Source organism: Panulirus ornatus, chromosome 38 (assembly GCF_036320965.1).
Source record: "Panulirus ornatus isolate Po-2019 chromosome 38, ASM3632096v1, whole genome shotgun sequence".
Classification (NCBI taxonomy): domain Eukaryota; kingdom Metazoa; phylum Arthropoda; class Malacostraca; order Decapoda; family Palinuridae; genus Panulirus; species Panulirus ornatus.
This window is the reverse complement of record NC_092261.1, coordinates 2,552,210-2,795,480: the sequence shown is the minus strand read 5'-3', so window position 1 is coordinate 2,795,480 and position 243,271 is coordinate 2,552,210. Positions and strand designations below refer to the sequence as shown.

Genomic DNA, 243,271 nt, shown 5'->3' with positions numbered 1-243,271 from the left:
TGCTAATAGCGGGCATGAGTCTAATATGAGCGATGAGAGTGAAAGGCAAGAGTATGGAGAAAAAGAGAGGTGTGAATGGGTGATTAAATATGAGTAAAGGATGAAAGATGTGAGTATGTACGAACGATAGATATACGAGATGAGTAATATGAACGAGGCAGGAATATCAATGAATGAGGGCCTTGCTGATTAGCCCAGTAAGAGCAAAAAGTGAGGAAGAGGTATGAGAGATGAGCAATGAATGAAGAAAGTTCATGAATGAGGGATATGATTTATCAAAGGATAAGAGTGAATGAGGGTGCTCAGCCAGTGAAGAGATTAGAATCAAGGATATAAAGTAATGAGGAGTATGAGTGAGTTGGGGGATGATGAGGGGAAACGTACCCAAACCGAGGATGACCTTGGTTAAGCAGACCTCAGAGTAAGCCAAAAGACCCACCTCAGACCAACCTGAAACAAGAATATCTACTCCACAATCGTTCTCCACTATATCTAAACTCGAGCCATATTCTCGCCAACTCACATATCTGGGATAATTCCACACCCTCAACATGCGGGCCTATAAGTGGTTATGCTTGAGCAACATAAAGGCGAGATGACAGTATCGATCATGGGGAAAACCATCCGAACGTGGCGCCCAGGAACCGCGCTTGCGCAGAGGGGATCCCGGGGGCCGCCGGGTTCTTTGTAAGTTTCCCCTGGAAGAGCTCTCAGTCGCGCTGGGTCGGTGAGAGGGGATGTATGAGCGCGCGCTCCTGGACGCATAGAGCTGCGGTGCCTTCTCGCTCTGTCGGCTCGCGACATGTACCCGATTTATTGATTTTATTTTTTGCAACTGGGGGGGACAGGAAAGTGATAAGCCCTGAGAAAGGTAGAGTGCAGGTTGCGAGGGGAGGCTGGGCAGCCAGGTGGTGGTGAGTTGCTCTTGTGTCAGTACTGGGGATAAAGTTGACCTACCCGAAGGCTAGGCTGCCTGCAAGGTTGCACGTGGAGCCGATACCACGTCACACCCTCCACTGCTCACCTGTGGTGGCTAACACCAGTGTAATGTGTGACGAGAGAGAAGGAAAAGCAACAAGATTAACGTGTGGTTAGTGTGAAAGCCAAAACTAGAGAGGAAACAATTCAGTGAGAAGTCCTTATAATAGAGTGCATAGGAATTGTACGAGAATTCTGTGTGAAACTTATATTTTCCTCCGATCTGTGGCATGTACAGGAAACGTGTAATATTACCCAGTGTGTCATAATTATGGACGTGAGAATGTATGACAAAGATCTGTCGCTTATTTCATGGACAATAATGGAGACACCGTGTCAAGATGATAAGGTAAGTTCACTTTATGATAGAACAGGGACACAAAAGAGAAACACACATTGTGTATATTATATATATATATATATATATATATATATATATATATATATATATATATATATATATATATATATATATATATATATATATATATGAGAAAGAAGAGGGAGAGAGGAAGAGAGAAAGAGAGTGAGTGAGTGAGAGAGAGAGAGAGAGAGAGAGAGAGAGAGAGAGAGAGAGAGAGAGAGAGAGAGAGAGCGGGCTAGAGTGAGTCAGAAGGCAGCATCATCTGCACCATCATCACCAGACCAGCGCCAGACTTCTCATGCACCCGGCCGTCCCCATGTACACACGCACGCACACACTAGTTACATACACAGACATACGCACACACACACTCACACTGTATATATGCAGGCACTCAGGCGCTAACACATTACGTACACACGAACCACGCACATAGCGTGCACACCGGCCCGCGCACAAATGCACACACCAGCCCACGCACACAGATGTATACATCGGCCCACGCACACACACATTATGTACACACTGGCCCACTTAAACACACATTACGTACACATCAGCCAATACATATACATGTACACATTGGCCCATGCACAGACATGACATACACACAGTACGTACACACCATCAGTATATACACACTACGTACATATGACCCACGCACACATATCGTGGACACCGGCCCACGCACTCACAACGCGTACACAAGTCAATACATACACATAATACGTACACACTGGCTCACACACCCACATTACGTACACACCAGTCAGCACATACGCCCACATTCGTACACACCAGCCCACAGGCACACACACACTATTACACGTAAGGCCACGCACGCGCACACGTAATACGTATACATGAACCTATGCCCACACAATACGTACACAGGCCCACGCACATATACACGTACACACGGGAAAACACGCACACACGGGAAAACGCACACGCATTATGTACACACCAGCCCGCGTACACACACACACACACACACACACACACACACACACACACACACACACACAGTGAAATAAGGCCGCAATACGAATATTATGCCGCAAGAAATAAGGTGCAGGAATCTATGAGTGAGAGGGACTTGGGAGCGGACATCGTCCCTAACCTGTCGCCATAGTCCCACATTAGCAGAAGAGTTAGGGAGGCCAACTGTCTGGGCTGGGAAATGTTAAAACTGCGTTCAAGTATAAGTTAATATTCAGCACATTGTTCACATCCTACGTTAAGCCAAGTCTGAATTATGCTCCTCACATCTGGGCACCGCACTTAAAACCACATAGAAATGATGGAGAAGGTGCAAAGGAAGGGGAACAAAGATGGTGCCACACGTAAGAGAAGTTGAGTTCCATAGCGAGAGGTTTAACGGTCCAAACTTACTTATCCTTGAAGAAAGAAGAGTATCAGAGTATGAAAGATGCCTGGATACAGCAGCCAGATGCCTGATACAGCAGCCAGATGTCTGATACAGCAGCCAGATGTCTGATACAGCAGCCAGATGCCGGATACAGCAACCAGATGTCTGATACAGTAGCCAGATGTCTGATACACCAGCCAGATGCCTGATACAGCAACCAGATGCCTGATACAGCAACCTGATGCCTGATACACCAGCCAGATGCCTGATACAGCAACCAGATGTCTGATACAGCAACCAGATGCCTGATACAGCAACCAGATGCCTCACAAACTAAGTAAAGAAAATGTTTGAAAAGACGTAATGAAATCCTTTAATCGCATGACAGTACTGGCTGGATGGGAGAAGCGAGGAGATGAAAGTATTACTGAAAATAGCACACAAAAGTTGATGAAGGTTGTAGCGCCCCTACAGTTCAGAACTCCCTTCCCATACAGTACAAATAGGTAACTACAAACACATAGTTATTACATACACACCAGCCCTCGCGCACATACAAGACACATGGGCACACACACACACACACACACACACACACACACACACACACACACACACATACACACACACACATATACACACACACAGGCCTCTATTCTCAAACATACATCAAGGACACATTGGTCCATGTACACTCACATTACACACACATCGGCACACATCACACACACACGGGCCCAACACGCATTACTTAATACACTGGTCTCCCTCCCCTCCAAACACATTATGTAGCCAAGAAAAAACACACTAAACCGTCATTCAGTCATTCATAACACACAGCATCCCCAACCCGTCGCCAGAGTCGCACGTCAAGAGAACAATTTGGGGCACGAACCGTCTGCTGGCAAATATCACAATCACAATACAATGACAGTAAAGTTTCACATCGCATATTCGGCCAAGACTAGAATATCCCTCTCAAGTTGGGTCACCCCAACACAGAACTAACAGAGACGGTTCAGAAGAGTTCAACAACCATGACATCAGAATTAAGACGACAGCTGAGTTACCATGGCAGGTTATTCATGGACGACGGGCGAGTAAAAGATGACGATGGTAAACCATCTACTGTACAAATAGACAATAACAAACAGGGGTGATGACACGCAACGTACCTGAGACAGACGAAGAACAGGTGATGAAGACAACACAGGATTAAGGCTGTCGAGAAGCGCAGGAAGGCAACAGGAACAAAATCTGGGGCTGATGATCAGAAATAGGACAACGACTGAACACAGATCTGAGGACAATGAAGCAGAGGGAGTCGTTCAGTACGTGGTGGTACGTGGAAAAGCGCCGGAGCTCCAGAATCAAGTTAGGGGGAAATAAACCTGATATTGGTGGAGACAAACCTGATAAGAGATAAGACCTGACTTGATCTGCCCGGAGGCGTACACGATCGTGGGAAAGGGAGGAAAGAAAAGGGGGGAAAGGGAATGACCCTGTTAATAATACCGGGCCATGGTCGAAACAGTAGGTGATGGGAGGAACAGCTGGAGGAAAGCACTGCATATCAGTGTTGATCGTTTACGTCCCGGCCAAGAACTGCAATGAAGCAGGACAACTCTGCACCGAGGTGAGGGAGGGGAACCGTCCGCGGTGGGAGGCAGCGAGACGCCCGACGCTGCTCACCTGCGATAACATCCACTAACTCAGGATTCCAACTGCGATAAACAAGGAGACTGCGAGACTTCAAGTCCTCGTGGGGAGAGAGAGAGAGAGAGAGAGAGAGAGAGAGAGAGAGAGAGAGAGAGAGAGAGAGAGAGAGAGAGAGAGAGAGAGAGAGAGAGAGACAAAAGTTCTTACCAGTGTTTACATGGAAGGTTCCTGTTACGGCATGTCACAGCAGGATCACAGACCGGGCTGGTGTACGTATACCTCCATTACTGGATACTATTATCTTTACACACACTAACGTACATACTCAAAGTATCAGACGATGCACCGCGAGGCGTATGTTATCATGAAATGCATGCGTTTGATCGTGTCTTAACGAGGCTACATACAGAGCTGAGATAAAGCCAGACTCGGGAGTAGAGATAAATTCGTGGAGGCAACACAGAGCCAAACAATAAATCAGTTTGAAAAAGGAGATTCAGAGGCACAACAGTTATGGTTGGCTGTGTTAAGTCTGAAGGTAAAAAGTTGGAACACAGACACTTTCAGCTGCGTACAGAGAGGAAAGGTTGGAGGAGGATGACGAATGGCTCAATAAAAGCTGTAAAGAAATAATTTTTACAGCAACAGAACAGTGAAGGAAGAGCCTGAGGTAAGCGATGATGCGGGTGACTGTTGTCGAGTGTTCAGAAAGATTAAAAGCTGTGTGACGCTAGAGAAGATGACCAGATGGCTCCCCAGGGCTACACAACTCCCCGCCAGTTCTGTACTATGTACTCACACACGCTGGCCTTGAAGGCAGTCCTGTGGTTATCAAAAGCCTTACAGATTTCGTCTCGTTAACTACAGCTTATAAAATGATAATAAATGTATCATTAGTGATATGAAGCATTTTTCATGAAAGCCATAATTTCCTTTCCTTCATCAGGTACCCCAGTAAATGTATAAAATGATAGTCATACACATACTTCAGTGAAGGGAGCGGAGACAGAAACACAGAACATGCGACGTACATACATGTTTACGACATGCACATTCATACATGTAGACACATGCATATACGAATGTAAACACGGAAAATACCTCCCTCCCCTCCCCTCTATGTATGCTCCTGCCAGTGAGCCCCCCCCCCCCCTCTCTCTCTCTCTCTCTCTCTCTCTCTCTCTCTCTCTCTCTCTCTCTCTCTCTCTCTCTCTCTCTCTCTCTCTCTCCCTTCCCTTAATTCTCCCTTAATGTCTCACTTCTGCCAACCCTTAGCTTCCTCTTCACCGGCTCCTTAGCGTCTCGCTTCCTAAATTCCTTTGTCACACTAACTTGCCGTACATTCCTCCGGCCCTCTGATGGCTCGCTACTGAACTACATCTCTCTCCTCCTTTCCCCTCAGTCTCTCACTCCCTCCTCCACTGTGACTCACTCCTCTGCCTTAGTCTCTAACCCTTCCTTCCTCACTCTTTCACTCTCTTTTCTCTCACTATTCCTTCTTTTGTCTTTCATTATCCTCTCTTTTCCTGTGTCTCACTATCTCCTCCTTTGTCTCTTATCTCCAACTTTCCCTTCCATTATCACTGTCTCCTTCATTTTGTCTCTCACTGCCTCTGCCCTTAGTCTCTCTCCCAATCCTACTCTTTGTCTCTCCAAACCCCTCCCCTTCCTCCCTCTCCCGTCCTCATCAGACATTATATCTGCCCCCCCCCTCTCTCTCCCTCCCTCCCCACCCCTACCGCAGCCCCCTACTCCTCCCCATCGCTCCCCCTACCCACATGGGGAGGCCCTCCCCCCACTCACCCCCTACCCTCCGGCTTCCAGTATGTCAGTTTTGCAAGATGGTTCTCCCAGACATCTGAGGCTGGCGTGGCAATACAGGAGGGGGGGGGGGGGGCACGAGAGAGAGAGAGAGAGAGAGAGAGAGAGAGAGAGAGAGAGAGAGAGAGAGAGAGAGAGAGAGAGAGAGAGAGAGAGAGATTAACAGTTCTTGTTTAAGAAATATTTTCAAGCCAGTATACTGCATCACATGTCAGTCATCATACAACCCCAAGAGCTCTATCATGGGGATTCTGCATTCTAGTTTGCGCTACAGTCAGTAGCAGGGGGATGATGGCTCCTTTGGAGTGAGAATTGTTTTAACGTAACAGTGCTAATTTTTGACCACGGGCCATAATACCACCTTGCCAGAGGTGGATTCTTCCCCGCCAATCGGCAACAACGGATCCTCAATCTCCACGTCTACTTCAGCTCTCCCTTCAAGGATGACCTCATGAGAGGGAGTCGCCGCTGACCCTGGTCACAGCTTATGAGCATCCTGCGTCAAGGATGACCACACGAGAGGAGGTCGCCCTTGACCAGGGCCTCGACGAGGTACCTTGGGTCCTTCGTCAAGGATGACCTCACCACAGGTGCTGGCCCCTCGCAGCTGTATGTCGACATACCCACCACACAAGTGGTGAATGCAAGACCATCACACACGCCGGGCTGGGGAGAGTGTGGGATGCGGGTGGTTGCTTGATACTGCCAGACACCAGCAGAAAGATGACTTCCTCCGACACGTCTGATCATACAAACTTACGTGACTTTACCACCAAATATTTCGTCAAGATTAATTCCTGTAGAGCATGAATGCCTAACAGGAGTCGCCCCACAGCCTGCATCGTCACGTCAGTACCTGGTTAGGATCTACATCGTCAAGTTATTATTTCGTAGACGCGGAATACGCAGCCACCATGGCAAGTGGTCCCACCGACCACCTCATCATGCACTTCCTGTCCGGTGTCCATTACGGTACACTTCGGGTGATCTGGGTGGCTCGGGCCTCGTGAAGGAAGTGATCTGAGTGGCTGTGGCTTCTAGGAAAGTGATCTGAGCGGCTGGGGCTTCTAGGGAAGTGCTCTGAGTGGCTGGTAGCTTACAGTATATGAAGAAAAGTCGAAGATCAGGCCACACTGACCTGCTGGGAGTCAGAACACTCACCTAATGGTGCTATCACTATGTTATCACCCACTGAGTGTGTGGATCAGGTGCTTGCTTTGTGGACTGTGAGAAACACTTCGAGAAAGTGATTTAAATGTTAAATTGATGGATCTGGAGAGAAAGAAGCTACGGATATATGAAGCCGATAGGAAATTGTTATAAGAGTTAATGCTGGAAGTGTAAGGCAGGTGTGCGAGTAGGAAGGGAGGAGGATGAGTGGCATAATTTAGGTGCCTGGGAGTGAACGAGGTTGGAGAGGGACCCATGAATGGTGAAGTAAATAAGGTACAGGTTGGACGAGGGGGCTGAGGTTCTGGGTGCGTCGACATGCGTGTGGAAAAGGAGGTCAGAGTCTATTAGGGCAAATATGGGTATGTCTGAGAGCTCAGAAGTTCCGACAGTCGTAAAGATGGAAGTCTTGGGTTCTGGATGTGAATGAAGAGTTTGGATGTACTGAAAATGAAACGCTTGGGCAGTCTGTGGCACGAGGCGGAATGATCATGTGTGAAATGGCTTTTGGTAGTGTGTTTGTGTGATCTGAATGAAGGTTGACCAAGGTGTGCTGCAGTGGTTCAGACGTGTTTTGACGTATGTGTCTCCACGTAAGCAAGAGCTGGTTGAAACCCACTTGTATGATGCTGTGTGTCAGCGGTCAAAACTTCACAACCGAAGGAAGTTAAGGAACAAACGTTCTTTTCCCAAAGATAACGAACCACTTTCAAAAACATGACTCCATCTTACATCTGGTAACATTCTTCGACGTAACCCTCTGTATTATCTTCCCAACTCTCTCCATTACACTGCTCACTACTGCAAGATTTCCATCATCGAACTGAGATGATCAAGTATTATACCAACCACATTATGTAATTACAGTTGAGAGTAACGTATGCTAAGAGAAACTATCAAGAAGTAGATGATGTAAAATGGAACACAAATATGCACCTTCAAGTACCTCAACTGTCGTGTTATCGAACTAAAAATCCTTTTCATTTTGACCTCACTGTATTTCGTGACACCATCCTTCCCTCATCACTAGTCTCGACCGAGGCTGTGGTCACTCCTCTCAGCCGCCGTCCCGACCATCACCACAAGCAATCCCGTCTCCCACAAGAGTTGGTCTAACTCATCACAGAAATAACTTATCTGTAGTGGATCATCTTCCCGAAGCCGAGGGCCATTTTCCAGACGCCATCCTTCCCCAGCCACCCTTCAGGCTGGAGTTCAAAGAATCTGTCATCTTTCATACTGAAGCCTGAAAGGCAAGAGCAACAATTTCATCATTTTTCACCCTGCCTTCCACATCTCCTGATGCACTTACACTAACCCTTCTAAATTTAACGATATAAGCTAACATTGCTAACCTTATGATGTGTTCCCGCTGCACTATATGTGGATACAGGACTTGCGCACATTTCTCAGCAACATGCGCAGCCAATGTACGAAGCTCAACATTCACAACATTCTCTTACGATACGAAACTATACATCCTACATACTGTACAGAGTAAACAGGAGTGACGATGTCTATCTGCAAGTAAAACCGATGTATGTAAGTATTTAAAGTATTGTCTGACAGATGAAGTTCTTCCCATCTCCTTAGCAACACCGGCGTCCCTCAGGGCTCTGAGTTATCTCCTACATTCATTTTCCGCCTTTACATCAACGATCACCATTCTTCAACACATGACCAGATGTTTTCATTTCAATGATGACTCAACACGTCATTCCTCCACTTCCTTCAAATCCGCTTCCTCATCCCCCCCCCCCCACTCTCTCTCTCTCTCTCTCTCTCTCTCTCTCTCTCTCTCTCTCTCTCTCTCTCTCTCTCTCTCTCTCTCTCTCATCGACTCAATTCCAGGTTATGAAGATAAGTAATACTCCGGTTAAGGTGAGGCGCCACTGCTGCTGTCAGGTGCCCCAGAAGCAACATAGCCACACACCCGACGGCCCACATGTGTCACGCCCGCTGGCCATACATCTCTCGCCCGAGGTCCAATTTCAATATCTTGTCGTGATGGGTTGAAATATCCTCTACATCTATCTTTCCACGGATTTAAAGTGAAGTATATATATATATATATATATATATATATATATATATATATATATATATATATATATATATATATATATATATATATATATATATATATATATATATATGATGAGGACATTGAAGGGAAAAACGAGTAAAATAAGAGGAAAAAAAAGAGGGTGTTGGAGGCGCCATGAGATGTGGGAGGGCAGCCAGTTTATCATACTGCAGTAAGGGGTGCGTCTTGGCATCCCAGCCCCAGGGTTCGATCCCCGCGTCTGATGCAACTGAGTCACTCTTGTGCCGTATGGTGCTCTAACAGCTGGTCGTCACTGTCTATATACCAGGATCACAGCTGGTCAGTGTCACGTCTGTCTACCAAATAACAGCTGGTCACTCTCGTACTTTTCTACCACACTCTTAGCTGGTCACTATCATGTCTGTTTACCAGGATCATAGTTGGTCACTCATATCTGTCTATCAGGGTAATAGTTGGCCACTCATATCTATCAACTTGGGCCACAGTCGTTCACTCTCGTATCTACATACCAAGGTCACAGCAGGTGAACATATATATATATATATATATATATATATATATATATATATATATATATATATATATATATATATATATATATATATGCTCACTGTCATGTCATGTAACCACAGGCAATTCTCCCTTCCTTAAGTGATATTTTGGAAGTGAAGGTTAATTCAACCTTAACACTGACAGTAATCTATACCAGTAAATACTTACACAAAGGAAAGTCTAATTAGTACCAAACTCGACAAACCTTCGTTAATTAAACAGAAGAAATCCTTTCATCATCACTCATGAGGAAAAGGTAATTCCACAGTTTTAGGAAAGACCTCACTGTATCTTCCCCAGCCCGCCATGGATTACATTAAAGTGACGCAGTAACTACCTCCTATACCAATTACTTTTCTTCAATATAGTTTGGGGGAAATGAGACATTCGTGTGTGTGTGGAGGCAAGCCTCACCTGTCCCGACCACTGATTAATTCAGGATAAGCCTTGCGGATCAATACTGGTATACATAAGCTTTTCTAGTCTCGCAGTTAATCAAATAATTCATTGACGTGTACCTACGGCTGTGTGATCAAGGGAAGATCAAGTGTATTAGGTCCAAGATCATCCCGTGGGACAACCCCCCCCCCCCCACTCCATCCCCCACAGCCCTGGCGGCCTTCTTCCCACACTTGGATTACCAAGAACGGCAGGAGCCGGAGGGCGTTTGATGAATTTGTTTGTTGTCTGCTCCAGTGATCGGCTCTCTAATGCCCTCATTGTGTGTGTGTGTGTGTGTGTGTGTGTGTGTGTGTGTGTGTGTGTGTGTGTGTGTGTACTCCTACCGTCGGTGTACACTCTACCGTGAGACCAACACATCACAGAAAAAAAAATGATCTTAAACTCTTCCTTTCCGTTAGTACCAAAAGGCAATTTAGAGACAAGTTCATCACAAAGTTCGGGTTCTTGAGACTTCTGAAACATCCAGTCTCTCTCTCTCTCTCTCTCTCTCTCTCTCTCTCTCTCTCTCTCTCTCTCTCTCTCTCTCTCTCTCTCTCTCTCCCTGGCAAGCACTAGGTGGAAGGGAGCCACCGACCAGGGAGGTTCGACCGGTACTACCCGCCTGGGTATCGGGAGGAGGACTGAAGGCTAAGCAGTGAGCCACCACTCACACTGCTTTCACGTTTCACTCCTTTGGCCCAGGTATCAGTCTACTCTTTGTGGCTCACCCACCCGCTGGGCCGCTGGCATTCACTCCACACACACATACCTTCCCTCCAGCTCACGCATAACACTCGACAACACGTAACTCACACGAATCGTCGTTCTTCGTAACCCTCGACCTGCGGTGAACGCTACGTGCTACCCGTGTCTTGCCACAATCTCTTCATCAGTAATCTTAAACAAGTTAGTGACTCTCTCTCTCTCTCTCTCTCTCTCTCTCTCTCTCTCTCTCTCTCTCTCTCTCTCTCTCTCTCTCTCTCTCTCAGTATAATTAGTTATCCATAATTCTTATGCACGGTCATTCCTTATGTAATTAGATGGTTCCTTCACATGACAGGATGACCCAGTGCGACGTGTCTGGTTGCTGGGGCAAGTTTCTCGACCGGAGCACCAACCACACACACACACACACACACACACCTTAACCTGACCCAAGACCTTCCACACACACACACACACACAACACACACACACACACACACACACACACACACACACCTTAACCTGACCCAAGACCTTCCGATGATGTCTGATCGTCTGTTCATACCCAGAATCTTTTCCTCTCCCGACGCAGACTAACACGACACATGAATGATTCATGATGAATGAAGGCCACTCACCCACGGAATAACTTGCCATTTTCTATGACCCTGTGCATAATACAGAGAGGAATTTCATACATAGTTTGCACGTAGCCCTACATACGGAGGCAGTGCACACCAGTCTCCCTGACGTGAGGTTCACCTGCTGGATCTGTTTGATCTCTTAGAGTCACCTCCCTCACCCACCCCACGTTGGTCAACACTCTCCCAAGAACCCCCCCCCCCAAACACCAACACCCCCTCCACAAATCCTTCGTCCCCCCCCCCCCCCTTCACCTCACCTCGCCCCATCCCACGTTGGTCAACAGTCGTGTACTACATCCATACCCGTCCAGAACCTGAACCCTTCACTCGCCCTCCATCACTAGCTCTCCACCGCCTCATCTCCATCACTGGAGCTCCAACATCTGAGGTCTGGGGGGGGGGGGCCAAGCCGTCACACTTCAGGACTTGTCTGTGTTATTGACGGCGGGATCCCGGCGGCCTCCACCAGCGTGGGGGAGGCGGGCCTCACACACCAGACCCGGGTCATGTGGCGTAATGGTCAGGTTAGAGGCAGGCGGGAAGGGCTGAGGGTCTTGAGTTAACATGGCGGGTATCTTCCCTCCATCCCACTGGTCGGGGCACTTCCTTCCCTCCCTCCCACTGGTCAGGGGCACTCCACTCACTCCCTCTCTCCCACTGGCCATACCCACCGTCATCAACACCTTCAAAACACATCGAGACAATCACTCAGTGAGGCCAGTCCACGCGGGGTCACAACGCCTCCTCACAGAGCGAGGTCATCACTCTCGTCTTCGTTCCTGCCGTTAACGCGGGCTACCTCCTCTTGTAGTCGTCCCTGTCTGTCACGTGCACGTGTCAGCACACCGTCTGTGCCACGTGGTGTCCCGTCTGGGGGGATCTTCCCGCTACGCGTGTGCCGGGAGGAGAGGTAGGTGGGGGAGGAGCCCTCTGCTCGACGCTCACGTCTCCAGCCATACAATTATGATCCAAGATGCCAGTGCAGTCCTGTCCTCCAGCAGGTAACCTCTCGTCAGACACCATCACGTCCTACGTTAACTGGCTCCCCAACGCGCCGCATACCCCCCCGGCCCGCACGTCTCCACACGCTACAAAAGTAAGGCAGTTAACGTCTGTAAAGGGAGGGGGAAATTGGGTAGTTATATAATTAGTGTGGGAATGTGGGGAGAAATGTGGGCGAGCGAATCAAAAGATCCTGTTACCCTCTCCCTCTCTCTCCCTCCCTCTCCCTCCCACCCCACACTCCCCAGTCGTGTTCGTCCCTCCTCCTACAACCTCTGCCGCTCTTGTGTTTTTCATGACGAGGTCGGAAGAAAACAACACCAGAGAGAGAGAGAGAGAGAGAGAGAGAGAGAGAGAGAGAGAGAGAGAGAGAGAGAGAGAGAGAGAGAGAGAGAGAGAGAGAGTGAAATGAGTTGGAAGAGCCACTTTGGGGAGAAATTACCATCTTCGTATGCGTCTCCCCGACCGAGAGACCCCCCCCCCTCCTCCTCCTCCCCGGGAAGGAGGGGTGTTGGGGAGAGGGGAGGGTAAGACGGATCTGGATCTACCCATTCACCGCCTGAAGGAGTTTTGGTCGAGGTGGAATTACTTATGTAGATGACGTGGTGCCGGGGGAGGGGAGGCCTACCGGGCTATTCACTCATAATTACCAACGTGAACACCGGGAGAGGAAGCCTCAGGCACACACACTCCCCTCCGTCCACGCTCAAGGGGAAAAAAATCTACTAATATATACGAATCTGGGGCTGCGACCTCCTGTACGACGGGCTCCATGTTGCTGATGAGGCCGGCTATGTACTGCTGGAGGTGTGTGTGTGTGTGTGTGAGAGAGAGAGAGAGAGAGAGAGAGAGAGAGAGAGAGAGAGAGAGAGACCCACAAAACACCATCAGCAGGTTGACAAAGCCTCACATCGAACACCACAATTGTGTCATATATTTTACCGCAGGTGTTTTCCACAGGACGGCACAAATCACACTATTCTCGTGGTATCATAAAAAGACTACGTTAAATGAGAATTTTTTTTTCTTTTCCCCGCCTCCGTAGCAAACAATGACCCAACTACCACACAACTTGAAAAGGAACTCAATGAATTCGTATACGAGACAAACCCGGGCTATCTCGAACCCCCTGCCGAATCACACGCAACATTACCGTATTTTCCACGTTCGGTGGAAACTTAAGGGCAATTGTTTATAAGGGGAGGACGAAGAGGCTACAACAGGGCTCAAAACCCACCAGCCTTATGTAAGGATTATCGACTGGACGGTCCGGACACGTAAGGCATCTCCTGTAGAACGATGAGGGGTGAGGTTTCGAAGCCTCGTTTAGGTACGTGGTTTGAGTGGCTAGTCAGGCGACCAGTGGTGATGGTAGAGGAAAGCTGAGAGCTAACCAGGCTTGTTTACCTCATCCCACTGGCACTGAGGAGGTGCTGCCACGGTGGCACTGAGGAGATGCTGCCACGGTGGCACTGAGGAGATGCTGCCACGGTGGCACTGAGGAGGTGCAGCCACGGTGGCACTGAGGAGATGCTGCCACGGTGGCACTGAGGAGGTGCTGCCACGGTGGCACTGAGGAGGTGCTGCCACGGTGGCACTGAGGAGGTGCTGCCACGGTGGCACTGAGGAGGTGCTGCCACGGTGGCACTGAGGAGGTGCTGCCACGGTGGAAAAATGTTACGAATGATAACATATATAACAAGGAAGGAGTTTGGACGGGCGGAACGCAAGCTTAACAACAGCGAAAGTTGAAGCGCTCCTCAAGCCAGCCGTGCACCACACAAGAACGAACAATTGGCACTGATTTTCCGGTTCAGTGATAAAGAGAAATGAAATACAGGAAAGCAACGACAACGAATAAGCCATCACGAAGAGCGGGGGAGGAAAATGCTGAAGATAAAGTCCGAAGCAACTGTGAGATACAGTGGAACATGGGAGCAGTTTACACCACAAAGCTTTTGAACTTTAACCTTTAAATCCGAAACACCTGCAGTTCAGACATTTACATCTGTATCTTTCCAATTTACAACATTTACATGTGCGACCTTCAGCATTCCTAACTCTCACGTTGGCAAAGTTCACATCGCGTTACTGTGTATTCCAACAACCTTACATGACAACCTTCTACATCAGAACTACATTGCTGAACACCTGAAGCGTTACAACACTACAACCTATCTTATTTATTCTACATCTTTCATTCTAAGTCATTCATTATCCTACATTACAACCAACTTACTCTGAATCTTTCATCTACAGATTTTCATAATTCATTCTTTACGTTACGTACATCAAATCTATACTGAACTACAACGTCAGTAGATGGCTGATGCACAGTCGTCATGTAAACCTCGACAGCGTTACACAGTCCCTTGTTGGGCCTCAGGAGGGAGGTGCCAGTGTGGCACAGTAGAGAAGGGGGAGAAAGCGTGGAGACAAGTGTCTGATGATGTGGCGAAGTTCCGGAGATGTTGGCCACGTTCACTGATGCCGGACAGGTTGGCTACAGATGTGGAGGACATTTTACTTTCCTTTTTACCACCACTGTCCTACGTCAGCCTCCGGTTTACGAATTGTCAAGGGTCGATCGTCGGAGGCTTAATCATGCTCAAGCGTCGTACCGTCGTGCTCAAGGGTCGTACCGTCGTGCTCAAGGGTCGTACTCGTCGTGCTCAATAGATTTAAGTACGTGGGTGAAGTTAATGTAGCGGCAAATATGAGGAAATGTGTGGAGATGGAAGAGATCCGGCAGCCTACCAGCGAGGACTGTGGTGGACCGTCCTCGCACACAGCTGTGGCCAACCACAGGAAGAAGGAATGGGTAGTGGGCGACACTGAAAACTGGAGCATACGAAACGAACTGGAAATCCGGGTCACTGGAAACGCAGAGACAGATAGATAGATAGATAAGAGAGAGAGAGAGAGAGAGAGAGAGAGAGAGAGAGAGAGAGAGAGAGAGAGAGAGAGAGAGAGAGAGAGAGAGAGAGAATAACTATGTACCAACATATGAGTAAATAAGACACTTAAGTTTTAATCTTGCAGTCAGTCTGTGAATTTTTTTGGTTTGTTTTGTACTTTTTGATTAGAATTTTCGCTGTTTGTTTAATGAGATATAAGCAGCTGTTGGTGACGCTGCTCCTGTGTGAGTCGGTGTGGCTCACAATATTCTCAACCATGACCATACATGACTGCACAACACATGTAAACACCATGCGATCTTACATATGATTTAACGAGCATCACCATCGTCCTCCAACACCACCACTACCACCACCATCGTCCTCCAACACCACCACCACCACTACCATCGTCCTCCAACACCACCACTACCACCACCATCGTCCTCCAACACCACCACCACCACTACCATCGTCCTCCAACACCACCACCACCACCATCGTTCCAACACCACCACCACCCTCCTCCTAATGCCTCCAACGCCAGTCACTGATGGTCTCCACCTCTTCATGTCAAACTAACCCGTAAAATCCGCTTCACCAAATCCTGATTCATGACTTACATGACGCTCAGCACGGCGGTGCGACCCTTTACACGACGGTACGACCGATGAGCACAACGGTACGACCCTTTATACAACGGTATGACCCTTTACACGACGGTACGACCGATGAGCACAACGATACGACCCTTTACACGACGGTACGACCGATGAGCACAACGGTACGACCCTTTATACAACGGTATGACCCTTTACACGACGGTACGACCCCTAAGCACAACAGGTATGACGGCCCTGTCCTCCTTTGGAGTCAAGGGCGGGTCGTGAGGGGCGGCGGGGTCATGCTCAAGGGTCGTGGTTAAGGTTTACGACACAAAGGTATAAATTGTTGTGTGTCATCGTCACCTGACCTGCCTCACTGCACACGTCATGATCCCTCGCGTGCACGTGATACCTGTGGTTTCCACGGCTACCATCAGGGGGGCACACAGACAAGACGAAGATCTATACCTCAAAATCCTCCCCTCATCAAGCCTGTATAAGATCATGGCTTTCGCAACCATTTATCTTTTTTTTTTCATTCCTTCACGTCTTTAATCCTTAATGCGGTGGAAGGCGCCCGTAATCTACTTATAATTTACCTAACACCGCAACTCCGCATTGCGCACTACACTCACAATTCACCTTCAGAAAATGGGCTGTATATTCACATCGATTTTCCGCTCAAGCGAGCATCTGTGTCTGGCCTCCTCCCCGCGACACACTGTGTTCTACAACAACAAACCCAACTACAATACCTCATTCATAACTCTGTGGTCATCTTTGTTTCTGGCAGCTTGCGGTATACGGCAACCCTGCCCCACACAGATGCACGCTCACGGGAGAGAAAATATTATTATCTGTTGTTCTAACCAACATCAGTGTCCCACTGAAGGTGTTCTCCTCCCGTGTCCTCAGGTGCCTGTGTTCCACCTGCACCGCTGCACCTCAAGCTCTGAGTTAAGACAGTGAAGCAAGAGAACACGGTGGTGGTGGCGGGGCGTGGAAACCCGAGTCAAGAATTTCTAATGGCTCAGTGAACTAGAACTAGCCATGTGTGCAGTAATAATGTCGATGATTCAACCAAACCACGCCTCGTAGTACCACTAGATATATGCAAAATTCTAGTCTAATACACCAATTAAAGTCGAAAAGCTAGACTGTCTGTCAGTAACTCCCTAATTTCGTTAGTAATACGGCCTCAGCCACGGCAGCGGGGAAGTTAGCAACAGGAAAAATAAACAGTAGTGATGTAGAACGGTGAGGGGGAGTGAACGTCACGCCCTTCACCAGCGCCTGGCAGTCCTCTAGAACGTGACGAGTCGCTCTTGTGATGTGAGCTGCACCATTATCTGGGGAGCCGGCCGACCCTAACACCACCCTTGTCTAAGTCCAAGTTCATTGGCAGTTCAGCTTTACGTCGATTTAATCCGTCCATTACACGTGCCCTCACGGCCGGGCGGGTGCGTGTGTGTGTGTTACTGTACACTTCCTAGGTATTCGCGCGTCTTACACATATAATCATAAAATGTAAGTATTGATACATATATACATGAGCGAAGATCCTACACGTGTATATATACAGAAAAACTGTTCACATATACAGAAACTATACTGACAAAACGTGGCTTCCACACACACGCCCTGGATGAAAGCAAGAGCGTGTAGGTGGGCAATGTGATTATAAGTAAAAAGATGAGATGAGTCTCGACTGCCAGACCCATCTGGTGACATCAGGTATGGCACTGCCTTCCCTCTCTCCAGCGCTTTACTATCCACTTCCCTACCTATCTCTACGTAAGATACTGTTCTTATCGCTGTTGTTATTCTCTCGAGGATAACCTCTGTTATCAGTTCTGGCCGTGGACGCAACACAGGTCTGCCTTCAAGAGACCCACCTTCAGAAATCTCGCGTGTAACTGACTCCCACGAACCTCACACGCGGATGCACCACCTACCTATTCATCTCTCACAGTATTCCCCCGACTGTGCTTTCTTTATAACCCTAACTAAAACAGAGGGAGGGATAACTCAACACACCCTTCCTTGTCCATGGCCCCGACAAGTGGCGGAACCCCAGAGCACAAACAGTGGAGGACCCTGCACCAAACCCAAGGAAGAGCGTGACGTCACAAGACCCCTTCCCCACCATACCCCTATATACTACCATACATGAAGAAAAGACTCAAGCGTTCTGTTATCACAGGACTCATGAATCTAAACTCATGGAAACACTCTGTGCTCGTCCCCCTCCTGGTGAGGGGTGACTCAGGGAATGTCTGCTTCTAGAAGAGAGAAGGACTGAATAGATAACAGACGACCTGTTGGTGTATGACACAGTTAGTAATGGTATACAGAAAGGACTAAAGCAAAAGAGAAAAAAAGAAAAAAAAGACACCCATAACCCCCCCCCCTCTCTCTCTCTCTCTCTCTCTCTCTCTCTCTCTCTCTCTCTCTCTCTCTCTCTCTCTCTCTCTCTCTAACACACACACTCACACACACACACACACACACACACACACACACACACACACACATCCTATCATGGGACAGACACTAAAGCTATTCACCAGGCTTCAATAGACGTTGGAGAACCAATACAGAATTCCCACCTAATACCAGGAGAGGGCCGCCCATCTATAGGCTAGGCATATCTGATCCCATCGTGAGAGGTATCCAATTACATATTAAGAGGTCGTATGTATACTTAAAGGTGAACAGTTTCCCGTAGAAGGAATTGAATATCAATAGTGTCCCGTCCCTTATTGAGTACAAGGCTTAGGTTTAATTTCCACTCGGTTTCGTTCGAACGTGTAAAAGAAATTTATAAACTTGTAAAATGAGTCTTTTACTCTTAATTCAGCCGGTACTTCACTGGCTATCAAGTGTCACTCCTTTGGCCCAGGCTGCTGTCTCTTCTTTCTGCCTCACCCACGCGTGGGCTGATGGCTCTCAGTGCACGGTTATACAATCTCTGGCCCTCCTCACCTGCCTGACAGTGTTGTCTCTGAGGAATGTTTACCATCGGATGGGTATATAAAACAATGATTTAACAGATGACACTCCTATCACCTCCCCAGTCTCCCAGTTCACTACCATCACCTTTCTAGTCCCCCTGTTGGACTACCACCACCCCTACAGATCCCCAGTACACTTCCATTACAACACTGACCCCACCAGTAAACTCCACCACCTCCCAAGTTCACTCCCATCACCTCCCGTATTCATTCCTGCCACGTTCCCAGTTCTACCAGTACACTCACACCATTACTCCGCTCCCTCAATACACTTCCAACTACTCCCCATTCCTCCAGCACGTTCCCGCCACCCCTACCAGTCCTCCCAGTCTACTCCCATCTCCTCCCGTCCCCCCCCTCCCAGTACACATCCACGGCCCCTTACGTAAACAGCTCGAGGCTCAGCCATTCTGTGGGGACCGCTGGAGGCTTCTTGATTGAGATTGGAGAGATGCGTGAATACCACCTGCCTGAGAGAGAGAGAGAGAGAGAGAGAGAGAGAGAGAGAGAGAGAGAGAGAGAGAGAGAGAGAGAGAGAGAGGCTAGGAACTGGCACCTAAATTTCCCATCCACTATCAGCTGTGGTAGTCGCCCAGAGGAGGGGATCATAAGCGCTCTTGAAGACCCGTTGGACCAAACCATCCACGACGAAGAGTTCAAAATCCAGATAAACACATCCATAACATGTCTACAAATGTAACAAAATGTGACAAGTAAAAGGAACGACTGATCAACAATACCTCACCACTGATGATTCCCTTGATCTGTAGCACCTCGAAATATCTTGAGCAAAACGGTACGACTCTTGAGGGTCAGGTCTCAAGGTCATGCCCCTATACCCCAAGGGTCGTAGTGTCGTAGGGTCGTGCGTACAGGTCGTAGCGTTGTCCTTAAAAGAGACAGAAAAAAAGGTTATATAACCCTGACATAACGACTAATGCTTCCAATGTTGACGCTGACGCCATCCTGAACATATCTGTAGATGATTCCCAGCTCACTGGACGTACAGAATTATCATACATGATTCCCAGCTCACTGGACGTACAGAATCATCATACATGATTCCCAGCTCACTGGACGTACAGAATCCATCACCTGACAATCTCTGACACACTGATTGGAGGAAAAAACACCTGAAGTAATTCAGACAAAGAAGAGCCACTTCCCAAACATCTGCGTCACTCAGCCAGGGTCCATAAAATTAATAACACAATGAGAAAGACGAATCTGAACAGTAATTAAGATACAAATGACAATTAACAATCAAACAAAATCCTAAAATTCTTTATAGATGATGACCCTAGTATCACATAAGGTAACCTACGCCCGTGGAATGGTTACCAGCTCCGCGTTCCGCTAGCTTCGTTTCGCCAGCATTTGAGCTAGATATAGCGATTGCTACTGCTATGCAGCGTTCTCAATAATCACACTTAAACTGCTAACTTCGTCCACTGAAGCGATGATGTTACATATCTGTATGTGTGAACTTATATATATATATATATATATATATATATATATATATATATATATATATATATATATATATATATATATCTTTGGGAAGATCGTGCAGTGACTCGTGCCTCTCTAACAAGGTTGTGTGGTTTATGATCCCAGCCCAACGTTAACCACGTCAATATAACTCTCACCCACACACTCCCTCACCTCCTCTTCCATAATTCATACTCTCTCTCTCTCTCTCCCTCGCGGTCCTTCATTCGCTCGTCTCTCACACAGACACTCACCAACCCAGCCACTCCCAACAGACACATACTCTCATTCGCTCACCTTCCCCTACCACTCTCAACTCTCACTTGACACTCTCCCTTCACACTCTCGCCTGACCTTTCAGGTATCCCGACACCCTTCTTCAGCTCTCTCTCTCTCTCTCTCTCTCTCTCTCTCTCTCTCTCTCTCTCTCTCTCTCTCTCTCTCTCTAATGCTGGCGACATACCAACACCTGGCAACCCGTAGGATTACGAGAGGTCTTTGCGCTTACTTGATATACATACATAGAGAGAGAGAGAGAGAGAGAGAGAGAGAGAGAGAGAGAGAGAGAGAGAGAGAGAGAGAGAGAGAGAGAGAGAGAGAGAGAGAGAGAGAGAGAGAGAGAGAGAGAGAGAGAGAGAGAGAGAGAGAGTCCTTCCCTACCTAGACCCATATCCTTGCACCTTCCTGCTCGGTCCTTCTTTATTACTCGCGTGTCCTCCTCCTCCTCCTTCCTCACTTGGGGCCACAAGAGTGCCTCATTAGTACACGGCCGGCACTGAGGAGGAGGGCCGCCTCCTCCTCCCACAGATGAGAGACAACCACAGAGCTTTACGTCAGTCATCCTGGGGCGGGTGTGGTGACAGCCAGGGGCAGGAGGGTTGGTCTTCCTTCCTCCTGCCTGCCTCCCCCGCCAGCAGCAGCAGGAGGCAGGGCAGTGTGGCTCGCCAGGCTGGAGCATCAGTCTCTCGCCACTCGCATTCTTCGTCCGGACTGACTGGACGGACCAATGTATTCTATCAGTGCTGCCTGGTCACACGCCTTACCATCAAGATTGACTCTCTCTTTACCCCTGAATATTACAGAGGAATCTTGATGAGAAGCAGAGATAGCAGGAGGGGGTTCGTACGTGTCGTAATAGCAACATGGAAGGGTCAGAACCAGCGGGCAAGTGGAGTAACCCCGGCTATGACAGGTCCATACAGGCGGGCGAGGCACCACAGCGCTTCAGCTCCCGTGACTTCGAGTGTAGTACCTCAAGACGCGGGGTCATCTTCCCCTCCACGGGAAGAGAGATCTTCCCGGCTACATCTACCATCTACCTATCTATCACATATTCTTTGGTTTCCATTCCCATGTTGGATCGGATGTGTTGTGCCTCTCATCCGTTGCTCTCAGTTAATTCAGTCAGTATCATCAGTCAGCTACACACGTCCAGCGTCCAGTCTTCACACTGAACTTCAACAGGTGTGTCGGCCCGTCCTCCCCGCCTGCGGCCCTCACGCGGGGCCATCATCTCTTCCCCCGCCACCAATTCTAAACATCTCAACTCATTATATTACTTCTTACCTCGCAAACCACACCTCTCCTCCACATGAATCATCTGGGCTTCTGTTACAGTATTTTTCTCTACTTTTTCAACACCAGTCATTACCGTCAAGAGGGAAACACGTAGCGTACCAAGTCAGTAGGTTGTGGCTGTGGTTACGTACAAGTGTGGCGCGGACGGGAGGGAGGAAGGGGAGAGTTCTACACTCGCCCGAGACATGTTTTCCTACAGTTCCTCTACATATGACCTGACCTAACATCTCAGTAACGATGGCTTCCATGACCAGTCTTGGAGAAGAACAGTTCCTGGCTCGTCCCAAGTGCGTCTTAATCAGTCAGGCCAGCTTCACTATGGCTGGCAGGTCTAGCTGGGCTGAGCAGGCAGGTTTCCAACCCCCGTGACGACCAGCAGGAGGATTTTTCCTCTGATGCACACCTGGGTCTTGGGTACGATATTCGTAGGGTGGCCACAGGCTAGCGAGAGGAAAATGACATGTTCCAATTTATTTAAGTCATCCCTGACTGACCTTTAACAAGACTGTTACCCCTAAAATTCAGCCCGTTTTCTACGAGTCTTCTAACCTAACCTCACAGTAACGTCACGAGAATCCATGATCCACAGTCAGTGCTTCTCGTCACGTGACGATTCATTGCGAATTTGGAGCATCAGTCAACACGGCTTACGTCATCCACCTGGTACTGACCACCTGGGGTCACTGAGAGGCAGGGGCAGCCGGTAGGGTCACCTCCACTCTCTAGTGTACGGCTGGCACACCACAGCAAAACTGACGGTAAATCCTTGTGCACCGTACAGCACGTGGATATATATATATATATATATATATATATATATATATATATATATATATATATATATATATATATATATATATATATATATATATATATATATATATATATTAAGATTCATAGCAGCTTGACTGACTTCTTTGATGTTCAACATGACATCATTGTGAATACATTTTCTCTCGTGGCTCAGGACTACAACAGCTGGCAGGGAGGAGGAGGAGGAGAGGTGTTCCGTCTGTGGGTCTGTGATGACCAGCTCCTCGTGTGCTGCTGCTGCTGCTCATCAAAGGGTTGGTTCAGTGGAAAGCTCCTCCCCTCACACTCATCCCCAGGCCCCTCCCTCAGCAACCAGCGGAGACTTCCGTCCACACGAGACGCGTCTTGTGATAGGCCAGCCAGCCAACACCCGCCCCTCCACCACCTCATTCCTTTAGCCCTGATATTCACCTCCCCCCCCCCGTCCACTTAACGCAACGGTATTTGTACGATACCAGCAGCTGGGTTGGATGAGTGCTCGTGCCTCAAAGATTCAACGCTAAAGAAGCGACGACTCGTCCGTAGTACCATTATTCCTGTGAGCTGATTGGATGAGAGGGGAAGGACCTGTCATAGGTTGCTTTGTTATCATGAACCTCTAGAGCCGGTACGGCCAGGTTGTACCACGACGGTACGGCCAGGGCGGACCACGACGGTACCTACAAGCCAGCGTACCCCCGGACGACAGAGGACAAAAAGGCATATGCAACCAACTCTATAACAATTCCATTTACTCTCGCTCCCGTAACTGCCAATTGGCCTTTCACTTACAGACTAGTTCATCATGCAATAACTGACCTAACTAACCTGACGATCAAATAAGAGACACATAATAACATTCCTTCACATGTTTTAGTTTGTGGAAGGGTAGGGTACGTGGGGGGGGTGCGCTCCCCTCCCAGTGTTGCACAATATCAACAGCGAAAAGTAATTAAAAAAAATCATTATTGTGAGCAAACAGAAGCGCTAATGACCCGTGTCTGTGTTGCCGGATTTAATATCCATCAGAAGCTTAAAGAACCATTGGACAGTGTCCCTCCCATACACCAGTCTCATAATTACATTCCCACAATAATAATATTAATCGTCGTAATCAAATGCGATGTATGTATGTATGTTGTTGGATTTATCGGCTATTAACAGCCAAATGATCACTAATACCAAAACGACCCATAAATGTCAAACATGTACATGAAACGGACCAGAAAAAAAAAGTGCCACAGGGTCGTTATTCTTCATAAACACAGTGGGAAGGCCGGCCGTCGAGGAGAACTCTCAGGCACTCTCTGTCACCCCCAAGGGAGGAGAGGTAAAAGTTCTCTCAAGGTTATAGCTCAACGAGCTAAGGTGTGGTACCCGAGGGCATGAAGTATCGTACGCAAGAAGTTTGGTTACCGTACGTAAGGGGATGACATCTTACTCTAAAGCTACTTACTCAAGTCAGAGAGATAAATCATTGCTTTAGAGTATCTTATAACGTGAACAACTTCCGCTGGTCAGCCTTAAGTAATCGTTATACCTGAGGCATTCAAGTATCGTGATCAGAAATGTGAATTATTGTAGGCAGGCAGCTGAGACATCTTACTGAGGTACGACATCAACGGACCTAGATATTCTCGCCAAGTGGTCGACTTACACAAGCTGTCGTACTCAAGGAGCCAATTATTGTACTTAGCTCAAGGACTCCAGCTATTGTACCCAGTCACCTGCGCCATCGTGCTTGGTTACACAAGTTGTCGTGCTCGAAGAACTCGGTTTTCACCTTAATGGATTACATTATTGTACGTATGGAGCCAAGTTATCGTGCAATGAAATATAACAGCGTATTAAAGTGGTGCAGATCTCAACACGTGTGTTCTCACCTTGTAAAGGCTTTATTCATCATGGGAAAATTGCATTAAATCTAATTTCCTGTGCCTCAGAGTGAGGACGTCACAGGAGGAATCTATGGAATATGTTCGTTGATACATGAAGATAATTTACACCAATGCTTGTAGTGACACACACACACACACACACACACACACACACAAGGGCCGGCTCCACGTCACGGGGGAACTGATAAACTAAAGAATGGCCTTGTGTCTAGAAGACCCCCTTCTTTCCTGACTCACTCCCTCCTGCAGCGGTGGTGTGGGGAGGGGGGGGGAGGCAACAGAGCTGCAGGACGCCCCCTGAGAACTGTCACCTGCAGCGACCAACCACGTCCTGACGGCAGGGGCGGTCCCTTCAGGGAGGCGAGGACGCGCCCTGTTGCAGGTGAAGGTGGAGAGGAGGGAGAGAACTCTGTGGTCTCCCCCACCACCACAGACGACACCAACACTGCCTTACCTTCCCATCACCACAGCCAACACCAAGTGCCTTCCCTTCCCATCACCACAGACGACACCAGTAGTACCTTCCCTTCCCATCACCACAGACAACACCAATAGTGTCTTCCCTTCCCATCACCACAGACGACACCAGTAGTACCTTCCCTTCCCATCACCACAGACAACACCAATAGTGTCTTCCCTTCCCATCACCACAGACGACACCAACAGTGCCAACCCTTCCCATCACCGCATTCTCCTCCCCCATAAGGAAGAAGCGAGAGGTTGGCACTCGTGTCTACACACACTGGCCAGTGGCACCCCATCTTGGCACGGTGCCTGTATATGCCCATATATTACATGACCCAACATCTCAAAGGTCTAGCGGGGGGAGGAAGGGCAGCTCCCTGCAGTAGTAGGAGCTGACGTAGCCACTGTCAACAAAGGACCTCTCACCCCACTGAACTCGAAAGGAAAAGAAAAATTGGGAAATAAATTAGCGTTATGAACTTTTGTGTCATAACAAAAGCTCTGAGGATATTCTATCTTCCTTTTATTCATCAGTTTGTGTACTGACCTACGGTGGATCGCCTGGCTGAGCTTCAACCGAGTTATAATGAATTGTGTTCCACTCTCCCACCCTGGCTGATACCCTCACACACCCTCCTCGTTATTACTCTCACACACTCTACACTCTCTGTCGTTAATAATCTCACACTGTTCACACTCTCCCCTTGCTATTACTCTCACGTTAACCCTTCGTTAATACTCTCACATCACACACTCCCGTCGTTAATACTCTCACACTGTCTACACTCCCCCAGTTTGTAATCTCATACTATCTACACTACCCCCTCAATACTCTCACACTAGCCACACTTTCCTCTCATCATAAACCTTCACACTTGTCAACGCTCTGCCCTTCTTAACACTCTCACACTCCTCTGGTTTACACTCTCACACTAACATTCTCCCCTTGTTAATACTCTCACAATACCCATACCCTCCCCCTCCACACACTCTCACTGTCTCTACTCTCACATCTTTACACTCGCCAATGTCCCACACATACACACACACACACACACACACACACACACACACACACACACGTTGTTCATATTCTATCCCGATATCAACACACTCACCCGCTGTCCAAACTCTCCCCTAAGCACTCACTCGGTTACACTTCTCCCAAACCCTCACTTCTTCCCTCGCCTTTCCTTGTGTACTTCCCTGTATTATTGATTACATTAATTGTATGTTTGATGTGTAAGTGTGTGTGTGTATGTGTGTGTGTGTGTGTGTGTGTGTGTGTGTGTGTGTGTGTGTGTGTGTGTGTGTGTGTGTGTGTGTGAGACTAGTTCTTTACATTCATAGGCAACCATCTATCAGAATCACACGCCTAATTACATGCAATTTATACGCCGTATCTCTGGTGATGATGAGGCTCGAGTGTCATTAAATTTTCTGACGTGTCATCATCACCTGCTGAAGTAACGAGTGTGACAGTATTCAGAAGGATTATAATGCTATTCTAATAATCCCCCGTAATTCCTACACACACACACATGCACGCATGTGTGTGAATAATCACATATCGTCTCCATAAATCAGTGATAATCTCCCAAAAATCTGTACTAATACTAGTGGTAAAAATGATATTACAAGCCTCATTTAAGTCCCACTGTCCCACAATCCTAGAATGTTAAAAACGACCTAATGCTCATGACCCACCAACTCAAAATCATGTCAAATTATCAACAATTTTACAATGAAATTGATCATGCAATCTTCAGCCTTATCGGAGGCAAGCCAACAATGCTATATTCGTGTCTCAACCTGCTACCATATGTTTCCTAACCAACCCTTCAGCATAATGTCTCATAATTCTCCATCAGCCACACCTATGCTCCTGTAACGCCTCCATAAACCTTCAGCACAACAAATTTACACATATTAAAGTTAATGCCTCCGAAACATCACGACCAGGTCTCTCCTACGTTGTGCATTCACATGCTTCATAATTCCCCCATCCCATTCTGCAATACTGGCATAACTCCGGCCCTCCAGACCTTCGTGTGTTCCTTCCTGCAGAAGGCGGAGAACAGCGAACTGGCCTTGTTCAGTGGTATAACCACTAACCCCCAGCTATTTCCCTTCTTCATACCTCACATATTGCCGTCACAACCTTTCCGCTCCACACTAAACATACTTCCAGGAAAATATAATCACCCCAGCGGCCGGTAGTTCCTACACTGCCAAAAAAAAAAAAAAAAGAGAAAAAGGCTGAATTACTGGCAACTGTGTAGGGGGGGAGGGGGGAGTAATAATCATCGTGCGCCTGGCAGCTTCCTGGTCGTCTATACAGACAGAAGACGACAGGATCGCCTGTCACTATCAATAATACGAGGACCGTCAAGCCTTAACTGCCCCTCACATTAAGTGCCACAACCTCAGGTGAGTGGCCACCTCATCAGGGGCACCTCATCGCAAGCCGCCCACTGAACCTGACGAAGTATAATCGCGATCCGGGTTATAAAACAGCCTCGTCCAGTAATCTCTCTCCCCCTCAGCAATTTTCCGGTGTGGCCTTCGTCAGGGAGCAGGGAAGGGTTATGGGGGAGAGGGAGGGAGATCCTTTCTCTCCCTCGGCCCAACTGAGGTCTATGAGCCGGAGTCAACTGGGTAAGAGAGAGAGAGAGAGAGAGAGAGAGAGAGAGAGAGAGAGAGAGAGAGAGAGAGAGAGAGAGAGAGAGAGAGGGAGAGAGAGAGAGAGAGAGAGAGAGTCGGTCACTGTATGGGACCAATGAGTCAAGTACCCTCTCATCTCTGAACCCAGATAGGCTGAGGAGAACCCATGAAATCATCGTCTATTCCTCATCTTCTGCATTCATCACATGTGAACCTATGTGCCTCTATTGCTCACAACCCTTCCATGTTGTGGACGTGTACTTTGTTATGTACGGCCTAAAACCTAACCCTTTGAATCTTGTGAGGTTTACTAGAACGAAAGATCGTATTCTTGATTTTGTCTTTCAATACCGAACTAGAAAATATGGGGGGACAAGGCATGATCATATGGTAGTGAGAAACTCAACAGCCGAGGAATTACCATCAGATGATCCAGTCGCAGACTGACTCTGGAAAAACATACGAACACATATGTGAAGGAAATTACATGTGGGAGAAGTGTGATTACTGGCTAAGCCAGACACAAGGAACACGCACGTCATTGTGCTACACTGGCAAGTCTGAAATGGTTACGACAGAGGGCGAAGAAAAGCTGCGGGAATCAGCGACTAAAGTTAGAATTGGTTTAAGGCAATTTGGTCATTAGGGTTCACTCCTGGCCAACAAACAAGAAAACAAAGAAACATGCAGGGAAGGGGGGTTCGTTGCCCTGGGAACCGAACCACCAGATCCAACTTTGATCCAGAAGTTTGTTACCAGACGACAATGCTATGTCGTCAACTGACGTCATGGAAAACGAATGTACGACCCTCGAGGCTGGAGTACGACTAAACAAACCTTGAAATGGACGACTCGACCACAAGCCTTCAGCACGACCATGAGGCATGATGGCCTGGCCTTTGACCTGAACCTCAAGAGACGCATCAAAGATCAGACCATCACAGCCTGGCAAGGGTCGTGCTCACAGGCTGCACGGGCGCCACGTAAGTTTCAGTAATTAATGAGAAGGTGATGAGGCAAGGCGTCTTGGGTATGGGTGCATGTTGTGCCACACCCCCGTCTGCCTCATCACGGTTAGGTGAGGCAAGGACGGTTACTCAGGAACGCTCTTGCATCGTACGTTAGAACGACGTTAATTTTACACTGACTCAGTGTACGGCTCGCCCATAGCCTAACAGAGACCCCGAGGGCAACACTGGTTCCCTGAGGAGCCACCATCTTAGACAGACAGAAGACTTTACTTGGAGAGAACGTTTGTCTTCATCTTACACCGTAATGTGAATGAAAGCACGACGAAGCCTGAGCAACTGTGAGCTGAAGTAAAAGACCAAACTGTATCAAGTCCACTCAGGATAAGTAAGGTCCAACTAGGAAGTAAACAATTCCAATCCTCTCTGCTTGAGAGATCCTTCACCAGAGAGATTAGTGGGTAACTCGACCCCACTGCTTGCACCATCAACTGTTATTTCGCAAACATTTCAAATCACGGTCAATTACTTTTCTCATTCTTAGTACAAGTACATATGACACAGTAACACTGTACCAACCACAAAACTGAGACATTAGCTTCACCGAGGAGTATATATAACGGTGAAAGTCAAACGATTTCCAACTTATGGAAATACATGGAAACCAGGTGACTGCATCGGCCCAGCCAGACCACGGTCCACCAGGGGGCTTCGAGATCTGCTTTGTTTACGTTCCGATACAGGCTTCGCCGGAGTCGAGACGGCTCAAAGAGTCAACGCCATTCCTCGCTACTGGAACTAAATATAGGAATTCTATATTGATTACTCTGGCATTATGACAAGACTCTACATTCCACAGTAATATATATATATATATATATATATATATATATATATATATATATATATACCAAATGGTGTCCAAATAATAACCAACTATAAACACCGTCAGAAACAAACATATGGGGTCTACCCCGGTCATCTGTACAAAGGGTAATTAACGTACACGGATCCCAGGACACAGGGGCGCGTGCCGTACTCAGGTGGCTAAGTCGTTCGATGGTATGCCATTGCCTGAATCCGGGTTCGACCCTCACCGACGCGCCAGCACGAGACAATGGCGAACTCATCCTCAGCTCAGGGTAGCCCAACTGACGTCATGCCGTCTCAGGCACTGAGAGGCCACAAGTTCCTTACCTGGGCTCACCTGTAGCCTTCTCCTGGATGACCCTCACCATCTATACAGCTCAGCACACAGTCTCCATCTGTCCAGATTAGGAGGGTAGTATATCTGGAGGTTATCAGTTTCCCCGGGAAGGTAACCTCACCCCTGGCCATCACATCTGTTGTCTTGCCCTCCCCTGAATCTTGTGCGTCGGAGCCCTCGCGTAAGAGACCTGCTCCTGCAGAGGCTGAGCCAGTAATGGTCGTGGTCGCCCAGGGTGGCGAGACACCCAGCCAGCCACCAGTCCGGGGCCATCCCTCGCATCTCCTCCCATGCGTTTGGTGTTTGGGATTACTTCTCTGGGAGGTGGGCAGTGCGTGCGTGCGTCGACCAGTTTGATGGTGTGACCAACAACACCTAGGGTCAGTATAAGGCGTCTGATCTCTCTCGGTAACACCAAGATTAATCAAGAGAAAATGATGAAGTTCGTTAATCCTACACATCTACTCCTGGACCTCCTCCACCCTGCTGGTAATCTCCCCCCTCAACCCTCTCCCCACCGCCCACCACCACACTCACTCTACTCCCCACAACCCGAGGAACTCTCCGCCCCACCTGACTCACGTGGCACTTGACCCCTGACCTTCCTGCACTGTACATCCGTCTCTTATCTCAACTCTCCCTCCATTTCTTCCTCTCTCTACACTTCATTCATCTTCTCTCTCGCTGCTCTCTTCATTCCTTTTCTCTCTCACATCTTTGTCTTCCATCCTTACCTACTTACTGTCCTTTCTTTTTTTTTCTATCTTGTTTTTCTTCCTATCTTCTTCCTATTTCTGTCTCCCATTTCGTCTCATTTTTTTTTTGATCAGTTATCACCTATTCATCTTTACTCCCCTCTCCCCGCACTTCCTCCTCCCCCCATCTTTACTCCCCTCTCCCCGGACCTCCGCTTCTTCCTCCTCCCCCCCTATCTTTACTCCCCTCTCCCCGCACTTCCTCCTCCCCCACCATCTTTACTCCCCTCTCCCCGGACCTCCGCTTCTCCGTAAATCTTTAAATTTCATTTCCGTTCTGGAGGTCAATGTCCAGCATATTCTGGCTACAATACCCTCCCCAGCCAACCACTTCGCTGTATTCTCCAACACCAGGGAACGTATTCCACAACACCAGGGTAATGTATTCTCCAACACCAGGGAACGTATTCCACAACACCAGGGTAATGTATTCTCCAACACCAGGGAACGTATTCCACAACACCAGGGTAATGTATTCTGCTACACCAGGGAACGTATTCCACAACACCAGGGTAATGTATTCTGCTACACCAGGGAACGTATTCCACAACACCAGGGTAATGTATTCTGCTACACCAGGGTAATCCACAACACGTGCTCAAGCACAACTGAAGCACATCATCCCATCCACAACACGTGCTCAAGCACCACTGAAGCACATCATCCCATCCACAACTAACACGTGCTCAAGCACCACTGAAGCACATCATCCCATCCACAACACGTGCTCAAGCACCACTGAAGCACATCATCCCATCCACAACACGTGCTCAAGCACAACTGAAGCACATCATCCCATCCACAACACGTGCTCAAGCACAACTGAAGCACATCATCCCATCCACAACTAACACGTGCTCAAGCACAACTCAAGCGGTCTCACCAGACTGGACCTCACTATCTCACTTAACTCCAGGATGACACTCAAGCGCCGGCCCTCCCCTACACCAGACCGAAAGCACAGTCGGGTCTTCCAGCTACGCCAGCCATCGCTATCCACCAGCATTCCCAGATTTCTTCACTCAAGAACACCACACACTCGTGTTCCCAGATATCTTCACTCAAGAACACCACACACTCGTGTTCCCAGATATCTTCACTCAAGGGGACACCACACACTCGTGTTCCCAAATATCTTCACTCAAGGGGACACCACATACTCGTATTCCCAGATATCTTCACTCAAGGGGACACCACACACTCGTGTTCCCAGATATCTTCACTCAAGGGGACACCACACACTCGTGTTCCCAGATATCTTCACTCAAGGGGACACCACACACTCGTGTTCCCAGATATCTTCACTCAAGGGGACACCACACACTCGTATTCCCAGATCTATTCACTCAGAGGGACACCACACACTCGTGTTCCCAGATATCTTCACTCAAGGGGACACCACATACACGTATTCTCAGCTCCTGCTCAAGCTAGACCTCAAGACTTCACTCAGGCGGATTCTCAAATCTCACTCAGAGACTGGCCCTCACATCCGAGCCCAATTCTCGCACTTAATTGGTCGTTGGAACTTGAGGGCCGCCTCTGATTGGCTGCTTACTGATCTTTACGTTCAAAGGGAAGACGATAATAGAGGCACTAGCCACCACACATTCCCATTCCCGTTGCAGCTGCACAATATTCCTGCTTCCTATTTCTACTGCAGCTGCTCAATATTTCTGGTTTCCATTCCATTTAATCAATATTCCCGATTCCCATTCCTTCTGGACAGCTGCACAGTATCCTGAATCAATGTGCAGCTGCACAGTGCGCCTAACTCGACAGCAGCTGTACGGTACATCTGATCTGCATTCCAGTGGCAGAATGTTCCAGATTCACAATCCAGTGGCACAATAGTCCTGATTCCCATTCCTACTGGTTGTACTGAATTCGTGATTCATCATATTGTTCTGGTCGCACATGATGATGTTATCCGTTGTTACACTTCCTGTTCTTGTTCATCAATCGCTTCCTCAAAACACTCCCGCCACTGGTCTTCCGTTTTCTTTCTAATTCCTCTTCTCGTTTTCCATTTCCAATATATGACATCCTTTAATACGTGTGTTGTTCCCCTAATCTTACGACTCGTTATCCATGTTGCTCTTATCCTTTATTCCTTTCTTATGCTTTCGAGGTCCCCTCCTCTTCTCATTTTTCCTTTCTGTAATTTTCCACTTCTTCAATTGTGGGTCTTTCTTGACGTATCAGTTCTCCCAAATTCAATCCATCTCTCTCTCTCTCTCTCTCCCCCTCCTCCCTTACCCTCTTTCACACTCCCTCCTGCATTACCCTCTTTCACACTCCATCTCTCTCTCTCTCTCTCTCTCTCTCTCTCTCTCTCCTCCCTTATCACGAGTTTCCCTCTCACACAGCTCAATCTTTTTAGTTGTCATATCTTTCACTACTTCTCACCAGCCATCAATTACCCTCCTCCCATCCACTCCTCTCTGTCTTATTCTTTCATCTTATCTCGCTCCTTCTTAATCCCTCCCCTCCCCCATTCCCTTCTTCTCTTTAAATGACCTTTTTTCCCTACCCCCACTGTCGTCTTCTACCACCCCCTAACCCCCCAATGTAACCCTCCATCATTTGACGTCAGCCAAGCGTCAGCTGGTGTCAGCAGGGGAGGCGGAGGTGGGGATTTCTCCCTACGTCAAGCGTCCTAGCCCGTTCAAACGCCCCTCCCCTCCTCCAGGTGGGATTTATCAGGGATTTATTTCTCTTGCATTTGCGGGATTAAACTGAATTACGGAAATTTCACTGAACAGCTGGGGGATTCAAGCTGACTTTTAGAGGGATTAAGCTGGATCCATTCCCATTAAGCTGACAACTCCGAGGGATTCATCTGACTGTATGAAAGTTTAATTGATTTCAGTGGGGGAATTTTATGGGTTATGGAGAGTCAGACTGTAACTGTGTGGTCCCCATCCAGCCATGGCAGATTCAGTTGACTGTATCGCGATGGAAAATCGTCGTCTCGGGGATTAAACTGTGTGACTGAAGGCACTCAAGGCGACCTGACACCCAAGGGTCGTTCAGTCTTGCTAAAGGGTCGTACCGTCGTGGCCAAGGGTCGTACCGCCTTGCTAAAGGGTTGTACCGTCGTGGCCAAGGGTCGTACCGTCGTGCCCAAAGGAGAGGCCTCTAGCAAGCCACACTATCCACCATCATTAGTTGGTATCACCCACGAATCCCAGCCATACATCATGACCCCAACACCGCCCCAGCCCTCCTGCCCAACCTTGTCGAGGTACTTCGACGGTCGTGGGGGAGGAGGAGGAGGTGCTGGAGCGTCCTCCAGTCACCAGGTGTTGAGTGGGACGGTGTCGTCTTAGTTGTGGAGGTCCAGCTCAGCTTGCCACTTGAGGAACACTTGGGTCGCCCATAAAGCACCTCCTTGAAGACCTCTCTCTCTCTCTCTCTCTCTCTCTCTCTCTCTCTCTCTCTCTCTCTCTCTCTCTCTCTCTCTCTTCCTCCCGATGCTGTCCCAGTCCCACTCTCTCCAGCCCAACCCTCAACAGTTCCCAGGCTGTGAGACGATACGAGAGAGAGAGAGAGAGAGAGAGAGAGAGAGAGAGAGAGAGAGAGAGAGAGAGAGAGAGAGAGTTTCCTCCTCAGTACTCGTGTCTTGCATAGACCCTCCTGTAATATCGACGGCGAAATTTATAAAAGAAAACGATATGGGGCACTGAAGACTTGTTAGATTTCGTCTTAAAAAAGATGGGATTGCGTTTGCAGTGGTGTTCTATATACATATAGTGGACTCTTGGCAAACAAGGTTGTTTACGCTGTATAATCAATCATGTATCTCTCAATCCCTCAAACTCCCAATACAAATAAAGAGAGAAACCTCAGCATAAATCTCTTTTTCTGATATGCCACAACCAATGGCACAACGAGAGATGAAGAATCTATCCTATACATCCACACACGTTCCATCTTGTGTAACCACGACAGTTAGTTTTATATACAGTCGATATATATATATATATATATATATATATATATATATATATATATATATATATATATATATATATATATATATATATGTGTGTGTGTGTGTGTGTGTGTGTGTGTGTGTGTGTGTGTGTGTGTGTGTGTGTGTATGTGTGTGTGTGTGTGTGTATGTGTTACAATACTTCCAATAGCAAACTTCAACAGACACACACACACGTAAATTTCGCCAGACTCGGGTTAATCAGAGGTCAGGACCAGTCCACTGTGGTGAAGAAGAAAGACATGCCTAAATTATACGAGTCTCCCGTGAGATCACGCCCACGACCGCTACCAGTAGATGAGGGGAGACCCGTGAAAACTAACAATGTGACGACACCCCCCCCCCCCTTAACCAGGCAAACAATGAAAGCCCCACGAAGCATTATGGGGTATTTTGAGTCTTCTACGGATGAAAAAAATCAGTTTTAATCCCGTTTGGAAACACCATTGTTTTGATTTTCCCTAAGACATCGTTTTTCTTCACACCCTATTTCTGCGTTTTTCATGCCTGGCCGAAGTCTCTTCCTCTGGTTCACCATTTTCCTATTACTTTTCAAGTACATACAGCGTTCTAAACTTCACATACTCAATTAGCAACTTTTCTTTTTTCTCGCCAAGTCCGGCAAAGCTTCCAATTATTTTCCATTTGACATTCTCTTGTTTCCACTGGCGGAGTCTGGCCAGGGGTCTAAATTACCACCATTTTATTGCCCTCCAGTGCCATGGGCTTGTGGTAACTCAGACCCAGCTAGAGCCAAGAGTGCGCTAAGCCACAGGCCATCTTTGGGACGCATTTCATCTCATAATTCACGGACAAGTAGCTCTCTACAGCAGGAAAGGGAATATTCCCGTGTTTCCTTGTGTCGTAATTCGTTGCTTAACGGTGGGTTCAACATTTACTTTTTTATTTCGTTTTTCTCTAAAGAAGATGAATTTACCCATAAACTGTGCGAGGGTTTTCATGATAAGGACAGTAAGTGCGGCTTCACGTATTCATATATGTATCTAAGAAAGGGGGTGGTTATGGAATAATTACCAGCATTCAAGTGGCGAGAGTGAATCTAAATATTTTCCGTTCATATGTACGGCGGGTTGTGACGCATGTGTGAGGTCTGGCGGGTTGTGATGCATGTGTGAGGTCTGGCGGGTTGTGACGCATGTGTGAGGTCTGGCGGGTTGTGATGCATGTGTGAGGTCTGGCGGGTTGTGACGCATGTGTGAGGTCTGGCGGGTTGTGACGCATGTGTGAGGTCTGGCGGGTTGTGACGCATGTGTGAGGTCTGGCGGGTTGTGACGCATGTGTGAGGTCTGGCGGGTTGTGACGCATGTGTGAGGTCTGGTGGGTTGTGATGCATGTGTGAGGTCTGGCGGGTTGTGACGCATGTGTGAGGTCTGGCGGGTTGTGACGCATGTGTGAGGTTGGCAAAGTTTACAAAGGACACGTCCATTTCCCACATAACGCCTGATTTATACACGAACACTTTTTACAACTTGTCACATTGTAAATTATGGATACCAACTTTTCCTAATGTAAAATGTAATAACAATCTTTTTTACCTACAAAAGACTAATGAAATAACACTGGATATTCATAATGTGTTGTAGAGATACTGTATAAATGAATACATATAATTCTTAAGTATTATTCACAAACGAGAAAACCTTCCTTTACTGGCAATTGAAAACCTATAATTTACAGCAGAATGGTTACCAAACTTCTCCAAGTAACGGTAACCATGAAGTGAGCCTTTGAAAACCAGGTACCTTGAAGAACACACACTAGTTATAAGATAATGAATATATATATATAACCCAGTTCACGTCAGCTTATTCTCCAAAGGGATGATGAACATCTAGGTCGGCAGTGAACCGGGTGGATCGTCTGTCCGGGACTCGAACTCGGGTTCATGAAATAGGCGGTTGTGTGTGTGTGTGTGTGTGTGTGTGTGTGTGTGTGTGTGTGTGTAGAGTTTTAGAGTAATGCTATGGAGAAAAATAAACTGTGATGACGTCCATAGGCATTTTGCCTACCACAACCCAGTGTCTCCTTTGTGACTGGGGCCAGAGCGAGAGGACAAGGGCGAGTGTGGGGTTGCTAGGACTGGCCCTGAAGGACTGTGTGGTGGGGCCAGCAGAGACCCGACCCTCTCTCTTTAACGGCCGAGGGGGGCCTTAAGAATGTCCTGTAGCGCCCTCCAGCCTGGCAGCACGAGTAAGTTAGTGGCAACAGTTTCTCTACCTGAGACAGAGCCCACGGTGGCTACCTCCAGTCTGACCCGCACGAGAGACCAATCTCTCTCTCTCTCTCTCTCTCTCTCTCTCTCTCTCTCTCTCTCTCTCTCTCTCTCTCTCTCTCTCTCTCAATCTGATTGGTGGGAGATCTTGCTTTCATCTCTGCACCTGCTCACTTTCTTACTCAAACAGGCTAACACATTCCTCGTCTGTCTCACTGTAGTGCTAAGAAATCGTTCTAACGTCTTCTGTTCTGGTCAGGGAGGATCTCGCCCTCTTTCGTCTCTCACTCAGAAAAGATGAGACCTCACTCTTCTGCCTCTCATTAACGGATGGAGAGGCGGCGTCTCCCATCATTCTCAGAATTTCCTCTTTTCTTTCCCCCGTCTTATGGCAGGGGAGAAACTTGACTTTTATTGTGGCATTGGGAATGACACGACATACGGCGCATCACTTTCCTCCACAACAACTCATCAGTTTGTGGACAGTCGGGTTGCACAGTGTGTGTACGTGTGTACATAGGGTATTTTAATTATATAACCCCAGAGTCCCTCATGCAGCTGTAAGGCTGCGGTCCGATCAGCAGCAGGGAACTGGTGGACTCCTTTGAAGTGAGATCTTCTTCAACGGGATTGTTCTCCTTTGAGTCACTGACGGTGAAGAACCCCGCCAAACATGAGTTGTCGTTGTCGCTGTAACCTCACACATACAGAGTCCTGTACCGCCTATGACTGTATCATCATGACTGACCTCCTGTACTGTCTCTCATCGCTTGTGATTGGTACAGACCAGAAGCTCACGTGACCCTGTACCACTCAGATACTTCTATTTTGAATTCTTTTTTTTTGGACAAATCAGGCGCAATTTGCTGACAGATAAAGTCAAAGTTATAAATCTCACAGGAAGATCCGCTGAATGTATCAAACAATTTTCAGCAAACACTGAAATGTGATGGACGTCTTGTCTTCATGCTGAGCGTCTCTGGTCATTCAAAGAAATTTCGACTTTTTGGAACGGCGGCCATCTTGGATGGCGGTGGCAGGGTCACTAGACGTAAACCTGGACAAGAACCAGACAAGAACTGGTGCTCAAACTGTCCCCAGTGGTGTCAGTGGAGACTTTACTAAGAACTGTTGACATAAAGCTTTACCTGGAATATTCAGGAAATGAATTTTCAAATGGGGACTTCACAGAAAAACTCGCACCTTATGTTGAAAAATTCCTTGATCACGCAGGCAGTGTGTGTACACTGGGGTCAGCTCTGCCGTAAACACGGAGACGTGTCACCACCACGAGCAACTTCCATTATCCGTGAGAGCGGCCATCTTGGATGGCGGCTTGGATCGCTGGACACAAAGGTTGACATAAGGAAGCTCACAGACCATCTGCGGCAAGTATGGTTCAGGGTGGTCCGGCAGTTTAGTTCAGGGGGTCCGGTAGTTTGGTTTAGGGGTCCGGTAATATGGTTCAGGGGGTCCGGCAGTTTGGTTCAGGGGGTCCGGTAGTTTGGTGAAGGGTGGTCCAGTAGTTTGGTTCTGGGGTGGTCCGGCAGTTTGGTTCAGGGGGTCCGGTAGTTTGGTTCAGGCGGTCCGGTAGTTTGGTTAAGGGGGGTCCGGTAGTTTGGTTAAGGGTGGTCCAGTAGTTTGGTTCTGGGGTGGTCCGGCAGTTTGGTTCAGGGGTCCGGCAGTTTAGTTCAGGGGGTCCCGTAGTTTGGTTCAGGGGGTCCGGCAGTTTGGTTCAGGGGGTCCGGCAGTTTGGTTTTGGGGGTCCGGCAGTTTGGTTCAGGGGGTCCGGCAGTTTGGTTCAGGGGGTCCGGCAGTTTGGTTCAGGGGGTCCGGTAGTTTGGTTCAGGGGGTCCGGTAGTTTGGTTCAGGGGGTCCGGCAGTTTGGTTCAGGGGGTCCGGCAGTTTGGTTCAGGGGGTCCGGCAGTTTGGTTTTGGGGGTCCGGCAGTTTGGTTCAGGGGGTCCGGTAGTTTGGTTCAGGGGGTCCGGTAGTTTGGTTCAGGGGGTCCGGCAGTTTGGTTCAGGGGGTCCGGCAGTTTGGTTCAGGGGGTCCGGCAGTTTGGTTCAGGGGGTCCGGTAGTTTGGTTCAGGGGGTCCGGCAGTTTGGTTCAGGGGGTCCGGTAGTTTCAGATTTATATGTGAAAAGTTACCGGACGTCGACAACGGACGCTGGACGACGCAGGAGAAGCGACAACAAAAGTTCACATGACCTTTGGCGAGTGAGCTAAAAATAAGAGAAAAAAAAATCAACGTAAAATTTCCCTTTTGTTAGAAAACGTACGCCAGATTTCGCCTTTTCAAAAACGGTAGAAAAAAAAAGAGAATTTCTTTCTGAAAAAAAGAAAAAATAATGATTAAGACTCTTGACGTCGTCTGAAAAGTTGTAGATGAAAGAAAAAACTTGGGAGGGCGGAGGTGTTGGTGTGTGAGGGTGGGTGTAAATGAGGGCGTGTCAGGAGGGTGTAAAATATGAAACCGTGGCTCAGGAGGCGGTATAAAAAAAACCCACGGTGGTGCCCGGGTCAGAGGGGAGTGTGGGATGGGTGGGGGGGATTTAAAAAAGTGTTACACGTGTCTCTATAGAGGAACCGTGACACGAATCATGGATATATATATATATATATATATATATATATATATATATATATATATATATATATATATATATATATATATATATATATATATATGCGGGGTAACACTAGGCGTAAACGTACCGTTCTTCAGCAGTGAGCAACACAGAGCCGCATCACATCCTCAACACAGAGGAGGTAAGCCGTGCGGAGGCCACACACTGCCCCTCCCGGCCTCAAATTGTTTCGAGAGCTCCGTGTGTGATCCCGGGGTCAGAGTGTCTGGCCAAGAGCCGGGGTGGGATTTCCAGCCTCTCTCTCCTTGGCCGGGGGCGGCCTCCAGACGCTGGCCCTGTACACGCTCCAGGTTATTCCAGGAGGCCCCTGCTTGCTCCGTCCAGCTCCCACGCTGGGTGGTGCTCACGCTAGTCTCACGCCACGACCACGGTGCTTTCCAGACCTCATGCTTGTTGGTTGCCCGGGTTACTACTACGGAATCAGCAAAGCATTTCCAGTAGGTGAACCTCATCCAGGATCAGTAAAGCATTTCCAGTAGCTGAACCTCAAAACAGTTTGTTCCAGGCTAATGGCAGACTGGTACACTGGTACAAATTTCGTGGACTGAAGGTGTTTGATGGAGTTTTGTTTACCGTTACAGCAAAATGAATTGTTTTCAGTGAGTTTTACCACCACTCTGTTGTTTAGTGTACACTGTGATCATTACCTTGTACTAATTACTGAATTATGGTCAGATTCATCTCAGGTCACAGAATAGGAATATACTCGAACCATCAAATCCATTGTTCTAAAGTAACAATACATATGTCTACCTCCTTCTCCTTGTAGATTTAAAACTGCCTTTATTTCACGAGCTTAATCACAATTCTTAAGTCCTATGTATCTCTGGAATGCATAAACTATCCAGTGAGGCAAGACATTTTCTTTAAAAATCTATCCCCGACGTATATTGTATTTTCTTTTAATTCCCTGAGAAAAGACGGTAATCCTTTAATTGATATCTTAAAATCCCCGAGGAAAGTTGAGGTGCTTTCAGAGCACACAGCAGACACCGGGGCAGCTCACACTAACTCGTAACCTCCGTCCCCCCTGCTCAAGTCTCCTCATGTATTCTCCATCGCAAACCAGAGAGCTACCCTTGCATCGCTCCAGTCCACTCTCTCTCGTGCACACCTTATCGTTATCACGGTTATCATTTAACCGTGGGGCCCACTTTCATGGGGCTCGTGCAGTGAGGTTTAAGGCTGCGCTCCAAGCGGGAACATGATAAGGTAGTATCCTTGGGGAGCAAGAAGGTTCTCGACGATGCTATACTCTTTTCTATCCACTGACAACGATACAGCCTGGCTCCAGGCGACTCTTCACTTGCACTGGAAGCATAAGCAAGTGGGATCCGGTTCCACCATTTTCATTAGAAATGGCCTTCACTGGTCACTTATTCTGAAGAAAGAAAAAAAGAAAAAAAAAACACAGTGCATCTCAGTGCATCTTTTCTTCAAATCATAAAACATTCTTAAGATGGAACTTCCGCTCAAGAACCCCAGGGAAAACGGACAATGGTTTGCGGAAGCAGTTACAAAAGTATTCCTGGGCGTGAGCAGATAGTGGTAAACCTCATCTCCTTTTCTTGATTCAGACATTTTCCTGTTGCTTTACTTTCTCGCTGTTCGTCGTTGCTTCTCTCTTACTTCATTACTTTCTATTTTTCTAGCAGCCACAGTCGTATGTAGCTCCATATAACTTTATATCTTCTTTATCCTTCATTTTGTTTACCTAGCCTCTCTCTCTCTCTCTCTCTCTCTCTCTCTCTCTCTCTCTCTCTCTCTCTCTCTCTCTCTCTCTCTCTCTCTCTCTCTCTCTTCCTCTCCAAGTTGTTGGGTCTAATGGCTATCACCAGGCTACTGGTCATCAGTTTAAAATCATCAAACATTTTCAGATGTAACCATTTTCAGGTATCATTAAAGATTACCAAAACCGCCCCCCCCCCTCCACCATGACTCAACCATTGTTGACAACGCTAAACAGATGCACACTTTCACAGCGAGTTCCAGTACGACACATGAAATGTAATCGGAAATTTCCAGCGTTGGCTGAGGACCATCGGCCGAGCTACACATACGTTCCTCTGTTAGCTGTGTGTCTGCTTCTTGCCCCATACTTTCCTGACCTCCCGTGTTTCTGTATACTAGACTTCGTTTCCCTCTTTTGGATCGAGGGTCACAGTTCCGGCCGTCCTGTGCTGGGAATACTAGTGGCCTCTGCGCGCCGCTTGGAATGGGAACCAGGAACTTTGTAAAGTTGGAACGGGAATAGAAATATGGCTGAGAATTGCCAAAAAAGTACCAGTAATGCAAGCACTAAATTCCCCCAGGCACACCAACACAGGCCAAGCACGCCTCAAGCGCTTCTGTTGATACGCTGAGTGTGAACGTTTCAGCTTCGTAGAAAACGGGGAGAGAAAAGTTAAACTGGCTGCCAGAGCTTTTATTCTTTTTTTTTTTCCTTGTTCTTACCTGAGATCGCGCTTTTGTTGGGTGTCTTATATCTTGGGGTTATCAAACGCAGCCGTGCAGGCATGTGCCTTGAGATGATTATAAACATATCTGTTATATATCATGCATGTTTCTCTACAGGGATTGTGTGTATACATATACACACAATCTACACCAATGCTCTCTCTTCCCATGTTCTTCGATATGTGCACCGTGTTTATAAACGTCTCCATATATAGTGTATATAGTATGTATGAGGGGACTCTGGTATATGTACCTGCCAATAAGTGTCTATGAATCTTTGGCTGCAAGTGTTCGTTGTGTGTGTGTGTGTGTGTGTGTGTGTGTGTGTGTGTGTAATTATCAAGTTCTCCTGTACATTTGGAAACGGAGATCTATCGTGGGGGCCACATGTACGTTGAAACAATCGTAAAAAAAAATTTATTTACAAAAACTTTGAACCATTTTTCTGAACAATTGTTATCAAATTGTTGACACTATATCATTGTGGGAACCAGATAATGAAGAGAGTGATGGTTTCCGCCTCTATAACAAGGCAATTACCCTCAGGGGTCAATCAAACTATCAACTCAACCGTAATGTGTAATTGGTAGTTTGAACTTAACATATGTCTCATTTACAGTTACTACTGGTGATTCATGTCCTCACACGCTAGTTAGAAAATTGAAAAGCGTAATGGCAAATGAGCCATCAGAAAAACATCTAATTACCATACACAGTCGGGGTATGATTCCGGCGTAAACATATATACTGGCCCGTGTGTGCTTCAACCGTAACACACCAAGATTTATCTACATACAGAAGCTAACGTGAGGTTGTAAATGCCTGGTCACACACACACACACACAGAAGCCTAAAACATCTACACAACCCAAGGCGTCAAGGGAAGGTCAAGGGAGGAAAAGAAATGTGTGTATGTGTGTGTGGTTAATGACGATGGTCGGGACATCCTGGTGTCGGACAGGACCAGGGACACGTCCAGATACCAGCATGGGCGGCGGTACAGGTCTCACCGGGCGGGCGGGGGCGGTGGGTCGTCGCATCATTTACAAGAGGAAGGCCATGACGGCTGGACCCTCCCGTCCAACACTGTGGTGACACGTAGCTTGTATATGACCATCTGCTCCTCACCTCAGGGTCACGATTTCTGCCGCTACTGTTCTTATTATTTCCGTAGGGTTTCTTTGGTCCACTTTATCTATATTAATTTATTATATTTATATCAACTTTTTTCATATGTACACTTATTTTCTTTTCATTGAAGTACTTTTTCTTTCTGGAACAACTTTTCTAGTTTTATCCGCAACTCTTGATCCTCAAACTTTCCTACTGTTCGTAAGTTCACCGACATTTGTATTATATTCTAACATTCTTATGCTCTTTGATGTCTTACACGAGTCTAGTATCATGAAGTCCAGTTTCTTATCTGTATAAAATGTAATTTCTATTATATTCCTGTTATCTTTGTAATTAGATCTCATTTTCCTTCTCGTGTTTTCTGAACTGGCCGAAAATACCATAATTACACTTTGTCCCTTTTTCTGAGGCTGGAAGAATTCCGCAAGTTGAATACTGCTCATGAAGAAGAAAAAAAAATCGTTAAACAATTATTTCAATAGTTCCCCATCTACAGTTCGTTTTCTTTGGTTTGGATTATACAGTCATTTCACGGTAGATTTCTACAATTTCTGCAAAGTTAATCTCTTAATACTTCATTATGATCATCTGACGAATCCCGTAGTATATTTTCTTTTTCACTTCCAACCAGCTGAACCATTATAATTCTCTAACTAATTATTCTACTCTGTTCTTTTTCATTTATTCTTAGTTTTTTACATAAATTCCATCGGAAAATCCATATTACTTTACCATAGAAAATAATAAAACTAAATACGTAGCTCGAATGCCTTAATGTGTTTCCTGTGTGTGTGTTGTGAGCTTTCTACGAACTAAGTCACTGTCTCAATCTCACATACTGAACTTCACCATTCTTGTCTGTCATCTTCCCCTGTCTATTTTCATGTCTCCTTCATCTAGTCTCAATGGCAAACCTTTTTATCTTTTCCTCAGCTCTTTACCTTGCTTTAATTCTAACTTTACCTTCATTAAGGTCTCTCTCTCTCTCTCCTATAATAACCATCCCTCTGCTCCTGCCCACCACAATCATCTATACCATCGTCTTCTGTTCCCATTTCATTTCACCTTAAGCCACCTCCCCTACCAAGCACCTTAAACTGGTCTCCCCTGATAGTCTTTACCCCTTAGTTATCACTCACGTTCTCTACACTTCTTCAGTTTTCTCTCGCCTTCTTCCAAACCTTCTGTCTTATCCTAACTTGTGTCTGCTTCCCGTGCTCTCCACGTTTGCTCAGTTACCCCTCGCTATCTCCCGTGAAGAAAACGGCCACATTAAGGTAAGATTTCTCTCCCAATTCTCCGATGAGATTTCCTCTTTTTTATCCAATTTCAGCCTTTTTTCCTTAGCCTCCCATCCCCTCCTCCTCTAACTATAGACTTTCCCAGAGAAAAAAAATCTTTAATGACTTATCATTAACTTTACTTTTTTATTTGTCTACGGAGGGAAAAATTTTCCCTCTCGATTTTTGTTTTTTTCATAATCCTTTTTAGTCAAATATGATTATTTACTTGCCACGTACATTTTTGTCAAAGTTGTATGTTTTCATATAAGTTTCTTGACAGTGTCAGCATATTCAATCATACCGTTACAGTACTACATTCATAATGTATTTGTGTTTAATCCCCCACACATACTGTACAGGCAGGGAATTCTACACTGGTAGGGGTCCCGTCTTCTTGAACTCTTCCTACCGTCATACAAGTCTTTAAACTTCTGTATATTCACAATAACATTATCCCGTTCATTCCATTCATCTACTACTCAATCATAAAAGTATTTCGTTACATATTTTCATAGAACTGTTGCATGATTTCATGTTATGGCCTCTCGCTCTTCTAGTCAATCATCTTTCGTTGAACATGTTACAGTAGAACTCACGCTCATTTGAACATTCAGAGGTTGTGAACACCTCACCCCTTACTCTTCTCTCTTATACATACACACACGACACGTGAACTATAAACACACAGTACAAGTGAATGAACTCGGAATAAAGTATATAAAACATCCAAATGTCTAAACAAACACAGAAAATCACACGCATAAACACAGATAAGGAGGGAGACAGTCTACTGGCTAATACCACAATCCCAGTCAACTTCTGAATAAGGAAGTGTTCGGCAGCTGTACACTCAACGGATCAAAACTGGAACATGGATCTTATGCCAGGTCTCCATTCTTAGAGAAACACAAAGAACTCATTAAGAAGGTTCCAGAAGGGTCCAACTAAGATGGCACCAGAATTAAGAAAACTGAGTTACGGTTGGAAGACAAGGTCCATAAACTGTCCACCATGGAAGGCAGAAGAGTAGGGGAGGTGGGGGGGGGGGGGGGGGGGAGAAGGGGGGTTTGACTTGACCATAAACTTTAAGTTTTTTCAAACAGCTTGACTAGTCTATTGGTAGCAGTTTATAATGAGTTGTAAAACCAGAGTCACCAGAGGCCTCATGTTAGGAGAAGTTAAGAAAGACTCTTGTGAAGATATATACGAAGTTCTCATCGTGGATGCTGGCGTGATACAACAAGAGAAACAGTATAGAAAGTTTAAGAGATGGGACCTCGCGAGTGCAGACCTCCCTGCCAGTACAGTACAAATAGGTCATTACACACACACAAACACACACTATAACACCAAACAAAACAACACAAAAACATCCACGGAACGGTAGAGACACCAAAGAAAAAGTCATTATTTTTTTTTCTCTTCAGTTCCTGGTGAAATATTGGCAGTAGGGAAGTTAATGTTTTGTGTGGCGCGGGGGAAGGGAAGGGTGGGGGAACGGAGGGGTGAGGGAATGAGTGGGGGATCTTCCCCTCATTATATTCCCCAACATCATCCTTTTAAACGTGAGTGAACAACATATCCGACGGTGTACAAGGTCACACGAGCCATTGGTCATACTTGCCTCCCTCCTGACCTGGACACCACACTGGTTGACCCCCACCTCCACCTCCGCCCTCACACCAACCCACCCTGGCTCCTGGTAACCCCTGACGCCAAACTCTTGTGAAGCGTTCCAACAATATGGCGAGCATCACCATCCTCGTTGGCATGATATATTTGGTCCATCGCTCTCTCTCTCTCTCTCTCTCTCTCTCTCTCTCTCTCTCTCTCTCTCTCTCTCTCTCTCTCTCTCTCTCTCTCTCTCTCGGTTTCCCCCTGCCGTTGGCACTAGTCTGGATATTCCACTGCCTATAGATCTACCTTCTTACCCTCCCTAGCATTACCTTCACCAATTGTTCCTTTTCATACATACATACATAATTTTCGAGATGTGGTTTGTTTAGTAAGTCTGCTGCCACTTGAAGATTTCCTCAGGTTATTTTTACGGCGCGAGCAGTGCATTCTTTCCTGGCCAGCCAACCTTCACCTGTTTTGCATAAGTTTACTTCTCTTGTATTTATAATTCCTGCAAGACTCTGTTCTTTTACGCTGAGGACCTTCTGAGTTCATGCATCCATTTGTTGATGTATGATATACATCAGGGTATGAATTAAATCATCAGACTGGTGGCGTAATACATATTACGTCATCCTTTCATTACGTAACCACACAGATGAATCAATTCTTCCTCTCTAAACTTTCTCCTGAGTTGGCAACTCAGCGACAATCCTTTTCCTGGCTCCCTCTTTACTATCCAGTCTCCATCTATGATGGTGGCTGGCGAGGAACCTTCTACTTTACTATCCAGTCTCCATCTATGATGGTGGCTGGCGAGGAACCTTCTACTTTACTATCCAACACTACTCAATGTTTTCTCTCTCCCAACCCACCTCTCTTACCCAGACCTAGATATCCTACCTATACAATCTTTACATCTATTTCCTCCCAACCTTAACTGCCATATTTTTCATCCACTTTCACACACCAGTCATGCCAATTAATCTCATTCTTCTCCACTTTCTATCCTACTTCCTCTCATTTTCAAACCAATTCATATCGTTCATTTTCCCAATTAACATCTGATTTCTTCCCAATTCAATACCCCATTTCTTCCACAGTCTGTTCCTTAATTCATATTTCATTTCTTTCTTATTCAATAACCCACTTCTATCCTATCTTACAAACCATTTGTACCCTATCCTCTATCCCATTTTTCCCCCAACCGGACCAATCTTTCCCCCAGCCTCAGCCCACACCCTCCCCAGCAGCTCAGCTGACGGGTGACTGCATCCACAGCAGAATAATGCCTGATCCACTGGGGGACTGACTCGATCAACCCAACTCGGTGCCCCATTTCTTTCATTCCTTCCCCAAATTTTTCCTAGTTTCCCCCAACGCCCCTGATATTGTTTTCTGTTGGATCTATTTTCTTTCCATACTTTGTGGTTTTCCACTTCATGTGCTGCCTTGTTTTCTTTCATCTCTCTTTCTACACTTTTTCCCAATTTTCCAAAGAAGTTTTCTCTCCCCATTAGTTTATCTCTTTCCCTATTTCCCCAATTACTTCTCCAATTATAGCCACATTTCTTTCTTCTCATTTTCTTTATCTGTTTCTCACACCTTCCATTTTCTTCACCTGCTCCAATTTCTCGTAGGTTGTCCTTCCTTCTCTCATCTATGTCATTATATTATCTTTCTTTTTTATATGTTTGTTCTCCATTTCCACACTTCTACACGCTTCTTTTCCAGCACACAAAACATATTCACTCATTCTAATATTATCTTTTTGTTCGGTGAATTGTCAAGTAATGCTGAAAGATAAACATTTGTCATTATGTATTCAATGAGGAACCAGAAAAACCTTTTAACACTGTAAAATCATTTCTGTAATACAATCAGAATACGTAATACTGTAACATCATTTCTGTAATATAATCAGACTAAGTAAGACCGACGAATTTGCATTTCCGACGAATTCACAATTCTATGCATTCTTATGTTTGCTTTATATGGATAAACTTCTTAATTGTAATGACATGTATTACGACATATGGACACTAGGCTATCGGGTCCAGGTGTAACGACCTCCCGTACGTTAATGACCATTAAGTCTAACAGCATATGGAACGTTATGACGCTGTAGACGTTAATCACTGAACAACCTGGAGGCAGGAGCTGTACGTACGGAAACTGGCGCAACTTTGAGGGGACACCTGGACGAACCATTCATCAAGGTTTTATACAATATTGTAGCGAGAAATCTCCACACCATTATGATACCTTTAGTCCCACTCTCACTCACCCCTGGTCTTGCCTATCGCTCTCCTTCTCTCTCACTCACTCTCACTCTCTCTCTCCCTTCACGTCATCTCGCTCGCTCTCTTCTTCATTTTCCTTCCTTTCTCTTTACATACGACTCTCCCATCCATTCATGTTTCATGCCAGCTGTTGCTGCCAGAGGGGGGCGAGAAGGGCGGGCGGAGAGAGAGAGAGAGAGAGAGAGAGAGAGAGAGAGAGAGAGAGAGAGAGAGAGAGAGAGAGAGAGAGAGAGAGAATCTTCAAACTATTCTATATCAACCTTATCTATCTTAATACAGAAGGTGGCAGATAACTTGGTCACAGGTCAACAGACCTTCTGTGTTTCCTATGTATTCCATCACCAACTCCATCAACCCCTCCACAATCACCGTTCCGACCATCGCCACCTCTCTCTCTCTCTCTCTCTCTCTCTCTCTCTCTCTCTCTCTCTCTCTCTCTCTCTCTCTCTCTCTCTCTCTCCCACCATGGCAACGGCAGCCGGTCGCCCTCATTGTGAAACCACCTGATCTGGGTACGGCCTCTCACACTCTGCTCTCTTCCTCTCACTAACTCTCTCTCTCTCTCTCTCTCTCTCTCTCTCTCTCTCTCTCTCTCTCTCTCTCTCTCTACTTCCCACTCTCATGACCTCTTCCTTCCACCACATCTCACTTCCTTCCTCCGTAAACAACCTTATCTCCCACCAACAACCCCCATTCCACCCTCCACCCTCCCATAAATTAACCACTCCGTCAGCCCGCTCAGTAACTATCAAAACATAACCATCGCTAAATCACCCCATTCCACCGGCTGCTCCCTCCCTTACCCCCTCCACCACCACCAACTCATCAGCCCCCCCTCCCCCCCAGACCCACCCACAAATCACCCCCTCACCTCACGACAAGTGTGTTCATCCCTCCTCTCCCACTATCATTATCCCATCCCTCACACACGACCTTAACCAATCTATATTTCAAAAATCTCATTTCCTCTCCCTTGTTACAATATGGCTCTCGCCCCATCACAATATGGCAGCACCTTTTGTCACCTCTTCCCCCCCCCCAAGCCCCCCTGCCCCCTAACCCTTAATCACTTTTTTATACAGTTTTCATTTTTATCTCCCCTTTCCATCTCTCCCTCTCTCGACACCGTTTTCTTTTCTCTCTCCCAGCAGGCTCCCCTTCCCACCAGCAACCACATGAAGATATTCACGACCCCCCCCCCCCCTTCCTCCTCCCCGTGCACGACCCGCCCTCAAGCATGATCTCCCCAATCATGTAACTATACGACCCACTCCCCACCACCCGGTACGACTCATCCCGCTCACGAGCCCTTAAACCTTCTCCCCTGACCACTTAAACCGTCCCACACAAACCCTTAAAATCGTCCCAAACGATCCCTTAACACCGTACTGTCACGACCCCTAAACTCATCCCATCATGACCCCTAAGAACCATCCTATCATGACCTTCAGTTTGAGGTCAATTTTATGTTCAATGTTGATATCAACGTTTTCTTCTTCCTCAGATTAACTCCTCTTGTGCCACCGACAAGCGTCATGTTTAATATTCACAAACTATTATATTCAATAACCTATTGTAAAATAAACTCTTTTTTTTCCCCGCTCACATTCACAAAGTTTTCTCCATCAAACTGAAAATATTTTTTTCCCTACACGTTTTCTACGCCATGGGAAAATTTTTTTGGTTCATATACACCAACGTTTCTTTTGCATATGTTTTCTAGTCCATGCTGAAGTTCTTTTTTTTTTTTCTTTGAAATACTTAAATTCCATGCTCAAAAATCTCTCGCCAAAGGTTTATAAACTAAATTGTTTTGTTCGACAGTACCAAAAATTTTCGTTCCGTTCCTCTAACTCTTCTGATCTCTGTTTGGTCAAGTTATCCGCACATTCTCGACTATAATAAAACCATTTGTTCCACGTGTGACTCCATGTTTTTGGACTTCCCGCTCCGGAGCTAAAAATTTCCCTGATCAATATCTTCATACGTTCATACCACCCAGGCTAACTCTACATTTTTTCATTTTCTTTCAGATATCCAGTTAATGTCGCTTTATATCCCTTTATATCCCAACTGTTTCTCTGTATATCGTCATTTACTGTATCATTAAACGGCTAGGGGCAAGTCCCTCAGCTGGGAGGGAGTCCATGAGTTCAGCCGACTTTTCTCCCCAGCCAGCAGGTTATCTCGGACCAAAACACGTCCGTCTCTACTGACTCCTTCCCTGCTCTCTCGCGCCACCCGCTGGGTGTGTGTTTACTTCCTAAACATGATCAGTGACATCTTCCTCTGCCACAGCTCTGTATAGATGCATAAGACCTGCCAGTACACCTTCATGACCCATGGTGTAGGATCTCTCACGAAGAGGAACGCAATGTTCCTTTCCATTACTTCATAGGAGGCTAGACCTGTATAACACAGTCCTATACTTGAGATGATGAATGACTGAAGTACAGAGATAGAAAGACAGATAGACAGATAAGCAAGAAGGTACACATAGTTAGACAGACAGATAGGTATATAAACAGATGACAGATAGATAAAGTGATAGACAGTAGGGTGAATATTCAAACAATCCCAGAGTGGGTACAATATAAGGCCCATGTGTGAGTACATACGGCCACACACTGGAAGGTTATTAAGTCCAAAGTGGTCAAGCAGACAGAGAGTGACAGAAATTAGCCAAAAGCCGTCCATTTTCTATGTAAATGAGCCCCTTTAAGCCTACCAATATCCTGAGGTTAGTGTGATACCATGTTAACACCTGACCTGACCTGACCTCTTCCTTTCCTGCTCTAGTTTCTTTTGCTGTCAACCTTCCCCTTGCGTCCCTTAACTCATGTTTCATTGCACCAAGTTCCCCTCTCACTCCTTCATTACATTCTCTTTAAAATCAATTCCTTGCCAGTTGATTTCTCTTCACACTCATACTCCTCCCACCTACCTTCAACCTTCCCATGTACAGTCTCTCCCCTCCTATGTACATACCACCCAGACACGGCCTCACCCCTCCCATGTACACTCTTATCCCACCCCATGTACACTCTCACCCCTCCCATGTACACGTCCTCTGGTCAACTCTCACCATCTTCCACTTCCATCAATCTCCAGTGTTTTCCTTCCATTATTTTCTCCTTCATCTTACTTTCCCTCTGGCTCCTTCATATTAGGTCAGCCTTACCCTCTACCTTCCTGCACCGTCCACATCACCTGTGCTGACCTCACTCTTGCCTTCTCTCCTTCCGTCCGACCCACAGGTCATACACAGCATCGCGTGTGACCAACATTTCCCCTTACCCTGTGACCATATGTAATGGGGGATCTATCCTCTTTTCATCCAGTTTCACTCTATCTATCTATCATCTTAATAAACTTACCCTTCTCCAATGACCCTTCCCTGCACATCTATCTATGCCCTCTCCACATCCATGTCCCTACCATGCTGACCACAATTATCATTCTCCTAAATTACTAACTGCATGTTGTCTCATTTAACCTCATAAACTGCTGCCTTCAGTACACTTGTAAAAAATCAATCCCACCTCCATTAACCATCCAGGATGAATCCCACCTCCATTAACCATCCCATATAAACTATTGCACTTCTAACTACATCTACATATCTGCTGGTCCTCTAAATTATTCCCGGGCCACTATAATTATTTCTCCTGCTCCCACCACAGACCTCATTAGGAATCCCCCATTTTTTATCCTCCTCCCCTAAATATCTCATTAAAATCCCGCCTCGTTTTCTTTTTTCTTCTCAAAGTATCTGGGGTAAAAATTCCCACTGATCCTCGACCCTGGCAAAGTTTTCCCCCGCCACCAGAAACACGTGAAAATTTCCCTAGATTTACTTAACTTTTCCCCCCACTCTACTTCTCTCGCTCAGCACTCAATCATCGCATTTCTAAATTTTTCTATCTCTTCACTGACAAAAATGTATTTCTATATACTTTCTATAATTTTCTATACTTTTTCCATCCTTACAATAAGGAAAATGTACTCAATAATTCCTCTTGTGACAATTAAAATGTATATAATTTCTATGATTGCATTTAAGAAAAGGCTTCTATATTTTCTACCCATAAAATGAAGAGAATACAACGGCATATCTTATGTGTAATTACATATTTTTTCAGCCTTTAGACTTAGGAAAATATATGGAGTAATATAACACTACTAATACAACACTTGGTCACATAATCATATTACAAGTGACAGACTAAACTTATACTTGTATACCACTATAAGTGTCTTGTTATCGGACGAGGCAATTGGTTACATCTTACACACACACACACACACACACACACACACACACACACACACACAGGAAAGCATCACTTGTCTTTACCATGTAGGTTCCAGTCGTGCTGGTCATGAACACATTAATCTTGCGCTCCACACGTGATCAAAGTGTTCCCCGCTGATCTAATCTCATTCCTCTTATTACCACATGGCCTCCATAAAATTCCCTAACACTTGTCTTTTTTTCCCCTCCCAATACGTCACTCTCCGTTTTCTCTCAATATGTCACGTTGCGTTTTCTATAGTATGTTCTTCCACGTCAGGGCATTTTAAACCCAACTTCAGTATGACCATTAACAAACAGATCCATATGTTATAATATGTTCACACTAAGCATTCATAATCATTCCCTAATTATATGTCTCAATAAAAATCTCTCCTCACGATATCGTTTCTTCTTTCAAACAACTTTAAATCAATACGGATACCCGTGAAATAATTCTTTTCCATTAAAAGATTCAAAAGAATGTAAAAAAAATAGAATACTAAAAAAGATATCCAAACAAAGATATAATCAGTATATGAATAATGAATCAGAATAAAAACCAAAATGATCATTAGAACACAGCAATAAATGTCACATCAAAATAAATAAAACTTTATCATAAAGATAAGGAGATGTGAATGTATTTACTACACCCATGGTTGACACAGTAAATACATTTCCACAAAATACTTTATAAAATCAGATGGTTCTCATATGGTCATTCTATATATATATATATATATATATATATATATATATATATATATATATATATATATATATATATATATATATATATATATATATATATATATTCAGCTCCACTTGACTCGGAATTCTATATCAATCCATCCATTTTTTGATCATAAACAACCAAAATTTTTCTTCAACTATATTTTCTTCGCCTGTGTCTCCTTCGTAAGGACCCGGACATTCCTAGTCAACCAATCAGCAGGAAGGCAACCTCGACCACATTCCATTTTCTCAATCCACTCAACCTTCAACCCAGGATCCCACACTGTGGGATGTCTCGCTCCCATACCATCCCACCCTCTACCTGAACCCCACCATCCCAACCTTCCATCTATCTACCTTCCCTCCTGCACAAACACTTAATCTAACTTATTTTTTTAAATAAATCTTTTTTCTTCCCAGTCTTCTCATTCACCCCCCCTCCCTCCCTCCCTCCCTCCTCCACCAACTTTTCATTCAAAACATCTACTCCAGCCATGCACCCCCCTCCCTCCCTCCCCCCTCCATCTCATTCACTCCATCTACTTTCTCTCTCTCTCTCTCTCTCTCTCTCTCTCTCTCTCTCTCTCTCTCTCTCTCTCTCTCTCTCTCTCTCCCCACACACACACACTGTCTCTCCTTTTCTCACCCCCCACCACCCCCTACTATTCGCCCCCCCCCCACTCCACCCCCAACCTCCGCACCACGTACGAAAATTCCCCCACCCGTGGCTTCCCCGTCAAGGTAATTTCCCCTGTCGGTTCCCTTGGCTGGGTAGCTTTGTTCCCTCCGTCACCCCCCCCTCCTTCCCCCCCCCTCCATCACTCCTTCCCCACCCAAACACCCCCTCCTCCTCCTCCCCTCCTCCTCCCCCTTCCCCCCCCCCTACCCCAAAGTCTAGCTCGCGCAAGCTGAATATTGACCGGCCGCGCGCGCACACCGGGTCCCCCCCCCCCCTCCGTCCGTTCCCCCACCCCATCAACTACAACAACCCCCCGCCCCCCGCCCTCAATCCCCGGCCCACCCCACCAGCCATGCAACCCAGCCACCTACCCACCCCCCCACCTCCTCACATCACCCCCCCCCCCCCCATCTTCATCTTGGCAGGGGTATCACACGATTTTAATCCTCATTACCGATAGACGTCCAGTTGATTACGTCAGCAGCGGGCGATTACAACGTCCAGCACCGGCCGCTCCCGCGTCCTCCCTCACATGTTGACTATATTGTGCTTCTTACAACATGATGTTTTCCTCGTGACAATTACAAGACGATTATGTACACATCGCCCGACCTGTTCAACACAGCTCTCAGACCGGTGTGTGTGTGTGTGTGTGTGTGTGTGTGTGTGTGTGTGTGTGTGTGTGTGTGTGTGTGTCTGTGGTTCACACCCAATTACCTGTCGATTCCGATATTTCCCATTTCGCCTCCCTGTACACAGCGTGGACGGTTATTCTAATACCGATCGCTAACCGATTTCAAAAAGGCCGACAATTTTTTTTTCCCTTTTCCTTCTAAAACGTCCGAACTTGTATTACCGATTTCTTCCCGATCACAAGACGTGATCCTCCAAGAACACTTTCCTGGCCTCACATCCCATGGTGACTCACGCACTCATCACACATCGTACGTTTTCTTTAACACTTCATCATATTACAGTCCTACATATGAATTACATGCGAATATCGGCAACCGATTTAATCCCAACAGATCACCCGATTTCGCTTAACGACCGATATCACTACGTGAGCCGATTAACCAGATGTTGGCTCCCCACATCTGGGGAGGGAGGGGGGAGGGGGGTCAACCCTCATGGTCGAGCATATCTCTCTGGGTCGAACCCCCCAACCCCCCCCCCCTCCCTCAGGTCGAGCGCATCTCCCTATCTCAGTAGGTCGACCAGTCGACCAGAACTCCACAAGCAGGTCGACACATAATCGACCATATGGCTGGCCCCGCTGGTGGACGGGGGAGGAGAGCGCCTGCCAGCACCCAGGCTGCCCACCTATGATACTTGAGAACACCGGTTCGAACCCTCATCCCGGGCCTCGGGACGGCACGGCACCGCAAACTTTACTAGCGCAAATTAGAGAGAAAAAAAAAAAAAACTTTTGCTTTTCATCAAAATTTATTTAAGTTTTCTTCTCTTGATCATTGTTACTATATTGTCATGGCTTCAGCCATTGTATTCAGCTATCATTTTTTTTTTCTTCATATTTCATTTTTTCATATAAATTTCCGATAATATTTTTGTATCTAATCTTTAATTTCTATATCTGTTTAAAGTTATTTCATCAGTCTTCTGTTTCTCTTTTATCAGTTTGAATGATTTCTTTCGGGGTTTCTGTGGTATTTTCTTCACGCCTACCTGCTTTCTAAGTTACCCCTTCCATCATGCGCCATGGTTTCTAAGTTACCCCTTCCATCGTGCGTCATGGTTTCTTTTACCCATTCCACCAAGAGCCATGGTTTTAAGTGACCCCTTCCATCGTGCGCCATGGTTTCTAACGTATACCTTACATCGGACGACATGGTTTCTAAGGTAACCCATCCATCACGAGCTGTGGTTTCTAAAGATGACCCCACACGTACGTGAGGAGGTTCGCAAGACGTGCTGATCCTTTTAAGCAGCTAATGGTAATGTGTCCAGCGTGTACACGTGCTACTGTACGTACCCTCATCCCTCCCCATCACCCGCTCAACCAACGCCTCGCGATGTTGTTCATCATGGAACCCCTCACTGCTCATCACAATAATTCATCTCTCTCTCTCTCTCTCTCTCTCTCTCTCTCTCTCTCTCTCTCTCTCTCTCTCACTTGCCTACCCGCCCCCCCCCCTCTCTGCCTCCCTCCCTCCCTCCTATCTACATTCCTGTGTCCCCTATTTGCATAGTTAATAACCAATCAGGGGGGGGATGTGGGGGTTGGTGGAAGTGGGATCTGGAGAGGGTTGGGGAGGGGGAGGTGTGTGGGGGGGGGGGTTAGTGGCGGTTTGGCCAGGTCTAAGTTAGGGAGGGAGTGAGGGGGAGGCCCGTGTCCTGTGATCACCCAGCCTGTTGTTGACGGTTAATGCATGAATACATTGAGGCTCATTTGCATGAGGGATAATACACGAAAAATATCACCGTGTTCTGCATCACGCTGATCCAGCGGGGGAGCCACTCAGGTCAGGTCAGGTCAGGTCAGGTCAGGTCAGGCGATATTGCTTTTCGTGTTCACACGTTTTCCTTTTCCGTGACTGTGCCAGGTGAGGGCGTGCCTGACCGTGACGTGTGCGTTACGCGCGAACCTTGGTCACCTATAACACACGTGACGCGTTACAAACGTCACAGCAACACTAGTGATACGGACGGTTCCCTAATGAGAACACAGGTGTGAGGGAAGACGGTCATTTCAATGCATAACAGAGCCAGAAAGCAGTAACAGACGACCTGCACCTCCGGATATCACTTTACGTCCCTCACACACACTACGTCCCAGTCATCATGGTAAGGTACAGGACTTTAAGTACCTCACTCGTACCAACCAAATTCTACTTTCATGAAAAAACAAAAATAATATAATTTTACAAATTTTGGAAACGGAGTCTAGATGTGTTTAAACTACAGACAGAATTCTCAACATTCTATCATTATCACTATGTACAATAACTATCTTCATTTAATAAAGAAAGAAAAAAATGCATTAAAAAGAAAGAAAGGAGAAAATAACAGCATTATCAGCGTTGGGAGGCCGACAACAGGAGAGGTTGATGTGAATGCACAATAAAATACACCTACGTGGCTGGCTGGCAACACTGGGTGCCTGGGTGAATGCACACATCACATGACAGAAGACCCACCACCGACGCTGCCAACCATCACTTTTGCCACAGCCATCACTATCAAGATACGAGACGAGACATTACAGATAATGGTAATGGGGAAAATAGAGTGTGAGACATTTGGCTCTCTCACATGATGCTTTCTATGAGCAAATATAGAGCAGTATCATTAGTAGTGATTTTATTGTTAGTCACAGTGTGTTATCAACACTAACACTTGTCCTAACTACCCACCTCAGTAACTATCCGCATCCCACTCTGGCTCACCTCCTTCACTCCAGTGTCCACTGTGTTTACACCCACTGTATGCTCTATCCTTGCCTCCACCTACCCCGTACCCCGAGCCCTCCACCCACGCAACCAATGAATAGCTTCGTCTACGAATGTTTGAGACAAATAATTTTAAAGTCAGAACTTCTCTCCAGCCTCCAATACAGCATGTGCTGAGGGCTGGGAACGTTGTGACCCTTGTATCCGTGCAAGGGAACGGTGTCCGGGAGGCTATTGTGCCGGGGACGGAGTGGCTCTACTCACGGCTCCGGTAAAGTACATAATTTCGGTAAGAGAGGCTGGCTCACTCCTCAGCGGAAATCGAGGAGAGAATTTAAGTGGGTGAGTTGAGCAAGAAGTGAAGCATGTGGTGCGTGAGGAAAGTGTTTCCCGTGAGTGAACCAGTTGACAATGTTGAACGCTAACCTGTTTACCCCCACAACAACAACTCTGCCTTCAGTGCTACAGGAGAGCTCGAACAAGTGATAAATAAATAAAAACTGAGATCGAATGATGATGATGATACAACAATAATATTACTACTACTACTACTACTACTACTACTACTACCACCACTACTACTACTACCACTACTACTACTACTACTACTACTAATAATAATAATAATAATAATGATAATAATAATAATAATAATAATAATAATAATAATAATAAATGATAATAATAATAACGAGTGAGCAACATCGATGTTGTGTGTGAGGACCAACCGGTCACAGTGAGCGACACGAAGTCATTAAGAACGACCTCATAAGGGCCAGTGGCACTCCTGGAGGTGTGGCAGAGCTGGATTAAAGTGGAGAGAGAGAGAGAGAGAGAGAGAGAGAGAGAGAGAGAGAGAGAGAGAGAGAGAGAGAGAGAGAGAGAGAGAGAGAGAGAGAGAGAGAGAGAGAGAATCAGGTGTAGAAGCCACAGGGTAGCCTCTTTAAGTTGGACGAAGGTGAAGATGGGGTTCCCTCAGGGTAGTTGCTGGGGCTATGACTGATCTATGTTGCGACAATCTGGTCTTTCCTCGCGTGACAGCCACAATAAAACTCTGGAGAGAATGTAAAAGAATGCTACACGTACGTTGCCAGACCTGTGTGGAAGGGAGGGTGGAAGCCTTCAATGTGCCGCCTACTTTACACCAGACTGGTATGGGAAGATACAAATTTTTGAGTTTCATAACGACGTTAACACAAAACATTTCCCTGGTCAAAACTGAAGCCAGCCAGGCCAAGACGGTTCAACTGGTTGTTAGGCAAGAGAAGTGTCCGCAGGGACGTGAGGAATCGTTTCTTCAGGAACGGACCCATGGAACAAGCTAAGCCTGGAGGAAGTCAATACTCCTGCCACGGGAGAATTCAAAAACCTGTACAATAAATATACAAGAGTAAAGGGGATGGCCCCAGTGAGTGTAAAACTCCTTCCCCAGTATGTACTCGTACATATGTATAATGAATAGGTAAACACACACACACACACACACACACAGATCAAACAGACTGGGTGACCTGTGAACCAATACGTCTGCTGACGACCAATGCATCAGCTATGAGTTAAGTTCACTGGATTTAACGGCAATCAGGAGCGAATGGTAATTCGAGCGGGAGACCCCCACCATATGTCCAACATACACAGCAGGTTTTAAAACTGCGGTTATTAATGAACCAACTTTAGCTGTGGCCACCAATTAAAGTGCCAACCTATAATTAACTGTTAACGATCTGTAAACATCGTGTAAATTATTCATCTACGTAAGCATAAGATGTAAATTATATCTACGTCGCCACTCCTCACTACAACTACTACTGCTGCTTTACAAGCGTGGCTACTGGGGCTGCTACATCACAGCTCCTACAACAATACAACATATTTCCAAAGAGGGAGGCACGGGTGCGCCTCGTTCCTGTACCATTATACAAGACCAACACAAACGAAACTGATATATGCATCTGCTCCACTCCGCAGGCTGCAGCCAAGCCAGTGTTGACTCCCAACACACGGGGCCCAAACCCCTTCAGTACGAGGGACGACCCTTCAGTACCAGGGTACGACCCTTCAGTAACAGGGTACGACCCTTCAGGAACGAGGGACGACCCTTCAGGAACGAGGGACGACCCTTCAGTACCAAGGTACAACCCTTCAGTACGAGGTACGACCCTCTACGGTATGACGGCATGACGTGGTCATTGTAAACTCGTGCCCAAGGGTCGTTAGGTCGTACTCAAGAGGTTAAATGACGACCTTCAACACTGCTATCAGTACAGTTCTTTGTCACAGATGAAGTCCTTCTGATACAATGTCATCTTTTAAATCAGACACACCTGAATCTTGTGATCCTCGTGTTGTGGATGAGCCATCTGTAACTACACCTCTCAACCACAGTGCCTTGCTCTCTCTCTCTCTCTCTCTCTCTCTCTCTCTCTCTCTCTCTCTCTCTCGGTAAGTCATTACCCACAGGTTATCTGCTTGCTGATTAATAAATGATGATCAATGAACGTTCTCTTCAGTTTCTTTTGTGATATTCCTTTTGAGGTTTGTGTGAGTACCGAGTCAATACTTCAGAAAGGTTGTGAAGCCAAACAACCAATTCTGTTGATAAAATAAATGTCTTTTCTTCACTAAGACTCGCACTAAACTGGGATAGAAAAATTGGTTTAAAGAATTTACTTAATTATTAATTATGCAATTAACGTTAACTGCTATACTCTCTCTCACATGATGATGTGTACCATTAATTACCTAATTAAGTTTACCAACTGGTACAGGGAATAGTTCCTATGTAGGAGATACAATATTGAATCATTTTCTACCTGCATTAATATATATATATATATATATATATATATATATATATATATATATATATATATATATATATATATAATCATTTCACAAACTTCTCCTTGTGTACAACTTTCCTCACACATTAATTATGTCGTCAATATAGTCATGTATTTTCTCTTTCTGTTTCCAGGATGGCGTAGGTGTGGCCACCTCGCCGCCGGGGCCATACTGGTTGAAGCTGCTTCACTGCGGGTTACTTGTCTACAACGACCAGGTCCGGGACGACCCCACAGCCAGGGTCCACGACCTGGTGCGGGACGACCCACAGGCAGGGTGGTCACACGCCTCGGTCCTTGCTAATGGTCGTGTGGAATCTTTAACTTAAACATTTCCCAGCACACACTGGCACAGAGGCCGTGTGATACGCTTATAAATAACCTGCTTGTGGTGTACGATATATATATATATATATATATATATATATATATATATATATATATATATATATATATATATATATACATAACTTTCCAATTTCCCCACCAACGTTTGTGTGAGGTTTGGATACGTTGGGGTCAGACGATGAAGGCAGGGCGAGGATAATATTGCAAGGCCACACCTCCATCCTGGACGCTAATGATATAATTATAAGGCAGGGGTTCCCGCTGCTCACACGCTTATTCTATGTCTCGCTTAACGCTGAGAGAGAGAGAGAGAGAGAGAGAGAGAGAGAGAGAGAGAGAGAGAGAGAGAGAGAGAGAGAGAGAGAGAGAGAGAGAATGTGTTCTGGGTTACGGGGGACGGAAGCCATGCATGTCACACATATAAACGTTCGCTTTCAATGTTCAAAGTGTGAACATTACCGCAGTACTGACAGTTTATTACTTAGTGTAACAGGAAAATTACGGGCTGTCGGAGAATACAGACAAAGACTAAAAATTATGAAAAAAAAAAAAAATGGCGTTAACGTAAACATTTTCCCAGTATCCACCTGTGTTATCTATACAGGAGGACGGCCTCAGTGAAGATCAGGGAAGGAAAAAAATATATACAAGAGATATAATACGACAACATAAAGACAATAATGATAATATATCAACAAACCATTACTCTGGGGAAATGAGAAGAGAAAACGACAATTTTTTCAGGTACAAAAACAGAGGCTAACATGGCACAATAGTCGACCAAATAAAAAAAAGCAATGCAAAAATGCATTCAGGAACAGTATCAAAAATCCGGAATGTTTGGGACCTGGAAACTGCCGGATTTTTAATTCTTTGCCGGATTTCTGGAAGCGAGTTGCCAAACCACACTGAACCAGTCCCACTTGCTGTGTTTAGCTCGGGTTGTTTACCCCTATAGAAGGCCTGAAGTAAACACGGTATTACACGAAATTCCACGGATTTGTAACACGTCCGGAATTCTGATGTCTTGATTCATTTTTCTCTCATGTTGGTCGCCAGAGGTTATCGAAAAAAATCATGAACATTCAACTTCTTTCTAAGTTATTAAAAAGAGACATCGACTACTGAAAGAATATGAAGCACAATCAACAAAAATAAATGAATATTAAAGAAAAAAAATCTGATTTGGTCTAGAAGATATTCTGCACAATAGATGAACATGGCCGAATGAAATGGAACAAAAGAAAATATAATTTAGAGAAGAGAAAGCGGACACTGCACAGTCAAAGGTGTGCGCCAGAAAATGTTTTAAAGAATTCGTACCGGAAGAGAAAGCCCCAAACGCTTTGATTTATCGAAGGTTCCCCTAATGCATAAAGAAAACGGGAGTTGCCACTTTGTGAGACAAGGAAGGCGGAAAATCTGGAGAACGCAGGAGGAGAGAATAGGTAAACAACTGGAAGAAAAGTGCAACACAGAAATGAAAGAGGAACTGAGGTATCATCTGAGAGAGAGAGAGAGAGAGAGAGAGAGAGAGAGAGAGAGAGAGAGAGAGAGAGAGAGAGAGAGAGAGAGACTGAACTATCAACGCTCTTCCTCACTGCCTGACACACACACACACACACACACACACGCTGCACCAGCTTGAAATCCTGAAGCAGCGACAGATGACCTCTCGGCCCAGCCTGGCTCTGCTGTGTGAACGACGGGTATGAATGATACTTTGTGCCGCTGGCGGCGACTCCATTACCCCCCCCCCCCCCCCCCGAGCATCGAGACTGATGCGTGGGATTAAAGAGCATGACGTCGGCGGGCGAGAAAACCAAACACAACGACGACGCCATGTGGCTCAACACCGAGGCGGAACTGACGGTCATCACCGAAGCTGGTCCTAACTACAGCGTAGACCAACGTGAAATGCACGAACAAACAAACAAAAACAACGACATTCACATCCTGACGCACCAGAGACACGACAAATAATAATCAAACAACGACAGATACTCCCCGGTTCTGAACGTGGCAAGTTAGGCCGAGTTAACTGGGGACGTAAATGAAGGGGAACCGTGGGACGAGGCATCAAATAACAGTGGGTAATGAGACACCGGCACCCGCCCGGCCACAGGTAATGACCCAGCACACCAATAGATGGCGCTAGCGACAGGAAGTGTGGCGTCCGGATATCTCGCCCGTCCCATATTGTTGCCCTGACATCCTCTGTCTTTAATTAATTTCTTTCCGAAGGGAACCTTATCACAGGGAGGTAAGGAAAAATCTAAGGTAAGAAGACACTGGAAGGACAGGAAAGAACGGAAGACAAGGTGAGGGAAAGACAAAGGGGAGCTGGAGGCAACGGAGGAAAGCCGAGGCAAGATAAGGGAAGGTGGGGTATGACAGGGAGGGGAGGTGCACGGGTTATTTACAGCAGCGGCGGACATGTTGCCTTCCCCTACCCCCTGCATACTGAGGGTGGGGAGGGAAGGGTGGAGGGAAGAAGATGGACAGGGGAAAGGGAGGGAGGAGGGAGGGGAGCTCGAGATACACAGGGAAGGGAGGGGAGGATGGCAGTGCCACGTAAACAAAGAGGATGTGGACTTGGGGAGGGGGAAGTGCGAGGTAAACAGGGGAGGGGGAGGACTTGGGTAGGGAAGTGGACGGTACAGAGGAAGGGGAATAGGCTAAGGGGAGGATAGCGGTACGTAGGGAGGGAGGGGTGGACGGGGGAGGGATGAAAGAGAAAGACCCGGTGAGAGAGAGAGAGAGAGAGAGAGAGAGAGAGAGAGAGAGAGAGAGAGAGAGAGAGAGAGAGAGAGAGAGAGAGAGAGAGAGAGAGAGAGTTGTAGAAACATTAGTGTGAAGTGGGTAATGCTTTCCCTCCATGACCGGCGTGTGTCTACCAACCATCCTGGGTTACTCTCCATCACCCAAGCCACCTCCCTCCACCCTAGTGGTGAGGATCACTGCGGCAGAGAGGGAGGGAGGGAGGGAGGGAAGGAGGGAGGGAGGGAAGGAGGGTTCCAGCCAAGTTTCTGCTGCAGAGGTCCAGTTTAATCTCTCACGAGAGCAGAACCACTTGTAATACTTTCTGAGCTTTGACGAAAAATTTCCTTTTTTTTCCCTTCCGTTTCGTTGGTTCTCCCTGTGTTTGATGGCTCGCCCTAGATCTGCCAGCGTCTCCCTGAAGTCTGCGGTACGTTCGGGATCTCCCTAAGTTCTGCTCTAACTCTCACTTTGTCCTGAAGGACCTCCTGACCTCTCTCTCTCTCTCTCTCTCTCTCTCTCTCTCTCTCTCTCTCTCTCTCTCTCTCTCTCTCTCTCTTCCTGATTGACCTGTATTTTTCCGAATCTTTTTTTTTTTTTGAGTCTTCCTTTATTCGTCGCATGTCTGCCTCCCTCGTGTGAGTCCTCAATACCTCCCCGTGTACCAGCCAGCGGACACTGGCAAGTCCTCCCCTCTGTTCCTACGACGACCCTCCTGGTCGTGGCTGCCTCCTCCCCCTCCCTCCCTCCTTTCCTGAACTATGACAACCCCTGAGCCCTGACCTGACCTGACCTGACCTGAGACTATCATGGGCCAGGAGATTTCGACCATTCCTCCCTGATTTTTGGAGACAACTGCGTCATGGGAATTTGCTAGGAGATCAGATTGGAAATTTGCTCGACGATGCTTCGGCTCGTTCCCCTGAGACGGAGAAGATGTCTTCTCTCCCAGTTCGTTATGTTTTGAATGATGGCATTCATCATCATTGTTATTACATTGGTAATGTTCCCGTTGTATACAGACGCCATCTTAAAGCTTCCTGATGGTTCGTCCTGGAGATGTGACTCCTCAGGTCAGGGAGGAGGACCCTGTGCTCATGTTCCAGTTCGTTTCTGAACACGTTTTCTGTTTACATGGTTCTCTCTCCCGTCCTGCAAGTCAACGTACATACGCACGTACGTACGTTGACTTGCTATCAACATTACCAGAGATAGTGAAATATTACGCAAACGTTCCCCTACAGGATCAAAAACATTAAAAAGAAATATATATCATACACACGATTGATTTTACTTTCCGGGAAAAAGAAGAACTTTAGGTAAACCCGTCCACTTCCGGAGTAAATATCAAGTTATCAACAATGATAGACTGAACACCTTCCTCATGTGTGCAATACCATTATAAGACTATGCACTGTGTCGCAATACCATTATAAGACTATGCACTGTGTCGCAATACCATTATAAGACTATGCACTGTGTCGCAATACCATTATAAGACTATGCACTGTGTCGCAATACCATTATAAGACCATACAATGTGTCGCAATACCATCATAAGACCATACAATGTGTCGCAATACCATCATAAGACCATACAATGTGTCGCAATACCATCATAAGACCATACAATGTGTCGCAATACCATCATAAGACCATACAATGTGTCGTAATACCATTATAAGACCATACAATGTGTCGCAATACCATCATAAGACCATACAATGTGTCGTTAACATACATGGTGTTTGCTGACAAACATTGTAATGGTATAAAATAACTCACTGTTATTCGGTTTTTGACTTTGTTAAGATATACATTTTTTGTCGTTCAACAAGAAAATATACAAACGATGTTTTCCCTAATATAAAAGTACATCAAAGTTGATATAAAATTTCAAGTATAAAATACAAGGAAAAAATTTTGTGTGCCTCAGATCACTTCATGCACAAAACCCAAAACTGTCGTTCATGAAAAACGTTTATTGAGGAAAAAAATAAAACGCTCACAAAATGCGTTCCCTTCCCTGTGTGAGCTTCTCTGCGTCGCCCAAACGTTGATAAATAATTCCAGGTTTTTGTGTCTCCAGCATCATTTGTTTCCATTTTTTCCGCGAGTTGTAGGAGGAAAAATAATGGTGATGGATGAGAAAATGGAATGTATCATATCAATCTTATCTTTGTGATTTTACGTTTGATATCATACGCATACTCGAGCCATCGGATCGTCATACGCCTTCTCATACCATAGGCTACCATACGCCGACTCAAAGTCTCGTTATTCACAAGGGAACAATCTGAAAAGGGCAAGTTTCTCTCATACAGAAGCAAAAGCGACGGAGGAAAAGACAGAAGATTACCAGAGCGTCCTCACAAATAAGACAGCAGAGGACGAGGATGCAAGATGCCATCAAAACATCTGCGCTCTGGGGGAGGGTAACTGACCAACTGGGTATGTTTTCAGAGTGAGATTTTCCCGCTTAATCAGAGTACTAACATATGGGAGGACAGCTGCCAGATAGCTAAAGCCTCTCTGGCGGCCATGAAACGCGCTCAGAATACAGCTGGCGAGCAAGCCCGTGTTGACACATGCATATTAATTTGCGTTTCTTGGCCACGGAATTTTTCCCGCAGACCATCAGCGGCCGCAAGTCTGTACACATATTACGTGTCCTTTATAATATGTTGTAAATTTTCTTAAATACGTGCAATATCTTGGATCAGACACAGACTGAGTTTTTTGCGGTATATATATAGACATGGTTGCGACATTCATGAAGAGGGAGGAACGGAGAGGTGGAACCTGAAGATGGTGACCCAGTGAAATTTTAAAGGGAAAACGACCATGTGTACCGCATATGTTCAGAAAACGACCATGTGTACCGCATATGTTCAGAAAACGACCATGTGTACCGCATATGTTCAGAAAACGACCATGTGTACCGCATATGTTCAGAAAACGACCATGTGTACCGCATATGTTCAGAAAACGACCATGTGTACCGCATATGTTCAGAAAACGACCATGTGTACCGCATATGTTCAGAAAACGACCATGTGTACCGCATATGTTCAGAAAACGACCATGTGTACCGCATATGTTCAGAAAACGACCATGTGTACCGCATATGTTCAGAAAACGGTGGTGACACAAGAGAAAGGCTGGGTGAGGACATCATGGCGTGCGATAAGCTGGTAACTGAATCGAATGTGTCATACTTACTGTGTCACTGAGAGAGGTGTGCTGTAGGCAAGCAAACTGCTCTTGTTGCAAAGTTCTGCCCCGCCACAGAACACCAGGTTTATCATCTGTGAACACCGTCACCCACGTTGCTACTCCATGGTGTGGTGTACATGGCAAGATGTACACAGTGTGGTGTACAGTAGGGGTTGTACAATGAACAAGGTGAACAATACAGCGGAGCGGAGGATGATCTGCTACCCGGTGAGGCTCATCATACCTTCCCCCATCCCACACACCTTCCCCTCGTGACTGATGAAGGCGGTGGGTGAGGGGAGGAGGTGTATGAGGGGAAGGGTGAGGGGGAAGAAGAGGAAGAACGTGGGGTGTCATGGTGGGGTAGGAGTGAGTGGGCGGGGGGAGGTTGATATGGGGGGGTGGGGGTCCCCAGTATGGCTCAGGATGGATTAAAGTTTACCCCATTTTTCAAGCGGCGAGTCATCAGAGAGAAAGCCAGGAATTCCTCACACAAGAGGGTTGACTCTCTCTCTCTCTCTCTCTCTCTCTCTCTCTCTCTCTCTCTCTCTCTCTCTCTCTCTCTCTCTCTCTCTCCCACAGCGTCGAGGAGAAGTCAGAGGAATTCCCGACCAGGTGGCTCTCTGAACACCAGGAGAGAGCGCCATCTTTTACCTGCCTCATCAGAACAAGGTGTTAGGTGCGAGCTGGCCCGCCCACCTGGTCATTTACATGGACGGGTTACAGGTCACTTGCAGAGGCCTGCTCATCATGTACAAGGGCGCGTGTGTTAGGTGATCACCAGAGGCTGGATACAAGGCTGTTTACAAGGGTGGGTCTGAAGTGGTTGACGAGGGTTGGGTAGTTTGGTTGTCACAGCTACGAACTACATGGTTGATACAGGCAGCACCCACAGCACCTGTGTGGCAATGTGTCAGCCACATGAAACCTTTTCTATCTTCCTGCTTTGTGTGGATCATGTATCAACCTTTAGTGTTGAGGGAGGCGATGTTCAGAGGTCAGACCCTCAGTACTGACGTCAGGCTGGCGATATACAATACTTTAATAATAATGATAATAATAATAATAATAATAATAATAATAATAATAATAATAATAATAATAATAATACAGAATATTCCATGGCTACATCACCATATTAACCCCCTACAATTATCAACACAATATTAGATATTTCCATAAAAAAAAAAGTCACCGAAAAAATTAAAAAATTATCTTCACATTTAATTTTCCAATAAATGACCGAAACGATAAGGCTTTACAAATTGCCATGAAATCAATTATGAAAATAATAAAAAGGAACAGAACAAAAGGTTTGAAACTAATAATGACACGGAAACAACACTACAAAGAGACTGGACAATATGGGTCCACAGTTATCAACACAATACACAAAGAAACTTGCGTGGCAAAATAATCCCCCATTGTAAACAATGAATTCCTTTTTAATTAGCAAGAGTGAAATTTTACCCTGTTAGTATGTGTGTGTGTGTGTGTGTGTGTGTGTGTGTGTGTGTGTGTGTGTGATGGGGAATGGTGTGGGCCTGTGTTTCAGAGAGGGTGATGGACCTGTGTGAGGGAGTGAAGGGGAGGTGTAGTGGTGGTGTGGTATGCCTCAGAGTGAGGCAAGGTTATCGTAGTTACGTGTACAGGGTGGGGGAAGCGGGGTGGGGGGAGAGAGAGAGAGAGAGAGAGAGAGAGAGAGAGAGAGAGAGAGAGAGAGAGAGAGAGAGAGAGAGAGAGAGAGAGAGAGAGAGAGAGAGTAATGGTATCATATGAAAAAAAAATGTGAGGAAGAATGTAAAAAGTGTAAGACTAATGAGTACAGCAGCTTAATGAATATAATGAGGCCCATGAGGTACATAATGAGGACATTATGGAATATTCTGAAGTTAATGAGAAACATGATGAGATGCATGAGGTACATAATGAGGGCATTATGGAATATTCTGAAGTTAATGAGAAACATGATGAGATGCATGAGGTACATAATGAGGACGGCCTCCAGTGTACTGAGGTCCATGAGGAACAAAATGAGAACCGTGAGGAATATTATGAGGTCCATGAGGATCATACACGATCATAAGGACGAAAAAAATAAGTTCTATGAGGAATACAATGAGGCTCATGAGGAAGACAGTGAGGACTGCGAGGCACATAATGAGAGCCATGAGGATTATGCGATGGGACCCAAGTACAGCCATAAGGAAGGGCCATGATGGGACGGAGGGAGGGAGGGAGGGAAGGGGGATTACTGGCACAGGGCCACGATGGGACGGGGAGGATGGGAGGGGGAAGGGGGAGGTGAGGGGGTTGTTACATGTTACATAAAGGGAGGGAGGGAGGGAGGGAGGGAGGGAGGGAGAGGTAGATAAAGTTACGAAACGACGGAGGGGGTGAGGTGGGGGGGGGGATGGTAGACAGGGGGAGATGAGACAGGACTTGATAAACGTTCAAAATGTGATGGTACACGATGGAAGGGAGGAGATGGAAGGGAGGAGATGGAACAGCTGCAGAGGTTAGCTGACGGCGAGGCGTTCATGGAGCTCCACGAGGACGCGCTCCTCCTGCAGGTGGAAACCAGAGAGAGAGAGAGAGAGAGAGAGAGAGAGAGAGAGAGAGAGAGAGAGAGAGAGAGAGAGAGAGAGAGAGAGAGAGAGAGAGATCGCAGATCGCCAGCATTCAGCGCGGTTGGAAGATATGGCCCCGGCTCGCGCCAGATGAGGGGCAGATAGCGCACAGAGTCCGTTAGGGCCAGTCTTCCATCACGTCAGTATAGGAATGTTGACCTACCGGAGGCCCGGGAGGAGGCTAGCCCCAGGTAAGGGGTTTCTATGTCCCCTTAGGCTGAGACTGGCCAGGGGTCACATACAGTGCTATACCCAACACAGTGAAAACTGAGAGAAATTGTTCCTTTGAATATATTCAAATATGAGTGATGATCTATCTATCTATCTATCTATCTATCTATATGTATATGTATATGTATCTATATGTATATGTATATGTATATGTATATGTATATGTATATGTATATGAGTTTGAATGGAGAAAAACTGGAGGAAGTGAAGTGTTTTAGATATCTGGGAGTGGATCTGTCAGCGGATGGAACCATGGAAGCGGAAGTGGATCATAGGGTGGGGGAGGGGGCGAAAATTTTGGGAGCCTTGAAAAATGTGTGGAAGTCGAGAACATTATCCCGGAAAGCAAAAATGGGTATGTTTGAAGGAATAGTAGTTCCAACAATGTTGTATGGTTGCGAGGCGTGGGCTATGGATAGAGTTGTGCGCAGGAGGATGGATGTGCTGGAAATGAGATGTTTGAGGACAATGTGTGGTGTGAGGTGGTTTGATCGAGTAAGTAACGTAAGGGTAAGAGAGATGTGTGGAAATAAAAAGAGCGTGGTTGAGAGAGCAGAAGAGGGTGTTTTGAAATGGTTTGGGCACATGGAGAGAATGAGTGAGGAAAGATTGACCAAGAGGATATATGTGTCGGAGGTGAAGGGAACGAGGAGAAGAGGGAGACCAAATTGGAGGTGGAAAGATGGAGTGAAAAGGATTTTGTGTGATCGGGGCCTGAACATGCAGGAGGGTGAAAGGAGGGCAAGGAATAGAGTGAATTGGAGCGATGTGGTATACAGGGGTTGACGTGCTGTCAGTGGATTGAATCAGGGCATGTGGAGCGTCCGGGGTGGGCCGTGGAGGGCTGTGTGGGTATGTATATTTGCGTGTGTGGACGTGTGTATGTACATGTGTATGGGGGGGGTTGGGCCATTTCTTTCGTCTGTTTCCTTGCGCTACCTCGCAAACGCGGGAGACAGCGACAAAGTATAAAAAAAAAAAAAAAAAAAAAAAAATATATATATATATATATATATATATATATATATATATATATATATATATATATATATATAGAGAGAGAGAGAGAGAGAGAGAGAGAGAGAGAGAGAGAGAGAGAGAGAGAGAGAGAGAGAGAGAGAGAGAGAGAGAGAACATGGGGAAAGTACCTACATTCTGCCAACTGACCAGTTTACTGCACAGAGCCTAAGCTACGTCAGGCAGGAGAGTTCGTCTCACACATTATATTCTGATGATTTCCGCCTCTGTGGAGTTAATAATCTGCTGGTAGCGGCAGCAAGAGAACGCCATGATGGCTCGTCATGAAAGTCCAGGGATGTTAGGCGTACATAACATGTTATGATCACACACACACTTCACTAACCACACACACACACATACACACACACACACACACACACACACACACACACACACACATACACATACACACACACACACACGTCGGTAACCTCTCTCTGTAGATAACATGACATGACACAGGTGTAGGCAATAACCTATGACCCCGAGATGATAACAGATGATTATCACTGTCATATGAGAGTTAAATTCTGGATGAAATATAAGAATTGAGGACGTTTCTTTGCGAGGAAATCGTAATATTCGTGTACCCACATGACTTACCTTACGATTCACTGACGATACTTGCGAACGCTAACTGACCACGAGAGTTTGCCCGGGGGTGAGGCTAGCTAGCGTGTAGCGCTTACCTCAGTAAAATCTAGAGACACTAGGAACGAGTTACATACCTGCCTTGTTCACGCCCACCTAGCCAGGTATATGGAGGCAGATGTAGGCCAGGACCAACCCTCAAAAAAACATTACGAAAACCCGTCAAAAAATTATTATAAAAGAACCCCTTCATAAAACCATTAAATTATTCCCCCAAATAATTATCAAAGGACCCTCTCAAAAATGAGTAAGGACCCCCTTCAAAAAATGATAAAAGGACACCCTCACAAAGAATTATAACTAAAAAGAGACGCAAATGTAAACTGAAGAACAAAGAATCTATACCATTATTTTTCTTGTGTGGTGAGGCTGGCGGTCAAGCCACGTCTGCACAAACCCGACCCTCACACCAGCCCGCTCTGAGGGTAGGCCACAACCCCCCCTGGTCTCTGGGCCTCTCGCAGCCTCTTCTCTATGGCCATCTACGGGTAAGCTGGGGGGGGTTAATGCCTGGGGAATGGGAGAGGGGGGGGGTTATAGCCGGGTGAAGGAGGAGGAGGAGGAGGAGGAGGAGGCGCAGGAGGAGGACGGTGGGAGGGAATCAACCCAAAGAGATGAAGGAATTCTGCATCAAACAACTGGGTCTACAGCACAGGATGCCTTTTACAACGGTCGATGAGGGTGTAAGGCTGGCTCTCTCTCTCTCTCTCTCTCTCTCTCTCTCTCTCTCTCTCTCTCTCTCTCTCTCTCACTCTCTCTCTCTCTCTCTCTCTCTCTCTCTCTCTCTCTCTCTCTCTCTCAGGAGCCGCAGCTGTACCCCCTCCTCCCTCCCGCCCTACGCAAGAGAGCAGGTCAGGAGGCAGTGTTAACCACGCCGGCCGCCGAGGCCAGAGGGCCGGACACGGCGGCCGGCTGGGCCGGGGAGATGGAACGCCAGAGGCCAGAACCCGCCGCGGGATCACCTCCCTCAGGACGCACGTGCCAGGGCCACGAGAGAGAGAGAGAGAGAGAGAGAGAGAGAGAGAGAGAGAGAGAGAGAGAGAGAGAGAGAGAGAGAGAGAGAGAGAGAGGTCAGTATCGACGGGCAGGAACGCAATCTAGCGCCCCAAACTCCAGAAAAATCAACTTTCGTCTGATCAAGATGTACGAATTTCCTTAGTCAGTCTGGCCAGCAGCAGCCACACCACAGGGGCCAGACCTGCTGATGTCGCCACCCATCAACTGGCCACGTGCACAGTGTAGTCGCTGCGTGTGTGTGTGTGTGTGTGTGTGTGTGTGTGTGTGTGTGTGTTACGTAGTATATATGTACCATATGTTAACTCTTAAGTGTGTATACACACACACACATCTGTATGTCTGTCTGTTATAGGAGGTGGGGGTTGGAGATAACAGACCCCCACCCTCGTGTCATGGCGCCGGTCATGTGATAAAGGATAACAAGAAACAAAAGCGAAGTCACTCGTTCTCCTGCCGGCGTGTAAATACCCAATTAGTCTAATCATCCAATGTAGTTACTGAAGCTAATTAGGAGGAGTATTATCAATACGAATATTCTGCAAAAGCTCCCAGAAAAGTCTACTCTTTCAATACCATTAATTTCTTCTTTTTGATTATTCCTCACGTAGCACATTCACACCGCACGAACCTGCATGATCAAATAGTTATTTACCTACGTACATATGTATGTATATAATCATTACATATCGTCTATTCATATTTCTACTTATCTACCTACATCTGTCTGGCTTGTGCCACCTACAGGAAGGCCATACATACTCTACCAACTCTGTCCTAAACACGTTTTACCAGGCTGATCTTACGGCAGTTCTGAACCAGGGAAAGGGAACGCACGACACAGTAAAACCTGACGATGGGAAGAAAAGATAACATGTGTAGAAGAGAGGAGGAGGAGGAGGAGGAGGAGGAGGACAAGAAATCGACGCATGAATTTGTTGGGGTCGTGAGTGGGTGGGAGTGGATGGTGTGGATAACATGTGGAGGCAGCCGCCGAGTGTAGACCAAGCACAAGGAAAATACGATGACATTTAACAATGTTAAAGAATCACATATCAACCACTTGAGCACGACGGTACCCAAAGCTCGTACCATCGCCCTCAAGGGTCGTTCCGCCGTGCTTCAGGGTCGTACTGTTGTGTACAAGGGTCGTATTGTCGTGTCAAAGGGTCATATTGTCGTGCTCAAGGGTCGTAACGCCGTGGTCAAGAGGCTAATTCAATTAGAGTAGAAGACCGGGAAATAACGGTTGTGCTATTACCACTCATGAGCCTACGACACGTGCTTCGGAACCAGCTTCGAGCCGGACCTCACCATGATCGATGAACTGACGACTTAACCTCTGCACATTAAAGTTCAACCGAAGCCTTCCTGGCTCGACTGAACCCGTCCATGTTCAAACACACCGTGTGTCACCCAGAGCTTCTCACAGACACACTCGAGCAGAGAGCCACCCATCTGGGAACACGAGTCGGGGGGCTTCATTATCAACCTTAAGTGATCCATTTGAGCTACGAGTCAGAAACCAGACTTGGAAGTGTTAAAGTTGGGAGTTAAATAGAACGGCGCAGGACCGATGGATATCAACACTGAACCCAGATGGGACAACCCGGAGGAACAGAAGATAAGCCAATATATATATATATATATATATATATATATATATATATATATATATATATATATATATATATATATACGGATATTTGACGTAAGGGGGGGAAGGGGAGAATGGATGTCGTACGTTTCTCATATATACTGTTCCTCTCAAGTCAAGATCATTTCACACACTAAAAACTAAACAACAAAATTCTGAAAAATGTTTGCTAAATATTTGTTTTCTTTTTACTTTCCAGAAGTTCGCTAAACATATTTGCTTGACCAGCAAAAATCTCTCTAATGTGTTTGCTTAACATGCACAAGTTCGTTAAACATGATTGCTTAACGTGCACATATTCGTTAAACATGTCTGTTCAACGTGCTGAAGTTCGTTAAAGAATTTTGCTGAACGTTCCTATAAATTTCATCTCAGGTTTATTGAGGCCTTTACTGTGAAAAACTAAGGTCACTGAGGGGAGGGGGGGGGAACCTCCACAGAGAGAGAGAGAGAGAGAGAGAGAGAGAGAGAGAGAGAGAGAGAGAGAGAGAGAGAGAGAGAGAGAGAGAGAGAGATCCTTGGGTGTAAAAAGTGTACAATATGGGGTGTGTCGGGGTGGCCAGTCTGCTCAATAATGCAGAGTAAGGCTGTCTGGCCGCTGGCGTGTGGGAGGGGGAGTGAGAGAGGGGCGCTGGGGTAGGGAAAAGGAGAAGTGAGAGCTGAGAGAGAGAAGGGGGGGTGGGGGGGGTAAGGTTACAGCTGAAGGAGAGGAGAAGGGGTAAGTATGTCTAGGCAGGGGAGTGTAATGTGTGGGGAGGCGGAGGCAGAGGTTGGAAGTGTTGCGGGAGGAGGCGAGGGGAGGCAGGTGGAGGCGTACCAGCCCGGGGTAGGCCAGGGATGGGGGGGGTAACAGAGCAGGTAAAACAGATGCAATTTTCTACTTGCACGTTCCTGAAGAGGGCCTGTTACTGGACGACCTGAGGGGCCCTGGGTGATGCTGGAGTGTTATAGGTGGTGCTAGGGTGTTGTAAGTGGTGCTGGAGTGTTGCAGGTGGTGCTGGAGTGTTGTAGGTGGTACTGGGGATGTAGTAGGTGGTGCTGGGGGTGTTGTAGGTGGTGCTGGGGGTGTTGTAGGTGGTGCTGTAGTGTTGTAGGTGGTGTAGTCGATGGCGCGAGAGTACCGCGTCCGTGAACAGTACCATGATGATGCCCGGAGAGAGAAACACATCCTCTCACAACCCGACAGATGACTGAAATTATTTGGTTTAGAAAAGAGAAGGTTAAGGGGTGAGCTGATACATGTACTCACAATCATTACAGACTCTGACAACCATAATCGAAGTTGATACAGACAATTATTTTTCCGAGAGGATTGTTAACGCAGGAGACAATACACCAGAGACACTAGTTGTAAGCTGCAACGAAGGTATGTCTAAGAATGATCAAAACCACTCACGATCCACAAACCTGGCGTCTAAGCCAAGTCCCCAGGTCTTATACCTGGCGTCTCAGCCAAGTCCCCAGGTCTTATACCTGGCGTCTCAGCCAAGTCCCCAGGTCTTATACCTGGCGTCTTCTCAATAGAGTCACGAGCCTTACAGCTGGCGTCTCGCTGCTAATAGCATCCTCATTAATCTCGTTTAGCGGCGAGGCGCTACTGATGGAGACTAATGGGACGACACGGTGGTCGTGCTGGGTGTTCCTGGTGGTGCGGGAGCGGCATCACGACCACCTCACACTCGCCCGCAGACCACATCACACTCCTCCTCTAAGGGTCAGGCCAGAGGCCGAGGATCGTAGGGTAGTACTCAAGGGTCGTAGCGTCGTGCTCAAGGAGTTAGCCAGTTTACTACCCGCTCTCTGTTCTCGAGAGCTGATATATGGCCACTCACCGCGCCTATACCCGGTAACCCAATTTGCCCGGCTACTTCCCCACTTTACCAAAGCATCCCCCATGGGCGGCTGAGCACCGTATAACACGCGACGCATTACCTTAAGAACGCATCATCTCAGCTCTGTCGCTGCGGCGGGTCCTCTGAGCAAGAGGAGATCACAGTGCCCCCTGGTGAAGGCTGAGCACCAGCATGGCTGACAATTTACTTACGCCGACAACCGCTGCGTGTTGACGAGCGCTGTGATCGCTTTCACGCGCCTGTTTATGGCGTGTCGCGTCTCCTCGTTTTATCCCGTTTATTGCCTTCAGTAGTGGGCGAGACCGGAGGGAACGCTGCCGAATGTGAAGTGCTCTGAATATCAAGTGAACGCCCGGTGAATGTGTCGCGCTTCCGCAGTGAAGGGGTTCGTCTATACGTTGTCAATATATATGCACATCTTGGCATAAACAGCTTAGCTGTATTTATACATCTGCGAGTGTGTACATATATCTCCCAGTCGGTTTAACGTTTATTTACTTTGATACGTCGGTGTAAATATCTGCTCAGAGACGCTACATCAGTGTGGTGTGGCTGGCAGCGTGTATGACGGCCCGGCCCTGCGTGCAAGCAAGCATTTGTGTTGTTGCGTTTGCGAGTTGCTTGTGTCGGTCAGCAGGCAGGCCTGACGTGCAGGGCAAACAACAGTGGCTCCGGGCACACACACGCAAGGGCCACGCCCTTGGTACAGCCAGCTTGGCCAGGGAGGAGAGCACGGAGGCACAGAGTGGGAAGCCAAATGAGGAAGGACAGCATTCGGTGCGGGGGAGGGGAGGGGGAGAATAGTTAGAGAAGGATGGAGAAAACAGAGGAAGGATGGAGGACACACAGGAAGGAGCACCGAGAAGGATGGAAATGGAAGTTATGGAAGATGTGCGTGTGTGTGAAATTATGATACATATATATACAAGGTTAAGACATGGCAAAACGAGTGGCAAACTCTCTCACCGTAACACAAACAGAAACAGCCAGATCAAACAGCCTGGATGTGGAAAGGGAGCTGTGGTTTCGGTGCATTATTACATGACAGCTAGAGACTGAGTGTGAACGAATGGGGCCTTTGTTGTCTTTTCCTAGCGCTACCTCGCACACATGAGGTGGGAGGGGGTTGTTATTTCATGTGTGGCGGGGTGGCGATGGGAATGAACAAAGGCAGACAGTATGAATTATGTACATGTGTATATATGTATATGTCTGTGTGTGTATACATATGTATACATTGAGATGTATAGGTATGTATATTTGCGTGTGTGGACGTGTATGTATATACGTGTGTATGTGGGTGGGTTGGGCCATCTCTTTCGTCTGTTTCCTTGCGCTACCTCGCTAACGCGGGAGACAGCGACAAAGCAAAATAAATAAATAAATATATATATATATATATATATATATATATATATATATATATATATATATATATATATATATATATATATATATATATATATATTCACAAGGTAATGAAGGCCTGGGAACCATCCAAGTCAATCTGATGAAACAGGTAAATTAAAATCGGCCATGAGGGTCCTGGAAGACTGGAAACATTTGGTGTTTATCTAAGGAAGCAATATCCAGGTCGGTGGCCGCCTTGTTTAGAGAGACAGAGTAAAACTCGGGATCCCTCCTTCGATGGTTGAGGATGGAGACTGAAGGATGGTCAGTCATCCTTCCTACAGTGCTACAGGATGTAGAGATACATTACAGTGGCTGTAACCCGGTGAGGTAGGCAGGATGTACGCATAATACAACACAGTACAATACAATACAATGCGTAGAGCACGTGCGTCTACAACACATTGCTTCCCCCGTGTGCAACCCATCTACACACGCACCCACTAACCAGTGACGGACGAGCGTGTAGCTACGTGATCCGTGGCCTGGTTCCCGTATACAGACGCTGCCTCTCTCCTCGTGACTGCTATGACCATAGACAGAAGAAACCACCTAACTATAACTAAACCAGGGTGCAACACACACACACACACACACACACACACACACACACACACACATATACGCTTTTTAAGGACTACATTCCCTCTGGCAAACTGGCAGGAGGCGTTAAAGGTCAAACCCCTATTATCACCGATGGTACTTTCGACTTTCTAGGCCTGGACTCGACCGATCGAGACCTTAGGCAAATATTCTCTGTTAATCGGATACGAATCTTTGGATATTTGGCCGCACTGCTCGACCGAATATCACTGAGGGTGAGGATCAGACGTGGAATCTAACTGCCCGGCAGTTAGGGGTCAATTATCGTTGGCTGAACGAAAAAACTCGACCACTATTGCCTCCATCTGCTGATGGTGGCGTGCCTGCGCGCGGGCCCTCGTACTTAACCCCTTCCGCCTCAAACTTGTGTTCGCTAATATTTTTTTCCGCGAACTTATTCTTTTGGGGGAAAATGTTTCTTTGTTTGTTTTGTTTATCTTTTCCTTCAGAAACTCATCAAGAAATCCAATATTTACCTTGTAAACTGATACAGACTTGGCGTTTCAATAACATAAATGGCGTACGCCTCTCCACATACCGTTGTATCAACAGAGGTTTTTCAACAGCAGAGAGAACAGAGTACGATGAACAACAGTAAATACAGCCATACTGGACACGTACTTCAGGAACAACACAGCATACAGCAGGACCCGGCCATACAGCCCGAGGGTCGTGATTAACTGTCGTACGGTCGTGCTCAGAGGTCGTACGATCGTGCTCAGAGGTCGTACAATCGTGCTCAGAGGTCGTACGGTCGTGCTCAGAGGTCGCACGGTCGTGCTCAGAGGTCGTACGATCGTGCTCAGAGGTCGTACGATCGTGCTCAGAGGTCGCACGGTCGTGCTCAGAGGTCGTACGATCGTGCTCAGAGGTCGCACGGTCGTGATCAGAGGTCGTACCGCAGACGCTACCTTCCATACATAACCCTCTACACACGACCTCAGGTCGTCATTCATTGAGGGATAACTAACTAATTAGTTCCATAAAACACACAACCAATGATCTAACAATGAAACGAGGAGGAGAATAGCCATTCTAACTGTCGGACACCACAACGATGAAGACCTGGACGTGTTCACGACGGATGGAACACCAGTGTGAGACCCTGGCGTTCAGCAGCGAACACCATATAGTCCAGCTCTGCCTCACTGTAGTGCTCAGGTCATACCACCTCCACACCGGCCTCCTCCTCCTCCTGGCTGGACATTGGGAGAGAGAGAGAGAGAGAGAGAGAGAGAGAGAGAGAGAGAGAGAGAGAGAGAGAGAGAGAGAGAGAGAGAGAGAGAGAGAGAGAGAGAGAGAGAGAGAGAGAGAAGACCCGTGGCTGGCCACTCACCCTCACAACGGAGGGGCAACATAAAAACTAATGTACCAACAGACGATTACTTTGCCAGCGCCTGGCTGACAGCGAGCGGGTCACGCCTCCCGCCACACTCACCCTCAACCATCTCTATAAAAATTGGCAACAAATTGAAAGCATATGGCAGGCGGCACAACTCCCCCGTGCTGGTGTGTCTGCCCACCTGACACATAGACTCTGGTACCAGGCATGCTGACGGCTCCCACACCTGGGATGGTGACAGTGACGCAGGGTTCCCACACCTGGGATGGTGACAGTGCAGGGTTCCCACACCTGGGATGGTGATAGTGAAGCAGGGCTCCCACACCTGGGATGGTGAGAGTGCAGGGCTCCCACACCTGGGATGGTGACAGGGCAGGGTTCCCACACCTGGGATGGTGAGAGTGCAGGGTTCCCACACCTGGGATGGTGAGAGTGCAGGGTTCCCACACCTGGGGTAGTGCCAATATCGTGATCTACCCCACTCCCTGTGCTGGTGAGATGTCCAACACTCCCTGTGCACTGATGACACACTGGTGCCAGACGCCCAGCCGGCCTGAGCCTGGTGAGGAGGACCCCCAGCATCTTCACATCAGTATGTCATGACGTCATGTTAAGTCGTCGTCTAACACCTTTCTAACTGTCGTCTCACAGTAACCTGGACGCTCGTCCTGCATCTAAGTTCCCAGCTGCTGCTGTGTCACGCTCGCTAGACGGTGGGTGGGTGTTTCATGTGGGGAATCAATACCCACACAGACTGTGGACCGGAACCATACAACTGTGTGCACTGTGTAACTTGGCAGTTTGTTAAATGCGATCATCTGGTAATGATCCACGTATGGACATTAATGTATGGTAATGACGGTAATGTATTACTCTATGATGGCTATCAACCACAGTACCCAGGCATGTCAATGACACTTTAGTTCACGTCCGCAACATTATGATATTGTCTCTATCTATCGTTCAATACTGGAAACAGACAAATAAGGATCAGATAAAGATATAGGGAGGTTCAGATAGTGCTAAAGCTTAGACAGAGACACCGATTGCTTCAGACTGTGGGGAATATGATAAGGTCGGATATTCTCAGTAAGATGTTAGGTTTTCGCCCCTGAGAGATGAAATTAGAGGCAGGGGATAAAGGGCCATTGTTTTCTAAATAAGAGGCATTATCCCAGGGATAATTTCTTCCCCGGATAATTCCTTTCTTCTCTACCCAGATTATTGGCTTGGATTATATTACGAGGAAGATCCACACATCAACTCTCATGATTTCGCAATACTCGACTCTTGCTCATACATTTATAATGGACATTAGAGAGAGAGAGAGAGAGAGAGAGAAAGAGAGAGAGAGAGAGAGAGAGAGAGAGAGAGAGAGAGAGAGAGAGAGAGCGGTGGCACTCTGAGGGACACCGCCCCCCCCCCCCCGCATCAAATTACTGTCTCACACACTACCATTAATCCCCCCCCCCCTCCACCCCCCGCCCTCCTCCTCACCTTCCTCCCTCCTGCCACCACACGTACGAGGGTATCTCCCCTCCACCCCTGCAGGTGTGGAGGGTGCCCTCCACCCACACATCCCATCACCCACCCACTCTTCTTTCCCAGGTTCCTTTCCCTTCATCCCTATTCCATTTTCGGTGCGTAATTTTCTCTGAGCACGTTCTGGGCCCTAACGGAGCCTCCGTCGTCCTGGTTGTTTCTCCTAATGTCTTGCCTTACGTCCCTCACCCTAATGGATGCTCGTCCTCTCTCCTCACTCGCTCAGCACCTCAACCCACCTCCCTTGCAAGCAGACACCAAACACTCACTGCTTCTATTTCTCCTCTAGTCTCTCTTACACACACACACACACACACACACACACACACACACACACACACACACACACACACACACATATATATATATATATATATATATATATATATATATATATATATATATATATATATATATATATGCAATGTATCGGATTCGAACCCAGGTAGGGCGCTGTGTGTGTGTGTGTGTGTGTGTGTGTGTGTGTGTGTGTGTGTGTGTGTGTGTGTGTGTGTGTGTGTGTAAACTCCCAGGTTCACTGCAACAGGCCATCAATATAATCATCAACTTTGCACCACATTGCTGCCGTCCAGTCCCAGACACCCACAGTGAGTTAGTCTCCCCTCACAACCCCTACCTCTGCCCCCTTCCCACCCTCCATCTCCCTCCCCACATCTCCCCATCCACATTCCCCAGACCCAACCAGACCTTTACCTACACTCACTGGGGACTGGACCGCCAACAACTGCCAACGACATACAACATAACTGTACCGCTACTCGAACGGATGACACACACACACACACACACACACACATTATAATCACCTGATCATTTAATCTTCTTCTTATCTACTTAATCTAGTAATTCAATAATCCAGTTACTCCATCTGGCGTCATCAAACTGCCAGGTCATCTGATAAATGTGTTGTTCATCACACACGTGACTTAATTTCCTGGCCAGCTGATTTCTCAGTCACTTTGCCATGCGACCTCGGCCATTTAACCCCCAGAACATTTACTCTGTGGCTATTTAATCAGACAAATGTAATGACGAGGCAGTGTATTCACTGGCTATTTAATCCTCAGGTCATTAGGTCAGTGGCTATGTGATCTCCAGACCATTCAGTCGGTAGCCATTTAACCCTACGAGAATCATCTGACAACCAAACAATGCAGAAGGTGGCCATTTAATCACCAGACCATTTAATCCTCAAGCTACCTCGTCGGCGGCCATTTATTCCTGGAATCTCTAGGGGACCTGGGCTACGCCAAGGGCCAGTCATCAGACTAAAAGGTCTCGTTTGTCGCCCACATGTGAGAGTGCGTCTGCTCTCCCCCTCCCCCGCTCTCACTACCTCGCTCTCCCACCACCTCTCTGTCTCTCTAGCACTCTCTCTCACTAAAGCTCCCACCCCGCTCTCCCTCCCTCTCTCACCCACAATCATCCCCACCACTCACTACCTCTCCCCCACCACATCCCACACTCTCACTACCTCTCTCCCATCACCCACCAATCACACTGATGGCAATGACTTCCTTTTTGGACAGATATGGAACGACAGCCCCACCGTTACTACGGCCGCCCGGGGTGGGCAGGGTGGTATGGGTCCCTCTCTCTAGACAGGGGACCGTCTGACGAAAAAGTTCAGCTGGGATACGTGTGTGTGTGTGTGTGTGGCGGTACGACTAGCGCGGCTGCAGACACGCCACTAACACATCCGTGTGACTCAACACTTCGGGACAGGATCTGTGTCGGGCCTCTTATCTTCCCTCTGTACCTGAAGCAAACTTAAAGATTGAATCACATCAACCCGCGCGAGGGGAAGATTTGGACGATAAACGTCAAACCATTATCTAACATTAACATTCACATCATTAACACTATCTAACATTAACATTCACATCATTAACACTATCTAACATTAACATTCACATTATTAACACTATCTAACATTAACATTCACATCATTAACACTATCTAACATTAACATTCACATCATTAACACTGTCTAACATTAACATTCACATCATTAACACTATCTAACATTAACATTCACATCATTAACACTATCTAACATTAATATTCACATCATTAACACTATCTAACATTAACATTCACATCATTAACACTATCTAACATTAACATTCACATCATTAACAACATTATCATTACAGTTATCTTTTCCATGTTAATGTGAGCTTTGTAAGGTCAATACCCAGACAGGTTATCGTTTTGATAATCACTGAAAAAACTGCGATAAAATACAAGAGTCTACAGTGAGGGAGTACATGACCCGATGAACGGAAGATTACGTACGTATAGATGGACACACATGACTATGGTTGTTATAGTAAACAGTCTGGCTGATCAGCGGAGGAGTAGTCGTGAGTTGCCTGCTCTCACAAAGAGCCCTGTGGGCGAGGTTAGAGACGCCAGGCAAGGCAGAGTATAATAATACGTGCGTACGTAGGCCTACGGACGGGAGGAACGGATGGGTACAGTAGGCCTACAGAGGAGGGAATGTGGGGCAGGCAACACAGTCACGTGCGAATCATCCCTCCCGTTCCATCCAGTCCCAGCGTGTGGACACAAAGATAAGACCACGTCAGGTAAAACTTGTGGCCAAGTGTAATCATCTTCATGCAATTACCTCACCATCAGCCTCCCTGACCAGCGGACTCAGCAATCATCTGTTGTACGTAGTAACGAAATCTTTATCCAAGGGAGGAGTACATCAATGGCTGTCCCTAACCCGTGAGGAATATCGACACGGGTTCGAAACCAGAGGAGAAAATCTTTGGTAAACTTTATAACTTGTGTAAGTGGTCAGTCTTAACCACATCCAGAACCTTAAAGTAAATGTGATTCAACGTCTCAGCGAAGTCGTTACTACATAATAATAACCATAATTCTGGGCAATTATAACCATAATACTGGACAATTATCAACCATAATACTGGACAATTATCAACCATAATACTGGACAATTATAACCATAATACTGGACATAAAACTCACACTTGACCACACCCTGATTTTGATCGAAATCATAAAAAATGAATCTTTCCTATTACATGAATAAAATCTTCGTATCATTTAATTACGCTGGTGTAATTAAGGAACGTTAATTAACATCATCTCCCTTCAGGAACTCCGTGTAAGGCTCTTGCTCTACACACGACCATAACGTGTCAAAGCAAACTGTCTCTACCAGCGACGCTGCCTACCATCTAGTACTAGTTAACAGACCATCAACTGTGAACACTTCACACACTTGCCTAACATGTCGCCTGCACACGGGAGGTAACATGACTGACATGTTGTCTCCCAACTTGATATGTCATTTGTTGAATACAATAACAACTACACACGTATGCTTTACTTCACTTACAAATGTATTTACAAGTGTATGATTCTTATCGTGAGTCCCTCATATTGACGTATATATGAACACTTGCTATAATTTATGAAAGATTGCAATGATATATATATATATACATATATATATATATATATATATATATATATATATATATATATATATATATATATATATATATATATATATATATATAACTGATTACAATCATCGTATCATAAAAGTCATTCCACAGTCATCCTACAATTTCTCTTCAGTCAGATTAGATCTGGACACAATGACCTATGTAGGGAGTACAGCCACTTCACTAACGAAGAGGTTAGTTGGTTGTTTGGGCTTCAGGCTCGTGAACTGCCAGGGTCATTACGAGTGTCTACTACGTCAAGTTATAATCACCAGTCGAGAAAACCTGAACACTTACTTCATGTCTTCAACATCATTCCATGAACATAAACTCTCTCACTGCATATGTGATGCTTGTCACGTGTGTGTGTGTGTGTGTGTGTGTGTGTGTGTGTGTGTGTGTGAGTAAAGTCTAGCCAGGCCTAGGCCTAGCTTGGCCCCTCCTCGGGAGTGCCCTCCCTGGCACAGGTCAGCGCGTGTTCTCGGGTACGGATCGTCCCGCGTGTGGGGACGTGGTGCAGTGTAAGCCCGGAACAACCAAACAGCCAGTTCGGCAAGAGAACTCGAGATGATTTATTCACACCGCTCTTTCCGAGGCTCCCTGCAATTAACGCACTCCTCCCACAGCTCCCCTAGAGAAAACGCACTCTAGGTCCTCCACACGTGAGAGACAAAAGCAGAGAGGCTGAAGACCCTCAGGCGAAGTGTCAACAGTGGTCGAGTGCAGCCACCCACACCCTCTTGGTGGCTAGTGTGTTCCCGTCCTCCCGCTGACTTACGATAAGGCAAACGTAAACGATGTAATTAGTTCCTAACCAATCCGGGTTCAGCTGTGAGCAGGAGCGGCCCCGCAATTAGCGATGGCCGTAATTACCTGTGTCTGTGTCTGTAAGCGGACTGCGCTCCTTTATTTGCTAATTAGTTTGAGGGTTGGCTATTGATCGATCTGGGAGAGTGGAGAGAGAGAGAGAGAGAGAGAGAGAGAGAGAGAGAGAGAGAGAGAGAGAGAGAGAGAGAGAGAGAGAGAGGTTATTATACCCGTACCCCGCCTCATTAACATCAATGTCTTGGAAACTTTTAAGGATCTTCTTACCAATGTTATACAGTACGTATGACGCAACGGATTCTCCCACACTGGCCTCCAGCCACAGACCACATCAACTACATCTAGTATCGTATTCTCTCTGTCTCCCCCCCTGCAACTCCCCCCCTCCCCCCAGCCGCGTCTCAGACCTGCTGACGAAACCTCTTCAGTAAATCCCTCTTAAAATTCTCTCTGCAGTGGGATCTTGATTAATCCCTGATTAAATTACTCAGTAATCCAGACCGGTTTAATCCCGTCATTGATGCTTTATGAAGCGCTGGTTAATCTCCTGTACAATCCGTTCTTGAATATGATTAATCTGTCTCATAAGCCTATTGTTTTAAAGTCAATTTCTTTGATATCATTTCAGTGTCTTGATTAATCTTCGGACCTTTTAATTAATCTCCAGTTTGATTATTAACCACATCTAATACCTTCATAAACCGTTGGAGTAATCTCTTTTAATCTTTATCATCATAATAATCCTATATGCAATAAAGTGTTGTCTGAAGCCTGCTATATTAAAATTATCCCCCTACACTACCTATATCCTCTACCGCTCTCATGTAATCCACTATGGTCAGATTAATCCTTCTTACAAGCCTCTCTTACCTCGTACCTTCCCCAGGGAATCCTCCTGACCTTATTCATAAGCTGCCATACCTCGTGTGTAATGTACTGCTGTAGTGCGCACTGATTACTGGCCGCCTGACCTGATGATACAGCCAGTCAACTGTCATGCTTAGATTTCACTGTCACCGGCTAGCCCTAATCCCATCACTGACTAGCCCTAATCCCATTTCCGGCTAGCCCTAATCCCATCACTGACTAGCCCTAATCCCATTTCCGTCTAGCCCTAATCCCATCACTGACTAGCCCTAATCCCATTTCCGTCTAGCCCTAATCCCATCACTGACTAGCCCTAATCCCATTTCCGTCTAGCCCTAATCCCATCCCTGACTAGCCCTAATCCCATTTCCGTCTAGCCCTAATCCCATCACTGACTAGCCCTAATCCCATCTCTGGCTAGCCCTAATCCCATCACTGACTAGCCCTAATCCCATCACTGACAAGCCCTAATCCCATCACTGACTAGCCCTAATCCCATCACTGACTAGCCCTAATCCCATCACTGACTAGCCCTAATCCCATCACTGACAAGCCCTAATCCCATCACTGACTAGCCCTAATCCCATCACTGACAAGCCCTAATCCCATCACTGACTAGCCCTAATCCCATCAGTGACAAGCCCTAATCCCATCAGTGACTAGCCCTAATCCCATGGCTGACTAGCTCTAATTATACTAATCATATACGTTTATGGTTGCATTAAGTGCAACCAAAGTCTGGAAACCTACAGAGATAAGATGTAAGAAATATGGATGGCATAAAACTGGTGCGTTCCACACACGTCTCATCATAAATACGAGGGTGCAAGTCAGTCTGGCTGGGACAGGGGACTGTAGTTGTTGCTGTCTGAACGAGCCGGGCTATGGGTTCGATGCGGTTGTGGTGTCACACTGCAACATGGGGACGAGGGATCTCAGGTAGCAGGGAGTGGCGACGGTTGGGTGAGTGACGGTAGTAACTTCTTCCTGAACGGTTGGTCTGAGGGAGTCGGGGGAAGCAGTGAGCTGGGCGCCTCTTAAGAGGTGGTGCAAGAGGGACCCAGGATGATCTAACGCGCCGTTTTCTTCGTCTTTTCTAAAGTCTGGTGAAGGAGGAAGACCAGGCGAGGGTGGCCGAGGACAAGATGGGAAGAAGGAAATCGTGTAATGGTTCTGAGTTCAGGCCAGTTCGTCTCCGAGAAGCAGCTGATTTACAGAGTAATTGTTTACATATACATTTATGTGTATGAACACACAAAGATACACCTATAAATGTACACTTCAGCCATACTTAACATACGACAATAAAACTAAAAAATCCCGTTAAATGTTTTAAGTATTTGTATAACTTTAGGAACTACGAATTCGTGGGATCAAGGACCACATCGAGCTACCAAAGAGGGAGTGCAATCCCTTCCAGTGTTCACTGACCTGCGATACCCTGAACACAGTCTCCTGTTCCCTCGTCGTGTGCGCAGTTACGATGCGCAGAACGCATGGTTCGCCTCCACCTGTGTCTCGCTGTGTCGGCCGTGATGGTTCTCCCTCACTGCTCAGCCAACACCACAGAGGTTCAGTCAGGATTCGTTTCATGGTTTCTCTGCTTCGTTTCACACTTTCAGACGGTTGATTCAGCTCGTTTTCTATACATTTTTATACTTTACCTCGATGCTCGACTCTTCGTTTATATCTACTGAAAAATTCTTTTCGGTTCCATCTGCTACATATCGTGAGGTATTGAAACTTTTTTCTATTTACTGACAAACTTTTCCTTTTGACAATACTTTTCACACGACGTGAAGCATTTTTCTCGATCTGGTTACTTCGAAATCCCGTATCCTGTCAGTGCTTTGCTTCCCAGCCGCTGAAGCTTTCAGAGAATTCCCTTCTACTTTAGGTTTCCCTTCACACAACCTAATCCATTTTCATCAGTGAATCCCAAAGGTGAACACTGGCGGAGTGTGTGTAGCCCGACACGCTATACAGAGAGCAGGACACATACAGAAGACGCATTTAACGACTCGTTGCTGTTTTTACACGCAGAAAAACCTCGAGGATGGATCACATTTTACGTAATCTTTGTAAATCATTAAAGCAAGGTGCTCGGTGGAGAAGATCTTTCTACTAAGTATTTGTATAAGATGGTCAAACTGGAAATAATTCTTATCTTGTATGTTAACTTCCAGAACATGACTTTCATCATCTCTGAGCCGCCAGTTTCACTGGAATTCCTAGCCATTTACGTGAGTCAAACGAGCAAGAATGGTAACGAATGTGAGGTACAGACATAAATGACACAGCACAAGTTCTACTGCTGGTGTCTGGTGAACCCATCTATGTCTACAGCACCTCGATGCACAGACATGTCTATATCTTAATTCTTTATAAGCGATGGTACGACTCTTGGATATGGTGGCCTGGTCTCTGACCTGACCTTTATCAAGTTAAAAGCAAAGCAATCGTACCCAAGGACTGTACCATTATGTTCAGGGATCGTGCCATCGTGTTCAAGGGCCGTGCCGTCGTCTTGAAGGGGGTACGTACAGTCGTGTTCAAGGGTCACACCATAACTGAGTTACCTAACTCCAGTTTCACACGTCCTGACTTCATTAATCTCCTTGGTCTCGTAACAGAAGCTTTACGTAATCTTCTGAATCTTACAACCATATCAGTCCACGTAGGTCACCCCCACCTTAACCTCGGTCACTAACTAACCTATTCTCTTGTTTCCTCCTCCGTCCGTGTTCCTTGTCTTCCATTCAGTTCTCGTGTCCTCCGTCAGGACAGCGTCCTCCTCAACGAACCTTTCCTCATCTCCCATAAAATTCCCAGGGAGAAAGTCAGGGTTGAGCGACGCCGGATGGTCCCCCTGAGAGAGAGAGAGAGAGAGAGAGAGAGAGAGAGAGAGAGAGAGAGAGAGAGAGAGAGAGAGAGAGAGAGAGAGAGAGTCAAATCAAACGAACGAAGAGACACAGAAAACGGCACAGAAATCCATACGTCTTCCCTCAACACATGACTCATTACAAACCCTCATCTCCTGTCCCTCATAAATTCTTGTTCTCAGACGAAACAATACGGGATGTAAGACACATGGGGGGAGGGGCACAGGGGCCAATCACTAATCTTGGACAAAAAAAAGAGAAAATAATCCTCCATATATTAACATGGGCGTGGACCCAGCGTGGAAAGGGAGCACAGGGTAAAGGAATATAAGCTTCATGTCTCTCGTCACTAAGGCTCAACACTGACTTGACGCGTGGAATTTCTCATGGCTTACAAGCTCGTAAATATCCAACGAAAAAAGTTTATATACATATATATATATATATATATATATATATATATATATATATATATATATATATATATATATATATATATATATACTGAAAGTTGACCTAGAAGAGGCGTGGTTGATAGTTACGTAAATATGTTACGAAATCCACGGGGATAATTTGCAAGTTAGCGCTGCCTTTTCTCTTCCAGCGTGACAGACGACTCCATTAGCCCGGCTCTTGTTATGACGGGGAAGTCCAACATGGGAGGAAAAAAAAAAAATATTCCCCCCTGGCGGACATTTTGGTAACTAACTTGAGTCTCGGTTGCCAACAGGGAATTTTATGGAAATCCTTTAATTCTGTCCCAAAATCTTTTGTCTTTCCCCTTCCGGCGAAATGTTGACGCAATAAGAATATCGGAGGAAGACTGAGGCACGACGCAAGACGTGTGATAAAGACCTAAATAGTAACACGGGAGAACCCGACGGCATTTTCTACCTTCCACTCTCGCTATGACGCAACCCAACTCTACGTCACGCCCAGCTATATCTCTCACACATCTTATGAAGGTGTTTCATGTAGGGTCGGGCTTTTTATACACAGGTCAAAGGAAGGCAGACAGCTATCACATAAGGTCAAATTCACTATCATTTCGAAAACCGTAAACATCCCATTTTCTATGTCAGTTCACGAGACACCTGCCACACTAACAATAAACAAACAGATTCTCGACTCGTGATACGTTAAGTTGGAGTGACGTTACCGGGAGCATCTAGAACCTAACCTGATTATAAGAGAAATCAAAACAATAACATCTTCCTGTTTTGTGTTGTTCTAGGACGGCGCTCAAGATTAGCGGTGCCCAGTGTGTGTGTGGTGAGGCAGACGACGCTACGTTAAGCACGGGCCAGAGTCTGCCATACAGGACCCTTATCACTCCACATGATCCTCCAAACTTTTCACGAGTCTTGGAATAATTTATATAATATCCTTAATGCCGTGAGGCGGGAAGCCCCTCCGCCACTATGGCCCAAGGATTAATAATAAGGGAGTGATCCTTTCAACGCACGTTCTTCCCTCTAATATCACTTAACGGGGGTAGCACACATAACTCCTCCGTTAAGTATGGGGTGCCCGTGTAACGCCCCAGCTACAGTGTGGCGATTGACTACTGCTCTCTCGGGGGGGCTATCCCTGGCAACGCTGACCTTATGGATGTGGTACTTTGGCATCACTGAGGCTTAAGGCGGTGTCGCTAAAGCTGCTCTCCTTATTTATGTGTATGGGGAAATGGACCCTAAGTCCTAGGGTGGGGGTGGGGGAGTTGCTAAGCTTCTAAATTTTATAATATATATGGTTGTCTGCACGCTCACCGGGGAAGAGAGAGAGAGAGAGAGAGAGAGAGAGAGAGAGAGAGAGAGAGAGAGAGAGAGAGAGAGAGAGAGAGAGAGAGAGAGAGAGAGCTAAGGCTGATGGGTGGCAAGTTATCTTAGTGCTTCCTCCTGTATATCAACTTCCGTGTTACCTCGTGTGAATAATAATAATAATAATAATAATAATAATAATAATAATAATAATAATAATAATAATAATAACAATAATGATAATAACTATATCAGTACTATAATAATCTTAGGTTTTCCCTGCAAAAGTCAGGCAAGAGATAAGCGTACCATACACAGACAAGGAACACATCTTTCCTCTCCTCTCTTTCTCTATCTCAAGTCTTGTTCCTAGCTGAGTGAAGGCCTGGCCGCGGTGGAGCCCATGGTCCGTGACCGGAGGTTTTACCAACCACAAGAGTCTAGATGTGAACATCAGCCGGAGTCACTACGTTGATGTATCCAGCGAGTGGTCTACCCCCATACACAGCCGATACGTGGGCAGGCACAGCCTCCCAACTGAACATAATTTATGTAAAAGCTTCTACTGGTCGCGCACGAATATGGATTATCCGCATTGGAGTATGAATGGCCAATGTGTCCGTACATAAATAATGACGACATTATTCACTCCCTTCGGGGATATTTTACACATTTTCACACCAGGGAGGCCACACTTCCACCACACGTCTCCCTCCTCAACCCTCCTGCTACCTGTGTAGACGACGTGTATATATATATATATATATATATATATATATATATATATATATATATATATATATATATATATATATATATATATATATATATATATATATATATATATATATATATATGTTCGCAATATGTAAGCCATGATCACTGTGGGTCTAAATCGTCAGGAATGCCTCCGTAGACCAGACCAGACCAGACCAGACCAGACCAGACCAGACCAGACCAGACCAGAGCGGAGGCAGGCAACAACGATACATGCTACTGCGGTGGATGAGTGGTCCCTCAAGCGGCCGCCCTCATCAACAGAGGACCCCGGGTTCGATCCCACCGGATGAATGCTACCCATTCAATCCTCTGGCTCGCCTAACGAAGCGTGTACCTACGCTTGGCTTAATGACCCCCACACGATTGTTGATAGAAAATATAGAAAGGGTTTAACCCGGCTGAGGCGAATTCTAATGTGGAATATTTGATGTGTCTGGATTACAGTTAATAAAGTCGTATCTTTCTCTTCAGTGAAATGAAACATTTGTTTGTGAGAAACATTCTTCCGCCTGTGTGCTTGCTCACTCTTCTTGTTGTTGTTTATGTGGTTTTACTTATCTGACTTGTCTCAACCAGGCCTTTACGTACGTGTGTCCTTGGTGTCCGTGTCCTACGACGCCAGTACACGTCCGTAAATTCCTCTCTTGCGTCACAATATATTCGTTCAATGTCCTCCAACGATCATTCTACTTACTATACATCACAGGCCTTGTGCAGCTGTACGTGTACGTATATCCAACACGGACATATGTACACGGCATCACGGTCCTATAATACGCTCAACCTTGTCCCATCATCAAGCAATACCATAAGTATGGAATGGCCTTCCGAAGTACGTACAATCACGGCATGCCCAGCTTCGCGTACCCCGAGGTCGCTACATCATCCCTGAAGGTGCCGAAGGATCTCGTGAAAGCACCAGACGGTTTCTGAACTATGTGGTAGGATCTCCGGGAGGTGAAAACACCGAAGTCGCCGTAGAAATTCCAAAGGGCGCGGTAGAAATCTAAGACCTGACTATATATGCCGTAGGAACTCGATAAGGTGTGGCCGAACTGCAACGGGCGTTACGTGCGTAACTCCTGAAGGTGCCGCTAAAACACACCGCCGGTTTAATTTTTCTGAAGGCGCCGGATAGAACTTCTTGAAATGTCCAAAGATCTCCCGATGACGCCGAAGAGAACTTCTTAAAAGTGTCACCAGATCTGGTCAAAGTGCGGCGGGCCTTTCTGCTGGTGCCGGAGCGAAGCTCCGGCCGTAGGCACGCCGGAAGGTCGTCACCCACAAGATATATCGTCCCCCTGTCCGGACACCCCTGTTTTTGTGGCCCTGGGGGCGCTTCCTCCACTCTACGGGCCGTCGAGCTGTTGAGGCCGTATCAGGGGGTCGCGGGTTGACACAGATTATCTGGGGGAGGAGGAGGAGGAGGAGGAGGAGGGGAGGGAGGAGGTGTGTAGAGGGAGGATTAAGGGGTCTACAAGGGCGAATTGGATTTACACAGGGGAATATGGCCTAGAAAATGGAGATGTGTGGACGCCACAAAGGGTTTAAGGCGCTACTAGGCATCTACAAGAGGATAAAGGGGATGATTCCCCTGAATAAATACCAGAGGGGATTAAGGGGATATGTGAACTAAGGGGAGGATAATTGGGACTCAGCGGCCATAGGGAGGGATTAAGGGCGATGCAGAGGATATGAACGGCGACACAAACATTAACAAAAGGAAAGCAATGGTATGAGAGGAAGGATTAAGGACTATGTGAGGGGAATCAAATAGTAATACAAGGCAGTGAATGAGTCGCACGAAGAGTTATGGGCGACAGAGGTACTGTTGGACGACGCAAGACTTCACACGCGACACACAGCAATAACGCAACACGTAAAGTAAACAAAGGTCAAGCAAGAAGGTCTCAGGACGACAGATGGAGATTTAGCGTCAACAAATGCGTGAGTCGAGGGTACACAGGGAGCGAGGCAGCTCTATATGGAGATGCGGAGGATACTACGAGAGACGTGCGAGGCCATTTAGAGGTAGGGCGAGATCTGGGACGTCCATGGACTTGAGTGAATTTACTGAAGGATTGGAGAAGTTTGGCCAAGAGCTTAAAACTTTCCCCGATAATCATAATATAATGTACACAGAGGATAAGGCTATGGTAACAGCGACCGTTGATTCACAACAGTAAGTATCTGTTGCTCACGAGGGATGGACTGTTCAGTGTCCCACATGACTGGAGTAACTGGTTCAACAGGCGAATCAAGGTAGTTCTACACCACCACTCTCATTATGTGAACACCACCGACCGACGCTGGCGGATAATGGCCTGACCTGACCCATTACTTGTACAAATATATACACATGACTCACCGTAATGTTGGAGATGAACTGTGAGGTCAACATGGTAGAACAGCGCTTCGGGACAGTAGGTCATCAGTCACCTGGGTTCATGCCATCATTACATTAGTCCTGTAACGACAAGAACTGGGGTATTGATGGCTTTCTTTATGATGACCTGCTGTCAAAATTGTACCAAAAAAAATGTGATTAGTATTCTAGATTCGATGTCTAATAATAAATAGAAAAATGCAGCCCAAACATTACTTACTAATAACTCTTTTTCTACTTTCAGGTTTTTTGTAAAGTATAAATATATAAATAGATATATATAGCTATATATAGATGCGTATATATAGCCAGACAATCACCTATGCTATATCATTTACAGAAGTTATAAATTCGAACTTTTCTATCCAATGTCTACAAATGACTAATGATAAATGAGTGTTTTTAATTCTAGTTGTAGAAGATGAACTCGTTGAAGTTAAGAAGCGAAATGTGATATTAAAAATAGTGAATCATAGCTGTTTCGAAACACTGGTTTCATGCACACACACGCATGGAAAGATGACCACATAAGAAATCTTGAAAATAAACCCTTCTAACTGTGATTCTGTTGATGTGTTGATGTTCATAGACTCAAAAATATAAAAATATTAAAAAAAAAGAGCTTCAAAACGTGATAGAAAAAACTGAACTACAGGACCCAATCACGCACAATTCTCGGGATGTTTCCTCTGGTCAAGATCTGGGATTCCAGCGATCAATACAAACATAGATCAACTCCATCGTGAGGCAGGTCCACTCCCCCCTCACACACACACACACACACACACACACAAGCCTCCAGCCCCAGACTCCACAAGCTAAGCCCAGCAACGCCACGTCCTTACAACGGTCACGTGGGAGCCAAGGCCTCCTTCAGTCAGCCGTAGCCTTCAGCACCAGCCAACGCCCTAAGCCCTTGTCAGAGCTCAAGACGCCCAACCAAGAAGCTAGACTGACAGGCAGCCCACTTCCACAACCCCCCGGTGCTCAATCAACCCCCTCCAACCCCAGTCACAACCACCCACAACCTTTGCCTCACAACCCTGGTCAAGTCCCAGGAATATAAAAGCTCCATAACGAACCCAAACAACAAATCCCAAATTGTGAATCTGCCTCATTCGATGACGGACTCTTAATTACACGGCCAAAATTCTATAGTTCTCATGGGTCTGCCTCACAGTTCCAGTATTTGACGTTAACCCCAGAAAGAGAGAGAGAGAGAGAGAGAGAGAGAGAGAGAGAGAGAGAGAGAGAGAGAGAGAGAGAGAGAGAGAGAGAGAGAGAGAGAGTTCCCTTTCCCGTGACTAACTATCCCAGGTAACACAGGCTTTCCTCTCCCAGTCTTACCCCCAGACAACACCAACACTTGGCCTTCACTTACTGCGTGACCTGAACAACAAGTTCCCTCCTGAGGTATTCCATCACACTCGAACTCACAAGAACAACAAAGACGGTAATCATTACCTAAGTTTCCCCTCCCACGAACACTGCAGGCCCCACCCCTCACCCACCACCTCACGTTTTCTCTAAGCACGAATACTACTACCAGGGCTGTGAGTGCAAAGCTTTGTGATTTCCTCACCATGGGTTCTGCAGTCTCGTAAAGGGCCTCCCAGAGCCTGCTGATAAGGGCCCAGGGGGCCGTGTGAAGGCTGAGGCACCTGAGTAAGGACCCAGGGGCAGGATGACGCCGAGGGGCAACACATCAGGCTCCGTCAAGGGCTTCCTGGACGTCAAAATCCCAGCCAGGAAGAGGAGAAGCATTTCCCTGTTTCGGGTAAGTGCAAGATTTTCAACTTTCCTGTTCCACATTACGGTTAAATAACCTCGCCCATTTTTTTTTCTTCTTCTTTTGCTTCTTTTTCTTTACATTCTAAGAAAACTTTACCTACATCCTTTGAGCTTTTTATAAATTCATTCATTACCATATATATATATATATATATATATATATATATAAATATTTTGTATATATCATAATACTGATTAACTCACCACTCGGGTATTCATACATTCTCACGGACACGTACGTATGCAACTCCACCGTCATAGTGTCTGTCTTGAAAGCCTAATTCTTCCCTGGAGGCAGGTGTGGCCTGACCTCATACCTGGTGATTTTCATCATGCATGAATATCTTCACCGCATCTGACACATGACACACGTCCACCTTAAAGACTGCATGACACCCACACTCGCTCACGAGACCCACCTGCGCCAGCAATGGCGCCCAGAGAACCGACTATCACTGACAGAGGCCCGTGTCAGGCTTGACCCGACGAATCTTCACACACACACACACACACACACACGTCACACATCCGTCATAATATGTTCCTGGCAGCAGGTTAACTCTGCACGTACGAGACCGACTGATGACACCAACACCACGACCATGGCACGTAAACTTCATATGTGATGGTGAAGCCAACGTAGAAAATGTATCCACAGGGTTAAAGAACATCATTATATATATATATATATATATATATATATATATATATATATATATATATATATATATATATATATATATATATATATATATATATTGCGTGTATATGACAGTACATAACTACCGCTACGTTATACACATTATGTACACATTGTGCCCACTGACAACACTTGGGAGTTGGAGACACTAACTCCTCAGCTGTGAAGCCTGTGTAGCGGGTTGAATCTTGTCAGGAGGGCACTATTGTCTTGTAGACAAGCATGCGCGCGCACTGCACTCTGGTCATGCACACGTCAGGTAATGTAGTATCGATAGATTCATATGGTTCTCAACTGCAACATACCACACTTAGGTTGACTAACTTTGTGACTTAATTTTCAAATTCTAGGGTTTTAAGTTACCCTAAAGAAAGGGGTTGTTAACTTGGTCTGTCATCCTTAAGAGGACTGTACTCGGTCTTTAAGTTCTCCTGAAAAGAAGTGTTGTTTTGTGTGGATGCGGAGAGGAGGGGGTTGGGGTTGCCCACTGGCATAAATTATTCCACAAAAGATGAAGAAAACGAGACAGTTGAAGTGGCAGCCGTGTCTGTGTACGTGGCAACCTAACAGACGTATCCCCAGCAGCTGTGGGGAGGGATCACACACACACACACACACACACACACACACACACACACACACACACACACACACACCTATTAAAAATGAAAATGGCCTGCTGAGGTAATTACGTAAAAAGGTAATACACTCCAGCAATTACAGAGAAGAGACATAGTACCTACGTCTTGATATTGCACACGGCAGGCCTAACGGGTCGCGCTCACCGCCACAGAGGGAGAGGGAATATGGCGGGGATGTGATCAACGGGTATGGTTATAGGGGAGGATATGGGTCGGTTACGGATGTGATGTGAGGTTATACAGGAAGATATTGAGTGGTATGATCGGGTGTGGGTGTAGCACACAACACTACCTGGCCTACACTTGATGAATACACAGTGTATTGCCCCACGTAGGCCTGATGTAGACACTACTACCCTGCCACACTACCTGAACACCACAGAGGTATACAGACCATGGACACACCACAGCTGAACCCCAGAAAGCTATCTGTAAACTGGCTTCTGAAACACGCCACGTACAGCGGTAGGTCGGAACAATACCAGATGTCATTTAACCTGTACGTATGTTCATACCAAGTACTGCTAAATGCTGGAGTAACCATTGCTTTACTGCAGTGATGGTGTGTGTGTGTGTGTGTGTGTGTGTGTGTGTGTGTGTGTGTGTGTGTGTGTGTGTGTGTGTGCTGGAGGGCACAGGTGGCGGCAAGAGGAACCTCCATACAAAGCGGTAACCTCCGCACCCCACGCTCCTCATCTGCTGGGAACCTCCCACACGTGGGTGCTCTCGCCTCCATACAGCCGTCCACTTCCCCCGCTTCACCGGACTCTCTCTCTCTCTCTCTCTCTCTCTCTCTCTCTCTCTCTCTCTCTCTCTCTCTCTCTCTCCCTCCCTCCCTCCCTCCCTCCTTGCAGTACAGCACAGCTGGTGCTGACACAGCGCGAGCCATCAGAACCCAGCAGACCTTCCAGTTTCCAGGGTTTTCCTTCCTCTGCGTTATAATTTGATCTTTACTTCTCCCTTCTTCGTCTCCTTCATCATCTTCTTCGTCCCCCTCCTCATTGTGATCATCATGCCCTCTCCCCACTCCTTCAAATATAAGCAAGATGTGCACGGGAGGGTCTGGTGGAGAGGCTAGTTATAACTCCATGTCAGGCAAGAGAGAGAGAGAGAGAGAGAGAGAGAGAGAGAGAGAGAGAGAGAGAGAGAGAGAGAGAGAGAGAGAGAGAGAGAGAAAGGTTTACACATGATCTATTTGTTCATTAGAGTTTTAACCACGAAAGTTACCCATAACTAACTTCACTGCACACGACAGATACCTAATTCATCTTCGTGAGTACCTTACCTGGTTCGAAATGACTTAGACACCATATGATCAATGGGCAGGCCTAATAAGGACGACAATACCATAAACCCATGCAATATATCAATACTTAACTCGAGATTAATCTATGTAGACAAGACACACTGTGAGTGTTTGAGTGTGTGTGTGTGTGTGTGTGTGTGTGTGTGTGTGTGTGTGTGTGTGTGTGTGTGTAACGTTTCCTCTGACCTAATCGAGCAGACACTGATATGAATATGTGGTAAACATACTTTCATGAGTATTGACGTAACACATAGCATGTGTGGAAGTGAACCAATACATACATACATATATATATATATATATATATATATATATATATATATATATATATATATATATATATATATATATATATATATATATATATGCCGACTTCCGAGAAAGTGAAATTCGGGAAACATGCGTTGAACAATTCGTGTTAAACTTGGGAATTTTTGGCTGTGCTGTGCGTGAGATCATTAAGATACGCCGGTGCGAGTAGAGGGATGATTAATATACGTTGTGCTGAGCGAGGAATGATTATTATGCTCGGTTGCTATGGGACCGCGTGGAAACATACATATAAACACTCGTCTGTTTAATGAGCATAATCAATTTTTCGCTTTCTATTGCCCGTGAGACACTAATCACAGGCATCAACGAATTAATTAAGTCGTTAGTGTACCTGGCAGAGTTAATTACAGAATGAGTACATTTCAAGTTTAATCTGTTGAAGTTTTGCTCTCCGGCCAACAGACGTGGGGGGCGGGCGGCGGTAATATTTCGTTGACGACGTTATGGCAAGACTAACGGTTCATACGTAAGCCAACGGTACTGGCACGCAGGGAAGGCCAGGCTACAACGGATGTGAATGCAGTACAGCAGGAGCCACTCGGTGCACACTATATGGCAACAAGGTGATCGCTATATAGCAAAGGTATGGCTCAGGAAACACGGACGGATAGTACGATAACAATATAACAAGGGCGCGGTGAACTCACTATGATATGGCAACACTGGGGAAACAATAGAAATGTTGCCAAAGAAAATGAGAAAGATTTTAACGACGAAATTATACTTGCGCATCCGGAGGGCGGTGTCAAAATGGACTGTGCACAGTGATGAGAACATGTCCAAAGTTTGGTTTATGGTAGAAGATACGAAGCGACCTCACGACAACTGTAACATGACGGGTATATGGCAAGATGACGTGATACGTGCAGGGCTGGCAACACCCGGCCAACTGAGATGGTCACATTGCGCAGTCCATATCCATTAATTTTCACAATACCCATACAGGCAGGCACACAACACAGGGTTATTAAAACACCCTCCTGTTATAAATATTGCTATTCTCTCAATACACATTGTGAAAGTGTCCAAAAAAAAAAAAACGTACACAATACAGCCGCTCATTTTCAGTGTGGTCATATTACGAACTCAGGCTGTGGAAACTGACGGAACGGTGGAATGAACGTGCAACATGATCACGATGGCTACCTGGTACATGACATTAGTTGTGGCAGTTGGTGTCCTCATCACCCAGGCCACAAGGTACACCTCGAAGGTTTACTCTCACCTCGAGTCTTACGTTCATGTTCGGCCCCTCGTATGATGATGAGCGACGTAATCATTCAAATCACCGTCTAAACGTCACAATAACTGCAATTTACCGTCTTGACGTCATTCATTCATTTGGGGAAAAAATCATTTAAAATATATACGAAACGAAAAAAGAGGAAAACAATTGTTTTAAAATTCGACACACGGTAGAAAAACACTACAGATGTTCGGTACTAAAGCAGCCACCTGAAATATCGTAAGTTCTTGTGGGTGACCTGAGCCGGTGTGAGTAGGTTGTGAGGCGACACCAGGCTCTCGGGGATGACGACTCTGCCTCATGTGTACACTGAGAACCATTTCCATAATATATACAGTGGCTATACATCTCAACCACAGGACACTACGCAATCATTACCCATATCATTGAAGACCGACAAATGGGATCAAGTATGAACCATCTTGTTGTAACAACTACTGGATGAACACTTATCAGAAATTTCGCCACATCAATTACGATTTAGTGAGTGAGTGCCTGACCTCCTGACCCGGGCACTGAATGCAGTGATATTTAGTAAACACATTCCTGCCTTGAAGCTCCTCTGATCTGTTGTGTCAACGTATACACGATGAAAAACACTGACCAAAGCAATGATAACTACAACAGCAAATTCATGGTTCTTGTGTACATCCAAATATGATTAGCTCATCACTGGGACACTATGATTGGCCAATCACTTTCCATGAACAAGTACAGCCCTTAATGAAAAAAACAATTGTGAAAATCAATGACGATAACTACCCGTTACGTTAGTTAGACATGAGCAGTGTTCATATTATGCCCATATTAATTACTCGTAATACAGGTGAACTGGTATTTTTTTCTTCGACCAAATGTATGCCTGTGACAGGTAATTTGTTCTGACACACGGATTCCCTGTACAGGGAAATGTTTCATACACGTCCAGGCCGGGCAAACTGCGCCTCATCATAAAATATCTGGATATTCTATGCCTAGTCGCGGGATAAATGAGTCCCGTAATATGGCAACACTGCCAGCGGATCGCACCGTCATAAAAATTTATTTTATCTTTTTTTATTCACAGAGAAAAGTGAACTTACGAAATTACATATGAGACAGAAAGGCCGACATGCTCGAGCGAATGCACTATACCTCCCTCTACAACCCTTGTATGCTGCTTTCTGAATATTTGTCTCGTAACCTCAAAACTGACGAAAACAACTCATTTGTCTTTTTTCTTTTAAACTGATTTTTTTATGTTACAAATGATCAATAAGTTATCACAGGCATCATGCAAGGTGTATATCAAGTTATCTGAGACAAATTTCATGAACACTGGTTGATATACGGTCAAATTTTGGCAAAAATAAAAATGAAAATGCTTTTCTGGCTAACTTTGACTTCTATATACCTAAATATGACCATACTAATCATGTTAACAAACCCCACATCATGCAGTAAAGAGAAAAATAAAAGGCAGACAGATGGACAGATATATATAAAGGAACAGAGAAGGGGGTCAGGTGAGGATATTCCCTCAAAGGCCCAGTCCTCTGTTCTTAACGCTACCTCGCTATCGCGGGAAATGGCGAACAGTATGAAAGAAAAGAAAATATATATATATATATATATATATATATATATATATATATATATATATATATATATATATATATATATTTCTTCAGTCCTATACTCAGCGTGTACATAACTCTACGGCCATGGTGTCCCACATTTCAGTAACTTTACTGTTAAGTATATCATTCTGGACTGACAACTGCTACAATATCCCCGGCGCAAATAGTACATTATAAAATAAATACATTATACAACTATAACAATGTTTACATTATTTTCACAATATAAGGCAAAACAGTCAACAAAATCCTCACCACACAAACACACAACACATAACGGCCGGAGGACGGTGTGAGCGAATGAGTTTATTTCTTCGTCTGCACCTGGCGCTCCCTCCATACCGCAAGAAACAGCGAACAAGTATGAAAACACACACACACACACACACACACACACACACACACACACACACACACACACACACACACACACACATACACACAAACACACACAAATACACGGCTGCAGTTTACCCTTAATAAAACATTTCCTTAGAGAGAGAGAGAGAGAGAGAGAGAGAGAGAGAGAGAGAGAGAGAGAGAGAGAGAGAGAGAGAGAGAGAGAGAGAGAGTGGGGATAGGTCCAGATAAGCCAGCCTGAGTTTCAGCCCCTCCCCTCTCTCTCCCCAGGTGAGCTTAATCACAGGTAACAAGGAGGAAATTCATGGCCAGATCCCAGAGGCTGGGTTTAGCTGGGGAGGCTGGGAGGGTGATTCCCGCTAGGGTGAGGTGCTGTAGGGCTGGGGATGACTGTGGCACTGGGAGTGTGGAGCGTGAGGGTCGGGGGTGGGGATGACTGTGGACTGAAGAAGGGACGCTTGGAATGGAGCACTGGGATGGGGGGTAAACGCATCACTGCACGCCCATGGCACGTCTCCAGCACGTCTCGTGCGTTGTGATGACGTGTGAGACCAATCACACCACCTGGGGAGGTGCATACACACACACACACACACACACACACACACACACACACACACACACACACACACACACACACATACACATGCAACATTCAGGCCCACTGGGGAGACTGCGGATTCCCTCCTGAAGTGGCGTGTCCTGCCATCGGTATGGGTGCGGGAGCCAGGGTTCGAGGCTCCATCTTTCATGTGTGTCGGTGAGGGAGGGTGGGCCTGGGATGGGAGGGGGGGGGGGGGGTCAACCTGCAGCGCTACACTTGCTACAGCACAGCGGCTTCCCCAGCAGTGGATGACTCACGCCTCGCAACCTCGACCTCACCTCCTGCAGAAGTCTCGTCCCGGTATATTATAAGTTCGAGTTTTACCAGCGCCTGTACCTGCTGATGCCTAGTTCGGCTTGATCCTGTGTTGGGTTGGTCTCGTGCTTGGGGTATCGTGCTGGGTTGGTCCGTGCTTGGGGTGTCGTGCTGGGTTGGTCCGTGCTTGCGGTGTCGTGCTGGGTTGGTCCCGTGCGTGGGGTGTCGTGTGTGATCTGTGAGTACAACGATGTTGCCGTACATCTTGGGTGGCTGGCTGGTATGGTGACGTCCAGGGTCATCATCAGTTCCCTCCCTCCTCCCGTGCCATTCTGTTTCCATCTATACAGACCAGGAATACGTGATACCATTGTCCTCCAGCAGATAACCACGTCATAGACCACCGGGTCTTCTGTTATCTTTCCCTCCCAGAGCACTGCCAAGATCTGGCATCCTTCGCTTCGCTCCTCCCTCACTCTTCCTACCTCATTCTCCATCCTCCTCTCTCTCCCTCCCCCCAACGCTCTGCCCTCCTACTGGATATTGAATGTCCCGATGCACCACAGTGTCATCCCACCCCCTGTCATATACGACTCAATACCACATTAGCGGGACGAGGACTCCCGCCCCAAACACCTCCCTCTCTTCGTGCCGCTTGTACCCAGCATCCTCCCAAGCTGTTCTGATAGTGCAAGAGAGAGAGAGGGAATTAGGCCATGAAACACAGGAGGAAGGGAGGGAGGGAGGGAGGGAGGGAGGGAGGGAGGGAGGGAGAGAGAGGGAGGAAGGGAGAGAGAGAGAGAGAGGGAGGGAGAGAGAGAGAGAGGAGGGAGGGAGGGAGGGAGGGAGGGAGGGAGGGAGGGAGGGAGGGAGGGAGGGAGAGAGAGAGAGAGAGAGAGAGAGAGAGTTCCTTAGTGGCTGCCTGGAGCCTCTCTGGCAAGCCAGGGATGCCAATGGGCCACAATACATCTGCCTCGCTGATCTGCAGATTGGAAATCGACTTACTGATGACTGGGAAGATCTGTAAACCCGGGGGGAGGGGGGGGGGGGTCGATCTTAAACCCGGTCACGACAGCCTTGTTGAAGGCGTGGGGTGGGGGGGGGGGGAAGGGCTTTGGGATCTACCGTCATGTGGGATCCACTACCACCACCTCTCTCTCTCTCTCTCTCTCTCTCTCTCTCTCTCTCTCTCTCTCAAACCAAGCCCCTACAACCTCATGAATGCTCTCCCCTCCTCTACCTCTCCCTCTCTTCGTTTCGTTCTCTTCCCTTTAATCCCTCTCCTTGCCTTGCTTCCCCCGTACCTTGAACCTCTCTCTCTCTCTCTCTCTCTCTCTCTCTCTCTCTCTCTCTCTCTCTCTCTCTCTCTCTCTCTCTCTCTCTCTCACACACACACACCTGTGCCGTCTTCTTTTTTGCCCGCACTTTCCCAACAGATTTCCTTAACGGAAATATAAATGATAAGTACACCAGAGCTATTCAGCATATCTCTTACAGGTTCAAACTCACCAACGGATCTGCACAAGCAAAAGCAAATCTGCAAAGCCCAAATCGCCAACAACCACAACCAAACCCTGGAACAATCACCAACAGTCCCCCAACAATCACCGCTGGACCCCCAACAATCACCGCTGGACCCCCAACAATCACCGCTGGACCCCCAACAAAATCCCTCGATTCGGCTACTTTCGTGATCAATCTTATTTTGATACACAGAGAAAAGTTTTCCAATCTAACACAAAGGCGCGTGTGTGTGTGTGTGTGTGTGTGTGTGTGTGTGTGTGTGTGTGTGTGTGTGCTGATCGAAGGGAGGTACATCACTAAAGCGAGAGTGGGAAGTGTTTTTAATGAGGTTGCGTACTGTTATTGTTATTCTATTCGGCAAAATCAGACACACACACACACACACACCACACACACACACACACACACACACACACACACACACCTTGTTACTCTCCCCACACAAACGCAACGCTCTTCGCCCCACGCATTAAAACATGCTCCCACCCTTACACTCACACCCACCCTCCCACCCACACACCACTTCAATACGCCCGACCATACCTCTCCGGAATGATCCAAAGAGGGAGAAAAGAAAGACATAAATCCCTTCTATGCCAGCAGGGAGGAGCGTAAATCCCCCTTTAACTTGACCGGATTACCTTGAGTGAAGCGAGATGGGCCGACGTGGGTTATCACGATGCAAAATTTAGGGCGAGGGAAGCGCAAGGTAGGGCAGGGGTTAGGGATTCCAGCCCTTGAGGCAGGGGCGTCCCTCTCCGCCAGGGGTGCAGGGGACAATCTCAGGAGGGGGCAAAACCCGGACTCCTCCCCCCCCCCCTTCCCTCCATGTGACAGGTCAGGTAGGCCTACGTGAAAATTAACGTGCACAATAGTCAATTCCCGGGGGAGCCTATGGCCGATATATGTTGTGGGCTTTTACTGTGGCATCTGGTCCGATACCGTCCCAACCAAATTCCTTCAGAGAGAAGCAGTTAACCAAACCATTGTCAACCACCACCACAGAGGCCTTATGGTCGGTACCCACCAGCCGCAGACCCGCCAGTCACAAGCACCAACTTGCCCACACACGCCAACAACCACCGGAATCTGGCAAGACCTCCGCCAGATTAAGCCAGAAAGCAGCTAAACCCGCCAGCAGTCAACAAAATGACGCCACCACGAGGCTCAATCTCGCCTCAAGAAGTCGAATCACGCCAGGGGAAGGAAAGCTTAAAGAGGAGCCATCGACGCCAACCTAAGACGGCACTGGGTAAGCACCAGCAGGGGATGGTGCCAGGCTGGGGGAGGAACCAGCAGGGGTGGGTGCCAGGCTGGGGGAGGAACCAGCAGGGGTGGGTGCCAGGCTGGGGGAGGAACCAGCAGGAGTGGGTGCCAGAGGCTGGGGGAGGCACCAGCAAGGGTGGGTGCCAGGCTGGGGGAGGAACCAGCAGGGGTGGGTGCCAGGCTGGGGGAGGAACCAGCAGGGGTGGGTGCCAGGCTGGGGGAGGAACCAGCAGGGGTGGGTGCCAGGCTGGGGGAGGAACCAGCAGGGGTGGGTGCCAGGCTGGGGGAGGAACCAGCAGGGGTGGGTGCCAGGCTGGGGGAGGAACCAGCAGGGGTGGGTGCCAGGCTGGGGGAGGAACCAGCAGGGGTGGGTGCCAGGCTGGGGGAGGAACCAGCAGGGGTGGGTGCCAGGCTGGGGGAGGAACCAGCAGGGGTGGGTGCCAGGCTGGGGGAGGAACCAGCAGGGGTGGGTGCCAGGCTGGGGGAGGAACCAGCAGGGGTGGGTGCCAGGCTGGGGGAGGAACCAGCAGGGGTGGGTGCCAGGCTGGGGGAGGAACCAGCAGGGGTGGGTGCCAGGCTGGGGGAGGAACCAGCAGGGGTGGGTGCCAGGCTGGGGGAGGAACCAGCAGGGGTGGGTGCCAGGCTGGGGGAGGAACCAGCAGGGGTGGGTGCCAGGCTGGGGGAGGAACCAGCAGGGGTGGGTGCCAGGCTGGGGGAGGAACCAGCAGGGGTGGGTGCCAGGCTGGGGGAGGAACCAGCAGGGGTGGGTGCCAGGCTGGGGGAGGAACCAGCAGGGGTGGGTGCCAGGCTGGGGGAGGAACCAGCAGGGGTGGGTGCCAGGCTGGGGGAGGAACCAGCAGGGGTGGGTGCCAGGCTGGGGGAGGAACCAGCAGGGGTGGGTGCCAGGCTGGGGGAGGAACCAGCAGGGGTGGGTGCCAGGCTGGGGGAGGAACCAGCAGGGGTGGGTGCCAGGCTGGGGGAGGAACCAGCAGGGGTGGGTGCCAGGCTGGGGGAGGAACCAGCAGGGGTGGGTGCCAGGCTGGGGGAGGAACCAGCAGGGGTGGGTGCCAGGCTGGGGGAGGAACCAGCAGGGGTGGGTGCCAGGCTGGGGGAGGAACCAGCAGGGGTGGGTGCCAGGCTGGGGGAGGAACCAGCAGGGGTGGGTGCCAGGCTGGGGGAGGAACCAGCAGGGGTGGGTGCCAGGCTGGGGGAGGAACCAGCAGGGGTGGGTGCCAGGCTGGGGGAGGAACCAGCAGGGGTGGGTGCCAGGCTGGGGGAGGAACCAGCAGGGGTGGGTGCCAGGCTGGGGGAGGAACCAGCAGGGGTGGGTGCCAGGCTGGGGGAGGAACCAGCAGGGGTGGGTGCCAGGCTGGGGGAGGAACCAGCAGGGGTGGGTGCCAGGCTGGGGGAGGAACCAGCAGGGGTGGGTGCCAGGCTGGGGGAGGAACCAGCAGGGGTGGGTGCCAGGCTGGGGGAGGAACCAGCAGGGGTGGGTGCCAGGCTGGGGGAGGAACCAGCAGGGGTGGGTGCCAGGCTGGGGGAGGAACCAGCAGGGGTGGGTGCCAGGCTGGGGGAGGAACCAGCAGGGGTGGGTGCCAGGCTGGGGGAGGAACCAGCAGGGGTGGGTGCCAGGCTGGGGGAGGAACCAGCAGGGGTGGGTGCCAGGCTGGGGGAGGAACCAGCAGGGGTGGGTGCCAGGCTGGGGGAGGAACCAGCAGGGGTGGGTGCCAGGCTGGGGGAGGAACCAGCAGGGGTGGGTGCCAGGCTGGGGGAGGAACCAGCAGGGGTGGGTGCCAGGCTGGGGGAGGAACCAGCAGGGGTGGGTGCCAGGCTGGGGGAGGAACCAGCAGGGGTGGGTGCCAGGCTGGGGGAGGAACCAGCAGGGGTGGGTGCCAGGCTGGGGGAGGAACCAGCAGGGGTGGGTGCCAGGCTGGGGGAGGAACCAGCAGGGGTGGGTGCCAGGCTGGGGGAGGAACCAGCAGGGGTGGGTGCCAGGCTGGGGGAGGAACCAGCAGGGGTGGGTGCCAGGCTGGGGGAGGAACCAGCAGGGGTGGGTGCCAGGCTGGGGGAGGAACCAGCAGGGGTGGGTGCCAGGCTGGGGGAGGAACCAGCAGGGGTGGGTGCCAGGCTGGGGGAGGAACCAGCAGGGGTGGGTGCCAGGCTGGGGGAGGAACCAGCAGGGGTGGGTGCCAGGCTGGGGGAGGAACCAGCAGGGGTGGGTGCCAGGCTGGGGGAGGAACCAGCAGGGGTGGGTGCCAGGCTGGGGGAGGAACCAGCAGGGGTGGGTGCCAGGCTGGGGGAGGAACCAGCAGGGGTGGGTGCCAGGCTGGGGGAGGAACCAGCAGGGGTGGGTGCCAGGCTGGGGGAGGAACCAGCAGGGGTGGGTGCCAGGCTGGGGGAGGAACCAGCAGGGGTGGGTGCCAGGCTGGGGGAGGAACCAGCAGGGGTGGGTGCCAGGCTGGGGGAGGAACCAGCAGGGGTGGGTGCCAGGCTGGGGGAGGAACCAGCAGGGGTGGGTGCCAGGCTGGGGGAGGAACCAGCAGGGGTGGGTGCCAGGCTGGGGGAGGAACCAGCAGGGGTGGGTGCCAGGCTGGGGGAGGAACCAGCAGGGGTGGGTGCCAGGCTGGGGGAGGAACCAGCAGGGGTGGGTGCCAGGCTGGGGGAGGAACCAGCAGGGGTGGGTGCCAGGCTGGGGGAGGAACCAGCAGGGGTGGGTGCCAGGCTGGGGGAGGAACCAGCAGGGGTGGGTGCCAGGCTGGGGGAGGAACCAGCAGGGGTGGGTGCCAGGCTGGGGGAGGAACCAGCAGGGGTGGGTGCCAGGCTGGGGGAGGAACCAGCAGGGGTGGGTGCCAGGCTGGGGGAGGAACCAGCAGGGGTGGGTGCCAGGCTGGGGGAGGAACCAGCAGGGGTGGGTGCCAGGCTGGGGGAGGAACCAGCAGGGGTGGGTGCCAGGCTGGGGGAGGAACCAGCAGGGGTGGGTGCCAGGCTGGGGGAGGAACCAGCAGGGGTGGGTGCCAGGCTGGGGGAGGAACCAGCAGGGGTGGGTGCCAGGCTGGGGGAGGAACCAGCAGGGGTGGGTGCCAGGCTGGGGGAGGAACCAGCAGGGGTGGGTGCCAGGCTGGGGGAGGAACCAGCAGGGGTGGGTGCCAGGCTGGGGGAGGAACCAGCAGGGGTGGGTGCCAGGCTGGGGGAGGAACCAGCAGGGGTGGGTGCCAGGCTGGGGGAGGAACCAGCAGGGGTGGGTGCCAGGCTGGGGGAGGAACCAGCAGGGGTGGGTGCCAGGCTGGGGGAGGAACCAGCAGGGGTGGGTGCCAGGCTGGGGGAGGAACCAGCAGAGGTGTGTGTCAGCATAACTACCGATAACCAATAATAATGATCCCATGCAATACATACATACCATCATGCAACGAGGTCTATATAGCACTGCTTCCGTTTTCTTCCCCTTAGTCCTAGCGTTAACGACATACGTACAGGGAACATGCAATACATGGATGCATTAGAGAAATGAAACGACTCTCTCTCTCTCTCTCTCTCTCTCTCTCTCTCTCTCTCTCTCTCTCTCTCCAACAGAAGTACCACCTCCGGGTAATATAGGTAAATTACCTCCCCAACACCAAAACAAACCGGGAAACGGCTAGCCTCGCCCGGGGTCCCGGGAAGTATTGCCATCACCACAGTCGTCCTCGCTATCTCCACGATTTCCCTCGCTCATCTGTACCAACTCGTCCAACTGTGCTCCTTTTATAGGATCTTTCCTGTATGGTACGCGCGTTAAGGTCAACTGCACGAACCCCTCCAAGAAAAGACCAGAAATGGAATACATGATACAGGGCGGGACTGTTGGTAGCCCAAGGCCAATATCACTGTACCGTCTTGTAAGCCACAACAGAACTCAGGCTGGATCTGTGCACGACGGTGCGACCCATGTATATGATGGGCGAGACTCAGACTTCATTTCTAGGTGTTTCAGAAAAAATCTACAAAATTCTAAAGAGTGCCTTTTTCTTATACCATGTTTACCTTCAATGGAAAATGACTGTTTTTAAGTTTTAGTTTGGTATATTTGGTAAAGACAAAACGCAAGTCATACGTTTGATGCTCACCTGTTTTAATTCATTTAATGTAGCATTCACTGATGAAATAATTCCTGCAACCCAAACCTAAAGTTCTGATCGTTAAACAACTGGTGGCAGTTGGCTGATTGGATGAGGCAACGGCCCGAACACAGGAAAAATCCATTAATGTGTCCCCACAGCAGATAACTGATAGAGACCCTAGCTGGCCTTCCTGACTCACTCCTGCCAGACTCTACCATGACAGACGTACAGACGGACGGATGATGGAATTCCCTGAACTGCTACACCACGACGGTGCGATCCCTGGGCACGACGGTACGTCTCCCGCGGATTGTGGCCTGACCTGTGACCTGACCCTTAAGGGTCTTACTCAAACATCTTAAAACTAGTGCTCAAAGGATTAATTTCTTCATGGATGATATCATATCATTTTTCTTTAAAGATTAAAACCGCTAGGCAAGAATGGTCGCTCTCTCTCTCTCTCTCTCTCTCTCTCTCTCTCTCTCTCTCTCTCTCTCTCTCTCTCTCTCTCCCACTAGAGCGCTAATATCGTTACTTGATAAAACTGATGGACGGCTGGAGAATGACTCTCCCCTCCCCACAAGGGGGGGGGGGCAAGGTGGAGGCCGGGAGGGGGTGACGGCGTGAGGGAGAGGGGAGTAGGAGGAGAAAAGGGAGGAGGGAGGGGAAGAGAGGAGGAGAAAAGGGGGGAGGGAGGGGAAGAGAGGAGGAGAAAAATGTTGGATAAGATAAGACAAGTGATAACTAGGAGGAAGTAAAAGAAATGGGCGAGTGGCAAGGGCCAGGGAGAGAGTAGGTGCAGGGAGCAGGCAAAAAGGGAGAGAAGGATCATCAGACTCACCTGCAGACGTGACCAGCCACCAACTGTAACTCTCACTGCAGGCTCCCCTCACCTACCAACCTCTCCCTCCACTCAGGCTTACCTCTCTCTCTCTCTCTCTCTCTCTCTCTCTCTCTCTCTCTCTCTCTCTCTCTCTCTCTCTCTCTCTCACCCAGTTCTGCCGACCGGTAAATACAGATGGCGTCACTATTCCAGGCCAGGTGGGATGCGAACCAGTGTGCTGTTGCTATGCCAACCAACCCCGCGCCACAGCCCCAGCCCACCTCCACAGACCTGACCCTCAGTCCGTTTTTTTTCTGTCTACATCTGTGTGTAACATGCCTTCCTTGCTCTAAAGCTGTCTCTTTTGTGCATATGAATGTGTGTCATTAATACTTTTGGTTTACGAGGAGCGAGAGTTTTACACTCGTGTTGCCCCGCCTCTTAACCTTCAATATGCATAATGTCTAAACCAGTAACCATCCCCACCTCTCTCTCTCTCTCTCTCTCTCTCTCTCTCTCTCTCTCTCTCTCTCTCTCTCTCTCTCTCTCTCAACAGCCCAGCTCTGGGGCCTTCAGGAGTAAGCCGTCCATCATCACTCAGGAGGGTCAGTCTACTTCAAGCTTTCCAGACTCACTCCTGGAGTGTGCCCGCTGGTGCAGGTGCGTGGGAGAGGCGAGCCGGCAGCCTCTCCCTGATTACTGAAGGGAAGAGGGGAGAGTGGGTCGGGTGGACACACGACAGAGGGAGGGGAGAGGGATGGAGTGAGAGCTGAGAACGCTAACACTAAAGGGAGGGAGGGGGTGAGAGCTTCCCGTGAGAAGTGCACAGGGGGAGAGGTGGTGAGAGCAGTGGGAAGAGTTTCCTCCTGGGGCGGAGAGAACTCCAAAGGGATAGGTCCCCAGAGGGAGACGGACTGCAAAGGAAGTACATCAGAGAGAAATGCGTGAGGGAGGGGGAGCCTGGGTATGCAGGGAGGGAGGGAGTCAGAACAGGGAGGTGGGTCCAGACTCAAGTCACCCACGCAGGAAATAAGACAGTTCCAGGCCTTCGTATCTTGCCTCTCTCTCTCTCTCTCTCTCTCTCTCTCTCTCTCTCTCTCTCTCTCTCTCTCTCTCTCTCTCTCTCTCTCTCTCTCCCCAGTAAAATGCGGTTTCAATTAGCACCAAAAAAAAACTCTATGAGGCGATACCAGATCTTCCTATGGTGCACGTGTCAGGCCCACACAGTGGTTGGTCATCACGTGCGGCCTCACCACCCACACAGCGGAGCCGAACACGACCGTCATGGTCGTGGACAGAACGGCCGATTCGCCGCCATGCGTCGCGTTCACGGCGTCCCTCGTCATTCACCGCGAGCCTTGGCTATTTACCGAAGCGTGTGTCATGCGTCGCCTCAGTCAAGATGTCTCGCGTCGCTCGTGGTACCACGTCAGCCTCCTCCAGGTTTCATGGACGCCCCGACGTGACTGAAGCTTCCAACGTACTCACACAAAAAAAAAATCGACTTACAAATACAGGAACACACTGAGTCACGCTACACCTGGCGGTCCCAGGTTCGATCCTCACCTAAGCTGAGTATCCCACCCAGGCCATGACCCCAGCCCGACCTCCACCAAGGCTATGACCCCCGGTTACCTCCACCTCTCCCCCATCTACCCAGGCTCCCCACCGAGCGAACCAGCATGTGTACACAAGGACCTTATCCGTGGCTAATCAAGACGGAGTGTGCTGGGTTCGAACCCTGAGCCCCGAACACGTATATACAACAACAGTGTTTTACACCACAAGTGTTTCACACCACAATAGAAGGACTGCGCAAGTCACGTTCGATACCGTTGTAATGCTTCTCTACAGTTCATTTTCCACTTGGTCATATCAGCCGCCCGAGAGAGAGAGTTCCACTCACCGTTTGCCGTTGTTACAGTGTTTCTGTTACGTCAACTCCAATCATTTCTCAAAGTGAGTTCCACCGTTCTAATCACCGTTAACTGCGTCAATATTCTGTTACAACCACCGTTACTCCCATTACACTGCCACAGCCAGTTAACCCCGTCACTGGTGTTACAATCACCGTTAACACAGTCGCTTGTTACAATCACCGTCAACGCCATCACTGCACTGTTATAGTCATCGCTCATCCCGTCACGGTTGCTCAAGCTACCGATAACCCCATCACTGCAGTCACAACACCGATAACCCCATCACTGCAGTCACAACACCGTTAACCCCATCACTGCGCCGTTGCAACCATCGGTAATTAAACGCCCCGTTACGCTGTTCCGACCACCAAGTGTCACCCCATTATACTGAAACGATGACCTTTAACTGGCCCATTAGGCTGTTAGGACCACCATTTAATGGTCGTTTACGTTGTTCCTAGTAACGATTGTCTCCCCCCCCCCCCATCTCCCTCTTCCATCCATTGTTCAGACCTTTTCGTCAAATGTCAGAACTTCTCGCCTTGCCAGTACCCTATATCTGTTATTAATTACCTGTCTGTCTATCATCCACCCGACCAAGGCATTGGAGACACTATCGAAATGGAATGAATGTTGCAAGAGCCAATACTTTACCTTCTTTGTTTATCCACGGGGAAAAAAAATAGATGATTGGGTCACGTTCGAGTTTATAAAGTAAGATGCGGCTTTATCTAAAACGCAGCGGGAGGGAGGGAAAGCGCCCGAGCTCAGCCAATCAAGAATCAGAACGGTCGTCAAGCGAGTGACGTAACAGCTACGTGGCCTCCGATTGGTTGAACCTGCATTCTACTAAATATTAGACGATCAAATCACAAATACCAATCATTTTGTACAGCTGCCGTACTCACTGTATAAGATCTGTTACTCGAAATCAGTAACTAAACTGTAATGTCTGACAAACTCACCGGCAACCCCTATAAACAATATAAACATACACGAAAATATTTAACTTTCAAAAGCGCATTACAAATTCTGTAATATGCTTCCTTTTTATATAAATACCGCGTAGTTTACGATTACGATATAAATTTAAATATGAATTACACAAGTTGATAAATATTTCTCTCTCTCTCTCTCTCTCTCTCTCTCTCTCTCTCTCTCTCTCTCTCTCTCTCTCTCTCTCTCTCTCTCTCTCTCCTGTATTTTCCTAACGACACTATCATCTTACGTCTTCATCAACACTATCAATGCCTTCATCATCTCGTAAATGTTTTCACCCAAATGGATTTTATAATTAATTTCTGATCTCCATCATCCACCCTAATGACCCGCCCACATAACACTCCTTCCATTAAAATCAACCTCACGAGCACGACGGCACGACCCTTCAGCACGACGGCACGACCCTTGAGCACGACGGCACGACCCTTGAGCACGACGGTACGACCCTTGAGCACGACGGGACGACCCTTCAGCACGACGGCACGACCCTTGAGCACGACGGCACGACCCTTGAGCACGACGGCACGACCCTTGAGCACGACGGCACGACCCTTGAGCACGACGGCACGACCCTTGAGCACGACGGCACGACCCTTGAGCACGACGGCACGACCCTTGAGCACGACGGCGCGACCCTTGAGCACGACGGCACGACCCTTGAGCACGACGGCACGACCCTTGAGCACGACGGCGCGACCCTTGAGCACGACGGCGCGACCCTTGAGCACGACGGCACGACCCTTGAGCACGACGGCACGACCCTTGAGCACGACGGCACGACCCTTGAGCACGACGGCACGACCCTTGAGCACGACGGCACGACCCTTCAGCACGACGGCGCGACCCTTGAGCACGACGGTACGACCCTTGAGCACGACGGCACGACCCTTGAGCACGACGGTACGACCCTTGAGCACGACGGTACGACCCTTACTTAATGAGGCGGGTCAAGAGACCACGCTCCTAGGTTTACTGACGGTATTCTAAACCATTACCATGCTTGCTAAACCTACCCTCGAACTCGTGGTCTGCCTCGCCATCATACTTCTGACATCTTCAGTGGTTAACGGCAGTGCCACCTGCATTCAGTTTACTACGTTCAAACTTCTTGACGTCATCCGCTGGTAAGTCATTACATGAGGGGAGGAAAGTGACGGGAAGAGACTGACGGGTGAGGGGTGAGGAGCGTGAGACGGGTGGGGTGAGGGGTGAGGAGGAGCGTGAGACGGGTGGGGTGAGGGGTGAGGAGCGTGAGACGGGTGGGGTGAGGGGTGAGAAGGAGCGTGAGACGGGTGGGGTGAGAAGGAGCGTGAGACGGGTGGGGTGAGGGGTGAGAAGGAGCGTGAGACGGGTGGGGTGAGAAGGAGCGTGAGACGAGTGGGGTGAGGGGTGAGGAGCGTGAGACGGGTGGAGTGAGGGGTGAGAAGGAGCGTGAGACGGGTGGGGTGAGGGGTGAGAAGGGTGGGGTAAGGGGTGAGAAGGAGCGTGAGACGGGTGGGGTGAGGGGTGAGGAGCGTGAGACGGGTGGGGTGAGGGGTGAGGAGCTTGAGACAGGTGGGGACAAACAGATGCAGGACACCAGCAGCGTACAGGCAGTCGAGGACAGCGCCCACACAAATGCCACCCCCAACACCTCCTCAGCGGAGGCAGGGTGCCATTAATCAATTACCCCTTTATTGACGGTAATTACTTCATCAAATCGTACCACGCACATGACAATCCAACACTCTACACCTGGTGCGTGGGTGACACCTCGCCTGAATGGCATTCTCCTCCATCGTGACCCACCTGTGGCTATAAACAAACGGTCGATATTCCTAGCTAGAACTAAAGGTATTCCAGCCTCTACCTCCTCCTCTTCTCTACACTAATGGCAGCACTAATTTAATCACAGCTGGCAGACTGTACAGACACAAAGGAAACATCATGAGAAGTGTGAGTAATCTGCGACGGTGAGTAATACGTGTTTGATGATAAAATTAATCCCATCTAGCTCAGGTCCCGGGGCATTACGGTGGTTAGTATGATTACTCAATGTTAACTAATCCATCTAGAGATTGATCACTTGGATAGCACTAAACTAATTAAAAAAGAGATTAACCCTAAACAGTTATACAGTTGTACCTGAAGGATCTAGGAGTAATACTACCTTTAAATGGATTAATCAGATCTGATGATAAAATCCTTAATCCAGCTGTATTTCAGCTATCCAGGATTGATCTTATTTTCAGAGGGATTTCTCAAAATGATTACAGTAACTAAATGACTACAGGACTTATTGAATTACTTACGTACTGCATTAAACGACCAGGGTGCTGAAGCAAGTGAAGATAATTATGCATCCAGTGACTACAGTACTGTATCAGCACAACGACAGTGGTTGTACTGTAACCTGCCCACCAACCTTGACCTTCAACCTCCCCCCCCCCCATCATAACAAAGGGAGGGTCCTCAATCATCAATTGTTTACCAGCACAGTCTGGGGCAACCCGTCATCCAGCAGAGCCATGAGTCATTTGTTATGCAAATGATGCTCTCTGGTTGACCTAGATTCAACAGCCGCCCCTTCCCCCAAGTGTTGGATGGTCTGCGGTCTGTGCCACGTCTGTACGACAGACAGACGCACTATACAGACGCTGGGGAACCCGTCCTGCACGTACAACGCGTCACACGTCACCACACGCACTCCTAATGTGGACCTCTCCCCAACCCCCTCCTGCCAGGCCCCACACAAGCCCATCGCTCTCTTTCTAGGCCCCACACCAGCCCTCCTTCAAGGCCCCACACCAGCCCCCCCCCCCCACTCCTACCAGGCCCCAGACCATGTCCTTCAGGTCCTGAGGGCTCCATCCTCCCACCTCCCTCCACCATCTGGCCTACTCCCTCACCCCTTCACTAACGTCTCCCTCTCCCTCCCTTTCTCACCCACTATCCTCCCCTCCACTAGACTATAACCCCCCACCATTACTACCTTCCCCATCCCCTTTCCTAACTTCTCCCTTCCCACCAGTGTAGTGAGTCTGGTGGTAGGGGGAGGTCATTAGCATCCCCGGCCCCTCGCCTCCCCAGCATACTAACGAGTCAACTGCCTTATTTAAGCATCCCCCCTACCCACTTCCACCCCTCGTCCCACGTTAACTGCTCTAATTGCGATACTTACGCCCTGGGAAACGAAAGAAAAGGATAAGGCGATGAACGTGCGAATGACAGGTCACACAGGAAATCGTATGATTATGAAGGCAAAGACGTGTGTGTGTGTGTAATGACCCAGGTGTACTATACAGGAACCGAGGTCTACACTCGTGCGGACCCCCAGCTTCTGAACTTGATCTACCGTCATTCAACTACTGAAGCTTCTACATGTTGCTCACATTCACAGTTTGACAGTTTCATCCATTCATCCACCACTCTTCCACAATCAAAGACTTTCTCTACATCTTTTTTTATGACTTTTCTTCCTTGTTGTCTCATCACAACGTCTACTTATTACATCTTTGCTTCTCTCAAAAGAACTGTTTACTGCTGACGTCTTCAAACTGGTCAAAAAACTTAAAACGTTGCGATAAGGTCACCGCTTACCTCTTCTCTCTTCCACAGTGGGCAAATCTATGGCCTCGAACCTCTCATGGTAACTCAACTATCTATTTTCACACACCATCTTTGTTTACTTCTTCTTGACCTCATTCACCACTCCTCCAGGCTATCGTCAGTGTGGTGACCGAACTTGAGAAACGTGTTCTAGTCTGATTCTATGTCGGGAAAACCTTGCTCAACATCTCTCATACATAAACATAAATGAAGATCTGACATTTGCCAGCAGCACGTGTATATATATATATATATATATATATATATATATATATATATATATATATATATATATATATATATATATATATTGCCTTAGGATATCTGGAGCACAGCCAAGAGAGGATATTCACTGAAGGTATTCAAGATGTGTGTGATACTCTGAGGCTTTTAGCCAGAGCTACTGACTTCCCCGCCAAATGGAGTGAAATAAAGCCCCACACGACGTGAGACGACACAGCCATCATGAAGAAGTTGTCTTCTCCACTGGAACATTTTCTATGATTCCCTGAGAAACGTTAAGCCATCTGGGTGCATTGGCCACGTAATACTGGGATCAGATCTTCTGCAAGACTGAAGACAAAGCCGTGCAAACCTTAGCGGAGTGCCCACCTCGAGCAGAACACGATGACCAGATGATATCACCGTGGAGGACGGCAATATCTACGGGGTCCCTCCAGCACCCAAGATTAAAAGAAAGTTTTAGCATCTATTCAAAAGGTAGATTAGTCCCGTCTGGTTGGCCGAGACTTAATATTCCTGGATGTATCTGAGGGTTGGAGGCCTCCTGAGTGGCCCTGGACGAGAACCAATCATCTGATTTGTTTACAGAATGACGTCAACAGTTTCTTATCTCCTGAGTGGCCGAGGACGAGAGCCAATCATCTGCATTGTTTGCGGAAGCGACGTCACTAGTTTCCCGTCTCCTGAATGGCCAATAGCCGGGACCAATGGAGCGCTGCGTTTACATGTGAGACTTGTCAATCCCGCGACTCGCAGCCTTGTCATCCTCCAGATGTTACCCTGGGGAAGGTAGCAGTGCTTACCTGAGAGAGAGAGAGAGAGAGAGAGAGAGAGAGAGAGAGAGAGAGAGAGAGAGAGAGAGAGAGAGAGAGAGAATCACACTCGGGACATAGATATATATATATAAATGCATGGATGATCTGGCCCAGTAGGTCAATAAAACCAATGGTCTCGCTAGGTTCGGTGACAGTCCATCATGCAGTAAGGCTTGAAACAACACATTACAGTAGACGGGTCATGTGTCCGGAGGCGCCTTGTGTCTGACACAAGGATCTGACGCCATCCTGGACCCGGAGCAGACTACCATGAAAGAAAACAAAATCAAGTTTCACCGTCTCGTTACGCTACACTGATGAAACATACTGACTGAAACACATTTAGGTATATATATATATATATATATATATATATATATATATATATATATATATATATATATATATATATATATACTTATGTGTATGTGTATATCTTTATTCACTAGTATTCACACGTCTATAATGAATTCATCACGGAGTGTGTGCTGACCATGGATAATCTGCCTCAAAACATCAATATTTCCAGAGCAAACAAAAATATAATGACCATCTCTAGGAGGCGAGGGAATCTAGTATGGACCCTAGAAGCGCGAGCACTTGCCTAGTAACAACATGTAGTACCACAGTAGGAGTACAATCCATGCTTCAACCCCGTCCCACGCAACGATCTTCTCCAACAATAAGTGTCTCGATCTCCATCAAGATGGAAGACGTATATTACTTCCTAATTAAAAACAGACAACAACTTTGGTAATCAGAGCGCAAACTTCCCGGCTCACTGGACGCAAACTGCCAGTTGGGCCAGATTGACGCCGCCTTGTTACGGATGAACAGCTCTGTGTGATGGCCTGGCCGTCGTCCTCCTCCGGCCGCTATCTGCGCTGGCTGCCGTTATGATACCGTCCGTCAGGCCGACCTTACTGCGCCCTAGAGCGATGGCGGGACTTCCTACATCTGGGAGTGACAACTGGTGACTGCTACATTCGCTAGTGATAGCGGCATCCGCTACATTCGCCAGTGATAGCTGATCAGCATAAACTGCTGCCTGTCACCTTTAACTACTAGATCAGTAGTTAGCGTGCCAGTATAAACTACTGTCAGCGTAAACTGCCAAATTCCTACCGGAATGGTAAATCAGTTACCACTCGATTGGATTTTGCATAAATTATCCTAAAAACTCCAGATCAATGTTACAACACTGTACCTCCCACATAAATAATCTACGGGGGAAAATATTAATCATTGAAATCCCTACATAAAGGATTTATGACCACATACAATGTGATCAACGATCCCTTACACGAGATGTAGGGCCGGTGTTACTACCGGACTCCACTCTCCTCCACACTGTAGCAAGGACGTGAGGAGACGCGAGGATGTCAACGAGTCGTATGGAATAGTGAACCGTCAAGGAGGACGACGGTACGATCCTTACATACACGACGATAACAACAACAGTTATCAGCTGCTCTCCTCAGCTGATAATGACCTCAGCTTTACCATCAGCTGTTGTCCTCAACTGTTACTTTCCTCAGCTGCTCCTGTTCATCCTGACCGCTGGTATAAGATGCTGTCATCTGCTGCAACAGATCCTGTTGATGTCAACGTGATGTAATCTGTTGTAACCTTTGTAATGTGTTGAAAAACCAGGAACACAGGAATCCAGGGGAAATTATGTATTCACTAACATACCTGACATTCAATAATACACCAGACACACGAAAAAAAAAAACGAAACACTTGACAAAAACTTGTTTTTAAACAAATAAAACATGAAAATCTGGGATTCCTGAAACAAACAAAACTTTAGCTGACGTGAGGGGGCGCTGAGAACGGACTTAGCTCAAGCCTAACTTAGCCTCACTTACACAAGTTTAAAGGCCTCGCCTTCTCACACCTCTAAGTTAACTTTTAGCTGGACGTCTTCTTACCCGATGATGGTAATTATGTAATACTACTGTTGACTTCTGACTATATATATATATATATATATATATATATATATATATATATATATATATATATATATATATATATATATATATATATATGAATTTTTCATAATTCATTTACAAACCTAGGAAATATAGTGCTCAAATTATACCTGAAATCGTGCCACAATCTGTTCCTGGGATGTACTTGTGGTAGTCAGCAGCAGTGTATACATACATACATACATACATACCTGGCCTAACTCTTTACTACTAAGATTAACTCTTACCTACGTGGAATGAGGCTCACATCTGCTCTCTTTCTCTCCGGTGCAGTCCTGGCCTTGATTAAATTGATATTGATGGCCAATTCCATCCACCTTAAAACTATCTCAAGGGTCGTACCTTCGTATTCAAGGGTCGTACCGTCGTGTTCAAGGGTCGTACCGTCGTGTACAAGGGTCGTACCTTCGTGTTCAAGGGTCGAACCGTCGTGTTCAATACACTTATCTCCCATACCTACTCAAACACACTCGGTTGATAATTATACCCAATGAATCTACATTTCCCTCCAAACTTCTGTTATCTCACTATTACCTTCGTCAGGAGATGAGTTTGATAACCTGACTCTACTGCCATATAATCATACCCATCTCTCTCAGTCCTCTGCAACCTGTGCTACGCCGATGTACCAATTCCATCCACCCTAATTCAACGCAGCCAGAGTAAATACAATGCTCACCCCTAACTGCACCGTCTTTAAAAGTTTATTAACACTTACCTTCTTCATGTACTCGTTAGACTTATTTATGTCCTAATCCCACCCCGATAAGACCCGACCCTAATTCCCTAATTACAACCAAAACTTTCGCGCAGGAGGGTTACACATGTCCATTCTTCTCGACTCTTAACTACATGAAGTACACCTCCCTCCCAATCTTTATTCATGATGGAACAAAATCTTAACTGGTCCTAATCGAGTAGAGTTTAACCCTTAACTAAGCCCGTTTCCAACCTTATAAAAATATTAAAACTCATCTAAACTCGCCTCGCCCGGATCCCGACCCAGCTGACCGACTTTCAATTTTGTGAAAATGTGAAGAGATTTGCGTGACTCCGCCGTACAGGCCCCACTGGTCCATATATTGCCAGTGTGTCTTCTGGTGACTCGTTGTGAGTGACCGGGAGAGTTCTGAACTCGTGTTGCCTCATCTCTACACCTTGTATGTACGTACCATGTCTTTGTTGGTGGGTGTATACAATGTGGGTGTGAGAGCTGCGAGTCTTGTGTTATGTGTTGTGTAAACACAGAGGGTGCATGTGCCAACACATTGCTACACAAACGTCCGATACGCTGTATGGCATCATCCCACGCCTGTCGATACAATGCCTCCCACGCCACCCACGCAAAAGCCTTCCACGCTATTCCATACTGTCCCTCCCACGCCACCACCCACGCCCGTCCCTCCCACGCCAAGCCACGTTCACACTAACAAACGCTCACCCCACCCCCAACAATACTTCAGAGTTACACTCCCTCCCACGTGAAATCATGTATCTTGAACACAGATGTCTATACCACATATTCACACCCACCACTTCTATACTCCGCCCTCGCCTCCTGTGGTGCAACACGCTGCCTCTACCCTCCCGCACACGCCTCCAGCAGTGCCTGACTCGTTGTTCTCATGATCACCACACAAGGTACCCATCAACGTAACTTGTGAAGAAATATGAAAAATATACCATCTTTAAATACTAAGATGACGTCAGTCGAGATTACAGGCCAAGGACTGTTTTCTAACGACCATAAACCCCGAACAGTGCCATGCGACGGTGTGAGCATGTAGCTCCGGTACACAGGCCAGGCTGGCAACTGAAACCCGACTGGCTATCACCGCAGAGTTAACACAAGTACAACCTCCAGCGGGTCCCTCGAGGCTTGTGTGACGGGCCCTGTGCACTATGAAGGCGGCTTGTTTAAATCATCTCTAAAACCTAAACGAGATGATTACGAGAATTCTACCGATGGTTTATAACACTTTAATGTTAGCGGCCTTAATGACCTAGCAGTCGGTAGGCCTTCATCCTCATGGTACTTGTAACGACCAAAGCTGGGTATGTTGAAGGTAAGGCCGCTTGCCTACTGCCGTAGACCTGAGGTGGCTCCTGAACAGCCACACCGTTACCTACACACATACACACACACACACACACACACACACCTACTGTCTCACCAGAGAGGCACGGCTCAGTGACGAGTGTGACAGCTTAATGTATTTTGTCTCTTATGTCTCGTAGAGCAAGTGCTTCGTCATCTTTTCCTCAATCTAAACATACCGGTATTCTAATAATAATAATATATATATATATATATATATATATATATATATATATTTATATGGTTGTGTAGGTTACACACGTCCGTGACTGGCTACATCGTAGACATACGTCTCTTACTCTTCTGCGAGGGACGGACTCAGTGTCTCCACTCAGACCTGTACTGTATGCAGTAATGTAACCAACCGTACAGTCGCTCACTCCCACGGTATGACTCCAGTCGAATGTTGGCCACAGCCCGGGACACGCGCGCCCACCGTGATGCATATGAACCAGTAGATTAGCAACACTGGCTGGCTCCCCCGACCTCCATCCATCAAACAGAACTGCTTGTTAAAGTTTCCTTTTATACTTCGTTTTATTGCAATTTCCAGTTTATTTCCTTGATGGCGAGTGCCACGCTGTCATCAACCTGAAAAAATTTATTTCTGAGAGAGAGATATTTACATGAATATATTATGATGAGAGAGAGAGTGAGTGGATGTGAACCAGATTCACCAGGGGTAATACGTGTATGTGTTCGTGGATTTAGCGTAACCCCAGACAATCAGACACCTAAAGACGGTGTTATGGGTCTTTCTGCTGGTGTTGTTGCTGTTTGTCGTTGACGACCTAGCGGGTAACAGGCCTAAATCCCAAACAACCAACCCAACAAACGAGTTCACTTCACAATGGAGGTCAGGTGGAGCCTCACCAACCTACATCATCATCATGATCAGCCAGGCCTGCTGCCACCTGGGACGTACAACATAGCATTCAACCATAACTGATACGTCATATCATCGCGTTATGCCCACACCGGACACAGAGAAGAACGGCCCGCCTTAACTGGCGAGTAATTCTCCCGCGGGCGACGACCAGGGGCGACATGTTAACTGTCTGTTGGACGACGATGGGAGCAAGAGCTCCCTTGCTGAGATTATCACGCCTCCGGCAGCCCACGTCAGAGGGGGGGGGGGGGGTGGATGGGGGTTTCCGGGGGAACTTGAGAGAAGTTGGTACTAATTCACTTAACTGTTTCTGCGGCTTACCTGGCTGATAAGGTGGCTGGTCCTGTTTCCCTCCTGCAGCAGCAGCACGGGGCTGTGCGGGGTTCTCCCTACCATACGTCAACAATGGTGTCATGGCCGAGACGGATCTCAGGTCGCAGGCGTCCTGTCTTGTGGTCGTTCCTCTTGGTGGATGTCCTGTTTCTCGAGGGACAACATTTCTATTCATCCTCACCATCACCTGCTCCCCTCCGTCCCTGATATCTTCCATCCTCAGCGCTGTCTTGGCGTGTCCCCTGCTCACCTCCCCAGTTAGTATCCTTCCTAATCTCATCTCCCCTGACGGCCGCTGCCACCTCCCCCCAACAAAGGTAATAACACTCACACTTACATTACCATTTTTCTGCAGTTCTACACCGTGCCCTCCTCGACGGCCTGAAAATGAACACCTTACGGTCTACGGTCGTGCAGGTGTTGCGTTGCGGGGTCGGCCCAACACGTTCTGTATTGCTGCGGCGTCTCAAAAGTTTGTGTTGCTGAGGCGGCTTAAAGGATGTGCTGCGGGGACTGCTCATCAGTTGCTGGGCCAGCTTAAAGTTGGCGTTTTGCACGGTGGCTGCTTCCACGGTGGCTGTGTTGCCGGGTTAACCCGGCCGCTCCTATGTTGTCAGCTCGGTTCGGCAGTTACTATGTTGCAGGGGTCACCCGCCAGCTGCTGAGTAGCAGGGACCAATTAAAACTTTGTGTGTTACTAGGGCGGCCCAGAATTTGCCTGGTTGCAGGGGCGGCCCAAGAGATGTAGCGCAACAGGGAGAGCAACGCATTCATCGTGTTGTGTGGGATGCCTAAAAATTGCTTTGTTTCTGAGGAAGCCCCACGACTGATGTGTTGGTTAGGCAGGTCATCAGCTCCAGTATTGTTCTATGGACAGCCCCCACCATCTGCTTTTTCAGGGAGCCACCACTAACTGATGTGTTCTTGGGCAAAACCTGCAGTTCCCTGTCTGGCTGAGATGGCCCGGCAGTTGCCGTGATGGAGAGGCGGCCCAGCAGTTACTGCGTTGTAAAAGTGGTCTACGATTTGTGGTAGGAATATCTCACGGGCGTTGGAACGGCTTAAAAGGTAATGCGTTGTGGGAAGAATCCCAAACAAAACACTCATGTCCCCTAGTGCTGACCGGACCACTGTAGTGAGGTCAGGGTAGGCCAGCATTCCTCACGGTACGTAGAACCCACCAGTAAAGACCATAACAAACTACTGCTACATCACGCTAACAGGCATACAACACTACTCTCTTAACGACCCCCTGGCCAGTAAAGCAGGCAAGAATCGGGGTTGTGATAACAGCCTTAATATCACCGTGTTTCAAGACCGTATTAACAACCCTGCAACTAATTTAAATGATAATGCTGTGAGGACCAGGAGAACTTACAACGCAGGGGAGGCTGTGCACTCACTCACTCTCCCACGTTACCAGGCACGGCTTCCACCGGGTGGCGTTGTGTGGGTGTTGCGTGCAGTGTGTGGGCCGTGCTGGGCTGGCTGCTCCCTCCCACGTTAAACATCCCAGGGATGATTCACCGTCCCACGCAGTGTGGAGGGTGTCCCCGATCTCGTGGGAGATGATGCCACAAAATAATGATTCTCTGAGGAGTTCGTGAATAAGATGACAGGTCTACGGCAATTCCTCCACGCAGGTTATAAATGATGACCCTGGATGGTCAGGCCCCACGGCCAGTATATACCCAAATTTCAGTGACATTTATCTACATAAATATGCACGACTCGTTCTATACGTGTACGGCATCATCACACGTCAGGTAAAACTGATGTATGACTGAATCCAATCAATACTAAATGCAAAAACAATCAGAGGAGAGAATAGTTCAATGTGGGTGAGGCCCAGCACCACACACGGGAGTTTCTTAAGCACAACGGTGGCACACTTGAGCACAGTACGACCCGAGAGTACAAATGGTGTGACCTCTTGACCCGAAACTTAAAGGTCAGGTCAGAGGTCACGCTACAGGTCTTCCCCGTCGAGCTCATGGGGTTTAAGTGAATCTTTGCAACAATTAATTACCGATGCGGTTGATCAAATGCTGGGATCTCACAACACAACAGATGGAGGCATAAAAATACATACAATTATGCATAAAATAATGCGTACAACAATAGCGTTCATTCAGACACTGGGAGATAACGTCTATTGTACCTCCCCAGACAGAAAGATATACACAGATACACTCCAACAATGCCAACAGATCTTTATCATTTGTACTGAACAATGAGTGAGGGAAAACAGCACCTGGGCCATTAAAGGCAAAGACCACCTTGCATTCGCCAGAGTGAGAATGACCCTTACGACATCGATAAACACGGTCTGTTTTTTCGCTTTCACCTGCACCTGTTGTAATGGCCGTGTGTTCTTGTCTCCGTGTAATATCCCATTAAATTCTCGCAAATGGTGGGGGGTAGGGAGGGGTGAGGGTTCCGAGATGCCTCAGGAGAGGGTGGGTCCTCACACTAGGGGGAGGGGGGGGTGGAAGATGGGAAAACTCATTAGGGAATTTACGTAAGCAAGTGTTATGACGCAGATGTGCCTGGAATAGCTTGAACACCAGGGCAATGCAGGAGAGCGACTGGCAGCGCGGGTTCGACCCCCATTTCAGCGCGACTGTACGACCCTCCACTAGCGACTGTGCAACCTTTTGAGCATGAAGGTACGACCTAAGTGTGATGAGCGAGCCTTTGACCAGTGACCCATCGAGGTCAGGTCAAATGTTCATGGATTATAAGTGTGGCCAGCTGATACCAGAAGAGTATCTACGTGAAGGGTCAGGTTAATGGTTAAGGCTAACCAACAGACGGTCATGCACGTGACAAGAGCACGTGTAGCAGCAGGCAGCGGCAGGCTCAGTCGAGCTCCCCAGCCGGGGTGACGTTAGAGTGATGGTGGCGGGGAGAGTGCCGTGAGGAGGTCCGGGGTGTGGCGTAAACCTGGAGAAGAACTGGACCGGCCGGAACTGTGAACACATAATTTGCGTATGATTCATGTCTTCCTTTGTGAATTATGACTCGTATGTGTTGACGTAGTCCATCGCTGATGGAAAATATGTGGTATTTCAGGTTTATTCAGAAAACGACGTCGAGATGAAACATTAATGTGAATGAGACACCAGTGGACTGAAGATCCAGTGAGGAGGGACGGGGGTTGCAGAAGAAAATGAACAATTTAAAAGTTGTTGTTAAAAGTTAAAGGTTAAGAGGTGCGAGTGTGAAGAGTCTGCAGCAAGAGGCGGTAAGTGTCAGGAAAATAAGTGAATGTGGAAGATAGTTGAGCGAATGAGGTGTCCATGACACGCGTTTCCAGCCTCCCTCATCATAAAGTTTCTGCCTATTTTTTCTTAAATCATCTCTCTCTCTCTCTCTCTCTCTCTCTCTCTCTCTCTCTCTCTCTCTCTCTCTCTCTCTCTAGCACAAACATGTCCATGTTTCTGGTCTCTCCTGCCCTACCACCCTGCTGCTGTTTACACACGTCTGCATTCCTTCGTGTGGGAAGCCGAGGTTCGGTGTTGTGGACGCAGCTGGCAACTTATGCTGGCGAGCAAAAGGAACAACCAGATGGAATGATGATGTAAAGGAAGTCATTATGAGGAAACAAAGACGCGTATTAAGCTTTGCTGTGAGAGCGACACACTAGTGTTACCAGAGGTGAGGAAGCGACGAACAAACACGTCCAGAACAGCAGAGGAAAGACATAAGATGGTAGTAAGGAGTTACTTAATGACTTGTGAATAACTGGCAACAAACGTCCTCACCGTAGATCTATAATTTATATTCCCATTATATCAAACGGCTGGAGAAGATAAGAAATACTGATGGTCGACCGTACCTATGAGGGAGATACGTGGAGGAGATACGAGGGGTACCTGATGAATGGTCCAGGGTCTCTAAACTTAATACATATAAGGACTCGAAAGGGAGACTGGATATTAAGGGAAAATTAAGGTGATGAAATGCTAAAGTATAGTATGGTGGTGGCTGGGGTAACTCCAGGTGATACAGATTAATGTAAAAGCTACCGGGATATTACCTTGCCAAGCACAGGGCGAGGGGTGCCAGGCAGTGTAGTGCCTGCATGAATTAAGTGAATTCAGAAATGAAGAGAATGGATTTACGTTGGGGTAAGGGTTATAAGGGCCAGTTATGTACCAAGAGAACAACTCTTGACGCACCAGATAAGTAAAAGACTGTATACACACAATGTATGGCCGGGGGGGGGGGGGGGAGTATACGAGAGAAATGGCACAACAAAGTTGCTCGATGAAGTGAAAATCTAACCCGTTCCACACGACGGTACGAATCTTGAGCACGACGGTACCATCCTTAAACACGACGACACGATCCTTGCGCACGACAGCACGACTCTTGAGCATGGCGGCCTGGCTCTGATGCGACACTTCAAGAATCAGGTCACATGCCAGGTCATGACACCCGCAGGCGGTACCGTCGTGTTCCAGGGGAGGAAGGGACCAGGGAAGGTGGCGCTGGGGGGCCACCAATCGTCTCGACAAAAAGAGGAAGGCAAGTGCTGGGATAACCTGAGAGGAGGAACTAAGTGCTTTAGGGTTGAGGGAATGGGGCGAAGATGGCAATGATGTCCTCCTTGGCTTTTAATGACTTCACGTAAGGGGTTGTGGAGGTTCTTAGCAGGAGGCCGAGGAAGTGGACACCAAGACTAGAGAATGGAAAGAGGAGCACAAGGAACGGGAGGAATACTAAATAAGGAGAAGAATGTGGAAAGGGAAGGTTAATAAGAGAGCCGATGGTGGTGCTTGAGGGACGAGGGCTACATGCGTCTGCTTCAATGATGACAGTAAGGGGATCTGAGCTAAGTGTACGAGGGGAGTGTTCCTACACACAACGTGGGACATGAGGGCCAGGCTGCTGGAGAAGCGGGTAATGACTCACTCCATCATGGCAGAGAGAGACGTGTCGGGTCTGGTATTGACAATAATGATGTTGATGAGATTATCATAAAATGCATCTCTCTCGCTCACTACACACAAAGGTACCGCCACCCTCATGATCCTTCCTCATGGACATACCCCCTCGTGCCCTCCACGAACATGCTCTCTCATGAAGCCTCCGCACCGACATACTCCACTCACGCCTCTCACCAACACGATCCTCCATGCCTCTCTGATCCTCATGTGTCTCCCTCACCGCTCTAACATCCTCATGACAGTTGTCACTCTGTTGCAATAGGATCTGATTCTCTACATGTGACACTTTTCACTACGCGATGCTCTACTACACGATCTCATCACACTCTTTACCCCACGATACTACACTCTCTGTACGTGACGTCCACCACTTCAAGACACGTTACACTTCATAACGCACAACTTTCCAACAGCTTACAAAAACAATAACACCATCATCTCCAGGATGAGGAGGAGAGAAAATATCTTCCTCTTGAAGACTGAAATATGGGAAACAGAAAGGCGAGCCACCTTCTTGTAATTCCCAGGGTTGACAGCAGAGCACTGTACTCCCCTGCAATTTAGATCTAGCAGGTGAATTAGATAAGGTCCTTCCGACCGGCCCATTCAAATGCACGCACGACCTAAGTAAATTTCTCGGGGCAATTTGCATACGGACCGGGAATAATGTCTTCCACAACACAGCTGAGGATCGTCGACCTGGAAGTTTGTGTTGCCGTCAAACCTTGTGTTGCTGCCGTCAGTGTTGCTTCTCCTCGACGTTTACCGACCGTCTCCCCATCTTCGGTACTCTCCCCCGACCGTCTCCCCATCTTCGGTACTCTCCCCCGACTGTCTCCCCATCACTCACCTATCCATCCAGCCTAGTGTGGTACTCAACCCCCTCTACATCCTTTATCCCTCCCATTCCACCCCATCCAACCCATAACTCTGTACATAGTCACCCCACATCCACCTCAGCAACCCCATTCTCATTACCCTCCCCGCTCCCCTACCCAAATCCCAACCCCTTGCCCAACCTCTCTTACCCCCATCCCCAACTCCCCTCCCGAGACTTCTGGAAACTTCCAAGGACATAATTGAATATAAAATAGCAAAATATTGATTGGGAAACGTGGCGAGACACTGCCGGCGCTCCACCCCTGGTCTTGCTCCCTCTATTGTCCCAGCCCGTCATCCTCACCACAAGTTTTCACTACAGTCATAGAAAAAAAAATCTAGAGTCCAAAACACTAAGTGTAAATACTAGTCCACAAGGGTGACCACTAAATACTCGTCTCCACAAGTGACCCCCAGCGTGCCAGTGTTCACAGTCATGGCTCCTGCCACGAGCTGACTCACTGACGGATCTGACCTGTGAGAGATGTGTCGTTCCTGCCAACGTTACCCTCACTACTGGGTCGGTTACAACGCTCACATCATCACGTTCTCAGCCACAGCCTCTCTCTCTGTGTGTCTGTCTGTGTGTTCCTCAGTATATACGATGTCTGCAGTACCCACTTGTCTTAATGTATCTTTGTATTTCTAAAATACAAGATGTCTTCATAAGAGCAATGTTGTGCATGTCGTCTTCTAACTCATTCTTTAAATCATTCTCACGTGCAAAATCTAAACTTTCCCTAAATTCCCCTAAGAACCACAAACCCCGCCAGTCAATTACTGAGAGAGAAAGCCGCTGAAGCCTCCCTGCTCTCGTCCTCCCACCCACATCAGCCAATCCGTCTGCCTCACAAGACACGCCATTCCTCCTCTCTAATGCTACCCTGGTGTCGCTGTACTCCCCTGTACACCACAGCCTCCCTCACTCCCTCCACAAGCGTCTTCTGCCAAGTGTCTGCACTGATCGATAGCTATCTAGAGATGGTTCGTTTACGACTTTTTCCTACGGGATTTATTTCTACATTAGAAGTAATCCCGTGTGTGGATCTGCCACAAGGAGATCAAGAAATGGCTTCGGGAAACTCAGCTATATCTAACTCCACCAAGACAGAGTGTCTAGCTCCTTGTATCAGCAGACATCAATGTCTTGCTCTAAAACGACGTTTGTTGTCTAGCGTCAGGTCAAAGAGGATGGAATGAGGAGATTTTAAACTATAAATAGATATAACAAAAAATCAGACGTAACTTCCATACTGAAACTTGTGGAATACCATTGCTCATTTTTAATCAGATCGAACCTAAGAGAAACCATACATTTTCCATTCTAGCTTACTGTACTGTACACACATCCTTCAAGATAACTCACACATACCCTCTAGCCAGTATGCTCAGGGCATACACTACCTTAACACTTACATCACATCATCCTACACTCAAGACATTCGTACAGCGGATCGTAAAGTTGTGTTCAAGCATCGTACCGTCGTGGTTCAAGGATCGTACCGTTGTGGTCCAAGGATCGTACCGTCGTGGTTCAAGGATCGTACCGTCGTGGTTCAAGGATCGTACCCTCGTGGTTCAAAATAATGAAACACAACAAAGTCTCCATTGTGTGTGTGTACCATACATATCTATACAACACCAGAGAGGAGAATTACAGCTGCAGCCTGTGTTGATACAGAGAAGAAAAAAAAAACAATCACGAAGAATAAATCGAAGAAGAGAATCAGTTCAGTGAGCAGGAGACACGAGGGAAATTACTGAAGAGAAACTTGAGAAAACTGCTTGCACAAGTTTGTACCCAAATTACTTGCAAGCCTCACGTTCCCGACCCATCCAGGTTAATGTCTTAAGAAACAGCACCAACACCACCCCGATTTCGACCATACGAATGCAAACACCACATTTTCTTTAATAATAACGAAAAAGAGATTATCTTGCTTAATGGGATTATATTAAGATTATCTGATTTTCTAACAAAGTGTTACCTCTAACAAGACGTGTGTACAATGCAAGGTACACCACCAACATCCTTCACATCTGACTTGTGTTAACGTGAGGTGGTCACATTTGATACATGTATTTACCAACTCACCGTCGGATTGGACCAGTGTGACACCTGTTGATGGCCTACTGAACACGACGGTACGACCCTTGAAGACGGCGATACGACCCCTGAGCACGATGGTACGAACCATGGGTACGATAGCCTGGTATATGACCTGACCCTTTCTGGTTAGGTCATAGAGCAGACCATCGTACCTATTGATCGTACTCTAATGCTCTAAGGTCGTATTGTTGTGCTTAAGGGTCAAACCGTCGTGCTCAAGGGTCATACCGTCGTGCTCAAGGGTAGTACCGTGGTGCTTAAGGGTCGTACCGTCGTGTTCAAGGGTCATACCGTCGTGCTCAAGGGTCATACCGTCGTGCTCAAGGGTCATACCGTCGTGCTCAAGGGTCATACCGTCGTGCTCAAGGGTCATACCGTCGTGCTCAAGGGTCATACCGTCGTGCTCAAGGGTCATACCGTCGTGCTCAAGGGTCATACCGTCGTGCTCAAGGGTCATACCGTCGTGCTCAAGGGTCATACCGTCGTGCTCAAGGGTCATACCGTCGTGCTCAAGGGTCATACCGTCGTGCTCAAGGGTCATACCGTCGTGCTCAAGGGTCATACCGTCGTGCTCAAGGGTCATACCGTCGTGCTCAAGGGTCATACCGTCGTGCTCAAGGGTCATACCGTCGTGCTCAAGGGTCATACCGTCGTGCTCAAGGGTCATACCGTCGTGCTCAAGGGTCATACCGTCGTGCTCAAGGGTCATACCGTCGTGCTCAAGGGTCATACCGTCGTGCTCAAGGGTCATACCGTCGTGCTCAAGGGTCATACCGTCGTGCTCAAGGGTCATACCGTCGTGCTCAAGGGTCATACCGTCGTGCTCAAGGGTCATACCGTCGTGCTCAAGGGTCATACCGTCGTGCTCAAGGGTCATACCGTCGTGCTCAAGGGTCATACCGTCGTGCTCAAGGGTCATACCGTCGTGCTCAAGGGTCATACCGTCGTGCTCAAGGGTCATACCGTCGTGCTCAAGGGTCATACCGTCGTGCTCAAGGGTCATACCGTCGTGCTCAAGGGTCATACCGTCGTGCTCAAGGGTCATACCGTCGTGCTCAAGGGTCATACCGTCGTGCTCAAGGGTCATACCGTCGTGCTCAAGGGTCATACCGTCGTGCTCAAGGGTCATACCGTCGTGCTCAAGGGTCATACCGTCGTGCTCAAGGGTCATACCGTCGTGCTCAAGGGTCATACCGTCGTGCTCAAGGGTCATACCGTCGTGCTCAAGGGTCATACCGTCGTGCTCAAGGGTCATACCGTCGTGCTCAAGGGTCATACCGTCGTGCTCAAGGGTCATACCGTCGTGCTCAAGGGTCATACCGTCGTGCTCAAATGATGGATCCTCTAGCCTCAAGGAGAAGAGATCAATGTCTAACCCACACACGTAGCCGGTAATCCACATGTACCAGACATTACCAACATCTCAGACGGTTTAGGAAGAAAATGTACTGAAAATCCTACTCCTACACTCTGGCACCACGAAGATCTGGATCTACACCCGACCACTGAAACTCACATGACGATAATCCAACTGCGCAGAGTCAGTGCGTATATTGGAAAGAAAAAAACATCACGGTGAAAGGTCTTCAAAAGAGGTTCCAGGTCTGTGATGCCATTCACTAAAGACTCCTACACATTATAAGCGAACGGTGGAGTCAAGACTTCATGAAAGGAAAAATCTCTCTTCTTTCTTATTAGTTTTTGATATGTAACTTTCTCGTGTCGATAACTGGTTAACTAGGCTCTTCAGCACTGCTGCACTTATCGTTAATATAATGGTAATTATCATGGTTATCACTTCTTCCTTCATTACGTTATTACCGCCGGCGTGGCAGACCCCCGGCTGATCACGATAACACACCGTACACAGGCGAGGCATAACCCTTTGATAACATTAAGCCTTTGAACCAAAGTTTTCTACCCTATGAACACGGAGACTTGAATCCATCCCCGACACCTGCTCCACTTCGTATTCTCATGACGATGCCACCCAAGGATATAACGGCCTGGCCTTTGACCTGACCCTTCCCGATCAGGTCAAAGGCCAGGCATTCAGACCCAAGGGTCGCACCGTCGTATTCAAACAGCTAAGTGGTTCTGAAAGAACAAGACGACGATTGGGGACGAGCAAGGGTGGCTTGGAATCAACCAAACTACTTCATACAAAAGTCCCTCACAAATTTCCCGACACATACACGGCATCGCTACCACACACCTGAACAATGATGACAACCCTCGTCTGAGGTCACCTCCACCTGACCTCTTTCAGAGAACCTGGAAGATACAGAAGGCCGCCTCGTTCCCACCTCCTCTAACGATGGTTAGACCATAATAGCACAATATTCTGTATCTATGAGATATAGAAGATGGTAAAGAGAGCAGGTTTTATAAGAGCAGTGCATCTGATACCAACATTACATTCTATAGTAGCAGTGCATCCAACTGGAGTCGTTAGTAGCACATCCTATAACAGAAGAGCATCTCACTGCAACATTGAATCTTACAGCACCATTGCATCCTGTAGCAGTACTAGTAAATCCCATAATGGCAAATGATCCTACATTATTACGTCCTAAAATTGCAGTGCATCTTATAACAGCAGTGCATCCCACAGGAGCAGTACATCCTGAAATAGCAGTGCATCCTATAGGAGAAGTACGTCCTATAATAACACTGCATCCCATAGCAGCAGTGCATGCTATTGGGGTAGTGCATCCTACAGCGGCAGTGCATCCTACAGCAGCAGTGCATCCTACAGCGGCAGTGCATCCTACAGCAGCATGCGTCCTACAGCAGCAGTGCATCCTACAGCAGCATGCGTCCTACAGCAGCAGTGCATCCTACAGCAGCATGCGTCCTATCAAGACAGTGCATCGTACAGAAACGTGAGCATCCTTTTCACCACCAGATTCATGACTAACACTAAGTCCTGCTACATTATCGGCTGATCCTGAATCGTGGACCGTCGTGAGAGCAGATCCCACGGGATAGAGTATCAGGTCCTTCCGGCGAGAGGTCGATCCTACAGCACTGGGACACGCTGGAATAACACAGAGCCACAGAGAGGCTTTAGATCCGATCCAGAGACAACGGAACTCCCAGATCCTCAAGAGACGATAGATGCCACACTAGAGTTACAGTAGACCCTGCATACAGTATTTCGTCCACTTACCTTTCAAGTACAAATAAATGCTGCAGGTGTGGTTGATGGTGGGGGCGACGGTAGATCCTGGAGCAGGGTAAGGGGGAGACTATGCCCACGATCCTGGGGAAGGGGGTCCATCGTACGTCACCTGTTGGGAACCACATAGAGAGGGTGAGTGTGGCTCCTGCTGAGGGAGTTTAGGGTGAAATACCAGCACCTATCTTGAGGGTACAGGGAGGAGTGAGGGCGAGAGGTAAGTGATAAGAGGAAGGAGGGAGGATGGAACGTAGTGAAGGACCAATAAACAAGAGGGCAGGAATGGAATATCAAGTAAAGAGGGAATGGAAAATAAAATAGTATTTAGAAGGAAGAAGGAAGACAATAAACAATGGAAGGAAAAGGGAAGGACGGCCGAGGGAACAGAAGGAGAGAAGATCGTGGGAAAGATGGGTGAGAGGAAGACAAAGAGAAGAGAGAGAAGGAGTAAGAGGAAGACTGACTAGAGAATAGAGGAATGGCTGGAAAGATTAAGAGGAAGTAGAGTAACGATAAAATAAGGAATAAGAGAAGAGGAAGACATATAAGAAGGAAAGTGGGAATATGAAGAAAATGGGAGGAAAGGAGGCCAAAGATGAAAGTGGAAAGGAAGACAAGAGGAAGACTAAAGGAAAGGGTATGACAGGAGGAAGATTTGTATGACAGACAAAACTCTGAACTAAGATTCCCTCTAACAACACAGCTGTAAATCAAACTAACCCTCCTCCCCCCCAAGCAATACACTTGTACCCTAAGCTCTCCCTCTCCCGCCCCCAAGCAACACACACACACCTGTACCCTATACTTCCTCCTAGCAACAGCAGCAGACAGGAGACGCCTACCCTCCAAAGATTACTTTTCTCCTTCCAAACTTTATGCTTTTTGTGCGGCGGGAGAAAAGTTTAATATCATTTGTCATATATATCTGATGCCGGCTGAACTGCACACCCGATACACACAGTCTCTCTCCTGGGGCCCTGCCTTACACACGACCGAGGCTGAGAGACAGACGAAGCTCAGAGAGATTGTGGGGGGGGTCTGAAAAGACAGACAGAAGCTTAGAGAGATTCCCGGAGGTCCAGAGAGACAAAATGGATTTTAGAGAGAGAGATAAGGAGACGCTTGGAAATGCGAATGAGGCTTGTCAAGATATGGGAGACAGAGGGGGACTGATACAGAGATGATGAACGGCAATACACATAAGAGAGACAGCGAGAGACACCAGATGCTTCAGAGTTAATGGTCGCTTTGGGAGAGATAGCAAAGCCTTAGGGAGATGATAAGGGCTGTGAGGGACATACGGGTCTTTAAGATTAGATAGTTGATATGGATAACTGAGATTTTGATATATCGAAAGCTCGGAGACGGACGGGAAGCATGTGGGGGTGACAACAGAGACAAGATATAACTTGAAAACAGAAGCTACAACAGATGGAACGCTCTCCAACGGACACCAGAGCAACAGGTGAAGAACACACACTCATCTGGCCCCGACAGCCTTAATATGAGGAAGCAAACTTTAGAAAACAAGACAACTGGAGCATTCTCATGTGACCACCCCACACAGCTTCGTACCAAAGCTTCGTGCCACAGCTTCGTACCACAGCTTTGTACCAAAACTTCGCGCCACAGCTTCGTACCAAAGCATTGTGCCAGCTTCGTACCACAGCTCACGCTAGGCGTCAAGACGGACTTTCCCAACCAATGGCGGTGAGAAATTTATCTATGCTATGATAGGCTGTTCCGTGTAGTTTCACTCCAGCGATTACGCATCAGTGTACCTGAAATTATTCTTGAAGATGCTGTACTGTTGGCAACGTAATGCAACACTTCTCACGGTTAAATCATGCCGAGGCTGGGCCGTTCTGAATGCACAGGTCGCGTGTAGCAATGCACAATGCACGACTACGTGCATACTAACCCTCACACCACTACAGTCCAGCACAGCGATCGTTGGGTTTCGGCCTCTCCGACTGACAGGAGTCATTAAGAACACTAAATGAAAAAACCTGAGCACCTTCTCCATGTGTTTAAGATAATCTGACGACCATACACGCTCCTCTGTGCTGCCCCTGTTCATGGTAGCCTCGTCTGGAACGAATGACCTTATAACTTTAAACTTCTCTCTCCTGACCTCGATACACGCACTGGCAAAGGGTATTTCAAGGTCAGTGGCTGCAACCATGCGTCTGAACACGTTGACATTTCCCAGTATTGAGACGATGACAGAACGATAAACATACAGATAAGAAGGACGAGACGACCCACCTGTGGCGCAGTAATAATGCACCCGACCAACTTTGTATCGAGGTGTCTGGCAGCTCTCCCCTCCCAAAATAGAGTTGCCATGTGTTATTTTCGCTAAAGTGTCCAATTTCATGTCTGACACTCTGATGCGTGGGCCTGGGTGGGCCCAGCTACAAATACTACTGTGCTGTGGAACACAACGGTGGACGATACAATAAAGTGAAGGGACGACTATTAATATTAGATAAAAGAAAATCATCAAATATAGAGGCATTCTCATTTTTGGTCAAGCTAGATTTACCATGTGTTTATTTTTGTTGAGGTGTGTGTGTGTGTGTGTGTGTGTGTGTGTGTGTGTGTGTGTGTGTGTGTATCATACATAATTTCTTGTACTACACAAACTCCGTGCCTTTAGTTGTGAGCCATATGAAGCGGTTAGTGTATGTGGTCTTACCCCCTCGGGGAACTAGAGCGACACCTTCATAAAAAATGGACGTTTATTTGGGCCAGAGGCAGCGACCTCCACTGGCGAGAAACATTTGAAACTACAAAGTGGCACACAGTGGCGGGATCATACGCTCACAGTCAGCCACGTGGAGCAAACAACACGTGTTCATCACACGTTGTGGCCAACTGTTCACAACTGGCCGTCCGGACAGCACAACCTCACTGACTGCAGGAAATGGTCGACCGTTTATAAGCATTTGACTTTTTAAGACACAGTCGAGTTGGGTTTTCCAGTGTCGTGTGCGCGGTGCCACGGTCCTCCTCCTCCTCCATGTGATAGCTAATATATTCCCTGAACACCTTATTACCGGCGAGTTCCTTACCATGTCCTACTCTGCATCAACATTCCGTCGCCTGTGTCACCGCGTCGCCCCTCCCAAAGTGCTCTTCTGTGTTTTCTTTTCACTTCAACTCTTATTCATAATCTCTCTCACATATCTATTTATCTATCTCTCAGTACATCTATGTATCTATCTATCGACATACGTCAATATATATATATATATATATATATATATATATATATATATATATATATATATATATATATATATATGGAGTAGGCTTCATTATAGGATTAGACACTGTTAAAAACATTTAGGAACTAAAAGTCGAGTATAATTACCTATAATCAAGGTGCGTTACCTTGATTAGCTCGTACACTATCATTACTGTAATTAATACGGTGCGTGTGACGTCAGACACATTTCTGGCGGGGAAGAGAGGTTACGTATGGCGTATTACCAGACAGGTTGCTGGGTGGCCAGACCAGGAAGGAGGCCAACATAGGGTATAATCAAGACAGCAGACGCCATTTTTCGGGAAAAAAATCATGACAAATATTTTTTAGCTCTTGATTATCTAGTTTCATAAATAATTATTCAGGGTCATTACCTAGTTAACCAGGACGTCGGGAGATGATAATCGTACACAGCAGCGGTAGCGGGTCGTTGATGTGGTACGTCTGTGAACAACTGTGTTCATGCGTGGATGATCGGCCTCCTAACCTGGTGGAGGGTAGCAGGTCAAAGCGAGGGAGGGAGGGTCGGTGTACGTGGTGTGTTCAACCATCTCTGGTGTTATGCAGCAAGTGTTCACGGATGACAATGATCCACCAGCGGCCCAGCATGGTCCGGAACCTTCCCAACGTAATTCACTCCTTCTGGAGCGACGTGTGTTGGTTTACGAGCAAGGAGTCCCGCAGCTCGCATGACGAACATATAAACATCTGTGCCAACATCTGCCTCGTCATGTCAATAACCGCTATACTCCACTATGTTCATGAACCATCGTTGCCCCACTGCATCATGTACAGACATAATATCAAGATGTAATCATGCTGATCGACAGACGTGAGGGCTTTCTGCCCTGGACTGGACCAACGGGAAGAATGGCGGTCACCCAACGTGAGGCACCACAGCAGGGGACACTGGAGGACGGGAGGCCTGGGGTGAGGAACGAGGCCAGCCAGATGGGTCGCACTTGGAGGGATATTATAGACGAGGGTCTCTGTGAGAGAGAGAGAGAGAGAGAGAGAGAGAGAGAGAGAGAGAGAGAGAGAGAGAGAGAGAGAGAGAGAGAGAGAGAGAGACCTACAAATTCAGGAGACAACCCCCACCTGGTGTTGGGAGCGCAATTAATATAATGGCTGGCCACTACAACAGACGATGCCCCACCCATCGCTGTCTCCGTTAGTCATCACACCGTTTTCTGTGAGGTAGTCTGCCTCACACGTTATCTGTGACGTAGTCTGCCTCACACGTTTTCTGTGAGGTAGTCTGCCTCACACCGTTTTCTATTAGGTAGTCTGCCTCACACGTTATCTGTGAGGTAGTCTGCCTCACACGTTATCTGTGAGGTTTTCTGTCTCACACGTTATCTGTGAGGTTGTCTGCCTCACGTTTGCTGTGAGGTAGTCTGCCTCACACGTTATCTGTGAGGTTGTCTGCCTCACACGTTATCTGTGAGGTTGTCTGCCTCACGTTTTCTGTGAGGTAGTCTGCCTCACCGTTTTCTGTGAGGTAGTCTGCCTCACACGTTTTCTGTGAGGTAGTCTGCCTCACGCGTTTTTCAGACGACTTCCTCATAACACACCGCAGTTACCGTCTGAGAGAGTACTGCCTTTCATGAGGGATGAGCATTGTCATGTCATCACAATGAAATTATGTCAACAGATCTTGAAATTTACCTAAATCCCATAATAACCATAGTAATATCCTAATTACACAATCATGACAATTCTCGTACTCGTTATGACAGTGTAGCAGGTAATGATTTAGAGAAGGCCCGTTAACAGGTAATGATTAACGTGGTCACAGTTCCTACGTTTCTTACCGTGATACGGGAGACTGTTCATCCCCAGCATCAAGACACGAGGCGTGTGGGGCGCTGCTCCTCACCGAGGGTAGTCCTGTAGCCAGAGAGACTGGTGGATGGTAGTCAGTACTGCCTTACACCAGGCGACCGAGGGAGGAACGTTGCATGGATTCATGTGGCGCTGAAGCAGACGACACCGCCAGCCAGACTTCATACGGTTCACACTCACTGGGGATTAATCTTGACCCGTCCGTTGTAGTGCTCCTAACTTCTTGATTCACAAGGATCACCTTCACATGTAGACCCACACGGCTCAGCACACTGGTGAACGCGACACATCGTTATATTCAGTTTAACGATGGTAGTGGGGTTCGTGTGCTTTGATGTGTCAGTGGCGGGCTTCGAATCAGTGTGAATGCCTTCACTGAGACACGATCTTTTATAATGATGGTCGTCTGACGAACAGGTTGCTTGCTCGGCCTTCCCCATACTCCCTGCCAGAGTCTTCGCCGTGCACGACACTTGGGATTCTCTTACAAGACACTGCGTTTGTTTCTCAATGGACGTCACTATCACTTTTTCTAGGCTAGTCATCATGGGGTCTAGATGAGTTAAGATACCAGGTAGTGGGACCCCACACCATTGGAAGGCTGCGGGAACTTTCGTGGGCAGATCCCTTGTCGGGAGGTGTGGGACGTCCAGTCTATTTCAAGGGTTCACTTGAAGCTGCTCGCTCGATCGGTTCGAGCCAGGCCGAGGTTCGAGGCTGTGGATGACCTGTTGTCTCATGGAATGTCTCTCTCTCTCTGAAGCTTCGTTCGAGGCCTTAATGAACAGTTCCGACTCAGAGTATAATGCTTCCCCGAGCAGTTATGAAACAACCTTCACTGCCACCCACCCAGTGATCACCTTTACCATACCATGTCCCGCCAGGTGTTGCTTGACGCAAACGCCCACGACCAGGAAGCAACAGTTAAAAATGTACACTTACAACATCACAACCACCATGCCAGCTAAACGATGGTTACAAGGTTGCAGTTAAAGCCATACACTTACAATGACTCAACTATGTGGGTACAGTTAAGACCATAAAAACTCATAAGTTACTGTGGCTCCTTCTGGGACGATATGTCATATTAAATAAACAAGACACTTTGAAGATATACAGCAAAAAGGATACAGTTGTGCACTATAACCCAGGGAAACATAATGACGTGCATACGTGGATTGGGTAGGGTGCGGTGCGGTGGAATCTAATTCCAAGAGCACAACCTAATGTGTACAACAGATGCTGTAGTCTGGAACATGTTACACAACTCAAGTGCATGATATATGAGCCCTGGTATGACATCACCTTACCTTCTACACGCAACTCCTAATCTAATTAAGGTAATAGTTTAATTATGGGGAAGCTCCTTGTTCGTGTGTGTGTGTGTGTGTGTGTGTGTGTGTGTGTGTGTGTGTGTGTGTGTGTGAATACATATAGAGAGCTGGTTGTCTGATGATGCAGTACGGTTTACATTTTCACCGACTAACTGGCCTACGTTTACCACAAGTTTTAACAATTCACGACTTCTCTAACGAAGAGAGAGGCAGAGAAAAGCTCCCCCAACACAGCCTATCATTGATACACGCCTTAATATATTCTAAACATGGAGAATATTCTTATAATATTCCTTTTTCGTTGTAGCCTGTGTGGTTTTGTTGGCAGGAACCATGCACGTAGTGAGAGCGTGTGTGGCTTTAGAGTTACCATAATACATGAAGATGATGGTCAAGATTTTCTGGATTGGTAGTTATAACTTGATGTTGACGGGCGTAATGACCCTGGCAGTTGATGGGCTTTTACAACCCAAATAACCAACCAACTCCATGTTGTAACGAGCTTGTCTGGGAACCCATGTAAACAATTAGACTCTAAAGTCACAAATCGCTTTAAAAACGACACACTGCTTTTGTGAACATGGTGGACAGAGATTACGTCCCACCACAGCGCTACGGGAAACACACTGTCGAGCTGTTCTTAACACTGACTACAGCCTGATGGTCTACACTGACTGTCTATGCCGCACTGTGTCACACGGGCGCGGACACTGTCAACATATTGCCGACTACACAACTGACTCACACTGATGGTCGCACTCGACACTCTAGCCGAAAAGCAACTTGAGCTTCACTGACAGACTGACTGAAGACCAGGTATAGAGGAGGATGAAAAGAATGGGGATGGCATAATGGGATACAAAGAATATATATATACATACACACACACACACACACACACACACACACACATATATATATATATATATATATATATATATATATATATATATATATATATATATATATATATATATATATATATATATATGGCTGGTTGCCTTTCCCGCTCTATCGAGGTAGCGTTACGACCAAACCACATTCTTACTGTATTTTTAAAAACCATTTTGTGAAAACAAAACAGTTTTAAAAGTGTTATTATTAGCTAGAAAAACAAAAAGTTTATCCTTCATGATTAATAAAGACACTGACTTCTGCAAGAATTCTACACTCTAGTTTCAAGGAGGAAAGACATGTTTACAAGGAATATAAATCAATAAGAACATTAGCATATCCCACGTATGTTTACCACGTTACCATATTACATACCAATTCATGTAACTGATTCTTGCCAACACTCCATTACATTATACAGGTTTTATCTACCATCTTTCCGTTTTCTTTTCATTCTCGTTTTTTCATTTTATCTATCATCCTTCGTTTTCTTTTCATTACCGTTTTTTGTTTCCCTAATAAGACCTGCCAATTTTCGTCACCTAAGTCATAATAGGAGTTCTGTATCTTTATCGAGTTATGTTGCAGTATTATTTCATAATTTACTTACATTTCAGTGAGTCCCCAGGTCTGACCATCCATCCCAGTTAGATATACAACCATGTACCTCTGTATAGTGTAAGCATTTAGAGTGTAAGATGAACCTGCTGAATATCTCGTCATTATAACTGAGTGTGATAATAAGACAGGAAGTGTGCCAAGTGACCTTTCTTTGATTACTCGCACTTATATGGTCTCCCATTGATTACTTTCCAGCAACATGTGATGAAAGTAAGTTAACCTCACGTGTTCCCACCCCACCTTTGCTGACAACTCTCCTTTATATAAGTCTCATCAGTAGTGACGTCTTAGCCATCACCATAGCTAAATCTATATATGTATATAGATATATCATATCTATATACATATATAAATATTTATACATTCCCCCCCCTTTTCGTACACGAGCAAACCCCCCCCCCCCTAGTGTGTTAAATCTAACATTTTTAACAGCTCCCTCTTACAAATAAGCTGACATTGTTTGACTTACTTTCGTCTCTTATGCTTCCCTTCCCACGCGTTATATATATATATATATATATATATATATATATATATATATATATATATATATATATATATATATATATATATATATATATATAATTTCATTTCAGGCACCACTTTTTTATTAATATTCAACTGGTAGTTTTTTCTGCACTGTGTGTGTGTATGTCTGGTGAAGCGATGTCCTGCTGAGACACGCGATTGTTAGTCAACAGCTAATTCTAAACACTTTCCTTGGCTTTATATATATATATATATATATATATATATATATATATATATATATATATATATATATATATATATATATATACATATATATACATACATATATATATATATATATATATATATATATATATATATATATATATATATATATATATATATATATATATATATATATATATATATATATATAAAGCTGTAATGTTATATATCTATTCATGTATTTTCCTTACATATATATATAAATGTTAAGCTGTGTACATATAAATATACATAAGAAGAGATTTCAAAACATTTCAGAGGACTTAGATTTTCTAAACTTATAGTTTGCATGTTGTTCATGCATGCTTTCAGAGTAATGTACGAGCATGTGTGTATGTATGCACGGACACTGTTGTATCACAGTTAATGCACCATCTATACATAATGTATATCTTCAGTCAGGCACTGGTGTTCGCGTTACCCAACCTCACTCTGGCGGTGTCATGACCTGGAGAGCTGGGGGTCACAGCAGAAATTCTGTGTATCATGGATCAAAATCCATTTTCTAAGAGACGTCGTTGGTTATCTAATGTTAATGTTAGATTAGCTCAACACGTACGTGAAGGTTAAAGTCGCGTCTTTCTAACAAGGTAACGTGACAGCCACCACATCCCTCACTGGCGATCTGATGGTCACGACGACCAATCACCGCCCATGTGACATGATGTGAGCACTCGCCCTACCACGCTACGACCCTTGGCTACGACGGCCTGACCTCCTGACCTGACCATCCAGGGTCGTACTGTACCGTCAGGTCAAGAGGTCGGTCCATCACACTCAAGGGTGGTATGTACGGTCGTCCTCCAAGAGTAATATATAGATTTCTATTCTTGTGGTAGTCGCTGACCCGCAAGTCACCATCTGTATCATCAGGAATCCACAACTGGTGGATCACCAAGACGTGTACACGTCCCCGGTGGACGCGAACACTGTGCATGCAAGCAAGGCATGGGGGATGTGCTACCTGCTTCACTTCCCCTCCCTCAACCTTCACTTACTTATGCGCTGTGTATAATAATATTTTGCACCTACGCATTCACGTATGTAAAGCTGTATGTAGAGATTATTGCATGATATATATATATATATATATATATATATATATATATATATATATATATATATATATATATATATATATATATATATATATATATATATATAAGCATGTCTTAGGCATAAATACAATTATCTAATATGAAATTTGAAAACCTTATTATTATGTATTTGATCACATTTCTCATTCTGTATATATAAATGTATCATGACTGTATGGACTGGCTGGTATGTGTATATCAGCATCTGTATGTCTGTGTATAAATGTATATGTTTCTATGTGTATAGATGTTTGTATGCGAGTAAAAGCACGTACTGTCACTGTAAACATGCATCTTATTGTACGTGTGTGTGTCTATCTGTACGTACATCTGTTTTGGTTTTATAAGAGCATTACACACACACACACACACACACACACACACACACACACACACACACACACACACACACACACACACACACAAACAAACAAACAAATCACTGAAACAAACGTTAACACACGTGGCTCTGGCCAATTGCATTGTGGCTCAGGACAGCTGTTGAGAGGTCATACTGGGTTTGCCATGTGAGAGGTCACACAAGGTTATCCATTTGAGGGGTCACAAGATGGTTAGGCATCTCTGATAATACAGAACGTTATAACACAGAACCAAGACGGTGGAGTGGCTGTTGATGCGTCGAGGAAAGACATTTAAGCGAGATACTTACTGCGGTGGCTGGAGGTTGAGGCAGGACACGCTGACATCCGAGAGCCAGGCTGGAAGGGAGACTCCAGCCAACCCTTGAGTCTGGAACTGGAATATGGTCGTGTCAGGGATGCAGGACAGGTGGGGTGGAACCTACAGAGACGGGTTCTGGTGTGGGGTTGGCACAAGTGTAAAGAGCTACAGGTGGGGACGTGAGGGGAGAGTACGGAAGTGAGAGGGGAGTGAGACGGGCGAGCGAGGGAAAGAGTTGGAGAGAAGGGAAGAAGGCAGATCAAGAATGAGACCGAGGGTGGTTGAATAAAGGAGTGTGTGGGTATGAGAGGCGTTAGGAGAGAGAGAGAGAGAGAGAGAGAGAGAGAGAGAGAGAGAGAGAGAGAGAGAGAGAGAGAGAGAGAGAGAGAGAGAGAGAGAGAGAGAGGAGGAGGGGGGAGATGAGAGGCAGGCATATTTATAGCCAGGAGGTTCCCGGCTCCCTCCCTCGTCTCACTTAATTTTCTATTCACTCATCAAGAGAAGTACGTAATGGAGCCGACCAGAGACTCCATCCCATTAGTCTCCACGAACCAGGCAGTGGGAGGGAGGGAGGGCGGAGGAGAGAGTGTCTGGCCACTGATGGAGGACCACGAGGGATGGAGAGGTTAGGCAGATGGAGGAAGACAGGATATCACTGAAGTCAAGCAGCAACAGACCACTGGGTCGTAACGAGGCTATTTGTGACCGTGGAAGAGAACAAAAACTTATGGATTAATAGATGGAATATACAGATTAATAAAAGGAGGGAAGGGGATACAGAGAGGAAGGAGGAAGGTACACAGGGGGAGGAAATAGGGAAATATAGAGGAAGGGGTACATATGGACCTACCCAGGAAGATGTAAACAAGGGAGAGAAAATATCTGATAAATCAGTATCAGGTCAGGTCATGAGGGCAGTATAACTTTTGACCTCGCCTGGCCTGGAAGCCATGTCACCTCATCGTCATGACCTGACCTGACCTATCATGCTGATCTTTCATCTTCTTGGCTCATATCTTGACCAACATACATCTTACACTCTCTACACCTGCGTTTCAAATCAAATTAAAACACGTGATCACTGACAAATGCACATATATACACCTAAGAGTATACATATGATACATGGAACAATTACATAGATACACAAGTATGCAAGGTAAATAATAAAGCAGCACACACAAAAACAAAGACCCGTACAAACACACACACAGGACAGACAACATGAGGGTGTATTTCGGTAAACTGATAAGCTACTTTCATTTCGCCAGTATATTAGTAACCTGATCAACTACCACCAGGGAAGAAAAGTGGTTACAATCATCGAAATTCAGAACAATGATCAGTGTGAGTCTCACAACCAGTTTACATTCTGAATCTCACAACCAGTTTACATTCTGAATCTCACAACCAGTTTACATTCTGAATCTCACAACCAGTTTACATTCTGAATCTCACAACCAGTTTACATTCTGAATCTCACAACCAGTTTACATTCTGAATCTCACAACCAGTTTACATTCTGAATCTCACATCCAGTTTACTTTATTCATTCGTGGAAAATAAGCTCGATCAGTTAGGTTGGGTCAGGTCGTGTTCAAAAATCATCATAACTAACCAAAGCTAACGAAGCCAGCTAACGCAGTATAAGCTAGTTTATCCTGTACAGATAAGTACAACTCCTATTTATCGACTTTGTAAACAACGATATGAAAGATTCTCGACGTAACGAAGAACACTTGTTATACGTGATGTTAAATTAGAATATAAAGTGAAGCTAACAAAGTAAACATTTACCTACACTTGACGAACAAACATATACATGATTACATATAAATGTGAATTCATATATATATACATATATATATATATATATATATATATATATATATATATATATATATATATATATATATATATATATATATATAACCTGTGCGTGCATACGTCTTTATTTGTCTGTCTATAGGCATGTGTGTATGTGTGTCTGTCTATATGTGTCTATGTACAAGTCTGTTTTTCTGTTTATTTGTCTATTCCCTTGTTTGTCTTTATGTATGTCCGTCTGTCTATCCCCGTGTCTGTCTGTGTCAGTTCACCTGTCTATCCTTGTGTGTGTGTGTGTGTGTGTGTGTGTGTGTGTGTGTGTGTGTGTGTGTGTGTGTGATGCTATAGGGATGTCCAATCCTTCTCCTCCTATATAAGCTGGTGAGGGAGCACCTCCCCCCTTGAACCACAGTCTGAACCACGCGGTACACACACGAGCACGACGGTGCGACCCCTGAGCACGACCGCACGACCCCAGGGCACGTAGGAGGAACCCCTGAGCACGACGGTACGACCCCAGGGCACGTAGGAGGAACCCCTGAGCACGACGGTACGACCCCAGAGCACGTAGGAGGAACCCCTGAGCACGAGAAAAATATCAAATATCTCAGAAGAACTATCACCAAATGAGGCAGCGTTCTAATAATAAAATGATGATATTTGTCAGTTTATGATCGGAGGAAAGTGGAGAGACGCGGGACAATGACCACATGACGTCATGCGGCCTTACATGACGTCAGCACCTCACCTCTAACCTATGATGCACGGTAATCCAAAACCAACAAGTTACAGCCAATTTTCTTCCTTCCTTTTTTTCCCCTTCGCCACATAATTACCAGCCTTCTGCTCAAGCTGGTCCTTGCTCTACCACACCACCAACTAGACAGGCCGGCACCTGCCTGTCGCAACAGCTGCCAACACTGGCCACCACCATCGTCTGTGGTCAAGTGTTTACCTCACTAAATGTGTGAAGGTCAGTGAACCTGGTCACGCTCAGCCCACAGTGTCATCCTGGCTCCCGGGTTCTGATCCTGAACCAATTACTACCAACTTGACCATAATCCATCCCTGGAAAATACGTTCCAGACCCGGTTGCTGTAAATGTCCTCCAGGATCCAGAGCGAGACACTTGTTCTAGGTCCTACTTCCAGACCCACCTGCCATAGTCCAGGTCCCTGGTCCCGGACTCTATTCCCCGGTCCAGTTCCCAATTCCAGACCCATTTCCCTCACTCCCAAATACTACCCCAAAGCCAGGTCCCAATCCAGGCCCTCGTTTCCAGTCCCCAGTCCAATCAGGCGATTTAAGAGGAATCCAAAACTGGATCTTTAATTAAAATGCCGTTATCGATGTGATTTAGAATCCCTCTAAACTGGAAGCTAATGGCCACACCGATACAGTTTATAGATCCGGGGCAGTTATACCATACCCTCCTCCGCTCACGGCAGAATATTAAGCTCTTTACAACCTCAACAACAAGATATTCACGCTGGCGACAACATATAACCTAGTGGCTTCAATTTCTTCCTTTGGTCAGTGCGTGTATACAATCAAGGACGGGAGAAGGACATGAGAAAATATATCATTACATGTACAACTTGGAGAGATGAATATATATATATATGAAATATTGTACAAACTGTAGTGAATATCCCAGTTATAAACACAACAATGTGGCGCACTGACCAAGGAAAAACTAAGCAAGTGGAATCTAGTGACAATCTAAGAAAACAAAAGTGAAGATGAAACTGAAAAGAAATACTGGTACTCTCTCTCTCTCTCTCTCTCTCTCTCTCTCTCTCTCTCTCTCTCTCTCTCTCTCTCTCTCTCTCTCGCTATATTCAGAAGTCAGGGTTGTTGAGGCCGTAGAACACACAGTGATTGATGCACGGCGTACATCAATCACTGCGTAAACAGCGTACATCAATCACCACAGAGTGATTGATGAGGAGCGTACATCAAGCGTATAAAGACATGGCCAGAGCCCAGGATCCCACTAACTACCCAGCAGCCTGGGAGCCTCTCATGTCGACTGGTGAGGTAATCAATCGTTGAGTTATCTTCCCCAGGCTGACCTCCCAACACCGAAGATAAACGACCCGACTGGAGGGGCTGGGAGGAGTAATGGAGAGAGAGAGAGAGAGAGAGAGAGAGAGAGAGAGAGAGAGAGAGAGAGAGAGAGAGAGAGAGAGAGAGAGAGAGAGAGAGAGGGGGGGGGGGTTAAAAATGGCTTCTCTCACAAATTCTCCGCCATAAGCCACCACGAAGAGCGCGTCATTGTCTGGACAAGTTAATCATGAGCTTTAGGTCTTAATAGAGAAACATGAGTGTCATAACTTTCGGTGGTCAGTATGTTGTGTGTGGTTGGTGGCACGTTAGCATCACAGGGATGTGGTCTTGTCTACTGTGCTGAATGTGGAGACGTGGGGTGGATGTGGCGCCCGCTGTGAAAGCAGTGAACGTATTCATGTTTACATGAGAGTCGTGTTGACAATGTTACCTATGTTGATGTTGTTAGATGTCGTGAGTAATTCATAACCTCCCCTAACCTTCATGACAACGTCCATCTCTAACAACCCACAACCAACACCACCACACTTCATGTTCATCTGACTCCCCACACTATTTCCTTTCAGGTATTAGTACATATATAAGACTGGAAGATACTGTGACAACATGAATCATCCAGACATGTGGTGCACACAACTCAAGTGTCCTCACATTTCTCATCGATAGTAAAGTCGTAAATAAAGAACATATACAAGGGGAAGATGCAGGAATCTCACGACACTGATTTCCTGGATCTGCCGCCTTCATCATCAATACAGACAGTCCCGGCTAGGGCAGTGCTCATGTTAAAGTCTCCACAACCCCTCACCTTCCACTCTCATAACTCCTCCTCCTCCTCCTCCTATATACCATCTCTTACACCAACTACTGAGAGATCACTAGTCTCCACGGCCACTAACGATCTCTCATTGTCTCCTCGTCCAACCCTTATCATCGTCAGTAAACAACTAACACATAACATACTGTTGACCCGCCTCCTGACGCCGCTAACCTGGGCCACGTGGCCGCGCTGCTCCCGGCAGGTGCAAGTATGGAAGCGGCGGTGCTGGGTGGTGGTGCGCGGGGACCGCTCGCCCGAGGACGGGGCCAGCCGGGGCAACACGCTCAGCCTCAGCGTCGAGATCTACACCAGGCACGAGGGCTCCAACCACCCGACCGAGGGCACCATCCTCCACCTCGACCTCGTCCACAGGATACGCAGGGCAAAGTCCAAGTAAGTCTCCACTGAAGGTTCCTCCATTCTCTCTCTCTCTCTCTCTCTCTCTCTCTCTCTCTCTCTCTCTCTCTCTCTCTCTCTCTCTCTCTCTCTCTCTTTCTGAGAGTGAGGAAGCTGGCTTATCTACGATCTTCCTGCCTGGTAAGTTTCATTTCTGTAGTCTCTAGTTATCTAATCTGTGAATATATATATATATATATATATATATATATATATATATATATATATATATATATATATATATATATATATATATATATATATATATATAAGCGATGTTATCGTGCCACTTAACACTTTAGCAGATTAATTAAATGCCACGTCCAGCCAAGAGGGTTGTCAAGTGGTCATGTCTTCCTAGTCAGTCATGCGAAAGTCATCCCGTTTTCTATTTCAACAAACATCTCGTTTTCTTACGTTAATGACCTCGTTTTCGTCTATCTTACATATCTCGTTTTCTGTTATGTTCGCCATCTCATTTTGTAAAATTTTAGGACATTTCAGTTTCTTTTAGTCTGTACGGATTCAGTTTTCACGAAAATGTAAGTCAAACTTTATACAAACATGATCTTATAAATTTGTCTTATGCATAAGTTTGACATCTTCCAAAAAATTTTCTATATATTTCTTAAAAACAGTTTCTCACGAAAACTTGAAGAGTTACATCACTCGATCTTTACCTAATTTAATGGTTCTAATATGGGTATATACGTGAAGAGTAAATGTGATCCCAAATAATTAAGACCACCCTACTATCAAGTAAGGAAATTCGTTTTCTACCACACATGTAGTTTTCTAACAAGAAAATAAACCACTGGAAACATCTGAGCAGTGTACAATGTACAACATCAACAACGTATTGAGCACCAGATGATGAAGGTCTGTACATTTCAAGCTTATCTTTCCAAACCTTTCCTCTGGTTGAGGAAAACACAGAGCAGCCCCGCATGCAATACTGCAGAGTGCATGTGATCAAATCAGTAAAGTTTTTTAATTTAACCTTTTCCACGAGAAGATCTTTCCCAGAAACAGGGAGAGCAAGTAAGACTCATGGTACGTCCAGTGATTTATATAAGAGAGAGAGAGAGAGAGAGAGAGAGAGAGAGAGAGAGAGAGAGAGAGAGAGAGAGAGAGAGAGAGAGAGAGAGAGAGAGAGAGAGACTTCAATATAAGTCCCTCTTTTTTCAGCGTAAAAGAAGGGAAAATCCGGTTCGCGAGAAATCCTCAGATGTGCTCCCGGATTTATTAATGAAATCCTGCTCTAATCTCGGCAACTTGTGCTGATCGTAGTCATGTGTGGCGGATCACAAAGTGAAAATATCGGGATCAAGAGATCCCAACTTTTGGAGCCGGCAACCCCCCCCCCACTAACCTGCCCACGACGACCTCCCAGGAACGCCTTTTTTTTCCGTATTCAGGTTTTTTTTGTAGTCTGGATTTTTGAAGCAGATACAGAGATTGGTCAAGACGAGAGAAGGAATATGAGTAATGTATTATGAGTAATTTATTATGAGTAATCTATATAAAAATCGCTTACAGGGACGCCTCAGTATATATATATATATATATATATATATATATATATATATATATATATATATATATATATATATATATATATATATACTAGGTCCTCCCACGACGAATATCTTCCTAACACAGTAATATATGGGTAGGTGAGTTTCCTCATCTTGAGTTGTGTCTTGTGCACCCAGGCTCATCCTGTGGGCGGTAGCGCAAACGGGATGCCACAGTCCACGAGGGCTCCCTGGACCCCAGTCAGGAGATAATCAATATATACGTCGTTACAAAGTTAGAATTACATAATCCAACAGTCTTTTATGCAGTAAGTTTATCTAGCAGATACAGAAACGATACAGTTTTAGAATTACAGGTATTCTGTTACTAGCAGGAAGATGCTGTATCATTTCTTGCAAGGTTTGCCTGGAATCTCCAACTGGCTCAAGTCTCTCACAGTCCAGAACACAGGGTTCCAGGTAGTGTCCAGATCTCTGGCTATAAACTTTACACTTCACATTATCAACATTTCCAGGTAGACCAAAGCGCCAGTACTGCCTACCTACAGTCTAACATATTAGTACTGCAATGAAAACGGCCAACGCAGGGGAGGGTCCCGGTGTGTGAGGCGACGACCACATGCAGCAGAGGGGTGTGGGGGAGGCATCTGGGGCGAGTGTGGCCCCCAGCGGGAGGGTGACAACAGAAGGGAGAGAGAGAGAGAGAGAGAGAGAGAGAGAGAGAGAGAGAGAGAGAGAGAGAGAGAGAGAGAGAGAGAGAGAGAGAGAGAGAGAGAGAGACCATACAGACTAACACATAAACAGACATGCGGATGGACTAAAAATATTTTCCATATACATAAAGATACCTTAACATCAACATAAAATAATAATAATTATACTACTACTACTACTACTACTAATGATAATAATGATAATAATAATAATAATAGTAATAATAATAATAATAATAATAATAATAATAATAATAATAATAATAATAATAGTAATAATAATAATGATAATAATAATAACAATAATAATCATCCATCAACCAGGCCATAACACTCAGCAGTATTCTTGCAGATGCGACAAAGGTGCGCCTCGCTCACCACCACCACCTCCACCCTCCCTCACTATCACCACCACCACCACCACCTCCACCCTCCCTCACTATCACCACCACCACCACCTCCACCCTCCCTCACTATCACCACCACCACCACCACCTCCACCCTCCCTCACTATCACCACCACCACCACCTCCACCCTCCCTCACTATCACCACCACCTCCTCCACCCTCCCTCACTATCACCACCACCACCACCACCAAGAACACTGCCGTCACTCTTTCTTAATCGGATTCTACTATCGGATTCCCATTCTTGAAATTCTTGACGGTTGCGACCCGCCGGCCGGGTCTCGGGACAGTACCCGTGCCCCGACACACACACACAGTTCCCCGCGGGAAATTATCAGGTCGAGTTTCGGGTTTCCCAATGTCATGTTTATTTCACTCAGTTATCGAGAACTGGAGAGGCTTCGAACCCTGGGTCTGTCATGTTCCCTGGCGTCCCGGAGGAAGCTGGAGGTCTCATCTTTTATTCCAAGATGAGGTCTTGAGGACAGATACTCTGCCACAGCAGTATAGCCATCTCTCCAGTGTGGTGATGCCCGGCTAACGCTGACCACCGTGGCCTGTGGCAGGCACAAGCTCATATCTACAACTACACAATTTCTCACATGTTTATAAGGAGTTCTTAACCCCTTGAACACGACGTCACCGCCCCTGAACACGACAATAACAGCACTTGAACACGACGGTACGATCCTTGAACATGATGGTGCGATCCCTCAGTATGGTGGACTGGCCTATGACCTGCTCCTCAAGGGACGGGTCAAAGGCCAGGCCATTCTCATCCAAGCGTCGTACCGTCGTACTTAAGACGTTATCATCATATTGTAAACAGGAACTGCAAAGCAAGATTCGAACCAGACCCAACTATTCACGGATGACAACGGTACGTGAGCTCCTTACATGGGGGTTTCCTACAACAATAGAATCCCCTACAACTCAATCTCCTCCCACTACATTTCTACGGACCAGACGAAGTCGTTACGAACCATGGAGACCACTTCATGCAGTGCGACTGTGTAAAATGTTTACAGAAGACTCAGACTCAAAGATGATCTTGTGACGTGTTAACAGAAGACCTTTCCGTCAAACATCAACAGAAGACGCTGTTGTTGCCTTGGGACCCGTGCCACTCTGGGCCATTCACTCCAACTTTACTGCGGCAGAGATCTTGACACACAAACAGCTGTCTAATGCCGCCTACGTCACCATAAGGAATCCTCTCTATCCGCCTAGTCTATCCCTGTATCTTAGCCACTATCCCCTGCCGCCGCGCCCACACTATTCTCCAGGTCTCCCGCCCTACGGCGCACTTGGTTTACCCCGTCCCCCCTCGGGATATTCCTTCTACAGGAAAAGTAGATCAAATTCTTACCAAGTTTTATCATCATAATATCCCATACAGTTGATCAGGTCAGGGAAACCTCCCCCAACATGGAATATACATGAGCTACGGATAGTCCCACGACCGCAGCAGTCGACCCAAAATAAACAAAAAGCGAGGTTGGTTGGTTGGTTGGTTGGTTGGTTGGTTGGTTGGTCGGGCTTTAGCCTAGCCTTCTGACTGCCAGGGTCGTTAAGGTTGTCATCCTCAAGTTCAAACCACAGGTCGAACTGTCTTGAACACGTTCGTCAGATGTTCAAGATAACGCTACGACCGCCCTCACTCCCACTGTATGTGTCTGCCTCTGGAAAACAGAGAGTCCGCCCTCTGAGGACGTCACTGACCTTCTCCACAAAAAGGACATAAACCAACACAGAACAATACATAATATAATTCTACACAAAACCATAATTTCCTCGATCCACAGCTTGGAATATGTGTTTTTACACCGATAAAAGTATTTCTTGACAATAACATCATTCCCCTCTGATATAATGTTTTTCTTTCATTATCCAAGATTCTCAAAGATCATGTAAGGTTCTGATGAGAGGACTGGCGGTGGTAATCTAGAAGTACTTTCCCAGGAATGAGTCAGGTCTGCCGTCTGCAGGACCTCCCCTTCGTAAGGACTGAAGGACAAGACTTTGTCCATGTAAGACTCACGTCTTCATATGGAGACACAAGACTGAGCCTCAACATCCACACGTCCCGTACGTGTATACCCAGTGGATGGATCAGTGGATCAATCCTACTGCAATAGCATTCTAAAAGTACGTGGGGTTCGAGCCCTGGCTCTCACACACGAACCCCTGGGGCGGAAACACTGCATCTCCCGCAACACAAAGGCGTCAGGCAAAAGCTATGTGTTGTGAGGGAGTCTTTTTAAAACCACTGTCATATTCTTTTGTTTTGTGTGACACCTCTATGTTAAGGGTGAGCTTCCTACCCGTCTCTCTCTCTCTCTCTCTCTCTCTCTCTCTCTCTCTCTCTCTCTCTCTCTCTCTCTCTCTCTCTCTCTCTGTGTGAAAGTATATTTGTATGTATATACGTGCGCACACATGTATGTATATACGTATGAATATGCTTGTATATATTCATTATAAATACATGTACTACCACCATATGTACATGCCTGTACACACCTGTCCCCAGGGAACTAATAAAACTCTCGTGGTCATACGTATGTGTTGGAGGCAGGTGTGTGCATGATGGGCACAGCAGACATGAGGACTGCCTCACCCTCCACACACAACGACGTGTCATAGAAAACAAATCCGCTGTTCGTTCTGGAGGGATTACATGTATAAGTAAAGCTCTAGCGTTCGATATATACTGAGGAACTGCACGACTATCCATCTCGACTCCATAACATGACTCCATCATGTTGAATGTACTTCACCTAATTCTTCAAAGACTTAAAAAAAAGAACCAAAACATTCTAGGCCGCCATATATATGTCATTTGCACAAAGAAAACGGAGTTGGCTTCCTTCCCCACCACGCACAAACGTCTTATCCTTGGTTCCGATGAGAGCTGATGTGACCCTTACGCTGATGGTCAGGAAGAGTCAATGTTTGTCGCTTTCCTGATAGTTTTCTGGTTGGATAAGTATGATGATGGCGCTTCCCGTCCCTCTACGCTGGATAGGCCTAGCCACGTCCCTCGCGGTTCCACAACTATTCGTTGCCTGATTCCCAAAACCTTAACGCTAAAATTTTTATTTTTTTTTTTTTTTGTGTGTGTACACATTCCTATGAAAGTAGAGCAACTTAAGTATTTTTGGATTATGTGAAATACGTCTCGCCTTATCTCTCTCTCATCACATATACCATAAAAACCACATCTGAAAATATATTGATATGGCATTTCCGATCATCAATTACTTTTGGGATTAATCAATTTACTAATATTTCTAACAAGAAGAACATGACGACAACGTCACTCTAACTTAGAGAAGAAGTTGTCTTAACAAACCATGACATACGTGCGGGTCTGTCAGCACCGTCTACTGGTAAAACAGTCAAGCCGGGGCTCGAACAAGCGTCTCTTGAGCTTCGAAGCAGACGCTCTAGCCCACCAACCCCGGGGTGGTTACTGGGCCCACCCCGGCAGGAGCTCCCTCTATGCCCTACATGGGAACTAGAGGACAATGTATCAACCACACCATCATGGTAGATCAGGAGTGACCACAGGAGTCACGTTCACATGAGAGCATGAGTGACGGGCACGGTGCAGGAGCCTCCTACCCGGGAGCACGTCCGTTCTCAGTGGCAGAGTCTCCCATTCTCACTCATCCACATTCTCTTTTCGAAGGTATTTCCTCCTTTTTTTCTGGTCAACATAATCTCCCTTCCCGTTTCCCCTTCTCGCTTCATCTCTCCCTTTCTATCAACCAAGCAAGACGAGCGGTGAACCCTACGCGTGAGGCCCTGCCCACTGGCGAAATCTCATTTTGTGTTAGTAGGTACTCTCTCTCTCTCTCTCTCTCTCTCTCTCTCTCTCTCTCTCTCTCTCTCTCTCTCTCTCTCTCTCTCTCTCTCTCTCTCTCCTACATTTATTCCCCTAACTCCTTCCCTCTGCCCCCTGAACCCCCCGCCCCCCCCCTACACTCCGTCTTCCTTCCCCTTTTTCCAATTTGTCATAAAACATCGTCCAGCTCTTGACCATCAAAGGCAACGTAATTTGACCACTCACCCACGATCTGTGGGGTGTCGCTCCCCGAGCCCCCATGCCTCTCTCTCTCTCTCTCTCTCTCTCTCTCTCTCTCTCTCTCTCTCTCTCTCTCTCTCTCTCTCTCTCCTGTTTCCTTCATTCTCTATTTCTCTTTACTGTGCTTTCTTGTCCAGCACACACACACACACACACACACACACACACACAGCAACTGCTAGTGCTGCTGGCCCTACAGCTGGGTGAACACCAACATCTGGCCGGAAGGATCGTCCATGAACCCCTTCTAAAATCCCCTGAAGTTTTATAGGTCACAACAGAAATGCTTCTAGAGCTAAACTAATGCCTAGAAAATCTTGACAAACATCTACCAAAGAGAGTTCTAGAATATCTCCGGCCAATAAGAGGCCTGGAAAGTCTTTAATCATCTTAGACCAAGAAAAAGAAGCCATTGGAATCTTCAGAGTTCGCTAAATAATTCGCTTAAAACATCCATAAACCTTTTCCGTTACTGAGAGAGAATCTGTACACCTCACACACATATTCCGGTGTTCATTGGGAGGTTAAAAAGCTTCCCAGCTTGTGTGTGTGTGTGTGTGTGTGTGTGTGTGTGTGTGTGTGTGTGTGTGTGTGTGTGTGTGTGTGTCCTCATCTGAGCTCTACAGCTTGAGGGATGCTAAAAGAGAAACAAGAACGTTACGGTGAACCAGTGGCAGCACACGTGCTCCTGCTCTGTTCCTTAAGGCCAACAGTAGACTCACCGAGCGTCACATGCCCAGAACACATGATCCAGTATAACGACCAGTGTGCTGAAAGACGACGACACCCCCACACGACACAAGACCCCTCACACCCACCAGTAATATTAATGACTTATATGAACGTTTCGTACGAAGACGAGATCTTATAAAATATAAAAAAAAGTTCATGAAAAATGTCTTCAATGTCGCAGAGTTTGGCAAATAAAAAGCGAATATTCCTTTTTCCTGGGAAGAAAGTTAAGAGAAAAGTTAAAGAAACAGAGAAGAGGGAGGCGAATGTCGTTTTCTCTGTCGCGTGCTCTAGAAAAAACGGTGTTTGTATTAAGGGGGAACTCTACGCGCGCGCTCCCTCCCTTCCCGTCAGCAACCCAAAGGACCGCTGCGCTCGACCAGACAAAAGAGTTCAGTGGTCTAGTAACTGGCGGGCACGGTGCCAAATATTTGCTACAGGTTCTCAAATGGAATGGAAGAGAGAGAGAGAGAGAGAGAGAGAGAGAGAGAGAGAGAGAGAGAGAGAGAGAGAGAGAGAGAGAGAGAGAGAAATGTACAGTTTTACTTACCTCCCTCCATATTTTTTTTTTCTTTTACTAGTAGTGTTTTCGGTGTGCGAAGCGTTCGCTACGCATGCAGATTGTTTGCCTTCGTCCTACGGGGTAACATTTCCGCTCGTGTGCAGTTTACGCATTTGTTTTTTTATTTCTTCTTTCTGCCTGAGGGGCGATCAATGTAGGAACCTGGTTTTTAAAGGCAATGTTGGAGGGGGAGAAAGTATATTGCGTACCGATGTAGCGGAATGGTATCAGAGAGTCAATGAAGAGGATATACGAGAGATTTTGGCAATGTACAGAGCCAGCGCGTATCGCTCACCGCTGGAGATTCTAGAGAGAGAAAAAATGAGAAAAACTTACCGAGATGAAGTCAATGAAATAACTGACAATTATCAAATTGATCAAAAATCATTAAAATCACATGAAAAACTAAACATCATATTCCTTTTATAAAGAAACGAAAGAAAAAAAGATTCTAACTTAACTAACCTAGCAGAAAAATATAGAAAAATTATGTTTTCTCACACATTAAAGAAAATGAGAACAAAGGAAAACGGGGAAGCAAGGAAACAGGCATGAAAAACTGGAATCACTACAAACGAGGAATTAAAGATGACAAGGGAAAACCGACGAATGAAAAAAAAAATAAAGAAAAAACACAAGAATGAATAATAATGTAGGATTGAAGAACACTGGAGGAACAAAGATATGTACACTGTAGCACTTGTAGCCGTACAGTTGCCTCTGGGGATCAATGAACCTGTGTGTGGGCAGATCCACGTAACATGTAACTGTATCCCTGTAGGAAGGCAGCAGCCTAGCCAGGAGAGACTATGGTAGACCCTCTACCTATCACTAACGCAACACTATCAGCCACAGACTTCATCTCTAACCCAGAGGATAACCAGGTATTAACAAATGGCACGTGGATCCCAAATATATCATTATGGTAAAGTGATTTAATTCTATATATTCATAATGGGATTACTGACAGTTGCAACAGACCAGGTAACGAGTCAAAGTTGATAATGGTACAGGGTTAATGTTATTACCAGGCGAGTGGGGAACCGTGTTAGTTTCAGTTGTGGAATAGATTAAAATCATAAGAGCCATCACAGAGGAGGACAGTTCGTGGGTAATTCCCCTAATTGCTGCAGCGCTGACAGTGTTCTACCGTAGGGCGTTGCCCAGGGCCACAGTTGCTGCCTTGGGGTTACTTGACAACAGGGTTCCGCGACTTAGCTACGCTGGTGTGTGTGTGTGTGTGTGTGTGTGTGTGTGTGTGTGTGTGTGTGTGTGTGTGTGTGTGTGTGTGCGTACAAACAGGAACAAAGAATTCGTACATATATTCAAGTTTAAGAGACGGAGCACCACGAGTGTACACTCTTTCCCCGTAATGCATGTGCACAGAGTAATTGCATCTAGTAGTCACACACACACACACACACACACACACACACACACACACACACACACACACACACAGGAGCGTGAGTACCACTTACACAAGAGAAACTGACCTCATACTCACCGTTTGTTTTTCCTCGAGGGCGGCTTGAGCGGAGTGAGGTAAAGGCCACCCATGGGGAGGTGAGTGGGGCACGGTCCCCTGGAAAGAGAGAAAAAAAATCACACGAGTTTTGGAAAGAAGAAAAGGTGGGGGGGAGGGGCGAGTGTGAGGAGGGGTGGATGTTTACAGCATATAGAAAACGTGAGGAAAGTGTCATACCCGAGGGTTGGAGAGGGTTCGATTCTGTCTTTTGTGGCGTGAGGCTCGGGGCACACCACCGCCTCCCTCCCTCAGTAAAACACGACTGACACACAGATTGATGGCACAGATACGGCAGCCACCCAGCCAGCACCGGGTACGAGCTACGGGAAATATCACCGTGTTTACCCTGGTAACCAACATGAAATTCAACGTCAATATAAAGACGTCATCAGCTCCCACCACTTGAGTACAATCTGGAGACGGCGGAGGAGGAAGGTGACAAAGTGAGGGACGACGGAAAATTGTTTCTGCTGTTGACCGGAGGAAGATACCACAACGGGAGGAGCCACCCACAGGCATCAGGTTCAGGAGACGAAGCAGCACAAGTATCTGGAAGCCATGAGCAGGTCATGAATACACTGTATGAGGAGGTAAATACACTGAAGAAAGCCCCGGGAAGATGAAGCGATGAGGATCCGAGCGCCGGTAAGGAGGTCACAAGAGGAAATCACCAGAAACGTAAAAGGAAACGAAGTACTGGACTTGAGAGGCTGGAGGAGAGAGAGAACCCAAGCGAATCAGGAGAGCGGCAGCTGAGTGGCGGTGAGGGAGGCCGTACTGCAACGGGAGGTCAACACGACGACACAGCTAAGAGCCAAGACTGACGGAGCCGTGAGTGAAGTCATGAGAGCGCTGCAAGACAATGGCCGCTAGCTCCACGATGCAGTGCATTAGTAGTGAACACTAACTGAGCTGGAGAGAGAGAGAGAGAGAGAGAGAGAGAGAGAGAGAGAGAGAGAGAGAGAGAGAGAGAGAGAGAGAGAGAGAGAGAGGAGACACGGGAACACATCTTACGTTCATAAGGACACGCACAAAGAGACGGCGAATATTTTGATGTGAGCAAACCTTGTTTATGAGCCGGCGAGTGAAGTGAGACGGAGCAGTAATGGTCGGCCTTCGACCCGGCCCTGGGGAACAGATGGGTGCTAACACATGGGTTGGACGGACTCCACATTGAACCAATGGAGGGGAGAATTGTATGAGAAAAACCTCGGATGTGGGAGATTGTGGAGGCGACAGATACGGAAGCAATGCGTCCTCACTGGCGGAACCATTAAGTGCATCCGGGAATTACAGCAGAGACTGGAGTCGGCTTCCACAGAATTCCTTTCAGTGTGGAAGACAGTCATTAATAACAACAACAACAAGCAAATCATGAAATACTATCATGTACAGCAGTCGACAAAAAAAAAGTCGAGGGAAAATATTACAAGATTATCCAAACAACAGAAAATTGTTGGGAAAGTGAAGAAGTGGAAAGCGAGGACCATGGTGAACGTCACCAGTCCTATCTCGACCTGCAAGAGGACGGTACACATCAAAACTGGAGCACAGACGAGCGAGCGTCACACGTGACGTACAGAGTGCCGTACAAGGGCACCAGTGATGGAGGGAAGAAACGCTGGCTTGAGGGAGGGAAGGAGAGAGGCATGAGGAAATTACCGTCCAATGAAAGACGTCAGCAGGGAGAGCAGAACAAAGACGTACTCTGAGGAAGGGAACAAAGGATGCATCAAAGCCAGCCGGTGCTGGAAGGTATACTGACGCACACACGAATACGGTACAGCAAGAGACAAGGAACAAAAGATGTAACATTAGATAACGAAGCTAAAGATCACAAAAGCTATCTTAAAAATAAATATCAGGAGGAAATCATCAGTCAATATAAAGATAGCAAGTTGAAAGAACTTAAGAGAGGATGGTCGCTGAGAGACAGGCCAGCAGAAACTGCATCTCACGGGTCATGATGTAATCACCGTGGCTTACACAGTCTTCATCAGCACCAGGATGGGAAGGACGAGCGAGCAGAGGGACTTCAGTGATCATACGAGACATACGTAGCCTCGAGTACGAAGTAACACCATCATAACCTCATAGGAGTGACCAACAACATGTGGCAGGTCGCTTGATAAGTTGTGCTTGAGATCTGACGTCATGAACAGCACAAGGTGGGATGAATTAAAAAAAAACGGAGGACATACTCGTGAGCACAGCCATCGGTCAGGACTGTGTCCGGGATCTGTGGCGTCCCCGACCCACCACACCAGCCACACCTCACGACGGATGTACACGTAGCAGTTACAACCAAGACCAGTACTACACCACCTGAACACGTATGAGGGCAGCGTATCCTCGAGTAACACACCTCCTGGATCAACTCTCTCTCTCTCTCTCTCTCTCTCTCTCTCTCTCTCTCTCTCTCTCTCTCTCTCTCTCTCTCTCTCTCTCTCTCTCGGCGCACTGCAGGAAAAAAGACAAAAATATTAAAGCGAGCGCTTGCAGCAAAACACTGGGCCTTCTCGTCACAAGAGTCACTCTAGCTAGAGGCCGCCAACCTTCCTACGTAAAAAGACTTTGAATCTGGAAGCCCCTCAGGCTGTGAGCCCGGCACCACGTGCACCGCCAACCTGTTCTCACAACCAGGCAGACGAAGATCCTGTAAGAAGTCTTAAAAAATAAATCCTTCAAGATAGTTATACGGGAAGGTGTTTACACAGGAGTGTAGCGTTTCCCGTCTCGCTCCCTCCCCCTCACGTGTTGCTGCAGAGGGGGTCTTCAACGCTGCTACTGGCCGAGCGCGAACCTACTCAGAATGGAGGGGTTCAACCAAGTGCTCCCCTCAGCTCGTCTCCTCCTTTACTTAGCTACCAATAGAATGCCAACCAGTTATCCTGAACTTAACGAGACGTGTGCATCATGTACAGCCTCGTGTACAGGGTCTTAGTTTGAACACTAACAGTACAAACACCAACAGACCATTAGGCACCACTGTTCCTGTTAGCCTGGGTACCGGTAGTTCATACGGCAATGATAGCACGACACTCGTTACTGAGGCAGGTGGGTAGGGAAGCCACCGAGGTGTAGCAAGTCACCGCCTGCTGGAGGGTGTGGGTGCCGGCAGGAGGGGAGGACCCCTGCCTCTCCCAGCCACCTGAACCCTCCCATGTTTACCCTCCTGGTGTTGATCATGTATACCATCCATGAACTGCCAATGATGTCCATAATGAACAATTATATCTATATATCTTGCTACACTGAAGAAGAAGAAGAAGAAGAAGAAGAAGAAGAAGAAGAAGAAGAAGAAGAAGACGGAAATTACCAACACTTAAAAATCCTTCAAACCTGAAGGAAAAAACGCACAGGAAAAATTGGACTTGATCAAGTCGTTGGCTGGATTATTGGTACAAAAGTGTGGCGGGGAGAGTGCGCGTAATCCGTTCATCAGCTATGCATAATGTATAATGTACTGGGAGGTAAAACCTTCTTCATCGTGCAGCCAAGCGTAATGAAGACCTTTTTCCGTGGAGTCGGAAGTTTGATCATGAATAAATTACAGCTTAATGCCTCAGTGAGCCAGCCAATGTGCAGCCATCTGTGTACCTCCCCCAGCGCCGCCAGGCAAGGCCTCATACTGACACTACTTACGCCCACACTTACTGTCTCTATGTACTACATGTGTAGGTAGAAGCACACACACACAAACACACAGACACACACACACTTGCAGTGCATCAAAGTACGCACCTCTCTTTTATAAAAAGACATAATTTTCTTTTTTTTTTGCAACAATAACCTAAAGACTCGATCACCTAATCAAATTCTGAGGTCGAGTCACAAACACATGTGTTCCTCAGTTGCAGTGACGGGTCGAGCTGACCCCCGGCACATTGGTCACTACATCGTTTCTTCTCTGAACTCGATGTATCTCAGGTTCGTCACGGCTCTGCTCGGCCGTAACACCAGCCCAACACTGTCCTGGGGATCCTGTGTCCATCATGACCCTGTAATGCCACATTCCTCGTGTTCACACATGATAAGATTCAACAGCATTTCTTCCCCGTCACACATTACACCATCGTGTTCAACACGGATGCAGTTATCAATCTCTAAAGTGAACAGTGGGCAGTGAAGGCTTCGTCAATACGTAGTTCCAGCAATAACCTTCACTGCTGGGGAATCGAGAAACATGTTTTTGCATGAGAAATGCCATGCGTCTGGTGCATGAGCCCCGCCCGCTTAGATCACTGGGAAGTCGCTGGAAAATCTCCTACTGCGTGACTACTGGTACAGCAGAACAGCATCATGGAAGGACCTCAACTCTGGTCAGCCGAACCCAGGCACACTAAGCCATAGGATTGCGTCCGGGGATTACACAGAAATCGTCCAGGGATAATACATCACATTTGATGACGTTACACACTCATCTTGTGCACACTTCCCAGGCTGACACTAACATGGCAGTAGCAAAGGACGGGGGCACCAGGACTTGTGTGATTGTACTAACTCGTGGTCGGGAGGATCCTGGAGCCATGTCTTCCAGGGGTAGGTCCTGGAAGCTCTTGATCAGAGAGACAGATCAAGAGACTGGGCCCCATGACTGCTGCAGAACTACCGCCATGCAAGATACAAATGAATAATGACAAGGGCACGCGCATACACACACACAATGAAACACCATCCACACACACACACACACACACACACACACACACACACACACACACACACACACACATTTCCAGCATGCCTGGTCGTTGAATTAATTTCCGCTTTATTATATACGTTGCAAAATTATATGAAGAGACTTTTCAACATTTCAACTGGCAACTCCGAGAGAGTTACCATGTTTCGCCACTTGCTTTATTAAAAAAAAAAAAAAAGGTCCCTTTTATTATATTCACAATGTAGAATAAATTGATACCGGATCACTGCCTTGAACTGAACTATAAAATTCACTGATGCGATTCAATATTCAAACTGCAGATTGACAATATAATAATTTCTATATTATTCATATTCATATTCATATTATTATTATCATTATTATTATCATTATTATTATTATTATTATTATTATTATTATTATTATTATTATTATTATTATTATTATTATCATCAAAGAATGATTGGTAAATCACTGAAAGGACTGACTTTCAATTTCCTGTAAGGCTTAAATCCTGTTTGGAACTATACTCCAATCTAACTGCACGAGAGGCATACAAATAGAGAGAGAGAGAGAGAGAGAGAGAGAGAGAGAGAGAGAGAGAGAGAGAGAGAGAGAGAGAGAGAGAGAAGTGGCCGGGTGTGAGAGCAGAGGTGTGGTTGTAGATGTGGAACATGTTGATAAAGGAAGGGGGAAGGGGAAGGGGGCAGGTGTTTGTACAGAAGAAGGGGGTGTGGGGAAACGTGTAAAAAGGGTTTAGCCACAAGCCAGGAGTTGGAAGGCGTTAATACAGGAGAAGGTGTTGATGTATAGTGGGTGGGGGATGGTTATACAGTGGACGGTAAATGGAAGGTGTTAATAAAGAGGGGGAGGGGGATGTGTTGATACAGAGGGGGAGGAGGAGGTATTGATACAGAGGAAGGGAGGAGGTTAGGGTAGAGCATCAGGCAGCGGGTGGTGCGGAGTGCGTCAGCTGGCCAGCCTCCCACCACCACTCACACGTTACACTCGCAAAGTAAAAGTCGCACGAAACAAAAACATTCTGGCGGGGATTTTGTCACCCAAATCTGTCATGAAAAACTTAGTAACTACATTACCATTCGTCATGCAAGGGTAATTAACCTCGATCTCTGACACATGAAACTATGCCTAAAACTTGTACACTCTCTCTCTCTCTCTCTCTCTCTCTCTCTCTCTCTCTCTCTCTCTCTCTCTCTCTCTCTCTCTCTCCGTTGGACACATCACTTCTCTAACGATCCAGGAATTTAAGCAACGTTGTGTCTAGTCCCCGCGCCAGCGCCAGCCCCTACCTAATGGTAAAATTTCATTAAAAGAGCTCTCTCTCTCTCTCTCTCTCTCTCTCCTCCCTAATGCGGGCCCCCTCCCCACAAACATTCGAGCACCCGTCAGTCATCGTCAGCGGCGGCACACTCGAACAAAGAAAACGCCTCCACAAACAAACAAACAAACAAACAAACAACTCTACTTTTTCCTACGTGCAATATGACGCCCAGCTCTCCCGTCCTGCCAGACACACTCCCTATCCTTCCTCTCCTGCCTGACTGATAACAAACACGTAGGTCCTTCCCCCTCATAATTCCCGTCACAACACTAACTATTCACTGAGTGTCCTCGACCCTCCGCCTCTGGGTAACATACAGTCTTTATATTTAACTTTTCTCCTCTCACGTAGTCTTTATCCTCTTTCTCTCGTCGTTATTATCCACATATTCTGCCCATATCTTTCGCACACGGCTTCTAGGCTCTCCAACTGCATCTGACTTTTCCTGTGCTTCTCCCAAACTACTCATAAAAACTGATCGCCGAAGATAACCAGGTTATAAACAGGCTACCAACACTGGCGCACGCTGACTCAGGCTACCACCACTGGCGCACGCTGACTCAGGCTACCACCACTGGTGCACGCTGACTCAGGCTACCACCACTGGCGCACGCTGACTCAGGCTACCACCACTGGCGCACGCTGACTCGAGCGGTTCGCGTTCGTCAAGCACCAGATCGCTATCTCTTGCTTCTGAACCAACCAACACTGGTAATATTCAGGCCATTATTGACATTCATCTGTTTAACTTTAACTATCTATAAATAATATATTTTCATCTCTATAGCCTCATATCCTATACTAATAAGCCTTTACACCACCAACACAACATCGAACCAGTCACCATGCTGTGTGTACACGTACTGGCTCTGGAGTAAAGTCAAGCAGTGGGCTGCCGTGACCTGGCGTGGGGGAGCACCTTGCTCGAAGGCAGCTCTAGACACACAAGAAAAAGGAACTGATAAAAAACAAAAATATATATCTATACAAAGCGGGTAAATATGTGTGATTTCTCTACTACCAACACACACACACACACACACACACACACACACACACACACACGGGTAGCATCAGATATTGTACATAACCTTTGATTTTCACGAAAGGAAAAAAAAAAATGTGAAATTAACCTCTGCACTTTGACTGTATCTGATTCAAGTTGGATATACTGTCGGCACGCCATCAGCCTAACGCACACCACACCTCCACACTCCGCTACACACACGTGACAACCACCGACACATCACCTACGATCATGATGTCTCATGATGTCTGATGACGTCTGATGATGTCTCATGATGTCTGATGACGTCTGATGATGTCTGATGATGTCTCCTGTGTTTGTGCTCGTGTCACACGACAGCCAGCATTCTCCAGGGCAGAATCTGTTTAAACGTAAAATAAGAATAAATACTCAATCTTTTTGCAGGTGAACGAAATTTATGAAAGACTTCATCTACTGGACTACAAATTACAAATAAAAACATTTCGGTACAAGACGATATAAGTCAGTGAGCCCAGAGGCCTCTGGCTGGATAACACAACTGGTGCATAACACAACACACACACACACACACACACACACGAGTATATACGCATGTCAGGCAGGCTGACTGATGTATCGTACATACACACATGAGTCCGCCACAAGACAGTCAACTGTCGCGACAGATTCAGCAGAAGTGAAACGAGTTTGTTGTTATTTTCCTACACACACATGCACACACACACACACACACACGGTCCACGTCTGAGGGAGGCGTGGGATGGACCACCGCGGATCAAGCAACGCTCACGACGACTCGATGGTCAAAGTTAAGCAGCCCGGGGGTCCAACTTCAGCCATCGACTCTCGCCTCTGGTCGTGAACCACACAGGTGAGCCAAATGGACGACGACCCGAAATGACTACGTGGCCCTCATGAATGCCGTCACCATACTGACGGCTGGGCTGCAATGATAAGGTCCGGGAATTTGCATCTGGGCCGGGGTTATCCGCCATCATTATCCTCCGCCAGGGCCAAGTGATGATCGCTGGTACCACGAGAGAGACTGTCCGTTAGTCCGTGGCTACGTACGGTCACGGCTGCTCAACGCGTGCCATGGTGGCTCCACAACCCCGCAGGACGGGTCGAGGAGGCGGTGCTTACGATCAAGCGAAACTACGGTTACCTGAACACCTTCCCAGCTCAGGTCAGCAGCTTGGATATGTACCCAGATGCTGGCCAGTCTCCCGGCAGACACACCAAGTGACTGTGTGGTCAGGTGAAGCCGCTGGGCCACTAATGTCCTCGTGAAGACGCCAGGACAGACAGCTACGTTACGAGGCCTGGGCTCAAGTACTGCTAAGGAGGGACGGTAACATGGCACCACTTACCTCCCCACTCGACGACCAATACTACAGGGAAATACCATACAAGCGACTGTCTAACATGAGCTAGGCATCTAACCTCGTCGTAAACCTGCCGGGTTCAGAGCATGACACGAGGAACTGAGCGACCCCTAAACTTGGCTGTGTCATGGCACTGTGCAGAGCGCCGCTGCCTCTGGCCCAGCGTGGCACTAGTGGCGTATCCTGCTGCCGGGCCACGGCTGTCACTGACGCTGCAAAGTTCATAAGTCAGGCGGGCGGGTCTGGCGTGTGCCCCAGGGGTCAGCCGGGCCCTCTGTACAAGCGTCTACTGTACTCCCACCACCCGGCGTACATCATCCGTCAGGTCTACGCTCAGGCAAGGGCACTACACTCAGCCACCTCCTTCTGCAGCACAGGAGGGAGGAGGAAGACGGTAATTCTCTCTCTCTCTCTCTCTCTCTCTCTCTCTCTCTCTCTCTCTCTCTCTCTCTCTCTCTCTCTCTCTCTCTCTCTCTCTCATCTATGATCTTCAGCTGCTGCAGAGGATGACATTCTTCATCGCAACAGAAAAGATCTCACCAGACGGCCAATACGCCAGTCCATCTTCTCATTAGCTGAAGTACCATCCAGCTGAGGGACTGCCAGGAGGAGGAGGAGGGGGAGGGGGGAGGAATCCCTTTCTTGCCCCTTCCCCCCCCCCCTGCCCCAGGCTCTCCCTCCTCCCTGGCGCGGAGGAGATGATGGTGGAGGAAGGGCAGGAGGCATGACGGGTACTTGGAACGCCACCTGCCACATTAGTATTCAGGCGGGCAGCAGCACTATCTTCAGAGAGTGGCTTTTAGTCAATACTCCGGAGGCAGAGGAAGAGGACCAGGAGGGAGGGGTATCGCGTCTCCCTCCCTCCCGTTCCCCTGGCCAGGGCTGGTGTGTAGGGGGGACGGGCTGGGGGTGATACGTGTGGTTACCATCCAGAAGTCATTGTGTCGGTGAGCCAGGGAGGAGGTGTTGCTTTCAGAACACCGTCACTGACGACAGCGCATCACACACGCACACGAACATCACCGTCATCCCCGCGCCGCTGTGTCATCTGCGTAAGTGAATGAGGCTGGTGGGGTCAGGGATCAAAGTCCCGATGTAGGACCTTTATGCTCAGGTCAGGTCAAGCGGTAAACCACCGACCTTTTGGAACTTTGGAACGTGAGTCTGGTGCCTGAGGTCATCATCTCCTTCCCATTTATATATATATATGAATAAAGGATCACTTGGGTGAATTGCTCCGACGACCTGTAGCCTGGAGGTGCTTGACACTGATTCCAGAGATTGAACAAACATACACACCGACATACATCATGCAGGACACAGCACAGACCACACGAGAGAACACATTTTATTCACTCTTCCTTCGACATCAATAACATACTTCCACTACACCACTGCCAATATACAACGAAAGAACAAACGCATGATCATGCAGTCCTGTATCACCATACGAATGACCATACACTCCTGCATCACCCCATTCATTATTCGTTTGGTCCTCCTTTAACGGTTTACGACCATAAATTATATTCCTGTAAGTCTTGACAAATCTCCTCACCATCACAAATCATCTTTCACAAGCCACTTGAAGTCAAGGTTCTTCTGTCTGAGGGAAATCCGATTACTGAGTCTGCATGACCGCCGTCAAGTACCTTCAAGAGAGATGGAACCCAACTTGACCACTTCAACCTTCTGACAGTCCAGCCACCTCACCCCCGGCACACACTCACCCGCACTAACATTACTGACAAAATCGTCAGATATTTTTCAAAAAGCGTTGATAATGCTGAACAAGTACTGGACGTTACAGCTGTGTGTGTGTGTGTGTGTGTGTGTGTGTGTGTGTGTGTGTGCTTGTGTGTGTGAGAGAGAGAGAGAGTACATACCACAACAGGCGTACCACAACACCACACTCACTCACCTGAAAACGTTTCATAACAGTCAACAGTTTACGTCACAGACGCACCGCACTGCGACATTGACGACGTAAACTGCTAACTTCTGCCGAACCCAAACATCAACAAAAATTTCCACGATACTTCGTCCAAAAACTCAAAACATTAAACCGGTGAAGATTATTATGTTGGTCCACGCTCTACCTTGGACAATGGAGGCCCAAAACTATAAGCTATTGTCTGCCCAGAATAAAGAGAATGTGAGTGTTTAAGACAGTGAGTGTGGGTAAGTTTTTGGCTAAATCTGTTACCTGTGGACAGGCCAATCATCTGGCTTCTTGTTCTAAACAATCCCTGGATAATCATTTTATATACCTAGGAGCAAATGTAAAAGATCTCAAGTGATCTGGGTCTGAGCATGTAGGAGGGTGAAAGGCGTGCACAGGATAAAGTGAAATGGAAGGATGTGGCACAGAGGGGTCGACGTGCTATCAACGGACTGAGTCAGGGCATGTGAAGCGTCTTGGGTAAACCATGGAATGATCTGTGGAGCCTGGATGTAGATAAGGAGTTGTGGTTTCGGTGCATTATACAGGACAGTTAGAGACAGTGTGAACGAATGTGGCCTTTCTCCGTCTGTTTCTGACGCCACCAAGCTAACGATGGAAACGGTGAACAAGTATGAAATAAAATGAATTTTCAGATTATGTTGATATAGTATGTTTCCTACTAATGTATATCTTACCGTTAACCTGTATCTGTAAACACTAATAAAAGTAATAATGATACGGCGGCAGTATAGTTCTCTTACTGTCGTTAACACTCTACATAATTTCCCGGTTTTTGTGTTCGTGAAACATGAGAAAAAGGGGGAAAATTCCATTTATGAATTACAGATCATTTTTTATGCAAAATCCACATACAAATACAATGCACATCTGCCTGGAAAAAACAAAAATGTTTTTTATTTTCTAATTAATCTATAACTAAAAAAGCAGGTTCATCTCTTACTTCAATTTCGTAAAGTGACGATAATTACCATATTCTTCACGCTGTGTCTCTTTAACCATATAAGTTCAGACGGACATAAAACATAACAAAATGGTAGAGTCAGCATCACTCTTGATTAATCATTATGATTTCACTGGGCTCTGGCTTAATGACCTTCACCTGTTGACACTTATTGCATGCAATAACACACGCCCATTGGTCCCTGCTTCATGGGGGAGACCCATTACTGACCCATTAAAGTTTCCCCCTACCCCCCTACTCTACCCCCACGTGACCTCTCCCACCCGCACCCGCAGGTCGCACCCGTACGCCTTCGAAGTGTGTGGCCGACGAGGGGAGGCTCTCCTGTACCTGAGCGGCCAGAGCGAGACCGAGACCCAGAGATGGATGGCCGAGATCAGGAACATCCTCTGGCCCCCCACCCACCTCGAGGCCATCAACAGAAGTAAGTACCCGCCTCCCGCACAGTGTTAGTGGCAACAGTAGAGCATTTGACACCGTCCACCACACATGTTGTCTTCACCTTTCCTTCTCGTCATGTAGGAGAGATAGAGATCAATAGTTCAGGCAAGTATAAACATACAACAAATTAGGGAATCTAAACACATTAGGAGGTATACAAACACGGTAAAGACTGGAAAAGGGGAATAAGATTAATTAGAACAAATGACAATGGCGGTGGGACTATCTACATAATAAATATATAAGTAAATGAAATCGAGTGATGATCAGAGACCTGCAGGTGGAGAGGACAAGATTTCCAGAACCCATGAAGAGAACATTTTTTTTATAACTATAACGAAATACACTCCAGCTTCCCCAACACCTGCCAACATCACTTCCAATTATAGTTTATCTACGCTCATGATAACTTCATCTCACTAGGTTCCTCCTCACATACTGTACAGTAGGGATAACAATGATAACAAGGGAATCACCGCCACTCAAAATGGTGACCACAGATCATCTAACGGTAGGAAACTATCCATAGAGAAACGGAGGATTCATCTCTGGGAAAATATTTCTTACTGTTGGCAAATGTAGGAGCAGGAAGGAACCACAAGTGAAACGATAAAAGATAGAGCAGGATATCCAGAGGAAGATGAGGGAGGGAACAGGAAAGTGTCTCAGGACTCCTTGTAACGAGGCGTGGGTCATGCAGGGACGTAACACGATAATGAAGCATAAGCAGTTGGAAGGTAAACCTTCCACAGCAGGAGTGAGGAGGAGCACTGGTGGGGACACACAGCACACGAAGATGGAACCAAAACTACCCCGTCTGTCTCTGTACTGCTACACTGTCTTCAACTCCACGTCCACATCAGTCTTGATTAACTTAACCCCTTAGCACATTCCTCATCTTCTTTGTTTCAACCTTTCATTACCCACTTAGCTTCCACGGAGTTAGTTATCAGAGCTTCTATTCGTGGTTTATTGTGATCAATACATCGTTAATTAATCTTACGTATACTGCAATCATTACACAGTCACCAACGTCGACAGATATATAGCTGATATGTCAGTATCAGTAGCTTGGTCCTGATACTTATTGTACTAAAAGGAAAGTATTGAGCAAGAGATGCTATTCAAGCCGGGTGGGCTAGCAGAGGTATCGAGGGAGACATCTCACACACATATCTCTCTGTCTCTCCCTCCCTCGCCTCACACGAGTTGGCGAAGTCAATACTGCAAGAGCAGACGTCAAGAGAAGTATGTTGGCGGTACTGAAGACGAGGTCACACCGGTGTCTTGTGACCTTTCACCTTTGGCCTGACCTCACCTTAAAGCCTCTGTTGACCTTCCCCCCCCCCCCCCCCCACCTACACCAACTAACTTTGGCTCCATTTCACCCCTACCTGACCACCCCTCAAGACCTGCCCAACCCACATTCTCCAATACCTGACATCATCCTCCATCACCTGAACCTTGCCTCCAGCACCTACACCTCCTCCCTCCCCTACGCCACTCTCCAACACAGAAGTGCGCCCTCCACCATCTGGCTCCACCACACATCACCTGACCTCCACGCCCCAACCTGTACTCACAAAACTTCTGAAGTATGACCTTCGGGACGACTCTTCCATCAACACTTCATCTACGTATCTTACACTGGGACTAACATGAAAGATAATAATAATAATAATAATAATAATAATAATAATAATAATAATAATAATAATTATCATTATTATTATTATTATTATTATTATCATTATTATTATTATCATTATTATTATTATAATGATAATGATAATGATAATAATATTGATAATTTATAACGATATTATTATTATTATAATGATAATGATATTACTACTACTACTACTACGAACAATAATAATAATAATAATAATAATAATAGTAGTAGTAGTAATAGCAATAACAATAACAACAAGGGGAGGGAGCTGTAATAAGATAGTTCTTACACTGTAATACGTAATCACCTGCTTGTATGGTACAGGGAAGGTATTCTATATTCGTAGGGCCCATCTCCTGGATCTTCATTATAATACACGTGTTGCATCCTCACAAATTCCCAATATCATTTCTCATTCTATTCCATTCATCCGCCACTCTAAAATACTATAAAAATACTTCTTTCCATCTTCAGCAAGTTTCATGGTCTCTCTCAGTTTATGTTCTCTGGTTGCTCTATTCCTTCATCTCACGAAGAACTATTTACTCTCTACGTCATCAATGTTTAAAGAACTTCAAGACAATGTTCAGGTCATCCCTTGCTCTTTTCTCTCACTAGGTAAGCAAATTTGAAGCCCATCAAAGCCTTTTGCTCTACCTCAGTTCTCTTAATTCTGGTCCCATCTTTGTTGCTCTTCTCTGTACCTTCTCTATTAGCTCTGTGCATATTTAGGTGCGTTGAGCAAACGTGAGAGACATACTCTCATTTTGGCCTTATGAAGGATATTGAACAGGTCACTAAATACTTCCTTATCCGTATGGTTGAAAGCGATCATATCATCTTCCACGAGATAGTCTGTCACCTTAACCATCAATCTCCTAAAGTGGGACTCAAGCGATAGGTTAGGGACACACACACACACACACACACACACACACACACACTCGTGAGGCTCCCGCCTACCATCAGCAAGCGGTGGACGGGGCGACAGCAGCCGTCAACAACCACCGTTTCCCTCGTTAACAATTAATGGGAGACAATGGTTGGAATGGTCTATGCATGTGCTGTTGTTTTGTCTGCGAGCTCCGGCCTGCTCTCTCTCTCTCTCTCTCTCTCTCTCTCTCTCTCTCTCTCTCTCTCTCTCTCTCTCTCTGGTAGGCAGCCACCGACCAGGGAGGTATGGTGCTGGCACTACCAGCCTGGGTATCGGGAGGGTGAAAGACGGTTACGAAGTAAGCCAGCACCTCAGTGGCTGTCAAAGATCACTCCTTTGGCCCAGGTTGCTGCCTCTCCGCCTCACGCACATGTGGGATGCTGGCTTTCAGTCCACAAATATATAACCTCCATCTCACACTTCGTAACTTCGTAGCTAAAAATGTTCTTGCCAAATCTCGTCTTAAGTACTCAAGAGTAAGTAGCCTCTCTACTTAATGTTATAAGTATAAGAGAAGAGAAACTAGTTAAGTGTCAAGCATGGATTACGAGGGAGAAACGAACATAAACAGAGCAATGCAACAGAACAGCTGAAGAACTCACTAAAATTAACGTGAGAACGCACCACACCATATGAAGAACTCACCAGGTGAACGCGGCCACGCATCACATCAAACACTGAGCGCTACCAGGCGAATGTGGGATCGCAAAGTCATGTCCAATCAAGAATGTGCCACATGGAGGTGGCAACCCAGCGCCCAGACCTGTCGGGTGCCCAGTTTTCTTTGCGAGATAATGCCTGCGAAACTTCTGAGGAAGACTCAATTAAAACTAATTTAAAGACAATGACAAGTTAAAGTGATTAAAGCTTGACTGGGTTAATGCGCTCTGAGGCGACACGGGGTTAGTGAAGACGCAGCGACATCAGTATTCTAATAATACCAAAAGTTACAGAACTTAATGGCAATGTTAACCTTGTACTCTCATCGTAAAAAGCATATTTGAACGATGTTAAACATACATTTGTGCAATGTTATGTAAATACAACTAACGTTGTTATAAATATACTATAATAATACTGAGAATGAGTGATTTCAATTATGAACGTTGTGTAATATGAACCAGTACATACAATTTGAGAAAATACCAGAATAAGAATAGTCGAGTCAATCTTGATCATATGTTGAGAACTGGCAACGATCAATCTCTCAGTTGCCTGACACTCCCAGATACTTAGTTTTGAAAGCTAAATATGTTTAGATTATATTCATAACATCTACTTCCATTCTAGAGGCATACAGATGTGCGTGTGTGTGTGTGTGTGTGTGTGTGTGATAGTTCTGGCACTCAGGTTAGTTTTATGAACATACCAAACAGACATGGCGAACCTGAGTACACGAGTGCACTGCACCATCAGACCCGCTTTGACCCGACAGACAGACAATACACGGCGGAATTCAGCGGAGTCTTACGAAGCAACAGAGACTTGGTCATGCGCTGCACCCATGACACTCAGTCATGCCGCTGCCAGCATCATGCACACACATTTCCCATCCTTGGAAGCCGGCCGGTGTAAACCATGAAGGTTCTCGTGATGTTAGTGAGCATTTCGTCCACAGTTCCCCATTAAGGGCGAACTGAGACTCGGATCTCAACCTTGGCCTCTGAACGCTTAAGTCTGCCTGGTCTCAATACTGGAGGAGGCCACAGCTTGAGCTGGAGTAGTTCCGAAGGTCACAGCTTCTCTGGCTGGCCTGATTACTGCCGAAACCACAGCTTGAACGAGAACAACCCCACACGAGAAACTCATCTGGCTGGCCTGAATGCTGAAGAAACCACAGCTTGATAGAGACCAGCCCCACCGGAGCAGCTTAAGCTTGAAGGTGAACACCCGTAGCTGGCTGCTCTCTTCTCTACCTTCCCCCACCATCCCCCCCCCCTCCCCCCACCAACCAACGCGCCATCGCCGTAGTAAACCCTGAAAATCGGGCGGCCGACAGAATATCCAAATACATCGTCTATTCAGAGCGGGGACGCGCCAGCCCAAGGGGAAAAAGAGGGGAAAGAGCGATCGCCTTTTGTTCTGGTGGGAGCTGAACCCTCAACACACACTGCCGGAGCCAAGGGAATGGTGGCGCTGCCTTACTCTTAGGGGCTGGCACCCCTAATCCCTGGGAATTAAAAGGGAGGGTGGGTGTCAGGGGCCGAGGTATTACTGTGGTATGGGAAAGGAAGGTGTATTTCAGAAAGGGGTGATGTCTGCGAAATAAATGGACAGGGGAGGTCATTCCTTCTGGTCACACACACACACACACACAAACACATCAAGTGTTACCATCTTCCGGCGAATTTCATCTCGAATGTTACGTAAAATGAGACGACATCTGCTCCTCTGAGCCTTACCTTCTTCAGTGCGCCCTCATCACTCTCACATGTGTGACAAAATATGCTCCAGCGCCCTCATACCTCTCTCTCTCTCTCTCTCTCTCTCTCTCTCTCTCTCTCTCTCTCTCTCTCTCTCTCTCTCTCTCTCTCTCTCTTATCACCAGGAGAGAACAACGTACATCTTCCAATACAATGAGACATGACCATCTTCTCCTGCCACACGGGGGAAGCGCTCCCTCCTCTGACACCAGTGTGAGGGAACTCCTGGGCTGTGGGAACACTCCCTCCTCTCACTGGTATGAGGAAAGATGATAATGTCATCACCATCACACAATGAGGATACCTGACTCTCATTGGTCTTATGAACAAGCTTCCGTTCCCATTAAAATGAGAAAAAAAAAAAGCAGCATCAACTATTATCTCTCACACACATGAGACAGTACCTACCGTCTCACACCAGCACACACGACCCTGTATCTCACCAGTAAGAGAACAATATCTCCCGTCTCACACCAGCAAAACACCTACGAAACGAGATCGTGTCGCCTCACGGCCACAGGACCTGAGAAGCAACGCGAACCATTTCCTGGCCTCTTTATTTTTCTCTCTTTCCCTCAATCTTTCCTCCTTGGGCGACGTCCGAGCTCGTCAAATTATACGACCGACCGACTCATGGAAAAATAAAATGCGATTCGCTTGTAAAGTTGTGAGGATGTGGCAGTGAGAGGATGTGCCATGCTCGTCACAAACCAGAGTGAGCTTTGAACTTTCTCCTGTGGGTTGGGAAAGTTCCTACATGGCATGTCTGGCGAGACGCTCAAAGGACGTAATTATATTCCATCTATTCAATCAATTCAGTCAAAAAAATGGTTGAATATTTTAATATACATAGTACATATAATACAATATACATATCACAAATAATGAATGAATGAATACTAATTAATCGTTCAATCAATAAATCAAATATGTACAGAGAGTTTAGCTTCTCTCGCACACGACCCATAAGTACATGCATTGGCACCCGTTTGCCAAAGGGTCTCACCTTCGTGCCCAAGGGTCGTACTGTCGTGCTCAAGGGTCGTAGCGTCGTGCCAAGGGTCGTAGCGTCGTGCTCAAGGGTCGTAGCGTCGTGCTCAAGGGTCGTAGCGTCGTGCTCAAGGGTCGTACCGTCGTGCTCAAGGGTCGTAGCGTCGTGCTCAAGGGTCGAACCGTCGTGCTCAAAAAGTACGACAAAGACAGGGCGTCTCCTGGCAAACTATGACGTCACACTGTACAACAGTTATGGCGACTGCATGACTGAGCGTCCCACAACTGTATAACCTGAACTCCAAACGAAGATATAAAACCATCTGTAACTGCTTCACCTGGTGCTATGTACGATCATACATCAGGGATGTAGAACGGTCCTACGGCTCCCTGTCTAAACTACATCATAAATCAACTGTAGATATGTAAACATACTGAGATCCAAATATATAAATGAGAAATACGAACTTGTATGAAAAAAAATGACCATCCATGGCAAGGCACAGACGACTGTATTCCATTTTCTTCCATTCATTTATCCACCAGATGGATTACAAATTCCGCTGACCTTATGACCTGAGCTGAGCCGAGCCAGGTGACGCGTGGAGGTCAGGAATTATTCACCCACCCGGCCGAGTCAAAGGTCAAATGTCAGGTCAGGCTGTTTTCCGGGTCATTGGTGCCAGAGATCTGTTGTACAGATTTGCTGGGGTTGGATGTGTTCCTGGCGGAGGCGAGAGTAGGTACTGCTGCTGGGGACCTGGGACTATACATACATACTGCTGCTGGGGACCTGGGACTATACATACATACTGCTGCTGGGGACCTGGGACTATACATACATACTGCTGCTGGGGACCTGGGACTATACATACATACTGCTGCTGGGGACCTGGGACTATACATACATACTGCTGCTGGGGACCTGGGACTATACATACATACTGTTCCTGGGGACCTGGGACTATACATATATACTGTTGCTGGGGACCTGGGACTATACATATATACTGTTGCTGGGGACCTGGGACTATACATACATACTGTTGCTGGGGACCTGGGACTATACATATATACTGCTGCTGGGGACCTGGGACTATACATACATACTGCTGCTGGGGACCTGGGACTATACATATATACTGTTGCTGGGGACCTGGGACTATTCATACATACTGTTCCTGGGGACCTGGGACTATACATATATACTGTTGCTGGGGACCTGGGACTATACATATATACTGTTGCTGGGGACCTGGGACTATACATATATACTGCTGCTGGGGACCTGGGACTATACATATATACTGTTGCTGGGGACCTGGGACTATACATATATACTGTTGCTGGGGACCTGGGACTATACATATATACTGTTGCTGAGGACCTGGGACTATACATATATACTGTTGCTGGGGACCTGGGACTATACATATATACTGTTGCTGGGGACCTGGGACTATACATATATACTGTTGCTGGGGACCTGGGACTATACATATATACTGTTGCTGGGGACCTGGGACTATACATATATACTGTTGCTGGGGACCTGGGACTATACATATATACAGTTGCTGGGGACCTGGGACTATACATATATACTGTTGCTGGGGACCTGGGACTATACATATATACTGTTGCTGGGGACCTAGGACTATACATATATACTGTTGCTGGGGACCTGGGACTATACATACATACTGTTGCTGGGGTCGTGGGACTATACATATATACTGTTGCTGGGATCGTGGGGGCGGGGGTATCTGGTGTTGCCGGGACCTGGGTAGCAACATGTGGCCTCTTCTCTACACTTTGATATGCAAATGAACAAAGGTAATGTAATTGTTATCCACCCGCCGTATTTTGGCTTATGGTACTATATCATATATATATATATATATATATATATATATATATAGAGAGAGAGAGAGAGAGAGAGAGAGAGAGAGAGAGAGAGAGAGAGAGAGAGAGAGTTTTCCAGCAGAGATGTGATACGAAGGTCGATCGTTCGCTGCCAGACACTCAGGAAAATCACTCCATCATGTTGCACCTAATATGTCATACGTGTTGTTTATAATCTTAGCAAAATCAAGTTGGTCTGAGGTTCAATACATACATTCTCCCACTACCACAAGGTATGATTCGCTGTTACTATACATTTCATACACGTTTGATACGTGCCTGCGTTTTCACATATGTTGATGTACTTTCCTTCACAATGAAGAATATGTGAATGATAATCCAGTATATCAAATGACTCACTGATCACATGAACTACCGGACGTCAGAGAACAATAAGGCAATGATTGTTTACCAACACAAAACTTTGTACGGCCATTATTGACCACTGACATTACTCTGTAGGACAATTGGCCATCGTTCCTGAGTGCTAATGACGGTTCAGCAACACATCACATTGTGGAGCAGTGACTGACGTACACAACATACCACGGGACAAAACCATTTGTCCTCCCAAAATGCTGAGGGACATTGATCTTGCACCACCACCACCATCACCACCATCATCATCATCATCGCTCGGGATCAATGATTGATCACCGTCCCTACACACACACACACACACACACACACACACACACACACACACACTGAACTGTTCACGACCCCACCACACTGTGGAGGAACAAACGACGATACAGTTCACGGGCCAGACAGACACTGTGAGAGGGAGGGAGGGAGTTCGTGCCCACAAAGCGACCCATGGCATGCGGCCAGTGATCGATCATTCATCGCCCCTAAAACACCGAGAGCGACGCCTGACGACCATTAATCAAGCAAGCAACAGGATCATTATCATTCACGGAGCGTACCAAAGACTGTACATGAATCGTCCTGTGACATCTTCATACACTGGCAGATCATGAACCAGCACACAACCACACCACCACCACAACCACGATCCTCTCACACCTGTTGACGTGTGTGTGTGTGTGTGTGTGTGTGTGTGTGTGTGTGTGTGTGTGTGTCTGGTCCTTGCCTGACACGTTATACCCAACAAGAGTGATGACCGCCCACCATCACACACGACGCTAAGAAAAACACTGGCTCCACCCACGAGACCCCGACAACAATGATTCTTCACTGACACACTACGTCAGGCGAGCAACGAATGACGCATCACGCTGTACGGTACGGCTTGACGACGTCTGGCCGGTATATAACGCCCTGAACACAGGTCCACACCCTCTCCTACACAATCTCCCATCTTCTATGATAGATCTGAAACTCCACCACTCAAAACAAACACACTTCCAATCACTGTCAATACGAACGTATTTTGGAAACATTGTATGAATAGCTCAGTCTGCCTCTGCCAAAGTGGATATCTTGTTTTAGTGCCAAAGACTTTCTCATGTGAGCAGTTGTTCCGACTGTACAGAGGACTGACTCGCACAACTTCTGTAGAGGTTGTAACTCTACGCATCTACCAGGGAGAGTCACGTCTGGGGAGGTTGTAACTCTACGCATCTACCAGGGAGAGTCACGTCTGGGGAGGTTGTAACTCTACGTATCTATCAGGAAGAGCCACGTCTGGGGAGGTTGTAACTCTACGTATCTACCAGGGAGAGTCACGTCTGGGGAGGCTGTAACTCTACGTATCTACCAGGGAGAGTCACGTCTGGGGAGGTTGTAACTCTACGTATCTACCAGGGAGAGTCACGTCTGGGGAGGTTGTAACTCTACGTATCTATCAGGAAGAGCCACGTCTGGGGAGGTTGTAACTCTACGTATCTACCAGGGAGAGTCACGTCTGGGGAGGTTGTAACTCTACGTATCTAACAGGGAGAGTCGAGACTCAGGTAATGTGACATATCAACTCTCCTTGTCTCATCCATCTTCCCGTAACCTTCCTAACCTCCAACACTCAGGTACATACAACACTTGAGGAATTCCATATGATTCTGAAGCTGTTTTTTTTTTCTCACACTCCGTTTCCCTAATCCCACAAGAGGGCCATAACTGAGACACGCATCGATCACTACAAGAGAGAGAATGATGATGACACACTTGGGTCTACAGCCACAGGCAGACGAGGCTGGTGAAGCGTCACATGTATTACAGTGTCGGCGGCTGTGAAGGTGTTACGATGCTCAGGAATAATACACGAGATTGTCTGGCCGGACTGATGAGCGTAACTCAGACCCTGGCCCCCAGCGAGACCACGCGCCACATGCCCCTCGCTCTAATGGATCTATAATGGACTCTTCCAGCGGATGAAGAGGTCAGGGGTCAAGCTCTCCCACTCCAAGATGGTTTCAGGTCCATTACCGTTTCCAGCCGGCGTCACCAACGCATAAGAGAAGGCAACGTGCAAGGGTCGGCGGAGATAACACACACACACACACACACACACACACACACACAAGAAATAATCTGTTGTCTAGAACAAGGTGTCGCTGTAAACTAATGTCGAAGTTATTATCATCGACATAACCTTAACTAATAATAATAATAATAATAATATAATAATAATAATAATAATAATAATAATAATAATAATAATAATCATTATTACTATTATTATCATTATCATTCATATCATTATAATTATCATCATCATTATTAGTATAATTACAATTACTTTGGAGATATTGTAAGTATGATTTAAGCAGTAATGTCAGTAAAGACGTCCACCACACACCATTTTCTTAACACCAGAAAGTGTGCTTTGTGTCACGATTTTCTTTCCTTTCTACGTCATCAACGACCAAGTTGACGTAGGGCGTCTCAGAAAATTGGAAGCCGTCCATTATGTGGGCAAGCCGGCCATATCTGGTCCGAGGATCTCCCACACCAGACACAATCTGCTTCACAAAAATGTTCATGCATATACAGCTCAGGCTTTAACAGGCTCCCTACACCTGATTTACATAATACATGCATTCTGCATACATAGTTAATTCCGTGGTTGGTAATATATGTACATTTACATTTACTAAACCCTCGTTAGGACTAAAAGAGTGTGTGTGTGTGTATATATATATATATATATATATATATATATATATATATATATATATATATATATATATATATATATATATGTGTATGGGGGGGGTTGGGCCATTTCTTTCGTCTGTTTCCTTGCGCTACCTCGCAAACGCGGGAGACAGCGACAAAGTATAAAAAAAAAAAAAAAAAAAAAAAAAAAAAAATATATATATATATATATATATACATATATATATATATATATATATATATATATATATATATATATATATATATATATATATATATATATATATATATATACATAAGCTGCGGGAAACCCTACAATAGGAGTCCTTGAGTTGCATATAAGAATACTATACATATATGCAACAGATATATGTAGACAGACCGACGGATAGAGAGACAAACATAAATAATTACGAGGCCGACACGACGGTATGAGTGTGGGCAGCAAGTGTACAACTCATGAAATCCTTTACATGCAGTAGTCCCAGGTGACCCAACCTAACCCCCTCCCAAACGCTGCCCCACCTCGCACAGACTGACACGAGCTCAGGCATCTCCTGCAGAGCCTCGTCTACTTCAAGCCTCGGAGGAACACACGACTTAACGGTCAGGGAGGGAAGGGTCAAGGTGTTATAATTCAGAGATACGTGTGTCATGACGGGCAGGGAGGGGTCAAGATGTCACCTGTACACTGATCACCTCACACTCAACGCATGAAGAAAGCTACACCCCTGACCGGGTGGGATGGAGTCAATACTGTGTACCATACATTTCCATGTAGATAATCAGTCGTGAGCATACAAGACATGAAGCCATACAACACGTTGCTCTAACAGTACTTCAAATCTCCGTTCGTCATAAATGGAAAGTTTACGAAAAAAACTTGGAAACTTTAAAATGTAACACGTGTTTACTGGAACAAACACAGGGTTTTACCTGGATTATGTTTATCTTGCAATAAGTTCACATGATCTTCCATGAAGACGAGACTCACAATAAAGGAGGTGGAATGTCGTGCCTGCGTGTATGGTTTGAAGATAATGTTGACCCTCACCTTACCACCACCTGCACCATGACGGCCTCAGTGACCCCCAGCAGCTGATGAACCTCACTCCCGACCAGCCAACCAACTCATCTACATAATGAATAACGGATATGATAAACCGACATTTACAACGCTAATTCAATATGATGAATACCACAACGGGTGGCTCATTCACGGTGGAAGATGCACTTGGGGGAAACTCTGCCATACGAACCGAGCAAAGTGGACGACGATCGCATCACAAATCCGGTTAAGAAATTGTCTGACCCAAGAAAACACTGACCTGGAAAGAGAGTGACCTACATAGGCCGTAATGAGGGCACTATGTTACCGGCCGTTGTGTAAAGCAAAGAGTTAACTGTATATAGGTTGACCTGTCAAGGTTAGGTTCTGCTTGTGTTACCCAGTACACGCAAACATGCCTTTATGCATGAACACACACACACACACACACACACACACACACACACACATACACACACAAGCAATACGCCACACCACATACATACACATACACACACACACACACACACACACACACACACACACACACACACACACACACACACATATATATATATATATATATATATATATATATATATATATATATAAAGAAGCCAGTGTCATGCAAATCTAAACCAACAATCGTACAAAGGCAGCAGTCGCCTGGCTTCATGCAAATATGCATGACAGGAAGTGGGAGATGTCATGTCTCGTTGACACAGGAGAGAGACCCCCACCGGAGCCCCGTCCCACATACAACCTGAACACGGATCTCCTCTACGTGGCGCCTCCTTCCTGCTGGTTTACCATGCTGGTCCCCGGGGCTCCTACCTGACCATACCACTGACCCTCCAGTCTTATGTGAGGGCGGGCGGGGGGCCGAGGGCTGGGGTGGTGGTGATGTGTGAGGGAGGCAGGGGTTGGGACAAGGGTGCTTACTCTGTAAGACATGGTGAGCTACGGTGCGTGTAAGGGAGGCGAGGTATAACACTGTGCCACTGATTCACGAGAGTTCAAAGGGAAGCAGCCACTTCTTTGGAGTGAGATGATGATCACGTAGGCCCAGAGAGGGAGGGTGTCACGTAAGCCCAGAGAAGGAGGGCAGGGGGGTCACGTCGGCCCAGAGGGAAGGTCACACAGGCCTACGACGAGGGTCACATATACATCTACATCAAAAATCTTGATGTTGTGTTCATTAAATCTTGTTCTATCTATCTTAACTGTAAGTTTTTTCTCTCTCTTTTTTACCTAATCATTTAAACAGTTTCAGCAACACATAATTCACCCTGCTGCATATGTATGTGTCCTCTGCTTGTACTGAATTATCTAACTCTATCTATTAGCAATACTCCAGATAGACCCTCCCCACGGGCACGGGGCCTCAGTTCATTATTCACCGTGCCAGATGTCGTGTCTCTAAATTTGGTTTTTCAGTACCATTCTCTCTCTCTCTCTCTCTCTCTCTCTCTCTCTCTCTCTCTCTCTCTCTCTCTCTCTCTCTCTCTCACATACCCATGATTCACATTGCCCCTGCCTGTCCACACACCTCTTAAAAAGACAAAGTACGTATGCCGGAATCCAGCATATGTGGCCGCAAAGGCATGTTATACAATACCTATGTATTCCCAATAACTCTAAAAGACTTACATGCTCTGCGTTCTCCCTGAGTTACCCACTCCTATGGATTTCTTTTCACATTTTACGTTTTCTTTTATGGAAGTGAATATACCTGAATCTTTCTCCCGTTTTCTAAATGCTATCGCGGATAGCTTGGCCAAATTTGAAGCGTCTGGTCACTGCTTGCACTAAGTTTTCAGTAAGTTTGAGATTACTGCACATTTTTCAAAAAATACCCGTTATTTTATTTCAAATTTTGGCACCATGACTTCAGTCCACACGCCTGCGCTCAGTCTACACTCACACAAACTGTAATACACATGTTACACCTCTCACAAAATTCACGTGAAACAGCCCAATATACTCACACTCCTATACACCTGTGCCAGTAATGGCACACACGAGCACTGGATCTCGTCAAGAGAGCCAGTGCCCAGCTTTAGTAGTGGTAAATCTCTACACACACACACACACACACACACACACACACACACACAACTGTATCTACGTAACTGTAATAACTGAGTGGCCGCGTCTCCAACAGTCATACATGTATCACCTGCCATTGCTTCTGGCCGACATCCAGGTGACTGTTTTGTTATTACGTTTCATATTTGCATTTTATTCATTGTGGGCTCCTCCCCTCCCCTCCCCTGTTATACGCAACTCCTGAACTCAATAACACAACCTGTGTGTCATGGTAACACAGCTGTTCTACTCTCTCTCTCTCTCTCTCTCTCTCTCTCTCTCTCTCTCTCTCTCTCTCTCTCTCTCTCTCTCTCTCTCTCCCCTGACCCTGCCTCCTCCACACGCCGCGCCTCGGGAGGAACATGAACGTTTCATGCGGTGCGAGGCGGACGACCTGCCCGGCGTGTCCCTCGAGATCCCGGGGGCGTTCACGTGGAGCAAGAGGTCACCATGGGGGCGTTCAAGGGGAGCCAGAGGTGACCCCGGAGGCGTTCAAGTGGGGAGTCGGAGTTCTCGCGGGGGCGTCCACGCGGGAGGTCAAAGTTCAGGAGTGGCGTTAAAAGTTCACAGGAGGTCAAAAGAGGTCACACAGTCCCCACCAGGGAAGTCGACATGATGGTAACAAAATTCAGAGGGAGGTCAGACCAGATCAAAGTTTAACGCATGAAGCCGTGGGAAGACGTCAGACAAACGTCACAGTAATGGCGCGTTCTTTCACACAGATGAAAGTCCGCGTGAGAGCGTTCACATGGTGTCAGAGTTCACATGAGGGCGTTCATATAGCAGGAAGGTCCACGCGCGGCAGACAGTTATGAGTCAGAGTTCACAGTGGGCGTTCAGATCAAGTTAAAGTTCGGGGAAGAGTTCAAAGGGCACCACAGGTTAGGCGGAGGTTACGGGAGCTCTGATCACAAGGGATAAAGAGTCCCAAACAGGATGGAAGGTTAGAAGTCAGAGGTCACAAGGGATAAGAGTCCCAGATGGTATGAGGGTGGAGGTCAAAGGTCACAGCAGGTAAGAGTTCTATATGGGATGAGAGGTCAGAGGCCACAGGGATAGGGAGCCCAAACTGGGTCAGAGGTAAAGAGATCGCAGGGAGTTCGTACACATGATCCACCAAAAGGTAAGACCTCCCACAGGGAGCATCACAAGGGAGGTCAGAACACACGGTCACATTCCACAACACGGAGCTACACCTCACAACGTGTGCTGCACACACGGTCACATTCAACAACACGGAGTCACACCTCACAACGTGTGCTTCACCCGGGGTCTTGCCTCACAGGATCTACTCACACACTCACGAGTATAATCATGAAAATGCCAGCGAAAATGTTCCAACCAGTTCTGAATTACCAGACATTCCTTTTAACCTTTCCATTCCAAATTCTGTCCTCACACAATGCTAGAGAAAATACATGTTATATTCTCCATCATATATAGTTCTTGCCAGAGTTAAAAATCCTGACTATCTTCACATATTCGATGAATAATCGCGTCGCTTTTCACTTCTCTTCATCTCTATGCATCGGCACTTAGCATCCTGAGTACTTAAGATATTCCCTGTCATTCAGCTGTTTCCGTCTCTACCCCTCACTCATTCCTGGGGCTCTGCCCGGCGTAGCCTTAATGGGTTGGGAGAGGCAGTGTGGACGCTGATTAGAAACACACTAGGTCATGATAATGACTGCAACTACCACCCACCGTGTCTGCCCGCACCCGTAAGACAGAGAGAGAGAGAGAGAGAGAGTGAGGGGCGGGGGTTTAATACTCTCTCTCTCTCTCTCTCTCTCTCTCTCTCTCTCTCTCTCTCTCTCTCTCTCTCTCTCTCTCTCTCTCTCTCTCTCTCTCTCCCTGAGAAACGAGGCGTCCTCACCTCCTTTTTCTCTCCCCTCCCACCTCCCTCTCTCCCCAGCACCCACAAGCATCATATCTACCACCCTTCGTCTCCCTATCATGAGAGGTCTTGCAACACTGGGCTGGACGCAGCCCCCCTTCATCCCCCCCCAACACACACACACACACACACACACACACACACACACACACACACACAGGTGGACACAACACGATCTTCCCCCACGGTAACAAAAGCTGTCCCACCTGAATCCTCTCCCAGGACGCTTACCATGGGTGAGAGCAGTCTAGAAGAGAGAGGGAGGGAGAAGTGTTTCTCAGTGAAGTAAGGGAGGAGGGTTTTAAGACAGACAAGGAGAGACGAGTTCAGTACATAAAGGGAAAAAGAAAGATCTTAAAAATCGAGCTTTATGTGTTCCGCACCAGAAGCAACGAGGAAGATTAAGATGTGAGTAAAACGATACGCAGTGAAGGAGTGGAATCAACCGGAGGCCAGAGCCAGGCACAGAGGGATGCGAAGCCTCGTATTGTGGGTTCGAAGAGAGAGCGCCCTGGGAGCCAAGCTTGGGTACGTTACAGAGTGAGAAACTATCCTGAAAGAAAAAAAAATCGAAATAATACGAACAGAGTCGAGACTATGATTTGAACCGGCACGTGGACCAAGGCATTTCCAGGTGTAAATTTTATGACTAACTGAATAATAATGGGATTCGGATGAGACCTGAGAACCGTTCGAAGCAGGGCAGAGTGTCCACAGAGACAGAGTTACACAAAGAGTTCGGACCAGAATCCGAGCGGTTTCGACCGGGGGAAGGCTGGAGGCATGTGAAGCAAGATGAATCTTTATCATTTAGGACAAAATCAAGAGACGTGCACAAGAACAATGTGACACATCAACACGGGGATCTACTGAAGGTACGAAAGATTGTCAGTTGCCTCACGAATCCTTATAAAAAAAAGTTCTGGTCACTTTTATGACTTGGAAATTATGCCTCACTTGGAGCACGAAAACCTGCCCAGAGGGAGGAGTGGTCAGAACGAAGCTTGGAAAACTGCAGGAGATTTACAGACGGAGAGTCTCTGTGGTGTAGGGTTCTCATGGGAAGCTGTGAGGCGGAGGAAATCAATGGCGGAGAATTATGATGGTGAGGAGTTGCAACTGAGGAGGATCTGACAGTGTAGAGTCCTTATGGTAAGGAGTATGATGATGATGATGGAAAGTTCTGATCGCAGAGTCATGACAAAGGAAAGTTCAGAGAGTAGACTCTTAAGGTAACGGGAAATTTGCCTGGCTGAAGTTACGAAAAAGAAGGACTTGATGGTGAAAAGTTTAGATACTTTGGGGAGTTACTGGTGCTGGAACATCTGCAGGGCAGAGAGACTTGACGGTGAAGAGTTCTCATGGTGGGGGCTCTTCACAGGAGAGCTCCAGCGGAGAGTCTGGTGGACAAAGGTTTGATGATGTGGAGTTCTGAGAGAAGAAAGCTTTGATGCTCTACGGTTCCGGCGATGGAGAGTTCTCAGGACCAGATTACTGACAAAGACCTGATAGCGCAAGGTTAAGCGAAATAAGAATTGTGATGGTGAAGACCAAGCATGCCCTCACCTTACATACAAAATAACGTAAATCAAATCTCTCAAATCCTAAACACTCTTACTATATAAATAGAGTAAAAAAGATAGTAAAAGTTCCAAAGCTCTATTGAAAATGTTTCATTTCAGCATGAAAAACTCGTGTGTATTTCAGTGCAGTTAAGCTATCACCTCTCTCATGCACGACATGACGTCTCCTCCACTCCCGGGACTCCAGCACCCTCTCTCACCGATTTACTGAACAGCATTTCAAGCAGATCGCTCGAGGGTTTTAATGGTGGAGGCGATAAAACATTTCACAGTCGTCATTCTACGACGGTTCAACCTTAAGGTCTTCCACACGGTGATACGACCCTTAGGTCCGGAGACGAGGTCACCATACACATGGGTTCGCACCGCCGTACTCAAGGGTCGTACCTTCCGTGCACAAGGGTCGTACCTTCCGTGCACAAGGGTCGTACCATCGAGCTCACACTATTTCCAGGTCATGAAATCCTAAAGGCAGATGTGTTGCCCGACCGCCCTCACTTCACCATACCGAGCCAGACTACTGCCACAGGGGCGGGCGGCAGCACAATGACGGTGTTCCAGAACAATTCCCTCAAAATGTTTCCTCTACAAGTACAGCGGTCCGGACACTGCAACCGTTTACCGTCATTAATGTTTACCAACGAGCAAATTAACCACATTTCAAGATGATTATACCTTCCCCCCCTCACTGATGATTAACGCCACTGTTCAACTACGCCGAAAATGTCTGGCACGTGCACCTGGCGAGGCAGCTGCGTGTGTATAGAGAGGGACTGGCGTCCTGGTTGCACGTGAATAATGGAAGCTCCAAGACTGTGCTCAGGCGTTAGGCATTTTACCTCATCAATAACCTTCGAACCGCTTGGACGACCCTTCGCGTCCACCACATCCTCACTTCCTTCTCTCTTTTCCCTCACGAGCACCGTGTGGCTCCGGTGTTAATATGTAACCCACGCTGAACCCAACACAAACTGCTCTTAAGTACTGATCGCATATGCAAGAGGAACGCCCTGTGTTGCCTGCCTTGGTATGAGGACGGTGCAAAGTCCGGACTGGAGGATAATACAGGCAGACGTCTGTACCAAGACTGTAATCTCACACAGGACTCTCGTGGGATGTGATGTCGTTACTGCTGGGGCTCTGTACTGGCCCCCAGCTCATCTCTGACTAAAACACTCTCGCCTGCGAATTTTCGGTGACCTGTCGAGGTATGATGGTAAAAACCTTCTCACGTTACTGGGGTCGGATGTCTCTCTATCTCCCAACAGTTTTTCCCCACCTGAAACGGTTCATCTCCAGCTGGCTCCACCTGAACAGTTTTCAGTTTTTTAACCAGTTTTCTCCATCTCCAGCAGTCTTTCCTATCCCCACCAGTTTTCCCCGTCTCCAACATTCCCATCCCTCTCCCTCTCCCAACAGCTTCCACCTTATATAAATATTCAGATCGACGTATAAATTCTGGGTATGATGGAGGCGTGGGCGCACCTCCAAGATAAAAACATCAAAATTAACTACAACATTCTTAATCAGATGGGAAGAGAAAACGATCTCATTTTCTTTATGGCTAACTATAGGAAATTAACCAAATGACTAAACCAGTATAATCGTCCAGGACAACCCCGGGCTAGAGGGCGTCAGTGTTGCCAGGAGGATGAGAGTAATGTCAACAAGCACTGAGCGGGGATACGACCATATAATACAGTATAATGCAGACTTTTGTATTGATCGAACAATTCACATGTCACAGATGAACAGAAAACGGATATCTCGAGGACTCTGCCAATTCGACCAACAAAAGCCAAAGTTTCCAGCTATACTGTACTTTCGTTCTTAAAAATACAACGGTCCCAATTAGCATTTGTATGGAAAAAATATATATTTATATAAACTAGAGGTGTTCTTAAATTTCCATATATATCACTTTCAAAATGCAATATACTTTATATTTTCTAAATTCTATAACACTTATAATTCATTTAACAGTTACCAAGTTGATATTGATTTAATCTAACAAATCATCATAATCAGTAACATTACTATTATCAATACCACCATTACAGTTATCATTATCATTATCATCATAATCAGTAACATTACTATTATCAATACCACCATTACAGTTATCATTATCATTATCATCATTATCATTATCTGGCTCGCGTGCTGCTTGCTATACGTACATTCATCCTTTCCTTCCATACATAAGATACAAACTGGTGAATGACAACATATCATGCAGAGGCCCATCTCCGTCCCCCCGGCATGGAGTCGCGTCACCTGCATATGAATGACGTGGTGAAGAGGTCTCTTGTGTGGTCTTGCCTATTCATATTTTCTCCCTCTGAATTATGCATTTTATGTAAAAATATTGCATAATTCTACCATCCGATGATTCATTCCTTAATTTCGGGACGAATTCATTTTCAAAATACAAAACAAAGATTCTCTCTCTCTCTCTCTCTCTCTCTCTCTCTCTCTCTCTCTCTCTCTCTCTCTCTCTCTGTATGTATATATATATATATATATATATATATATATATATATATATATATATATATATATATATATGGTGTGGTGTGATGGTTCCTCCATAAAATGTGTCCATACAAACAACGGATAAAATTTCTCCACAAGGTTTTCATGACGCACCAGACAGAGGCGCCTCCAGTGGTCGTGAAGACCGGGTCAACATATCTTGTTACCCCACGGACGGCCAGTGACGTCCACACGAGGATGATAACTGTACTGTGAACCCCACTGGGTACGACAGTCTGGGTCTTGATGACCCAACCTTCCACCTAACCTTCAATGGCAAATCATAAGTCGTCTCGTCATGCTCAAGGGTCGTAGCGTCGTGCTCAAGCGTCGTAGCGTCGTGTTCAAGGGTCGTAGCGTCGTGCTCAAGCGTCGTAGCGTCGTGTTCAAGCGTCGTAGCGTCGTGTTCAAGCGTCGTAGCGTCGTGTTCATAGGGTTACGTTCATACAAGAACTACGTGTGTGAACCAGGCACACGTGACACACTCGAGACTGTACAACAGGGCGCGGGAGAGAGGGGCCTGTACTGTGCCCACACTGACACATGGTCTGTGCAAAAATTTCCCCAGGATGGGAACCGGGGTCGAGCGATCCACATACACCATCTTACCCTGGGATAAAAACACGACCATGAAGGATCATGGCGAACGAGAAAGTGATTGGAGTCCTTCCCTCGACGCCCTCCGAGCACGGGCCTCACACCCCCACGGGATTACTTCCCCCGACAGTGCCTCCATCCTGCAGGGCAGGACTGTAGGGTTTATGGCAGTGATCATCAAGTATCATACGGTGGCAGGAATTCTCCTCAAGTCATCTAGTGGCCGAGGGCATGAAGGAGACTCTTCAAGTTATACGACTACTGCCTTCCTCCAGTACCCCTCGCTCGGCTGCCCCAGATCCTCAACACCAGAGAGGAATGGCTCTTTCCGGGACCGGGTTTTCCCGCCTCTGGACCCCTCAGCCCTCGTCCACGACCAGCATTTTCTTCTGGATTAACGTAGCCACAAGTATTTCCAAAGATCCTTCCGTCTCGATGGGCACCCGTCAGTGCACAATATTTATAATCAATCTTTTCTCTTGTGGTACAAACTTCGTTCTGAACGTCTAGAAATTTTGTGAAAAAAAAAATATATACCATCGTTCAAGTAACCTTATCCCACTCCTTTATCCTGCCACTTCCAGAGCAACACGAATATTTCACGGCCATATGCCATTCCAGCTGTCCCGGAGAAACGACCCATTCGAATTCCCATGAATAAAGCATGAACGTGATAATGCAGATCCAAGTATAACTTGCCAGAGTGAACCAGCATCTACCCTGAGGGCTCTTTCCAGCCTGGTCAGGTGCCTCTGGCGGTTATGTGTAGCAAGTCCTGGAAAGTTATTAGCTACATATGTCTCCCCCCCTCCTCCTCCAGGCGACTGCCATACCTCTGGATGATTTACTCACCATTCTTTTGATATATATAAAGGGGTGCTGGGGGGAAGGGTACTCGAGGAGCTACAACCATTCCAAGCTTCAGGCTGGAAACGAAACCGATGATACTCTCCCGGTTCGAACACTTCCCTAATGACCACCATTCCAGTACCTCTTAAAAGGACGTCGTAAAAGAAACTTTTCACAAATGTCCTCGTCTTAAATGACTCGTTTCACAGCGTTCCATCCGTTTTCATTCCTTGTGCACCCGTGTGGGCCACAGTTAAGACCTGCCACAATGCATGAACACTGCATTGACTAGCAGTACCTTCACTCATTACATACATACTTACGAAGAAGACAGGAGACTCTCTCTCTCTCTCTCTCTCTCTCTCTCTCTCTCTCTCTCTCTCTCTCTCTCTCTCTCTCTCTCTCTCAGCCACCGACCAGCGAGATATATTACCGGTGCTACCCACCTGGTGAGTGAGTTCCTGACGACTGCGCAGTAAACCAGCACTTTAGTGGGTGTCAAGTGTCACTCCTGTGGTCCAGGTTACTCTCTTTTCTCTACGCCTAATCTATACGCAGCCTGCTGACTTTCAATCCACAGACGCATCTCACACATAACACTCGACAACAAGTAACTCACACAACTCTTTATTCTTAAATCTAAATTTCCTTACAGTGAGGGCTAAGGGCTGGCTAGTCTTGCCTACTGACACAATCGTGTCTATGGTACTCCTAGGTACACCACACACACACACAAACACACACTCTCTCTCTCTCTCTCTCTCTCTCTCTCTCTCTCTCTCTCTCTCTCTCTCTCTCTCTCTCTCTCTCTCTCGTGTCGAAATACTATGAATTAGAGCAGAAGAGAGGGAAAGGAGCATCAACGTAGAAAATAGCTTTGTCATGTCGTTGTCAACCCCTTCATGGAAAGAGCATGGCGCTCACTTTATAAAGGGGAAAGGACGTGATGCTGGAACATCACATCCAGGGTTTGGAGAGAGAGAGAGGGGGGGGGGGGGCGCTGGGAGCATGAGGGGGGAGGTTGATTTAGTAATATGGGATCAATACTACTCTCACATTCAGGGTTCATGGTGGGACCTTAGAGATCAGGGCTGGTGGGACCTTAAGAGATAGAGCTAGTGGGATTACCATTATAATGACACAATTGGATGTTATGGTCAGAGTTAGCGAGAACTTGGCTCATTGGCGACCTTATGGTCAGGTTCAATATGGCTTTACTGCCTCCACCGCTCTACAACGACTACCTCTATACTATGATCGCCTTAATAAGGCGGCTCCCTGTAACCATAGCGACTGCATTTGTATATCAGGTCATAGCATACAGAGACAGACGGCAGGGGACGGGATAGATGGCAGGGGACGGGATAGACGGCAGGGGACGGGATAGATGGCAGGGGACGGGATAGACGGCAGGGGACGGGATAGAGAGCAGGGGAGGTTCCCACGACGCAGGCCCACAGCGTACAGCACGTACGTGTACAACGAACTCTGACCAAGTGGCAGGCAGGACTACCGCGTGCTGAGAGAGAGAGAGAGAGAGAGAGAGAGAGAGAGAGAGAGAGAGAGAGAGAGAGAGAGAGAGAGAGAGAGAGAGAGAGAGAGAGAGAATGTGAGGCAGGGAACGAGCCACCTGAATAATATATTTCGGTGGTGGCACTGTGTTTGATTCAGTAGAGGGAGAGACGATGGGGGGGAAAATTCCGTCAGAATTTTACACTCCACCTTTAGCTTACAGCTCCCAAGTCCCCCTCCCTCCCCCCTCCCCCACACACACACACCATAAACTCCCATATCTCACCTTCCACCCTCCCCCCCCTCTCTCTCTCCTCACCCACTCCTGCCATAGTTTACACGGCTCCTATACTATACTGGGCTCAATATTTCTCACGGGCGTGTTCTATAACTCCAACCTGATTTCACTTCACGTCCTCGCTTCGTCTCTTTGTTGTATATCATCTGACTGTTATATTTCTCTCTTGTGTCTCCCCTGATGATGTGATCATTACACGAAAGTGCACTTGGGAACTTATGGTGTTTCATTTTCCCCGTGGACTCATAGGAATATATATATATATATATATATATATATATATATATATATATATAAACATCATGTTTCCAATAGATATGTTTTACTCCCCACGTTTCATATGGACACTATCCCTCGAGATATTCATTAACATCTTATGAAGGTTTTAGTAAGACATGAAGGACAAAATCACGGTACGGGAAATAAGACAGCCAAACCAGCATGTCTGAGCATCATGCAGACGAGTCGCGATAACCGAGGCGACGCCCTGGGTAACGTATGCAGCATCATGCATTGAGGGCAGGAGAATGTGGCACACAGAGAAAAACAGAACGTGAGAGAGAGAGAGAGAGAGAGAGAGAGAGAGAGAGAGAGAGAGAGAGAGAGAGAGAGAGAGAGAGAGAGAGAGAGAGGTATTCTTAAATAAGAGATTAAATATCAAGATAGTTGAGAAAAAAACTTTCATCTGTGTCATTATATGCTACTCACTCCATCCTGATCAACTGCCCAATGGTATTAAAAGTCATCTCGGTCGTGGATGTACAGCCCATCTGACCAACATACAGAGAAACATACAGTTGTTGGAGCCCTTAAAATACACAGGAAAACCTATGAAGACAATATAATACCTGGACACACGGACGGAGGAGAGACAGGGAGTGTGATGGAGGGTGTGTGGCAGTAACAAGGGGGAGGGAAAAACCCAGCCGATGATCAGGGAGAACGAGGGAGAGGGGGAACAACAGAGGTGCCAAGGGAGATGGTGATACTGTGATACACATGAAGAATGTGACGTCTTTATTGCTTGACAGTATATTTGTGTTCCTCGATGTGGTGATACAATGGTAATGTATATATATATATATATATATATATATATATATATATATATATATATATATATATATATATATATATATATATATATATATATATATATATATATATATATATATATATATATATATATATATATATATATATAGGTCAAGGGGACCAGCAAACACTGGGGCAGCTCAGAAGAGCAGTGGCCGAAATAATGCGTGTGGAGGCGAGAGGAGAGAGCAACACCACAGCGGACGGCCGCGCACTGGTGAGGGCAGGAGACGACGCGTGGCAGAGTTAATACGAGGGACGGCTACTGACCCCACTCTGGCGGAGACAGATGTGGAGGAGGAGCCACCAGAGATACAAGAGCTGTACTCCACACAGGAGCAAATGAAGCGCCCATAAAGTTGAAGAAGATATGGGTGGGTGCCAGGGGGGGAGGAGGGACGATGCCAAGAGCAGTGAAGAAAATTGTGTCATCCATAAACCACCGCCAAATTTCGTGATGTTCACTAGGCAGGGTGTGCAGGGAGGTGGATACGGTTACCCCCCAGCCTGCTTACATTACCGCACGGTTCAACTAGAGTACACTGCAGACTGAGAGGGGGTTGGGGTATAAGGGAGACACTGCTGAGGTTCGACACCGTTAAACTCAACCAGGTTACTGCTTCGCCACACAGAGATACTTCAGGGAACCGAATTAACAGCAGAGGAGATGCGTTCACTGTGGGAAAATGTGGCCAAGATGAAATCAACAAGTAATTATTCACCAGACTTTGCCCCTCCTTTCCCTCTCACTCTGCCACCCCAGACTTCTCCCTGTATCCTTACTACTCTCACTCTTACGTCTTTATCTCCCTCCATACATCATAATTTTATTCTCACTCTTAAAAATCTCCTCACTGTCTCCCTCCCCTTCTTCTTGTCTCCACCTCTCTCTCTCTCTCTCTCTCTCTCTCTCTCTCTCTCTCTCTCTCTCTCTCTCTCTCTCTCTCTCTCTCTGCCGCTTCCTTTTCGCCTTCTCCCTGCTCCACTCTCTCTCTTTACCTCCCCCCCCCCTCCTTACCTCTCCCTGCCTCTCTCTTCCTCCTCTCCCTCTCCCTGCCTCCCATATGGAGCCTGACAGTATTAGCTTGTCCCCTGGGAGAAGGCCGGGGTCTCTCCCCCTCTCCCTCTTTTTATCTCATTCTCTCTTGTCCCACTGTCATTAGCTTCCACTGAGCTGCCTGATCAGCATCTCTCTCTCTCTCTCTCTCTCTCTCTCTCTCTCTCTCTCTCTCTCTCTCTCTCTCTCTCTCTCTCTCTCTCTCTCTCTCCTGCCTCTCGTTAAATCAATTACGCTTCATAATCTGCAGCGTTCCACTCTCACAACCAACTTCCACCGTTCATTATAGTCACACATCTTCACAATACACTTACAAAGATATCAGGACGTCTGTAAACATTATACCACTCACTACATTAGAATCTATATGACATATACGAAAACATAATTCTATTGTGACTCGCTTATATTACATCTCTCATATATATATATATATATATATATATATATATATATATATATATATATATATATATATATATATATGAACGGCTAAGAAAGGAATTCTTAAGTAAATACAGAGTACCTACATACCTACGAGTACCTACGACGAGATTTTGCCATTGTGGTAGAGAGAGAGAGAGAGAGAGAGAGAGAGAGAGAGAGAGAGAGAGAGAGAGAGGGGGGGGGGGTTAGAGGGAAAAGTCTATCAATAAAGCCAGTGTCACCATTAACACTATCTGACCACAAACATCACTCGGGTTCCGTAAGAGCGACGTCCCCGTTCCATCGCAATGATTTACGGTTTCTCCCTATTTCCTTCATAGCCATTCCCCCGTTATGGCGCCGTCCGTCTCTGTTGTTGCCGTTCAGTTCTGTTGTCACTGTTTCCCTCCAAGCTCCGTGTCTGGTGTCACTATTTACTGTTTGTATCTGTTGTCCCAGCACTGTTTACCCGCACAGTTCGTCTCTGTTCTCACTGTTTACTCTCAATCTTCGGGTCTGGTCCCTGTTGACTGCCAACCATCAGCCTTCCTCTTCATTTGCTCTCCTCATGCATGAGCTAACGTTACTCTAACATGTTAGGCAGCCTAGTGTTAGTATTAGCCTCTAACATGTTAGGCAGCCTAGTGTTAGTATTAGCCTCTAACATGTTAGACAGCCTAGTGTTAGTATTAGCCTCTAACATGTTAGGCAGCCTAGTGTTAGTATTAGCCTCTAACATGTTAGGCAGCCTAGTGTTAGTATTAGCCTCTAACATGTTAGGCAGCCTAGTGTTAGTATTAGCCTCTAACATGTTAGGCAGCCTAGTGTTAGTATTAGCCTCTAACATGTTAGGCAGCCTAGTGTTAGTATTAGCCTCTAACATGTTAGGCAGCCTAGTGTTAGTATTAGCCTCTAACATGTTAGGCAGCCTAGTGTTAGTATTAGCCTCTAACATGTTAGACAGCCTAGTGTTAGTATTAGCCTCTAACATGTTAGGCAGCCTAGTGTTAGTATTAGCCTCTAACATGTTAGGCAGCCTAGTGTTAGTATTAGCCTCTAACATGTTAGGCAGCCTAGTGTTAGTATTAGCCTCTAACATGTTAGGCAGCCTAGTGTTAGTATTAGCCTCTAACATGTTAGGCAGCCTAGTGTTAGTATTAGCCTCTAACATGTTAGGCAGCCTAGTGTTAGTATTAGCCTCTAACATGTTAGGCAGCCTAGTGTTAGTATTAGCCTCTAACATGTTAGGCAGCCTAGTGTTAGTATTAGCCTCTAACATGTTAGGCAGCCTAGTGTTAGTATTAGCCTCTAACATGTTAGGCAGCCTAGTGTTAGTATTAGCCTCTAACATGTTAGGCAGCCTAGTGTTAGTATTAGCCTCTAACATGTTAGGCAGCCTAGTGTTAGTATTAGCCTCTAACATGTTAGGCAGCCTAGTGTTAGTATTAGCCTCTAACATGTTAGGCAGCCTAGTGTTAGTATTAGCCTCTAACATGTTAGGCAGCCTAGTGTTAGTATTAGCCTCTAACATGTTAGGCAGCCTAGTGTTAGTATTAGCCTCTAACATGTTAGGCAGCCTAGTGTTAGTATTAGCCTCTAACATGTTAGGCAGCCTAGTGTTAGTATTAGCCTCTAACATGTTAGGCAGCCTAGTGTTAGTATTAGCCTCTAACATGTTAGGCAGCCTAGTGTTAGTATTAGCCTCTAACATGTTAGGCAGCCTAGTGTTAGTATTAGCCTCTAACATGTTAGGCAGCCTAGTGTTAGTATTAGCCTCTAACATGTTAGGCAGCCTAGTGTTACTCCTGTCCTCCGGCAGACATCCTGCTCACGGAGCCATCAGGTCTCCTGTTATCTCTCCTCTCTACCCACTCCTTATCTACCTTCCCCTCTCCTCCTCCTCCTCCTCCTTGCCTTCATCATCCTTCCCTCCTCACTACACTACTATCCCGCTTCCTGGTCAACCCCTTCCCCCCCCTCCCTACTTTCCTATCCTCTTCTCTGCCCACCTCTTTCTCACCCCCATCCCATGTTCTTTTCCCTCCCCTCGCCACCACATATCCCCTACCCTTCACCAATCCCATCTCCCCCCCCCCTTCCCCCATTATCCCCATCCAACCCCTTCTCAATTCCCTGCCTCTCCTCTCCCCACACCCCGGGGAGTGAGGGCACTGGCTGGGCCGGTCAGTATGCTCGTCACTTAATTGGACATGTAACTTACAGGACCTGGGGCTCCCCAGACCACTGATAGTGACAGCGGGGGAGCCGTGGGGAGACAGACATCTGGGGAGAGCTACTGGGGAAGAGGGAGAGAGACAGAGAGAGAGATACTGGAGGACGGGGCGAGACAGAGGTTGTGGAGATCTACTAAGGAACGGGAGAGAGAGAGAGAGAGAGAGAGAGAGAGAGAGAGAGAGAGAGAGAGAGAGAGAGAGAGAGAGAGAGAGAGATGAGGAGATACTGGGGTACGGTAAAGAGAAACAAAAGGGGTGATCTACGGGGGGGGAGGAGGGGTGTACAGAAGTCGTCACACACCACCAAATGTTTTCGTCTTCTCTCAAGGATACACCAGCCACCAGAGAACACGTGACCCGCCCTCTCTGGCAACTTTTCTGACCTCTCCTTAACCTCCTGAACCCTCACCCCAACCCCTACAGGAGAGAGAAACATCGAACAAGATATTCTAAAGCTTTTAAGGTCAGTTCAGAATTCTGAGTTCCCTGAGTAATCAAAGTAACTTCTATCAATCAAAGCAACTTTATTAAGCAAGATATCTTTATCAATCAAAGCAACTTCATTAAGCAAGATATCTTTATCTATCAAAGCACTGGTTAATGAAATCAACTTTATCAATCCATAAATATCAATCGAGGTAAATTCATTAATCAAAAGTACATCAATAAACAAGGATAACTTTAATCAGGGCAACTTTATCACTCAAAATAAGTTTATTGCACAAGAACTCGCCTTAGCCAGTAGCTGTTGCTGAAACTGTCTGTCTTCATCAATTATCTCAAATAATTTTCGCATCAAACTGATCTGACCAAACAAGAAAAATGTGAACAATGAGTTCATTCTCAACTTTAACTCTTCTCTCTCGCAACAAAAGTATTTGCCTCCGCGTGACGTGACCTGAACATATGACCCCGTGACGTGCCCTGTATATATATATATATATATATATATATATATATATATATATATATATATTTTCAAACTATTCGTCATTTCCCGCGTTAGCAAGGTAGCGTTAAGAACAGAGGACTGGGCCTCTGAGGGAATATCCTCACCTGGCCCCCTTCTCTGTTCTTTCTTTTGGAAAATCAAAAAAAAAAAAAGAGGGGAGGATTTCCAGCCCCCTGCTCCCTCCCCTTTTAGTCGCCTTCTACGACACGCAGGGAATACGTGGGAAGTATTCTTTCTCCCCTATCCCCAGGGATATATATATATATATATATATATATATATATATATATATATATATATATATATATATATATATATATATTCATTATACTTTGTCGCTGTCTCCCGCGTTAGCAAGGTAGCGCAAGGAAACACGAAACAATGACCCAACTCACTCATCTACACATGCACACACACACAAACACACACACACACACACACACACACACACACACACACACACACACACACACATATATATATATATATATATATATATATATATATATATATATATATATATATATATTCATATTCATTATACTTTGTCGCTGTCTCCCGCGTTAGCAAGGTAGCGCAAGGAAACACGAAACAATGACCCAACTCACTCATCTACACATGCACACACACACAAACACACACACACACACACACACACACACACACACACACATATATATATATATATATATATATATATATATATATATATATATATATATATATATATATATATATATATATATATATATCTGGTTCCGTTAGCCGACAAACAAGTGTGACCCTCCGGTTACCTGTGAATAATTTACAGCTTCATTTACTTCTCAGTATAATGTGAAAACAATTAAATCAGAGGAAAAATTTGTGGCCAGTGGCAGGCTGAGGCATCCAGTGCCTCTCTAACCTTTAATAATGGATGAGAGAGAGTGTCCTGAGGGGACCGCTCTGACCTTTACTCTTCGACCATCTCCTGGCTGACACACCTGCCTGCCTGGCCCGCTAGCCAGGTGTGTGGAGGCGTCAACAACACACCTGGCTAGCCAGATGTGGACATCATCACTAATACGTCGACCCAGATATCTAAAACCAGGTATGGGGGGCCTCTACACCTGACGGGGTGGGCAGTGTACACCAGGCGAGGGGATGTCCAGACTCAAATGTGGCACCTGCTCTTGTGGGGCGCCACCCCGGCCTGACACGAGCTACACTGAACATAATAATCCACGGTATTATCCTCCCACCTGCCCTGCCATGATCCCCGCCTTCACATACCGACGATACGACATGCAAAAGATGCGACAAACGACGGTCTAAGTTTAGAGGTATATTTCTGGCTAAACTGCCAATATGTAATTCTGACGTCGTTTATAAACGTCAGGGTTGCGGATGTGTCTACAGTTATTCTGACGTCGTTCTGCACACTGATGTCCATCTAAATGAGAGTAATCTTCAGAGAGCAGACTTATGAATTCCAGCAGGAAGGGAGAGGAGGAGATGAAGAGTCTGACGCCAGCCAGCATAGTGGACGACCCCACCTGCGCCTCAATGTCCTCCTCTTCTTTAACCTGACCCATTTATCTTCTTCCAACGTCTACACTCTCGCCCTTGTCTCCACCTCCGGCTTACTTATACCTTCACCGTCCCCAGCTCCCTACCCTTGCCTTGGTGAGACAGGGAGAGGTCTCACCTTCCCTGTTGCTCTCACCTGCTGGCCGGGGAGTGCGTGGGCTGCCCCATCCTGCCACCCGGCTCAACAGATTTTAACTCACATCAGCAGCCAAGGTCTCCCGGCCTACCATTTGCCACGCAGTATCTCTTAACGAACTGACTTTGCTCCTTACTACCACCCCAGACGCATGCAATTTTAATAATGATAATAATAATAATAATAATAATAATAATAATAATAATAATAATAATATAATAATAATGATAATAATAATAATAATAATAATAATAATAATAATAATAATAATAATAATAATAATAATAATAATCTCAAAACATCAGTGCATCAAAATCACATAGTCTTTCAATCCCCGTAATAACCCAAGTTATTCTTGGAATGAAGGAAATGTGTCGATGTTAGGCTGCTTTTGGTACGTATACAGGGTAGGGCCTTTAATGACCAGTGTAGCTACGGCCCTCTGTGGTGAGTACTTGGTCAGTGTAGGGCCGTTCATGGTAGGTACTCGGTTAGTGTAGGGCCCTGTGTGTCACTGGGTCAGAGTATGGTTCCCTGAGGTAGTGACGCAACAGATGGGTGGTATGTGGAGGCCTGCGGTAACACACTCCTTCCCTGATCTCCCTCAGCACACGGGCCGACGTGGGAGGTGAGCGCCATCAGCGTAGGAGACGCAGGAGCCGACTGGACCAGCCTGGCCGGCCTGTATGGACGCCTCGCCGTCAGGGACGCCAACCTGGTCATCAAGGACACACATAATGGTGAGTACCTTCCTGCCTTACACTGAACTGGACAACTCACACTGATCCACCAGTCTGTCTTGTACTCCAACACTACAACGTCTACGAGTTATCGCAATAACAACTAAATCTTCGGCCTATAGTTACACTAAGACACCTGTAAGTTACTGCAATACTGCCAAAACATCGAGCTACTGCATCACTACAACACCTACGAATTACGGCAACATCTAACACATCAAGTTACTGGTAACACTACGATACCCACGGGTTACTTCAACACGACACCATTTTCCTCGTTCCTTGACCGTCGGCCTGACTTAGCCTTCTATAGAGAAGCAGAGAACCAGCTACATTGACAGGCACACCACCACCATCGCCTCTTTCATAACACTTATAAAACAAGTGCAACACCTTCACTCAGAAAACAATAGAATGTACCGATCTGGCTTGGCTGTAGTGTTCCAAGCCATGATTTATCTCCCTCTATCATTGTGTACAGGCGTGTCTGGAGGACCTGCGTCATCACAACATTGGTTGTCACGTGCAGGTAGATGTTCCCCACTGACAGGAGGGAAGATCCCAAGCCGGAGAATACGTCGCCCTTTCTGCCCGCAAAATACCTCGTCATCGTACTCAGAGGGGGCGATGACATCGTCCTGAAGGGCACGGAAACCATCATACTCCCAAGGGGAGATAATCCGTTGGACTTGCAAGTATGGGACGGAGGGGCGAGGGGACGCTTTCTCTGGGGTCTCTAAAGCCTTCTGTGGTGTGTGGATGTGTCTCTGGGGTGTGAAGCCTCCTACGGCAGAGCCTTCGTTAGCGACAGAAGGATCCTGCAGTTATCATGTGGAGGTTCCTCTAACCATGGATCCTTCTCTACATGAGCGTGGGTATGTCCCAGGCTGGGGACTCCTCCCAGCAGCAGCGGAGTCAGAGAAATGTTCCTCCCCTCCCATGGGGTGGTGAGGACGCCGCTCTTGTTGCTACCCTCGTGAGATGACCGCCTCTTGACCTGCCACGCCTAGCCCACTACCAGAGGCATGTGCAACTTGAGACGCTTAAGAGGTGAGATGGTTGCTCACCATCGGTCAACAATAGACACACACATCAACCTCGACTGTATCCTGCTACTTGAGACGAGCAGTGAAGGGCGAGTGTAACTTCAAGAATAGTTTCCTGGAAACGAGGAAGGGAAGGGAGGCCTTGATTTCAGGGGTTAAGATAGCGGATGGGGGAGAGGGAGGAGCGTGGTTCAGTCGCCTACCTCTGCAGGAGTGCATATGGCCGTGTCAAGGGCCCACTTGATGGCTGACAGAGGAGGTATGTAGTACGTTGTGGATGCCTGGATGGGAGACTGTTTCGTGGCGGAGGTGAAGTTTTGTTTGGTTGTGAATGACGGACCTTCTTGCTGAAGTGATTCTGTACTACACTGTCCGCTGCGCCTGACTCATTCCATATCCGTTTCCTCATGACACGGATCAACAGCCTCTCGTTCTGTAGCGACCGTCGTCAGTAATCATACACCAGGACTTCCATATTCTGACAGAAGCTCAATGCAAATATTTCCGGATTCCGAGGGAAGGGTTGGACAATGGGTCGCATAACTATGGCAGAAATCCAAAGATTTCTTGAAACTTCAACGAAAAATGATTTGCGACATGTGAAAGGCTGTTACTGGGGCACGATGTTTGCTCTGCTGTGTTACTTAGTGTCATCGTTATTTTCTACTGCTGTCAGCGGCCACTTTACCGTGTTCCCCAGTCTCACGGTAACTCACAAGGCTTACATAATTCACAAGGGATCTTTGTCACACCCCAGCAACCAGATAACCTTACGTCATCAAATATACAACACCTGATATCAAGATCACTTGGTCACTAAGGTCTGGCGAAGACCCTTTCTGACCGTTATATATCAGCTGTTGGAAACGGCAAAGACCCAGCTATATAGGGCGTGGTGAGTGGGTGACACTTGTCACATCTGCCATCAACTGTCGCCATGTTGTTCACAACACACCAATCCATGATGTAGAAATAAACACTAGCACAGAGAGAGAGAGAGAGAGAGAGAGAGAGAGAGAGAGAGAGAGAGAGAGAGAGAGAGAGAGAGAGAGAGAGAGAGAGTTGGTGTGGGGAAGCCCCCACTGGGAGAGAACCACTAACCACACCCACCGCAATCCCATATGACTTGACTCAGCATTACGTAACACTCAAGTGGCTTCAATATGTTTGGAACCAGAAAGGGCTTGTCCTCTTGACCACCGCTCTCCTGACCCATACAACGGTCAGCTCTTGGTCCGGCACCATACGGCAGCACGGCAGTGTTGACTGGGTTGCCATCCGTGGTCACTGCCCACCTGACAACCTAATGTTAACCTCCAACGTTTAATAAACGAGAATAAAAGGTTCAGACTCAGAGCTGTAGTGTGTAGGTAACACCTGAAGCTTCTCTCAAGGTATGCAACAGCATCAACCCTGCTTCCATGGGTTAGAACGAGTGCATGAAGGCACGCCGGACACCTACTGCTGGTACGAGTACTGAAGAACTGATGAATCCCCGAGCCCCGAGGGATGGCGAAGTGCAAGGTGCATCTGCTAACCCGAGCCGTTGTACGTGCAGGTACGGGGAGAAATGATACAAGACAGTCAAGAAGGCACAGAAAGTCATCCAGCCTCAGTCACGAAAAGTAGCCAGATGCGACGTATCATAACTGCATGTTTTCACACTTCCCTTACCGAGGTGGAGCGGTTAGCGTTATTGGCCAAGGCTCAACACGGGCCCGACAATGGGTTCGAATCCAGGGCATGGCAGTTTGCCCACAATGCTAGCTGCTCATCCTCCTCCTCTCAGGGTTAGTCGATAAATGGATACCTGCGTCAGGCTAGGATGTGTGTGTATGTATCACACACAGGAGTAGAGACATGGTATATATAAACAAGGTTAAGAGACGGGGGGGCAACACGACTATGAAACTCTCTCCGCTAGACACAAATCACCGGGTATTTCATATCCATCTCCGTATTTCCTCGGGTACTTCCCTCCTCAACTTTGTCTTCTCATTTCTTTCTCTATGTGTTATGTATTTAATCGTCTTACTGACTTCACGTATAACGTCTCCTGATATTTTCATATCATTTCCTTCTCTACTTATTGTGTATTTGAACCTCACTATCTCGTTTCTTTACATCTTTACCGAGAAAATCCATTGGTAATATCTACTCGCGTGACACACTCACCTCGGCTGTCAAAGGCCCACATCGCTCGATAACGTAGGTTTATTTTACCTGTCTGTCTGCCTCACATCACATATCTGCCTACGTGGCCATGAGGCAAGGATCCAGGTCCTTGTGAGAGGTTCCAGTCCAAGAGAGACTGACACGTGTCATGTGACAGGTATGTCACGTGACACGTATGCCAGGTGTCAAGTATGTCATGTGACAGGTACCCCATGTGTCAAGATAACCAGGCGACACGTGTTTCAGGTAACATGTGTCAAGTGACACATGACACGTCACCTAAGACCACTCCGCCTAGAGTTAGCCCCGCAGCGTGAGTCTGTCGTGGTCATCCTCCTCCCCCAGCACGACGCCACCGCTGGAGTCCCCTCGTCCAATACATGTACAGTAGAGCCCTCTTTCCCTCCCCCTGCGGTAATCCTTTCGTCCCATCCCTCCCCGGCAATCCTCCAATTCAAACCCCCCTACTGTGATCCCCTCGTTCGCTCCTTCTATGGTAATCCGCTCGTTCGACCAACTTCCGGTAATGTCACTTGTTCAATCCCCCAACAGTAATCCCCTTCTTCCAAACCTTAACAAATCCGCTACTTCTAACACCCCCCCCCCCCCCCACTCCAGCCCCCATCAAGTCATCATGTAAACATACCATGAAGCTATGCAACCAGCGCAACCTTCCTGGAGAAGAAAACAAAATCAGGTAACGAACTGTTGTGGCGAACGTTCTCGCTAGCACATCCCAGGACGCTGCTCGTGTATACTAGCCCCTGACACCAGAAAGTCTTCTTGGGGTACGATATTCAGCAGCAATCATAGTATAAGTAAAGCAGCTCCCCTGCCGCGAAACGAGGCAAAGCGTGACGACATATTTGGTGGTATTGGGGTGAAGTTGGCCGCTGATGAGATTGGACTCCAGCAGAAGGGACGTGGTTTGAGTCAGTGGCCCCTGGTCACTTCTACCGTGAGGTCAAGAGCTCGTCAACCCGTAAGGTTAACTCAGTCTCAAAAACAATCGACGACACAAAGTCATTCCTTCAGTTCTGAGCCGAAGAAATGATGGAAGATCACATGTACGTGCGGATGTCCACCAGCACTGTTAGCAAGCACCGTACCTTGCCCCGGGGTGTGAGCCAATATCCATGACGCGGTCATCAGGTCTCCCCACGTAAGGAGACATACCGTCAAAGCTCACCGAAAAAACAATCATTTCTTAATATCGATTTTCTTTTTTGTTAAATTCCAGACGTGTCACAAGACGTGTCACAAATGTCATGAAGATCCCTTTGTTATGATTCAGCCATACTCAGTAATGACCACGTACTCTAACTGATTCTGACGAGGCTGGGCAAATGTACAATTAAGCTGTACAAAGGTGGAGGACACAGTTTAGAGAAGACAGGACACATACGAGCATAGTAGCCCAGCGGGCCGAAGCTAACCTGTAAGGTCGGGCTGCCAGAAACCCAAACACAGGACTTCAGCACTAAACTCTACCGCAGACAATGCTATAATCTCTTGCAGCGACATTGCCAAGGAAATAAGGATCATCGTAGCGGTGATTTGATGCCGCGTCTGATAGGTCGAGCTAGCCATCATCCATTAACATTTATGTGGTCATTCTTGTGATGTCTTCACTCCTATGTATATACTCACACACACACACACACACACACACTAGCCTATGCCAGGTACCCATTTCATCGACCAGCCCCGTGGGAGAGGATGAACAGCTGGGTGGGCTGTGGACCAGCTGCCGCAACGAAGAATCGAACCCGTGCGGTTTTGATCCTAGCCGACCAGTGCATGTATGACTGCCGGTGACGCTCACCGTTACACCACGGAGGTCCGTGAGTGTGTGTGTGTGTGTGTGTGTGTGTGCGTATTGCCCCGATCGGGTCAGGGGAATCGATCCCGGGCTTCTCAGACCCGGGAATCCGGATCATTAATTCGGAAGTGGCTGTCCCAAGCCATGCGGGCACCCACCACGGCCGGGTCAGTTACCCAAGCTTTACACACACGTCAGGAAGACATGCCTGTGTCTCCTCTCCACGCTGTCACGCACCAGACCACCAAACACATTGTGGACACCAAGTTCCTGGCTTTCTGTACGGCAGTGTATAATGAAAGATACTCCCAGACGTGCCAGTCAAGTATTAGCTTTTAAGCTCAAGGTCAACGAAGACTTGAACATTTCAAGGATGAAAACGTCCCATCCTACCAGGCTGAATCCCACCACCCTAACACCTGTAGTGTCACGTGTCCATATCTACCCAAACCTACGTCTACCTACTTTCATCCAGAACCACGTCAAGATCCAACACATTTCCAATCCTTTAAAACAAACACACAATTCGAGTGATAAATCTTCCTTCATATATTGTGCACAAAAGTCAACTATACAAGAGGCGACCTTTTGTAAAGCAAAGCCAAACAAATCTCCTTTTTTTCATTGTGTAAGTTTCCAGTGTTGCAAACCGGAGAGGCTGCAGCAGCGCTTCGTGATCCCCGCTGATCTCTTGATACATGGTCCGTGGGTGGCTGCCCTTCTCCCTCACACTAGCACAAAAATGGGGACCTGACAGTTGAAAATGCATGTGATACTTTAAGTCGTATCAAATAAACTGACATAGATATACTCAGACAATACAAGGCTTTCCAAAATATATATATATATATATATATATATATATATATATATATATATATATATATATATATATATATATATATATATATATATGGGAGATGCTGGTTTAGGGTGATTGTGGCCAGGTGCATTTCCTACCCTTCACCCTGCAAGAACCATCTACGGACCTGATGGTCCGCCATACCCTCTAGCTCTCCCAGCACGCCCCACCACAACAGCACTGCTGCTTAAACACGAAAAGACAACGTTTGAGTACGACAGTACGACTCGAGCACGACGGGACGACCACTGAACATGATAGGACGGTTTGACGTAACTCCTTAAGGATCAAATCAGAGGCCAGACTATCAAACTGATGGGTCGTCACGCTGTGGCCAAGTCGTTACAGCCATGAGAGTAACGCCGGTTGGTGTGTCAGCCACTGAATCCAACATGGCGTTGATGTCACGACTGTCCCCCCCACCCCCACCAACACTACAACACCCCTCCCCACCGCAGGCCAGGACGGTACCACACAACATTCACTTCTTATTACTAACCCTTTCGGGAGCACTTGGTCGCGTAACTCCGCTTAGATAGCAGTCTTGACTCATAGAGGAACACGTGTGTGTGTGTGTGTGTGTGTGTGTGTGTGTGTGTGTGTGTGTGTGTGTCTACGAGACCAATCCTGGCCAATATATCAACTCAACGGGTCCAGTGGTTCCCACCGCGGCACGCGTCTCCCTAGCAACAAGGTATAACCTTCTCCTGGCACTTACGTCTGGAAGATGGTGGCTCATATCTCAGGCCATAGCAGAAGAATGATATCACCTTCCCCGCACGGCGCTACACACACACACACACACACACACACACACACAGGGAACGTTATGTGCCGCTGGTGCTCAGCGATCGCACCTACCTACTGGCCGGGAGTACTTGGCCACGAGTCACATGACATGGCGGGAAACGCAGTACATCAGACACATAAACAATGTCATCAACATATATATATATATATATATATATATATATATATATATATATATATATATATATATATATATATATATATATATATATACTCTGCTGTATCATCCACGCGTGTGAGGGAACACTTATAGTTTAAAACCACTAAGCAAGGAGCAGAACGGAGCAGGACTGGATGTCACACACCAGATAGCATTCTGTACCACTAACAGCCGGAGAAACCCACAGCCACTGGTGTGCATGCGCGCTCGCTCGCACGCACGCCGGTGGGTTTCAACCTGGCATGAGCAGAGTCTTGACAGCCTCACCCGTGGCCGTCACTGAGGCCATGGGGGACAAGTAATGGCACTAGTCCTGAATTCCCCGGGGTCCCCCCTATGGTACCAGACGGCATACTACCTCCGTCAGGGATGGCCAAAGTTCGACCTAATATAACAGATCCGCTGCGAAAGAACATGGGAACGAGGGTAGCCGCGTGAAACTGGGTCTGAACCCAGCCGTGAGATCCAGCGACTCGTCATTGTGGTAAAAGTCATGAAATTGAAATGAATATCGGAAAAATATGAATCAGGAAATAGCCACGAATTCTTACAAAAGTTCGTCATTACAATCGCAAAGTAACGCTAATATCTGCAACCTTGAGACGTCGTGGACGTCCTACCAGTAAAGTCTGACTGACCTTGAACACAACAGATGGTTATAGTCTGTTATACCGTGACAGCTTAACTCTTTGAGTACGACTGCATGAACGTCTGGATGACCGTTTGGGTTATGATGGTCCGACCTCTGACCTGACCTTTCGGAGTCATAACATGGATCAGTACGTCATACCCGTGGGTCGTACCGTCGTGCTCATGGGTCGTACCGCCGTGCTCATGGGTCGTACAGCCGTGCTCATGAGTCATACCGTCGTACTCATGGGTCGTACCGTCGTGCTCATGGGTCATACTGCCGTGCTCATGGGTCGTACAGCCTTGCTCATGGGTCGTACCGTCGTGCTCATGGGTCGTACCGTCGTATTCCAAAATTGCCACCAGTTACCACCACCAGTGGTACGGCGGTCGGGTCGCCGTCAGATGTTCCTCACCACAAACACCAGCACGCAGCCACAGGAGTTCGGGCATGGTGTCGTCTCATGCTAGGTCAGTCATGCGTGCCACAAGTGCCCGCCCAGACCCTGGCTGGAGACTGTCAATGCATGTCCGGGCTCGTCATGGGGACAGTGTCACCCACAGTATCAAACATACGAATCTTTCTCGGAAATGCTGGAAAGGAAAACCATGAGAAAGTACTTCTACGATTACATGAGTTACTGGAGTCAGCTGCCTCATGCAGCACTCACATCCCAGCACGAATGACTCACGACCAGGAAAAAACTGACCCATCCTTCAGTGTTTTCTCGTGATCTTTATCACAGAAACTTCAAAATCACCGGGAAACCAACTTTCCAGCCCGGACCAGCCAACAGCCAAGTGCACCAGCCGCTCTGGAACATGATGGAGGGAAGAGAGGAGACGGCAGCATGACCCACACCTGCCCGAGCCGGAGCAATTGGTGCGGACGGCAACAAGATGCCACCAACTACGCACTTGACGTAATGCTAAGCAGCAACCAACCCGGGCTGCACCAAGGCCAGGCACGTGAGCCACCTCGTTCTCTCTCTCTCTCTCTCTCTCTCTCTCTCTCTCTCTCTCTCTCTCTCTCTCTCTCTCTCTCTCTCCTCAACCATCCATGTAAACACTGCAGGCACGCTGGCTGTGTGTGTGGCGAGGATCGAACCCTCCACTCCACCACAGTGATGCTCTGTACAGTGGCGTAGGGGATCACAGTTCTTAATTCTTACCAGCCTCTCACCAGAGAGAGAGAGAGAGAGAGAGAGAGAGAGAGAGAGAGAGAGAGAGAGAGAGAGAGAGAGAGGATAAATCCTGTTTCCTTACCACATCTTTTTCTGCCTTATTATCTTGACTGGCCCTGCCACGTGCGCACTAACACCACATATAAAGCACAATAGATTCGTGGAGTTTGAGCCCAACATGGCCAATAAAATTCTGAATTGTGTTTACAGGATAAAACAAACTGTATCGCGCCAGTCACCAGCACAGACGCTGCAGCCACCACTAACCACATGGCAAGAAGAGCTCGCTCTTACCTAACCTAACACACTCGTACAGTTTGTGTATTTTCCTGTCTCATGTGGATACATTGTGGCTCAAAACGTTATTTGGGAAACGAGATGCCAAAACATTACTTGTGACTACTCAATGCTTTTTTCCTTTGTGGCCAGATGTTACCATATCACACACACACACACACACACACACACACACACACACACACACACACACAGAGTGATTGATACACGTGAAACGCGAGGATCCACACTACAGGCCACACAACGCTCATGTACAGTTCTTTCAAGCGTGTCACTGTTCTCTGCTCACACAACAGCCGGAGTCCTGGGATGTAAAAGAAGACTTCTGGAATCTGGAAGTGTTAAAGAACATTCCATATTTTGGATCTGGAACAATATAAAAACCGAGCCTGGCGGCCCATTTTCTGACGTTCTTCATTCAAGCCGAGGACGACAGTGGGTTTGTACAATGTTTACAGACGACACGATCCAATGAAACCTTATACATACACCAACTGTAAGAACTGGAAAATTGGGAACTTTTAATAGCAGTTTATTCATTAAAAATAATAATACTAATACTAACACTAATAATAATAATAATAATAATAATAATAATAATAATAATAATAATAACAATAATAATGATAATAACAGCATTATTCCTATTATTATTATTATCATTATTATTATTATCATCATTATCATTACTATACCTAAAGCATGAGAATATACGGGAAGTGAACCGGCTGAAAAGAAGAATAAACAACAAAAAAAATGATTGTCTGCATCAATGACGAACTCATGTTTAGTGTCCCCGGGGTAGGGAGGGCTGGGGCGGGGATCAATGCAACGCTCGTGTGGGAACTTACGGCTGTGGGTGTGGGGGAGGCATCACCAGCCAGCAATGCCAGTCAACAATATCAGACAGAAGCGTCAGTCATGTGCCACATAGCACTGCCAAGCAACAGTGCCCTAGAGCAGTGCCAGAAGGTTGCCAGCGATCTTGCTGCTTCCCCTGTGGTAGACTACATGAGCAAGATGGTACTGATAATATGTGGTACCAGGCCATTGTTGGTGTAACCAGCTGTCAACAAGGTCAAGCCCATCAGTGTTACCAACCATTAAGGTACATAACAACCATTCAAAGAAACACGTCATGTCAGGTCAGGTCACACTGCCTCCCTTCCTCCTGTCTGTTCATTCTTACTATTACTATCATCATCATTATCACAATGACCATCATTATCATTATCACAATGACCATCATTATCATTATCACAAAATTATCCATGGTGGATGAGACAGCGTGGGCAAATGAATGCCCTAATCATGGCTACCTCCTCTATACTACATACGTACATGTGCATACCTCCAGCCTAAGCAAAGCACCCAATTATAATCGACCAGCCCTAGGAGGAGGATGAACATCAACGCTGGCTGTGGGACGACTGCCGTTCCCGGGCTTCGACACCGTCTAACACCGCACAACAACCACTCCACTAAGCTCCACACTGCACCAGTAACGACACGAACAGATCCCCACACCAGACGCTTGCACTAGGCTGCAAGACCTGGGCGCAGTCAGATTGAAATTCCAAAAGAGGGGGAAAGAATGTGAAGCATGCAATTAAGTCTTCCCTTTCCCCTGCCAGACGTCGCTGACAGTGCCCAACCCAGGCCCACTCAAGCCAGTGGTGCCCCGCTCACCCAGCCCCCACCCCTAGCCCCCATAAGTGCGCCGCCCTGTGGAACACACTCAACCATATGAAATTACCAGATACTGGGCGACAGAAAACGGTCGCTGCTCCATCTAAACAATACATGATGAAGAAATTCCGACAAGATGAGGCAATATATCCACCATAGAAAAGAATTTCTCTTATTATTGGATAATCAGAAATGGAAGACGTCGTGAACACTCAGAAGACACCCCTGTTGACAAGCGGATCACGACCATGTGACAAAAAAACACGATATCATACGAAGAAAACGAAGTGAGATCACAGGAAAAAAACGGAAACTATTATGCAAAAACTAGAAATTATCGAAAACATACAGAAAATGACAAAAAAGGGCCGTAATCACAGAAAAAAATGTGAAAAAATGAAAAAGCTGGAAATCAAATGCAATTTACATAATGATGTAGCGAACTAACGTCGCTAACCAGGAGGATAAGGATGCATGAATCACTAACACGCACAGATAAACCTTAGCGATGATCCAAGGAAGGTTCTAACCTCTCTGGCTGACCAAGCGGGGCGGGCGGGCGGGTGGGGGTGGCTCACGTGAGTCTGGGAAGAATGAAAGTTGTGTACAAGTTCAGACGGAGGGGAGTCCACGTGTCTTGTGGAGTCGACGAAAAGGTAAGGAGCACAGCAGAAGGAGCTGATGGTGTTGTCAACGTGCTCCTCCTAACAGCTGTGGGTACCGTGTAAGCCAACACTGGGACGCTTGATGGAGACAACACACCGGTGGGGTCTGGGGCCTTGCGGGAAAGTACGGGGTGCGGTGGGCCAGGGTTGGAAACAAGGCTGACGGACATAACTACTGTCTGGGGTTGTTGACGTAACCTCGTGAATGCAGGTCCAGCCCCAGGGGCTGCTGAAGGTGATCTTGAGGGGTGATTTAGACGAGAGAGGCGTATCTATTGTGGTATATATATATATATATATATATATATATATATATATATATATATATATATATATATATATAAACCAACAAGGTCTATGCTGGATATCCACAGGAAAAGTTAAAACGTGAAGAGCGTCACGGAGCCCATCAGGTTAACAACATGCAAATTCCTTTACGCGCTAAACACAAAATAACTAACGAACAAGTTATTCAGTTTAGCGGGGAAAATAACTCCAGTCGTGGGTATCATTGAGGTGATCACATCACTGCATGATGAACAGCCAAGCGTTCTTGTATGGCTGTACGCGCCAGTTCCCCATCTCCCTCTTAAGTTATGACCTTCCAGTACCGTACCATAAAACACGGAACATGAAATTTCAGCAGGACTGCACCTCGCACACGGCCTCAACTCTGCCCCTGGTGACCTCATTGGATGACCATCATCCTGCAACAACGTTAAGACGGTACGCAGTCAAGGCAACACCCACGCCCTCTACCCACCAAACCAAACAAAGGAACGGGAGGAAAACGAAGGAAGAAGTACAACGAACTTACATGAAACTGAGAAATGGGAAGAATGCAAATGGTAGATTACAAGGATTAACATAACGATATGGTAAGGGATGCATGAAGGGAAATATACATAAAAATATAATGGATAGAATAAGGCAAAGGGAAGAACTGATGATTATGTACGTCCACGTGAGAAAGCCATAAAACAAAAATTGAAACCAAGAGAAGCAGAGTTTTGTTAACTTTAGCCAGCCACTGTGTTTAACCTGGTCAAATTACCACCACAAGTGTAAATGACAAGTTTTGACTCAATTTTTTCTACAGTAAACTTAATCTTTTATGCGTATTTACCCAGGAATGCTCTGAAAATGTTCACTGGATATATATATATATATATATATATATATATATATATATATATATATATATATATATATATATATATATATATATATATGTAACGTGCACAGCTGTGGCTGTGTAAATACATACCTCACATTCTCTGTACGTATCGGGAGGGTCAGTGATGGCTGCACAGTAAGCCAGCATTTCAGTGGCTGTCAGGTGTCACTCTCGTGTCCCACATACTTATCTCTTATTTCAGACTCACCCACACGTGGGCTGCTGCTGGCTTTCATTCCACAAACATATAATCTCTCCATCTCACACATAACACTTGACAACGCGTAACTGACGCAATTCGTTCTTCGTAACCCTATATATATTCCTGTGGTGAACGCTACGCGGTAGCATTGTCTTCTGGCAACATCTCGTGGTCAGTACTCACACGTTCGTACGACGGTTACCAGGTCAACCCATCTGTTTTCTGTTACCGACATACCAGATACGACACATGCATCCTACCTCATTATGACCTCTTGATGACCTCTGACCTCCCGGCAGGAACGACTCGGGTGGAGTGGCCCTTGACCTCGGTGCAGCGAGTATGTGTCGCTACAGGCGGGGAGCTGGAGGACGAGGGAAAAATCTTCATCGTGCAAACCAGACAGTAAGTAGTAGTAGCAGTCGTAGTAGTAGTAGCAGTAGTGCTACTGTAGCAGTAGTAATAATAGCTGCTGCCGTTGTAGTAGTAATGATAGTTGCTGCTGTAGTAGTAGCAGTAGTTGCAGTAGTATACTTGGTATATACCAGAACCAAACACTGAGAATACATAGCCAACGAAAATCCTCCTTTTAGTCAATGATGCAATTTAATAAATCATGGAATTCTGATCATTCCTTCTCACGTGGTTTCCTCGGAAACCCTCTACGACACGGCGCATTTCCCTGGTCACTAATCCAACAGAATGAGAAGCACCACAGCCTACAATCTGAATCGAAAAGGGTACGCTGCTTATCACACAATTCTCTGCCTCTCTTCTTCCTCATCCCCGTTCCTCAAAAAATGTGCTCATGACTGCAGAGGAGAGTTACCTGTTCTGTTAACCAGGAGTTTGGTGAACAAAATGTCATCAGTTAACCCTCAAAGCACGTGCCATCATCCATACAGACGCCTTTTGCAATACTTAAACTCTCATAACCTCAGTAGAGGTGATGACTCTCACAACATGGATATTAGCATATGACTAACTGTCACAACATGGTTATTAGCATATGACTGACTATCACAACATGGTTATTAGCATATAACTGTCACAACATGGTTATTAGCATATGACTAACTGTCACAACATGGATATCAGCATATGACTAACTGTCACAACATGGTTATTAGCATATGACTGACTATCACAACATGGTTATTAGCATATAACTGTCACAACATGGATATTACCATATGACTAACTGTCACAACATGGATATTAGCATATGACTGTCACAACATGGATATCAGCACACAACAACATGGTTATCAGCATATGACAAACTGTCACAACATGGTTATTAGCATATAACTGTCACAACATGGATATTAGCATATGACTGTCACAACATGGATATTAGCATATGACTGTCACAACATGGATATTAGCATATGACTGTCACAACATGGATATTAGCATATGACTGACTATCACAACATGGATATTAGCATATGACTGACTATCACAACATGGATATTAGCATATGACTGACTATCACAACATGGATATTAGCATATGACTAACTGTCACAACATGGATATTAGCATATGACTAACTGTCACAACATGGTTATTAGCATATGACTGTCACAACATGGATATTAGCATATGACTAACTGTCACAACATGGATATTAGCATATGACTAACTGTCACAACATGGATATTAGCATATGACTAACTGTCACAACATGGTTATTAGCATATGACTAACTGTCACAACATGGTTATTAGCATATGACTGTCACAACATGGATATGAGCATATGACTAACTGTCACAACATGGTTATTAGCATATGACTAACTGTCACAACATGGTTATTAGCATATGACTAACTGTCACAACATGGTTATTAGCATATGACTGTCACAACATGGATATCAGCATATGACTAACTGTCACAACATGGTTATTAGCATATGACTAACTGTCACAACATGGTTATTAGCATATGACTAACTGTCACAACATGGTTATTAGCATATGACTAACTGTCACAACATGGTTATTAGCATATGACTGTCACAACATGGTTATTAGCATATGACTGTCACAACATGGTTATTAGCATATGACTGTCACAACATGGATATTAGCATATGACTAACTGTCACAACATGGTTATTAGCATATAACTGTCACAACATGGTTATTAGCATATGACTATCAACATAGTTATTACCATGAGAAGAATACTAACACAGACACAACATAGTCATGAGAACACAGCACACAATCACAACTAAGTCATAATCAAGAGGAGAGCATGACTCACAAGTCACAAAAGTTATAAGCAATAAGAACCAAGCTAACTTAGCCAACCATGCCTGTGTGGTTCTGCAAGTATGGCATCAACAACACTGGTGTGTAGCTCCCTCGCAATGGCACAGGCGATCGTGTCTGGAAATATTGTGTACAAAAGTTAATATTGTACACTTCCGTCCCATACAAACAAACGCCAACATACGTGGCACATTATTGTTTTAAATGACAGTCATACATAAATCCGTTCTCTAATTACATTCTTCACTTCCATAAACAAAGTATTTAATTAAATCATTTCTGAATAAGTAATACAACATCGAACAAACGTTACAAATTACTTTGTCTACATTCCAGACTTATCAATAAACATCAAATCCCCTGCAAGAAGGACTACTTTTTTCAAAACCACACCATTATCTACATCATATCCTCGTTACTGAAGATTTTTAGGAAATTAATACGAAATCATTAAAAAAAAACGTAATTAGTTACTTTTAATGACTAACAGTAATTACTGTCACTTAATGACTAACATACCCCATAATGAGAGGAGACCTTGTCATATAATGAGACTGTGTGCCACGATACTGTACAGCCTGTGTTGAGTGTGAGCATCGTACCCCAGTGTTGACGTGTGCATTGACTATATGGTTCATCATATCTTTGTGTTCAGTGGTCATCCAAGTTATTGTATCCAGTGATTAAACACATTTATCCAACCCAGTTTGTTGAGTACCTGTCTCTTCTGTTGTATCATCCTGATTATATACATATATATATATATATATATATATATATATATATATATATATATATATATATATATATATATATATATATATATAACGAGGCCTGTTCTGGTGTTTCGTATGAATTGGTTATATATTTTCCCTAATACCGAGGGACTTATCCTGTCTACAATATGTGTGACTTTATATATACCAGCTACGTTTAGCGTTCATCTTGTCTCCTGTATATTCTATCCAATGTGAGAGTCCAAAGCTCAGCTCGTTTCTAACAGCCCAACGAGTCTTCTGTATCAACAGAGTAATGAGTTTTCCCTCCTCTTCACTCCCCGTGTATACTAAGTCATGATTATATACTTCCACGTTCAGTGCCTAAATGTCATGAATGGACTGTTCCCCCTTAAGTTCTGGTGCTGGGCGCCTCTCGCCTCTACTTTGACTGTATCAGAACAATGGTTAGGCTGCGCAGTCCACTTGCCTATTACTAACTATTGTTCGGTCGGCAGGTGTCACCCGTGCGGCGAGGCCTACCTGTACTTCTTCTCGCCGGAGCTGAGCTCCCTGCTGGAAGGCCTGCACGAAGCCGTGTCGCAGCTCATCTCTTCCTCGGCCGCCGACGACGTCTCCCTCATCAGCGACCTCTCCGAACTCTCCGGCGCCCTCAGTTCCGTCGTGGTGCTCCCCCCGCGCTTGCCAGACCCTCCTAAGGTGCGCAAGTCGACGTCTGTGATGGACTTGGCGCAGATCCACGAGCTGCAGCCGCTGTGCAACGTGCACACGCCGCCCCGCCTCAGCAGCAGCCAGTGCAACCTGGCTGAGGAGATCCGCGGGGAGCCCCCTTTACCCGGCCGCCTCACGGGTCACTCCCGCCGGCGCTCCATGAGCGAGACCAACCTTGCCAAACTCTGCCTTGACGAGACGGACGAGGAGCTCGAGTCTCGGGACGACGACCTCGAGGACGCCGACCTCCGCCAAACAGACCTGCCCAAAGATCGCACGTCCTCCTCTGGTTCCTACAACTCCTACCGATCTACAGACTCTGGGGTGCGACTCTCGGCGTCGCCCTCCACGCACTGCGACGGTGGACGATACATGTCAGAAAACGCAACGCGGAGGTTCGTCACTAAGTCCGACTCTTTAGACTCGGGAGTTAGAACGTGTCTCAAGGAAGACGCCCGTGACGCGACAGCGGAGGGCGAAGACGCCAGGAAGACGGACTCTCCCTGCGCTGATGGAAAGCAGGAGGGGACGTGCAGACGAGGAATGGGCGCCTTAGAGGAGGAGCCTGACGTGGACACTAAAGTTGGTGCCTGGTGCTTGCAAAGCGCCCGAGCCAGGAAGTCTTTCTTTGCCAAGAACTTGAATGTGGCCTGTGCTTCACATAAGGACAGGAAGAACAGGCAGCTCAACAGGACCATGTCAGAATCATACAAGGAGGTTGTGGACAAGCACGATGACTACAGAAGAATGTCGGAGCTGCCAGCTGTACCCAAGACCTGCACGGTGTACGAGGAGATTGTCGATGTCCTCAAACCTCTCACTGCTGCCTCACAACAGGCAAAGGAACACGACTATGAGGAGCTTGACAAGTGCCGTAGGGATATAAAGAGAAGTTTCAGTTTTCAGGAGAAATCGCAGCCTCCGCCGCTCCCACCCAGGAGACCAAAGTCGTTCTCACCTGATCCTTGGGCTGAGGAGGCCATATGTAAATCAGGCACCTTGAAGAAAATATTTGGCCTTTCTTTTCAGAGCAAATCCCACTCGACAGACAGCATGCTCGACGTCGACACCTCGGGATACGACGATATGACCACGCTAGGCAGCGCAGACATGGCCTTAGTGCAGGCGATCGGTACTCTGCCCCGAGTACGGAAAAAAATTGGACCAGAACGTCAGGCTACTCGATCAGCATCTCCAAAGATGTCCCCCAAACAGAAGGCAAGATCGTTGTTCGGTGTGTCACCCAGCAGGTCTCCCATGATACCTCGGCCTAAGAACCTTTTTCTTTTTAAGGGCTCCGGCAAAGATGACATACAGATCTCGCCGCATTCCAAAGTTCCATTTAGACTTCATCGGCAGTTTTCTCTTCAGGTTCAGCGGACGCCGAGCACAGACAGTTCACTAGCAGACATCTCGACACCTGAAACTCCGCAGCAGCAACAGCAGCAGCAACAACAGCAGCAGCAACAGCAACAGCAGCAACAGGGATGCACACATCGGCAGTATTGGCGACCCGATGGGTCCAACGTGCAATCCTCAGACGTCCAGAGCTCTGGCGAGGAGGGCGCCGCAGCCGCGAAAGACTCGTACGCCTTCCTTAAATCACCCAAGCTGATGACGAAAACCTTTAGCTTCCTAAAGAAGTTTCCAAAGGAGAAGTCTGGATCTTTAGAGAGACAGCGCAAGTCTGGCATCAATTTCCTACCCCCTCAGGAACTGATGACAAAGTTCCCCAACAGCTACTCCATGGACAGCTTCGCCGTGGAGAAAGGCTCCCAGAGCTGTGGCACTCCCGTGAGAGACTCTGACGCTGACTGGAGCGACGCAGACGTAGTGCCTGGGTGTCGCCTCCGCTCCATGTCCTACCTTCCGCCCTCCTCGCCAGCCATCAGGATCCCCTTCCACCCGCATCACGACTCTACCTCCACCACCCCAGCAGGCACCCCAACCGGCCACTCCTTCAGTCCGCTTCGGAAAATGAGTTCTCCACAACCTTCCACGGACACGGTGTCTTGGAGGGAGGAAGGAGGTGGTTGCTGGAAGGAATGTGAGTCTAGACTCGCTCCCCACCAGCTGCCTCCTCGTGATCCACCCCCTCCCCCAGCACCCCATGAGCCCCACTACGCCAACCTCCCCCATCATACCCATGACCCAGACTACATGTCCATGGACGAGGTGCGTGGCGCCTTCAGGCGTATTTCTAACGCCTCCGTGACCGAGACTAGACGGGACAGCGGTGGATACCTGTCCATGGGCGAGATCCGGTCCTTCCAGAGGCCATGCGACGCCCCTGACTGTGGCTGCCACATCCCCATCACCAACATCACGCACCACGACTGCCAGCCAGAGAGGGAGACCATGGCAGACGACCACGAGTACATGACCATGGACGACATCCAGACGGTCCTACACACAGAGTTCCCCGCGCTATACACCTCCGAGGAGAAGGAAATGTACAAAGGCTGCGGGTTCAAGAGCGCACCGGCCAGCCGCAAGACCTCGTACTCGGAGGGCTCCGACTACCTGACGCCGCAGGAGGTGGGACGTATGATCAGGCGGGAGGTCCTGGCCATACGACGGAGCAGAGAACCGACAGGAGAACATTCCCATCACCACCACACGCACCAGCAGCATCACTTTGAGTCCCATCACCACACACAAGAGCCTCCCCAACACAAGCAATACCACCACCACTAACACCACCTACTGACGACAGCTCCATACAACCAACACGTCAGAGTCCCGGAGATAAGTCCGTTGCTTACGTTAGACAAAGGAACGTTCGGAGCACCACTAGACGACCAAGCTCCAGAACATCCACACACACACTGAACCCAACCTCTGGAATAACAAATGCTGGACAGTGAAACCCGTGGATATAACAATCCTTTGGCCTTAGGACCACCACGCTCATAATTACGTATTCTGTGCTTCTTTTATATACATATATAGTATACTTCACATGTAATTTATCCATTCACCATTATGATTAAATATTTGTGTGCTTCATAGCATCACACGTATGACTCTAGGGAAAACTGTACGAAGATATTAGCATACGTAAATGTACAGTAGTTGTTGTTTTCTAATATTCTGAAGACTTTGAACATTCCTGTTTTGATTTCCAGTGATGGTGCCAAGACTCACAGCTGTCCCCCCGAGCTCAAGTCATGACTAGAGACTACAGTTTAGACTCTCCTATGGTAGTTGTCACTGTCTGAGGCTAGGCCTACTGTGACTGAGCACCTCTGATGAGTAGGCCCGTGTGTTCTGCTGGACCAACTGACTGACCTCATGCTTCCCACCTCCCCCTGCATCACAGCGGGTACACATACATACATACATACGCCGTCATTTGCCACAGGATGATCATTTTCAGTAAACGGCTGCAGCTTTGTTACAATTTCATGTGACACAGCGATGGTAGGGGAGGTCTTCCACTCCACCTCCACACCTCACCTCTCGTCTGTGGATCTGCAGTGGTGTAGTTTTCCCATCGACTACACAAGACACGCGCGCGCGTCCAGGGGTGAGCGTGGACGGTGCGCGTCCCGTGGCATGGACCCGACGCCATCTTTATGGGCAAGTTACAACAACAGTGTAGTGGTGGAGCGTGCCAGTTATGCTCCACCAAATACTGGCTGTGCCAGGGAGATGAATCATCGATGACAATATACTCTGGCAAAACAAACAAACTTGCTAGCTAAACCTGTGAACGTAACGCGGGTCAGACCATCTGCCCCTACATGCTCGGGGACTCCTTCCAATACATTTTCCACACTTCTATCATGGATCTATTTGTCGCTCTTAAACCTATCCACCAGCATGCAACACCTCCATAACACTCTCCCCTCGTCCTGTCCACCTTCCCCTCGTCCTGTCCACCTTCCCCTCGTCCTGTCCACCTTCCCCTCGTCCTCACTACCTTCCCCTCCTCTTGCAAGACACTTCCCTCCCTCAGAATATATCTCTTGTCCGGTGTTCTCTGATTACAGCTTTCCCAAGGCCCCTCCTTCTCTCTCTATTTCTGTATGTGTGTGTGTGTGTGTGCGTGTATATATATATATATATATATATATATATATATATATATATATATATATGGTATTACTTAAAGTCTGTGAGGGTGTAGGCAGAACTTCATCATACCCTGGTACTAGGGTCACATGTACAACAACACAGGTGATCACAACCAGAAACAATTCAGACTGAAACTTGGGAAGCTGATCACAACTACCTTGTCAATCACAATAAATGTAAATTAACAAAAGACAAACCAAATCATACAGTAAGTGAGAGTATAGAGGATGAGAGCCATGCCACGGGGGTGGGGGGAAGTGTCTGCCTCCCCTCCCATCGTTCCGTCCCTCCTGAGTGAGGCGTAGCTACACACAGTCCTGTCAGGGGGAGGTGCCCACCACGAGAGGTCACATGGGGTCAGCCAACCACACTGGCTACTGGTCAATAGTTGAGACAAGGGAAGTTAGTCTGGTCAACAACCGATCATGGGGTCATGACAGGTCAGGTTGTGTGTGTGTGTGTGTGTGTGTGTGTGTGTGTGTGTGTGTGTTGTTTTAATGACGTCCCGGTCAGGGCTGAACAGTTCAGTCTGTTCCTCACTTGTGGCGTATGACAGGTCAGCCTCATGTATAGTTGACCAGGCGTGGGTCAAGACGGTCCAGCCTCGTGTGTGGCTGACAAGCCGAGGGTCAAGAAAGGTCAGCTTAGGTCTCTGGCGATTCTAGGTCATGGCAGGTCATCCTGGTACGTCAGCGATCACGGGAAGGTCAAGACAAGTCAGCCTAGTCTCTTCAAGCGAGGTGACTGCTACAACAAGCAGGACAGATGAGGTAATACGCGAAGCCGTGACTCTGACCAGGTCAACGCACGTCAAGACAGGTCAGAGGATTTCATGGCGCAGAGGCCAAGCTCCAGAGAAGACATTCCTCAATAAAGGTGCACATCCAATGTTACCTCAGATGAGCAGCGAGGTCAGGCACTGTGAGCATTATAACCAGAGCACACGGGTTCGATGCCACAAACGTTATACCGTATATATAATTCTAGACGTCATAACTTTACTGCCAGGCGAGGCTTCAGGGTCAATCCGACTTCCGTCAAATGTGAGTGACAGTTTCTTACTCTTTTTAACAACTGCCCAGTCATGCGTCGTCGTCTGGAACAGATGTGTGACGTATACCGACACATCTGATTTTATAATCATTTTTGCAACAGCTGTACGATAACCAGTAAAGCAGCTGAGTGTACAATAATTTTCCGGACAAGACGTATGTTGATAGCGACACAGCAGATTGTACGATAACTTTACGCCAGACGTATGATATATCTTTTGAGCGTCAGCTGATTTTCATATCATGCATCAGCCGACTGTACAATAACACTTTTACAACATGAGTTGTTATATCTTTAGCATTTGTTGTGTGTACGATAACATTACTTGGCACCAGCTGATTATGCAAATGTTTCTTTTTCGTCAGATGTACAGCAAGTATTTTTAGTGTCAGCTGATTCACTTCATACCATTTTGATGTCCAATGATTGTAAGCAGCTTTTTTGGCGCCAATTCTACCATATATTTTCGGGACCAGCTGATTGTAGGCTAACTACTTTTGATGTCGCTTTATTACATGATACTTTGTGTGCGAGGCGACAGCGAGAAATAAACCCCCGTTCGCCTCAGTTGTCTGTGCTGTTGTGTTCTGTGTCCACAGTGTACGTGGCTTGATGGTATGTACACGAATTTCCTGTTAGATGATTGTTAGCCATTGTTATCCCGGAGTGTCGCTCACTCTCTGTATGCTTTCAGTAAGTTGATCGTTCATCGATATATTTTGACACTGATGCTTCATCGGTAAACTTGCCTCGGGCTCGTTTTGTGCAGCTTATTAATATGTTTCCTTAAACTGATTTGTTGCGGCCGTACGGTAAGTTCCTTCGAAGGATCAACGAAGCCAACATCCCCGCGCTACTGCAACTGACTGACGGAGCCGAAGAACTTCCTGCGGGGGAGTAGCCCCAGGACGCCCGAGTGATGAGTAGGCCTGGTTGACACCCAGGGAGGAGAACTTCACCGGGTGCCTTATAGCTGAACTTAGGCTCCTAAGGGTAAATACATGAACTCCCAATTTACCCATCGCAGTAAAACACAGGAGTCTACGTGGAACCAAGTGACCAACTGTGCGGAGTGACTACAATAAGCCAAGACTGTGGCGCCAGTAGGTCGCTGCTTGGCAGAGTGGCAACCGGCCAATACTTCAAAGTAAAGCACATATTACATGTGATGATAACCTCCACCTAACTTGTATTAACAGTATGCGAGACTAACCAAGCCCCAGCAAGACAACAACTGCAATCCCAAGCACAAGTTGTACCACAGCTCGCCAAAATATACCGTAGACTGCGGGATCTCCCGTCAGAGTGAGGAAGGTGGAGCACTACGTCCTTCAGAACACAAGTCCCAGCCACTCTCAACGTAACGTGTCACGGTGAAGCTTCTATGGGACTTTCGTAGAGGAAATCATCCTTGTCCTCGACCATTAGATGATTCATTTTCCTGTCAGAGTTTCAAAACGCCAGGCATCCGAAGCCGCGTCTCAGACAACGTACGTGTGAACCTATTCCGAGGAAGCACCGATCACCTTGGCTTGTTTAATACTCATTACCTGGATCAGCAAACTGTTACGACCAGCTGACTTGTGTCCTGACCAGCCAATCGTTCCAATCACCTGACTCCACCTTGACCAGAGGGGTACTACCCTTAACATGCGGGTTGTCTAGCCTCTTCTGACCGTCTTGATCAGCAGCCTTAAACTGACCTCATGACTAGACTGACGAGCCGATCAGCCAACGTGATCACCTGACCATCTGAGGCGGCACCCTAACCAACCGACTGCCCTTGAATAACTAACTGCCATGACCAGCCAGCCAGCTCTGTTCACCTGGACCAACTGCTTGACCCGGATCACTTCATTATCATCCTCATCATCATCACCAACCCACCTACCCCTGACTCACCATAGGTCCACTGACGTTTTGATTACTTGCTATTTGTTGTGGGAAACTCCTGATGTTGTTTCTTATGTGCCAAAAGCTGAGCCCGTGATGGGCACATCCAGGTGGGTCAGAGACTATGCCTCCTTCAATGTACACACGGAGAGACAGACACAAATTCTCAATGCAAGGTTTACCTGAGGTCACCACAAGTATGTAGCCTTACCAGAAAGGTCATCTGGTGGCTGCACAGACATGGTTCCATAGATATTTCCTGGAAACAAGGGTTCGAAGAGGGACTCGAAGTCTGCCCGTTCATTAGTGATGCTCTCGACGTGTCTGTGCTTGTATATTTTTATGTGTATTCGCTCATTGTATGTCCACAATTTCTGTATGCATCTGATGAACACGAACATAAACTTTGTAAGTACATATACTCATCCTTTATGCATATATATATATATATATATATATATATATATATATATATATATATATATATATATATATATATATATATATATATATCATGCATAAAACCTTGAAAACTTCGTTCAAACACTTCTGCCCAAATGACACGTGAAGAAAAACATTGCAAAAGTATTTAAAGCTACGAAAAAAATATAGCAGACAAAGCTGCATGAGTGTACACAGAGCCGCATGTAAGCATCAATAATCAAACGGTGATGCCAACAGAGAAATGATCCGGTTAACAACCTCACACGAGAGTGAAGGCGCCCGCCCGCGTACGCCTCGGCAGCGGCGTGCGTGCACTCGTGTCAACATGACCATGGAATGCCAGGTCCAACCTACGTCTGTCCCTGTGGTAGTAGTATCAAGTAAGCCGACGTGTTCTTCATATATTCCTGTGATATACAACACCCACCCACGTGGCAGAGCCAAGATTATGAAGATAAACCAAGTTACCCTCACCCCCCCATCCACCCACATCCACCCACATGCAGATGGGCTGAGAGCATCGCCTTGAGAAGTGGATTTACAGAGGCCCCCCGCCCCCCCGCCGCCTTCTTCTGTACATTGCTAACGACCAACATGAAGTCTGCCTTTTATATATCGCCAGCAACCAACGTGAAGAGTCTGACCTTCACATATCGCCAGCAACCACTGTAGCTCTGTCCTCTATGAATCGCCAGCAACCAACATGGGGTCTGACCTCTTTAGTATGTCGTCAGCAGTAAACATCAAGGATCTGCTCTGTATATATCGCCAGAAGTCAGTGTTAAGGGTTTCATCTCCATATATCTCCAACAATCATATGAAGGCCTGCCTTATAAATATAGCCTGCAATCAAAGTGAAGCTCCCATCTTCTACACATCACCAGCGATCACTCCACTTTCTATGGCCTGCGAGTAACATGCAGGGTCGTCTGCTCTTTTGTATACCGTTTCGGATCAAACATTTTCTTTTCTTTCTTTTAACAGTAACCAACATGGCAAGAGGACGAGCCTAACCCAACCGTGGTCACTCATGAAAAATATTAATCAGTATGAAAAAAGACAACAGAAATTAATGTGAACCTCTGAATGTGGAAACGTTATATATAGAAAGACAACGAAAAGCAAGATAATTCCACAACTTCGCTGTACGAGGAGAGCACAATATCATAACGGTAAATCCTCGCCTGGCTAGTCTCCACACACGAATCCATCGGAAGCAGCAGCCAGTCGAGTGCCGCGGGTCCATGTAATCTTTCGTTTCAAAGTCAAAGAATCATAGAGACAATAATGGAGACCAACAACAGTGCTGAACGCTGGCGATAATCATAGGACAGACCCGGCATGACTGGCGGGTAGGGCAGCGAGTGAGGAGGATTCTCTGCGACCAACCATCGCGCCGCAACCAGCTACGTGACTGGGGCTTAGCCCTTGTACCTACAAGAGTTAAACCTTAAGTAAAGTTACCTCGAAGCAAAGGTTGACCCTTAAGTGTGAGCTGGTCCTTGAACCTAAGCTGAACCTTAAGTGTAAGCTGGTCCTTGAACCTAAGTTGAACCTTAAGCGGAAGTTAACCCTACTACAAGAGCTGGCCCCCGGAGTGAACTGATTCTCGAACTGGAACTGGACCTTGAATGGTAAATCGACCCTGTTGCAAGAGCAGGCCCTTCAGAGGGCTGTACCTTGACAAGTTGCCCCGTAAAGGAAACTGGTTCTTGAAAGCGATCCGTTCGTTAAAGAAAGTTGGCCCACGATTAGTGATCCTTCTTGACTGGCAGCTATGTCTTAAGCTGGAACTATAGGTAGTGTTTCTGATGCTGTGCCAGTAAATGATATTTGCACCTTGGATTACACTCATGTAAAGAGCTCCACCTTGAGTGCGAGCTTAACCTTATACAGACACCGGAGGTCATACTTTACAGGTGCCAAATCTTCAATGAGCCGACCTTCAGATACAGAGTGGAGGTCAACCTAAAAATGTGCCAAAGTTGAGAGTGAGCTGACCCTCATGAGGTTAGTAGAGTTCATGCTTAAGATCATAAAAAGCTAGAGTGAGTTGGCACTTGTGCAGTGAGTGTAGGTCATACTCAAGGCGTCGTTCTGGGGTCGAGTGTGAGCTGGCACTCATGTGAAAGGAAGTCATGCTTTAGATAACGTGCCGAGGTCGAGTGTGAGCAGGCCCCCATGCAGTGAGTGGAAGACATGCTCGGGGCTTCATCCCAGGGTCGAGTGTGAGCTGGTCCTCATGCAGTGAGTGGAGGTCATGCTCGGGGCGTCGTGTCGAGATCGAGTGTGAGCTGGCCCTCATACAGTGAATGGCGGTCCTGCTCGGGGCGTCGTCCCGGGACTGACAGTGAGCTGACCTTCATGCAGTGAGTGGAGATCATGCTTAGGGCGTCGACCTAGGGTCGAGTGTGAGCTGGCCCACATAGAATGAGAGATCATGCTTGGGGCGTCGTCCGGGGGTCGAGTGTAAGCTGGCCCTCGGTGGAGTGAGAGGAGGTCATGCTCAGGGCGTCGTCCTAGGGTCAAGTGTGAGCTGGCCCTCATGGAGTAAGTGGAGGTCATGCTCGGGACAACGCGCCGGGCGTCGAGTGTGAGCTTGCTCTCATGTAGTGAGAGGTCATGCTCGGGACAACGCGCCGGGCGTCGAGTGTGAGCTTGCTCTCATGGAGTGAGTGGAGGTCATGCTCGAGGCCTGCTAACAAGTGTCCGGCTGGAGGCAATAGGTGTTTCTTGCAAAGCTTTTTAGAAATCACACGTGTCGCTGGCCCTGTGTCCAGGTGCAAAACTTCTGTCCTCCCGATTTCTTAATAAAAGGAAAAGATGTCTTTGCATCACTGTCTTACTACATCCCCATATTGGTGTGTATGAGAAAGAGAGAGAGAATCATATTCATAATCTTAATTCACAGAATATGGCTTCTGTATCAGCGATAGAAGTACAATAAACATAAGTTGTAGTTCCCAAGTGCACTTTCGTGCAATAATCACATCATCAGGGGAGACACAAGAGAGAAATATAAGTCGGTTGATATACAACGAAGAGGCTCCTTCCGCAACTTTCATTAGTAGTTTTTCCGCATCTTACATCAATAAGCCTCTTCCGCATCTTTCTTGATTAGTAACCTTCATCAACGTCAACACTAAAACCAGAATACTCTACAGCTGTAAATCAACGTTAAAAGCAACCACACTCTACTATTAAGTTGTTACTTCCTCGGGACCTCCTATACGAAAAAAAAAAAAAAGAGCAGTCCTTCCTTGCCAATTGGTTAGGATGATTACCGCCCTTCTCTAACTATTGCGGCCAAGTGTCCCAATGTACCAATTAATCCTATGACTACATATCATACACATCATCTCATATTACATGAACTAACTCATATACGGCCAAACCAATCAACCTTACCCAACACGTATTACTGGGTCGAGACTCGTAGACGCCAACCAAGCCAACCTAACTCATCTTAACCCCACTGGATGTTAAGAAAAATTATGTAGAATGTATCTGTACAGTCAAACCTGACCGAACCAAGATTCAGACCAAGGAAAAGCACATGCGCTTATACAGGCATCAAGTCAACGCGTCGGAGAAAGAAAAGAAGGATGCAGCCCGCCAAAAATGTAAGTTAAGACATTCAGAGGGCTCAGCATAGTGAAATTTGTTGATCATAATCACAGACACAGAAAACTATGCACTTTCACACTCATAAAAATTATTTTCACAGTAAAAATAAATTCAACACCAATAATCATCAGTGTCTGACAATAAGTAAACTGACTATACGAGAGCAGTCATTAACCAGACTATATCCAACCAATCACGTGTATTTAAGATATAAAATGCAGATTGTCTCAGAATTATGAAAAGGACACAAACTCGTTCATCCACATCACATGTGACTTTTTTGCCTGTTGAGAGAAATAATCTCAGTATCTATCATAAAAATATACAAACAAGTAGAAATGTTCTTACTATTATGCTTGGACTGGCGTCTTCTGCAAGTCACTAACAAGCAAGCAAAACAGGCATCATAACGAACCTTATTCTTAGATATTTTTCGACGTTTTGCCAAATCATAAATTCTCGTAACATCATACATCGCTGCGGGGCCACTACCGTAAATGTAAATGTAACCGTAACATTCTAAACAGAATGATGTCGTCAGTTACATACCATTAAACAGTGTACGGATACTCAACTGCTTGTTGAGCTTGTTAAACATTATAATTGTCAATAATAATGCTTGCACAATATCTCTCTGAATGGAATACGTTTCTCTCTCAGTTTTGCTGCCGCAAGCCCACTCACAACTTGATGTAAACAAACTTACAGTGACGTCGTCACGTGATTTAATTATGACGAGATGTGGATAGAATATGTAACTAAATACGTTTAGGCATGACTAAAATAATGATATATATATATATATATATATATATATATATATATATATATATATATATATATATATATATATATATATATAACACGCTGAATGCGTTGTAACACCAAAACAGCACAGTATTTTTTGTGAAAATCATAATCAGCTTTCTGAAAACTTTCTGTAGGTAGCTACCTGCAAAATGTCACTCGTTGTATGAACATAAATGGCGCACCAGCGTCCTGAGAGCAAGGAATAACAGTGGTATTCCACCGGACAATATTGTAAATGACGCATCATCACAGATCCTTACCTAAAACTTGCTATCTCAAAGTTTAGGCTACTTACTAGCTTTTCTGTTTTACTGTTTTCGGAGTAAGTAATAATGCTTCAGTTCTGCGATGTTTCGGAATATAGTGGTGACCCAGCCAGTGTCAGTAATGAGTGGGTAAAAGTCGGTCAGTTTGCGTGTGGGAAGCCCATTGTCCTTCCTTCGGATATCTAAATATAAAGAGCGTTACAGTCACCATGACGGCTTTACCACTGACTTTCCACTCTTGCTTTGACCTTGAGGTTCGCCGTGCGAAGGCCGCCGTTATGACCTTGCTACTGCACTGCCCTTCAGGGTGTCATAACGGTGTGAGGAGGGTTTCTCCGACACAGCAGTTATGCACTGCTCTGCTAGATCATTTCTCCACAAGAGTTTAATCTTGAACAAGGCCGGTGACACAAGCAGCATTATGGCCGAAGCGGCCGGTTAGCAACACGTCTCCACTCGTGTGTGTCCCGGTGAGGCAAAACAGACACCACCGCTACCACCAGAAACACACAACACATCACCCACACAGCCTCCCATCTACTCCGACCATCACAGGAGTGAATCGGTCATAAGCCCATTGACACCATACAATCACACGAGCAATGATACCTGTTTTCATAAGTGAGGTATAAGCAGATAAGAAAAGGGGACGAAAAACAAGAAAAAAAATTGGAGATGAAAGTGTGTGTGTGTGTGTGTGTGTGTGTGTGTGTGTGTGTGTGTGTGTGTGTGTGAGAGACAGTGTTCACTTGTGAGGCTGACAGCCTAGTCACGCAGTGGGAAGATGATCCCCCTATGGCTTTCTTGGCCAGGCTCATCTTCCCATCTAACGAGGGTTATGAATTCCCTCATGGTAGTCCTTCCTCGGCCAAACTTTACAGCACTACGAGAAGCCTGGGTTACCGAACACAAGTTCTTGTGTTGTTTGGCTGGGGTTTGTCTAGAATCTATGTCTTTGAGGCTCTATTTTTTCACATTCTAGGACATAGTGTTCTAGTTAGTGTCCGAATCTTTTACCTAACACTTTACAATTCACATGATTAACATCTCCAGATAGGCCAAAGCGCCAGTAATACCTATAGCCTAGCCTTAGCTAGCAGTTACAACATGTAATCTGTTGGTATTATTACTTTTCCATATACAGTCTTATCAAACTGTAGACTACGAAGTGATAATACCAAGGATCAGCAAGGGGAAAGGGAGGAAAGGCAAGAGGAAGGGTGGTTAAGGGGAAGAGAGATGGAAACAGAGACAGAAGAGGAAATGAGACGTGGGGTGAGGAGGTCACGTATGCAAAAACAGGTGATAGTAAGGGGGAAAGAGAAAGATCAGGGTTAGGGAAATAGGGTGGAGGCCAGGGTAGCGTGTGGGAGTGAGGGGGAAGGGGTGACGTGGGCGTGAACCGAAACAAACATCCTGCTGGTGGTCCAGGAGGAAGTTGGGGGGAGGGGGAGGCCCTCGCTGGTACTGTCCCGAGTGTGGTCCATGAGGACGAACACACACACACACACACACACACACACACACACACACACACACACACACATAGGGATGAGAGGTTAGAGGATCAACATCTGTCCATTTTGGAAGACACAAGAGTAAGGGATGACCTGATCACAACCTTTAAGTTTTCAAGCCGGTCTGATGGTGTCATCTGTGAACAGTTCTTCAAAGGATACAATGAAAAAAAAAAGGTAATGACATGAAACCATGCAAGAAACATCTTTGGAAATATACAGAGACGTACTTACATAGCATAAGAGTAGCGGATGAACGGCACTGAATACGGCACTGAATGCGGGCATCACACAAAAGGTTAAAAATTTTATGATTGTGGAGGAACTTCAAGAGATGGGACCCCACGAGTTTAGTACCCCCGTACACTACAAATATGAAATTACACAAACACTACAGCAATGAATTATACATAATAACGCAATGATGATGCCAAATACATACAACTATACTATATAATACGCTATCAAAACTACATAAAAGACAACAACACAATACAACACAACAAAGCTATCACAAAAAAAAGTATCCTTAAAAACTGGCACTGAGCAAAACATAACACATTTGAAATACAATTAGCCCACGTAACACCTTGATACACCTCTACAAACACAATGAAACATTATCACATCACAAAAGAGCAACACAACAATCACAATGCCAAACATGTGGCATCATCATCATCATCATCATCAAAACAGTGAACTCAAACAAACAGGGGAAAATATTATTTACATAACCTCACTCACACACACCCGACAGTATCATTTTAGAACGTAACAAAAGCAAGACACGGCAAATGTTACTGTTATGTGGAAATAGAACATGGAAGAGGGAGAGCCTGGGAGCGACCATGTTATTTATATCTGCTTCTAAAATATGTCATGGTTAACTAGTTGTATCTGGATCTAGTGAAATGAGAGACAGATAGAGATTGCGAGATTTAAAACAGACTGCGAACCTTCGTCATTAATGAAGGTATCATGTTTACCCCCCAATCCTGGTCACCGGTTGCCGGGCCGCTGTTGGATACTGCCAAGTGAGGGAGGGTGGCCGTCCCTCACACTCGGTGGTGGCGGCGGGCACGCACGCTAACCATACCCTACCCTGTGCTTGAGACCCTTGTGGCTCCTGCCCCAACCTCATCCACTGGCAGAATACGGTTGATGATGACCCAGCCACCACTTTGGTGCTTTCGCGCCGTGTCCTGCACACGCATTAATCCCTGGATAATAACCTCACTGCTTGAAGAAACTTTCTGCTCTCGATATGATTATATTCATAACATCTTCCACAAGACAAATATGTTTTCTCCAGATCCATAAATGCGACATACAAATCTTTCTGTTTCTCGAAGTATCTCTCAAATTCTTCAAAGCATACACAAACACACACACTATATATATATATATATATATATATATATATATATATATATATATATATATATATATATATATATATATATAATAACATGGTAAGGGAGAGGAAGAGGCGGTGTGGTGACCCATGTGTGAAACACCGTCAACACCAGCACGTCGAGCGGGACCAAAGTGTTACTGTTGGAGGTCACATTCGGTAAGCCGAGCCCCAAGGTCAGGGTCATCACAAGGTTAAAGGTCAAGGGGATGGGAGGCACGGCAGTCAAGGGGGATGACGCCTGTGCTGTGTATTTGTTTGTGTGTCTGATCTTTGTAAACGTCTCGTTAAGCTGTCTCCCCTGGATACACACACACACACACACAACACACACACACACACATTATTCACAGCCAGTCTTTATTGTGTATATTTTGTCTATATTTTCTACCTTTAGTTGGGGTTTATTTCAAAACGCGTTATCATCATTATTACTATCATTATCATTAATATTACTACTATTTTCTCTCTCTCTCTCTCTCTCTCTCTCTCTCTCTCTCTCTCTCTCTCTCTCTCTCTCTCTCTCTCTCTCTCTCTCTCTCCATCTAACGATCTATGTCTCTCTCTACTGAAGTGAATCATAAGAGCTCAGGTCTGGGTAGCCGACCTCTGCCCTCCCGTCGTCACATCCTCGTCTGCCACACAGAACAATGGTCTCCGCTGGTGCCGGTAACAGCCATCCTTCAACCCACACGCCATCCAAACACGACAAACACACCAGTACATCTTCAGTGTTTCACCCGTGACAGTCAGACCAGATCCCCTCTTATCTTATTTCATTATTCAAATACTTTAATCTGGAACATATACCACATACGAGGCCACATGCTCCCAGGAAGATATATCAGGTCAGTAGTACATATTATGGACTCAGCGGTTCTCAGTTTTCCCGGGAACGAACAGGACATATGGCATATGGCAGCTCCGTCATTGCATGACAAGCAATGAGTGTGTGCTTGACCCACGATCTTCATCATGCATCCTACAAATTACCAGTGAAACATGCTCCCTCAACACCTCGAGCACGACCCTTGGATATGATGCCCAGACCTCTGGCCTAATAGGTCAAAGGTTAGGTCATCATACCCAAGATTATATATATATATATATATATATATTCAGCTCATCGTCCTATGTATCCCATAAAATACATTTCGTTCCAGTTGTCCCTTATCATGAGCAGAAACTTTGTGCCACCATGAAAATATGTATATACGTGAATATACAGTAAGTGTGTATGTGACAGGCACACCACTAGAAAAAGATGTTCATTATGGTTAGCTTTACTAACTCCTACACTCTTTCTGTACGTCACGTGCCAAGCATACACATCACAGTCTAAACATTTTACAATGCAGTGCAATGATCTCCTTCATGTTTACACACACACACACACACACACACACACACACACACACACACACACACACACACACAGGCACATACAGAACGTTCCTCAACTACTCAGATATCGGGTAAGAAAAAAACGGTGCAGAGAAAACAGAACACTTACCATGCAGCCACATGAATCCTAACAATAATGTTTACAGAAACACCCATCACTCAGCCACCACCCAATGAACAGTGAAGCTGTGTCACGCTGGTTGCCATCAGCATCAGCCATAGCTATGCAGGCAACACAGGCACATACACAGATACAACACGGCCACGCTACTCGGGATGGGGGTGGGGTTAACAAGTAACGATGGCCGACTCAGTGCTTGAGGAAGGATAAGAGGGAAAAGAATGACACTTTCAGTCCCTGCCAAAGACTGAAGGCTTAAAAAATGCCGACGACTGAAGAATAGCTGCCAAAGACTGACGGGCTCAAACAACCGCCAAAGACTGGTGGCTGAAGTAACTGTCAATGTCTGAAGGCTTGAGAGAGTAAGACTGGTGGCTGAAGCAGAGAACCATCTGGAGCCTCAAGACACACTCCTCAAGCACTACCACCTCCTGGCACTTGGCAACACACTACTCACAGCCTGCCTCCCTGCTGACATCTCTTAACACCTGCAAGACAACCATGTAATATATACTGTACACAAGGAAAACATTTCTTCCTCCCTAACAGACAATCAACAGACGGAGTTTATTCTTGATGTGTTTGTATTTAATGATAACGTAGCAGCTGTGGTTCTAAAGAGCAGACTCAACACGAAGCAGATTTATTTATATATTATACTGTCATGATGACCTAAAACACACACACACACACACACACACACACACACACACACACACACACACACACACACACACACACACACACAAATCCCCTGCAAAAGAGAGATGAACTATAAATAAACCTATACTTAAACACTAAAGCAAAAATAAATCCGGCTGGAAAAGTATCTACCCAGCTGTATCTAGAAGAGCCCCCGCCGGATATACGTCGTCAGTCTATGGTTTTGAAGGAGTTGCTGAATCAATGTAGTGATGATGCATGGCGGTGTGGAGACAAGCTCGCATATTACTCTTACTAGATCCCGCATCTCCTCCACCTTGCGCACTAACCTAGCTTTTTCTCTACAATATCTCAAGCCCACTTTATGCCTTAAAATACATAGTAATCATTGAAACTAACTTTACATCACCTTTACGCACGTGACCCCAGCTACACTGGAAGCATTCACTTTGCAAACGGCATATCTAACTGTTCCGGTTTAAACGTGTACATGGTCAATTTATGACAGCAATGTCAAACACTGAATACACACATGCGTCAGGTTAAAGCTCCAGCTCTGCACTGTGTAAACATAAACTCGGTCTCGGTTATTTTGTTATTGTACAACGTGTGACAAGCGGCCGCACTCAGACAGGTATCACTACTCTCAGGTCTATTAATGTTCAAACTGTATGACAATGAACTTGTGGAGGCCGAACGCAAGTTCATAGTTATGCAACTTTAAATTTTACCAAATATACGCAGTGAATTTTACCTGAATCTGGACTTTTGAAACTAATCATTTAACGACGCTAAGTTGACCAGGAGGCGGCGACAAGTTGTAGCCAGGCGAGCCACCATCATAGGCAGGTGGGAGCAGGACATGCCATCATGGCCTGACTCCTACATTCTCACGTCAGGTGGGTCCCTCCCGCACCCTACTCACCCTCTATGACACACATTCACAAAACGGTAACATGTGGAAACCTGATCTACCCGAACATCAGCATGTCACGTTAAACCTTCACACATATTTACATCTTTTTTCCCTCTCAGCTACAGGCGCCTAGTCCCTCCATGACCCAAATTGCTGCATATATGGACGCAACAACTGAACTGTGAGAAGAACAATGGCTTTTAACGGACTTTTGCACCTGATGCTAATCGCGTACCAGGATGAAGGTTGAGCCGAGTCGCCCGCCGGGGTACCGCAGAAGCGGGGCGAGGCTCCGCCGTCCACAACGTCATGATGTTTGGTTATTTCACCGGTTGACTTGAGCAGTCAGTTCATGGTGGACCTACACTCGAAAGTACACACACACACACACACACACACACACACACACACACACATATATATATATATATATATATATATATATATATATATATATATATATATATATATATATATATACTGTGTGTGTGAGCGTGTGTTTCTTAATGCCTTACGGATGTTGACGTTCATGCGTGAGAGCATTTGACCTGAATACAACGCAACTTCCTGAACATTACTTCCCAGTTGTAAATTGTACACTGCATATGGGGCGAAAGATTATGAAATAGTAATCAAATATTTCTCTTTTTAGCTAAATATCACTTTCATGAGCTAAGATCACACACACACACACACATACACACACACACACACGTGCCTCTGCGGTGTAGTGGTTAGCCTTACTAACCGTGAGTTAGTACGGGCCAGCCTGGGGCCGGACCCGCATGGGTTCGAATCCTGGACGTATCAGTCGGCCAATACTCAACCCAGGTATTCATCCTCCCCCTTGGAGGTCATCGATAAATGGGTACCTGCCGCAGTCTTCGTTGTATATCAACCGACTGTTATATTTCTTGTATCTCCCCTGATGTGATTATTACACGAAAGTGCACTTGGGAACTTATCGTTTCATTTCCCCATGGCTCATAGGTATATGTGTGTGTGTGTGTGTGTGTGTGTGTGTGTGTGTGTGTGTGTGTGGCTAAGATCGTCATTAATAAAATGTCTTCAATATTTCGAAGGCAAAACCTTTCTCTGATACCTAAATGTTTGTGCAACAGTTAATTAGGACAAATACTATGGCATACAACTGAGCCAACGATAAACAAACAGGGAATATGTTAGGTTTGACTTTTTCTTTACTCAAACTGGTCAAGTTTGTCTCGTCTATGTTTGAGAAGACTGGCTACCGTACAGCCTTGTGTATAACAGACAAATCTATCATGCAAGTGACTCAGTGCCCTCTACAGGTGTGGTTGTTTAAAGTTACTCGGGAAAACGTACAGAAATAGCGATAGAACATGAATTCAGAGTCTAAACACTGATATGGAAGTTTGATTACTAAAATTTCCTACAATAAAAAAAAAGTCGGAAACGTTCTTCTTCCTAGGGATGCCGTAGTAAAACAGTTTCACAGCAAACAGCCAATCAGAGCCCTGGAATGCGCCACACCCGCCGTCGTAGCAGAGATGAAAGTCAAGGTCATAACAATAATAGAGGCTGTCAAGTACGCTACTACACAGCGGACGCCGGCCGACCATACGTATACAACATTCGACTTCAACTCCTGATACACAACAACCTCTAATTAGTTTGTGGAGGTAGTAATGTCTGTCATTAATACATTACATACTATAGAAAACGGTAAAATTTTCGACTTTGAGGAGTAGCACGAACTCTTCCCAAAACGCTACTTTCCTTACTCAACGTGCTCAGTTCACACACGCAACAGAACATAGTCCATCACTCCTATTTTCTCCTTTTTTCTTTCGAAATTAATAGGAAATCCTCATCATCAGTCAAAATACACATCAGAATTACCAAAATGAATCATTTTCGTGTAGACATGACATCAGATTCAGATTTCCACAGCTTATTCCCGAGAGAAAAGGGACCTATCATCCATATACTGTACTCATTTCTAACAGCTTTGGATTTCATCACAAATTCTGCAAGCTTAATGCAATGATCATGGACCAAGAATCGTTAACTTGTTTAGTATCGTATCCGTGTGAGATGGTTAGCATTTCCCGAGATGCCAAGTGGTCTGATCTGACAAGGGTATGCAAGAGTTTCATACAGTATCCAATAAAAGACAACAGTTTTCATCAAATGCAAAACTATCTCAATTAATATATATATATATATATATATATATATATATATATATATATATATATATATATATATATATATATGCCTAAGAATGAATGCCTAAGAAGACTAACTAGTACCTGATTTGGACAAAAAAAAAAAAAAGCATCCTTTATTGTCATCAAACATGTATAGAAAAATCAACTAATTCCTGGTTGCCCTTGAAAAACCCTGGTTACCCAACTGACTTCCCAGCCTCCAACCCCTTTCATTTTACCGAGGAATTTCTTGGTTTCACCGGGTCATTTCGTACTCTTCTGCAGTTGAATATCATAAAACAAAATGACAGACGAAGCTAGTATAACTTGCTCAATTCATCGGCGTCTCCTCCATTATTTACACAATTCCTTCAAAGGCACTGCTAGATACAAATGGTAATATTGCAATGCAAACACCTATTCTCTTTCCAATACTCCCTTTGAAATCTGAAACCTGAATACTGACGAAAATAATATCAAATTATTTCTTCAATGTACAAGTCTGCACTTACTGACATGCTGTCTTTAGTTTCAATAGGGTTTCCAGCAGCACGGTAACCGTTTCCCGAAAATAAATAAGATTCATAGTAAAACTACGGGGGAAATAAGAAAAAAAAAGAGAGCAAATCTAAATTACGCTGAAGTCGAGTCAATGGGAGAGTTTTTCTACACAGATCATGTGAAATGGCGGTCTCCAGTTAGTACAATAATTGAAGTCATGCAAGTTTCGTAAGTTTTCCAAAATGTAATGAGAAATATCGGGGCACGGCGATTCTAACATTATTGAGGAGACATATCACTGATTCCCTTATAGTTGACGGAATTTAATGCGACGTATTTCTCACGTATCTGAGTTCTTCAACTAATTCTCCAAAAACTAATGTATTACTTGCTATTATTTCTATGTGCTGAAATCATTGCGTCCCTTCCGAGTTATCCAAATGCGCGTCCATGAACTGCAAATCTAACTCGATGTCGTGTCAGAAATTTTTACATCAACAAAACAGTTTGATCACCTTACCATAACTCTGCGGTGTTCGGTCCCAGTGTTTGGGTCGTCCTTTCTCCCTTTTTGACTAGGTTAAGTACCTCATCATTATGTTCAGTTGTTTAATACTAACACTCAAGATAACACCGTTGTTAGCATGTCGTCCAAAACTGACAACCAGGACTAAGAACACTGCGAATTCGACAGGAAACTTCCTCTATCTTACATGTTTCCTTCAGTGACACTCTCTTCAGTCAAACCAAGATCTCTTATAACCCCCTAGCATTAGCTAACTCGAAACCACATAAAGGTTTTATAGCTTTAAATAGTATCTAAAGTCTTAAATTCATATGATGAATATCTACCTACACATGAAATTGCAGATGTTTACATTAACGATAAGATTTAATATAGATTCTTTGTTCACAAAGTTTACATAAATATCATACAACAGGAATATTATTGTCGTTTGGAAGGTTTTTAATACAGGTGGATCGAGCTATTCCTATGAGACCGAGAAGGATTCTTTCTTGATGAATTAACCTGCTGTTTCAAGAACTGTTAAGTGCAATTATAGTTCAAAGTAAACGTGAAACATAAAGATTTGTTAATGTACAAGAGTTAACATTCATAACTACTCGGTAAAAGTACTTAATATATAGTGAAGCTATAGAACTTTTTCGTCTTGTTTTACTGTCGTTTACTCCATAGCTTAAGTAGTATATATAAATATATATATATATATATATATATATATATATATATATATATATATATATATATATATATATACTCAGACTACATAAATTCATGCGCCATTTGTAATGCAAATGATGCATCTACGCCTAACGGATTTAATACTCATTCAAAGGATGTAGCTACGGTACCATGACCAACGATAATTTTGGATAAACTAACACAAATTAACCAGAACGTTAATGTTCCACTCTGCAGTTGTTTTCTTCTTTGTTAATCTAAAAAACGAAAAGTAAATGAACTTTGTACTTTGTTTAAACCACTAGACTTTGCAGCAAACTTTGTCAAGGAAATCTTTGTTTCTACAAGTCATTATCTGATCAAATCATAATGCTGGATAAAAATTAGTCTGAATTTATTTATAATGATGACTTGTACAATTTGTTACAAAAGCATTTTTGGACAGTAATACTAGTCTCGGTTCTCATTGCTGAACACGGGTGCACGTACACAGCCGTTAAGATGAAAGTGAGTTTCTATAATATCTTGAGATCACAAAGTTCCCAAATATATTTTCTACGCCTTAGGTCCTTTCTTTAGATACAATGAGCCATAAAAAGCGGATTCTGACCAATGATGAATTTAGTTGTAAAGCCAAACTTCCTCTATAAGGAAACTAAATTGAAACTAATGTGGAGCCGCTGAAAAGCCGGTATCATAGTTATCCACTTTATTATTGCTAACCTTGTACCAACAAACCTTAACCGTAATGATAAAGTTCACATAGAAAACATTCCCGCCTCTTTGCTTTACTCAGTAACTTTCACTCCTCTCAACCTTTCAACGCTTTTTTGGGTCGAGTAGAGTGTTCAGATGAAAGCCCTGAGTCAAATATGAGGCGAACGTACACAAAAGCCACTGAGAATCCTATAATCAATTGCAAAACCAAGCAAAAACTTTGTACTCTTAGAACATTTTTGTTTTCTTACATGTAAGACTTACAGGCAGGTGCTCTCATGCCAAATTATGACCTTTAGGCCTTACAATATGGAAACGCATAATGAATATTCGACTCGGGCAATCAGGTGAGGAATGAACAAGTCATTTAATATGCCACCTTTATTGAGTTCGGGCCTAGCTGGCCTGACGCATGCAACAAGGCGGAAGAGGTGCATCACCTAACCCTAAGTCAGGCACTTGCAGTTGACTCATGCACTTCTTGATCCTGGGTAAATGTGGATAACCCACAGCATAACTTCTTGAGTCCAAACATAAAATAACCCCACAAGGTTCACAAACCCGGGAACACGCATCTGGCCTAAGTAAAGATGGTAACCCGGGAACATTGTGGGGCTACAGAAACATAATGCTGACCCAACATACAAATGTACAGCCAGGGTACATGTTGGTGACCCTTGCTGGTTGATAACCGCAGCAGTACATGATGGTCCAAGAAATACGTAACTTGACTCCAGGCAAGGTCGATCCTAGATACATATATAATCAACCCCAGATACTTTAGTTTGCCCTTTGGAGGGTATAAGTACTACT

At 46.6% G+C, this 243,271-nt stretch overlaps 2 protein-coding genes across 6 annotated transcripts in view; one reads left to right on the top strand and one right to left on the bottom strand.

The window, feature by feature from the left end:
- The first annotated feature begins 727 nt into the window (after positions 1–727).
- Positions 728–229,935, top strand: LOC139760795 (uncharacterized). 5 transcript variants are annotated; one of them, XM_071684401.1, is made up of 9 exons: positions 728–871; positions 94,280–95,812; positions 142,773–142,787; positions 150,031–150,221; positions 171,394–171,542; positions 203,052–203,183; positions 216,202–216,307; positions 216,604–216,642; positions 219,420–229,935. In XM_071684401.1, exons 2-9 carry the CDS (start codon positions 95,720–95,722, stop codon positions 222,328–222,330), a joined length of 3,636 nt encoding a protein of 1,211 aa, XP_071540502.1. In that variant the 5' UTR covers positions 728–871; positions 94,280–95,719; the 3' UTR covers positions 222,331–229,935. The 5 variants fall into 5 exon arrangements, with proteins under 5 accessions (XP_071540502.1, XP_071540501.1, XP_071540504.1 ...); XM_071684400.1 differs by having other exon boundaries at positions 728–914; XM_071684402.1 differs by having other exon boundaries at positions 733–804.
- A 12,889-nt stretch (positions 229,936–242,824) lies between these two features.
- Positions 242,825–243,271, bottom strand: part of LOC139760794 (uncharacterized) — a 5,521-nt gene continuing 5,074 nt past the window's right edge. Inside the window, exon 4 of the mRNA XM_071684398.1 lies at positions 242,825–243,271. This exon is cut by the window's right edge and continues 1,115 nt beyond it. The gene's annotated coding sequence lies outside the window, so the exon portion shown is untranslated.

Bases quoted from the DNA above. Each gene is read 5' to 3' on its own strand.
- LOC139760795 (XM_071684401.1), top strand. From the start codon at position 95,720: ATGACGCCGAGGGGCAACACATCAGGCTCCGTCAAGGGCTTCCTGGAC. The intron at 203,184-216,201 runs GTGAGTACCTTC...ACCTCCCGGCAG, and splicing joins CATCAAGGACACACATAATG to GAACGACTCGGGTGGAGTGG. The intron at 216,308-216,603 runs GTAAGTAGTAGT...CTAATCCAACAG, and splicing joins TTCATCGTGCAAACCAGACA to AATGAGAAGCACCACAGCCT.